Genomic DNA, 288,358 nt, shown 5'->3' with positions numbered 1-288,358 from the left:
CGTTCGTCTCGGAGTCGGACTGGACAGCTGAATCCCGGTAGGACCCTCGGCTCTTTACTTTTGTCTCTGGCTTGCCTCAGGTGGCTTTCGCGGTTGTCGGTGGTGGGTTCCCCTCCTGGTTGGGGTCCCCCAGGTGCCATTTGTCGACGCCTCGGTCGGGCCGTGGGGTGCTGGCCTACCCTGTCGGGGTCGAGTGGGCCTCCCCCCGCTGGGGTGTTGTAGTCCTCCCCTGCAGGAATGGCGTTGGTTGCCTTCAGTGTGGTGGCGCAGGTCGACATCACTGGGGTGGCGGTGGTCGACCCTGTCGGGTTGGTGTGGACTCGGGAGGGTGGAAGGTCATCGGCCTACCTCGTTGTACAGGCGTAGGTCTCCCTTGTTGGGTTGGCAGAGGGTGACCCTGCCAGGTTGGTGCCGGCTCGCCGTGTCGGGTTGTCATTGGTCTACCTTGCCACTGGGATGGAGATCTCCTTCACCAGGATGGCGGAGGGCAACTCTGCCAGGTTGGTGCTGGCTTTCCGTGTCGGGTTGGCCCCGGTCTACTTCGTCTTGGAGCTGGGGGTCTCATGTCCTGGGGGGTCACTGGCCACCCTCGTCATTGGCCTGGTGACTCGTCCGGCTGGGTTGGCCCTGGTCATTTTTGTGTTGATATTGGTAGTCCCCTTCGCCGTGAGGTTGCCGGCCTACCCTGTTGGGGTGGGGTAGGTCTACCTCGCAGGGGTGTTGTAGGCCTACCTCATCTGGGTATGGTAGGTCTACCTCGACGGGGTGTGGCAGGTCTACCTCGACGGGGTGTTGTAGGTCTACCTCGTCGGGGTGTGGCAGTCCTACCTCATCGGGGTGGTTTCCTTCGACTTCCCTCACCCTTTTGCGGAGCTGGTCGATGTGCCTTCTGCATGATCGTCCGTCATCCAGCTCCACCTCGTATGATCTTGGGCCAGTCACTCTTCTTTGGCCCTTGATCCATATTGGCTGGCCCTGGAAATTAAGCGCGAACACCAGGTCTCCGCAAGCGAAGCTTCGCGTCGGCGGTGGGTTGATCGGCTTGTCTTTCGGGTTGTACTGTGGGTGAAGTCTATCTAGCAGCGAGCGGAGCCTTCTCCCCATTAGGAGTTCTGCTGGGCTTTTCTTTGTTGTTGCGTGCGGTGTGATGTGTTGTGCCAGCAGGAACTTGTCGATTTGTTCCTACCAGTCCCCTGGGCCCATCCTGGTGAGCGTGTCCTTCGTGAGACGTACCATTTTCTCGGCTTCCCCTTTTCCAGCTGGCCTGTATGGGGCGATGAGGGCATGCCTGATGCCTTGACCAGCCAGGAAGTCCTCCATAGTCTTAGCGGTGAGCTGCGGGCCGTTGTCGGAGACCAGGATGTCCGGTAGCCCGTGTGTGGTGAATAGGCAGCGGAGTGCCTTGATGGTGGCATCTGTCATGGTGGATGGCATAAGCGATGACCTCCAGCCACTTCGAGAATGCGTCTACGACGATGAGGAGGGATTTCCCATTCATCAGCCCGGCGAAGTCGATATGGATTCTCGACCATGGGCCACTGGGTTGCTTCCACTCTATCGGCTGGGCTTGTGGAGGTGCTGGTCTCGTCGTTTGGCATGGGTCACATCTGGCGATCCACGCCTCTATGTCTTTGTCTAAGGCGGGCCACCAGACGTAACTCCGTGCCAGTGCCTTCATGTGAACTATGCCCGGAGGGCCGCTATGGAGGGTTTCCAAGGTACTTTTCTGTAATGTGGGAGGGATCACGACCCGGTCACCCCAGAGGAGGCAGCCTTTCATTGTGGCCAGTTCGTGCTGCCTCCGTATGAATGGGGTGAATTCTTCGCCCACTCTTCCCATCGGCCAACCCCTCAATGTCCATGATAGTACCTGTTTGAGGGTCTTGTCCTGCAGTGTGTGAGTTGCCACCGTGGCAGAAGACACCGGGCACGTCTGGTCATCGTCTATGTGGTAAATCCCGAGGGTAGGTGCTGGGTCAACGACTGGTTCTCGCAGTGGGCATCTGCTGAGGCCATCGGCATTGGAGATGTTCTTTCCAGGGCGGTGTATGAGCTTGTAGGCGTATCCCGAGAGGAAGATGGCCCAGCGTGTCATCCTGGATGACATGTAAGGCAGCGTAGGCTTATCCCTGGCAAGTAGTCCAAGTAGTGGCTTGTGATCGGTGACAATCGTAAATGTCCTTCCATACAGGTATTCATGGAAGCACTTTATACCAGCTACGATGGCGAGGGCTTCCTTGTCGAGCTGGCTATAATTACGCTCCGCTGATGACATGGTTTTGGAGAAGTAGGCTATGGGGGCTTCAGAGCCGTTGGGTAGCTGGTGGCTGAGGACAGCTCCGACCCCATACGGTGAGGCGTCACAAGTCAGGAACAGTGGGATCGACTCATGGTATTGGATGAGGATGCTGTCGGAGGAGAGGAGACTTTTGATTTTTCGGAAGGCTGCCTCTTCTTCTTCCCACTTCCAAGGCACCGCCTTACCTAACAGGCAGTGGAGCAGTTCAGCAACGGTGGCCTTCTGATTCAAAAAGACACTGTAAAAATTCAGCAGTCCCAGAAAGGCCTGAAGCTCCGTTTTTGTTTTGGGGACTGGAACCTCATGTATAGCCCTAACCTTGCTTTTGGTGGGGTGGATGCCCTTGCTATCGATTAAATAGCCCAGGAACTCGACCTCCTGGACCCCAACAACCCATTTGTCCCTTCTAACTCTTAGGCCCTTCGCCTGGAACCGCTGTAGGGCAAGCCTGAGCCATTCCATTAGTTGGGCTTCCGAGTTTCCAGAGATTAGTACATCGTCAAAGTAAGGTACCACCCCAGGAATGCCTTGAAGAAGGCGTTCCATCATTGATTGAAATATCCCCGGGGCGGCGCTGACTCCAAATTGGAGACGGTTGCACTTAAATGCCCCCCTGTGTGTGACAATTGTTTGTGCCTCCACAGTCTTTTCATCCACTGGCAATTGCTGGTAAGCCTGGGCCAGGTCCAGTTTCGCGAAAATTGTCCCACTGCCAAGCGAATGCAACAGATGTTGCACCACTGGAACGGGATATGCGCTCTGCGGAAGTGCCCGGTTGATGGTACACTTATAGTCGGTGCAGATGCGCACAGATCCATCATGCTTCATGGGAGTCACAATGGGGGTCTCCCATGCTGCATGATCAACCGGTTCCAGAATGCCCTGGGCAATTAATTTATCTAACTGGGCATCCACCTTAGGCCTGAGGGCAAAAGGAACTCTGCAGGGCTTGAGTCGAATGGGCACAATTGTAGGGTCTAAATGGAAGGAAATGGGTTTCCCCAGGAATTTACCTAAACTCCCGTCGAAGACGTCCTTGAAGTCCTCTAAGAGCTGGTCGAGTGCGCTAGTCTGGATTTGGTTGATTCCGCCAATCGTGAGCCCTAGGGGCTTGAACCACTCCACGCCTAGTAAGGTTGGATGGGCTTCCTTTACGACGGCGATGGGGAGGTCTCCTTCAAAGTCTGTCAAGCTGCGTTGCGGACTCCGTGGGTGAGGAAAGGAAAACGCCCAATCATCGCTTGCTGGAACGGTTTATTGCATAGCACCTTCCTCCACGGGACACACAGCTAGGTTGACGGGTATGCAGGATACACAAAGTCGGCGTTGGGAGCGGCTGCCTCCCAACGCAATTTAAAGAACGCGCTAACAATGTAGAACCGCCGCCCTTCCGGGTAATAGTGCGCAGGCGTTGCCAGGGCAGTGATTAGCGAAAAGTTAACCCTTGCTCGTCCGCAATTGTGTCCGGCCGCCTACCATTACCCTAACACCCACCACCACCAGTGTTAACAGATCCCAAAGCCCCGAAGCGTCTTCCGTTGATACCCCCCCTCGTCTGTCTCCCGTAGTTTGGCACAGTGGTCGGGCCCACGATCCCGGGAGCGGATCGAAGTGTCGAGTGGATCTCGACAGGCGGCTCCCCCTACCAGGGACCCTCCTGGAAGACACAAATAGACATGTTAGCGATACATTATGGTATCATGTATCCACGCTAGGCCTGGGCTTATGAGGATACTGTCGATGGAACTGTTTGAGTAAACGGTTAGCCTCTATGTCAGGAGCAGCTACCCACGTCGCTTCCTCGACAGGATACCCCTTCCACTTGAGTAAATATTTGAGTTTCCCTCTACTCATTTTTGAATCTAGAATCTGCTCTATCTCATATTGGTTATCTCGTACCGGGCCGGGCTTAACTACTGTTTCTCTATTTATGTCTACCGGCTTTAGTAGGCTGCTATGAAAGACGGGGTGGATCTTACCAAGTAATGGTGGCAATTTGAGCTCGACGGTGACTGGATTTATCACTTTCACGACAGGGAATGGTCCGAGATATTTTGGACTCAGTTTACGGCTAGGTGTTCGTAACTTAAGATATTTTGTAGAGAGATACACTAGGTCTCCAATCACAAATTGTCTATGGTCTGCCCTCTTCTTATCGGCTTGGTGCTTATGCATAAGCGTCGCCTTTTCTAGGGCCTCTTTTATGTGTGGCCATCCTTTCCCAATCTGTACTGCCCAGGTACTGGGTGCCATCTGTTCCTGGGACTGCATGTCAAGTTCTGGGATGGCAGAGAATTCTTTCCCAGACACAGCGTGGAACGGAGTAACCCCTGTGCTTCCATGGATTGCGTTGTTATAAGCTATTTCCGCAAAAGGAAGTAACTCTGACCAATCTGTTTGTTGGTATGATACATAGCAGCGTAAATAGCGTTCTATCATGGCGTTTGCCCGTTCCGCTGCTCCGTTCGTACTCAGGTGAAACCCCGAACTTAGCCCTTGTGACGAACCAATCATAGTAATAAAGTTACGCCAAAACCGCGAGGTGAATTGCACACCTCTATCGGATATAATCCGGCGAGGTGCACCGTGTAAACAGTAAATATGTAACAAAAACAGTTTGGACAATTTACGGGCTGATGGTATTCCTCGACATGGTATAAAGTGGGCCTGCTTCGAGAATAGATCTATGACAGTCCATATAACAGTATACCCGTTGCTTTCTGGAAGATCGACAATGAAATCCATGGCCATTTCTTCCCATGGACGATTTGGTTCTGCTACGGACTGCAAGAGACCGAGAGGCTTTCCGGTCCGGGGTTTTGCACTTATACAAACACTACATCCTTTCACATAGGCCTTAATATCCCGTCTCATACGGGGCCACCAGAACTGGCGCCTCACCAAATGCAATGTTTTGAGAAACCCGAAGTGACCAGCTGTCTTAGTATCGTGACATGTTTGCAGCACCTTTCGTCGAAGAACCAGGGGAACGTATATTTTGGTTCCCATCCAGACAAGGTCATCCCTCTGTGTTAATAGTGTTTTATTTTCTATTGCCCAGGTATCCGTTGCTAGCGCGTTTCGTAGTTCTTTTTCCCAACGGAATGGCGCCACATGTGACGTCCGGCCTACCTGTTGAGTCCCTGGTATTATAGCCTGTACAACCTGTTCCCTTTTACTGTTATATTGGGGAAGACGTGACAGAGCATCAGCTAAAAAGTTTTTCCCTCCTGGGACATATTTAAGGTCAAAGTCAAAGCGTTGAAAATACTGTGCCCATCGCACCTGTTTTGGCGATAGACGTCTTGGGGTCTGGAGCGCCTCCAGGTTTTTATGGTCTGTCCATACTTCGAACTTTTTCCCACTGCCTTCTAACAAATGCCGCCAGGTGAGCAAGGCCCACCTTACCGCAAAGGCTTCTTTTTCCCAAATGGCCCACCGCCTTTCTGTGGGGGTTAACTTACGGGATGTGTAAGCACAGGGGACTAATCTGGCCGAGGTGGTTCTTTGCATCAAGACCGCCCCCACAGCCACATCACTGGCGTCTGCCTGCACGACAAATGGCAAGGCTGGATGCTGGAGGACTGGAGCCTGTGAGAACAAAGTCTTTAACCTCTCAAAAGCAGTCTGACATTCAGGGGACCATGTTAACGCCTGCCCTGGACGTGCTTTTAGGCCTGTGTCCTTAGTGCGAAGCAGGTTTGTTAACGGGAGGGCTATCTGCGCAAAGGAAGGTATAAACTGGCGATAAAAATTAGCGAAGCCAAGGAAACTCTGTAATTGTCGTCGTGTTTTGGGTGCTTGCCAGTCCAGCACTGCGCGTACTTTTTTCGGGTCCATTCCAACCCCCTCCCCTGATATCCTGTACCCCAGGTAATCCAGTTGCTTGCAATGGAAGTCGCACTTCGAGAGTTTTACAAACATCTTTGCCTGTAAGAGTTTTTGGAGTACCTGTCTCACTAGCCGTACATGCTCTTCCATTGTCTTGGTGTAGATTAAAATATCGTCCAAATAGACGAGAACACCTCTATAAAGGTGGTCGTGCAGAATTTCATTAATCACCTGCATGAAAACGGCCGGTGCCCCTTGTAGGCCGAATGGCATCACCTTGAACTTATAACTACCTAAAGGACAGTTAAAAGTGGTTTTCCACTCATCGCCAGGTTTAATTCTTACGCGATAATACGCCTCTCGCAAGTCCAGTTTTGTAAACACCTTTCCCGTTGACAGAGTAGCCAACAAATCTTTCATAAGAGGCAGGGGGTACAGGTGTTCAACACAGACAGCGTTAACGCCCCGAAAGTCCACACATAACCTTAACCCGCCATCCTTCTTCTCCCGAAATAGAACAGGTGCGGCCATATGGGATCTACTCGGCTGAATGAAGCCTCTGGCTAAGTTTTTGTCTATATACCGCCTCAATTCTTCCAGCTCCGGTTTAGTCATCGCATACATGCGAGGCTTTGGCAGACGGACCCCTGGCTTCAGTTCAATAGCACAATCAGTTGTCCTATGAGGGGGCAACACCTCACATTCCTCTTCGTTGAAGACTGCTGCTAGGTCGCTGTACTCCTCGGGGTACCCTGCCGATGGCTGTCCTCTCGTGCTTTCCCTGTTCTCCTCAACCCTACTGGTCGGCTCCTCTGGGTCTGGTTCAGGGCCCAGACTTAAACGCAGTTTTCGGTACCCACCTTCCCACCATATGGTAGGCCTCCACTTGTCCAGCCAAGCCAGGCCGAGGATAAGGGGTTCGACCATTGTGTCGACAACTACAAAACGGATCTGTTCCCAGTGGTCCCCTATTTCTAACCGGACCAACTCGGTTACCTGTGTTGCTGGCTTACCCCCCAATAATGACCCATCCATTTGTTCAAAACGTATGGGAGTCTGCAATGCCACCATCTGTAACCTGAGCTCCACGGCTACAGACCTTCGAAGTAGACATCGGGTACAACCAGAGTCAATAAGGGCGTCCTGTTGCACCACCACGGACGTGCGTAGGTGACGTAAGACCACTGGTATTACAAAAGGCCGTATCGGACCACTCACCATAGGGTCTCTGGTGGCTTCGTCCTCACTGCTATCCGAAGGCATCGGAGTGCTCCGCTGAAGCGGAGGGGGTTTCGAGGTTATTGTTGACTCATGAGCAGACACCGAGGTTGACATGGGTGTGGCGCCTTTGGACCATTCCGATGACGAACGGACTCGTTCTCGACCCTTCCCAGCGGACGATGGCGTTTTGGACGCGGTAGCCGTCACAGGAGGTATGGGACATTCGGCAGCCCTATGACCCAGCTGGTTACACCTGAAACAACGAAGCGTACCCCTCCCAACTGGGAGGAGGGAGCGAGGGGGGGAATACCCCGGGCCCCGTGACCCCACGGGCCTCTCACTGCTGCGTCGGGTGACGGGAGGCAAACTGGTCACCCCACGGGGCCGGAACTCCCGCAAACCGACGTCTAGGTCCACCGCAGCCTTATACCACTCTGCTATCTTTGGTGGTAGGCCTCTATACACACATGCCTGTCGTAACTCCCGATCTAAGCCGAGACGGAATTGATGTATGAGCAGGCGCTCCGGCCATGCACGTAGTCGGCTTGCCACAGCTCGGAATTCCTTAACATATTGCCTGGCTGGCCGGCCCCCTTGTTTCAACGCCACCAGTTCGCCCTCCAATAACTGGGTACGTGACTGATCCTCGAAGCGGCAGCGCAAAGCGTCCAGGAACAGGCCAACGTCAGCCAGTTCCTTGGCGTGGTTGCTGTGCAAATCAGCGACCCACTCTGCTGCCTCGCCCGTTAGGACGGTGGTAATGGCCACCACCATAGCCCATTGTGAGGGGAAGCAATGACCATATAAATCTATGTAGCTCAGTATTTGACTTAGGAAGAGGGAGACCCTGTCTGCACTGCCATCGAATGTGGCCTGAATGGGGGGAGGGCCCCATTGTTGCTGTGGGTTTTGCCATGGCCCGGGGCCCCACATGGGGCCCGGTGCCGCTGGCCGAGCATCCTGGCCGTCTCTATCCCCACCCCGTCTTTGGGCGGCCCTCTGCTGGCCAATATGTCCCTGCAGCCCCTGCTGGTCAGGACGGTGCGACCCTCTCTCGCGCGAGCCCACCTGGGCCTGGCCTCGTGGCCCCCCCCGGGACATAGACAGGCCAGTGCCGGTCAGAGGTTGTTCACCCTTCTCGATACGTAGCCTCGGACTCGCCAGGTGAAAACGTGACCCCGATGTGCTTTGTGACGTCCGCTGTCCCTGCCAAGCGCGTGACTCTGGTATCCATGGCTGCCACGAGGGGGCGTCCCGGAAGCTCGCCTCGCCGAACTTCTCACGTAAAACCTCCAAAGTGGACGCTCCCAACCCGGTGGAGGAACTCAGCTCACAGTCGTCCTCCTCCGTCCACCGTTGCTCCCTCCACCCCTGAAACGACGTCCCGCCCAGTTCTAGAGGGGACGGCAGCCACTCACCCGGCGGGAGCCTTTCGCCCCGGGGACTACAGTCCTCCTTGTCAGGGGTTGTACTGCTTTGCCGAGCCTTTGGCCGCACGACCGTTAGGTCCAAATCCTCAGACGCTACGTTGTCGGATAACGCCTCCGCATCCTCGTCGAGCACCCCCTCGGACGCCGGGGAATCAGTTGCTGCGCCCTCCACCATGCCTCTGACACCGCCGCGCGAGAAGGAAACGCCGACTTTCTGTCAAGCTGCGTTGCGGACTCCGTGGGTGAGGAAAGGAAAACACCCAATCATCGCTTGCTGGAACGGTTTATTGCATAGCACCTTCCTCCACGGGACACACAGCTAGGTTGACGGGTATGCAGGATACACAAAGTCGGCGTTGGGAGCGGCTGCCTCCCAACGCAATTTAAAGAACGCGCTAACAATGTAGAACCGCCGCCCTTCCGGGTAATAGTGCGCAGGCGTTGCCAGGGCGGTGATTAGCGAAAAGTTAACCCTTGCTCGTCCGCAATTGTGTCCGGCCGCCTACCATTACCCTAACACCCCCCACCACCAGTGTTAACAGATCCCAAAGCCCCGAAGCGTCTTCCGTTGATACCCCCCCTCGTCTGTCTCCCGTAGTTTGGCACAGTGGTCGGGCCCACGATCCCGGGAGCGGATCGAAGTGTCGAGCGGATCTCGACAAAGTCTTTGAACTTCACCCAGATGTTGGTTCGTCCCAAGATGCCGATGAAATGCCCCCCAAAATCCACCAACCTTGCTTGGAGCGGCTCTAGCTGTTTCCTGGATAGCCGCGGTTGGAGTCTTTTCAGATGATCCCAGGCTATGATGGAATAGGGTGAGCCAGAGTCTATTTCCATGGGGCATGGTGCCCCTTCCACGTGGACAGTCACATGGAACTTGTCGGATCCCTTGGCTGCAGCGTGTGAAATTGTTGTCTGGTGGATCCCTTTACGTACGGTATTTCACTGCTTAGGGTGGGTCTTTTAAGGATATATTGTTCTAATTTCCCTATACTGCTCGGGCATGCCAGCCGGCCAATGACAGTTGTTCAAACTTCCTGCCAGTGGAGTTAACCAATCCCCCGGCGGATGTCCTTATAAGGACATAACATTGGGAATTTTGAGTGGCCATTAAATTGAGAACCTCAGGGAACCATAATCAGGGAAACTCTCAAGAAGATGGGCAATTGCTGTAGTTGTTGTTGTAAACCTAAAGAAAAGAAAATAACTATAACATTAACTAATTGGGAGGTAGAAATACCTTCCAACAGTCCGTTAGGACAATTACTAAGTCAGTGGAATGATGAGAATTTGGAAGCATGGACTTGTAAGATAACAAAAAGCAGGATGATAACTTTTTGTTTAAAGAAATGGCCTCATTATGTAATTAGTCCACCCGATTATCATTGGAATCGGTTGGGAGAGCCAAATAAATGTAGGATAGGGAAATTAGAACAATATATCCTTAAAAGACCCACCCTAAGCAGTGAAATAACGTACGTAAAGCCATGGTATTTTGTGAATTCGGAAGGACCAGTTCCACCAGAGGAAGATAGAATTTTTAAAATGAAGGAGGAAAAACTGGGATGGGATACTGAACTGAGGGAATTTAAACAAAGAATGAAGAAGGTTCAAGAGGAATCCCAAACAGTAGCTGAGGAGTTCGCTGCTTTTTTGGGCCCCAATACATACACTTGGGATGAATTCCAGTACTCTCTGAGTTTTCTATTTACCCCAGAAGAGAGAGATCTAATTCGAAAAGCCACTATGGCATATTGGAAAGATCATCATTTAGGGGCAAATGATCCCGCTCCTGAGGAAAAGTTTCCATTGCAAAGACCTGATTGGGATAATAACGATCCTGGCCATAGACAGCAAATGGATGATTTAAAGCAAATAATTATAGAGGGCATTCGGAACTGCGTGCCCCAAAGCAAAAAATATCAGTAAGGCTTTTAATGTAAAACAGAAAAAGGAGGAGTCACCAGGGGAATACTTAGAGAGACTTAGAGACCAGATGAGGAATTACAGAGGAATGAAGGAAGATCGTGAAGGTTTCAGACAATTATTGAAGAGTCAGTTTGTGATAGGAGCATATGGAGATATACAAAGAAAGATACAGAAAGTGGAAGGATGGGGAGAAAAGAGTATAATGGATTTGTTAGCAGAGGCTCAGAAAGTATTTGTGAATTGTGATGTGCAGGAGTGGTGGGAAGATAAGAAAGTGTTGTCAGCAGTGGGAGAAATGATGGACAAAAAGCTAGGAGACCAGAAAGGACAGAGAAGGGAATTTGGTAATCGAGGACAATGGAGAGGAAGAGGCAGAGGAATGATGGGACAAGGTAGCAGAAATCAGTGTTTTAATTGTGGGAAGGAAGGACATTTCGCAGGGAGTTGTCCACAGCTGGAGAGAGAGAAAGAATGAGAACAGAAGGTGTATAGGCTGATAGATGAAGATGAAGAATAGGGGAGTCAGGGGCCCTTGATATTAAGGTTCCACCAAAAGCCCTTGATAAACATTCAAGTGGGACCCGAAAAGCAGGAAATAGTGTTTCTAATAGACACCGGAGCTTCTAGGTTTTATATCTCTGACAAATATACCCCAAGGCTGCCGGTTAATTAATAGTACAATAAGAATTTCAGGGGTAGCCAGACAATCTTTTGAAGTCCCTCAAATAGAAGAAATAATTCTTAAAAGGAAAAACTATGAAACTAAAATCCAACCATTATATGTACCAGCGGCTGGAGTAAATTTGTTAGGGAGGGATGTGCTCCAACACTGGGAGTGGGGAATCCAAATACTTAAAGAACAGATGTTAATATTAACTGAACAGAATGAGGAGGAAATAACACTGATAGTTTGGGCCACAAGAGGAAACCTGGGAGTATCCAAATTTACAACCTAAATATCCAAATTTACAACCTAAATGTTGGTGATGTGAGTGTGAAGACGCTACGTATTTTCATATATGGTGGACATGTAAAAAAATTAAGGCTTTTTGGATAAAAATATGGTGGATTATTCAAAATATTTTAAAGAAAAAGATCAAATTTACACCACAGTTTTTTTTGTTGGGAATAGTTACGGATTGTACTGTGACAGAGACTAAGTTGGTTTTAAACTTAATAACAGCAGCCAGGTTACTGGTGGCACAGTATTGGAAGAAAGAAGATCCACCTACTATTGAGGAATGGACACTAAAAGTCGCGCATTTGGCAGAGATGGCGAAAATTTCATCATATCTTAAAGATCACTCAAACGAAAGATATATATCGGAATGGAGAAGATGGACTGACTATATTCAAAACAAGTATCAGACTAAGAAGTTTCATATAGCTTATGAATGAAACATTTTTAATCTTTAGTTTATGTTTATAGTGTTTTGAGTTATAAGGAGTTAAAGACCTAAGGAGAATTTGAAGCCAACAAATTGTTAGCGTATTTTAGTTTTATGTTTGTGAATGCTATACCCTGTGCTTGTTCTGGGAAGTCTAGGGAGGGGGGTGGGGGGGAAGGGGGAGGGGGAAAGGGTGGGTGGGTGGGTGGGTGGGCAAGGGAGGTGGGATGGGGTGAGGGTGGAGGGGTGGGGGGGAGAAAATGTTTGTATCTTTTATAAAAATTTTCAATTAAAAATAAAAAAAGAGGAAACCTGGGAGGATTGCAAGTGACTCCTATAAAGATTACTCTCAAAAACACGGAGCCCATAAGGCAGAAGCAATATGAGATTAGTTTAGAAGGAAGAAGAGGGTTAAAACCAGTGATAGAAGAATTAATACAAGACGGACTGTTGGAACCAGCCATGTCCCCTTATAATGCCCCTATCTTTGAAAACCAGATGGGAATTACCGTCTAGTGGAGGATTTGAGAAAAATCAATAGGATAATTGTATCTCGACACCCTGTGGTCCCTAATCCCTACACATTATTAAGTAGAATTCCACCAGAGCATCAACTGTTTAGTGTAATTGATTTAAAGGATGCTTTTTGGGCTTCTCCACTCAATCCTGAATCCCGGGATGTGTTTGCATTTGAGTGGGAAGTGGGAAGTGGGATACAGGTAGAAAAAGTCAATTCAGATGGATAGTATTGCCCCAAGGGTATACTGAAAGTCCTAACTTATTCGGTCAAATCCTAGAACAAATTCTGGAAAAAATTGAAAAAGATCCAAGACTATCTTTGATACAATATGTGGATGACTTGTTACTCTCAGGGGAAAAGAAACAAGATGTAGAGAAAGGAACTAACGACTTGTTAAATTATTTAGCATCTCAAGCAGTGGTGAAATGTAAAATTTGTTACTACCAGTTCTGTGAGTGTGGCTTGGTGGGGGGGGTGTCATGTGACTGGGTGGGCGTGGCCACTTTTTTTTTTTTAACTTTTAAAAGCATTTTTTCTACAACCTCTTCGGCTGAAGAGGTTGCAGGAAAAAATGTTTATTAAAGCCTCTGACGATCAGGCAACTCAGCTGGGATCGGCCGAAGAGGTTGTAGAAAAAATGCTTTTAAAAGCCTCTGACGATCCCAGCTGAGCCGTGCGATCATCGGAGGCTTTTTTTTTTACTTTTAAAAGCATTTTTTCGGCTGAAGAGGTTGTAGAAAAAATGCTTTTAAAAGTTAAAAAAACAGCCTCTGATGATTGCGCGGCTCAGCTGGGCATGGGGGGGGGGCGCAGGGATTTTTGCTACCGGTTCTCCGAACCTCCCGCTGCCATCATTACCGGATCAGGCAATCCGGTCCGAACTGGGAGCATTTCACCCCTGACCTCAAGGACTGAGAGTATCTAAAAATAAACTCCAATATATGGAAAGAGAAGTGAAATATTTAGGACATCTGATCAGCAAAGGCAGCAGAAAAATCACCTCCTCTAGAATAGAGGGTATAACCACAACCACTGCCAAAAGATAAAAAGGCTCTTAGAAAACTTTTGGGATTAGTAGTAGCAAATGCTTTTAAAAGGAGAAAAAAAGCCTCTGATGATCAGGCAACTCAACTGGGATCATCAGAGCCTTTTAAAAGCATTTTTTACAACCTCTTCAGCCAAAGAGGTTGTAGAAAAAATGCTTTTAAAAGGTAAAAAAAAAAAAGCCTCTGATGATCACAGCTGAGCAGCGTGATCATCAGAGGCATTTTTTTACTTTTAAAAGCAATGCTTTTAAAAGTAAAAAAAAAGATTGCGCGCCACAGCTGATCACACACCCCCTCGCGTGTTCTACTTACCACATGCCTCCTTTTGGCGTGCACTGCGCACGTGCATCTCGCATTTGGTGCATGGTGCACACTGCGCATGCGCAGCCAGCGAACCAATAGTAAACTGGTTCAGATTTCACCACTGCCCCATTTGCATATATACAAATCAGTCAATGGAAAAAGGAATACAATATAAAGAATTTGGAATAGGAATAGATGGGACCGGAAAAGACCCATGGGGGTGGCTAGTATTAAAATTAGAAACCACCAAGGTAAAACCAATATGCAAAAGTATATTTTGGTCATACTACCAGGAATTTGAAAAATTAGAATTACCTGAATTTCCTAAGAAAGCAGTAAATATGTTTGTGCAATTAGCTGAAGAAATTGCTAAGACTCTTACAGTCAGCAATTGTTTTGTGTGTGGAGGAGCAAATATGGGGGAACAGTGGCCATGGGAAGCTCAAGAATTGAGACATGACATTGTGGTGGATATGTGAAAAAATAAAACTCTCAAGTTCACAAAGGGAAAAGAGAGAACTTGGGCATTAACTACAAATTTGGTAGGGAAAGTATGTTATGAAAGAAAGAGGAAGAATAAAAGAGTAGCATGTTAATTATTTTCCAAGGATCTTGCCCAATAACCACAGACACGGTTTGTCTTTGTTTCAAAGTTATTTATTTACACCATTTCTATTTCTTTCAGGTGCACATCTGGAACTGGCCTGGTGGGCCCCTGTGCACGGGCTTATGTACTGCGAGGGCGGAGTCAAGGTAAGGAGGGGTCATGGGAAGGGCTAGGTGAGGGAGGAGGGGTCAACCCATGCATTGATATATACAGAGTTAGGTATTTACTCATAACAAATCCCCCTCTAAATGACTAACTTACGGAAATCCAAACAAAAGATTTGATAGATAATATACAAATTCAAACAACAAAAAAAATAAAATATCTAGGAATTTGCTTATCTACAAGAACATCAGCAATTAAAGAAAACAATTATGATAAATTACTAGAACAAACAAAGAAAGACTTAGAAAAATGGGAAAACTTACATATTTCATTCCTAGGAAGAATTTCGGCCATCAAAATGATTATATTACCTAAATTTTTATATTTGTTTCAGGTCACCCCAATTAAATTAGATAAACCGTTTTTTGAAAAGCTGAACAAAATAACATCTAAATTTATCTGGCAAGGGAAAAGGCCACGAATAAAATTTAAACTGCTTCAGGATACAAAAGATAGAGGAGGAACTGCACTCCCTGACTGGGAGATATACTACCAAGCAGCAGTACTATCGTGGGTTAAAGACTGGATAGAATTAAAGGACTCTAGAATTTTAACAATTGAGGGACACGAACTTCAAACTGGCTGGCACTCCTTTATGTGGGATGAGAAATACAAATCACATTCATATTTTAAAACACATACAATAAGGAACTCACTATTACAAATTTGGCTTAAAATTAAAAAACAACATTATATGAAGATACCAAATTGGTTAGCACCGGCTGAATCAATTAGGCACCCAAATTTAACAGATAAGACAAAAATAATTAGATATAAAGATATAATTGACTATCAAGGCAAACTAAAGACAAAACAACAATTGGAGACAGACTTACACAGAGGAATAGACTGGTGGACTTACACTCAAATACAATCCAAATATAGAGAGCATATAAAAATATATGAAATTTATAATCAAAAACAAGAAATAGATAAAATTATATTAGACTCAGAAAATAAATTAATTAGTAGAATTTATAAATTTCTCCTACGCTATAAACTGGAAGAAGAGACAGTCAAAGAAACGATGATCAAGTGGGCTCAAAATATCAAACACACAATACCTTTGGAAAAATGGGAAAAGTTCTGGCAGGTAAACCTAAAGTTAACGAAAGCAACGGCGTACAAGGAAAACCAACTGAAAATGTTCTATCGGTGGCATATGTCTCCAACCAGATTGGCAAAAATACAACCTAAAAATAGCCCAATTTGTTGGAAGTGCAAAAAGGCACAAGGGACTTTTTATCATTTATGGTGGACGTGCCCGGCAGCAAAGAAATTTTGGTCTAACATCAAAAAATGGTTGGAACAAATAACAAAAACACAGATTGAAAAAGAACCAGAAACATTTCTATTAGGAATATTTAACAAATCATACCCTAAGGATATCAAATATCTTACAATTCACATATTAACTGCTGCAAGAATAACCTACGCAAGAAATTGGAAGCAAGAAAAAATACCAAGTGAAACAGAAGTAATAGGGAAAATTTTAGAATGCGCTGAAATGGATAGGTTAACCAAAGAATTACAAGAAAAAGAAGAATCAGACTATTATAAAATATGGAATAATTGGTATAATTGGTTAAAAATTAGAAATATACAAAAAATATAGGGGATATATTACCGATTGATATATATATATCTAATAAAAAATATTATTAGATTAAAGAAAGGTGAAGGAATATATTATAAGTAGAATTGTAGAACGTCACTCTGAAAAAATGCTTAAGAAGAAATTATATTCTTTTTGTGTATATGTTGTATAAATGTTTGTTGTGTATATGTTACGTATGTCTTTTTTAATATTTATATTCAATAAAAACTATTTTATAAAAAAATAAAAAAAAAATAAATGACTAACTTTTGGAGTTGATTCTGTACAAGGCATAGCTACTCCTAGTTTTGATGTCAGGTATGTGTGTTGCTTGCTTGGTAATGGTTTTGTCAGAATGTCTGCGGCCTGTTCAGAAGTTTCACAATGTACGGCTCTGATGAAACCTACGTCTGATAACTGTCTGACGTGCTTGTGCTTGATGTCGATGTGTCTGGATCTTTGACCTACTGCGTCCGCGTTGGAAATGTCTATGGCTGCTTTATTGTCCTCGTGGATTGTTATAGGATAAACTGGTTCAGTCCATATGTCGGAAAGCAGATCATCGAACCACACTAAATTGTTAGCCGCTTTTGACAGGCAGATGTACTCTGCTTCCGCTGTGGATGTGGCAACCAGATTCTGTTTACCGGTATACCAATGTACTGGGCAATTATTGATGAGAAATATGTAACCAGAGGTGCTTTTCCTGCTCTTGGTGTCACCTGCCCAGTCAGCGTCCGCATAGCAGGTCAGCACGGGTTCTTTGGACTTGGACAGTTCCAGACATAGATATGCGTCTATGCTATATTTCAGGTATCTAATTATTTGTTTTACACCTTCCCAGTGGTATACCTTGGGTTCACTGACATGTCTGGATAACAGGTTAACTGCTAAGCTGATATCTGGCCTTGTCCAATTGGCAATATATAAGAGGGATCCAATGACGGATCTATACAGAGTGTTGTCCTTAAATGGCTCCCCCTCTTCATGCATATGTTTCAGGAAGTCTGTTTGCATGGGTGTCTCACATGGTTTAGCATCCTTCATGTTACACCTGAGTATAAGTTCTAATGTTTTTTCCTTTTGTGATACCCTGAACCCATGCTCTGTTTTCTCGATTTGCACCCCTAGATATTTGTTGACACTCCCTAGGGTCTTGAGTGTGAAGTGTTTCCCCAGTTCTTTGGCAAATTCATCGCATTTTCGTTTGTGTTGTCCTAAGTATAGAATGTCGTCTACATAAATGAGTGCGTACTCGACCGATGTGCCCTCCCTCTTGACGAAGAGGCAGAGGTCCGCTGAGGTGGCGGTGAAACCCATGTCCCTGAGTGTTTTGGCTAGACACTCATACCATCTTTTTCCCGACTGCCTTAACCCGTACAGGCTTTTGTTTAGTAACCAAGTGTCTCCCTTTTTCGTGTCTTTCCCTGGGGGTGCCCTGACATATATTTCTTTGTCTAACTTTGCATGGAGGTAGGCGGTTTGAACATTGAATTGATAGACTTCTAGGCCTAAGACGGATGCTATTACTAGGACGCTCTTGACACTTTCTGCCCTAACAGTAGGTGAATAGGTATCCGTGTAGTCGTCTGGATACCTCTGTGCGAACACCTGAGCCACGAGCCTAGCCTTGTAGAGAGTTTTATTGTCTTCGAGTTCCTTAATTTTGAAAACCCATTTTGTACCTATGAGTGTTTTGTCGGCTGGGACCTCAGAGGGGGTGTACACGTTTAGTTCCCTTAAGCTAGCCATCTCCTTTTCCATAGCCTGTTCCCACCTATTTCTCTCTTCCTGTGGTAGACTGATTATCTCTTCGTATGAGTTGGGGGTCGTTTTATTTGGGTGTATGGACATGACATAATCCTCAAATCTCTTTGGCATTCTATTTCTGTTGTATCTTATGGGCCTGTTTGGTCGTGCATCGGTGTCGTGCATGTATTTGGCTTCTTTCTCTGTGACTGCATCTACCTTAATGATGGGATGGTCTTCCTTCCACCCTTTGGTGACTATCTCGTGGTGTCTCGGTTTTTGCCTTTCTTGTGTATATGTTTCTAATGTGGTATGTTTGCTCTCATCCCTTAAATTGTCTGTGTCTTCCTGTCTGATGAGTGTCTCGTTGAGATGTATCTTTGACCAGTTGGTGTTCTCATGGAACACCGCGGTCCTGGATATGATGAACCTATTGTCCCTGTCTATGAATCTGTACCCTTTTGTGCCTGGTTCATACCCCATGAACCTTAATCTCTTTGAGACCTTGTCTCCTTTTCGCCTCAGCTGTTTGGGGATATGTACATCCGCCGTGACCCCAAATATGTGCAAGTGAGTAATTTTTGGCTTTCGGTTGTATATCACCTCGTAAGGTGTTTTTTCTACTACGCTAGACCAGAGTCTATTCAGCGTGTAGTTTGAGTAGGTGAGTGCTTCTGCCCAGAATGGCTGTCCTAACCCTGCATCCTCTAGAGCGCACCTCACCATTGTTTGTAAGACTCCATTCCTTTTTTCTACGACTCCGTTCTGGAACGCGGAAAAAGGAGAAGTCGTGTAATGTACTATCCCGTGCATCTTTAACCAGTTCGAGAAGTCCCTTGACAGGAATTCAGACCCCCTATCCGTCATTATTTGTCTTATTTTTGTATTGTGTTGCGTCTCCACCCTCTTGTAAAATTCCTTAAATCTTTGAAATACCTCGCTCTTATGGTTAATGGTATACACGAAGCCATAGCAGCTGTAGTCATCTACTATTGTCAGAAAATATCTCTTTTTGTATTTTATAGAGGGCTTCATGGGGCCCACAATGTCCATGTGTACCAGGTGGAAGATAGAGTTGGTGGTGCAGGTGGCCTTCCTAGGTCTAGGTTTGGTCTTTAGCTTAGAGGATTTACATACGGAGCATTCTAAGTAGTTTTTACAACTTTTTATTTTCAAGTCATTGGTACATTCAGTCATTTTTTGGATGACTGGGAAGCTGGCATGGCCCAACTTTCTTTGTAGCAAGTGGGCACAGTCATCGTGAATGGGTTTGCCAATTAACAACTTCCCTCTGTGTGTTGTGTTGCGGTTGTGTTTGTTTTCGGTGGAGTCATCCTCCCTGTCCCCCTCTATCTCGTCTTGGGCATTGACTTTGTTCTTTGTGTTTTCTAGTTGGGTGTTTATGTGGGTCTGGCTATTCCTTTTAGGATGGAGGTATATTAGTCCTCCATCAATGACTATGTTGCCGATGCTTTCCCTGCCTTTGGTCATGTAGGCCTTTCCTTCCTTGAAGGTGGTCTCTATACCCATGTCCTTGCTGAGTTTAAGCGCTGCTAAAATATTGTGGGGTATTTCGGGTATGAGCAATACCCCCTCTATCTTGCCTATCCCGCTTATGAATGTATTTCCTTTCCCTGTTACTAGGACTTTGTTTTGATTGGCCAACTTAATGTGGTAGTTCTCCACTGTAAATGAAGTCAGTATCTTTCTGTCATGAATAGTGTGGTTGGTGGCTCCCGAATCAATGAGCCATGCCTCTTCCTCTCTTGTTTGTGTGTGTGTGTGTGTTTTCCCCGATCCCATACATGGATCCTGATCGGCTCTCCCTGGAGCTGTCCCTATTTCCCCTTCTGTCCCTAGGGTTGGGGGAGTCTCTGCACCTATATCTGTTTTCAGATGGGGATCTATCGGGGAGCCCTGGCTTCCTGCCTTCCCTTTCCCTGCGGTAGGTGTGGTCCCTCCCCCTCGAATTTTTGGGACAATCCCATTTATAGTGGTTCTTGGAACTACAGGTGAAACATTCTGGGTAGTCCTGGTTCCTGGTTTGGAACTCAACCCTCTTTGTTGGTTTGCTGTCCCTGCGGCTGATGGAGCAGTCCCTCCTTAAGCTGTCTTCTGCAATTATTCTGTTTGTCAGTGACTCAAGCGTGAGGTGGCCTAGGCTTATGCTATCCAGCTGCATTATGAAGTTATCCCAGCTGGAGTCCAGGGAGTTGATGACAATGCTCTTCATACTCTGCTCTGATATATCTTCCCCCCTTTGTATCAACTCAGCCCTTGTGGCATTCAGGTTTAGTATGTGTTCACCTATGGGAGTCCCTGCCTTATGTCTAGCTGAGTGGAATTCCCTGGATATCTTGGCTGTGGTGGCAGCGCTCTTACTGTAGAACAAGTTGAATATTTTCTGCTGTATTTCGGATACAGTCAGGTAATGGCTGAGGCTGGGGTATATGCTTGGTGAAATACTTGCTATGACTATATAGTAAGCTCTGTGGTGCAAGCAGTCTATCTCTAAAGTCCAAGGTTTTGTGGGGGGGTCATCAATTAAAAACAACATGTTCTCCCTTAAAAATAAAATCTGGAGTTGATGATTCCACTGCATAAGGTTTGATCCATCTAATTTAAGAGTGGGAAAGTCAGTTGGTAAATTTACTGAGCTGTGTGGCAAATTACTCACAGTCTGGTGCTGTCCATGGTATCTCAGGTGAGGGAACTCACAATATGGCTTGGGGATGCAGTTTGTGACTCTGTACTGACTTGTATTTATGTTCTCCTCTTCTCTTCTTACAGGAGCCGATTGAGCATGCGCGAAGCCTATTTCGCATCTGTAGTCGATGGGTGAGTAGCTGGCTGTTGCTGCTCTTAGGCCTCAGCCTAGGCCTACAGTTGGGGGTCCGGACTCACCCCTGGGGTATCTGGCTTCGCCCCTGGAGGCAGGCATCCATCGATGGTTGGTTGGATCCCTGCTGGAAGCTGGAGAGAGGCGAGGAGGTCGTAAGTAGAGGACTTCTGGAATTTGGCGGCGCCGCAGCGGCGGTGAGGGGTCCCGATCCCTGGTCGCTGGTCCCTGGACGTGTGAGGAAGCCTGTCGGGGGTCGCATGGAGGGTGAGTAGTCGCCACGCTCCCCTTCCCTCGGGTCTCGTGTTGCTGGTGCAGTGGGTGGTGAGTTCGAGTCCTGCCATCGGCATGTCTCGTGTGCGATCGGTGCTTGGCGATCGCCCTCGCGGTGTGTGGTCCTCGGGTGGAGGAGCTGGGGTGATGCATCATCATTGATGGCCCCCTCGTAGTCCTCTCGGCTCGCGGTGGTCCCCCTGCGGCTTGTGGCTGGCGCGAGGGGGTCGCGTGCAGGGCCGATTGCAGTGGTAGGGGCCTCAGGTGTCTTTCTGGCTTCGAGCTCGGCAGGCGAGCTCCTGATCCCTTGGTATCTCTCTTCTGGGATGTTTTTGGTTGTTCCCCCATTTGTTTTGGGGTTTCTTTTGTTTCGCGCCATTAAGTTTGAATCCTGGCTCCCCATTGGTCGGCGGCCGTCCCAAGATGGCCGCCGGGAGCATGGCGCGAAACTGGAGTCGTATAGGTCCTGGGTCCCTGCCAGGGGGTATCTTTCCCTTACCAGTCTGGCAGCCTCGTAGTCTTGTTCCTGGGGGCTCATCGCTGCTCCGTGGTCATCTAGCAGGTCCTGGAGTTTTGCGAGAAGCTCCCTCTTGCTGATGGAGGCCTCCATCATTTTTTGTATGGTCTCTTTCAGTTCATCTCTCTCGGGTGATTCATTCCTGGCGTGCCTGGCTGCATTTTCTTTTGGCTTCACGCTTCTGTTTGTCTGGTCCAGGTCTCCCACTTCCATGGCAGTTGGAATTCTGGCTGTGGCGCCTTCGGATTCCTGCAGCTCTGCCATTATTCCTGGTTATTGGGCATAACCATCCTCTGCTACCATCTTGTTAATTATTTTCCAAGGATCTTGCCCAATAACCACAGACACGGTTTGTCTTTGTTTCAAAGTTATTTATTTACACCATTTCTATTTCTTTCAGGTGCACATCTGGAACTGGCCTGGTGGGCCCCTGTGCACGGGCTTATGTACTGCGAGGGCGGAGTCAAGGTAAGGAGGGGTCATGGGAAGGGCTAGGTGAGGGAGGAGGGGTCAACCCATGCATTGATATATACAGAGTTAGGCATTTACTCATAACATAGCAGTAGGAGACATGATTTGCTTGACGGTATGGAACAACGGCAGTTGGTGGGGAGGAAGTAGAACATCAAAGGAGGAGACATTACGCGAAATAACTGAGATGGCTTATTTGAAGGATCCTGAAAGCGACACCCTGGACTGGATAGCCCTGGAGGGTATGTATTGGATATGTGGAAAATATTCCTATGGGTATCTACACAAGGGGTGGTATGGATCTTGTATATTAGGAATAATAAAGCCTAATAAATAATAAAGTTTTTTCCTCCTCCCCATCAAACAGAAACAACTGCTGGGACTAACTGTATATGATGATTTATCAGATAAGGTCCTAGCAAAAAGAGCTATACAACCAAGCGACATAAAAATTGGAAGTTGGAAGGATGATGATTGGACTTCACAGAAGATCATCAACTATTATGGACCTGCTACATGGGCGGAAGATAACACCTTAGGCGCCAGAGAACCCATCTACATTTTAAACAGGGTAATTTGGCTGCAAGCAGTGCTCGAAGTAATTACCAATGACACTGTAAGTACTCTGACACATTTAACTAAGGAGAGCGTAAAGTCTCGAACCTACATCATGCAGAACTGGTTAGCCTTAGACTACCTATTAGCTCAAGAAGGAGGTGTGTGTGGAAAATTTAATTTGAGTAATTGCTGCATTGAAGTAGATGAGAGTGGTAAGGTAGTAAAGGATATTACAGATAAGATGATAAAATTAGCTCATGTCCCAGTCCAAACTTGGAAGGGACTGACCTTAGATTGGGTAAACAACTGGTTTGGAGGATGGTTTGCAAATTGGAAAGAACTAGCAAAATTTGCAATATTAGGATTCCTGGCTATTATGTTTTTACCATGTTTGATTCCTCTCATACAAATGTTAACAAAACGAAGAATGAAAAGCATGACTTTAATAACAACTTCAATAGAGAGTGGGAAGAAGGAAATGATGCTAATAATGAAGGTTGGGGAAAGACGGTTCAGAATATAAAAACTTGCTTCCACAAGAACTTGAAGAAAAATTAGGGAATTATGAAGTATTACACGTATAAAGAGTAATAAAGGTTTCCTGTCGATGTAAAGTGATCACAAATTGTAATCAGTAGAGACAATGTATTATGACTTGCTAAAAGCTCCCCAGGAGACAGGAACCTACGCCTTGGGCAAAATCACTATCAGTAAGAGAGGAACATCGGCCCAAGGTGAAAATTACAAGTAAACAAGATAAGTTAATCGTTGTTAGACGGAAATTGTCAAGATGACCCTTTAAAGTGTAAAATAACTTAAAGAATGACTTAAGAGAATGAAGGGGAGATGGGAGGGCTTCTTATGCGTGGCATGCATTGTGTAGGGGTATAATATGTATAGCTTGAAAACTGCTTTTTGCGCTCTTTGAACTCAATCCATTTGGGAAGGGTCTAAGAGGCCGTTCTTGCAACCGCTTTTCTTTTTATTTTCTTTTTTTCTTCAATAAATCTTTGACTTTGTTAACCAGACTTGTCTTTGAATTGTGAGTATCAAATTGGGGGTTTTAACTGTCACACTGGTTCAGGCAAAGGAGTTCATAGAAGCCTTATAGACAGATTATGCATGGTTGGGAGACAGGTCAATCATGTGGTTAGCATCAGGCTTGGAGAAAATGGAGAGTAAGAACTCAAAACACTCATACTTTTCTCACATCATCTTGGTTCCTCCTTATGACTAAGAAACAAGTTCCAACCCAATGAAATAAGTAGCATCAGGTGCCTCTAGGGCTATGGAAGAGAAAGGAAGCCACATGTTTATCACCCCAGGACAAGCAAGAGCAACACTCAGCAAATTCTTAGCATCTCCTTAGAATCAGGCTCTGAAGGCTGAACTCTGATTAGGTAGAATGAGAAATAGGCTTAAAAGTTATGTAACAAAAGGAAAAGTGGAAGGAAGTTGCTGAGAGTGTTAGGATAGCAATGGGAGGAATCAGACAAACAAACCATCCTGTAGCTGCATGGGGTGGGGGGGAGTTGGAATTCAGTGGGATTGCAGCATAGCTGCCAACAAGATCAACATACTTTGATTTACTACTTAGTATGTTCTTGCTCCATCTTTTTTCATTATGAAATTCAAGGCAACTCATCTGGAGTTCTCAAGTTTCTCGTCCTGGCTTTGAGTAATAAGAAGGGTGGGCAGGGAGCAAATCCAAGATTGTGTCAAGATACAGACCGAAATAGTGTATGAGATCAAAGGAATGTGCAGTCTGTATTAAGGAATGTAGGGAAGCTCATAAAATCCAGGCATACTAGGAAAAGGGAAAGGAGGCAATGAAAACTTGGGGAGGAGAGCACCAAGCCCAGATGGCATGCATGGAAAGTGTAAGAACAGCAGATGGAAAAGGCAGTAAATACAGTAGGGAATGTAGAAGCACAGTTCCTACCATCAGCACGGTAAGTAATGGGGAAAGTGGCCAGAAAATAGATAATACAACTCATTGTCTTATGTTTTGTTTTGTTTTCAATTAAAAAAACAACTACCATATTTTTCAGAGTATAAGACGCACCGGAGTATAAGATGCACCTACCTTTTTTGGTTGTTTTTTTTTAAAGTTTTTTTTTATTTTTTAGACAAACACATACAAACATACAATGTATTTTCTTTGAACAGAGTATTTGGCTGGTTCACAAATTTAAACAGTGTTTAGTCATTTCAATTAAATTTACAATTTCTATATTTCCTTTTTGCCATATTTATTCCTCATCTATTTTTTTAAAAAAACTAATATTACCCTTCATTCTCATCTCTAATCTTAATCAAATTCAATTTTGCCTTCTATTCTATATTATACCCCTTCCCATTGTCATCTATTTTTATATCCAGCCTCACATTGGTTAATTATTTAATATTACAATTGTTTAATACAAATTCAACATTTTTATATAAATCAATTAGTTATAACTATCTTTTTTGTATATTAATCAATATGAACATGAATATTCCAATTATTTCCATGCAATCCAATTTCTTACAAATCAATTAATTATATTTACCAATAATAATAAACCAAATAATTTCCCCCATATATTCCTCCAAACCACAACTTAACCATTTCTGCTTTCAACACAATATACAATTAATACTATCTTAATTATTACAATTCCCTAGTTAAATAGAGCTTTTTTTCTTTTGTGTTTTAAAATCTTGAACTCTCCTCTTTTGCCCTAAATTTCCCATTGTTTGCACCTACCTTTTTTGATGAGGAAAAAGAAAAAGAAATCTCTCTCTGCCTCATTTTGTCACGTTGCAGCAAAGAGCCTGCTTTACTTTCAGTTTCGCTTTTTCAGCATAGCTAGGAAAAAAAAATCTGCTCCAGCACTCTGCAGCAAGCCAGAGAGCCCTGCGCAAAACAGCTGAGAGCAAATCAGCTGAGAGTCGGGAGGCCAATCTAATCAACTTGTGCTAATTAACCTTGTTGCCGTAATTCGAGGATCAGACTCAATAATAAGCTCAGACTTCTTTTTATTCAAACAGAAGATAGTTTATTTACAGATGGCATTCTTTATTTACAGAGCGATTGCAGAAAGAAGCAAGGAGAGAGGATGTGCACCACCTTTTATACCAAGGAGGCGGGGTTAAAAGTAGGGAGTGGTTAATGAGTGATACATTAGGGAGAGGAGAATGAGTTAACTCTTGACATTCCAAGACATATCTTTCCTTCAGGTATGAATGAGGCATTTACACATGACAAATCCCCCTCTAAATGCCGATTTGATGCACAACAACAATTACATTCAGAATTAGAATAGTACTGAACACATAATTTTGAAGCTAAATATTTATGTTGTTTAGATTGTAAAGGTTTAGTCAATATATCAGCTATTTGTTCTGTAGTGTCACAGTGAATAGCTTTGATGAACCCATCTTCAGATAATTGTCTCACGTGTTTGTATTTGATATCTATATGCCTAGATCTTTGGCCAATAGCGTCTGCTCTTGATATCTCTATTGCAGCTTTGTTATCTTCATGTATTGTGATGGGTTGTGATGGATTTTTCCAAACATTAGCCAGTAAATCATTGAACCATTGAACTTGCCATCCGTCGGTGAAACGTCTGAGGTGGCTCGGGAGTTCATGGCTTCCATGACGGCCATGGACCTGACCCAGTTAGTTCATGGCCCTACTCACAGGGGAGGTCACACTCTGGATTTGATTTTTGTCTCTGGCCAGTGGTTGAGTGGTCTTGTTATAGGGGATATAGACATGGAACCCTTGTCATGGACTGACCACTCACTCCTTCGCCTAGATCTTCGAACCGCGACCCCTCGCCGCAGGGAGGCGGACCCAACTAGATGGATCCGCCCCAGGCGCCTGATGGATCCTGATAGGTTCCAGACGGAGCTTGGGCCATTTCCTGAGGATCTAGCACATGACTCGGCCGAGGACCTGGTAGCCGCCTGGGATCGGGCGGCTGGTGGGGCCTTGGACCGAGTTGTGCCTTTGCGGCCTCTGACCCGATGCCGATCCCGGGCGGCTCCTTGGTTTACTGAGGAGCTGAGGGAAATGAAGCGCCGGAAAAGACGCCTGGAGAGCGGTTGGAGGGCCAGTCTCGCTGAATCTGATCGAACACTGGTAAGGTCGCATATTAAGGCCTACCTAGTGGCGATAAAGACGGCAAAGTCTAACTACTTTTCCGCCTCTATTGCGTCATCAGGGAATCGTCCGGCCGCCCTGTTTAGGGTGACCCGCACCCTGCTCCATCCGGGAGTGTGGAAGGATCCCTTAGAAGGCAGGGCGGAGGATTTTGGACAATACCTGTATGACAAAATCGCTCAGATCCGGGGGGATTTGGACTCTGACTGGGTAGATCAGGGCAGGGTGACGAGGAACAGTCTTGAGAATGTTATCTGGGAGGAGTTTGATGCTGTGACTCCCGATGATGTGGACAGGATTTTGGGGAGACTTAGTGCGGCCACATGTTTACTGGACCCGTGTCCCTCCTGGTTGGTACTGGCTTCCCAGGAGGTTACACGAGGCTGGCTCCAGGGCGTCATTAATGCTTCGTTGAGTGAGGGTCACTTCCCCGCTGCCCTGAAAGAGGCGGTGGTGAGGCCTCTCCTCAAGAAGCTGTCCCTGGATCCAGCAATATTGGCTAACTATCGTCCTGTCTCCAACCTTCGCTTCATTGCGAAGGTTGTTGAGAGTGTGGTCGCGCAACAGTTTCCACAATTCCTGGAGGAAACATCCTATCTAGATCCGTTCCAGTCAGGTTTCAGGTCTGGGCACAGCACGGAAACGGCATTGGTCGCGTTGGTGGATGATCTCTGGAGGGCTCGGGACAGGGGTTATTCCTCTGTTCTGGTCCTATTAGATCTCTCAGCAGCTTTTGATACCATCGACCATGGTATCATGCTGCACCGGCTGGAAGAGTTGGGGGTGGGAGGCACTGTGTTGCGGTGGTTCTCCTCCTTTCTCTCCGACCGGTCGCAGTTTGTGTTGGCAGGTAGGCAGAGGTCGACCTCGAGGCCTCTCATTTGTGGAGTGCCGCAGGGATCGGTCCTCTCGCCCCTTCTGTTCAACATTTATGTGAAGCCGCTGGGCGAGATCATCCGTGGCTTTGGGGTGAGATACCACCAGTACGCTGATGACACCCAGCTGTACATCTCCACCCCAGGCCACCCCAACGATGCCCTTGAAGTGATGTCCCAGTGCCTGGAGGCTGTGCGGATCTGGATGGGGAGGAACAGGCTCAGGCTCAACCCTTCCAAGACTGAGTGGCTGTGGCTCCCGGCATCCCGATATAGTCAGTTGACTCCATCACTGACTATTGGGGGCTCGCAATCTGGGAGTCCTCCTGGATAGGCAGCTGTCTTTGGAGGAACATCTGACGGCTGTTACCAGGGGGACCTTTTATCAGGTTCGCCTGATTCGCCAGTTGCGGCCCTTTCTTGATCGGGATTCCTTGTGCACAGTCACTCACGCCCTCGTCACCTCTCGCCTTGACTACTGCAATGCTCTCTACATGGGGCTCCTCTTGAAGAGCACCCGGAGGCTCCAGCTGGTCCAGAATGCAGCAGCGCGGGTAGTGATGGGAGCAACATGGCGCTCCCATGTAACACCGCTCCTGCGCGAGCTGCACTGGCTCCCGGTGGTCTTCCGGGTGCGCTTCAAGGTGTTGGTTATCACCTTTAAAGCGCTCCATGGCATAGGGCCTAGCTATCTCCGAGACCGCCTGCTGCTACCGACGACCTCCCATCGACCCGTGCGCTCCCACAGAGAGGGCCTCCTCAGGGTGCCATCAGCCAAACAATGTAGGCTGGTGGCCCCCAGGGGGAGGGCCTTCTCTGTGGGGGCTCCCACCCTCTGGAATCAGTTGCCCCCGGAGATAAGAAGAATCCAGGACCTCAATGCCTTCCGTCGTTCCCTGAAAACCCATCTTTTTCAGCAAGCCGGGTTGGCTTAAGAAGAAATTTTTAAATTCTTTTAATTAGTCTGTGATTCTTAACTTTCGGGCCAAAATTTATATATATTTTTAAATGTTTTAATATTTGTATTCTATGTTTTTTATCTTGGCTGTACACCGCCCTGAGTCCTCAGGGAGAAGGGCGGTATATAAATTGGAAATTAAATTAAATTAAACCAGATGAGATTGTTAGCTGCTTTTGATAGACATATGTACTCTGCTTCAGTAGTTGAAGTGGCTACCAAATTCTGTTTCCCAGTATACCAGTAGACTGGGCAATTGTTAAGAAAAAATACATAGCCGGAAGTACTCTTCCTACTCTTAGTGTCACCTGCCCAGTCAGCGTCAGCGTAACAGGTGAGAATAGGTTCTTTAACATTGTCTGGTTCTAATAATAGACAGAAATCTAAACTGTGTTTCAAATATCTCAATACTCTCTTAACCGCCTCCCAATGGTAAATTAGAGGTTTACTGACATACCTAGATAACAAGTTAAGGGGTAGAGCAATATCAGGTCTGGTCCAATTAGCAATATACAAAAGGGAACCGATAACTGATCTATAGAGCGTATTGTCATTAAATTCTGGAGATGATTCATTCATGTTTTTTATGAAATCAATCTGCATTGGAGTGTCACAAGGTTTTGCATTAATCATATTACATTTGTTTAAGAGTTCAATTATTTTATCCTTTTGTGATAGGCTAAACCCTCTTTTGGTCTTATTAATGTGTACTCCAAGGTATTTGTTTACTTTTCCCAATGACTTCAATGAGAAATGTTCTCCTAGTTTTGTTACAAAAATATCTCTCTTATCTTTATGTTTGCCAATATACAGAATGTCATCTACATAAATTAATACAAATTCTAATGATTCACCTTCTCTTCTAATGAAAAAACAATTATCTGCCGTTGTGGCATTAAAGTCCATGGTCTTGAGTACATTGACCAAACATTCGTACCAACATTTGCCAGATTGCTTTAATCCATATAAGCTTTTGTTCAGTAACCATGTGTCATTTCTATTTGTGTTTTTGCTGTGTGGAGCTCTTACATAAATTTCTTTATCAAGTTTGGCATGTAGGTATGCAGTTTGTATATCATATTGAAAAACTTCAAGATTAAGAGCTGAGGCTATCACTAAAGCTGTCTTAACACTTTCCGTTCTTACTGTGGGGGAGTATGTGTCGGTATAATCTTCAGGGTATCTTTGGGCAAAACCCTGTGCTACTAACCGTGCTTTATATAGTGTGTTACCCTCTTCCAAATTTTTAATCTTAAATATCCATCTAGTGCCTATGATGGTTTTGTCCTTTGGAACTGGGGCTGGAGTGAATACGTTAAGTTCCCGTAAGCTGTCCATTTCTTTGGTCATGGCTAGTTCCCATTTGTTTCTTTCTTCTAAAGGGAGTTTTAATACGTCTTTATAAATGTTTGGTGTTGGTGTTTCATTGTGTATGTGCATTATATAGTCTTTAAATCGTTCAGGTACTTGATTTCTGTTACATCTAATTGTTCTTTCTGGTCTATTATTATTATCATGTAAATACCTTGCCTCCTTTTGTGTTAGAGAATCTATTTTGATTTTGGGGGAATTTCCTATCCACATTTTAGTATCGTCTTTCTGTGTATTATATGTTTGTTCTTTTTGTTTCGTTCTATCTTGTAGTTTAACATTGGGCCTTGTTATTGGAAGTATTTCATTGAGATGTATCTTGGACCAATTGGTTTGTTTGTGAAATACAGCAGTCCTAGAAATTATGAATTTGTTGTTACTGTCAATAAATCTATATCCTTTTGTACCTGTTTCATAACCCATGAATCTAAGCCTTCTGGACACCTTGTCCCCCTTACGTCTTAATTGTTTCGGTATATGTACATCTGCTGTAACTCCAAACACATGCATGTGAGCTATCTGAGGTTTTTTATTGTACATCAATTCATATGGTGTTTTGTTTATGACGCTAGACCATAGTCGGTTAAGTGTATAATTGGAATATAACAGGGCTTCTGACCAGAAATGCTTACCTAATTCTGCATCCTCTAACGTACATCTAATCATAGTTTGTAGTGTCGAGTTCCGTCGTTCTACTACTCCATTTTGAAAAGCAGAGAAAGGACTAGAGGTGAAATGCAACATTCCCTTTGATTTTAGCCAATGAGAGAATTCTTTCGACATGAATTCAGACCCTCTGTCTGTCATGATTTGTTTGATTTGTATGTGGTGTTGTGTCTCTACACGCTTATGAAATTCTTTGAATTTTTGGAATGCTTCATCTTTATGTCTTAAGGTGTAGACAAAGCCATAACGACTGAAGTCGTCTACAATAGTGAGAAAATATCGTTTTTTGTATGTAATTGATGGGGTTAATGGACCAACTAGATCCATATGCACTAGATTGAAAATATGATTGGATGACCTTGTTGCCTTTTCGGGTCTGGGCTTGGTTTTCAATTTTGAACATTTACATACTGAACATTCCAAGTAATTTTTACAGTCTTTTATTTTAATACCTTCAGCATGTTCACTCATTTTTTGTATTACAGGAAAACTGGCATGTCCTAATTTTCTATGTAGTATGTGTGCACATTCATCATGAATTGGCTTTCCAATTATGGGTTTCCTGTTTGTGTATGTATTGTTGTCTGATACAGTTTCATCATCATGTTCTGTTCCATGTTCTTCATTGTCACTATCTATATCATTTTCTGTTTCTGTGTTGGTGTTTGATTCTATGTTTGAATTTATGTTGTGTAGCCACTTTTCTTCTGCAATTAAGTATGGTAGGTCTCCTTTGATAATTATATTACCTATGTTTGTTTTGTTTTTCTCTAGTGTTACTTTTCCCTTTGAGAATGTTATATCTATGTTAGAATCCCTGCTTAATTTTATTGCACTGAGAATGTTGTGGGGGTATTTTAGGTACTAATAGTACCCCCTCTATTTTCCCTAGACCGGGTAATTCTACATTTCCTTTTCCGACCACTTGAACTTCCTCTTGGTTTGCTACTTTAATTAAAAATTTATCTTCAATGAAGGAAGATAATATTTTTTTATCATGTGTTGTATGATTTGTTGCTCCGGAATCAATGAGCCAAGCACTGTCTTTTGAGTCTTGATTTTTGATTTTTGTGTGTTTTTCTATTCCGTACAATGACCAGACTTCCTGTCCCTTGAGTTGTCTCTGCCCCCTCTATGTTCTCCAAAGTTTGGTGAATTTCTGTGCCTATATCTGTCAATGGATGATTGTCTATCATGATATCTGCTTCTTGTGTCATGTCTTTGTCTCTCTCTAGGAGGTTCTGGGCAGTCTCTTCTGTAATGTTCTTTGGACCCACAGTTATAACACTCTATTGTGTCCTGATGTCTGTCTTGGAATGCTACCCTTTTGATCTGTCTATGCTCTTTATGTATATTGTAGCGGCTTTTTCTCAAATTATCTTCAGCAATTAATCTGTTTGATAAACTCTCTATAGATAGATAGCCTAGGTTAATTGTATCTAGATGTGATATGTGTCAGCGTTCCAAATTAGGCTTTCTTCCAGTGCTGACATAACAAGATGAACTTTTACCTAGTTTTGTATGTTACAGATAGTGTTTCCTGGGAGACGAGGATGGGGGCTACATTCCTGTGAAAAGAACGTGCCGGGATGTAGAGATGGATCTGTATGATGGCCAATGGGACATTGGGGTTGGAGAGCGGAAGAGGAGGGGGTTGGAAGGAGGGGCCAGTTTGGCTGCAATTTGAATCAGAAATGTCGGATATTGCTATTCTTAAAATAAAAATGATTCATTAGACAGTTTGCACTTGAGAATGAAGTTTATTCAAGATAGCACCGAAACCTGACAGACAGCCAAACTCTCCTCCAAATCCAGGCTGGCTGAGTTTAAATCATCCCGTTCCCTCCCAGACGTCTGGTCGGACGGACTATGGCTGAAGCCAAGCTCTCGGAGGAAAGCCTGCTTCAACAAACGGGAGGAGCAGAAGCGGTTGTGATTCCAGCCAACTTGGAAAATACAAAGGTTCAACTTTCTCCGCCTTCCCTCCCCGCAGAACTTCAAGCAAAGAAACGTGAGGCAGATAAGTACCCGGGGACTGTGCCAAAAGCCTTAGAGGCGGAATTTCCTTTTGCAAATTTAAAAGATAAAGAAAAACCCCTAAGTGAATTGGGAAGGGCGAGCTGGGGATGGGAATGGCAGCGAAGCCCAGACAAGGCAGCACCTCCCCACCCCAGGATGAGAGACAAGGCAGAGGACTATCAACACCAAGGCTGGCCCTCCAGAGCTCAGCACAGAGAGGAGAGGGCAGAGAGGGAGGAGCCACCCCAGTTCAGAGGGAAGTTCGATGGTGACCCAGACAACCTCGCCCAATTCCTGGATTCAGCTGAGATATACATAGAGCGGTTCGGACACCTCTACCCTTTCCCCAGAGCCCTAGTGAATGCTATCTCGGAAGGGCTGGAGGGAGAAGCAAAGAGGTGGTCAGCATCACTCTACAAATATAGGGCCCCCCAGCTACAAGATGCGGATGGGTTCTTGCAACTATTGAGAGCCCGTTATGAGGAGGAGGAGGAGGACCCCTATGTGGAAGACGAGCTCAGAAACCTAATGCAGAGGGGGAAGCCTATCAGAGAGCATATCCGTGAATTCAGGAGAGTCATTGGGACACTGCCTCCCCTACCAGAGCGATTGCTGGTGTATTTTTTTAGAACAAGCCTAGATAAAAGAATTTCCCAAGTGACTGCCTATCGTGACATCCCAAACCGACTCGCTGAATGGTTCCGGGTAGCGATAAAAGTCGACAGAGGGCTGCGGGCGAGTGACACGTCAAAACCACCAGAGGAAAAGGAGAGAGGCCGACCAGACCAGGGGCCACTCAACAGACGAGAAACCCCAACATCACAGCCCTCCTACAGACCAACTGCCCCACGGAGCCCACTGAAATGCTACAGATGTGGAGAAAGCGGCCACATAGCAGCAAGATGTGGAACGCCTAGACCGGGACCAGCTCCACCGCCCAAAGCACGACCGGAACGAGGGCCCAAGCGCGTCACCCACGTACCGCGGGAAGCTCCCCAAATCCCTGAGTTTTTCGCTCATCTGACCGAAACCAGAGGAATCCCAGAGGAGGGAGATCAGTCCCCCGAACCCTATGACATGGAAGACGAAGGCGAGGATGACCCGATGGTGAGTGGACCCGTCCATCCATTTCTTTTCCCCATACGCCTAACAGCCCCCAAAACAGGGGCCCAAGAGACTTTCCAAGCCCTAATAGACTCGGGTAGCACACGGTGCCTAATCAACCTACCCACAGTTCTAAAATTGGGAATCCGAGCTAAACAGCTCAAACAACCAATTCGCTTTGAGCAAGTTGATGGGTCCCTAGTGGGAGGAACGTACGCCACACACTTGACTGAACCCGTGAGACTAGAACTCGCAGATCACTGGGAGACGATCCGCTTCATAATAGCCCCCAAGATGACAGAACCAGTCATATTGGGACTCTCATGGCTCGACAAATGGGGCCCAATCATTTGGTGGCAAGAGGGAACCCACAGGCTGAGAATAGCAAAGGGGCCCCAACCCCTGCCGCCCCGACCAGAAGAATTCCCTCCCACGCTGAAACCCCAAAGCAGCCCTCCACTACAGAAGAAAACACCACCAACACAAGGGTCCCTCCCAGAAGGTGCAGCAAAGCAATTGGCAGCCGCACCCACCACCGCTTGTAACGCAAACCAGATCCCAAGGGAGTACCAAGACCTTGCGGGGGTATTCAGCGAGGCCGAGTGTGACAATATGAAGTTGTCCCATGATGAGTCTAATGAATTAATAATGACGCTTTTCATTGTCTGGTCAGATATTATTTCTCCTCTTAAATGTAGTTCTGCTCTAGTTGTGTTTAGTAATAATAGATGTTCACTTATGGTAGTCCCAGGTTTTATCCTGGCTGAGAAAAAGTTTTTAGACATTCTAGTTGTGGTTGCCACACTTTCACTATGAAACAGTTTAAACATACAATGAATTATTTCTGAAACAGTTAAGTTATGCTTAATACTATGATAAATAGCAGGTGAGATACTGGAGATTAGTAAATAAAATGCTCTGTGATGTAGGCAGTCCAATTTTAGTGTCCATGGTTTTTTAGGAGGGTTAGTTATGAAAAACAATAAATTCTCTTTTAAGAAAACAACCTGGAGTTGCTGACTCCATTCCTGTAAATTAACACCGTCTATTCTCAATTTGGGAAAATCACTAGGCAAATTTCCAATGTTATTTGTTGCATTACTTACAGCTGGTGGCTGTCCATGGTCCTGTATATGCTGATAATTGCAGAATGGTGTAGGAACACTCGCGGCTAGTCTGAATGGTTCCTTCTGCTTTTTATTACCTCTAAATTCGTCTGGACGTATTTGCGGGTGCACGTAGATCATTTCGTTTCTGAAGCTGTCGGGGAAGGGCCTCGCCGCTGTAGCTCCATCGTAGTGCTCTTCCTCTGAAGATTCGCTTTCTGGTTCAGCTTTGGGCGTCCAGGTGTGAAGCGGGGTTTGTCTTTTTTCCTTGTAGTCGTCCCGGCTGAGGTCTCTGGCTCCCGGAAGTGTCTGCGGTGTGGGTGAGTACTTGCAAGATCCTCTGGGTTCAGGCGTTAGTGAGCCAGGCTAAGATTCGATATTGGGATAAAACTCAAATATTAGAAATCCAAATCTTTGGTCAAGACAGAAGTGCCTCTTCCGTGCCAAGGTGCTGAGATGACAAACGGTATTTGACGTAGGTACAGAATTGTAAAAGGGCAAACTGACCCTAAACAGATACATTCTGTTGTTTAATGTTTATTGCATCCCAAATGTCATGCATATCCCTGGATAAGGGGTGCTGCTTCCTTATTGCCCTTGAGGCGTCTTCTAGCCTCTTATCTCCTTTTGTTATGTCTTGAGCTCCGGAGCTGAAAACCTGAGCCTGTGGGAACAGGGCTGTTATGTCTTTCCTAGAGATAGATTAAAGGGTAGCTTCTACGTGTGAAATGCATCACTCTCTGTAATAATTTTGCCTTTAAACTGTATAAATACATGGCCAGAAGAAGCCATCGGCGTTCAGACCCTTTTCTTGTCTTTGGACTGTTTGAACCTTGCACAATAAACTCTTTCCTGCATTGAAGAGCTTGCCCAGTCCGTTATTTTGTCTACAACAGCTGGCGACGCCGCCGGGACTAGGTGCAAGGCGATATTTCACTGAGGACCGTTTCAACCCCTCGGGACCATTGGGAGGTCGCTCCTGAACATTCTCCAGGCGCCACGGAGATACGTCTCCGGGAGACAGCAGCGATACCCCCATGGCCCCGACGGTGCTCTGATCGAGTCCAAGAACCCTGCGGTGCAGGAAATGTGGTCTGAACAAATTCCTGGCCAGGAATCTATGGAATGGGAGCGTTTTAAGTGAGTATATTGTAAAAGAATTGTACCTGTCTCATTTGAAGACAGACGGAGGGATTTGATCACTCCCTCGGACTCGGGGTGGCTACCCTAATGAAGTCCATGTCAGGTTGTGTGGGTGATTAAGCCGTCGCATTTCTCGTTAGTGGCCGTGAGTTTCCGGGGCTACGAGTGGACGGCAGTGTGATAGAATGTGTGGGGTTCAGAGTGTGCCAAATACTCCGTTGGCATGCATGTTAAAAGGTTTTGACAAGTATTTTAGCAACCCTTCCTATTCGAAAGGATCAAAGGATCAATTACAATTCTTATGTAAACATGTGTGGCCACAATGGGAGATGGGCTGGCCCCCCTCAGGGATGGTTAAGGGAAGAAAGTGGATAAGTTGTGGGGAATGATTTTAGTGAATCAGGATAAATATCCTGATCAATTTCAATATATTGATCAATGGGTGAGACCCCTGTTGAAAAAAGCTGAGGATTTATTGCAATGTAGGGCTGAAACAGTCGGGTTATGTGTATCTGAGCAGGCAGGAAAAGTAAGGGGGCTGCTGGAGGGAGCGGAGGAGGAAATCAGAGGCGTATGAGTGATCCTGGCGTGAAGTCAAAAGTCAAGGGGAGTCATTCGCCTAGAGGTAGCAGTCAGAGTGAGGGAGAGGGGGATGATGATGATGATGATTTGGAGGCTGTGGGGGCTGTAGGTGGAGAAGAAAGAGCAGGAGGCATGGATGAATAAAAAGGCTGGTTTTTTGGCAGGGGCACTGCGAAGTGGGATGGAAGGGGGTTTTTCTCCCCCCCTTCCTTTGGAGGGGAGAAAGAGGAAAAGAGATGCTTTTAAAACTTTTTTTCTCCTTTCTGGTGTTTGTCTTGTTTTTTAAACAAAATAGGCTGTACACCACCCTGAGTCCTTCGGGAGAAGGGTGGTATAGAAATAAAATTATTTGGCAAAATTATTTGTTAAATTAGATAAAAAATTCTTTCTGGAGCTCAATAGCATCATCAGGAAATTTATTTGGGAGGGAAAGAAACCAAGGATAGCAATTAGGAATTTACAGGACAAGAAGGAAAGAGGGGGTTTCGGATTACCTAAATGGGAGTTATATCAAAAAGCTGCAAACCTAGTATGGCTGAAAGAATGGGCAACCCTAAGAAATAAAAGACTGTTAACTCTAGAAGGGTATGATCTCCAGAAGGGTTGGCATGCATATCTCTGGGATACTGGGAAGAAGATAAAAACTTACTTCCATAGACATAAAATAAGGGAGATCTTGATACAAATATGGGGAGAGATGAGACAGAAGCACTATAGGAAAATTCCGAGATGGCTTTCCACCATGGAGGCTATAATATATCCAAATGTATTAGAAATGGGTAAAACGGTCAGATACAATGAATTATTAGATGGGGGAGGGAACCTTAAAACAAGGGAAGAATTGATGGAACAAGGTATTTCTATAGACTGGTGGCCATATAACCAAATTAAATCCAGATATAAAAAAGATAAGGAGGAATTTGGCATTGAAATGAGCATAAATGGATTTGACAAGATATGGATGGGTACGGACGACAAAATTTTAGCTAAATTATATAATTACTTATTGGAGTACGATATGGCAGAGGAAGTAGTTAAAGAACCGATGTTAGCATGGGCCAAAAATATAGGACAGAATATAAATTTGAACGAATGGGATTCAATATGGAATAATAACCTTAAAATGACAAAGGCGACGGCTTATAAGGAAAACCAATACAAGCTGTTTTATAGATGGCATATGGCCCCAGCCAGGATAGCGAAGATCTACCCCAATTCGAGCCCTAAATGTTGGAAATGTGACCATCAGCAGGGTACTTTTTATCATTGCTGGTGGACATGTAATCAGGCACAAAAATTCTGGAGGATGATATGGGTGTGGATTAGAGAAATAATAAAAGAAAATTTTGATTTTGACCCAAAAGCTTTTCTCCTGGGAATTTTGAAAACTGAATATGCAAAAAAGAAAAAGTATTTAATTATACATATTCTGACAGCCGCTAGAATTTCCTTTGCCCAGTATTGGAAAGAAAAACAAATACCACCTCAAGAACATGTTATTGGAAAAATATTGGAGTGCGCCGAAATGAACAAATTGACTTCAGAAATTAATGACAGAGAAGATTCAGAATTTTATAGCGTGTGGGACATGTGGTACGAATGGATGGGGGAAAGAAATAAAGAAGGTAATAGAGATTAAATTTTAACTAATTAACAAAATCTATATGAATAGTATTAGATTTAGTCTTAGAGAGTTGAGCACTATTATTTTTAAGTGTTTGAAATTAAATCTAGCTTCAAGAAACAATATCAACAAAAGACAAGCAATAATGTATGTAGATGTATATATGTATATAATTGCACCAATGAACCGAAAATGTACCGATTGTATCACTATATGTTATAATAAAATCAAATTTAAAAAAAAAAAAAGAAATAAAATTATTTGGGAAAAGGAATTACTGGGGAAAAGGAATGCCCAAGACAGATGGTGAGAAGTAGAGGGATGAGAAGAGCGGATTTTGGGTCAAGGATGCGTAGGCAGCTCTCTGGGAGAAGGGGAGAACTAGGACAAAGGAGAGGTTTGAGTAGAAGGTTGGACAGACAAGTTCAGGTTGGGGTTTTGGTAGAGGATTTGGAGAGGGCGCAGGGCAGCAGAAAGCGGACAGTATTGGATTGGCAGACATGACTCGGTCAGATTGAGGGGGACCAGGCTTGGAAGAACCCCCGCCTGAGCCATTAGTTACAATGAAAATAGGGGGTCAGTACAGAATGTTTTTGGTAAATATGGGAGCAGGAAGATTAGTTGTAAATAAGCAGATTGCAGCCCCCCGGATCCCATAAAATTCAGGTCCAGGGGGTATCAGGGCAAGCCATGGGGCGGCAGGTCTTGAAAACAGAGATGTGTGATTTTAAAGGAGCTGAAATCCAGCATGAATTTTTGTACATCCCTGAGTGCCCTATTCCGTTGCTAGGCAGGGATCTGCTGAGTAAATTAGGGGCAACAAGTTCTTTTGATGAAGGCAGTCAGAAAATGACTATAAGGCATTCCCTGGAGGAGATTTGGAGGTTGATGATAGGGAGACAGGTTGAAGAGAGAGAAGGGGGAGAAGTGGAGTTTGTTTGATGTGCGCTGAGGATAACCTGCCGGGTTTTGCAGCTCACCACCCTCCAGTGGTAGAACTAAAACCTGGAGTGGAGTCTGTGAGTATAAGGCAGCGTCCCGTTTCTTGGGAAGCTATTTGTGCTATTTATGAAAGCATTCAGAGATTTGGAAGCGGGGTTTTTGGTGCCTATTTAGTCCTCCTGGAATACTCCAATTATCCCAATTAAACAGTTAGATGGGTCTTACAGCCCGGGGCACGGTAACTTTACACCCGGCTGTGTCGAATCCATATACCCTGTTAAGTTTAATTCTACCCCGGGCTGAGTGGTTTTCTGTTATTGATTTAAGGGATGCATTCTTTACAATTCCCATTCACCCCGTAAGCCAGCCACTGTTTGCATTTTGAGTGGGAGAATCCTTATACAGGAATGAAAATGCAATATACTGGGACTCGGCTGTCTCGGGGATTTAAGACTTCCCCCACATTGTTTGGAATAGCGGTAGCTAGAGACTTACAGTATTATGTGCCTCGACAACCAGGAGACACAATACTGTAATATGTTGATGATGTTTGGATCAACAGGACTGACAGAGGATTTATGGTAGGAGAATACTAAGATGAATGCACGATGATGTTAGATTTGTTACTAGAGTGTGGTTATTGGGTATCAAGAAAGAAAGCTCAATTGGTGAAAAGGAAAGTTAGATATTTGGGATACGATATAAGGGTCGTTGAGCTTTAGGACCAGAGCGGAAAAGGGCGGTCCTAATGCTGGCAGGACCCCGAACCAAAAAGACAACTGAGAAGCTTTTTAGGATTAGCTGGCTTTTGCCGTAATTGGACCCCTAACTTTGCTTTGATGGCAGCACCTTTGTATGCAGCCACCAAAGGAGCCAATGTGGAACCTCTTGAGTGGAAAGAGGGGGCCAAAAAGCTGGCCCCACTGGTTGAAGGTGCTGGCTGCAAGTGCAGAATTGATTCAGAATTGTAATAAACTTACTTTTTCTTGTCCTATACTCATGCACTCCCCTCATGAGGAGCAGTCTGTGTTGGATACTAAGGGACATTGGTATTATGACTTCTCCACTTGCTATTAAGATTGCAGAATCAAAATCATGGATCCATCGGACATGAGTCAAGGCAGCAGCTGACACCGGCTGGAAAGTGTCCGTGGACAAACAACATCCAACAAAACTGACATTTGAATGTGCTTAAAGAAAGCTTTTGTATTCTATATATAGGTTACCTTGATGTATATCTGCTGATGTAACCCGCTGTAAGCTAAAAAGAGGATGGAGCACCTGCTCTCTTGAATTGGTCCGGAACTTGGATCCTGACAAGAGATTGAAGATCATTGCGGATCCATGTGGGGGGAAAATTGGGTGTGGGCACTTTGAGTAATTGGGGTAGTAGCTTTATTGATTATTGTGTTTTACAGATATAAGCAATGGGTTTGTGGACAACCAGGGCCCATTTGATTTCTCAGTCGTTCCGATTCCTAATATTTCCCCAACCGGCTGCAGAGTGTGAACCTCTTACAGATGAAAGAAGTCCCTGCTTAGGACACCCTGGAAGCTGCCTTTTGATGCAAAAGAACAGAAAAGAGAATTTTCTTTAAATGTGTTGGTTTTGTAATTGTGGGTGTGAGTGTTGTTGTTGCACTCATTGTATTGATTGTGTTTTATGTATAAGCTGTAAGGTAGAGTGGGACGTGAAAATTATAGAGGAGGTGCTAGTACATTATTTGGTAATAAATCCTGAAGAAGTCCCCTTGTAATATTATCTGAAAATGGAAAAGCTGAATATACCCGAAATTCCTAGTCATGTAACAAATACCTTTGTCAAATTGGCAGAAGACATAGCCCACACTCTGAATGTATCGAATTGTTTTGTTTGTGGAGGAACTAACATGGGAGAAAAATGGCCATGGGAAGCTCAAGGAATTAAATTATTCCAAAATATTAGAAATGGATCAGAAAGGTAATCTGTCATATAATAAGGGTAAGGATGGAGACTGGACATTGACTACTAGTCTGGTAGGGAATGTGTGTTTTCAGGGAAAAATTGTGGCAGGCTGTCATCAGGTAGGAAACCTCATATGTACAGGAAAATGGGAAAGTAAGGTATGGTGGTCAGGAGGTAATGCCACAGAGGGAACTGATAAAAGGACCCTGTTTAAGGTAAACGGGTTATCTTTTTTTAAAGGGTCCTGATAATCAGGCCCTTGAATGGCTGGCTCCTGATGGGCTATACTGGATATGTGGTAAAATGGCATATGGGGTTCTACCGAAATCTTGGTGTGGAGCTTGTGTCCTGGGAATAATTGGACCAGGATTCTTTTTGCTTCCCCTTAAAACTCAACAGGTTTTAGGTGTCCCGGTATATGATGAGGTGGGAAACTTAAGATAAAGAAGACATGTAGATACATCTGCAATAGGAAAAGTTAGGGTTGGAGGTAACCAACGTAGTTGGGGAAGTGAAGAATGGCCTGCAGAGCGAATTATTGAGGTTTATGGACCAGCTACATGGGCGGAAGATGGCATGTATGGCTATCGGACCCCTATATACATTCTGAACCGTTTAATTCGTCTGCAAGCGGTGGTTGAAATCATCACCAACGAAACTGTAAAAGGTCTTACTCAATTAGCTAGGGAGAGTGTCAAATCAAGGACATATCTTATGCAGAATAGGTTAGCCTTAGACTATTTGTTAGCCGAGGAAGGAGGGGTATGTGGAAAGTTTAATTTGACTAACTGCTGCATAGACGTTGATGAAAGCGGAAAGGTTATTAAGGAAATAACAGACAAAATGGTTGAAATAGCTCATGTGCCAGTCCAGACTTGGAAAGGTCTTAATTTACAGGACATGTTTTCAGGATGGTGGCCAAAGTTACCTGGCCTGCAGGCCATTTTTGGCCTGGTGGGATTGGTAGCTGCAGGGTGTATTTTTCTCCCATGTATTTTACCTCTGTTTGTTAACACTATTAAAAGTCTATCCTTGCTGGTGGAACATAAGACAACTGCTCAGGTGATGGCTATGTGGGATTACAAACGGCTCCAGCAGGAAGAGGACCTATGGTGTGACTCGTCTGGATAAACAGATGAGTCACAAAGGGGGGTATGAGCCAGGCTAAGATTCGATATTGGGATAAAACTCAAATATTAGAAATCCAAATCTTTGGTCAAGACAGAAGTGCCTCTTCCGTGCCAAGGTGCTGAGATGACAAACGGTATTTGACGTAGGTACAGAATTGTAAAAGGGCAAACTGACCCTAAACAGATACATTCTGTTGTTTAATGTTTATTGCATCCCAAATGTCATGCATATCCCTGGATAAGGGGTGCTGCTTCCTTATTGCCCTTGAGGCGTCTTCTAGCCTCTTATCTCCTTTTGTTATGTCTTGAGCTCCGGAGCTGAAAACCTGAGCCTGTGGGAACAGGGCTGTTATGTCTTTCCTAGAGATAGATTAAAGGGTAGCTTCTACGTGTGAAATGCATCACTCTCTGTAATAATTTTGCCTTTAAACTGTATAAATACATGGCCAGAAGAAGCCATCGGCGTTCAGACCCTTTTCTTGTCTTTGGACTGTTTGAACCTTGCGCAATAAACTCTTTCCTGCATTGAAGAGCTTGCCCAGTCCGTTATTTTGTCTACAACATTAGTGTCCTCGTCGGTCGGATCGGAGTTGATTTTAATTGATGCTGGGATGCTTGTGTGTTCGTTCCTGTATCTTCGACTTTGGATCGTGCAGTTTGTCTTTTCTTTGTTATTTGATCGACTGTCTTTGGTACTTTCGTTGATTCTTTTGAGATTTTTAAATTCGGGCCGAAGGCTGCGAAAAGCGTTTTCATAGCTGTTTCGATTTGTAGTTCAGTTGGTATTTCTTCGGTGTCTGTATCAGAGTCTTCTGATGAGTAGAAATTTTCTTTTTTATTTTTGCGCCGGCCATTTTGAACTCTGCTTTCTGATTGGTTCTGGATCAGTCATTTTGGCGGGCTGACAAATTAAAGATGGCTGCCATTCAAAATTTTGCGCGGGATCGCTAGTCTTTTCTTTAGTCATATTTTCATCTATGAGTAAGTCGCTTACCAGTTCGTGGTCTTTTGACTTTGATGTGTTGATGTAGTTTTCTCTCGCTGCTCCACTATCTTTTATGATGTCTTGGAGGTTCGCGATGAGGTTTTTGTCGTCTTTTTGGCTTTTTAGTAGTCTTAGTATTTCTAATCTGAGTGTGTTGCTTTCTGTCTCACTTGCTTCTTGGTCGCTGGATTCATCGATTACCTCTTCATCGTCTGTAGTGAGGTTTTCGGATTCTTTTGTCATTTTTATTGTAGTTTCGCTGATCATTTCTTGATCTGTTTCCATTTCTTTGGTGTGTGCCCTGGTGTTGGGTCTTTCTCTTTTGTTTCTGGAGTTTTCTTTCTTTGGCATGTCTGTTTCTTATTGAGTCATCCAACCATCCTCTGCTACCAGATTGTTGCCGTAATTCGAGGATCAGACTCAATAATAAGCTCAGACTTCTTTTTATTCAAACAGAAGATAGTTTATTTACAGATGGCATTCTTTATTTACAGAGCGATTGTAGAAAGAAGCAAGAAGACAGGATGTGCACCACCTTTTATACCAAGGAGGCGGGGTTAAAAGTAGGGAGTGGTTAATGAGTGATACATTAGGGAGAGGAGAATGAGTTAACTCTTGACATTCCAAGACATATCTTTCCTTCAGGTATGAATGAGGCATTTACACATGACAAACCTATGCTGAAGCTGAAAGGGGCTGTTTTTTCTTGCTGTTTGCTTGCAAGAAGGTAACTGCTGCGAGGCACAGGCCAAAGGATGGGGGCCAGTGGGTGGGCAGGGCTACATTTGGTGTATAAGATGCACCTAACTTCTCAGCCCTTTTTGGGGGGTAAAAAGGTGCGTCTTATACTCTGAAAAATATGGTAGATCTTTAATGACATTGGGCCCCTTTCTTGAGTGCTCCATCCCATCCTGACTACCCTCCTCTTGCTTTACTTCTAACATTTCCAACCTTGGGTGCTGCCAAATTAATGAGCTTTCTTAGAATAGGACTTAATATAGACAATTGGATTGGGGAGCGGTAGAAACATAGAAAACTGATGGCAGAAAAAGACCTAGTAGTCCATCAAATCTGCCCTTTAAGGGGGTTTTGTTTGGTTATTTTTAATTTTTGTCAGATGATGGACATGTGTTTATCCCAAGCATATTTAAACTCCGTTATTGACCCACTACCTCTGCTGGAAGTTGGTTCCAAGCTTCCACTACTCTTTCTGTTGTGAAGTAATACTTTCTAACGTCCCAAAGGTGCTTTTTTTCAAGAGGCAACTGGACTTTTTGGTTTTTCTTTGAAGATGTTTCACTTCTCATCACCTTAATGACTCGCTAAAACAATGCAAGGAGTATAAATGCTTCCATTCCCCACCATCCAGTCAGAGCTGAAAAAGCTTCTTGGATGAGAAGCGAAATGTTCTTCAAAGAAAAACCAGAAAGTCCAGTTGCCTCTTGAAAAAAAGCACCTTTGGGACAACCATGACCTGGATGACTGAGAATCTCCATAGACAATACTTTCTAACATTACTTTTGAACTTCCCCCCTGTCAGTTTGAGGTTATGCCCCCCCCCGCTCTTGATTTTTGCTTAATATTGAAAATACTGCCTTCTGGAACCTTATTCACACCCTTCATATACAGTATTTAAAGCTTTCAATCATGTCCCCCCTTTGCCTTCTGTCCTCCAGGTTGTATATATTCAGTTCCTCCAATCTGAATTGGTACATAGGTCCTAGGATCAGAAAGGTAAATAAAAGGAAATACCTACATGGGAAGGGAGGTTATAGTATGCAGTTACAAATTGGGGAGAGAAAAAATGCAATGTTAATTTAGATTAGGCAGCAATGGGATCAAAAGGAGAGAGGGGGTGGAACAATACATGCCCTTCTGGGATAAGAAAGGGGTGGAAGGCACGAGCTATGTTAGGAGAAACAGCCTGATATTAAATGGAAAGCAAAGTTGAAGAGTTAACAACTTCAACAAAGTTGAAGGGTGAGAACTGTTAGAAGATTCATGACTGGGAAAGACATGGTAACAAGGTCAGCCAATGAATAGGCATAGCAACTAAGTCAGCCAATTGGGAGCTGAGACAGACTGGAGCCAGGGCATGTCTCAGTCTGCAGCTTCTGAGTCTGTACAGAGAATTGAAACTGAAACAAAGCAGTCTGTGCATGCTGTCTGCTCTGCTGAAATGAAACTAACTGTTCTCTCTTGTCTTGTGTTCTGTCTGTAACTTCTACCACGTTGGAAGAATCAACTATTGGTATTGTAAATACTTCATCTGGTATTATGTATATAAAGAGAAGTTAATGAATCCAGCTGAATCAGTTATTTGTGTGTGCTTCTGGATTTGATTTTTGCAACAAACTCTGACAGGTTATGGGCCCAGAGCACACAGAAGACTGAACTGTAATTTCCCCCCATTTTACGACCTTTCCTGCCACAGTTAAGCAAATTACTGCAGTTAAGTTAGTAACATGGTTGTTAAGTGAATCTGATTACCCAATTGACCTTGTCAAGAGGTGGCGCAGTGGTTAGAATGCAGTACTGCAGGCTACTTCTGCTGACTGCCAGCTGCCTGCAATTTGGCAGTTTGAATCTCACCAGGCTCGAGGTTGACTCAGCCTTCTGTCCTTCCAAGGTGGGTAAAATGAGGACCCAGATTGTTGGGGACAATATGCTGGCTCTGTAAACTGCTTAGAGAGGGCTGTAAAGCACTGTGAAGTGGTATATAAATCTAAGTGCTATTGCTATTGCTATTTCCCTTGCTTTACCCTCCCTCACAAACCCACATTTTTTCAATAAAGAAAACAAAAGAAGCTGGGAGAAACAGATCTCTTAATCTGCCCCCCCCCCCCCCCCAAATTAGGTGCTGAAACTAAACTCTGACAGAAGCAAATATTTGTAGCTCAGGGTTGAACTGTGGAGATTTCATTACAAAACTAGGTAACATCATCAGTATTAGTAGGAAGTGGGGGTTGCTCTCATTTTATATACTAGTGGCTTTCCCTGTCAGTGTTGGTAGGAATGGTCTTGGTGGTTCCTTGATTGGGCTGTTGTTTATTGTTAGCTTGCTTGTCTGAGTTGGTAGTTCCTTGATTGGGGTATTTTTTCTTCTTGATTGTTGGTCTAATGTTAATGTTGGTGTTAATCTCTGCTCATCTGAGTGTTGATTCCTGGTGAATAGGTGTTTCAGTCTTTTTGTTTCCTTTTTGGCTTTAGATGTTGTTTATCTCTATGTGCCTGTTGATGGCCAATTTGTCTGAGTGCCAGGCTTCCAGGAATTCTCTAGCGTTTTTGAACTTGCCTTGGTCTAGGATGCTCAGTTTCCCAGTTGAAACTATGGATACGTCTGTCCATGTTTTGTGAAATAAAGGCATTTTCATCATGTCTTCTGACTGCTAGTTGGTGTTCATGGATGCGTTCTGCTAGTCTTCTGCCTGTTTGTCCTACATAGTGGTTGTTGCAGTTGTTACACTGTATGTTGTTGTCAGGTATGCCTCCTTTCAATATTCAAGAAAGAAAACCCCGACTCCATTTTCATAGAGAAAGGTACTTTTACTGAATATGAACTGAATGCAACCAAGGAAAAGCAAGAGGTGCGAAAATCACATATAGAAAGCATCCCCTCCCAACTGTCCAGCGTAAATCATCCAATCCACAGGTCCTCCAGGGGTCATGTGGGAGCACACATCTGGCAGTGTCATCCTCTTGGTATGCCACAACCGTTGACCTGGATATCAACTTCAAAGAAAGAACTGCAGCAAAGATTCACTTTCGTTTCCCCTCCAGCACGCTTCCCCCCCTAGCTCCCCCTCCCCCCATTTCCATGGCAGCCGAGCAAGTAAGCATTGAAAGAGCGGAGGCTGACATTTGGCCCCCCTTCAAAAGAGACATTATTCCTGTAAGAGATAAAAGGGAGATAAACATACAATATATACATAAATTAAGGTTTATCAGGATATTTGGCATGAAACAATTCCACTCTCGGCCAGTCCACCCAACTGCACTGGAAACAAGCCAACACCAGACTGGAATAAAGCAGTTGCAATCCTTTAATTAGGTTCAGCACAGCAAACACAGGCAGGAGAAAGGCACAAGCCGGAAACAAGGTTTAAAGTTAGCGCTACACGCAATCGCAGTGTAGCGCCTTTTATATACACAGCAATAAATCAAGTGGCAATTAAACAGTTAACATCACCCCTCCTTCCTCTAGCAGGCCTGTAGGAGGAGCACAATAAATCAATTAGCAATCAAACAGTCAACATCATCCCTCCTTCCCCTAGCTGGCCTGTAGGAGGAGCGCGCCTCTGTTACATCACAAGGCAGCGTCATCTGCAAACTCCATGCCCCCCCTATCTCCGATGAAAGAGTTTGCTTCGTTTTGTGCGCGAGTGGTAAAGACTTCTCAAACAGCTGATGACACGCCCCCGGAGAGTTCAGCAGCTTGCCCCCTCCTCGTCGTCCTCCCCAGTGATGGCGAGACCCAACCGAGGCTCGACAGGCAGCTCCTCTCTACCAGGAGTCCACCTGCAGGAATAAAATAAAGATGTTAGCATAGCAACCGTTCTACCCACTGGGACCTGGTTTATTTGGATATTTACGATGATACCGACGGAGCAACCGGTTGGCATGAACGTCTGGAGCTGCCACCCAAGATGCTTGTGCTAGCGGATAACCCTTCCACCGTACTAAGTACTGTAACCTGCCTCTACGTAGACGTGAATCCAATACTTTATCTATCTCATATTGATCTGAATGACTCGGTCCCGGGGAAACAGGCTGATGTGTGGGCCTTTCCTCTTTGACAGGTTTAAGGAGGCTGCTATGAAAAACAGGATGTATTTTTCCTAACAGTGAAGGTAGCTTAAGCATGACAGTGACAGGGTTGATCACACGTGTTATAGGAAAAGGACCTATGTATTTCGGACCTAGTTTCCTACTAGGTAATCGTAATTTCAAGTATTTTGTAGATAGATACACGTGATCCCCTACAGAAAACGGTTTTGGGTCAGCTCTTTTTTTATCAACATAAAGTTTGTATTCATTTGCTGCTTTTTGAAGCGCCGTTTTTACCGCTGGCCACGTTTGTCGGATCTTGTCGGCCCAACCGGAATGCGTAGATACCCCTGTAGCTGGAGGTTCTACCTCAGGTATGGCAGGGAATTCTCTTCCATAGATGATTTGGAAAGGAGAAAATCCTGTGCTACGGTGACTGATATTGTTGTACGCGACTTCAGCGAACGGGAGTAAGGCAGACCAATCAGTTTGCTGATACGAAACGTAGCAACGTAGATATCGTTCCACAGCGGCATTAGCTCGTTCGGCTGCTCCATTTGTACTGGGATGGAAGGCAGAACTTAATCCTTGAGTAGACCCTATCCTATGAACGAAAGACCTCCAAAACTGGGCGGTGAACTGGACACTCCAATCTGATATAATACGTTTCGGGACCCCGTGAAGGCGGTAGATATGTTGTATAAACATGTCTGTCAATCGTCGGGCAGATGGTAAACCCCGACAGGGTATAAAATGCGCCTGCTTTGAAAATAGGTCTACTACTGTCCAAATAATGGTATGTCCATTGCTGGGTGGAAGGTCCACTATAAAATCCATCGCCACCTCCTCCCATGGACGACTAGGATCAGCCACCGATTGTAATCGACCGAGTGGTTTCCCTGACCATGGTTTCGCTGCCGCGCATGTTGGGCACGTTTTTACATAACGTTCAATTTCACCACGCATTCGTGGCCACCAAAATTGACGTCTAATCAGGTGAAGTGTTTTAAGGAAACCATAGTGACCTGCTGGTTTGGCATCATGGCACCGTCTTAAAACTGTAGCTCGAAGCAGTTCTGGAATGTATAAACGATCCCCATTCCACCCTAATCCATCTCGTAGGATTACTGACGTTTGGTTTTGATTTACCCACGTATCCTGGCTGACAGCTATCCGAAGATTCGTTAAGAAAGACGCTTCTTTCCGTAACACTGCCGCAACCGCATGCCCACTCTCAATAGGTGGTATAAGAGATTCCACTACTTCCTCGCGCTTACTGTTATATTGTGGCATACGAGAAAGTGCATCAGCGAGGAAGTTCTTTCCTGCTGGCACATATTTGAGTCTGAAATTGAATCTTCGAAAATATTGTGCCCAGCGTAGTTGCTTTGGGGACAGACGTCTAGGCGTTTGTAAAGCCTCTAAATTTTTATGGTCTGTCCATACCTCAAACGGGATAGTAGCCCCTTCCAGGATGTGACGCCACGTCAGTAGAGCCCAACGGACAGCGAAGGCCTCCTTTTCCCAGATCGCCCACCCTCGCTCTGTGGTGTTTAATTTGCGTGAGGTATAAGCACAAGGGCGTATCCTATCCTGTTCATCTTTTTGCAGCAACACAGCTCCCACAGCAACATCACTAGCATCGGCTTGAACGATGAATTCACGAGACAGATCAGGGTGTTTAAGTACCGGTTCTCTGGTGAAAAGATATTTCAACTGTTCAAACGCACTTTGACATTGAGCTGTCCATTGCAATAACTGGTTTGGTCTTGGTTTTATCACAGGGGATTTAGTGCGTAACAGGTCTGTTAACGGCAGTGCTATAGCGGCAAATGCGGGGATGAATTGGCGATAGAAATTCGTGAAACCAAGGAAACTTTGGAGTTGTTTCCTGGTTTTCGGTGCTTGCCACTCAACTATAGCTTGGACTTTACGTGGATCCATTTCTATCCCATCGCTTGAGATCCTGTACCCGAGGTAATCTATTTTTGACTTATGGAACTCACATTTCAAAAGTTTTATAAACAGTTTAGCAGCTAACAACTTCTCCAAAACCTGACGGACTAACACAACGTGTTCTTCCAATGTGCGCATATATATTAGAATGTCGTCTAAATAAACAAGAACTCCTCTATACAAATGTTCATGCAAAACTTCATTGATAAGCTGCATGAACACCGCTGGAGCGCCTTGAAGTCCAAACGGCATAACTCTATATTGGTAGCTACCAAGAGGGCAGTTGAAAGTGGTCTTCCATTCATCGCCCTGTTTGATACGTACCCGGTAGTACGCTTCCCGTAAATCGAGTTTTGTAAATACCCGTCCTGTAGATAGCGCAGCTAACAAATCCTTCATAAGCGGAAGGGGGTATAGATGTTCTATACATACTCCATTCAAATCTTGGAAGTCAACACATAACCGAACCCCACCGTCCTTCTTCTCCCTGAAGAAGACTGGGGCAGCCATCTTAGATCTACTAGGGACGATGAAACCTCTAGCTAAATTTTTGTCGATATATTGTCGTAACTCGGATAATTCTTGTTGGGTCATGGAATACATTCGAGGTTTCGGTAACTTAGCCCCAGGCACCAACTCGATAGCGCAATCCGTAGTCCGATGGGGGGGGGTAGTACTTCGCATTCCTCTTCACTAAACACGGCTGAAAGGTCTTGGTAAACAATAGGAAAGTCCGGTGTAAGCAACACCTCTGTGGAGGCACAGCTATTGTCCTGTCCCTCACTCGACTGTCCCACTGAAGAAGCAGGGGACGGGACAGCAGGTCCCAAAGGGATTCTAAGCTTACAATAACCTCCCTCCCACCAGATGTGAGGCTGCCATTTATCTAACCATGTGAGACCCAGAATAACTGGCTCTATCATTTTTTCAACCACAATAAACTGGATGGACTCTTGATGTTCACCTATCGCCAACAACACTTGTTCAGTTACGTGGTTAGCAGGCGCCCCCCCCAATAATGACCCATCCATCTGTTCGAACTTCACAGGAACTTTTAGCTTTTTTATCTGTAGGCCCAGAGCATCCACCACACTTCTCTGCACCAGACAACGGGTACATCCAGTGTCTATTAAAGCACCATATTGAAAACCCGTTGTGCTTCGGGGATTCCTCAGCACCACAGGTATGACAAAAGGGAACACAGTTTTGCTCACCATAGGGTCCTCCGGCTCGTCGTCATCACTGTCCCCCGACACCACCGGGAATCTCCCCGCCACAGTGGTTGGTGTAATATCACGAGCTTGATGGTCTACGACGGACTTTGGTCCCTGAAGTGCTTGGGTATGTTCTTGTGGTTGCCGTGGTCGGCCTCTGGTCGCTACCCCCGTAGCCGGCTTTTGGGCCTGTACTCGTAACGGAGGTACAGGGCATTCAGCTGCTCTGTGTCCTATCTGATTGCAGCGAAAACAACGAAACGCCGGTCGCTGAGACCTTTCAGGTGGGACGCTGCTGGGCAGAGGTACTTGAACCCGCGTGGTTGGCGGCTTTTCTGAGGCCCTCTCCGTAGGAACCTGTCTCTGTCCCACATTAACTTCCGACCGAGGCCTAAACTCCTGGAGTGTAATGTCCAGTTCAATAGCGGCTTTAAACCAAACAGCCAGGCGTGGAGCCAGGCCTCGGTACGCACAGGCTTGACGTAACTCACGATCCAGCCCCATCCGAAATTGCTGGACTAGCATCCGTTCGGGCCAGTCCCTTAAGCGACTAGCAATTTTCTGGAAATCACGTATTTATTTTATTTTATTTATTTATTAAATTTTTATACCGCCCCCTCTCCCGAAGGACTCGGGGCGGTGAACAGCCAAAATTAAAAACACACAATACAAATATTAAAATGCATTAAAACAGAATTAAATTATCTTAGGCTTCTCCAATTTAAAACCCCGTTACCCATAAAATTCACCAATTAAAAAATTTTAACCCAGCCCGGCTTGCTGAAATAAAAAAGTCTTCAGGGCCCGGCGGAAGGTCCGGAGATCCGGGATTAGTCGTATCCCTGGGGGCAGCTCATTCCAGAGGGCGGGTGCCCCCACAGAGAAGGCTCTTCCCCGGGGGGTCGCCAGCCGACATTGCCTGACAGACGGCACCCCGAGGAGACCCTCTCTGTGGGAGCGTGTTGGCCGGTGGGAGGTTATCGGAGGCAGAAGGTGGTCTCGTAAATAACTGGGTCCTAAGCCATGGAGCGCTTTGAAGATGAGAACCAACACCTTGAAGCGCACTCGGAAGACCACTGGAAGCCAATGCAGCTCGCGCAGGAGAGGTGTCACGTGGGAGCGCCATGCCGCCCCCATAAGTACCCGCGCGGCCGCATTCTGCACCAGTTGGAGCCTCCGAGTGCTCCTCAAGGGGAGCCCCATGTAGAGAGCATTACAGTACATAGTCCTTTGCAGGAACACCCCGCTGTTTGAGGGCTACAAGATTTGTACACTGGAGTCATCCTCAAAAGCCGACCGGAGAGCTTCTAGGAACCTACCCACGTCCACCAGTTCTCTAGCATGGTTGCGATGTAATCCCGCCACCCAGTCTGCTGCATCGCCAGTTAACAGAGCCGTAATGGCTACCACCATGGCCCATTGTGATGGATACCAGCGACCATACTGGTCTAGATGACTAACCACCTGGCTTAAGAACAACGCCACACGGTCTGGGCTCCCGTCAAAGGTGGCTTGCAGTGCAGGAGGGCCCCAGATTGGAGGTGGTGCCCACATCCCAGGAACCGGGATCCATGCTGGGGGTGGTACAGGCAGTCTGTTCTCCCCATCTTTCCTCAGGTCTCCAACGGGCCTCCGTTCCCCCACAGGACGTTGTGCCCACCTTCCAACTCCTACCTCTCTTCTGGTCGATGGTTGTTTGGAGCCCCTGGTGCTATCCTCCCTCTTAGGCAGGTGGTAGTCCCGGTCTTCGATTTGGCCCTTTCCTTTTCCTGTTTCCTGTTCCCTTCGGAATTTGGGGCTAGCAATGCGAAACCGAGTCTCTGGCCTGGAAAGGCCCTCATCCTGCCAAGACGTGCCTTGTAACGGCTCCGCCCCAGTGGCCCAGGGTTGCCAAGACGGGGCGTCCCGGAAACTCACTTCTCCAAACCGATCTCTTATGGCATCCATAGCACTGGGTTCAGGCCCTGTAGTATCATAGCCCCAATCCGCCTCTTCGTCATCTGTCCAACGTCTTTCCCGACAACCTCTAAATGACGGACCCAATGGGGGGGTAGATGGCCATTGGGGCCCGGTATGAGTAGAGCTAGGCCACCAGGCCCCACCGGAAACCTGTCCCGAAGGGTCTAGCCCTTGACTCTGCGCACCAGCCGTCTCCACACAGTCCTCCTCACATGGTTGGCACAGCTTGGGTCTGACCACCGGTTGGTGAGGTGTTGCAGTTTGTAGCTTCTCCTCTTCCACAACCCCCTCATCCACGTCAGCCTCTAGAGGGACCTCCAACTCCGAATCACCTAGCGCCATCCCTTCTGCCATCACTGACAGCCTTTCTCACCAGACCGCAGCTAGGGAACGTAGGCAGTTGAAATTGGTGGGTGGCGGAGCGCTAACTTTCTCTCGGCCAGTCCACCCAACTGCACTGGAAACAAGCCAACACCAGACTGGAATAAAGCAGTTGCAATCCTTTAATTAGGTTCAGCACAGCAAACACAGGCAGGAGAAAGGCACAAGCCGGAAACAAGGTTTAAAGTTAGTGCTACACGCAATCGCAGTGTAGCGCCTTTTATATACACAGCAATAAATCAAGTGGCAATTAAACAGTTAACATCACCCCTCCTTCCTCTAGCAGGCCTGTAGGAGGAGCACAATAAATCAATTAGCAATCAAACAGTCAACATCATCCCTCCTTCCCCTAGCTGGCCTGTAGGAGGAGCGCGCCTCTGTTACATCACAAGGCAGCGTCATCTGCAAACTCCATGCCCCCCCTATCTCCGATGAAAGAGTTTGCTTCGTTTTGTGCGCGAGTGGTAAAGATTTCTCAAACAGCTGATGACACGCCCCCGGAGAGTTCAGCAGCTTGCCCCCTCCTCGTCGTCCTCCCCAGTGATGGCGAGACCCAACCGAGGCTCGACATCCACTTTCTTTGATGCTCAAACATCTTGTTTATTTACCCATTCAGCTTTAGATAGTGGGAAATGTTTCCAGGCCACCAAATACTGCACCTTACCACGATGCTTCCTGGAATCCAAGATCTCCTTGACTTCAAAATGCTGTTCTCCTTCAATCAGAATAGGAACAGGAGGAGGTTCTTGGTCTGGACGCAAAGGGGATGAATGTTCCGGTTTCAGTAAGCTGACATGGAATACCGGATGAATTCGTCTTAAATTTTTTGGCAACTCCAATTGTACCGTGACTGGGTTAATAACCCGAACTACCGGAAAAGGGCCCATGTACTTGGGACCCAGCTTTTTAGGTAGTTTGCAAGTATTTGGTGGAAAGGTAAACCATATCACCAACTTTATAAACTCGTGTCTGACCCCTTTTTTTATCTGCTTGGCCTTTATGAGCTCGATGTGCTTCATTGAGAGCCTTATGAGTTACTGACCAAGTGCCACGTAACTGTTCGATCCAATCAATCAGAGAAGAGTTTTGTGGATTCTCTTGGGGCAACTGTGGAATTGGCACAAAATCTTGGCCAGAAGCCACCTTGAAAGGGGTGAAACCTGTGCTGCTGTGTATGGAGTTATTATAGGCCACCTCTGCAAATGGCAATAAATCTGCCCAGTTATCTTGCTGATAATTTATATAACATCTCAGATATTGTTCTAATACGGAATTGGTTCTCTCACAAGCCCCATTTGTCTGAGGATGGTGGGTGGAGCTTAATCCCTGGGCGGTGCCTATTAATGCCAGGAACTCTTTCCAAAAATGGGAGGTAAATTGAACACCCCTGTCAGAGATTATACGTTTAGGAGCACCATGTAACCTGTACACATGGTGGATAAACATTTTCGCAAGTGTTTTTGCGGAAGGGATCTTGGGACATGGAATGAAATGCACTTGTTTGGAAAACAAATCTGTAACCACCCAAATAACTGTGTTCCCCCCCCCCACTCTCAGGCAATTCTACAATAAAATCCATGGAGATCTCCTTCCAAGGGGCCTCCAGTCTGGCAACACTCTGAAGTAGACCAGGTGGCTTCCCCGGAGGCCTCTTGGCTGAAGCACACACGGGGCAGCTGGCCACATATGCCTCTATGTCCTTCTTGAGTGCGGGCCACCAGAATTGTCCTTTGACTAGATCTAGTGTTTTGACAAATCCGAAATGGCCAGCAACTTTGGTATCATGAGCGTGTTGTAACACTGTTGCTCTCAGACTGGCGGGAACATACAACTTGGCTCCCACCCAAGCCAGACCATCTCGAAGTGTACACTCATTTGAGTGGGCTAGAAACCACTCGTCAGTCTTTAGAGCTTCTTGTAGTTGCTTAGACAAATCGTCCGATAGAGCTGGATCTGCCTTTGCCTGCGCTCTAGTAGTTACTGGTACAGCCAACTGCGTTGAGGGAATGATTGGCCAGATCACCTCCTCTCTAGCACTATTGTGTTGCGGCAGTCTCGAAAGGGCATCCGCCATAAAGTTCTTCCCTCCAGGAAGGTAGTGCAGGGAGAAATTTATTTATTTATTCATTTATTTATTATTTAAATTTTTATACCACCCTTCTCCCGAAGGACTCAGGGCGGTGCACAGCCAACACTAAAACACACATATACAAAAAATTTAAAAGCAATTTAAAAATATATTAAATAACTTGGCCCCGATATTATTAAAAAACTAAAACAACCATTAAAATTCATGTTTAGGCCAGCCCAGCTTGTTGGAACAATAACGTCTTGAGGGCACGGCGAAAGGTGCGTAGGTCAGGGATCATCCGTATCTCTGGGGGCAATTCATTCCAGAGGGCAGGTGCCTCCACAGAGAAGGCTCTCCCCCTGGGGGTCACCAGTCAACATTGTTTGACTGACGGCACCCTGAGGAGTCCCTCTCTGTGGGAGCGTATTGGCCGGTGGGAGGCTCTCGGTAGCAGAAGGCGATCTCGTAAGTACCCAGGTCCTAAGCCATGGAGCACTTTAAAGATGGTAACCAACACCTTGAATCGCACCCGGAAGACCACCGGGAGCCAGTGCAGCTCGCGCAGGAGAGGTGTTACATGGGTGTGCCGTGTCGCTCCCATAATCACCCGTGCGGCCGCATTCTGGACCAGTTGGAGTCTCCGAGTGCTCTTCAAGGGGATCCCCATGTAGAGAGCATTACAGTAGTCCAGACGGGAGGTGACGAGGGCATGAGTGACCGTGCGCAAGGAGTCCCGGTCCAGAAAGGGACGCAACTGGTGAATCAGGCGAACCTGATAAAAAGCCCCCCTGGCCACAGATGAGGGGGCCAAGATCTCACCCCCAATAGTCAGCGATGGAACCAGCTGGCTATACCGGGACGCTGGAAACCACAGCCACTCGGTCTTGGAGGGGTTGAGTCTGAGCTTGTTTCTCCCCATCCACATCCGCACAGCCTCCAGGCACCGGGACATCACATCAAGGGCATAATTGGGGTGGTCCGGGGTGGAGATGTACAGCTGAGTATCATCAGCGTACTGATGGAACTTCACCCCAAAACCACGGATGATCTCACCCAGCGGCTTCACATAAATGTTGAACAGGAGGGGCGAGAGGACTGACCCTTGCGGCACCCCACAAACAAGGCACCTCAAGGTCGACCTCTGTCAGCGGTCAGAGAGGAAGGAGGAGAACCACCGCAACACGGTGCCCCACACTCCTAACCCCTCCAACCGGCGCAGCATGATACCATGGTCGATGGTATCAAAAGCCGCTGAGAGGTCTAATAGGACCAGGACAGAGGAACAACCCCTGTCCCGAGCCCTCCAGAGATCATCAACCAATGCGACCAATGCCGTTTCCGTGCTGTACCCCGGCCTGAAGCCCGACTGGTATGGGTCTAGATAGACAGCTTCATCCAGGTACTGGGGAAGTTGTCGCGCCACCACACTCTCAACAACCTTCGCCACAAAGCGAAGGTTGGAGACTGGACAGTAGTTCGCTAATACAGCCAGGTCCAGGGAAGGCTTCTTGAGGAGGGGCCTCACCACCACCTCTTTCAAGGTGGGGGGGGAAGCAGCCCTCACTCAAAGAAGCATTAATAATCACCTGGAGCCAGCCTCGTGTGACCGCCTGGGATCATGTTAAATCATTTGAAGTGATGAGCCCAGCAGACTTGCTTTGGGGACAGTTTACGTGGTGTTTTCAAAGCTTCCAAGTTTTTGTGGTCAGTCCACACCTCAAAGGGGTACTTAGCTCCTTCAAGGAATTGTCTCCACGTTAACAGTGCCCAACAAACTGCAAAAGTCTCCTTCTCCCATATGGCCCATCTCCTCTCGGTCTCCGTCAGCTTACGAGAGGTATAGGCACAAGGTTGCAGCTTTCCTTCTGCATTCATTTGCAGAAGTACTGCCCCTACTGCTACATCACTGGCGTCAGCCTGCACAACAAAAGGCTCTTCCATGTCGGGATGCTTAAGGACTGGTTCAGCAGCAAACAAACGTTTTAGTTTCTCAAATGCCGCCTGACATTCCATAGTCCATTCGAAGGGCCGGGAGGGCTTTGGTTTTACTTCTCCTTTTGTCTTCAAAAGATTTGTAATCAGCAACACGATTTTGGCAAACGAGGGGATGAACTGTCTATAGAAATTAGCAAATACCAGGAAGCTCTGTAGTTGTCTGCGGGTGCGTGGGAGGGGGGCATTCCAACACTGCCCGGACCTTTTCCGGATCCATCTCTATTCCCTCAGGCAAGATGCAGTACCCCAGATAGTCAATTTTGTTTTGGTGGAATTCGCACTTTGAGAGTTTGGCATAAAGTTCAGCAGCCCTGAGCTTTTTCAGGACGGTCCTCACCAATTTCACATGGTCGTCCATGTTTTCGGTGTAGATAAGAATGTCATCCAAGTAGACCAGCACCCCCTTGTACAGGTGTTCATGCAGTACTTCATTGATTAATTGCATGAACACAGCAGGGGCTCCTTGCAGTCCGAAAGGGAGCACCCGAAACTGGAAACATCCTAGCAGGCAGTTAAAAGCCGTTTTCCATCCATCCCCTTCCTTAACCTGGACTCTGTAGTAGGCCTCTCGTATATCTAGTTTGGTGAAAATTTTCCCCTTTCCTAGGTGGGCTAGCATGTCCTTCATGAGCAGCAGTGGGTAGACATTTTCTACACAAATAGCGTTAAGGTTTTTGTAGTCAACCACTAAGCGAAAGGACCCATCCTTCTTCTCCCGGAATAGTACTGGCGCTGCCACCCTCGGCCTGGCCGGTTGGATAAAGCCCCGTTCTAGATTTTTGTCAATAAAGTTCCATAGTTCCCCCAGCTCCCGGGGGGTCATGGGGTAGATTTTTGGCTTAGGGAGTTTTACCCCAGGAAGTATTTCAATGGTACAGTCCATTGGTCTGTGGGTAGGCAGCACGTCTGAGGCCTTCTCCCTGAAGACCTCCCGGAGGTCCCAATACTCCTTTGGAATCTTCTCCTCCCCTTCAATGTGGTCTATAGCCGTTGCCGCCCCCTTGTTTTCCACTCCATCCCCTAAATGGGGTTCTTCCCTGCCTTTTCCTGGTTTCTCGGATCGAATGCGCAAAACTCCCGTCCTCCAATTAATGCGTGGGTTCCATTTACGGAGCCAAGGCAGTCCAAGTATGAGGGGCCGCTCCATGCCAAGGGCCACTATAAAACTAAGAGTCTCTAGGTGATCCCCTAATTGCATCTCAATGGGTTCGGTCACAAAACTGGCTGGGCCCCCTCCTGCCAGTGATCCGTCTAACTGACAGAAGGCGATGGGCCTTCTCAACGCTTTTAGCCTTAGCCCATCTTCTCCACCATGTCGGGGCTGATTATGCACCTAGTGCATCCAGAGTCTAGGAGGGCTGGTATCTGCCCATGGGCCCCGGTGGATGGCACCCTTAATTCTACGGGGATGATCATGGGGCCCCATTGTGACTCACCAGGTCGTCGTCGTCGGAATCAGTGTCAGTCTCGCTGTCGTCCGTGATGGTCGGAGTTCCCAACTCCCCCTGTTTTCAGGGAGCGAACTCAACGACTTCTCCTTTCAGGGCAGGCTCGCGGGCTTTCGTGGGTGCCTTATCAGCCTTCTTCCCTCTGGGGGCAGTCGCTTTGGGCGCTGGCTTGGAGAAACACTCAGCTGCTCGGTGCCCTTCCTTTCCACATTTGAAACACGCGAAGGATTTTGGCTTGGGCCCGGTCTTCCCCACTGCTGCCTTTGGCGCCCCCTTGTGGAATGAGGAGGATGACTGATCCCAGGCACAGCCACCATGGATCCGGCTTCAGGCCAGATCAATCTCCACGTCTGCTGCTACCACGTACCAGCTCTGCAGATCTTCGGGGACCCCCCATGCCCTGCAATCTTTGTAGATGTCCTCATTCAATCCATCTTTATAGTTCTCTAATAGGGCCACTTCTGACCACCCTCTCATGAAGGGTGCCAGTTCGCGGAACTCCTGGGTGTACTCTGCCACCAATCTCCGGCCCTGGTGAATGCCCTTCATTCTGATTCTTACCTTTCGCTCGGCTAGGGGGTCCTCAAAACACGTTCTGAGGCCTCTCATAAATTGGTCGTAATTTCTCAGCAAGGGGGAGTTGTTATTGTGAAGGCCCACCATCCATTCAGCCGCCACTCCCTCTAGGGCATTGGTAACGCACCTCACTCATGCTGCATCCGACAAGAATGGCATAAAAGGCTGACATAAAAAACAGATGACTCCTGTTTTTTCTTCTGGGGCTGCTGGGTCTTTAAGTTTACTTAGGATGCTTTGAAGGGCTTTAGTTGGCTTCTGTGCTACGGTGATGGCATGTGGTTGTAATAGTCTGTTGGTGGTTTCTGAGATGTTCTTGATGTATGGCAGTGTTATCCTTTTCACGGCTTGTGTTGGTTGTGCTATATTGGGTTCAGTGGTTAGGTACTTCTTGATGAAGTTGCATCAGTGGTGGGTTGCCCCCGGTTCGCACCGGTTCTATAGAACCAGTAGTAAAACTGGCAGGAGGTTCCGCCCACCGACCCTGACGTCATCAAAATGCTTCTGCGTGCGAGCAAAGTAAGCGTGCGCGGCACCATTGCGAACCGGTAGTAAAGGTAGGTAGAACCCACCCCTGAGTTGCATGGATATCCATTTTGTTGGAAGATGTTGTACAGATGATCTGTTTCCTTTTTCTGTTGTTCAGGGTTGCTGCAGTGTGTTTGTGCTTGTCTAAATTGTGTTCTTACACAGCTTCTCTTGTGGGAGGTTGGGTTGTGTGATACACAGGAAATACCTGTCACCCGGAAAATAATTGATAGAGAGTTGGAATACAAGACAAGAAAAAGTTTATTTCTTTGCAAAGGTCCCTCTCAAATTGAAAGGGCGAATTACAGTGTCTTTCTTACTATCTTTTATACAATTTCAGGTTACATCGTACAGGATACAAGCCAGGATACAAGCATGTCCCTTGAGTACAATTTCAGACTTTATATAACAAGTTAAACACATGTTTTCCCCTTGTGGAAAGTCCCCACAATTCCAATATATAAAAATACCCCACTTAAAAATATTGCTTATACGTGTAATATGTAATATCAGCATATGCGTACTTCCCCTTTTTAATGAGGGCAAGATGACCTGAAAGCATATTTCCTGCCAGATAAACACATTCTCAAGAACACAGGAATTACACAGTTCCTTTCTCATGTTCTTAAATGTCAGCTAAATTATATAATCAGGTTATACAGAGTAAAATAAAGCCTTGACATGATTTTAAAATGGCGTAACTTAGGCTATACGTTTTTACAGGAATAATCCTAATTCCTTTATTTCTCACAGGTTGTTAGTTTGGTAGTGGAGCATGTTGGAAGAAATATCCATCTGGTTCACTTCCAAGCTGGGAGAAAGACACTGGAAACATGGAGGGTGATTGAAAAGATGGTTTAATGATGAAGCAGAACTACCAGCAGTCCTAGGTTCTGGTGCAGCTGACCACATGGAGTTGAGAATGGGGTTTTTTTATACCTTCTCTGAGCTTTATATTTGAGCTTCCTGTTCCTGTGCAAGAACATGTATTCTATTGGCTGTTGTCAGATTCCTATGGGGTCATGTACGGTTTATGTAGGGGTCATAGCTGGCACTATAGGCAAAAGAGGAAATGCAAATCCTAGGTGTTTGACTGAGCTCCCAGGTTTGGTTGAAGTTTGGAGTGCTCTGAGATGATGCAATGACTGAAATACCTTTAGGAGATTGTGCAATGTAGTGAGCTCTGTGTCTTCTGCTAAATGGTAGTGGGTTAATCCTATTACCAGTATGTCCTGAAGGCTCATGTCCTGTTCTTAATCCCATCATCCTGGAGCTGAAGGTCTTTTGTTTTGTAGATAGGCTGGCCCAGTCTTTCTTAATGGGCACAAAATATCTGCGGGCGGGGGGTGGTATTAAGAGTGAGTCTGCTTCCTGCCTCTAAAAAACATGTTTCTCCGTTCCTCATTAAGGGAAATATATCTTGCCTTTTTAATATTCCTCAAAATATTTCGTTCTTCTAGGAGGGTGGGGGTGGCTTCCCACAAGCACTTGGTTGGTGTGGATAGTTTTATGATAGACTTGTGTTTCTAAGGAGCCCTGGTGGTGCAGTGGTTAGAATACAGTATTGCAGGCAAACTCTACCCACAGACTGGAGTTCAGATCTGACGGGGCTCAAGATTAACTTAGCCTTCCATCCTTCTGAGGTCAGTAAAATGAGGGCCCAGATTGTTGGGGGCAATATGCTGACATTGTAAACCGCCCAGTGTGCTGTAAAGCACTATGGAGTGGTATATAAGTCTAAGTGCTATTGCCATCACTGCCTCTGCTGAGGATATCCAAGAAGAGTAGTGTTTTGTTGTTTTCATCTTCCCTAGTGAATTTTATTCCTTTGAAGATGTTGGTTTTGTCTATGTTCTCTAGTTGGTCCTTTTTATTATGAGAAAGGTGTCATCTATGTACTGGATCCATACTTTGGATTGTATGCATGGGAATGCTATAGATTCCAAGCATTGTATTATAGTCTCTGCTATTAGTCCTGAAAGCAGTAATCCCATGGATGTTCTGCTGATATATTTGTCCCTCAAACTGAAAGTACGTGTGTCATGCCCCAGTGTCAGCCTCCGCTCTTTCATTGCTTACTTGCTCAGCTGCCATGAAACGGGGGAGGGGGGAGCTCTTGGGATTCTTGGGAGGGGGAAGCCAGCTGGAGGAAATAGAAAGTGAATCTTTGCTGCAGCATTTTTCTTTGAAGCTGATAACGTCTCAAGGTCAACGGTTGTGGCATAGCAAGAGGATGACACTGCCAGACGTTTGCTCCCACATGACCCAAGAAGAACCTGTGGATTGGATGATTTACACTGGACAGTTGGGGGGGGATGCTTTCTATATGTGATTTTCGCGCCTTTGCTTCAGACCTTGCTTTTCTTTGACTGCATTCAGTCATCCAGTAAAAGTTACCTTTCTCTATGAATATGGAGTCGGGGTTTTTCTTTCTTGGATAATGAAAGGAGGCCGTCCTGACATTAAGCAAGGTCTCTTTTTAACAGCCATCGTGGAAAACTACCGAGGGGGCTGAACAAACAATGTCTGATCAAGACAGCGACCAGGACCAGATGGGAGCTGCCGGCTCAACAGCTTCGTCATTCCACCCGGGGGGCGGGGGGGAGCCTCGGACTGGATGGCAAATTTATGGATGGAAGAAGAACCAGAGCAAGCCAGATGGTCGGTGGGAGTGGGGAGGCTACCGGAGCTGGAAAAGACCCCCCCTGGAGTAACAATCACCAGACCCCGAAAGGGAGAATCTGCCAGGATGCAGGAGCAGAAAGAAAGCTTCCTGGTCACACAGGCCCTGCAACTTCTGAAGGAAGCTGAGGAGAGCCCTAGAAGCCGTGAGAGGTATGTCTACCCTGCTGAGAAGGGGGGGGACCGCCCCAGGGATGAACCAGAGGCTGCTGCTTGTGGGGGAGAGAGAGAGCAAGCTGGGGAAGGAACAGCTCAAGCCTCTGGAACTCAGGCGGGAGATGCAGCAGCCCAGGGGCCCCCGGCAAGACATGCACCACCCCAGAGGCAAAGAAAGCCAAAAATTCCCCCCATAAAGTTCGGAGGAGATCTGAAGAAACTGGGATTTTTCCTGACCCAAGTATGGAACCATATGCAGGACTGGGGAGAGGACTTCCTCTCAGATGCCGCACGAGTGAGGTGCGTTACCAAAGCCCTAGAGGGAGGAGCAGCTGAATGGATGGTGGGACTCCACAATAATAACTCCCCCTTGCTAAGAAATTATGATTAATTTATGAGAGCCCTCAGAACGTGTTTTGAGGACCCCTTAGCCGAGCAAAAAGTGAGAATCAGAATGAAGGGCATTCAGCAGGACCGGAGATCAGTGGTGGAATACACTCAAGAGTTCCGCGAGTTGGCACCCTACATGAGAGGGTGGTCAGAAGTGGCCCCACTAGACAATTATAAGGATGGGCTGAAAGAGGACATCTACAAAGATTGCTGTTCACGGGGGGTCCCTGAAGCCCTGCAGAGCTGGTACGTGGTGGCAGAGGACGTGGGGATCGACCTGGCCCAAAGCCAGCTCCGTGGTGGGCACTCTTGGGATCAGCCACCCTCCTTATTCCACAAGGGGGCGCCAAAGGCAGCAGTGGGGAAGACAGAGCCCAAGCCAAAATCCTTCGCGTGTTTCAAATGTGGGAAGGAGGGGCACTGAGCCGCTGAGTGTTTCTCCAAACCAGCACCCAATGCGACCTTTGCCAGAGGGAAGAAAGCTGATAAAGCACCCACAAAAGCCCGCGAGACCTCCCTGAAAGGAGAAGTCGTTGAGTTCGCTCCCCTGAAATCGGGTGAGTTGGGAACTCCGACCATCGCTGACGACAGCGAGACCGACACCGATTCCAACGACGATGATCTGGTGAGTCACAATGGGGGGCCCATAACCATCCCAGTAGAACTAAGGGTACCATCCACCAGGGCCCATGGCCAGATGCCAGCCCTCCTAGATTCCGGATGCACCAGGTGAGTAATCAGCCCAGACGTGGTTGAAAAGATGGGCCTAAGACTAAAAGCGATGAAAAGGCCCATCGCATTCTGTCAGCTAGATGGATCGGTAGCAGGAGGGGGCCCAGCCAATTTTGTGACCGAGCCAATCAAGATGCAAATGGGGGATCACCTGGAGTCTCTTAGTTTTATAGTGGCCCCAGTCATGGAAGGGCCCCTTATACTTGGACTGCCTTGGCTCCATAAATGGAACCTGTGCATAAACTGGAGAATGGGAGTTTTGCGCATTCACTCCAAAAAAGCAGGGAAGGAAGGGGAGGAACCCCATTTGGTGGACAGAGTGGAAAACGAGGGGGTGGCAATGGCAACCGACCACATTGCAGGGGAGGAAAAGATCCCAAAGGAGTATTGGGACCTCCAGGAGGTGTTCAGCGAGAAGGCATCAGACGTGCTGCCCCCCCACCGGCCCATGGAGTGTACCATTGAAATACTCCTTGGAGTAAAACTCCCTAAGCCAAAAATCTACCCCATGACCCCCCAGGAGCTGGGGGAATTACAAGACTTTATTGACAAAAACTTAAAACGGGGTTTTATCCAACCGGCTAGGCCGAGGGTGGTAGCGCCAGTACTTTTCCGGGAGAAGAAGGATGGGTCCTTTCGCTTAGTGGTTGACTACAAAAACCTTAACGCTATTTGTGTAGAAAATGTCTACCCCCTGCCGCTCATGAAGGACATGCTAGCCCACCTAGGAAAGGGGAAAATTTTCACCAAACTGGACTTACGGGAGGCCTATTATAGGGTTCGGATTAAAGAAGGGGATGAATGGAAAACGGCTTTTAACTGCCTGCTGGGAAGTTTCCAGTTTCGGGTGCTCCCTTTCGGACTGCAAGGAGCCCCTGCTGTGTTCATGCAATTAATCAATGAAGTACTGCATGAACACCTGTACAAGGGGGTGCTGGTCTACTTGGATGACATTCTTATCTACACCGAAAACATGGACGACCATGTAAAGTTGGTGAGGACCGTCCTGAAAAAACTTAGAGCTGCTGAACTTTATGCCAAACTCTCAAAGTGCGAATTCCATCAAAACAAAATTGACTATCTGGGGTACCGCATCTCGCATGAGGGAATAGAGATGGATCCGGAAAAGGTCCGGGCAGTTTTGGAATGGGCCCCACCACACACCCACAAACAACTACAGTGTTTCCTGGGATTTGCTAACTTCTATAGACAGTTCATCCCCTCGTTCACCAAAATCGCATTGCCAATTACAAATCTTCTGAAGACAAAAGGAGAAATGAAACCAAAGCCCTCCCGGCCCCTCGAATGGACTATGGACTGTCAGGCGGCGTTTGAGAAATTAAAACAGCTGTTTACTGCTGAACTGGTCCTTAAACATCCTGACATGGACGCCCCTTTTGTTGTACAGGCTGATGCCAGCGACGTAGCAGTAGGGGCAGTGTTATTACAAGCCAATGCAGAAGGAAAGCTGCAACCCTGTGCCTATACCTCTCGTAAGCTAACGGAGACCGAGAGGAGATGGGCCATATGGGAGAAGGAGGCTTTTGCGGTTCGTTGGGCACTGTTAACGTGGAGACAATTCCTTGAAGGAGCTAAGCACCCGTTTGAGGTGTAGACTGACCACAAAAACTTAGAAGCTTTGAAAACACCACGAAAACTGTCCCCAAAACAAGTCCGCTGGGCTCAACACTTCAAACGATTTAATTTCTCTCTGCGCTACCTTCCTGGAGGGAAGAACTTCATGGCAGATGCCCTTTCTAGACTGCCACAATACAATAGTGTTAGAGAGGAGGTGATTCAGCCAATTATCGCCTCAATACAACTAGCTGCACCAGTAGTCACTAGAGCCCAGGCGAAAGCAGATCCAACTTTGTCGGACGACTTGACTAAGCAACTACAAGAGGCCCTAAAGACCGACGAGTGGTTTCTGGCCCATTCAAATGAGTGTACACTTTGGGAAGGAGTTGCTTGGGTGGGAGCCAAGCTGTATGTTCCCGCCAGTCTGAGAGCAACAGTTTTACAGCACGCTCATGATGCCAAAGTTGCTGGGCATTTTGGGTTTGTGAAAATGTTACATCTAGTTAAGTGGCAATTCTGGTGGCCCGCACTCAAGAAGGACATAGAGACATATGTGGCCAGTTGTCCCGTGTGTGCTTCGGCCAAGAGGCCTCCTGGAAAGCCACCCAGACTGCTTCAAAGTGTTGCCAGACCAGGTGCCCCATGGAAGGAAATCTCCATGGATTTTATTGTAGAATTGCCCAAAAGTGGGGGGAACACAGTTATTTGGGTGGTTACTGATTTGTTTTCCAAACAAGTGCATTTCATCCCGTGTCCCAAGATCCCTTCTGCAAAAACACTTGCAAAAATGTTTGTCCAACATGTATACAGGTTACATGGAGCTCCAGAACATATAATTTTGGATTGAGGAGTTCAATTTACCTCCCATTTTTGGAAGGAGTTCCTAGGGTTGATAGTCTCCGCCCAAGGGTTAAGCTCCACCCACCACCCCCAAACTAATGGGGCTTGTGAGAGAACCAATTCCGTATTAGAACAATATCTGAGATGTTACATAAATTATCAGCAAGATAACTGGGCAGATTTACTGCCGTTTGCAGAGGTGGCCTATAATAACTCCATACATAGCAGCACAGGGTTTACCCCTTTCAAGGTGGCTTCTGGCCAGATTTTGTGCCCATTCCAGAGTTGCCTCAGGAAAATCCACAAAGCCCCTCCTTGGTTGATTGGATCAAACAATTACGTGCCACTTGGTCAGTAACTCGCAAGGCACTGGATGAAGCACATCGGGCTCATAAAGCCCAAGCCGATAAGAAGAGGGTTCAAGCACGGACTTATAAAGTTGGTGATATGGTTTACCTCTCCACCAAATACTTGCAAACTACCCAAAAGTCTAAAAAGCTTGGACCCACGTATGTGGGTCCTTTTTCAGCAGTTCGGATCATTAACCCAGTCACAGTACAATTGGAGTTACCAAAAAATTTGAGGCGAATTCATCCAGTGTTTCATGTAAGTTTGCTAAAACCAGAGCATTTGTCCCCTTTACGTCTAGACCAGCGGTTCTCAACCTGGGGGTCGCGACCCCTTTGGGGGTCGAACGGCCATTTCCCAGGGGTCGCCAAAGCCCTCTCTCGCCCCCCCCACGCCTTCACTCACCCTCACCCTCTGCCTCTGCTGGATCGCCTGGTCGCCGTTCGCTTACCCCGCCCACTCCCAATCTATTGCTGCCTCCGGAGTCCTAGCTGATTTCTAGAGGGAAAAAAAACTGTTTAAATTCTTGCTGCGGGGCTTCAAAGAGCTAGCTGCAAAGACGTAAATTCCTGGAGCAGATTTTTTCCCCTCTACCTATGCTGAAAAAGCGAAATTGAAAGTAAGCAGGCTGCAACGTGACAAAATGAGGCAGAGAGATTTCTTTTTCTTTTTCCTCACCAAAAAAGGTAAGTGCAAAACTGCAAACAATGGGAAATTTAGGGCAAAAGAGGAGGTTCAAGATTTTAAAACACAAAAGAAAAAAAGCTCTATTTAACTAGGGAATTGTAATAATTGAGATACTATTAATTGGTTAAGTTGTGGTTTGGAGGAATATATGGGGGAAATTATTTGGTTTATTATTATTGGTAAATATAATTAATTGATGTGTAAGAAATTGGATTGCATGGAAATAATTGGAATATTCATGTTCATATTGATTAATATACAAAAAAGATAGTTATATAACTAATTGATTTATATTAAAATGTTGAATTTGTATTAAACAACTGTATTACATAATTAACCAATGTGAGGATGGATATAAAAATAGATGACAATGCGAAGGGGTATAGTATAGAATAGAAGGGAAAAATTGAATTTGATTAAGATTAGAGATGAGGATGAAGGGTAATATAGTTTTTTTAAAAAAAATAGATGAGGAATAAATATGGTAAAAAGGAAATATAGAAATTGTAAATTTAATTGAAATGACAAATACTGTGTTGGAAGAAATATCCTTCTGGGTTCTGCTCCAAGTGGGGAAAAAGACACTGGAAACATGGAGACTGCTTGGAAAGATGTTTAATGGTGGACAGGATTACATGGCTTGATGGGGCCCATTGTGTTAGTTTCTGTTGCTATTGTGTTGCAAATGTCCTTTGACAAAGGATTGACTTTCTGCCTCTGGCCCATTAACAAAGGGTGGGGGGCAGGAAGGTGGGAGCTGATTTGTCTGTAAAATATGCTTCTCCATTTCTCATCCAGGGAAATATAATATTCTGCCTTTTTAATATTTCCCAAAATATTTCATTCTTCTAAGAAAGGGGTGGGTGCTAACCTCCTACAACTGTTTAAATTTGTGAACCGGCCAAATACTCTGTTCAAAGAAAATACGTTGTATGTTTGTATGTGTGTTTCTAATTATTGCTATTTATTGCTATTTGTTCTCTTTTATTCTTTAAAGTTTAACAATTCATTCTTTATCTTAATATCTTTATATTTGTTTGGGGTTGGCTTTCTTCCCTTTCATCTTTTTTATTGTACAGCAATCTTTCTCCTCAAACCTACCACCTCTGTCTTTTCTTTCTTTCTTACTTTCTCTTCCTCCCTCTCTTACCCTCATTCCTACTCTAATTTCCCTTCCCTTCCTTCATCCCTCTCTATTGCTGTATCCTTTTATGCATATGGACTACTCAGAGGGCTGAAAAAGTTATTTTTGACTGGTCCTCGCACTTTTGACCAGTCCTCGAACTTACGACTGTCCTCACAATTTACGTTTTTGCCCTATCTTGTCACCATGGTGAAGAGAAGCAGTTGTGAAATGAGTGACACGGTTGTTAAGAATTGTACAATGGGCATAAATGATGACCAGTCATAACTGCGAAGACCGGTCAAAAGTGCGAGGACCTGTCAGAAATCACATTTTTCAGCCCTCTGGGTAGTCCTTTTGTGCACAGGGACTACTCAGAGGGCTGAAAAAGTTATTTTTGACTGGTCCTCGCACTTTTGACCAGTCCTCAAACTTACGACTGTCCTCACATTTTACATTTTTTGCCCTATCTTATCCTATCCATGTTGAAGAGAAGCAGTTGTGAAATGAGTGACATGGTTGTTAAGAATGCTGCACAGGCATAAATGTGAGGATGGTCATAAGTGTGAGGACCAGTCAAAAGTGTGTGGACCTGTCAGAAATGACTTTTTTTAGCCCTCTGAGTAGTCCCTGTACACATAGCCATGGCCACCCGGTCACATGACCTCCAAGCCATGCCCACAAAATAAGCCACACCCACAGAACCGGTAGTAAAAAAATTTAGAACCCACCCCTGGTTGGGGGTCACCACAACATGAGGAACTGTATTAAAGGGTCGCGGCATTAGGAAGGTTGAGAACCACTGTCCTAGGGGATATTATCTACAGAGAAAATAAGTAGGTGAAAAGTCAAGCCTCGTCCTTTTATGGCAGCATCAGAATGCTGACACCCTGACCGTGACTCACAAATGATGCTACCCAGTTGCCCAGTAAAGCAAGATATGTTGCGCTGGTGGTCTCATGAGTAGAAGTCCAGGGCTCATTGTGTGTAATAATACAAAAAAAAAAAAAAAGCCTGGATTGTACACTGGCTAACCTCAATTTGGACCCACAAATCCTGGATGCACTAAAGTAAGAGCTAGGGCAGGTTCAGTAACCAACCCTTGGAAATGGGCAGCCTGCAATTTAAAGGAAAATCATGGCTGTGAAAAATTTTGGGACATGTGCTTGCTTGAAACCTGACTGGAAGCTCACAGAAAGTGATATCTGAAATCTGAAATTAATTGGCATGGAAAATTGGATACTGTAAAATTCTTACCAGAACTTTTCCCCTGGCTGCTAGACCTTCATGGTTGAAAGCTTTTAGGAGCCACTGAACGAATCCTTTTCTGTTGCCTCTATCAATGCCTGCCCCTTTGCACCAGAACAATTAAAAGCACCCATCAAGCCTTCCTGACCTGATCAATTTTAATCTTTTGCCAAGAACATGTTTCAAAACTCATGTTTTGAAAAAAAAAAAATTAGGGATTGTAGGAAGTTAGCACCCACCCCTTTCCTAGAAGAATGAAATATTTTAGGAAATATTAAAAAGGCAGAATATTATGTTTCCCTGGTTGAGAAATGGAGAAACATGTTTTAAAGACAAAGCAACTCCCACCTTCCTGCCTCCCCCACTTTGTTAATGGGCCAGAGGCAGAAACTCAATCTTTGACAATAGGACCCATCTGCAACACAATAACAACAGAAACTCACCACATGGCACCTGGGAAGATTACATCAGCCAGCAAGGCTAGCTAAAACCCCCACCCCCTGGGAGTCTGACAACCAATCAGGATACTCTTTCGGGGCCCCAGGAAGTTCAAAGCCAGAGAGCATAAAACCCGGGGACTCGCTGCGTCTTGCCCCTTTTTCTGTTCAGGAACTCAAGCCATGTGATCCTGTCCACCATTAAACCATCTTTCCAAGCAGTCTCCATGTTTCCAGTGTCTTTTTCCCCACTTGGAGCTGAACCCAGAAGGATATCTCTTCCAACATTACCTTGTTGAGCGACTGGTAGGCTAAAGAGTAGAGGGAAAGGGGTTTAATTTTAATAAGGGGGAGGGGAAAGAGGAAGTGGAGTAAAGTTATTTGTGTGGAGAGCAAAATACTCTGCAAAGCTACCAGAGTGCAGCAAATGGCCATGTCATGGCAGAAGCTGGGTCCTAAAGGGAGTCCTACAAGGAGCAAAAAGCTTTCCAAATAAAGTTTTCAAGCTTTTTGCTGCCTGTTTAACTCCCTTTAGGACCCAGCTTTTGCCATGGCCCTTTGCTGCAGGTGCTGAGGCCTCAGTAGCAAAGTATTTTCCTTCACCTCTCCACTCTTTTCCTCTACTCTTCAGCCTGCCAGTCAGTAAACAAGGTAAGTCACTTAAGAATTGTACAATGGGCATAAATGATGACCAGTCATAACTGCGAAGACCGGTCAAAAGTGCGAGGACCTGTCAGAAATCACATTTTTCAGCCCTCTGGGTAGTCCTTTTGTGCACAGGGACTACTCAGAGGGCTGAAAAAGTTATTTTTGACTGGTCCTCGCACTTTTGACCAGTCCTCAAACTTACGACTGTCCTCACATTTTACATTTTTTGCCCTATCTTATCCTATCCATGTTGAAGAGAATCAGTTGTGAAATGAGTGACATGGTTGTTAAGAATGCTGCACAGGCATAAATGTGAGGATGGTCATAAGTGTGAGGACCAGTCAAAAGTGTGTGGACCTGTCAGAAATGACTTTTTTTAGCCCTCTGAGTAGTCCCTGTACACATAGCCATGGCCACCTGGTCACATGACCTCCAAGCCATGCCCACAAAATAAGCCACACCCACAGAACCAGTAGTAAAAAAATTTAGAACCCACCCCTGGTTGGGGGTCACCACAACATGAGGAACTGTATTAAAGGGTCGCGGCATTAGGAAGGTTGAGAACCACTGGTCTAGACCAAAAATCTCCTCCTGTCCCCATACTAATTGAAGGGGAACAGCAGTTTGAGGTCAAAGAGATCTTAGACTCTAGGAAGCTTCGGGGTAAGGTGCAGTATTTGGTGGCCTGGAAACATTTCCCATTATCTAAGGCTGAATGGGTGAATAAGCAGGATGTTCGTCCACCAAAGAAAGTGCAATTGTTTCACTCCAAATATCCTGATAAACCTTAATCTGTTTTATCTCTTGCTCTATTTGTGTGATCATCTGTTTTTATGTCATTTTTTTTTCTTGTAGGAATAATGTCTCTTCTGCGGGGGGGGGGGGGGGGCGAATGTCAGCCTCCGCTCTTTCATTGCTTACTTGCTCAGCTGCCATGAAACGGGGGGAGGGGGAGCTCTTGGAATTCTTGGGAGTGGGAAGCCAGCTGGAGGAAATAGAAAGTGAATCTTTGCTGCAGCATTTTTCTTTGAAGCTGATAACATCTCAAGGTCAACGGTTGTGGCATAGCAAGAGGATGACACTGCCAGACGTTTGCTCCCATATGACCCCTGGAGAACCTGTGGATTGGATGATTTACGATGGACAGTTGGGGGGGGGATGCTTTCTATATGTGATTTTCGCACCTTTGCTTCAGACCTTGCTTTTCTTTGACTGCATTCAGTTCTTATCCAGTAAAAGTTACCTTTCTCTATGAAAATGGAGTCGGGGTTTTTCTTTCTTGGATAATGAAAGGAGGCCGTCCTGACACCCAGCATATAACTTTTATATACTGTTGTTGCTCTGTAGCCCCATCTAGTGGCCGGAGAGACAAATACCAAGTATATTGTTTGAAGCTGACCCCACCTCATTACCCATCAGCCCGCACTCTCAAAACAAGTGCATGCTGGGAAGCCAGACTCCATTTCCTTTAACATTTAGAGAAGGCAGAAGCCCAAAGAAGAATCCATCTTAATCTGTGGCACATGGTCATCCAAGGACAAACCTACATCCGACACACAGAGCACCACTGGTGAGATTTAAATTGCTTGTATTTATTAATTGTTATGTTAAGCAATAACTTAATACTGTCTATCTTGTATTTGGTTCTCATTGTATGTATCCCTATTTTCCCCAGTTTCACCATATCCTGTTCTTTCAATAAAGCATTCAGATCTACGCACACGGTCTGTTTTATTGGAGGATAGGTGGATTTAGCTGCATTTCGAGCTAGGACAGAACAATGTGGCTAGGTCAGGGGTTTGCAACCTTAAACACTCAAAGAGCCTTTTGGACCTGTTTCCCACAGAAAACACCTGAAGCCACAAAATCTGGGTGGGCGTGGCCAACTCCACATCACTCACTCCCACCCAGTCACATGACACCCCCCCCCCCCAGCCATGCCTACCCAGGTTTTGTGGCTCCAGGTATTTTCTTTTCTATGGAAAACAGGTATCTCTTTCTCCCTTTCTCTTTCACCCTCTCTATCTCCCTCTCCTTCCCTCCCTCCCTCTCATCTCTTTCTCTCTCATCTCTCTCTCCCTCTCTCCCATCTCTTTCTCCCTCTCTCTTTCTCGCTATCTCTCTCCCTCTCGCTCTCTCATCTCTTTCTCTCTCTTTCTCTCTTTTTCCCCCTCTCTCTCTGTCTTTATCTCTTTCTCTCACTTTCTTTCTCTCTCTCACTCTCTCCCTCCTTTCCTCCCTCCCCGGGTGCCCCCGAAGACACTTGGCAGGCAAAGTATGGGACGACCCCTCCCCCATCACCAAGGCAGTGTCCGCTGAATCCTTGCAAAACTGGGCAAAGGGGGAGCAGACAGAGCCAAATTGAGCCAAATCTGTCTCTTTGTCTCTCTGTCTCTCTCACTGCCCGACTGCCGCAGGAAATGGCGGGCAGCTACTTCCGGCTTTGTTGGTGCTGGACGCGTGACCTGCTCTCCACCCTGAGAGAGAGAGAGTTGCCAGGGGCAAGTGGGGCAGGGAATGGGCTCCAGGAGGAGGAGGGGACCCAGTCTCCCCCATTGTGAAGCACACTTTCATTGTGCTGCGCAAGGTGCTGCGAGAGCAGCAGGCAAGCCATGGAGGGGATATTGGGTCTTCCCCCTGCCCCACGCCAAAAGGAAAGCCAAGCAGTCTTCTCCAAAGCCCCCCTACCCTCCCCGTGCTCCCTGCTCCCTTCCCCCTACCCCCCACTCAATCCCACTTCGGGACAGAGGAGCGTGAGCTGGAAACGCATCTTGGGGCGACCCTCCAGTGCTCTACCCGCAACTCTCTGCCCTCCTCCAGGCCCGGCTTGCTGAGTAGGGGGGAAGCAGTCCTGATGCCTCCGCTGTCCCCTCCCCCCACAGCCCCAGCCATCGCTGCCCGGCTTCCTCAAAGGCACAGCACATTGAAAAGGTGGCAGTTGGAGGTGCTGAACAGCGGGACAGCTGTGAGAGCTGGGCCAGGCCTCTCCACCATCCAACTCGCCAATGGGGGCGCTTCTGCCAGGCCACACACACACACACACACACACACACCACTGGGCTTTTGTGCTTGGCGCTCAGCCGGGGAGCACTTCCCCACGCCGCCCCCTTCTTTCTCTTGGCCCCGCCTACAAGGGAGAAGGAAGGCCAGGCTTGGGGGATGGCCCCCACCCTGCAAGATCTGCCCCCGCCGTTCTCTCCCAGCCCACTTTGCTGGTGGCAACAGCAAATGTACCAGGTGGAATCCTGTTGACACGCAAAGGCAAGTACAGGGGTGCTTCGCTCCCGCAGTAAGGTGACAGGGCGAGAGCTCTTCCACCCCTCTGCCGTGACAGGGCCACAGGGAGCCGCAGAAGAGGGGTTGAAGGGAAACAGTAGAAACTTGTTATTCTGTAACCATTAGGTTCCTGTAATACATATATAGCCTTTGTATTTGTATCACATATATTATGCCTTCATATTTGTATCTCCTATAACAAACATATTCTGTTATTAGGCCTCTGTAATGTATCTGGTATTTGTCAAACATATGTTCCTGCCATTTGATCTGAACCCATATAAATCTTCTTCTTGTTGTTTTTCTTGTGCCATCTAAGAGCATGGTACGTATCTCAGTTGGAACTGCAGACATCATCCGAGGGAAAATTTACACTTCAGCCCTAACTTACACCTTTGACCTGTATAAGCTCGTTCCTTGCAGAACCAGGGGGCCAAATGAGCAATTGGGAGAACAAAGGAATGCTTAAGGAAGAGATAACGCTAATTGGGAGGCTTCTATTCCATTGAAGGGCAACATGGAATACACAAACCTGTCAGGTTTCGATATCGTCTTCAAATAAAATAAATTGCATTTCCAAACAGATAGTCTTTGAAGAAATCTTTCATTTTATTAAGCACGACAATCTGGCCCCGATCGTGGCGTAGCCAACTCTGGCTTCCTGACCCCAAACCCTCCCTTTCCGTTCCCCAAATCTCTGCGTCTCATTGGCCTTCTTCCAAATCACTCTCCCCATATCTACTACCTAAGCTCCCAGGAATGTCCCCCCTCCCTCTCATCTCCTAGGGGATATTATCTTCAAGGAAAATAAGTAGGTGAAATGTCAAGCGTCCTCTTGCCAGCTGCCCCCTCTTCTCCTTCTTATGTCAGCACTAGAGTAAATGCAGGTTGAAGTGCTGACATCCGGCCCCTCCCCCTTCATTTTTCCAGGGTGGCCTGTGTAAGACAAACAACAAGTTAAGTACCGTTACCCCGTCCGGGGGTATGTGTCCCTCCCCCTCCCGCCTTGCCCGGGTGATCTGCATGGAACTTGGCTATAAGGCGGTCAGCTTGGATGTTTCTGCTTTTCACCCAGGAAGCCTCTGACAAGGGGTAACCCTTCCACTTGATTAAGTATTGGAGGTGACCCCTGTACCACCTCGAATCGAGAATTCGCTGTACCTCATAGTGAGTATGGCCCCCCAATGACTAGGGGCCTGGGGGGGTCACGTGGCACCGGCCTTAAAGTTGACCCCACCACAGGTTTCAGTAGGCTACTGTGGAAAACGGGGTGTATCCTCCCTAGTAGTTGGGGCAGCTGCAGTTGTACTGTAACCGGGTTGATTACTTTTACTATAGGGAATGGTCCTATAAATTTTGGGCCCAGTTTCCTACTCGGGAGTCTGAGTCTCAAATACTTGGTGGAGAGGTAGACCTTTTCTCCCACTCGGAATGGTCTTTGGGGAGTTCGGTGCTTATCTGCTTGCTTCTTATAGAATTGTGTCGCCTTGGCTAATGCCTTCTTGACGTTCTCCCAGGTTTCTTTCAACATTTCCATCCAATCGGTCAAACTGACTGAGGAAGGGGGCTCTCTTGGGTACTCTGGCATGGGGACGAAATCCATACCACTCACTACCTTAAATGGGGTTAGTCCTGTGCTACTGTGGACAGCATTATTATACGCGACCTCCGCAAAAGATAGGAGGTCCGCCCAATTAGACTGTTGGTAGTCGACGTAGCACCTCAGGTATTGTTCTATCATGGCATTCAGTCTCTCCGCCCCCCCATTGGTGCTCGGGTGAAACGCTGAGCTGAGGCCTTGGGATGACCCTATGGACCATAGGAATTCTCTCCAGAATTTTGCTGTGAACTGGACACCTCGATCGGAGATGATTCTTTTGGGTACTCCATGCAGGCGGTAGATGTGTTTCAGGAACAGTTTGGACAACTGGCGGGCTGAGGGTAGCCCGCTGAAGGGTATGAAATGTGCCTGTTTGGAGAATAAGTCTATTACAGTCCAGATCACTGTGTTTCCACCACTCCTCGGTAGTTCTACTATAAAGTCCATTGCAATCTCCTCCCATGGCCTTGTCGGTTCAGCTACTGGCTGCAGCAGCCCAGGAGGTCTTCCTGGTCGTTTTTTCATCGTGGCACAGATGGTACAACTTTTCACATAACTGTCTACATCTTTTCTCATGTGGGGCCACCAAAACTGTCTTCGTACTAAGTGCAGAGTCTTTAGGAAACCAAAATGTCCCGCTGGTTTAACGTCGTGGCTTCTCTTGAGGATCAGGGTGCATAGAGTCTCTGGGACATAGAGTTTTGTTCCCTTCCATGCTAGGTCATCCCTTTTTGTCAAGAGATGTTGGTTGTCTCGAAACCAGGGGTCCGCCGATGTTTCAGTTTTGAGTCTTGTCGTTAAGTCACTTGCAGGTTGGCCTTGCTGGTCGTGACGTTGCCATCTGGTGGTTACTTGACCTACTCCTTGGGCAGAGGGGATGATGGCATTCACTACCTGCTCCCACTCGCTGTTGTATTGAGGCATTCGGGAGAGGGCATCGGCCAGAAAGTTTTTCCCCCCTGGGATGTGTTTCATCTTGAAGTTGAAACAATTGAAGTATTGGGCCCACCAGACTTGCCTGGGCGACAACTTCTGTGGGGTCTTGAGGGCCTCCAGATTCTTATGGTCAGTCCAAACTTCGAATGGTTTCTGGCCTCCTTCTAACAGGTGTCGCCAGGTCAACAGCGCCCATCTCACTGCGAACGCTTCCTTTTCCCATGACGCCCATCGTCTTTCTGTGTCGGTGAGTTTGCGGGATGTGTAGCCACAAGGTTGTAGATTCCCTTGGCTGTTCTTTTGGAGTAGCACAGCCCCCACTGCCACATCGCTGGCATCTGCTTGGATGACGAAGGGTTGTTCGGGGTCAGGATGCTTTAGGACCGGTTCTTTTGCAAACATTTCTTTTAGTGTTTCGAATGCTTGTTGGCAGGTTAGGTCCCACTGTAGAGGTTGTCCTGGGCGGGGTTTTGTTGCTGGACTCCCTGTTTTTAGGAGGTCCGTCAGAGGTTTGGCAATTCTTGCAAAAGAGGGGATGAATTGTCTGTAGAAGTTCGCGAACCCCAGGAAGCTTTGCAGTTGTCTGCGGGTGCGAGGGGGTTGGCTGGGTCCATTTCTATCCCCTCGTTCGACACTCGGTAGCCTAAGTAGTCTAGTCGTGACTGGTGGAACTCGCATTTTGATAGTTTGACATATAGGTTCGCCCCCAGCAGTTTTTCCAGCACTTGGCGGACGAGGGGTATGTGTTCGTCTATGGCAATGGTTCTTAACCTTCCTAATGCCGCGACCCTTTAATACAGTTCCTCATGTTGTGGTGACCCCCAACCATGGGTGGGTTCTAAATTATTTTACTACCGGTTCTGTGGGCGTATCTTATTTTGTGGACATGGCTTGGAGGTCATGTGACCGGGTGGCCATGGCTATGTGTATAGGGACTACTCAGAGGGCTGAAAAAAGTCATTTCTGACAGGTCCTCGCACTTTTGACTGGTCCTCACACTTATGACCATCCTCACATTTATGCCCGTGCAGCATTCTTAACAACCATGTTACTCATTTCACAACTGATTCTTTTCACCAAGGTGATAAGATAGGGCAAAAAACGTAAAATGTGAGGACAGTCGTAAATTCGAGAACTGGTCAAAAGTGCGAGGACTAGTCAAAAATAACTTTTTCAGCCCTCTGAGTAGTCCATGTGCACAAAAGGACTACCCAGAGGGCTGAAAAAAGTGATTTCTGCCAGGTCCTCGCACTTTTGACCGGTCTTCGCACTTATGACTGGTCATCATTTATACCCATTGTAGCATTCTTAACAACCGTGTCACTCATTTCACAACTGCTTCTCTTCACCATGGTGACAAGATAGGGCAAAAACGTAAATTGTGAGGACAGTCGTAAGTTCGAGGACTGGTCAAAAGTGCGAGGACCAGTCAAAAATAACTTTTTCAGCCCTCTGAGTAGTCCATATGCATAAAAGGATACAGCAATAGAGAGGGATGAAGGAAGGGAAGGGAAATTAGAGTAGGAATGAGGGTAAGAGAGGGAGGAAGAGAGGAGGAGAAGGAGAAAGGAAGAGGAAGTAGGGAGGAGAAGGGGGGGAAGAGAAAGTAAGAAGGAAAGAAAAGAGAGAGGTGGTAGGTTTGAGGAGAAAGGTTGCTGTACAATAAAAAAGATGGAAGGGAAGAAAACCAAGCCCAAACAAATATGAAGATATTAAGATAAAGAATGAATTGTTAAACTTTAAAGAATAAAAGAGAACAAATATGAATAAATAGCAATAATTAGAAACACACATACAAACATACAATGTATTTTCTTTGAACAGAGTATTTGGCCGGTTCACAAATTTAAACAGTGTTTAGTCATTTCAATTAAATTTACAATTTCTATATTTCCTTTTTGCCATATTTATTCCTCATCTATTTTTTTAAAAAACCAATATTACCCTTCATCCTCATCTCTAATCTTAATCAAATTCCCTTCCCATTGTCATCTATTTTTATATCCATCCTCACAGTGGTTAATTATGTAATTATGTAATACAGTTGTTTAATATAAATGCAACATTTTAATATAAATCAATTAGTTATATAACTATCTTTTTTGTATATTAATCAATATGAACATGAATATTCCAATTATTTCCATGCAATCCAATTTCTTACAAATCAATTAATTATATTTACCAATAATAATAAACCAAATAATTTCCCCCATATATTCCTCCAAACCACAACTTAACCATTTCTGCTTTCAGAAATATACAATTAATACTATCTCAATTATTACAATTCCCTAGTTAAATAGAGCTTTTTTTCTTTTGTGTTTTAAAATCTTGAACCTCCTTTTTTGCCCTAAATTTCCCATTGTTTGCAGTTTTGAAATGGCCGTTTCACAGGGGTCGCCAAAGCCCTCTCTCGCCCCCCCACGCCTTCACTTACCCTCACTCTCTGCCTCTGTTGGATGGCCGGCCGTTTGCTTACCCCGCCCACTCCCAATTTATTGCTGCCTCCTGAGTCCCAGCTGATGGCTAGAGGGAAAAAAACTGTTTAAATTCTTGCTGCAGGGCTTCAAAGGGCCGCCCTACAGCTGATCAGTGTTAAAAGAAAACAAATGAGTAGACCGGTGCCTGCAAAAAAAGAAAAAACAGCCCCTTTCAGCTTCAGGATAGGTTAATTAGCACAAGTTGATTAGATCAGCCTCGACTCTCAGCTGATTTGCTCTCAGCTGTTTTGCGGAGGGCTCTGTTGCTAGCTGCAAAAAAATCTCGAGCAGATTTTTTTCCCCCTAGCTATGCTGAAAAAACGAAACTGAAAGTAAAGCAGGGTCTTTGCTGCAACGTGACAAAATGAGGCAGAGAGATTTCTTTTTCTTTTTCCTCACCAAAAAAGGTAGGTGCAAAACTGTAAACAACGGGAAATTTAGGGCAAAAGAGGTTCAAGATTTTAAAACACAAAAGAAAAAAAGAATATAGAATAGAAGGGAAAAATTGAATTTGATTAAGATTAGAGATGAGGATGAAGGGTAATATTGGTTTTTTAAAAAAATAGATGAGGAATAAATATGGCAAAAAGGAAATATAGAAATTGTAAATTTAATTGAAATGACTAAACACTGTTTAAATTTGTGAACCGGCCAAATACTCTGTTCAAAGAAAATACATTGTATGTTTGTATGTGTGTTTCTAATTATTGCTATTTATTCATATTCATCTTTTATTCTTTAAAGTTTAACAATTCATTCTTTATCTTAATAGCTTTATAGTTGTTTGGGGTTGGCTTTCTTCCCTTTCATCTTTTTTATTGTACAGCAATCTTTCTCCTCAAACCTACCACCTCTGTCTTTTCTTTCCTTTTTACTTTCTCTTCCCCCCCTTCTTCTTCTCCCTACTTCCTCTTCCTTTCTCCTTCTCCTCCTCTCTTCCTCCCTCTCTTACCCTCACTCCTACTCTAATTTCCCTTCCCTTCCTTCATCCCTCTCTATTGCTGTATCCTTTTATGCATATGGACTACTCAGAGGGCTGAAAAAGTTATTTTTGACTGGTCCTCGCACTTTTGACCAGTCCTCGAATTTACGACTGTCCTCACAATTTACGTTTTTGCCCTATCTTGTCACCATGGTGAAGAGAAGCAGTTGTGAAATGAGTGACATGGTTGTTAAGAATGCTGCACAGGCATAAATGTGAGGATGGTCATAAGTGTGAGGACCAGTCAAAAGTGTGTGGACCTGTCAGAAATGACTTTTTTCAGCCCTCTGAGTAGTCCCTATACACATAGCCATGGCCACCCGGTCACATGACCAGCTAGCCACGCCCACCCAGTCACATGACCTCCAAGCCACACCCACAGAACCGGTAGTAAAAAAATTTAGAACCCACCCCTGGTTGGGGGTCACCACAACATGAGGAACTGTATTAAAGGGTCACGGCATTAGGAAGGTTGAGAACCACTGTCCTAGGGGATATTATCTTCAAGGAAAATAAGTAGGTGAAATGTCAAGCATCCTCTTGCCAGCTGCCCCCTCTTCTCCTTCTTATGTCAGCACTAGAGTAAATGCAGGAGGCCAGAATTGGGTACTAAGCTGATGTCTCTGAGGGTATAAAAAGGACGCCATATCTTCCCCAAGGTGTGGTTATCTCCTCGCATGCATTGTATCTGTATGTTCTGGATATAGTCCTACCCAGTATTTTGTTTTTGGCCATAAATAAAATCTGCTTCTTTTTGCAAGCCTTGTCTTGAGTCTCTCTCTTTGGCATTCTGATGACTCAAGTATATTTTGGGACCTTACAGGGTGAAAGAGCTGCATGCGGCTCTAGAGCCGCAGGTTGCAGACACCCGGGCTCGGCAATCTTGATCCCCTTTAATCACTTAAGTGTGACTGTGCTGCTCCTCGACAAAATATTCACCACATTGTTTCCGAATGTCCATCAAGAGCTTACACCGGCCCAATGTCTGATTTTTTCAACATAGACCACCCTGTCCTTGAATGGCTGGGTGGACTGGACATTAACATTTGAACTACTATAAGTCCATGTATTTGCCATACGCTAAATAAATAAAACTTAAGTTGCTAAATTTACTACAGCACACACACCTTGAAAGAGGGAGAGAAAATCTGTAAATTACTGTAGGAAGTTAGCACCCACCCCTTTCCTAGAAGAATGAAATATTTTAGGAAATATTAAAAAGGCAGAATATTATGTTTCCCTGGATGAGAAATGGAGAAACATGTTTTAAAGACAAAGCAGCTCCCACCTTCCTGCCCCCCACCCTTTGTTAATGGGCCAGAGGCAGAAACCCAATCCTTTGTCAAAGGACCATCATTTGCAACACAATAGAACCCATCTAGGACAGAAACTCACCACATGGCACCTGGGAAGATTACATCAGCCAGCAAGGCTAGCTAAGACCCCCACCCCCTGGGAGTCTGACAACCAATCAGGATACTCTTTCGGGGCCCCAGGAAGTTCAAAGCCAGAGAGCATAAAACCCGGGGACTCGTTGCGTCTCGCCCCTTTTTCTGTTCAGGAACTCAAGCCATGTCATCCTGTCCACCATTAAACCATCTTTCCAAGCAGTCTCCATGTTTCCAGTGTCTTCTTCCCCACTTGGAGCAGAACCCAGAAGGATATTTCTTCCAACACACCATTAAACCATCTTTCCATGCAGTCTCCATGTTTCCAGTGTCTTTTTCCCCACTTGGAGCTGAACCCAGAAGGATATTTCTTCCAACAATTTGGCACCCCCACAGATGGGACTCCAAGCTAACCTAACCAATGGACCTGGCCCAGGTAAGCCTCCCTTGCTAGCAGCAGACCCATTGAGTATGTGGGTAAGTTTTCCTGGACCTTGGCCATTTGGAACTAGGTTTTAAAGGGGTTTTGAGTTTGAGCTCAAAGGCTGCTTGGAAAGAAGGTGAGTACCTCTAAATTTTAATTTTAAAGCATGGAAAAGCATGGGAAATATGTGTATGCCTGCATGTGTTTGAGTGAAGGCCCTTCTCCCAATCACAGCTGGATCTTCTCTTCCATCGCAGGGAGGCAGAGCCGATTAAGTGGTTCCGCCCCAGACGCCTAATGGACCCTGAAGGGTTTCAGAAGGAGCTTGGGGAGATACCTGACTGCCTTGTCCACAGTCTGGCTGAAACCCTAGTGGCTGCCTGGTATAAGGTGGCATCTGGGGCATTGGACCGGATTGCGCCTTTGTGGCCTCTCAATGGCAGCGGATCCAGGAAAGCTCCCTGGTTTACTGAGGAGCTCCGGGAGATGAAGCGCCAGAAGAGACGTCTAGAGCAACGCTGGAGGACCAGTAAATCTGAATCCGACCAAACACTTTTGAGAGCCTTTGTTAGGACTTACTTAGTGGCGATACGGGCGGCAAAATGTTCACATTTTTCCGCACTTTTTGCACCCGTGGATTCTCGCCCAGCCGCCCTATTTAGGGTAACTCGCTCCCTCCTTAAGGTTGGGGGAACGGAGGAGCCCTTGCAGGGTAGAGCTGAGGAATTTGTGCAGTTTCTGTCAGATAAAATCGCTCAGATTTGGATGGACCTGGACTCTGATTGGGCAATACTGATCGAGATGATTGAGTCTTAGTCCTATTGTGTGGGAGGAGTTTGAGCCAGTGACTCCTGAGGAAGTGGACAAGGCTGTAGGGGCAATGAGCTCCTCCACTTGTTTGTTGGACCCGTGCCCGTCCTGGCTGGTTTCAGCCAGCAAGGAGATGACACGAGGCTGGCTCCAGGCTTTAGTTAACGCGTCCTTGAGGGAGGGGTCCTTCTCGCAGCCATTAAAGGAAGTGGTTGTAAGGCCCCTCCTCAAGAAGCCTTCCCTGGACCCAGCAGATTTAAAAAACTTTCGTCCAGTCTCCAACCTACCCTTTGTGGGAAAGGTTGTAGAGAAAGTGGTGGCACTTCAGCTCCTGCGGTCATTGGATGAAACGGATTATCTGGACCCTTTTCAGTCCAGCTTCAGACCTGGCTACAGCATGGAAACTGCCTTGGTCACGCTGATGGATGATTTCTGGAGAGCCCGAGACAGGGGTCATTCCTCTATCTTGGTGCTACTTGACCTCTCAGTGGCTTTTGATACCATTGACCATGGTATCCTTCTGGGGCGACTGAGAGAGCTGGGAGTGGGAGGTACCGTGTTGCGGTGGTTCACCTCCTATCTCTCTGGTCGATCACAGTCGGTGCTGGTAGGATGACAGAGGTCGTCCCCTAGGCCCCTCGTCTGTGGGGTGCCTCAGGGCTCGGTCCTCTCTCCCCTCCTATTTAACATCTACATGAAACCACTGGGTGAAATCATCCGACGACACAGGGTGGGATATCAGCAATATGCTGATGATACCCAGCTGTATATCTCCACCCCTCGTCAGTTCAGTGAGGCGGTAGATGTGATATGCCGGTGCCTGGAGGCTGTGAGGATCTGGATGGGAGTCAACAGGCTCAGACTGAACCCAAACAAGACCGAATGGCTCTGGGTATTGCCCCCTAAAGACTATGTCGATTGTCCATCCTTGGTTCTGGGGGGAGAGAAAGTGCCCCCCTCAGAACGGGCTCGCAATTTGGGTGTCCTTCTAGACTCACAGCTGAGATTGGAACAACATCTGACAGCTGTAGCTAGGGGGACCTTTGCACAGGTTCGTCTGGTGCACCAATTGTGACCCTACTTGGATCGGGAGGCTCTCCTCACAGTCACTCATGCCCTTGCCACCTCATGGTTGGACTATTGCAATGCGCTCTACATGGGGCTACCTTTGAAAAGTGTTCGGAGACTACAGTTGGTCCAGAATGCAGCCGCGCGAGTTATAGTGGGTGCACCTAGATACACCCACATTACACCAATTCTCCGTGAGCTGCACTGGCTCCCTATCGGTCTCCGGTCACAATTCAAGGTGTTGGTTATTACCTTTAAAGCCCTACATGGCTCAGGACCAGGCTATCTTCGAGACCGCCTTCTACCACATAGCTCCCAGCGACTGGTAAGATCCCACAGAGTCGGTCTCCTCCGGGTCCCATCAGCTAAACAATGTCGGCTGGCGGGCCCACGGGGGAGGGCCTTCTCTGTGACTGCCCCGGCTCTCTGGAACCAATTACCTCCTGAAGTCCGGACCGCCCCCACCCTATTGGCCTTCCGGAAAGCGGTGAAGACCTGGCTTTTCCGGCAGGCCTGGGGCTGTTGATCTCATTATAGTGATCTTGCGAGACCTGGCCACAAATTGGAGTGTATGTGTTTTAACGTTTTAACGTTTTAATGTCTTCTTTTAACTTTTGTATGGGATATTGTTGCATTGTTTTATTCTCTGTTGCAAGCCGCCCAGAGTCCCTTGGGAGTTGGGTGGCATAGAAATGCGACAAAATAAATAAATAAATAAATAAAATCTTGCTTCCTCTGTGCATTTCCTAACCGCAGAAAGACCAACAGTCTGGAGAGCACGGGGGTTTTGCCAGAGCACAGGACCTTCTGTTAGGGAATGAGGAAGGGTATGTGTGTGTTTGTGGGATTCCACCTGGAAAACAGTCTGATTTCACCTCTTTGAGCGACCTCTAGCCGCACCTCTGCCTACCGCTAGCTCCACTGAGCCATGACCGGTAGGATAGAGAAAGCAAGAGGGGGTCGCCGAATGTGGGACTTTGTGTTTAAAGGGAACAGAAGCTGAGCGAACGTCAAGTGAAAGTGAAAAGGGTAATAAAAGGAAATTAAGGGAATCCCAGTGTGTCTAAAAGTACAAAAGCCCAGACGTGGAGATAGTGTGAGGAGGTGCCAGTACTCACTGCTGGGGGCAGCAGGTCCTCCTGGATCCCCTTTCTGGATTCGAAAACCTACAGCAAGTTCCCTACAGGAAGGGGCCCATACTTCATAAGGGAATCGAAGTCCTTCCCAGAGCCTTTTCTCTGAAAACTGACGGCGGGCCACCCGGCTAAGTCGAAGTGATCCTTATACCTAAAGGGTCATGGGTAGCGGTAGTTCGCGGGTGGCAGGAACCCCCTTGGGAGGATTGCTTGAGGCCTGGGATGCCAGGCGGATGCCCATTTTGAGTGGCATGAATAAGAAACGAGTGGGAAAATTGTGTCAAAAATGGGCTATGCTAAGGGACAACACCGGGAGACAAATTTGGCTAAATAAAGGTACTTAAAAGAAAAGGGAAATGTATAAATAGGAATGTTGGGGGTTTTGTTTGTTTGTTTTGCTTGTTTGTTTGTCTCTTTCTCTGTCTTCGATGCAACCACGTGGTATGTTTGTTAAGATTTGTGCCTTCCCTAATTTAACTGAGATTTATGGCGGGAATGATCAATGTATGTGTAAATCTCAGAGTTCTGTTTTCATCTCTTTGTCCTCCTTGTTTTTATGTGTGTATGTCTAAGTCTTTGTGCGCCCTCGAGGTAATTGTAACTGTAAAATGTATCTGATCCCTAGAGACAAGAATTTGAAATTGTTAGAGAAATAAAAAAAAAGATTGAAGCAATGAAAAATGGGGGAGAGAGAAAAGAAAGAAAGAGCCTTTGCCCTGTATTTGTTGGCCAACAAGACAGAGTAAAGAGAACTTTTCATTTTATTTCTCTTTTTTTCTCCTTCCCTCTCTGTATCTTAAAATAACTCAAGTTTATGAGGAAACGTTTTATGTTCATTTACAAGAAAAAAAAATCAGTCTTGCACTCACTGTATGTGTTTAAATGGGTTTACCTGTTCATCTCTTTCCTGAAGCATGTGAATCCAGTTTTTCTCATCTGTTGTGTCTCCATTTTGTTGAAACTGTATTATCTGTTTAGTAACTGCAATACTGTTGTGTTGTTTCTTTTCAAACTCTGCCTGCAAACTATCTCCCCCCCCACCAATCTCTAATCCTGTTACAATGCCTTTCCTGGGAAGATAACCCACAAAGGGGGGAGGGGGACCCTGTTCTCATGTCTTTCAGCCCTGCACAAAGGACTCTGCAACTGTGGAAGCAGAGCACATGGATCCAGATGCTGCCTCCAGAGGAGACCTTCCATCTGTTTGAGCCAGGAATTGGGTTTGAATCCAGCCTCCACTGAAAGTCATCACAGCAACCAGAGTGGAGCAGACCTTCCCAAACCTGACTGACCAGCCTTACCACCAAGCACGTCACGCAGCAGACATGAAAGAAAAGACCCTGAGATGTACACGTAAAGACCAAAAGACTCTTTTCAATCCCCAGAAGACAGTCTGGAGAGACTATGGGGCGGGGGGGGGGTGGAAATTCATTGTAAGGTTTTCTTTCTTGTCTCATTTATATTGTAATCAGTTTATTGTAAGAATTGTATTTGGGAGTGGCTGCCACAGCAAGTTATGTACACCTTAGTTTTCTGTCTGGTGGGGAGGGGAAATATGTCCAAAATGTTTGTATTGCCTGTATTATAAGAGTAGCTGCATACACATGCACACACAGAGAGACAGACCATTCAGAATTAGACTGAAACTATTCCCTTCACTTACCTCCACACGAAGCTTCTCCTAGGTTGATTTTTGCTCTGTAGCACTAAAAGCCCAAGGAGTCATATCTCCCTGCTAATTCCATGGGGGAGGGGACAATCCCCCTCAGGCAATTCCCTCACTTGAAGAGATAGCAGAAAAAGTGATATCCAAAACCCAAGCCCTGTGTCAGGTTTCGATGTCATCTCAAATAAATTGCACTCCCAAACAATTAATCTTTGCTGAAATATTCCATTTATTGACTACAACAGATCTGGCCCCGACTTCGTCGTAGCTGATACTAACCCTCTGACCCCCAAACCCTTCCCTTTCCGTTCCCCAATTCTCATCTTCTCATTGGCCATCTTCCAAGTCAGTCTCCCCAGCTTCTGACCTCACCCCACAGGAATGTTCCCCCCTCCCATCCCATCTCCTAGGGCAGCGGTTCTCAACCTGGGGGTCGCGACCCCTTTGGGGGTCGAACGGCCATTTCCCAGGGGTCGCCAAAGCCCTCTCTCGCCCCCCCCACGCCTTCACTCACCCTCACCCTCTGCCTCTGCTGGATCGCCTGGTCGCCGTTCGCTTACCCCGCCCACTCCCAATCTATTGCTGCCTCCGGAGTCCTAGCTGATTTCTAGAGGGAAAAAAAACTGTTTAAATTCTTGCTGCGGGGCTTCAAAGAGCTAGCTGCAAAGACGTAAATTCCTGGAGCAGATTTTTTCCCCTCTACCTATGCTGAAAAAGCGAAATTGAAAGTAAGCAGGCTGCAACGTGACAAAATGAGGCAGAGAGATTTCTTTTTCTTTTTCCTCACCAAAAAAGGTAAGTGCAAAACTGCAAACAATGGGAAATTTAGGGCAAAAGAGGAGGTTCAAGATTTTAAAACACAAAAGAAAAAAAGCTCTATTTAACTAGGGAATTGTAATAATTGAGATACTATTAATTGGTTAAGTTGTGGTTTGGAGGAATATATGGGGGAAATTATTTGGTTTATTATTATTGGTAAATATAATTAATTGATGTGTAAGAAATTGGATTGCATGGAAATAATTGGAATATTCATGTTCATATTGATTAATATACAAAAAAGATAGTTATATAACTAATTGATTTATATTAAAATGTTGAATTTGTATTAAACAACTGTATTACATAATTAACCAATGTGAGGATGGATATAAAAATAGATGACAATGCGAAGGGGTATAGTATAGAATAGAAGGGAAAAATTGAATTTGATTAAGATTAGAGATGAGGATGAAGGGTAATATAGTTTTTTTAAAAAAAATAGATGAGGAATAAATATGGTAAAAAGGAAATATAGAAATTGTAAATTTAATTGAAATGACAAATACTGTGTTGGAAGAAATATCCTTCTGGGTTCTGCTCCAAGTGGGGAAAAAGACACTGGAAACATGGAGACTGCTTGGAAAGATGTTTAATGGTGGACAGGATTACATGGCTTGATGGGGCCCATTGTGTTAGTTTCTGTTGCTATTGTGTTGCAAATGTCCTTTGACAAAGGATTGACTTTCTGCCTCTGGCCCATTAACAAAGGGTGGGGGGCAGGAAGGTGGGAGCTGATTTGTCTGTAAAATATGCTTCTCCATTTCTCATCCAGGGAAATATAATATTCTGCCTTTTTAATATTTCCCAAAATATTTCATTCTTCTAAGAAAGGGGTGGGTGCTAACCTCCTACAACTGTTTAAATTTGTGAACCGGCCAAATACTCTGTTCAAAGAAAATACGTTGTATGTTTGTATGTGTGTTTCTAATTATTGCTATTTATTGCTATTTGTTCTCTTTTATTCTTTAAAGTTTAACAATTCATTCTTTATCTTAATATCTTTATATTTGTTTGGGGTTGGCTTTCTTCCCTTTCATCTTTTTTATTGTACAGCAATCTTTCTCCTCAAACCTACCACCTCTGTCTTTTCTTTCTTTCTTACTTTCTCTTCCTCCCTCTCTTACCCTCATTCCTACTCTAATTTCCCTTCCCTTCCTTCATCCCTCTCTATTGCTGTATCCTTTTATGCATATGGACTACTCAGAGGGCTGAAAAAGTTATTTTTGACTGGTCCTCGCACTTTTGACCAGTCCTCGAACTTACGACTGTCCTCACAATTTACGTTTTTGCCCTATCTTGTCACCATGGTGAAGAGAAGCAGTTGTGAAATGAGTGACACGGTTGTTAAGAATTGTACAATGGGCATAAATGATGACCAGTCATAACTGCGAAGACCGGTCAAAAGTGCGAGGACCTGTCAGAAATCACATTTTTCAGCCCTCTGGGTAGTCCTTTTGTGCACAGGGACTACTCAGAGGGCTGAAAAAGTTATTTTTGACTGGTCCTCGCACTTTTGACCAGTCCTCAAACTTACGACTGTCCTCACATTTTACATTTTTTGCCCTATCTTATCCTATCCATGTTGAAGAGAAGCAGTTGTGAAATGAGTGACATGGTTGTTAAGAATGCTGCACAGGCATAAATGTGAGGATGGTCATAAGTGTGAGGACCAGTCAAAAGTGTGTGGACCTGTCAGAAATGACTTTTTTTAGCCCTCTGAGTAGTCCCTGTACACATAGCCATGGCCACCCGGTCACATGTCCTCCAAGCCATGCCCACAAAATAAGCCACACCCACAGAACCGGTAGTAAAAAAATTTAGAACCCACCCCTGGTTGGGGGTCACCACAACATGAGGAACTGTATTAAAGGGTCGCGGCATTAGGAAGGTTGAGAACCACTGTCCTAGGGGATATTATCTACAGAGAAAATAAGTAGGTGAAAAGTCAAGCCTCGTCCTTTTATGGCAGCATCAGAATGCTGACACCCTGACCGTGACTCACAAATGATGCTACCCAGTTGCCCAGTAAAGCAAGATATGTTGCGCTGGTGGTCTCATGAGTAGAAGTCCAGGGCTCATTGTGTGTAATAATACAAAAAAAAAAAAAAAGCCTGGATTGTACACTGGCTAACCTCAATTTGGACCCACAAATCCTGGATGCACTAAAGTAAGAGCTAGGGCAGGTTCAGTAACCAACCCTTGGAAATGGGCAGCCTGCAATTTAAAGGAAAATCATGGCTGTGAAAAATTTTGGGACATGTGCTTGCTTGAAACCTGACTGGAAGCTCACAGAAAGTGATATCTGAAATCTGAAATTAATTGGCATGGAAAATTGGATACTGTAAAATTCTTACCAGAACTTTTCCCCTGGCTGCTAGACCTTCATGGTTGAAAGCTTTTAGGAGCCACTGAACGAATCCTTTTCTGTTGCCTCTATCAATGCCTGCCCCTTTGCACCAGAACAATTAAAAGCACCCATCAAGCCTTCCTGACCTGATCAATTTTAATCTTTTGCCAAGAACATGTTTCAAAACTCATGTTTTGAAAAAAAAAAATTAGGGATTGTAGGAAGTTAGCACCCACCCCTTTCCTAGAAGAATGAAATATTTTAGGAAATATTAAAAAGGCAGAATATTATGTTTCCCTGGTTGAGAAATGGAGAAACATGTTTTAAAGACAAAGCAACTCCCACCTTCCTGCCTCCCCCACTTTGTTAATGGGCCAGAGGCAGAAACTCAATCTTTGACAATAGGACCCATCTGCAACACAATAACAACAGAAACTCACCACATGGCACCTGGGAAGATTACATCAGCCAGCAAGGCTAGCTAAAACCCCCACCCCCTGGGAGTCTGACAACCAATCAGGATACTCTTTCGGGGCCCCAGGAAGTTCAAAGCCAGAGAGCATAAAACCCGGGGACTCGCTGCGTCTTGCCCCTTTTTCTGTTCAGGAACTCAAGCCATGTGATCCTGTCCACCATTAAACCATCTTTCCAAGCAGTCTCCATGTTTCCAGTGTCTTTTTCCCCACTTGGAGCTGAACCCAGAAGGATATCTCTTCCAACATTACCTTGTTGAGCGACTGGTAGGCTAAAGAGTAGAGGGAAAGGGGTTTAATTTTAATAAGGGGGAGGGGAAAGAGGAAGTGGAGTAAAGTTATTTGTGTGGAGAGCAAAATACTCTGCAAAGCTACCAGAGTGCAGCAAATGGCCATGTCATGGCAGAAGCTGGGTCCTAAAGGGAGTCCTACAAGGAGCAAAAAGCTTTCCAAATAAAGTTTTCAAGCTTTTTGCTGCCTGTTTAACTCCCTTTAGGACCCAGCTTTTGCCATGGCCCTTTGCTGCAGGTGCTGAGGCCTCAGTAGCAAAGTATTTTCCTTCACCTCTCCACTCTTTTCCTCTACTCTTCAGCCTGCCAGTCAGTAAACAAGGTAAGTCACTTACAGATTTTGTCACCCTCTTTCCAGGCATGCAGTAAATTTAGCAAACGAGATGGTTAAAGGGGATTAAGATTGGAGAGCAGAGGTGGAGAGTTTAGCTTCAGCACCTGAGGGGGGAGGGGGGCAGATCAATAAGTCTGTCCCACCCAGCTTTTTTTGTTTTCTTTATTGAAAAATTGTGTGTGTGTGGGGGGGGTGTAAAGCAAGGGAAAGGTTTTGGGAAGCTGGTCCTGGAGTTGCCACTTTTGCATGCAGGGGACTGGTTTTCCCAAAGCCTAGCAAGAGCTAGGAGAGGCTTGCAGTCTCCTAACTGCCAGCTGATTGGGGCAGAAAGCTCCAGAAGCAGCCGCCATTTCTGCAAGGAATTGGTGTGCTGAAAATGGTGGACATTTCTGGGAGGCAGCCACATGGCCCAGGGATGAGTGGCCTTCCCCATCATGAGGTCCAGAGATCTTCAAAAGGTAAATGTGTGGTGGGTGACAGGGTGTGGAGCAGGCCCAAGGCTTGCAGGGACCCAGTGGGGCAGGATGGAGGGGGAGAGGCAGGGGACACTGCAGCATCCCTGTGGTCAGTTGTAAGGGCAAATGCCCATGGGGTTGATGCAGCAGTTGTAACTTCAAAACAGGGTTGTAAGTAGCTTTTGGGAGGTCTGTTGTAACTTTGAATGACTGCTAAGTGATTGGTCATTAAGTGAGGACTACCTGTATTCACATGGGAATATTTAAGGCATCTTCTTGACTTAATTACTGTATTAAGTAGTTTCACAGTGTAAAGCAGGGACTTTTTCTGCAAACATCTCTGTAAAGATGGTGGCAATGCAATATACTCACAATAAAATCTTTGGCTTTTCTGCTGTTTCTTCACCACAGTTTTGCCCAATGGACAGTTGTGGAGCCAGCCTGTGTCAAATCTGACCCTTGCACAACTCATGATCTTTCTTTCTAATCTACCTTGCAGATGATTACATTGGGAAGGTGAATTAAGCCAAACTACAGATGCTCCTGATAAATTATCAGACAAAATCTGGAAAATGCCATATTATTGCCACTTCAGGATCCTTGACTTGATGCTTTCTTCACAAACCAGGAATAAAAGCCAGAAAAACAATTGGGCAGTATATTTCCTTTATTCAAATAAACCAGACTTCCAATCTCTTCATCTACTCCAGTGTTTCTCAAACTTGACAAATTTAGATTTATAGACTTCAACTCCCAGAATTCCCAAGTCATCATGGGAGTGGCAGCCAATTCTGGGAGTTGAAGTCTACACATCTTAAATTTGTTAAATTTGGATAAAATGTGACAGTGGGAAGAAATTTGTATGCCACTTTGAGCCATTTAGTAAAGCACAAGAAAATAAAAAGTGGGTTGACATAACCACACCATGATTTTTACAACTATGGTATATTGAATAGTTCATAATCATCTGGATTCCCACAACATGGTAAACAAAAAAGCAAACTATGTTAGAGCATCAAATCCAGTCTTTAGTGAGGCTGGAATAATCTGACAATGATTTCTTGGAGGGCTGGGTCAGAGAGGGCACTGTCTTGACAGTATAAAGCAGTTTCAGGAAATCAGTCTAGGAAAGAAGGAAAAGAAAGTACATTTTTAATTTCTCTAGGTCACAGGATCACTGTAGTCCATCTATCCAGTCTTTAAGATGTGTTTATATGCTGGACATTAAGCATGGCTCTGTCAAGCGCAGGAAATCAGGAGTCCAGACAGTTCAAATGAATATATAGGTTTATTGTATGCTAAAGCTGTCTACAAGAATCTGAACTACTAATGGTTAAACAAATTGGCAGTAGATAAGAATCAATGGCATTCACTTGCTGTTAAGTCAGTGAGAGAAGCAGATAGGAGGATCATTTGAACTGGAAAGGAAAGGGAAGGACTTCTTCTTTGCTTTAACTGAATCGATTTTTTTGAACAGAGGATTTAAAGAACATTGAGGTGAAACTAAAGTGTATAGAAGGAGAACATCGATCTAAGGAACTATATACTCTCCCCCCCTTTTTTTTTACATTACTATACACTGTCTACATTGATAGACATAAGAGACTCGGGAGGAGTTAAGAGTTGCATCTGAAAGAAGGCTCTGGAGAGGACACATGACTTACACCTCTAAGAAACGGCTGTTTGAATCTTAATATATTTTGTGTATTTGTTTTTTTAATGCCTTAGCGATTAAGTGATTAAGTAATTGTGAAGTAATTAAGAGGACAAATAATTTTATATTAGGTAATAATAATCAGGCATAAAAACTAGATAATAGAGATTGTTAATTGTTAATTATTGGATTTATTATAATATCAATTGAGACCTAGATGATTGATTTAATTTGAGATATAGATTTACGTGATTGTTAATAGGTATTTCAACCCTAATTGTCAGTTTTGATTTTGAGTTTGAGACACAGTCAGATCTGCTTAGTGACTTAAGATATCTTGATTAATTCGGTATAGAATATATTAATATAGAATATATAGATTACAGATACCTGTTTTGTATTATATTGGTACTTCCTTATTGTGATATTAAAAATAACCACGAGAAATAATAACAAGGAAAAATAGGCAATTAACGGTGGATGATAGTGTGGAAAAATATTTATAAGATCTTGGGAGAGCAAAGTAAAATATTGAAAGAAATGACTAGTCTCACTACTACAACTCTAAAAGCAGGGAAGAAAATTGCATCGAACCCAACAATAACAATGGTTTCTCCTTCAAATCAAAGATCGACCGAAGGGTCGTTGAAGATGGAAAAATCCACCACAGCCCCAACTATGCAAACAATGCAAGCCGCCCTAACATTAATACAAGAGACAATGGTTAAAATGCAGGAAACGATGTCTAGTAATCATAGTGTCAGGTTTCGATGTCATCTCAAATAAATTGCACTCCCAATCTTTGCTGAAATATTCCATTTATTGAGTACGACAGATCTGGCCCCGACTTCGTCGTAGCTGATACTAACCCTCTGACCCCCAAACCCTTCCCTTTCCATTCCCCAATTCTCATCTTCTCATTGGCCATCTTCCAAGTCAGTCTCCCCAGCTTCTGACCTCACCCCATAGGAATGTTCCCCCCTCCCATCCCATCTCCTAGGGCAGTGGTCCCCAACCCCCGGTCCGCGGACCGGTGCCGGGCCGTGGAGTACCTGGCACCGGGCCGCGCAGCGGCCGGGGGACATAAACGCTGCAGCGCAAAGGCTCCTGGGCCGTGCGCAATGGGCCGTGCGCAAAAGCTCCTGGGCCGTGCCCCCACCCCTGCGCGCGCTCAGCAGGCCGCGGCGATAAAAAGGTTGGGGACCACTGTCCTAGGGGATATTATCTACAGAGAAAATAAGTAGGTGAAAAGTCAAGCCTCGTCGTCTCCTTTTTATGGCAGCATCAGAATGCTGACACATAGTGAAATGAAAGTTGATATCCAGAACCTAGATAGCAAAATGAATGTGATACAAGAAGCAATCCAGAAGAACGAACAAAAAATAAAAATTGTAGAGGCCAAGGCTGAGCAAAATGAAAGAAAATTGGACCAGGTAGATCAAAAGATGATGGCCTTGAACAAAGATCTTGAAGACTCAGTGATCCAACTTGAAATGGACAGGGCAGCGTTTTATTTATGATTCCAAAACATGACCGAGGCAAAGGAGGAAGATCTTGGACAAGTAATGGCGTAGATTATTGCAGAAGCCCTACAAAGGGATAAGCAAGAAATTGTAACAGAAATAGATGAGATATATCGAATCCAGACAAACTACGCCAGATGACACAAATTGCCTAGAGAGGTCCATATCAGGTTTGTCAGAAAAAGGGTCCGTGTTATAGTATACAACATAACCAGAGAAGAACCTAAGAACCTATATAAGGGGAAAAAAATCATTACCCTGAAGCAAGTTTCCAGAAGAGTAAGAGAGCTGTGTAAAGACTATCGTTTCCTAGCCATGCAGTTGAACAAACGTAATATCATGTTCAGGTGGATATTACCGGAAGGGATGCTTGTCACTTGGCAAGGTAAAAAACTAAAAATAGATAGCTTAGTGACGGCACAATATTTTTTGGACCAACTGACAGGAAATGAGGAGGAACAGAGCAGCAAGGAGGAAGTGGAGACTACAAGCCAGGAAGAACCACCACAACAACAAGACGTTAAAGAAGGAGCCCTAGAAAAGAAGAATATGGAAGAAAGAGACAATCAAGATACAAAAGGTAGTAAAACAAGAACTCAAAGGGTTACAAGGGGAAACATATTAATACCAGGCAGCGCCCCTAAGGAATGGAAAACTGGAAGCTTATATCGATAAACGTGAATGGACTAAACATAACAACAAAAAGAAGACAGATCTTTACAAAGTTAGTTAAGCAAAAAGTAGATATAATATGCCTTCAGGAGGTACATATCCGGAAACAGGATGAAAGATATTTGGAGTATAGCAAGTTAGGGAAACTATATACGGCTCTATCTGATAAGAAAAAGAAAGGAGTGGCAATATATGTTTGGGGAGGAATAATAGCTAAACAAATATATGTGGATTCTAAAGGAAGAACACTAATGGTGGAAATAAAGAGAGGGTTTTTATCAATTTTGTTAGTTATTTATGCGCCTAACAAAAACCAGGGGGATTATTATAAAAAACTACACGAAAAGGTAATTACGATAGGCCACAGAAATATCTGTATAGTAGGCAATTATAATGGGATAATAGATACTAAAAATGATTATGTCAGCAATAAAGACAAGAAGAAAAGAAATGCATTACCCAAAACGTTTTTTAACATGGCAGAGGAACTAAATTTAATAGATATATGGAGAACCTTTCATCCTAAAGAAAATAGATACACCTTTTATTCTAACCCCCATGCATCTTTTTCCAGAATAGACATGTTATGGATGAACAAAGAATTAGGACTAGAGATAGGAAAAATTGAGATCTCTCCAGGGGTGAAATGCTCCTGGTTTGGACCGGCTCAGGCGAGTAGGTAGCGATGGCGGCGGGCAGTTCAGAGAACCGGTAGCAAAAATCCCTTCCCCCCCCAGCCTCCAGCTTGCTTACCTTAGCTGCTGGTCGCAATGCCTGCCTTGCTTCGCTTGCTGTAATCCCTGTAATCCATTGCATCAGCAAGCAACGGAATCTCCCTGCCTGCAATCAAGCTCATCGGTGAGCAGTTCTATCTGCCTGCCTGCCTGCCTGCAAGTTTTTTTCCCCTTTGGGAGCTTTAAAAAAAATAGTTAATTGGGGGTTTTTTTAGTTGTTCTTTTTTTAGACCTAGCCATTTAAAGTTTAGGAAGTTTTAAATTTAGCTGCTTTTATATAAAAATAAAAATAAAATAAAATATTTGTGCAGCTTTCTGAGATTTTGTGTTTCTGTAGTGTTTCACTCTAACTACACAAACACACAAAATCTCACAAAGCTGTATGTGGAATTTTGTGTGTGTAAAGTGTGAAAGTTGGTTCTTTTGGGCTTTTTGTGGCTGTGTCAGGTTCCTGCTTGTTGCAGGGGCCATTTTGGGTCTAGCACAGCTGCTTTTACATTGTGGGTGAGCCTATTGTGTTGTGTTTTGTGTGTGTGTGTGTGTGTGTGTGTGTGTAAAGTGTGAAAGTTGGTTTTTTGGGCTTTTTGTGGCTGTGTGAGGTTTCTGCTTGTTGCAGGAGCCATTTTGGGTCTAGCACAGCTGCTTTTACCTTGTGGGTGAGCCAGTTGTGTTGTGTTGTGTTTTGTAGGTTAAAAAAGGGCAACAAAGTGACGTCGACTTGGCCACGCCCACCTGACCACCAAGCCCCACCCACTAATTAAGCCACGCCCACAGAACCGGTAGCGAAAATTTTTAGATTTCACCCCTGGAGCTCTCCTAATGCGTGGGCAGATCACAACCCCCTCGAGGTAACATGGAAAGGCCCAAGAAGAAAAACTAGAAGATGGATGTTAAATCCACGAATATTAAATGAAAAGGTATGCCTGCTAGGCGATCTTACTGCTATTGTAGACCCAAAAAAAGACTACAGAAGTAATCAGAATAAAAAAAATAATAAGAAAAATTTGTTGCTGAAAACATTTCTATCCCTCATAGAAGAACTAAATTTAGTAGACGTTTGGAGACTAAAGAACCCCAAAGAGGAAAAATATACATACTACTCCAACCCTCACAAATCTTGGTCGAGGATAGACATGGTATGGGCTACGAAGACCTTAACACAGGAGATTCAATCAGTAGAAATAGGGACAAATGATTGGGCTGATCATAACCCATTAATAATAGAATGGAGAGGATGGAGAAAGGGGAAAAGTAGATGGATGATGAATACACAAGTAATGAAAGAAAAAGAATATACAGAAAGAATAGAAGAAGAACTGAACGATAGCCTATAATGCAAAGAAAAACAAGGAAAAATGGGAAACGCACAATACTCTTCTGGAAGAAATTGGTAATTTGGAAAAGAAACTTCAAATAAAACCAGGAGACGAGTTAACCAAAGAGAAGTTGATCCTATTGAGACATAAGCTAAATTTATCAGAACAAGACGAAATCGCGAAAAACCTAAAATACTCCAAACAACCAAGTTTTTTATGCAGCCCTACGAAAACAAATACTGTACCTTTACAGGGAGGATACATGGGATGAAGGTGTGGCTAACTGATGAGGGCTTATAAGTCCGAAATAGATCTATCTTAGTCTCCCAATGGGCAGCAGGGAGCTTGCTGGCTGCTGGAAAAAAAGCCTAGAAACTAGTGGATTGGGATTTCACTGAACTAGGGCTGCATAAAAATCTTGGTTTACGTAGGAAGAACCTGGCTAAAGAGAAATACACACACACACACACACACACACACCATCTTCTAATCATTGTTTATTTTTATTTATATATATATATATATATATATATATATATATATATATATATATATATATATATATATATGTATCTTTTTTCTTTTTTCATAGGCTTTTATGTGCATATTCTTTCTAGCCAGGTTTTACCTATGTAAACTTAGTTGTTCTTCAGCCCTAGGTTCTGTGAAATCTCATTCACAAGTTCTTGGGCCCTTTTTCTGCTGACAAACTGCAACTCCCAGGAAGCAACACAGAGTTGCAGTTTGTCAGCAGAAAAAGGGCCCAAGAACTTGTGAATGAGATTTCACAGAACCTAGGGCTGAAGAACAACTAAGTTTACATAGGTAAAACCTGGCTAGAAAGAATATGCATATATATATATATTTATATTTATATATATATAAATAAATAAAAATAAACAATGATTAGAAGATGGTGTGTGTGTGTGTGTGTGTGTGTGTGTGTGTGTGTGTGTGTGTATTTCTCTTTAGCCAGGTTCTTCCTACGTAAACCAAGATTTTTATGCAGCCCTAGTTCAGTGAAATCCCAATCCACTAGTTTCTAGGCTTTTTTTCCAGCAGCCAGCAAGCTCCCTGCTGCCCATTGGGAGACTAAGATAGATCTATTTCGGACTTATAAGCCCTCATCAGTTAGCCACACCTTCATCCCATGTATCCTCCCTGTAAAGGTACAGTATTTGTTTTCGTAGGGCTGCATAAAAAACTTGGTTGTTTGGAGTATTTTAGGTTTTTCGCGATTTCGTCTTGTTCTGATAAATTTAGCTTATGTCTCAATAGGATCAACTTCTCTTTGGTTAACTCGTCTCCTGGTTTTATTTGAAGTTTCTTTTCCAAATTACCAATTTCTTCCAGAAGAGTATTGTATTATATATATACATTATATATATATAATGTAGAATTTGCATGAACAACTAATCCAACCTGTCTTTTGGGAAAATGATACTGTTGGTTCGATTATGTATTGGAATTTTGAAAAAGAAAACCATAATAAAAATATATTTTTTTAAAAAAACAATCAATGGTATTCAAGGTGGGCTGGACTTAGATCTCTTGTGGGCAGTGAAGGGACTCAAGACTGATGATGTGTTTGACCCCCTCCCTTGGGTTCAGCCTGATCATCTCCTACAGGTTCCCCATCTTCTACACAGGTTTGTTCCCTTGAATGACTGTCACTATCTAATCTTCCCATACGTATAATCTCCTGGAACACCGCAGGATGGTGTGCCAAGCCATCCAGCCCAGGCTCTGTAGAATTTATACATCATGTTTCAATATTTCTACAAGAGACATGGGATATTAAGCCATTACAACTTAGGTTTCTATCTTATCTTTCCTAACCTGATACTGGATGTGGATTCGACTCCCATAATCCAAAATCAATGTGGCCAGAGATCATGCTAGCTAGGAATTAAGGGAGATTGCAACATCAGTAGTGCTGCCAGGACAGGACAGAGATTTAAATCCTGAGCTCAAGATTAGCCTGCAAATGACCAAAAAAGAAAAACAGTAAGAATGCACCTGGACCAAGTAAGAGATATGTGTCTGTGCGCGCACACACACACAGTGGCTTCCCTGGTTTTTTTAATCAATTTATATGGCTGCCCATTTCAAATACATGACTCTGGGCATCTCACAATATTCAAATAAGGCTAAAAATGTATATATATAGAAAAATAACAGCAGCAGAGAAAAACCACAAACAGCCATTAGCAGAACCAGAAAATGGGCTCTGCCACATACTTGGGGCTCCAGACTTGAGCACAGAACCAGATCTTCAATACCTTCAAATGGCCAGAAGGATTGAGCTGATCATATCTTTTGAGGGAAGATGTTCCAGACCACAGCAGAAAGGTTCTCCTTCTGGGTCCCACCAGCTGGCACTCCTTAGTTGAAGGTACCCAGAGCATGTGCTCCTGCCCAATCTGCTCAAATACAGAGGTTGAGTCTGTTTCGCACATCCTTCTAAAGTGACCGCTATACATGCCCTGGCAATCAGAGCAAATACACCTTTATGCTCTTTACAGTGTTCTGATAAACTCCACTCATGATGAGGAGATTCGGGAATTAAATTACCAATGCCCAGGTGTTTCAAAAGCAGTAACTAATTTTTTTTCTTTGTAGCCTTAGCTCAGGGCTGTCAAACTTGTGGTCTGCAGGCCAAATGCGTCACACGCTGGCCACGCCTGGTTTAGCAAAGGGGAAAAGGTTCCAATACATCATGTGATACTGCCATGACACCATGAATTTGACATTCCTGCCTTAGCTTATAGAAAGTGGTTCCTTCTATGAAGTGTTAACTGTATAGGGTTTCTTCCTTTTATATAAGTCATTTATACGTGTATTAATGGTGTGCTGTATTTATTTAAATTCTGTGACATGGTCTTGAACTATAAATAAAAAAATTAAACAAGTGGAAGACAGATACAGTACATTTAATTACAAGAAGTAAATGTCTTTTTGTCTGTGTTAAACATGAAATCATTTCTCATACAATTTTGAAAGTGGGCCTGTAAGGTGGTATCTCTTCCACAGGGCCCAATTCTTCTGGAGTGGAGGATGAGAGTCATCCTTGTACTGTTTCCTTCCCCAAGAAGGCAGGTCAAGTAGATACTTTTCATACTGATATCTTTTCCTAAGAGGCCAAAAAGTTACAGTTCCTCCTGTTATCCAGTGTAGTCTTTATGGGGCCTTATCAGATATGGTTTTTTTTCAGCCTTATCTATCCAGGAGTCAAGATGACACATGGCTTTTTTATTTCTCCAAAATTTTTAACTGGAGTTTTTCAATGCCATCTTTATTTCTAGTTTGTCAGAACGGCTCTGGTATTGGACAAATTGTTTGGTTCCTTGTACCTAGCAGGGCCATATAAAAACCTGTCCCTCACCATAGATTAAAGAAAGTGGAATGCCATTATTAAACTTCATGTTCAATATTAACAATATTACATACCTCAAATACCAAATGGGTTAATTATTAGAATATTAATGTTCAAAGTAAATGAAATATATTCAAGATCGTATCTTTTAGAAATATACCTGCACAGAGTACCACTTTGGGAAGAATACTTTGTTTTTTTTCTAATAAAATGGTAATATATAAAAATCAAGCAAGGTAGAACTATAATCTAAAAGATTCAAGGCAGCATTAAAACATACTTAATTGCCAATACTAGTACATGTAGTTCTCGATTTACAAGCACAATTGAGCCCAAAATTTATGTTGCTAAGTGAGACATTTGTTAAGTGAGTTTTGCCACATTTTATGACCTTTCTTGCCACAGTTGTTAAGTAAATCACTTCAGTTGTTAAGTTAGTAAAACGGTTGTTAAATGAATCTGGCTTCCCCATTGAATCCACTCCCACCCCACTCCAGGGGAAGGAGACTGCAAAATCTCCATTCCTACCCCACTCTGGGCCAGCCAGAGGTGGTATTTGCTGGTTCTCCAAACTACTCAAAATTTCTACTACCGGTTCTCCAGAACCTGTCAGAACCTGCTGAATTTCACCCCTGATTGAAATTTAATCCAGCCTCTAATAGAAATCCCAAGTGGTTGCAGCAGAGAGATAAGCAAGCTATCGATACATAAGGCTCACTCCATCAGCTCAGGGAAGATGCCAGATTTCACATCTTTATCTTCTTTAGCAGCCATTCCATCAGTTTAGCTGAAGGATATTTGGCTTCTCCCTTTTGTAGACCATTTCCATTTTAAAATGATAATTTTATGCAGTTTTATGACAGGAGGGAGTCCTAGGATCTGCTTGCAATAGTACAGTTTAGGAGGGCATACATACACATATACACATATAGTTACATTTATAGGCACACACAGACCACCCTTCTTTCCCCCTAGAAGAACACAGAATGACAGAGTTGGCAATTTCAGTGAAGCTGACATTGCAAGACCCAAAAATGTTAAAGCTCCCTCAGTATGTGTCCCCTTCTCAGTTACCCAAATGACTTCTCCTGCTCATGTTCTGGAAGTTTCTCTTTCTGCCAGGCCTACTGACCATAAAGTGCACTTAAAGCAGGAGTCATGTCATCAGATTATCTTTTTACAGAGGGGGTTTAATGGTCAAGATAGGATCAAAGACGATCTAAAAAATGTTGCAGAATTGCAGCAAAACATTTTACACACTTCCCTCATTGTGCTTAGATTCACTGCAAAATATTTGTTTATAACACACAGCCACAAATCATTGCATAGCTGCATAGTTTAGTGTATTAAAATGTATTTGATTTATGAACTTTTAGAATTGTTTGTAACAAGACTGTTTAAAAAACCCTAATATATTCATACTGCAGAAAACAAAATGCAACTGGGAGAGAACTTCTCTAAAACTAACCAATGAATTCATGACTCAGCTGACCCAGCTCAGCATATAGCTCATATTTATAACTGTTTACAACTTTTCCAGGTGTAAATTAAGTGATTTGCAATACAGAAAGGTCAGATGATGCAGCATGAGTTATACTAGCACCTTACCACCAATCTTGTGTAATCAGAATGCAGTGGAGGTTGCTTATAACAGTGCTTACCAAACCTGGTGAATTACCCAAAATAGGGTAAAAGTGGTTTTTCTTTGGGTAACAACACACAAAGCCATTATCCAATCACAACAGGGACATTTAAATTGACTTAAAAGTGTTTTAACTACATTGGGTAAAGAGGACCTTCTGATAAGTGGTTTTGGGTCATGAAAGAAAGTTTGGGAAGTACTGACTTACACAAAAGGATTGTAAATCATTAGAGGTGGTTCATGCAAGTAAGCCAAGCTTTGTGCTACAGATACAACCAGAAACAAAAGAGCAACAATCTTGATTTGCAAAGAAAACTGATTTCTAATTTGCAAAAAAGTAATCAATTGGAATCCAAGAATGAGCAACACACACAAACAAGTGTTTACAAGTCATGTAAACCATATTTTGATAACCATTAACCACCATGTTCACCATAAAACCAACCAGTATGATTTACAAGTCACACTGAGTTCACATAACATGCTATGTCAAAACCAAGCCACACTACTATATGCATATTGTATGTACTCTATGAGCCCAGGCACGAACCACATTACCCAAGATCCTATCTCTAGGCTGCATCTTCATATTCCCACATTAGATGAGAAAGCACAAAGGTTAAAAGGTAGATTCTAAAGGAGGAAAGCTTTTTCAAGCAAAACGAGCATTAACAATTTGAAACCTGGCATGCTAGCTAGGATGAAGCCTGGATTTGTAGAAAACCTGAATCTTTTTGGCTTTTGTCAAAGGGAAGCAGGCATCCTTCAATAGATAAGAGGTAGCCAGTTTCTGATCACCAAAAAGATTTCATACGTCCTTTGTTTGCATGTATTGATTTGAAAATGTATATGCAAATTTAGCCTGTAATTTGAACATAGATTTTCTGTATTGTCTCAAAGTTAAGTAGTAAATACTGTACCCAGGTGAAATGCAAAGTCAAAATGCAAATGTCAACATAGTGGAAAGGAAAGGCTGTTGTGATTCTGGTAACCTCTGGGCTGGTTGCACAGCCTGCTGTCCAAGAATTGCTTCAAGGGCTCTCTATCTCAATCTTTAGAAGCTGTTTCCAACCAAATTTGGATGGGACATTTCTTCAGACAATGGATGACTTCAAACAGCACTGTTCTCTAAATGCTCATAGGACCCACACTATTTTACATTGCATTTACATTTTAAAAATTTCCTTTTCCTCGTGCTAAATAAAAAATCTCAGATTGTAGAACTAAACTTCCTTCTCACAGAGAGGATTGCAGAGGTTGGAAGAAGCAAGAGGAGAAAAAGGCAGGCATTTTCACACGGCCCTTTTCTTCCTTGTTTGCTGTCAAATACTTTGAAGTACAAATTGAGACCTGCCATCAGCTCTGATGCTAAAATGAATGGCTAAAGGAAGCATGGATGAATTGCTGGATGGAGAATCAAATATACATTCAGACTCCCTTTCCTACCATTTCTCCAGCCTGCCTAGCTTTATTTTGTGAAAATAGACAAGTGACTTAGAAGCAAAACATAACTGAAGTTAGAAAGAAATTTCCTTTTTAATCTATTGATTTTTTTTTAAAAAAAGCAAGACTAAGCAAAAAAAAGAAAAAAAAAGTTGATACAGGAATATAGTATCAGTAAGTGTACAAAGGAATTACTGAAAATAACCTAGTGCCTTCAGCAAAGCTGAGACCAAGATCACACAATGCATTAAGCAGGAAGCATATTATTTTAGATCTTAGCATAATATAGGAATCAAGTCTCACACCTTGCTCCTGTGACATAGGAAGAACAGGGATTTTTGTTTGTGTTTTGGTCTCCATGTTTAGTATTTTGAAAGCAATTTTCCATACAGTGATATCATTGATAAGGATAGAAATTCAAGGGGGGAAATGGGTATGTTTGTGCTGCAGAGACTTAGGGTGTTATTTAACCAGAGTGAATATGCTTGTCCCATGCAATTGTCTCCATCTCATTTTCAGCCCGAGACTAAAGCATCCTTAGTCTGAATTGTGATTAAACTGGTACAATCCACATCAATATTCAGATGAGTAAAATCTGAATTTTTTTCAAATTTTGATGGTGTCAGATCACCTCTTGATGTTGGATAGTTTGATACCTTTTGGCATCTTCTGGGTGGTGTCTCCTCTCCTGGAGCCCTGCGCACTTTCCTTTCCTCCTACTTATTTTCCTCTCTAGCATGGCAGAGCTGTCAGCTGCCATTGTATGAATGAATACCAACAGCTCACCAGCATTCTAAAAAATCTGGCTATTGGGAAAGCTAGCCGCTTTACAATACAGCTTGTGTTGATAGCAGGTCTTTCAAAACTCAAGTTTTAAATTACAAAAAAAATAATTGAAAATGGGCTGTTTTACCTCTGCATTGTGCTAGTTATGACTTGGAGGTCCTAGAAGGCTACAAAATAAAAGTGGGGTTACCTATCCCTTTCTGTTGTAGGCTGTTCTGTAGAGCTTTAAAAGGTCCCTCATATAATCATTACTATTAACTGGACATCATCTAGATGCATGGACTAACTTCCAGAATTATCACCAATGGCCATGCTGATTAGGGAATTCTGAGAATTTAAGTTCTGAAGAGGATCCTGATTGGAGAAGGCTGAACTTGAAATCAGTTGGTAGGACCAAGATGAAACTTAGTAGAGCAGCTTGTAGAATCTCAACTTGATTGGCTTTTGGTGCAATACTGCTTTTCTGTAAAAAATATTGGTTGTCCATTTTTATGGATAGTGTTCTATTAATTCAAAATGAAACATTCTAACACAAAACATGTAGAGAGCTAGTCTTATTTTTTGTCAGTTCTCAAATTAGCAATAGAAGACTGACAAAGCTCTTTTAAGAATTTGAACAACGCACTTAATTATTTTGACTAATCATTAATGAACAGTGGCTGGGTTCATGCATCATTCTAAACTGCTTTGGCTGAGTATGTCATGTGAACCCAGCCACCACTAACAATTTATGCTTTAATGTCATGAACAATTCAGCCTATAGGTTCAACAAAACTACCCATGAGGGTGAAGGTTTGTTCTCCAAGTTTGTGGGTTGGTTTCAGAACGTTTCATTACCAGGCTACATAATATCTTCACCAGTTTAGGGCACAGGTGTCAAACTTGATCACATCATGGGCCAGATTGTGACATATCACAATGTTTTTTGCCTTTGCAGAGCCAGGGTGGGCATGGCCTGCACATGACACATCCAGCCCATAGGTCAGTGTTCTTCTGTTTATAAGGGCTTCAGGTGTGGGTCTTGTAATGGATCAGGTGAGTCATCAGTGAGGGTCTTGTGATCAGGTGAGGTCATTGGGAGGTGAACTGGTGGGGGGGGGCTTGTATAGGTTGGTTGAGGGTCGGTGCTGTCTCTGGTTGATTTGGATTCTGGGGTTTGTAGGCTGGTTGTAGGTCAATGTGTCTGTTGATAGAATTACTTGTGGAGTGCCAGGCTTCAATGAACTCATATGCATGGTGGGTGGTAGCATGGCTGATTATTTTTGTGTTGCTCCAATTGAATTGGTGGTGTTTGGTGTGGGTAATTAACTACCCATGGTTTAGCAATAGCACTTATATACAGCTTCGTAGTGCTTTTACAGCCCTCTCTAAGCGGTTTACAGAGTCAGCATATTGCCCCCAACAATCTGGGTTCTCATTTTACCTACCTCAGAAGGATGGAAGGCTGAGTCAACCTTGAGCCCGTGAGATTTGAACTGCAGCTAGCAGTCAGCTGAAGTAGCCTGCAGTACTGCACTCTAACCACTGCAACACCTCGGCTCTTTTAGCTCGTTTAGCATGCTACAGTATGTGATGTTAGCCATATGGTGATGATTCATGTTGTATTCTGGCTGGAAATTGCCATAGCTCTAGTTGGAAATAATGGTGGATACTTTGCACTATAGAGTTTAAGACCCAAGAAAGATTAAATTTCAAAATGGTCCACATTTAATCATAGCTCAAACACTTCCTGAAAAAAATTTCAGCAGCTTTATTCACAAGAATCTTAAGTCTGAGTGATTAAAAGAGTCACTTCACTCAAAAGGAATGGAAATATTTTTAAAAAAACATATTCACAGGATAAGCCTTAAATAAAAATTCTTTGTAATCTCAATGACCACCCCTTTCAAAGAAACTGGTATTTAAACATCTTGCTTCACTACCTTCTCACTCCATACCAGGTTAAAGCAGGCCTCTGCAGCCTGGTCATGCATATTGCCCATATACTGTAATACTTAAAATGCTCACATTAACTACTTTTATACTAATTCCTGCAGTCATATCGGTGCCAGGTCAGTGCAAATTCCTAAAGGGCTTTTGTTTTAACAAAAGGTAAACAAGCCACTCTTTCAAAGCTGCTTCATAAAGCAACATGCCTCCCTTCCACTTCTAAAACCAAAGCAATCATGTTTTGATTTGCTCACTCTAGCAGTTCCAAGACGTGAAAGAAGCTTCTTCAGATGGTACTGACCACCAGAAAGTGATGCAAGGCAAATGAACCATTACTGTGTCTGTGGCACAAAAACCTTGTAATCCAAGCAAATTGTGGCAACCTCATCATAATCTCTCTATACACTGAAGGACACGCATGGACTTTGTAGTATTGTACTTGCTAACTAACATTTTTTTAAGTTTGCTTATTTTTTTTTGTTTCAAATCATGTTAATAGTTTATCAAATCATTGCAGACTGAAATGTAGAAAGCTTTTTACTGCTACCGCAGATGGATTGATCGATACATTGTAACATTCCTGACCTGCAAGATAAAACCATCTTTGCTCTCCAGGTAAGGATAGGAGTGTGTTTGTCTTAAAACCGGTTGTCTGCAGTTTGTCTTCAGATTAGATAGAGAACTCTTCAGTGTTAATTGACATCTGGTTTGACTCTAAGTGGACTCTTAAGTAACTCTTAATTTTTTTCCCTTAACATTCTAAACTCTCACATTTAAATGATCATGCTAAGAATATTATGGGTTAGCATGCACTGATACATAATTACTGAGCATGCGCTCTTGAGGCCTTATGACTCAAATTATACTAGCCAATTAGACAAAACTTTCCAAACCCAATATGTTTGAACTGTATATGAAGTTACTTCCCCCTTTCCTAAGGGTCTTTCTACCTTGTACCTGTGGGAGAACTATCCTTTACGTATGCATAAATAAAATATATTTATCTACCTTTCTGGCTCAGATGCTATTTTGGCCAAGGGCACATGGGGCTAAAGAACTTTTAGCCATGATTTATAGCCAACAGCACTTATATAACCTTTAAAATGCACCATAAGCATTAGGAATGGATTTGAACTTTTACAAAAAGCAAAATGCACAGGAATAAAAATTCATAAAAGTTGCAAAGAAAGGAGTTGAAAATGTTGATATCACAAAATGACTGCAGGCTGCCATGGTAGAGGTAACAGGCACAATGACAAAATGGCTTTTTAAAATAAACTATAAAATTTTTAAAAGTAATACTTTCAACAGATAAAGTTGAATTGCATTACATTTTTTTAAAAAAGTTTTATTGGATTTTTATTTTTAAATATACAACAATATCCATTCATGAACAGTGTGGCTTCTGGGTATAATTCATTTTGATACAAGTAGCGATAATAATATTAATAGTATTTGTTATATTAATCAAATTTATGTAATCCTAGTATTAATATATGTTTGTTTTAAAGTGGTCATTCAATATTTCAATGTTCCATTTTAATGCCAAAAATATTATTTAAGCATACATAGTAATGCCATCTTTCAACCTCTAATCTTTCCATCTAGTTATTGCTTATATTCTATTATATAAAATTATATATGGTAATATTCCCCCTATTTTTTATTTCTACCTCTATTCTAGCTTCTAGTCAGGCTACCATTACTAATCCTAGTGTTAATACACATGTTTATATTAAGACATAGTCCTTCATTATTTGGTTGTTCAATGTTTCAATACACCATTCTAGTACCAATCATCCTATTATTTAAACATACATAATACCATCTTTCAACTTCCAATCTTTCCATCTACAGTAACTATTTCTTTATATAAAAGTGTGCATTCTTATTTCTACCTCTATTCTAGTTTTTAATCAGGCCATCATTATATTAGAAAAAAAATCCTTTCCATCATCTCTTGCCCGTTTTAATACTTCAATTCTTATTCGTTTTTTAGCTTGCCTCCCATACTCCTCTTAGATCTTTGTCTCTATCAACATCTGCGTCTTCACCATTCAGTCTAAATATGTCTCCCATCTCTATCCCCCTAAACTGCCAGGTCTCCAGAGTGTCCACCCAAGCTCCTATCTCCCTTTCAAAAGTATCTTCCAGATTATCCAATTCCATTTTTAAATCTCTTAAAATACTTTTCCCTTGGTTTATTTCATCAGTCATTATTATCTTTATCGTCGTCGTCTTCTTCTCATCTCCTTGCTTTATTTGCTGATTTGTCTGTTCTATCTTTTCCTCCATTCTTTCTGCTGTCTCCTCTCTTTCCTGGACTCTTTGATCTTCATTCATTATCAGTTGTAGTATATTTTCTATTTTCCCATTTATGCCTTGCACTAGGTTCTTCATCTCTGTGATTCTTTGTCATAGTATCCCTAATGCTTTGAAACACCATTTCTTTTGAAATCTCACTCATTTCCCCCTGAAGGAGCATCTTGTCTTATTTTGGTAAGTCCTGCTCTTACTCAATAGTCCAAAAACAATATATTCAGGTCCAATGTTGCTCCTCAGAAAGTTCAATAATCATAGTTCTTTACATCTCAGGATTATTAATCTGTTCCATTTAAGTAGTCCAGGCAGCTTTCCAAAAATCAAGTCACTTTACTTTACTTAAAGGTCTTCCTTATTCTCACAATAGAGTCCAGTGATCATAAAGTAGATACAGAAGTTATAGAACAGTGAGTATCACCACAGTCCTCCAGATGGATGTTGTTTATTTCTCTTATCTGAAATTTTGCAGGCTTGTAGAGGTATGGTATATTTTCCATTCAACCAGTAGATGGCACCCTCATCTTAGGTTTCAGCGTTGTTTTGAATCTGACAAATTGATTAATCCAAATTTAATTCAATTTATGGGAGCAAAGTCGGCTATTCAAGTAGATAGTTTCAGCATTTTATAATGCCTTTCCAGAACAACGCCTACCCAGTTTAAAAGTCCAATTTTCTATGTTTTAAAAGGTCTTTAGCTTTTCTCCCCTTAGTTCCTTTCTTTTGGGTCTAGGATTTTTCTCTCTATGGTTGTTCGCCACTTTAAAAATAGTTCTAAGAGTCTCTTTTCCTGGATTTTCCTCTTTTTTTTCTTTTAAAGTTAGAGTCTAAATAAAAAAGGAATCTTCTCACCCAGCTCCAGTCACTGTTCATCTACACCACTCCTGCACATTTCTTTGTTGCCTCAGCTGTCCCAGCTTCATGGCAGCCATGATGGCTGCCTCTTCTCCTCGTCGTGGATGAGAGGGAAGACCTGGGTCAAGCAGGAGAGTTGCGGCTTTCCGCAACCTGCAGGGTGCCCCTCTTTACTTTACCGTGACAGGGTGGCTTTAGCTCCTTTCGGAGCCCTCCAACAGGGAGAACTCGGTGTGGGAGCGCGGAGACCCACTCCTCACGTCCGTTCTCGCTGCAACATCAGCCGGAGGTCTGCATTACATTTTCATGATGCTCTTGTGCTTGGGTTATTCAGTACACCTCTTTAACCAGTTTGGGAGTAAATTGAACACAAATTTCAGATTTTCTAAAACACCATTGAAGAAAGTTGATCCATGCAGTACAACATAGTTGAAGTCCTATGATGGTACAACATAGTTGAAGTCCTATGATGGTACAACAGATTGTATAATTTGGCAAACAGGATGTTTTCCCCCCCTTAATGCTCCTTTATGGTTTGAGAATGTATCAGTATAAACAAAGAAACCTTCCTAAATTTGTTTAAAAATGCACAGGATTTTTGACATAAGTGTACATTGTTCTTAGTTTTACTTAATTACTGTTAATTTTGTTTATATTTATGCTTTTATTGTATGTAAGCCCAGAGTTGCTTTGGCTAGTGAGATGGGCAGCATATACGTTTAATAAATAAGGAACAAATTAGTAATTGAATGGTCCTTTCCATAAATTAATTCTATCTGTAATTGGATTACCTGCAAAAAAGAAAGTTGAGGTTGCAACTAGGTATTCTGGAGTACCTGTTGAGGGCTACTGTGGCACAGTGGTTTGTGTCAAGATCCTCAAGATTAGTACTCGGAGTAATCCAGAGATGCAACCAAGTGCAGAAAGTTAACAAACCACTGAGGGTATTGCACAAGTATTTGACAATACAAAGGACTTAATTGTAATTTTGGAATATAAATCTGACACTAACAGTGCCTACAACGAAGATGGTTTAATTACAAGCCCCCCAGTGCAATTGAAAGAAGAGTTGCAAGTAAATCAACAATCCTCAAAAGAACAAGTTTGGGGTGTCCACTTCAAAATCGAAATTGGCAATGTTGACATTTGTTTTAAAAGTCATATTGAAGAATCTATTGAGAAAGAGTTTATACTTATTTAATAGACTTTCAGAAGATTTTATTTTATGAGGACAAGCTTGAGGGAGTGACTTAAATTTAATAAATGGAGTTAGACTGGATTTTCTATTGGTTTCACTTATGTAAGTAAAAGAAAGTTCCAATGCGTTTTGTGCTTATAAAGTGGGTTTAAGAATGGGATGAATAAAAGGGAAAGAAAAAGAACTTTTTGCATATATAACACTTGAGTAATTCCTAAAGTTTGCATATTATTGAAAGGGAATCTGTTTTTTTATATCTTTATTTATCTCCAAAGTTGAAATACAAAATTGGAAAAAACAAGGAAACATCAAATGCTGACATAAAAATAAACATATGTACAAACGTGAATTATATTGAAAGTGAATTTTAAAGTATGTATGTTAAAAGGAAGTTTAAAAAGATGCATTAGAATTATTTGATTTTAGTTATAAAGATCAACACTTTTTAAAGAAATGTTTAGAGTCTTAAAATGAATATAAGTTTTCTCTTTAAGGTGAATTTTAAAGAGTACAGTATAGTGATTTTTATTAATATATAGTTTAGAAAGATTAATGAGTGTAAATAGAAATATCATTTCCCACAATGGGAAAAAGTGAATTTGGTTAAGATAGCAATGTAAACTGCTTTAAGCAAAGATATTTTATTTGGTCTTGTTTCTATTGGGATATTCCTTCTGGTTTTTATCCTTGAAATACAAAAAATGAAATTCAGAATTTTATTTGAAGATTTAATAATTGTGTAGTTATAGGACTGGCTTGTAATAATTATAGGTACAGTAATATAAAGTTGAGGTTGTAATTGCATTAGTATTTTAGTGTTGGAAACAGTCGGAACTCAACACTTTTTTTTAATCCTGCACTTCCCCTTTTAAAATATTTTGATTGTATTTTATGTTATCATAAACCTTAAAAAAACTTAAAAAAAAGATTAGTACTGTGAAGATGCAGATGCTACTCCTAAAGATTATTCCAAGACAATCTGCAAACCAAATTCAAAAGTCTGGATCTAGAAGAGTCATGTTGAGAGAAAATACATTACTGGAGTGTTTAGGGCTGTGATGGCGAACCTGTGGCACACAGAGCCCTCTCTGTGGCCACGCGTGCCGTCGCCAGCTGCTCTTCTGGGTTCTGTTGTGCGTATGCCAGCTGCTCTCTTTTAGGTTCCGGCCAGCTGCTCTTTTGGGTTCCAGCGCACCAGCTGGTCTTCGCGTGAAGACCAGCTGGCCACCGCACATGCGTGCGACGGAACCCGGAAGAGCAGCTGGCCGGAACCCAAAAGAGAGCAGCTGGCATACACACAACAGAGCGCAGTGGCCAGCTGCTCTCTTCCGGGTTCTGGTGCTCCGGCGCGCGCTCCAGTTTCGCCACTTGGTGCTGAAAAGGTTAACCATCACTGGTTTAGGGGTTAGAAGGCACCAAACACCATCTTACATTTCCATCCAGAATATACAGTGGATATAAACAGTCTACACAACCCTATTAAAAAGCCAGGTTTTTGAGATGTAAAAAAATCAAACCAAGATATAAAACACTTCAGAATTTTTTTCCACCTTTAACATAACATATAAGCTGTACAATTCAACTGAAAAACAAATTGAAATCTTGGGGGAGGGGAATAACAACTAGAATAATGTGGCTGTATAAGTGTGCACACCCTCTTATAAGTAGGGATGTGGCTGTGTTCAGAATTAACCAATCATATTCAAACTGATGTTAAAAAAATAGTACACACCTGCCATCAACTAAAGTGACTCAGATCTAGCCCATATAAAGTTCAGCTGTTCTGGTAGGATTTTTCTGACATTTATCCAGTTGCCTCTTACAGCAAAAGCCATGGTCTGCAAAGAGCTTACAAAGCATCAAAAGGATTTCATTGTTGGAAGGTATCAGTCAGGAGATTGGTACAAAACAATTTCCAAGGCATTGGCTATATGATGGAACTCAGTGAAGACAGTCATCAAGTGGAGAAAATATGGCACAACAGTGACATTTCCAAGAACTGGGTGTCCCTCCATCGTTGAAAAAACAAGAAAACTGATCTGAGAAGCTGCCAAGAGGCCTACAGCAACTTTAAAGGAGCTGCAGGAATTTCTGGCAAGTACTGGTTGTGTATTACATGTGACAACAATCTCCTATATTCATGTGTCTGTGCTAGGGTGCACTCCACCCCACCCTGGGTAGGGTGGCAAAACAGAAGCCTTTTCTTATAAACATCTGAGCCCAGCTACATTTGACAAAAACCAACATCAAGTGTGAGAAAAGCATGTGGGAACATGTGTTATGGTCTGATGAGACCAAAGTTGAACTTTTTGGCCAACTGTGAGCGGGCAGGCTACCTAAGATTAACTAGCACCTGGGCTGATGGTGCCTGCCCCTTTAAGACTTCTCCCTAGCCAGACAAGCAGCTCAGCAAAGAGGAGCTATAAAAAGCTTGCAGCAAACCAGCCTGGTGTGTTGTGGGTGTGCTAGTTTTGGACAGCAGTGGGAGTAGGAAGGATTGTGGGTTTTCTAATCCAAATAGGAAACTGGAAACAACCTAAGGGTAAAGGAGAATTGGAGAAGCTCACTCCTGATAGTAAAACAGAGCAGCAGTAGACCTAGAAAGGATGTGGAATCAAATTGGGACTGCTATCCAAGGGTCTCTGCTGGTGTCTGGCTGGGTAAAATAAGGCTGGAGTAGGCCTTATGGAGTTTGGGCAACCCACTGACTTGGGTAGAGGGAAAAAAACCAGTGATGCCATCGTTCCAAAAAGTATGTTTGGTGCACAAACCCATGCACCCCCAAAATTACTCCATACCCACAGTGAAGCATGATGCTTTGGGGCTGCTTTCCTTCAGTTGAAACTGGGGCTTTAGTCAAAGTGGAGGGAATTAGGAAGAGTTCCAAATATCAATTTTAGAGTAGTAGATAACCTTGTTATTTTTTACTGTGGGCACACTGGGATATTATCTGGGCCTGCTGCCTTCCAAATGTTAACTTTCCACAATGTCTTCCAGACTGAGGTAACATCAAAAGCTAAGCACTTGCTCGTCAGGATGGGGCACAGCTTTCCTTGCAAGGGTGCTATTTGATGCCTCCAATTTCCAAAAAAATGTGTTCAACTCATTTAAAAAGTCTGTGTCACCCTTGCAACTGGATGGAGCCACTTTATAATCTGTAATGGCCTGGATTCCTTGCCACATACACCTGGAGTTTGTCGGGTCCTGAAAAAAGTTCTGAACTTTCTGACAATGGGCTTGCTTTGCTCTTTTTTTTGGCACAAAACCTTCAGGCCTCTGCTAAAATGCTGAAGATGAAGAGGAATTTCACCTTTCAACATGATGGGTACCCCAAAGCATACCTCCAAATCAACAAAAGAATGGCTTCACCAGAAGAATTCTGAAGTAATTTATCTTGGTCTGATTTTTTTACATCTCAAAAACCTGGCATTTTAACAGGGGTGTGTAGACTTTTATATCCACTGTAGACTGTTTCAGTCTAAGAAAAAAAGGTGGAACCAGGTTCATAAAATCCCTTCTTTCAGACTCGTGCTGGAACTACCTGCTTAGCCACCTGGTCTTGTCTTTAATTTTTGTTTTGTACACTGGTTCAAGAAATTGGCACTTGGGACTACAATTCTGAATCTGGCACTGAAAGGCACACAACAGATACCCTGTGTAAGAAATTGGCATGCTTGCTTTCCAATGAGGATGGGTAACCAATGAGAATCCCAAGATGAGTGTGAGAAAGTACAGAGAATAGGGAAGTGAGGGTTTTTTAAAATGTGTGTTTAATGCTTCTTGAAAGGATTAGATCCCCTATTTTAGGAGGCAAGCATAAAAAGCACCCATCTTTTAAAAGCCCTTAAGCATCAATAGCTGCATAGTTAGAAGCTGGTGTGTCTCATTCCCTGTTATTAGGAATCCTTAATATTTAGAAAATAGTTCTCTGCCTACTTGCTATAATGCAACAAAAAATTTAAATATATGAAACTAGATTTTTAACATATAGTATAGATAACAGTATACAGCTGCCCAATTGTGGGGGCCTTTTTGGGGAAAAGATTTCCTATTTACTGGAAAGAGTAATAGAAAAAATAGTACTGGGGGGAATGTTTCACACCATTTTATTAACCTTCAACTGCAGTGTAAAAATATAACCTTTTACAAATGTCATCCTGTGTAAGCTCCAATATATAAAACTAACCCCATATCAGAACCAAATAAAGAGAACAAATAGGCAAAGCAGTTTCCAAATTGTACTTTTATCTTTTTCTTTGTTTGAACATTTTATTTCAACTTCATTTTTTCAATCCAATTATTTCCTGAAAGGTTTTTTTGTTTGTTTATAGACTTTTAAAAAATTCTTTGGCACAATCGTGTATGGTTTGGGCTTTGTTCACACCAAAAGGGGCTTTGTCCCTTTTGCTTGCTTTTTATTATCACTAATTCAAAGGTGTGTTTTGTTTCAAAGCCTCTCATCCCATTTGCAAAAACTGGATCCTAATCTTTCCATTAACACGTGAGTCTTCTGGACACCCTACCCACCTCTCACCCCACCCCGGGTTTCTACATTCACAGTTGAACAAAATTCAGGAAGGAAAGGCGCTTTTTTTAATGAAACAAGATTGTGAAAAAAGTCACAACAGGAGCTTTGAACATCTCGCCTATGATCCCCTAAAGAAGCCCTACACAGGGCAACTTCTCTTTACCCCTCCCCCCCTTCAAATCTCATACTTTTCTGCCACTTCAAGTAGACTGAACGTGTTAGTTTAGGAAACACAACTGATAATCTTTTCAGTGTTTCTTTTGGGAAACATTAACTGCAATTGAGAATGTAGATACTGCCTCATACACACACACACACACACACACACACACACACACACACACACACACACGAAAGAAAATCCTTCACCCTTCCCATTGTCTTGTGCACTGACAGTGTGTGTCCAAAAACTCCCCTCCCTCCTGAAAAAAGGTAACTGGTGGGCTGGGGACCCCACCTTCTCCTCTCTAGCAACAAAAGCCAGACCTTATTATGTGAGTACTCAAATTGAACCTGAAGCTAGCTTTTCTCTGTCCTAGACTAAGTATACTTCCTCTTCACTGTCCACAAGGCAGAGAATTAGTCGTTGTCTCTTGTCAGAAGAGACTGTACTGATGTATAGAACTCAATCATTTTCTACTTCCTAGAGGCAAGCGATGACAAGGTTTTGTTGCTATTCAAGTCAGTGATTAGCTCCATTAACAGTGGTTCTGCCATTTGCCGTGGCTGGATTTTCACCATGGTGTGTTTAAGCCTCTCACTCACTCATCCTCTCATTCCCAAACACTCAGCATTCGTGCACACTCCTCACTTCGGGTTGGGTTTTTTTTTTTCCTCAATAGATTGGAGAATTCCAGTGGGGGTCTCAGGTGTCATCCCAATAGCAATAGATCTGTAAGTGAAGAAAAATGAGGCAATGCAGTGTAATATAAAAAGAGACACTTGCAATTTCTTCAGTAGCAATAAGATTGTTTCATTATTGCAGGTTTTTTAAACAAATATTCCTATTAGACAGCTTTTCCACTTCAATTTGTCATATCACACTGCATAAGATCTTACATTTTTAAAGCAGGTCTTGAAAGAAAAGGAATTTTTGAATAGGAGACATTGAAGACAAAGGCCATGGGGATGACAATCCAAATGCTACTTCCCACACCTCCTTGAAGCTTACTCAGTGGGGAATTAACTTATCTGGGCCTTACATTAGTTCTCTGAACTTCTAATGCAAACTGTATAGGAATGACTCAGATGTTTTAAAGAACAAAAAAGTTGGAGCCTTCTCACCAAGCTTGATTTTTCAGTTTTCTCAACTCTTTAGTGGCCCAGGTAGCAAGGGTTTTTGTTTTGTTTGTTGTTGATCTTCTTCCTTCAGTTAGCAACTCATGTATCATGGGCCTAGCTTCTACCATCTTGAGGACATCTTTCCCAAATGCTGTGCACAAATCCCTGTGAAAAGCAAAAAATATAAAAAAAAACCTCCCAGTACCTGATTTCAATGATTACTTGTGGGTGGTTCAGAGTTACTTGACTCTTGTGAATTATGACTGCAGCACATCTCCCACATGGTCATATGATCATATTTCAGGCACTTGGAAACCAGTTCACATTTACATCCTGTTGCAGCAACCCACGGTCACTTGACCACAACTTGCAACTTTGTTTTTCAGTTTTCTGGCAGAAAAAAACACCCGTTGAATATGCTGGATTCACGTAATGACCATGTAGTTTGCTTAGCAACTGCAGAGACCCGCTTTATAACTGTTGTAAAAATTGAATCTGGTCACATAGTGTCTCCACTTACTGCATGACCAAAATTCTGGGCTCTATTGTCATAATTCAAGGACTACCTGTAGTCACCCCCTAAGTGGATTACTGCAATGCACTATTTATGGGGCTGCCCTTGAAGACTATCTGGAAGTTGCAACTGGTCCAGAATGCAGCAGTGTATGCCCACTTTTCCTCTGTGCTCTGCCAGTGTAATGATATGTGGGAATGACCTTGGGAGAATGGGCAAAGAGGCACCACCAAGGGAACAGCCAGATAAGAGACGGCATAGCCTGCAGCTGGATAGTAGGTGGGACAAGAGGCTCAGAAGAGATTGTCTCTAGTTTCTCAGGCTGTAAAGGAGAAGGGGGGGGGGAAGGAAAGGAGAATGTACTTTCACACTAGAAAGATTATGTCAATGTACAGTTGCAAGAAAAAGTATGTGAACCCCTTGGGATTACGTGGAGTTTTGCATGAATTGGTCATAAAATGTGCTCTGAACTTCATCTAAGTCACAACAATAGAAAAACACAGTCTGCTTAAAATAATACTACACAAACATTAGATGTTGCCATGGTTTAATTGAACATAACATGTAAACATTCACAGTGCAGGGAGGAAAAAGTATGTGAGCCCCTAGCCTAATGACTTCTCCAAGAGCTAATTGGAGCCAGGAGTGAGCCAACCTTGACTCCAATCAGTGTGATGATATTGGATGTGTTGCTGACAGCTGTCCTGCCCTTTAAAAACACACACCTGTTTTGGGTTTACTGGTTTCAAGAAGCACTGTCTGATGTGAACCATGCCTCGCAGAAAAGAGCTCTCAGAAGACCTACGATCAAAAATTGTTGACTTGCATGAAGCTGGAAAGGGTTACAAAAGTATCTCCAAAAGCCTTGATGTTCATGTGTCCACGGTAAGACAGACTGTCTACAAATGGAGAAAGTTTAGCACTGTTGCTACTCTCCCTAGGCGTGGTCGTCCTGTAAAAATGACTGCAAGAGCCCAGCGCAGAATGCTTCATGAAGTAAAGAAGAATCCTAGAGTGTCAGCTAAAGACCTACAGAAATCTCTGGCACATGCTAACATTTTTGTTGACACATCTACAATAAGGAAAACATTAAACAAGAATGGAGTACATGGGAGGACACCACGGAGGAAGCCATTGCTGTCCAAAAAAAATATTGCAGCACGTTTGAAGTTTGCAAAAGAGCACCTGGATGTTCCACAGCACTACTGGCAAAATATACTGTGGACAGATGAAACCAAAATTGAGTTGTTTGGGAAGAACACACAACACTATGTGTGGAGAAAAAAAGGCACAGCACACCAACATCAAAACCTCATCCTCACTGTAAAACATGGCGGAGGGAGCATCATGGTTTGGGGCTGCTTTGCTGCCTCAGGGCCTGGATGGATTGTTGTCATTGATGGGAAAATGAATTCCAGAGTTTATCAAGACATTTTGCAGGAAAACGTACGACCATCTGTCCGCCAACTGAAGCTCCGCAGAGGATGGGTGATGCAACAGGACAATGACCCAAAGCATACAAGTAATTCAACAAAAAAATGGCTTCAACAGCACAGAATATGCCTTCTGGAGTGGCCCAGTCAGAGTCCTGACCTCAACCCGATTGAAATGCTGTGGCATGACCTTAAGAGAGCGATTCACACCAGACATCCCAAGAATATTGCTACACTGAAACAGTTTTGTGAAGAGGAGTGGTCCAAAATTACTCCAGATCGTTGTGCAGGTCTGATCTGCAACTACAGGAAACGTTTGGTTGAGGTTATTGCTGCCAAAGGAGGGTCAACCAGTTATTAAGTCCAAAGGTTCACATACTTTTTCCTCCCTGCACTGTGAATGTTTACATGTTATGTTCAATTAAACTATGGCAACATCTAATGTTTGTGTAGAATTATTTTAAGCAGACTGTGTTTTTCTATTGTTGTGACTTAGATGAAGTTCAGAGCACATTTTATGACCAATTCATGCAAAACTCCACGTAATCCCAAGGGGTTCACATACTTTTTCTTGCAACTGTAGCTTTACAATGAAGTTGAAGTAGCCCATCTGCTTGTTTCCTATCTGGCTTGCCCTGCAAAGCCAATAGCCAACTATATTGGCTTTTATGTGGAATTCAAGGTGCTGGTTATCATCTCATGGCATGAGGCTTGGTTATTTGAGGGACTGCCTCTTTTTAGTTGTCTATACCCATCCCACTAGGTTTGATAGGAAGGGCTCATTCTGAGTCCCCTCAATTAAATGTGATGTAATGGGACCTAGGAAGCAGGCCATTTCTGTTGTAGCACCTGAACTCTGAACAACCTCGCTCCAACCTTGACAGCCTTTTTGCAAAGCACTGAAAACCAAGATGTGTTCCTGAGCACAAGGGTGGGAAGTTAGGTGACTGGGGCATTGCTGCTGTTTTGCATTTATTCTCACCATCCATTTTAGATTCTATGTTTCACTAATATTGTTTTAATAAGCTGTGAGCTACCAGAAATACATCTGTGATATACGCAGCCATATAAATTGATTAAATAAGTACAGGTGGTGCTCTATTAACAAGCACTTGTTCAACAACCGTTCAAACTTACAATGGTGCTGAATGAGTGGTATTTATGACTGGTCCTCAAAGTTTTGGCCATCACTGCACCCCCGTGGTCATGTGATCATGACCTGGTTGCTCAGCAGTGGCCCAGATTTCCAACTGTCATAGCATCCCGCAGTAATGTGAATGTGAATAAAAACTTTCCCTGGTGGCTTCTCACAAGCAAAGTCAATGGGGAAGCTGGCAGGAACTTGGAAATCATAGTCCCATTAGGTCCTTACTTAACAAGCTGTGGTGATTTGTTTAATGACTTGTGGTTTGCTTAACAGTAACTAGAGACTGCTAGAATTGTTGCTAAGTGGCACAGTTGTAGGAGATGAGCAGGCTGAACCCAAGGGTGGGGTCAAATGTGTCATCAATTTGGAGTTGCTACACTCCCACAAGATACCCAAGTCCACCCCCCCACCCCCCATGAATTCCATTGACCCTTATCGAATGCTAATTTGGTTTGACCATCAGATCAGATTCTTGTGTATAGGTTGCATGAAATATACTTTTAGTGCTTTGAACTCGACTCCTGTTCCTGGTTACTTGCGCCTGAAATTAATCTGATCCTACTCACCTAAACTTTCACATACTACTATAAAAACCACAGCATGGCATCAGATCCACAAGCTGGAGCAGCAGCAGGCAATTCAGAGATGGGTACCCTCTGCAGACGCCAAGATGGTTTGGAAACCTGAGGGACCGTCTCTTGCCGGTCACATCTACTCGACCCATTAGAGCGGGGAGGCAGGGAATGCTACGGGTCCCATCCCTGAGGGAGATACACCTGGTGGGACCCAGAAGAAGGGCCTTCTCTGTGGTGGATCCCTCTCTCTGGAACATCATTCCCCCAGAGATTAGAATGGCCCCCACCCTAATTCTCTTCCGGAAGGCGCTGAAGACCTGGTTCTGCCAGCGGGCCTGGGGAACCCAGAGCAGGATGGAGCCCATTAAATGGCTCGTGTGGTCGGCTGTCGCTGGAGCAGGAGGTGGGGGTCAGGGGTGATTTTATTACATTAATTTATTTGATTTTTTTATGAGTTTTACTGTTTTTTAAATGTGGTTTTTTTATATTCTGTAAGCTGCCTTGAGTCGCCATGGGCGAATAGGCAGCAATATAAATCAAATAAATAAATAAAACCGAGGTGCGAAATACAGCAGCTAATATGCACCAGATGCGTCAACAGACGCAAAATTTAGCTCAACAATTTCCTCCACCACCACATCTTGCTCCACCATCAGCAGCTGGTGCCCTGTTGCAGAGGACCCCTGGATGTCTACCCCAGAGATTTGCAGGCGACTCAGACAAGATGAGAACATTTCTTGCCTAATGTGAACTATTCATTGGCACCAGACCAGTGAAGTTTCCAATGGACAGATCATGATAACTATCAAAACTTCCTAGCACACTTTAGACAACACTTCGGAGATGCCATCTAAGAAGACACTGCCATGTGCAAAATTGAAGAGCTACAACAAGGCAACTGGAGAGTAACGCTCTACATTGAATTCAATTTGTTGCAGCAGATTTGAACTGGAATGAGCCTTCGTTGATGGCGCAATTCAGACATGGCCTCAATGACAGAATTGCAAATCAACTCATCAGGCGGATAGACACTGGGTCATATCTACAGAACCTGCATTATAATTGACTCACGTTTAGAAGAGATCAGGGCTTGCTCCAACCATCGCAAGGTACCAGCTCCTCAACTCTCATATCCAGTCCTCATCTCCCTTACACTGACTGAAGCTGATAAAGGGGGAGAGGAGCCTATGCAAATTGATGCAGCCAGACAATCCCCAGCCACAGAAGAATGGCAGAGGCACTGAGATTTAGCACTCTGTTTCTACTGTGGAGAATCCAGGCACATGGTCAAGGACTGCACTTCCAAACACCCAGGAGAGGAGAAAGGCATTCCAGCCACAGTTCCAGTGAGAGCCATCCCAAATGCAAACCACAGAACTGGGAAATGACAACAGCCTACCTGCAAGAGCTTAGATGAGGGGCTCTTCAAACATTCAAAACATATTTTCCCGATTTATGAACCAAGTTTTTTCTGATTTCATTGATAAATTTGTAGTCCTTTTATCTGAATGACATCCTGATCTACTCTGAGGATGAATCTCAGCACAAAGAACAAATGTGTACAGTTCCGAGTAGACTGAGAGACAACCACCTCTTTGCTAAACCAGAAAAAGTGTACCTTTGATCTAACACAGTTAGATTTCTTGGGCTACCGTATCTCCACAAATGGTATCCAGATGGACCCCCAGAAAGTCAGGGCAGTGCTGGAATGGCAAGCTCCCTGCACAGCCAAAGTCATTCTAAATTTTCTGGGCCTTGCAAACTTCTACAGAAAATTTATCCCCAGCTTTGCCCATAAACACAAACTGCTTACCCAATTGACAGAGAAAGGAGTTAGGTTTGCTTGGACTCACACGCAACAAACAGCATTCAGAGTTAAAGCAGTTCTTTGCCCATCAGCCCCTACTTCAGCATCCAGACCCATCAAAGAGATTTATTGTTTAGACATACAGGTGAAACTCGAAAAATTAGAATATCGTGCAAAAGTTCATTTATTTCAGTAATGCAACTTAAAAGGTGAAACTAATATATGAGATAGACTCATTACATGCAAAGCGAGATAGTTCAAGCCTTGATTTGTCATACTTTTGATGATTATGGCTTACAGCTCATGAAAACCCCAAATTCACGATCTCAGAAAATTAGAATATTGTGAAAAGGTTCAATATTCTAGGCTCAAAGTGTCCCACTCTAATCAGCTAATTAAACCATAACACCTGCAAAGGGTTCCTGAGCCTTTAAATGGTCTCTCAGTCTGGTTCAGTAGGAATCACAATCATGGGAAAGACTGCTGACCTGACAGTTGTGCAGAAAACCATCATTGACACCCTCCATAAGGAGGGAAAGCCTCAAAAGGTAATTGCAAAAGAAGTTGCATGTTCCCAAAGTGCTGTATCAAAGCACATTAATAGAAAGTTATGTGGAAGGGAAAAGTGTGGAAAAGGTGCACAAGCAGCAGGGATGACTGCAGCCTGGAGAGGATTGTCAGGAAAAGGCCATTCAAAAGTGTTGTGAACTTTCACAAGGAGTGGACTGAGGCTGGAGTCAGTGCATCAAGAGCCACCACACACAGACGGATCCTGGACATGGGCTTCAAATGTCGTATTCCTCTTGTCAAGCCGCTCCTGAACAACAAACAACGTCAGAAGCATCTTACCTGGGCTAAAGAAAAAAAGTCATCTTTTCTGATGAGAGTAACTTTTGCATCTCATTTGGAAACCAAGGACCCAGAGTCTGGAGGAAGAATGGAGAGGCACACACTGCAAGATGCTTGAAGTCCAGTGTGAAGTTTCCACAGTCTGTGTTGATTTGGGGAGCCATGTCATCTGCTGGTGTTGGTCCACTGTGCTTCATTAAGTCCAGGGTCAACGCAGCCGTCTACCAGGAGATTTTGGAGCACTTCATGCTTCCTTCCACAGACGAGCTTTATGGGGATGCTGACTTCATTTTCCAGCAGGACTTGGCACCTGCCCACACTGCCAAAAGTACCAAATCCTGGTTCAATGACCATGGGATTACTGTGCTTGATTGGCCAGCAAACTCGCCTGACCTGAACCCCATAGAGAATCTATGGGGCATTGCCAAGAGAAAGATGAGAGACATGAGACCGAACAATGCAGAAGAGCTGAAGGCCGCTATTGAAGCATCCTGGTCTTCCATAACACCTCAGCAGTGCCACAGACTGATAGCATCCATGCCACGCCGCATTGAGGCAGTAATTGATGCAAAAGGGGCCCAAACCAAGTACTGAGTACATATGCATGCTTATACTTTTCAGAGGTCTGATATTGTTCTATGTACAATCCTTCTTTTATTGATTTCATGTAATATTCTAATTTTCTGAGATTGTGAATGTGGGGTTTTCATGAGCTGTAAGCCATAATCATCAAAAGTATGACAAATCAAGGCTTGAACTATCTCGCTTTGCATGTAATGAGTCTATCTCATATATTAGTTTCACCTTTTAAGTTGCATTACTGAAATAAATAAACTTTTGCACGATATTCTAATTTTTCGAGTTTCACCTGTATGCTTCAGATGTAGCAATCAGAGCTGTTGTTTTACAAGAGGGTAGGTGAAATGCCTGTTCCCCTGCACTTTCTTCTCAAGAGCTTTGACTGCCCCAGAATGAAACTATGACATTTTTAACAAGGAGCTCCGGGTGGTTAAATCCATGTTCAAACTTTTTAGAAAGCACATGTTTTCCCATAGAGGTCAACACAGAGCATCAGAATCTACACGTCTTGCAACAGACCAAGCCGCTTTTGCCCAGACAAATCAGATAGAGCCAATTCTTCTCACACTTCGATTTTTACATTCAATATGTCCCAGGCTCAAAGAACTGGATACCAGATGTTCTTTTGTGCAAACCAGGGTATTCTCAAGTTCAACATACTCCAGTAGCAGCAAGAATCTTGCAGCCTTCTCATTTCCAGCTGGCACCACATCCACCATCCTCTGAGAGGTTGTGAGCAATTCAACTACACCAGAATTTAATCACTAGAGTCGAGCACAACAGCTTCTAGACCAGTTCTCTCGGGCCCAGATGGATAACCTCAAGGCAACCCCAACAGGTACTGTATCCTCATTCGCACTGGAGGGAGGAGCCTTGTAGCACAATAGTAGTTTCCCCCACTTTCAGGGAAGAGGATTTGCAGATGTGCCATGACAACCAGACAGTGGGGCATGGGGGAGTGTTCAAAACTCTGCACAAAACTTTAAGAGACTTTTGGTGTGGCAAGATGATGGTGGACATCAAGGACTACGTGGCCTCTTGCCACACATGCAGGAGGGCCAAGTCCTTCAAACAGAAGCTGGCAGGACTCTTGCAACCCCTTTACATACACACACACACACACACACACACACACACATCCATGGCATACAGTCTCTCTGGACTTCATTACTGATTTACCCCGGTCCAAGGTTTCATGTCTATATTGGTGGTGGTAGATCTTTTCACCAAGATGGCTCATTTAATACCCTGCAAGGGCTTACCCAATGCCAAAGAAACAGCCCAGCTTTTCCTAGATCAGTCTTTTGATATCGTGGAATGGTTTTAAGACTGGTATTAGACAAAGGCCCACAGTTCCAATTCAGATTTTGGAAGGCACTGTTTTAGTTCTTGAATGTCCAAGTCAGCCTATCTTCAGTCCACCACCTGGTCATGAATGGTGAGGCGAAGAAGACTAACCAGTTACTCCAACAATATTTGAGGTGTTAATGCACCTAAAGCCAAGACAACTGGACATCATTATTGCTCCTAACAGAATTTTCTTATAACTCTCTCCACATATTGATTTCAATGACACACTTTCAAGCTCTGTATGTATACACCCAAGAGTATTACCAGACAACCCCACAGAAGACTCATCTGTCCCAGGAGTTGTTGATTTCTTACAGGAGCAACTTGCTTGCCAAGCCCTATTGAAGCAACAGCTCAACCAAGCAAAGCAGTCTTCCTGATTTAGTTTGCCGATTTCACCAATGCTTCCCTGAGAAGTCATTACCGGCCAAGCTCCCAGATCCCTGCACCACCTGAAGAACCTACTGATGGGAGTTACCCAGCCTCTATGGTTCGCTCTGGATGGGTGGGTGGGGGCTTATGATTGGCCTTCCACTTCTGGCCCTCAACTCTTGGGGAGGGGAAGGACCTTCTAATGCTATTTCTGTGTTTCAACAACTGCCACCTGGCTTTCCAGGTGCTTCAGAAGCAGGAGAGGAAGATTCCTTTGAGACTGCTTCTCTCCTGCCCTTGCCAAGTTCCCACAAGAACTCTGACTTTGAAGAGACTATGGAGGAGGGGGAGAGAACAGCTTCAAAGAGCCCATGGAGGAGGGAGGGAGCCAAGTTGGAGGCAGGAGTGATGTAGGAGATGAGCAGGCTGAGCCTAAGGGTGGGGTCAAACACATCAGTTTGGAGTCACTATGCTCCCAGGAGACCCAAGTCCAGCCCCCCCATGAATTCTGTTGACCCTTATCTAGCGTCAATTTGGTTTGACCATTAGTAGATCAGATTCTTGTTTATAGGTTGCATGTAATATACTTTTAGTGCTTTGAACTCAACTCCTGTTCATGGTTACTTGCACCCAACTTCAGTCACATGACATCTCACTTTACAACCACATCACTTAAGTATGAAAATTCCAGTCCCAATTACCATTGTTAAGCAAGGACAAACAGAATATACAGTGGGGCAAAAAAGTATTTAGTCAGCCACCAATTGTGCAAGTTCTCCCACTTAAAAAGATGAGAGAGGCCTGTAATTGTCATCATAGGTAGACCTCAACTATGAGAGACAAAATGAGAAAACAAATCCAGACAATCACATTGTCTGATTTGGAAAGAATTTATTTGCAAATTATGGTGGAAAATAAGTATTTGGTCACCTACAAACAAGCAAGATTTCTGGCTCTCACAGACCTGTAACAACTTCTTTAAGAGGCTCCTCTGTCCTCCACTCATTACCTGTATTAATGGCACCTGTTTGAACTTGTTATCAGTATAAAAGACACCTGTCCACAACCTCAAACAGTCACACTCCAAACTCCACTATGGTGAAGACCAAAGAGCTGTCGAAGGACACCAGAAACAAAATTGTAGACCTGCACCAGTCTGGGAAGACTGAATCTGCAATAGGCAAGCAGCTTGGTGTGAAGAAATCAACTGTGGGAGCAATAATTAGAAAATGGAAGACATACAAGACCACTGATAATCTCCCTCGATCAGGGGCTCCACGCAAGATCTCACCCCGTGGGGTCAAAATGATCACAAGAATGGTGAGCAAAAATCCCAGAACCACATGGGGGGACCTAGTGAATGACCTGCAGAGAGCTGGGACCAACATAACAAAGGCTACCATCAGTAACACACTACGCCGCCAGGGACTCAGATCCTGCAGTGCCAGACGTGTCCCCCTGCTTAAGCCAGTACATGTCCGGGCCCATCTGAAGTTTGCTAGAGAGTATTTGGATGATCCAGAAGAGGATTGGGAGAATGTCATATGGTCAGATGAAACCAAAGTAGAACTGTTTGGTAGAAACACAACTCGTGTTTGGAGGAGAGAGAATGCTGAGTTGCATCGAAAGAACACCAAACCTACTGTGAAGCATGGGGTTAGCAACATCATGCTTTGGGGCTGTTTCTCTGCAAAGGGACCAGGACGACTGATTTGTATACAGGAAAGAATGAATGGGGCCATGTATCGTGAGATTTTGAGTGCAAACCTCCTTCCATCAGCAAGGGCATTTAAAATGAAACATGGCTGGGTCTTTCAGCATGACAATGATCCCAAACACACCGCCCGGGTAACGAAGGAGTGGCTTCGTAAGAAGCATTTCAAGGTCCTGGAGTGGCCTAGCCAGTCTCCAGATCTCAACCCCATAGAAAACCTTTGGAGGGAGTTGAAAGTCCGTGTTGCCCAGCGACAGCCCCAAAACATCACTGCTCTAGAGGAGATCTGCATGGAGGAATGGGCCAACATACCAGCAACAGTGTGTGCCAACCTTGTGAAGACTTACAGAAAACGCTTGACCTCTGTCATTGCCAACAAAGGATATATAACAAAGTATTGAGATGAACTTTTGATATTGACCAAAAACTTATTTTCCACCATAATTTGCAAATAAATTCTTTCCAAATCAGACAATGTGATTGTCTGGATTTGTTTTCTCATTTTGTCTCTCATAGTTGAGGTCTACCTATGATGACAATTACAGGCCTCTCTCATCTTTTTAAGTGGGAGAACTTGCACAATTGGTGGCTGACTAAATACTTTTTTGCCCCACTGTAACAGAATAGTGTGGTGGACATTTAATGGGTTATGTCACACAACTTCTAAATATTTAATAGTGGTTCAACATGAAACAGTTTTAGAAGCTTTATGAGCTTAAAAAAAAGCTCTTGGTAAAGTATTTTATCTTTATATGAGGCAAGACTAAGATTCACTATGGGACTTTTAAGCTACCCTTGTGCCCAAGCACAAAGTTAAGTCTTCAGCATTTACCCTATCAGTCCTGCTGCACAGGCTACGACTCCATCACTATGATCTTCATCTGCAGCAATATGGTCAATGAAAGACAAGATGAATTCTACTCTAGGCTGCACGAGCATCACATCCGCTGAAAAGGAAGCATAATTTAGTGTTATAGAATTTATGGGTTTATTTCTTCCTATCAATATCAACAATTCTGGAAGGTTTATCTTAGCATCTTGTTCAGTGATGTGCCTCATTTGAATCAAAGGCAACCTACAAAGATATACTTTTTTTCTTGCATTGCCTCTACACCTTCCTTGTACCTGCTAGCTTATAACTATTTTTAGTGCTTGTACAAAAACTGATCCGTATCTCTACACAAGAAACACAGCACTATTTGAGAGAGAAGGCAAATATAGCTTTGTGACAACTCAAGCTTCTAATAACACTGAATGGCTTCACTACATTTTACTGATTAGTGTGCTGGAACAGAAAGGATTCATGAATTTGTGACTATAGGAATATAGCATTGGGGTTTGCTTAGAAGACACAGTCCTTCTGCCTCTGCCATTATCTATTCCACATTCATCACTCCTTAACCTATGGCAGTTCAGTTGAGTTTAATGCAAGTTAAGGAAAAGAATCCTTTAATTTTTAAAATATTGACACATTCTAATCTTCTAAAGCTATCTGCCTAAAATTGTGTATTGTGTGTTATTTTAATACAAATTGAAAGGAAAGGGCAAAATGCCACAGAAGTTAATCTCCCCAAATCTGAAAACTTTTGTTCACCCCCAAAATGTCTCACTATTCTGAAAATCTGATTTCTTAGACTGGACTGGGTACACACCAATCTATTCCCAAAATGTATCAGTATATTTAAACAGGAAACATTACAACTGTTCAGGATGAACTCAGGAAGAGAGGCTCTAAATGGAAACCTATACTGAGAGTAGCATTGGTGCATGTACCTGTTTCATTTTAAGTTGGGAAAGGGTTGTGGTTATTGTTTTTTTGTAAAAATATAGATGTAAACAAAGGGCATTTGGTAACTTGCAAAAATAGGCCATTTATGTTAACTCCACCTCTGACAACCAAAAATACCCTGAGAGCTCATACAAGGAGAATAAAGAATACAACCACATTTTCTAAGGCAATAGTCCCAATCTAAAACCAAAGCAAATAAAGAGGCTTGCACTGACAATTTTCCATTAACAGGAGTGAGTAAACAATGACAGAAACTGAATCTCATGCACAGAGGTTAATATTTGTGGTACTTGAGAAAATGAAAAGGACTCACGATGTACATTCTCTTGATCTCCTTTCAGACCCTGAATGATGCCTGTGTATGCTTCCAGGCAGGTCTCTCGCAGTTCATTCAGGTAGTCTACCATATCATAATCAGACTAAGGCCAAACATAAAAAGGAGTTAGTTTGGGATTACTGTTCTAGTTAGCATCCATCCATCATCTCGAACATATGACAGTCCCAAAGATTGTATACCTTATCAACCTGGGTTTGAGAAGCCTGCTGTAGAGTATTCAATACAACTTCTAAGTATTTTTTAAATTCCCCTCCAATTGCAAGAGCAATGTCTCCAAATACTGAGAGAATTTGTGGTTTAACAGATTGGTGCACATTTTCATTCTGTAAAGACAAACTGTCATTTTATTCACAATAAGCAGTTTAGCTTTTAGAAATTACATTGTTAAATTGGATACTTAAATTTTATCAGACATTGTCCCAAAGGTGTTCAGGACTTTTCCCATTTTACAGGTGAAACTCGAAAAATTAGAATATCGTGCAAAAGTTCATTTATTTCAGTAATGCAACTTAAAAGGTGAAACTAATATATGAGATAGACTCATTACATGCAAAGCAAGATAGTTCAAGCCTTGATTTGTCATACTTTTGATGATTATGGCTTACAGCTCATGAAAACCCCAAATTCACAATCTCAGAAAATTAGAATATTGTCAAAAGGTTCCATATTCTAGGCTCAAAGTGTCCCACTCTAATCAGCTAATTAAGCCATAACACCTGCAAAGGGTTCCTGAGCCTTTAAATGGTCTCTCAGTCTGGTTCAGTAGGAATCACAATCATGGGAAAGACTGCTGATCTGACAGTTGTGCAGAAAACCATCATTGACACCCTCCATAAGGAGGGAAAGCCTCAAAAGGTAATTGCAAAAGAAGTTGGATGTTCCCAAAGTGCTGTATCAAAGCACATTAATAGAAAGTTATGTGGAAGGGAAAAGTGTGGAAGAAAAAGGTGCACAAGCAGCAAGGATGGAGAGGATTGCCAGGAAAAGGCCATTCAAAAGTGTTGGGGACTTTCACAAGGAGTGGACTGAGGCTGGAGTCAGTGCATCAAGAACCACCACACACAGACGGATCCTGGACATGGGCTTCAAATGTCGTATTCCTCTTGTCAAGCCGCTCCTGAACAACAAACAACATCAGAAGCGTCTTACCTGGGCTAAAGAAAAAAAGTCATCTTTTCTGATGAGAGCAACTTTTGCATCTCATTTGGAAACCAAGGACCCAGAGTCTGGAGGAAGAATGGAGAGGCACACACTGCAAGATGCTTGAAGTCCAGTGTGAAGTTTCCACAGTCTGTGTTGATTTGGGGAGCCATGTCATCTGCTGGTGTTGGTCCACTGTGCTTCATTAAGTCCAGGGTCAATGCAGCTGTCTATCAGGAGATTTTGGAGCACTTCATGCTTCCTTCCGCAGACGAGCTTTATGGGGATGCTGACTTCATTTTCCAGCAGGACCTGGCACCTGCCCACACTGCCAAAAGTACCAAAACCTGGTTCAATGTCCATGGGATTACTGTGCTTGATTGGCCAGCAAACTCGCCTGACCTGAACCCCATAGAGAATTTATGGGGCATTGCCAGGAGAAAGATGAGAGACATGAGACCGAACAATGCAGAAGAGCTGAAGGCCGCTATTGAAGCATCCTGGTCTTCCATAACACCTCAGCAGTGCCACAGTCTGATAGCATCCATGCCATGCCGCATTGAGGCAGTAATTGATGCAAAAGGGGTCCAAACCAAGTACTGAGTACATATGCATGCTTATACTTTTCAGAGGTCCGATATTGTTCTATGTACAATCCTTGTTTTATTGATTTCATGTAATATTCTAATTTTCTGAGATTGTGAATTTGGGGTTTTCATGAGCTGTAAGCCATAATCATCAAAATTATGACAAATCAAGGCTTGAACTATCTCACTTTGCATGTAATGAGTCTATCTCATATATTAGTTTCACCTTTTAAGTTGCATTACTGAAATAAATAAACTTTTGCACGATATTCTAATTTTTCGAGTTTCACCTGTATATTAACAAAATTGAAAAGTATTTTAGTTCTCAGCATATTTTTCACTCATTCAATAGGCCTCAATCTTCAAATACAGAGAGGACTGTATATACCCCCAAGTCTCAGCAACCCAGTATTACCCATCATCATATTACTACCAGATTTGCTGGTCACTAAAAGATTAGCCAACTTAATCAATTTGGTGAGCAATTGATGAAAATACATTTTTAAAAAATAGGTGTCACATGTTATTAACTGGCACTCATTAGGTCTTAATAGAAATTATGACATTTTAATATTTTTCATAATTTCATACATACATTAGAAGTATATCTTCTATTTATACTGCAAACAAGCCATAATATCAATGTTTACACTTCTGCTACAATTTTTTAGGTTTCTTTCAATGATAGATGTGGAATTTTCCTTTTGTTTTTAGGCCATCAATGTACTCACCCCCAAATTTTCTAAAAGCAGCTGCATAACCTCATCACAAAATGGCAGAATGTTGGACTGCAAAGCCCGACATAAGTCACCTACTAGGCCCACTGCAGCCAAACAGACCTGCGAAAACAAATATACCCACAGTACTTTCATGAGTCACTTTTTACCACACCTCAGGCACCAATCATTATTTCCTTGTCCTATTACAATACTAAACAAAGCCCTCAAGATAATTCCTCAATTGTGACAGCATGCTTCAAAGACACGTAGTGGTGTGTTATTTTTTGGGTTGAGATCTTTATTTTTGTTAGCCTGATAAATCTTATTACTTTTAGAGTTGGGAAGGGTAGCACCTGGCCTCTCCAAAAGTTGCTAGATTACAGATTTCATCAGCCAAGGAAGTATGGGCCACAGTCTGAAAGTGAGAATTAAAAATTCAGCCCATATTGGAGAGTCCACAAATTCCTTAACCCAAGGTTAGAACAATGGTTTTCTTTCTTTTCATCTCTAATAACTTTTTTAGTTCAAAATTCAACAATTGTTGAGAAAGTTTATACTAGAATAAAAAACAAAGTAAAAAAAATACAGGTAGTCCTCAACTTATGACCATTTCCTGATCAAAATTATGATGGCACTGAAAAAAGTGACATATAACCAGTCCTCACATTTACAAATGTTGCAGCATCCCTGCAGTCATGTGATCAAAATTTGGGTGCTTGGCAACCAGCATGTACTAACAACAGTTACAGCATCCCAGTCATGTGATCACCATTTGTGACCTTCCCAGGGGGCTTCCAACAGAGTCAATGGTGGAAGCTGGATTCACTTAACGACCATGGTGATTTGCTTAATGACTGCAGAAAAAAAAAGTAAAATCAGGCATGACTCATTTAGTGACTGCATCACTTAGTAACAGAAGTTTCGGTCCCAAATATGGTCATAAGTCAAGAATTACCTGTAAGCATTAGTAAAAGCCCTATGGAAAAACTTTTTAGTGATAACATTCTCCCCTTCTCTTCCATTTGTTTCCCCAACCAACAACCATACCTAGTATTTGTACTTTACACTTAAGAAGATAACTAGCAATAACCTTCAAGGTTAAATCCTTTCATGTGTTATTTTTGGTTGGTCTCATGCCTCTTTTCCTGGAAACAGTATTCCAAATCTTTAAATTTCCCTTGCTATGTGATGTACAGTATATAAGGGAGCCATTATTTATACTAAATTTGGTTAGACTTCTATTATGGATATAGAATAGAATAGAAATAGAAATACAAATAGAATAGAATTTTTTATTGGCCACGTGTGATTGGACACAAAAGGAATTTGTCTTGGTGCATATTCTCCAATTCTGGTCTTCCAAACTTGTATGATTAGCAAAGTTTCTCTTTTCCAATTTCCAATGTCATATTTCAGTAATAATTCATATAATAGGTAATCTTCATTATGTCTCAGTGTTTCAAAATTGTGTCATCCTTCTCAATTCAAATTTTATTAGTTTATCAGAATATAAAATACAAAGGAAAATGAAAATAATGGGAAACTAGGGGAGGGAAAAGGGGAATGAAAACCACTGACTTCTGACTCTTTTTAGCACAGTAGAAGATAACATTACAGCCTCAGCTTTTTGCTTTTACACAGTAACATACACTAGATGTGTTCTTTTCTTTACACAAAACAGTCAATGTAACCTCTACTTTTTTCCTTGTTGTGGGAAGTAATATATATTTCATTTATATTAACAAAATTCATTACACTCTTTCAAATTGAACATACAGCTAGAGGGATTTAAATTATTTAAAAGAAATAGACCAAATAAAAGAGGAGGTAGAGTTGCACTATATATAAGAAATAACTACATCTCTACAGAAATAGAGCACAACAATGATGAAAATTATCTTGAATGCATTTGGGTCAATATTAAAGGGGGGGAAAATGACATTGCCATAGTGATGGTTAACCTTTTTGGTGCCAAGTGCCCAAAGGGTGCGTGTGCATGCGTGAATGCACGCATGCGTGCCAGAACCCCCAAAATGCAATGCAAGCACCCCCTGGGCATGCGCGGTTTCCCATGCATGCACCCCAGCCCCCTGTGCATGTGTCCCCCCGCGCCCCATTTTGGCTTCCAGGTTGGTACAGGCGGCTTTCCAGGCCTAAAACGGGGGCCCCGCACCCCATTTTGGGCCTGGAAAGCCTCCTGCACCAACCTGTACCCCCGTGCATGCGTCCCGCCCCCACCGCACATGTGCATCCATGCATGTGCCCCACCCCCCACGCATGCGTGGCAGAGACCCAATGACCAGCTGGGCGGAGGGAGGCATGCGTGCATGCGCAGTGGAGCTGGGCTGGGGCAATGGCTGATGTGCCCTCAGAGAGGGCTCTGCGTGCCACCTGTGGCACGCGTGCCATAGGTTCGCCATCATGGGTATAGACCTTTATATATTAGAGACACAACTCCAGCAGAGCAAATTTATTCAGATGACGATGGAAGAATTTTGATGGTGGAAATAACAGATAATAATATGAAAATACTTTTAATAGCAATATATGCTCCAAATGATAAGAAGAATTTTATAGAAAATTACATATGAAAATAATTGAATTGGACTATGATAATATTTGCATGATGGGAGACTTCAATGGTATACTAGATGAGAATTTAGATTACAATACACAGAAAAGAACAAAGCAAAGTAGAAAGATTCTTCCGAAATCCTTCTTTAAAATGATTGAGGAAATAAACTTAAAAGATGCATGGAGAGAAAGAAATGCAAAAAATAGACAATATACTTTTTATTCAAATAGACACTCATCATGGTCTAGAATAGACATGATATGGCCGACAATGGATTTGACTTCTAACATAGAAGAAATTGACATAGAAGCAAACACCTGAGCAGATCATAACCCAATGACAATGAAATGGAAAGGACAAAGGAGAAGATCTAGATGGACCTTAAATAATACAATATTAAAAGAAAAGGAATTTGTACAGAAAATGGAAAAAGAATTGGCTTTTTTAAAAAAGAAAATAGAAAAGAGGACACATCAATGCAAAATCTTTGGGATACAATGAAGGCCTATGCTAGAGGTTTGATAATAGACTATACAAGGAAAAGAAACACTAAGAAAAGACAAGCTTATAAAACATTAGAGGATGATTATAAGAAACTTGAAAAAGAATTACAGAAATTTCCACCAAAAAAGGACATTAAAATAAAAATGGACACAATTAAACATAAAATGGGATTAATAGAAAAAGAGGATTTAGCACAAAAAATTAGACGTGCCAAACAACTATTTTGAAGACGCAAATAAACCAGGTAGATGGTTAGCATACAAACTGAAAAAAGAGAGAGAATCAAGAAAAATAACACAACTAGTAGATGTTCAAGGGCAAATTAGATATGGAAATAAAGAGAAGAAAAAAATTATACAAGATTATTATAGAAAACTCTTATGAGCAAGAGAACATTGAGGAGGAAAGTGCTAAACAGTACCTGCAGAAAGCGAATTTACCCCAGATTTCTAAAGACACTGAAATGATGTTAGAAGGAAATATAACGATGATGGAATTAACTGAAGCACTTAAAAAACAAAAGAATGGGAAGGCACCAGGCCCGGATGGACTGCCAGTGGAATATTATAAGACACTACAGGAGTTGTTGAGTCTCCCACTGTTGGAAAGTCATGAATGAAGTCATGTCAAAGATGAAATTGTCCAAGTCATGGTCAGAAGCATATATTACACTTGTTCCAAAGGAGGATACTGACCCACAACAAATCAAGAATTATAGGCCTATCCCTGCTAAATTCAGACTATAAAATCTTCACTTCAATACTGGCAGAAAAATTTAAAAGATATTTAAATAATTTCATACATTCTAATCAAAATGGGTTTCTGCCAAAAAGACAGATTAAAGAGAATATGAGGATAATTCTGAACACTTTGGAATATTATGAGGCACATCCTGAAAAACAAATGGCTTTGATATTTGTAGATGCACAGAAAGCCTTCGATAATGTGAATTGGTGATTTATGTTATTACAGCTGGAGCAGATGGGCTTTGGTAGAAAATTTATTCAAGCCATAGAAGCTATATATCACAAACAAACAGCAAAAGTAATGATAAATGGAGAATTGACAAGAGTCTATTGAAATAAAAAAAGGAATGAGACAAGGTTGTCCACTGTCACCTCTGTTGTTTGTGTTAACATTAGAAGTGCTAAACAGAAATATCAGAGAAGAAAAAGATATAAAAGGAATGAAAATTCAAAAGGAAGAATACAAATTGCAAGCATTCGCAGACGACCTGGTTTTTATTCTTGAAGATCCATTAGAAACAGCAATTAAACTGATAGACAAGATAGGAGAATATAGAAAAGTAGCAGGTTTGAAAATAAATAAAGACAAAATTAAGATTTTGAAAAAAATATGTTAACAAAACAAAAAGAAGAGCTGGCTGAAGTACTGAAGATACAGGTCACAAATAAGGTTAAGTACTTGGGGATATACTTGACAGCAAGATGTAGTACAGTTAAAGAGAACAATTACAATAAACTCAAACAACAGATAGTGACAGACTTGGCAAAGTGGGAAAATTTACAACTATCATTAATAGGGAGAATATCAACGATTAAGATGAATATACTACCTAGAATTCTCTATTTGTTCCAGACAATTCCAATTAGGTTGGGGAAAGATTTTTTTTGAATATTTAAATAAAATAGTGTTGAAATATATTTGGCAGAGAAAAAAAGCGAGGATAAAACTAAAATTGTTGCAAGATGCTAGAATAAGAGGAGGATTTGGCTTGCCTAATTGGGAATTATATTATCAAGCGACAAATTTGATGTGGATCAAGGAATGGATAACTTTAAGAAATACTAGATTATTGACTTTAGAAGGACATGATTTGTTGTTGGGGTGGCATGCTTTTTTATGGTACAAGGGAACAAAAAAACAGGGGTATTTTAGAAGACACTTTATACGAGAGACTTTGCTATTAAATTGGGAGAAGATTAAAAGACAAAATTATTTAGAAATTCCAGTCTGGTTATCAACTATTGAAGCGTTCTCATATTCAATAACATTTAGAAAGGAACAAATTGTTAGATATAGTGAATTATTGAATGAAAAGGGTGAACTTAAATCTATGCAAGAATTAGAAGAACAAGGTATAAAGATGAATTGGTTTTCTTATTTGCAAATACATTCTAGATATGAAGATTTTAAGACAGAAGGTTTTTATGATAATTTGACTAATTTAGATAACATTCTAACAGGTACTGATGAAAATGTAATTAAAAAATTATATGGATATTTATTAGAGGTTAAATTGGAAGAACAACAAGTTAAAGAAACAATGATTGTTTGGGGGGAAAATTTTGGACATGGGATAGATTTAGAGAAATGGCAAGAATTGTGGTCGCAAAATTATAAAATGACAATCTCAACTGCATATAAAGAAAATTTGTATAAGATGTTTTACAGGTGGCATCTACCCCTGACGAGAATAGCCAGAATGTTCAAGAATAAATCTGAAAAATCTTGGAAATGTCATCAGATACCGGGTTCATATTACCATATGTGGTGGACGTGTGCAGAAGCCAAAAGATACTGGACTAAAATCCACACATGGCTGGAAAAAATGACAAAAAAACACATAGATTTTAAACCAGATTTTTTTATTGGGGATTGTACCTGGAATATATAATAGAGAATTGAGGTATTTGATTGTGAATGTGTTAACAGCGGCTAGAATTGTATTTGCTAAAAACTGGAAAAATGAGAAAACACCAACGCAAGAAGTTATTAAGAAAATAATGGAATGTGCTGAAATGAGCAAATTGACATTTGAAATTAGAGAACAAGAAGATAAACAATATTATAAGATATGGGACTTACTTTATCAATGGTTAGATAAAAAAATATGGAAATGAAATATGATAGAGATTTTTATAATATAAGAATGGTAGAAGTATATAAAATATAACATAAAGATGTATTATTGCATCGATTTAGGATGATGAAATGAATGTTATAATACAAATTAATTTAAATCTTAGAATATTTCGTATAAAATGAGGGAAGACTAGCTATAGTCAAATAAATGATTAAGGAGAACAATAATACATAGATATATATTAGATTGATAATATGAGAAATTAGGTAAACTGTGAGTTATGAATATGGTGAAGATACACAAAAGACCTGTAACCAACCGACACACTGAGTGTAATTGAAGATGGCTTTATGTTTTTATGTTTGTTTAAAAAAAAAATCAAAAAAAAAGATACAGAAGGATCTTGACAGACTTGAACATTGGGCACTATCTAACAAAATGAAATTCAATGGTGAAAAAAGCAAGGTTCTACATTTAGGCAAGAAAAACAAAATGCACAGGAGGTACAGTATATGTGGTACCTCGCTCAATAGTAGTAACTGTGAGAGGGATCTTGGAGTCCTAGTGGACAACCATTTAAATATGAGCCATTAGTGTGCTGCAGCTGCCAAAAAAGCCAACACAGTTCTAGGCTGCATAAACAGAGGGATAGACTCAAGATCACGTGAAGTGTTAATACCACTTTATAATGCCTTGGTAAGGCCACGCTTGGAATACTGCATTCAGTTTTGGTCGCCATGATGTAAAAAAGATGTGGAGACTCTAGAAAGAGTGTAGAGAAGAGCAACAAAGATGATTAGGGGACTGGAGGTTAAAACATATGAAGAATGGTTGCAGGAACTGGGTATGTCTAGTTTAATGAAAAGAAGGACTAGGGGAGACATGATAGCAGTGTTCCAATATCTAAGGGGCTGCCACAAAGAAGAGGGAGTCAAGCTATTCTCCAAAGCACCTGAGGGTAGGACAAGAAACTAATCAAGGAAAGAAGCTTGACCATGGTATCCTTCTGGGACAACTAAGGGAGCTGGGAGTGGGAGGCACTGTGTTACGGTGGTTCTCCTCCTATCTCTCTGGTCAATCACAGTCAGTGTTGGTAGGAGGACAGAGGTCGATCCCTAGGCCCCTCGTTTGCGGGGTGCCTCAGGGCTCGGTCCTCTCTCCCCTCCTATTTAACATCTACATGAAGCCACTGGGTGAGATCATCCGACAATACGGGGTGAGGTATCAGCAATACGCTGATGATACCCAGCTGTATATCTCTACCCCGCGTCAATTCAGTGATGCGGTAGATGTGATGGGCCGGTGCCTGGAGGCTGTGAGGGTCTGGATGGGAGTCAACAGGCTCAGATTTAACCCAGACAAGACCGAGTGGCTGTGGGTATTGCCTCCTAAAGACTATGTCGATTGTCCATCCTTGGTTCGGGGGGGGGGAATTGTCCCCCTCAGAACGGGCTCGCAATTTGGGTGTCCTCCTAGACTCACAGCTAAGATTAGAGCAACATCTGACAGCTGTGGCTAGGGGGACCTTTGCACAGGTTCACCTGGTGCACCAATTGCGACCCTACTTGGATCAGGAGGCTCTCCTCACGGTCACTCATGCCCTTGTCACCTCATGGTTAGATTATTGCAATGCACTCTACATGGGGCTACCCTTGAAAAGTGTTCGGAGACTACAGTTGGTCCAGAATGCAGCCACGCGAGCTGTCGTGGGTGCACCTAGGTACACCCACATTACACCAATTCTCCGCGAGCTGCACTGGCTCCCTATTGGTCTCCGGTCACAATTCAAGGTGTTGGTTATTACCTTTAAAGCCCTACATGGCTCAGGGTCAGGGTATCTTCAAGACCGCCTTCCACCGCATAGCTCCCAACGACCGGTAAGATCCCACAGAGTTGGTCTCCTTCGGGTCCTGTCAGCTAAACAATGCCGGCTGGCGGGTCCGCGGGGGAGGGCCTTGTCTGTGGCTGCCCCAGCTCTCTGGAACCAGTTACCTCCTGAGGTCCGGACCATCCCCACCCTATTGGCCTTCCGAAAAGCGGTGAAGACCTGGCTTTTCCGGCAGGCCTGGGGCCGTTGATCTCGCTCTTGCGATCCGGCGAGATCCGGCCATGAATGGTGTGAATGAGTTTTAATGTTTTTAATTCTTAAATGTTTTTTATAATGATTTTAAATGCATTGTGAGCTGCCCTGAGTCTTCGGAGAGGGGCGGCATACAAATTAAATAAATAAATAAATAAATAAGCAACCTAGAACTAAGGAGAAATTTCCGGACAGAACAATTAATCAGTGGAACAACTTGCCTCCAGAAGTTGTGAATGCACCAAGACTGGAAGTTTTTAAGAAGATGTTGGATAACCATTTGTCTGAAGTGGTGTAGGGTTTCCTGCCTAAGCAGGGGGTTGGACTAGAAGACCTCCAAGGTCCCTTCCAACTCTGTTATTCTATTTTAAATTCTTTAACCTTAAAGGGGAAAAAAACTTTTTAACATCTATTTTAAAACTCTGAACTTTTCTTTAAAAATATTTCTAAAGTCAATTAATTCTAGTACTGTATATCTTTTTTGAAACTTCCTCTTAACACACAGTACATACTTTCAAATTCACTTTCAGTAATATTTTACAAGCTTTAGTAATTACTCAAGCATTATAAAGAAAAGACACCCCCCCTCCCATTTTCAAACCCACTTTATAAACACAAAACCATACATTAGAGCCATGATGGTGAACCTATGGCATGCGTGCCAGAGGTGGCACACAGCGCCCTCTCTGTGGGCACGTGAGCCGTTGTCCCAGTTCAGCTCCGCTGTGCATGTGCGCATGCCTCCCGTCGGCCAGTTGTTCTTCAGGTCTCTGCTGTGCATGTGTGGGGGTGGGGCACATATGCGGGGCACACGTGCATTGCATTTTGGGGGTTCAGGAGCACTTTGGGCACTCAGTCCGGAAAAGGTTAGCCATCACTGCATTAGAGCTTTCTTATTACGTCTACAGACTGGTAAAAATCCATCCCAACTCCAATTAGCTCCTTAAGTTTAAGCCACTCCCTCCAGCTTCTCCTCATAAAATAAAATCTTTTTCTTCTCTGGAATGTCTATCAAGTAATTATAAACTTCTCTTTTTTTCAAGGGATTCTCAACCTAGTTAGTATCCATGAAGGAAAAGTCCCAAACTTGTTCTCTTGAAAACTCTAGATTTACTTGGAACTCTTCTTTCAATTGTGCTGGAAGGCTTGTATTTAAACCATAATCATTAGAGATTGGTGTCAGATTTATATTCCAAAATTACAGTTAAGTCCTTCACATTGGCAGGTACTTGTGGAATTGCCTCAGCGGTTTGGTAACTTTCTTACACGTAATTCCACTGCTGTATGGAGGATCTTTTGGGGCGATTCTAGAACTCTCTCTAAGGAGAGTCATATAAACTAAAGGAACATGGTTCCCTTGTTAGTAGTTGAATAAGTTTTGGTCCAGAGAAAACTCCCCCCAGATTGGTCAGTCAGCCATTTTAACTGGAAGCCCATATCATCCTTCTCAAGGTTCTTTTCTTTCTTTCTCGAGATAACACTATTCTTCCAGCAATTTCTTAATACTCCAACCTTGATAAATTCCTACCTTCACTGATCAGTTCTTCCTATATTGCCAACTTTCAGTCTGGATGTACCATACTGACATATGTGATTTTAATATTGCTTGCTGTAGTTGTCCCTGAAATAAAAGGCATTGACTTTGCGGTGAATGCTGGAGTCACAATCTTGCTTTTAGAAGATTCTATATTTTCAAACAAAATTTGTCTTATAAGAAGTCCTTTCAATTTCTTTTCTTTTGTTTCTTTATATTATAAATTCATTGGCTAATTTGGCTATTTTTATGATTGATATTCGTCTGAGATTATACACATTATGTTATCCATAAGACAACTTACATAGAAACACAATCATAGGGCTAGAGGGACCTTGGAGGTCTTCTAGTCCAACCCCTTGCCCAAGGCAGGAGACTTTATATCATCCTGGACAAACGGATGTCCAATCTTTTCTTGAAAACCTCCAGCGATGGAGCACCCACAACTCCAGGAGGTAAGCTGTTTCATTGGTTAATTGTTGTCACTGTCAGGAAATTTTCCTTAGTTCCAGGTAGGATCTCCACCCATTACTTCTTGTCCTGCCCTCAGGTGCTTTGGAGAATAAGTCCCCCCTTCTCTGTGACTGCCCCTCAAGTACCGGAAGACAGCTATCATGTCATCCCTAATCCTTCTCTTTATTAGGCTAGACATACCTAGTTCCCTTAACTGTTCATCATACAGTTTAGCCTCCAGAGCCCTTATCATCTTTGCTCTTCCCTGCACTTTCTAGGATCTCAGCATTTTTTTTTTTTTTTTTGGTATCATGGAGACCAGAATTGGATGCAGTATTCCAAATGTGGCCTTACTAGTGGTACTATCCTGTTTTCCCCAAAATAAGACATCCCCTGATAATAAGCCCAATCAGGCTTTTGAGCACATGGCAATAAGGCCAAGCGCTTATTTCAGACTTTTAAAAAAATATAAGACAGGGTCTTATTTTCAGGGAAGCACAGTATTACTTCTCGTGATCTTGATGCTATCAGAATACAGAATAATTTAATCTTATTTAGAATAAGAAGTTCATCTTGATTTGCACGTTCATTTTTATTGTCTTGATAAGTCTTAGCCAATGAAGGTTTAGGTTTCTCCACCTATCAAGCTCATTTTATTTTTTCCATGATTTATTATGGTTGTTCTGAAATATGTTTTTGTTGCACCCTGTCAAATAGAGTCCCAAATATTTCATTTTTTCCTTATCTCACAATCAGACGCTTTTGTCACTAAGTCATCTTCCTCTCTTATTTTGTTATATCTTTGTACTTTTTTCATTAATCTTCTATCCAGAGGATTCACTGAAGATTTTAGAGCTCTTTTGGAGCTCATAGAGCTCTGTAGTTGAATACACAGAGTTGAATAATAGTTAATACTAAGCAAATATATGGGCAGATCACAATCCAATAATGATGATGGAAAGGACAAAGAAAAAGAATGCGATGGACATTAAATCAAAGCTTATTAAATGAGAAAGACTTTATACAATATATGGAAAAAGAATTGACTTTTTTCTTTAAAGAAAACAGAAAAGATACATCATTACAAAGTGTATGGGATACTAGTAAAGCATATATAAGGGGCTTGGTAATGACTTATACAGGAAAAAAAATAAACAGAATAGACAAACTCAAAAGAAATTGGAAGAGGAGTATTAGAAATTAGAGAAAGAATTGCAAAAAAACCCACAAGACAAAAAAATAAAAAATCTAATGGGCTTGGAAAAACATAAACTGAACTTAATTGAGAATGAAGACTTGGTAAGGAAAATAAAATCAACAAAGCAAAATTTTTTTGGAAATGCAAATAAACCAGGAAGATGGCTGGCATATAAAAGGAAAAAGGAAAAAGAAAGGAAACTGATAACTCAATTACTAGATCAAGATGGGAAGTTTTAATTTGGGGAAATCAGAGTTGGATCAGATAATGACTAGAAAGGATGAAAAAATGATTAAAAGGTTGTATAATTATCTACTGCAGATTAGATTAGAAGATGAAGAAGTAAAAGAGACAATGATAACATGGGCAAAAAACTTTGGTTATACAATAGAATTAGAGAAATGGCAACAACTATGGAAAAGGAATTATAAATTGACTATGGCAACTGCATATAAAGAAAATTTATATAAAATGTTTTATAAATGGCATATGCCACCAGAAAGACTAGCAAAAATGTTTAAAGATAAATCAGCTAAATGCTGGAAATGTCTGCATTTGCCGGGATCATATTATCATATGTGGTGGTCATGTACGGAAGCAAAAAACTATTGGTCTAGAATTCGGATATGGTTAGAGGAAATGTTACATAAACCTATAGAATTAAAACTAGAGATTTTTCTATTGGGTATTTTGCCAGAAAGCTATAGCAAAGAAGAAGTATACTTAATTATACATATAATAACAGCAGCAAGAATTGTATTTGCACAAAATTGGAAGACAGAGAAAATCCCGTCAGAAGGTGAAGTAATAAAAAAGATTTTAGACTGTGCTGAAATGAATAGATTGACGCTAAGAATAAAAGATACAGAGGAATCGGTGTATTTCAAAACATGGGAAAGATTCTATGTATGGATAGAAAAGAAATATGAATAAAAGTTAATAGATAAATGATATAGATAACAGAAACTCAAATGAGGGATAAGATAAAAAAGAAATAGAAACACAGATGACACCAGAGTAAATGGAAAAGGGGGATGGTGGGGGGAGAAAGAAGATTATAAATATAAATGTACAATTATGAAATGATAGATTGGATAAAATGGGAAAGAAATTGAAAATAAAGTATGTATTAGTAGAAAATTGGAGTTGCTCGGATACCAAATAAGGGAAATATTGCACAACAAAGGAGAAAGAAAGGAAAGAGGAGGAGAGGGAAAGAGGAGGAGAGGGAGAGAGAGGAATGGAAGAAAGGATAGGGGACAAGAGCAGGAGAGAAGGCGAGAAAGGGGGAAAAGAGGGGAGGAGTGGGGGAGAGGAAGGGGAAGTAGGGGAGGAGAGGAGAGGAGGAGGAAGAAAGAAGAGGAGAGGAGGGAGGGAGGGGAAAGAAAGAAGGTTTGTTGTGAAAAGAGGGAAAAGAGAGGGTAGAAGAGCAACCCCAAATGTAATTAAAATGTCTTATTTTTATGCTTTCATTAGAAAAAATATGTATATATATGATTAATTATGGATAAGAGAACGTACATTTACAATATGTGTATAAGAAATAAAAATAAAAAACTTTTTTTTAAAAAAAGAATAATAGTTAATACTATATTGTCTGCATAACATTTCATTTTGTAGTATTCTCCCAGAATTTTGATCCAAAATATTTGTCTTTCTGAATCTGTGAAAACTTCTAACGCAAATAATAATGGAGAAGTAGGCACCTTTGTCTTGTAGCTTTATTTATTGGAAAATATGTGGAGAGTGTTCCATTTGCTACAATCTCTTTGCCATCAATACAACCAAACTTTACATTGTAGTAAATTCCTGTAAATTACAAGTAAAAATGCTTGTAAGGGCACTCCAAAGTTATCAAAAGCTGCTTCTGCATCTAGGAATGTTACTGCTGCCTTCTCGTTTTAAATTTTTTACATTGATTCTTTGGTCTCTTAAATTGTTATGGGTTTGCTTAATATTAATCAATATTGTTTGGTAAATTGTTTAAATTTAAGTCTCCAGTGTATGATCAAGCCTTCTTTGTCAATATTGTGCTTGGAATATAATTTCTTACAGAATTCTGCAAGTTCTACGATTTCTGTTCTCTTGTACAATTTATTCCCATACTTTCTGATTTGTTGCAAACCTTATAAGAATATCCTTTATGTAAGATGTATTTGTGTCTCTTTTTTTGCACACGAGTAATATGCTTTCCAGGAGTAACAGCCTGTCATACATCCTCCATTTAAAAGAATTGTGATTGATGTATGAGAATCTCTACTTCCCTGTAATAGTGTACGCACTTTAAAGACCCAGCACATGTCAATTCTTGAAAATGCTTGATGTATTGCTGAATGAAATATATAGTCTCTTGGTTTTGGATTTTGTAGCTGAGCTGCTTTGTAGTTAATCTGTTTTTAACTTTGATAACTTTTTTGTGTTGGCCTGCACACTCTTTGCTATATTCATAATTGCAGTTTTTAGTTCCGCTTTTATTTCATTTTATTTAGTATTCTCTCTTGTGATTGCTGGAAATTTTTATTTAACGCTGTCATTTGTGATGCTGATTTCTTGAACAGTTGGTTAAGGACGTCTGACTCCGATTTTTCTTTCTCCCGTCTTCCTTTTTCTCTCTTGACATCAGGGTTTTCCCCTCCTTTTTCAAATAAGTTGTGAAAATCTTTTCCATTCGCAATCACGTCTTATTGTATTGCTGTAACCAAACAATTTATTCTATTCTATTTATTCTAAATAATGGGTAGTCAATGGGATGGCCATTGCTTCTAACAATTTCTCCCACAGCTCCCCCCCCCACTTGCTTAACCCCTTTAAGCTGTCTTTTCTTTAGCCCTCTTAAAATATTTCTCTAACCAAATACAAAGAAACCATTCAGGACATACTTCCTTTCTCCCCTTCAGCCATCCCCTTAGCTTCTACAAAATTATATAAACTGAGTTCACTGTTAAATTGTGTCCTTTGCTGACATTTAGTGGGCTGTGTCATGTTTGACCCATAGCTTTTTGTTAACCATTAAATGCAAAGCTGTAGGTAGTGGGGGGGAAAGGCAACTATGTTTGTAGCCAGAAAGAAACATTTTTTATGCCAAGTCAGTGCTGACTCCTGGCAACTGCTTGGACAAGTACCTACAGTTTTCTTGGCAAAATTTCAGCAGCAGTTTTGTCAGTTTATTGCAGAAATCACATCCAGAAAGCACACACAGATAACTGATCCAGCAGGATTCATTAACTTCTTTATATACATAATAACACATGAGACATATATACAATACCAAGAGTGGTTCTTCCAACGTGGTAGAGAGGAGAGATCAGTTTCAGTTCAGAGTTCAGAGCAAACTAGTTTTGTTTTAGAGCTGAGCACAGAGCTAAGCCACACCCAGACCTATTGCTTAAGTTTCTGTTTCCAAAACAGCCCTCATTGGCTGATCCAGTTGCTATGCCTATTCATTGGCTGACCTTGTTTCCATGTCTCTGCTAGTTCATGAATATTCTGACAAGTCTGCCATTGGTTCCTTCTGAGGGCTGAGAAAGAATGACTGGCCCAAGGTCACTCAACTGTCTTTGTGCCTAAAGCTGGACTAGAAGGGGCATTGGCTTACCTGAGACGCTCCTTCTCGTTCAGTGGAGACAGCAGCCAGGCATGGGTAGTTCTCGCCTATCAGATTGAAGGACTGAGTCTGTTGAAGTTGTTAAGTCCCGCCTTCCTTGCTAGGGGCTTCCAGCTTTTTGCGAAGACGAAGATACAGACTCGATGTGATGGGAGACAAAAAACAAAGGATTAGTAAAAAAACAGGAGGCCAGACTGCCTACGGGTGGGGCCGGTTGCTGTCTCCACTGAACGAGAAGGAGCATCTCAGGTAAGCCAACGCCCCTTCTCCGTATGGGTGGAGACAGCAGCCAGGCATGGGACATACCAAAGCTTATTGTCCCTAAGAACGGGTGGGCTCAGTCTGGCCGGAGGACTCCCCACCTTCCAGAACCCTTTGTAACACCCGACGTCCAAAAGCTGCCTCAGCCGAGGCAAATTTGTCTATTTTGTAGTGTTTAACAAACGGGGAAGGAGAAGACCACGTTGCCGCCCTACAGATCTCAAGCAAGGATGCCTGAGTGGCCCATGCTGCCAAAGTGGCCGCACTGCGAGTAGAATGTGCTGTCAAACCCGACGGTCGAGGCAAAGAGCGGAGTTCATAGGCTTTTGCAATTGTTTGACGGATCCATCTGCTTATGGTAGAAGAGGACACTCTGGTGCCTAGAGAAAATGGAAGGAAAGAAACAAATAACGACTCCATACGCCGTACGGCAGCCGTCCTCTTAAGGTAGATACGGAGAGCCCTCCGAACATCCAGGGAATGCCAGCGTCTCTCCAGTGAATGGGACGGATTAGGACAGAAATCTGGAAGGATCAATTCTTGCATCCGATGAAACGTAGTATTAATCTTGGGAATAAACGATGGATCGAGCCTAAGGACCACCCGATCAGCATGAAAAACGCAGAGATGGCTCCACATGGAGAGAGCAGCAATTTCTGAGATGTGTCTGGCCGAGGTAATCACCAAAAGAAAGGTGACCTTACATGTCAAAAGGCGAAGACTGGTGGTCCTCAACAGTTCATACGGAGTCTCAGTGAGAGAATTCAGCACAATGGACAGATCCCAGGTGGGATATCTGTGGAGTACTGGAGGACACAAATTCTTGGCACCTGTCAAAAACCTCCGAAAGTCAGGATGTTGAGACAAGGAAGCGAAAGGTGCGCATGTCAAAACTGTTGAAAGAGCAGCCATGTGTCATCTAATAGTATTCGACGAGAGGCCTTTATCCAGGCCATCCTGAAGAAATTCAAGAACCTGAGCAATGGAAACTAGTAACGGAGAAACACTTTACGACAACACCAAGAACAAAAAAGCCTGCCAATTGGACGAATAAATGCGCTCTGTTGAAGGTCGTCGAGCCGCCTGCATGGTCTTGATGACCCTAGAAGAAAAGTTATTGCTCTTTAGAGCGTGCCGCTCAAGCGCCAGGCTGTCAATTGGAGCCACTGAGGGTCCGGGTGTAGTAACGCCTCCTGGCTGAGCAAGGCTATGTCCTGGGGAATCCGCCAAGGTGGTGCTACAGACAGAGCAGTCGAAGAGCCAAATGAACTGCTCTCGGACTGGAACCACCCTGAGATGAGCCGCCAAAGCGGCTAGCACCTTGGTAAAGGCCCGGGGCACTGAGGAAAGACCGAAAGGCAGCGCCCAGTACTGATAGTGAATACCTCCATAACAAAATTTAAGGAACCTACGATGAGGAGGAAAAATGGGAATATGCAAAAATGGCACTGCAAGATCAATGGAGGTGAGGAAGTCGCCCTTCCTGATGCCAGCCAAAATAGATTGCAAAGATTGCATCTTAAATCATTTATACACTATGTAATGGTCCAACCTTTTCAGGTCCAGAATAGGTCTCCACCCCCCCCCCCCCCCAGGACTTTGGAACCAAAAATAATAATAGAAGCCTGTCCCTGCCCGGGCCTCCGGAACCTTCTGGATAGCCCTAATATTCAACAGGTGTTGCACTGCTGAATCCATGCAAAACTTCTTTTGAGCATCTTTAGAAACAGGACAGCTAATAAAGAACCGCGGAGGTGTGGAGACAAATTCAAGGGATAAACCAGATCTAATCGTATCCCTGACCCAAGAATCCGACGTAAGAGTGTCCCAACGGTCGGCGAAATACGCTAACCTGCCACCGATGGGAAGATCGGATTTAACATTAACGTTGGTGGCGGAAAGAACGACTTCCTCCCCCTCGAAAGGGCCGCTTCCCTGAAAAGGCCCTACCTCGGGATGACCTGTTTTGGAACCCTCTCTGCCTAGTCCCAAAAGAGCCTTGAGAAAGGGAAGGACCCACACCCTACTTGGATCCCCGAAAGGAAGGCCTGCGAGGGAAAGGAGAAAAACTCTGTTCAACTCTGTGTTGAGAAGAAGGTAGAATCTTTTGTTTGTCCTTGGTTTCCACTAACAAGGGTTCCAAGGAAGGTCCAAATAAGGATGATCCTGCAGAGGGAGCTGATGCCAGATGCCACTTGTGACGAGCATCCGCTTGCCAATGACGAAGCCAAACCATGCGTCACGCCGCCACTGCCAAAGCCAGAGATCTGGAAGCAAAGTGAACAGAATGCAAGGTAGCATCTGCAGAAAACTGAACCGCTGCTACAATCTTGTTCAGATCTTGGCAAAGTCTGGTATCATCAGGAGAAAGCTTTTCCTGAAGTTGGTGAAGCCATACAAGTGTAGATCGGTTGAAAAAGGATGCTGCTGTAGCTGATCTGATCGCCCAGGCCGCCCCTTGATGCACCCGTTGAAGAACCAAATCGGAACAACGTTCCTCTGGTCTCAAACCTTCTTCAGGGGTACCTGGAAAGGCCGAGTTTGGTAACAAGGCGGCTATAAGAGGATCCACTGACGGTACTTGAAGCAACGAAGACATCTCTGGAGCTATGTTGAAATATTGTTTGTCCGACGACGACGGAGCCAGAGCTGCACCTGGAGAGGACCATTGACACTGAAGCACATCGAGAAATAGACAAGGGTAAGGAATAGCTTCCACCGGCTTAGTGGGCTCAGAAAACAGAGGGTTAATCCCCTCGCGAGAAGCCTCAGACGGGACATCTCCCATCAAGGAGGGCCCCAATTGAGCCACATTGATGGCTTTAAAAAGCAATGACTTGAAAATGGCCGGTGGAAAAAGTCCAGTGAAGGCAGGTTGTTCTGGTAACAGACCTTCATCATCTGAAAGATCAGGATCCTGTTGGTCAGCTCTTTCGAAAGGAGATGGCCCACCCTCGTGGGAATGAGGTGAAGAGCCCGAATCTCGGAGAGACTGTAAATCATCCTGGAACTCATGAGCCGTTGATTCAGACGCTACTGATAATGTTGAAGCATCTCTACGGAAGTGATGATAACCCGCAGTCAAAGATTGTTGAACAGTGGCAGAAATAAGAAGTTGAATATTCTCAGGCAGTCCAAAGTCCTGTCTTTGTGGAAGAGAAGAAACAGCTTCAGGAAGGATTGGAGCAGGCTGATCTGACCCCTGGACCTAAACAGAAGCCTCTACCTGTTCAGATGGAATAGGAGAAGAAGCAGATGGTCCCCACAAGGCAGTTGTAGAGATAGATAAAGGACAATCTCGCAAGGAAACCTGATCCGGAGTCACCTCGGGAAGAACCACCTCAGTAGAAGGCCTGACAGGAGTATCAATTTTGTCTTTGTCATGCAAAGCAGAAGGAAAATTACCAGCCTTATCACAGATCTTCTGTAATATCTGGTGCCTTCTTTGTTCATCCCGGCTAGAAGCCAAAATTGGATGGCTAGTCTTGTGCTGGGAACAAAATTCCTTACCAGCTATGGCCTCTACACAAGGGAGAAGAGGCTGAGATGACCCTGGACCAGCATGAGCAGGGTTCTTATCAGCTTGCTTAGCCGCTGCTGCTGCTGCAGTTGCTTTATGCCCATACTTAGACTTACTGTGCGCCTTAGGCATAATGCTGAGCACAATCAGCGTAATCCCTAATAAGAGAATAAACAGTATAAATTAGGGAAGAAAAACCCACTCCCTTTAGTGTAATAGAAACATATAGTCATAAATATATGTATTTAAATGCCTCTACCTGTGTTGTATTAATTTATTTCATGTATATAATAAAATATAGATATATAAATTTGTTAGAATTATGAATTTAATCTGATTCTCATGAATACCATACATAACATTGTTATGAACTATAACAATTCATAGACAGAAACTGAATCAGTCTTATCAAAAGTCACAGGTAGGCATTAGCACCATACAAGGCTTGAGGACTCTGTCCACTTCAGCCATCAATACATAATAAAAAGGAGCTTGAATCTCCTGGAATAATGCCACTGCCAATACATGCAGATATGGCACATAAGACTGCTAATCCAAGTGTCCAATTTAATGGAATAAGACTACAAGAAAAAAACAGCCAGGCAGCATTAATATCCAAGCCTCAAAGGTTTAAAAAGATGGAGAAAAAAAAATTGAGGCTTTTATTTTTGAATCCAAAATGGCGACCGCCCACGTGGAGCTCAAGGCCCTTAATATTGCTGCAGCTGAATAAAGAGGCGGTTAAATGGAGCACTAAACAAAAAACTCCTGAGTCATTTACTGAAATTTTTCAGTTTCTAAAGAGCCCGATCGTGGTCACAGACATGGGCAAGCACTGGGCTGAGAAATTCTTCCATAGTGAGGCCACGTGGAGCGCGAAAACTCCTGAAATAACATGTGGAGCAGCTCAATAAGTAAACCAAAATGGCCGCCCGATCAGCCCCATTCAGAGCACAGCTCTTCTAAGCGCTTTATAATGAAATCCAGCACAAACAAACAGGGCTCAATACCCCAACCGCCAGTCCCAGACCCCCAAATTCACAATAAAATAAGATCTTTTTCTGTGATTCCAATCATGTGCAACAACATACAACTCAAAAACGTTAAGAAAGGGTCTGGGACAAATTAACAACGAAAAAACAAATGCCATATAAATACAAGCTGCTTGCCAGCAGGCAGGCAGATATACACTCACGAATCCAAAGAAAGGCAGAAGAAATCCAAGTAAAGTACAAATTCTGCAGAGAAATACTCCCACACGTCTGTCCAGTCTGAGGACTGAGAAAAAAGCTGGAACCCCCTAGCAAGGAAGGCGGGACTTAACAACTTCAACAGACTCAGTCCTTCAATCTGATAGGCGAGAACTACCCATGCCTGGCTGCTGTCTCCACCCATACAGAGAACTCACTATCCCAAACTGGCTGTCTTATTCTTTGATTTAGTCTCCAATAAAATAAAACTCCACAGCTAATGAAAAAGATCTGATTCTGATTGGGATCATGGAGCCCAAAAAGAAAAGTCCTATAAATTGGAGAATGAACCCAAATAGACTCCTATCTACAATTTTTTTCAGTTGGATGAGGAAGCAGATATGCACTTTTCCCATAGAAAAAAAAAATTAAAACTGGGGGAGGTCCTGGTGACAATTTTTATGGACTAAAACTTGCCTGCAATTCGCTGATCCCTGCATCTGAGAAATATTTAGGTTTTTATTTTTCAAATGTACTACCACCTCCCTTTTAAAAGCCCACCTTCAGATTCATGCATATTCCTAGGATTTGATATTCCATCCACACATCCATTCAACTATTTGCAGAAAGGTCCTGCCATGCGCAATACTGCATTTTAATTCATTTTTGTACCACTGCCGCAAAGCTTTTAATTTGTCATCCAGGCCAAGCCATTATCTGCTTCTACACCAAATGGGATGTTTTTGGATGGGAAGAAACAGATGACTGCAGGGAGTGTTTGCCAGGTAACTTGAGCAGATATCAGGCTTAGCAAGGTGGGAATCTTTATGCTTGCTGCTGCTCCTGGGACTGTAAACAACATTACTGCTTACGTGTGAATTGTTTTCAAAATTTGAGGAAAAACAATGCTGAATATAAAAAATTGTTCTAAAATATTTTTTTCAGAACCACAATTAAACTTTTGTCCTCCTTACTCCACCACCAAGAACTCTCTATCTTTCTAACCTGGGCTTATCATTTTTTTTTAACACATACTACTGAATTCTGTTATAATCTAGGCCTCAAGAATGTTGCCAAACTGTATATGATGGACAAAATAATTCTAAAGCAGTTAGAATCAGTGAGAATACCTAATTAGACAAGAAAAGAGAAAAAAACTTTTCAGCAGCTTACAGCCTCAGGATTTAGTTGTGAGGTTATAGGTTAAAAGAATACTTTTTGTTCTCATTAGTACAAGTAGTCCTCGATTTACAACAGTTCATTTAATGACTGTTTGAAATTACAATGTCACTGAAAAAAGTGATTTATGACTGTTTTTCACACAACTATTGCAGCATCCCTATGGTCAGAGGATCAAAATTCAGACACTTGGCAACCGATTCATATTTATGACAGTTGCAGTGTCCCGGGGTCATGTGATCACCTTTTGCGACCTTCTGACAATAGCAATAGCACTTAGACTTATATACTGCTTCACAGTGCTTTACAGCCCTCTCTAAGAGGTTTACAGAGTCAGCCTATTGCCCCCAACAATCTGGGTCCTCATTTTACCGACCTCGGAAGGATGGAAAGCTGAGTCAACCTTGAGCCTGATGAGATTCAAACTGCCAAATTGCAGGCAGCTAGTAGTCGGCAGAAGTAGCCTGCAGTACTGCATTCTAACCACTGTGTCACCTCTTGACAAGGTCAATTGGGTAATCAGATTCACTTAACAACCATGTTACTAACTTAACTGCAGTAATTCACTTAACTGTGGCAGGAAAGGTCGTAAAATGGGGGAAAATTCACTTTAAAAATGTCTCACTTAGCAACAGAAATGTTGGGCTCAATTGTGGTTGTAAGTCGAGGACTACCTGTATATGTTTTGACAACTACCTATCTTAATTGATTCAAAAATAAAATTACTGCTAAATCTTAAGAACATTGTAAGAAAAAAGGACGATACCATAATTCTCTCCAATTCCACCTAATCCCAAATGTCAAGGCATGGAGTTCATATCATAATATTGAATACAGACACAAACTAATCCCAATTGCTCTCTGAGACAAAGAGGAGGACCTTACCTGATATTCAGCATAATTTTTTAAACCAATACTCAGGAAAGGTTTGAAGGCATCCATGTACTTGAGAAACTCCCCTCCTAACACTGAGCAAAATGAAAGGTTAGAAAACAGTTATCAGAGATCTAAAATTAAGAAGTTAATATCCATAGCCTAGATAGGCTTGTAGCTCTCAAAACTCTAGGGATGTAAATTCATTTTTTCTTTTGGTAATCCTAGGACCGCCGATTATGCTACAAATATTCAGTAAATAGTGGTTAACATAGTTACTCCCATTCCACAACAGGAAAAAAGATGAAGAAAATATAAATTTATTAACATCTCTTAATTTCTCTGCATCATAACTCTAGCAATAATCACCGCCCTCAACCACCAAAACGTTGAGAATTCCAGGACACATATTTACCAATGAAAAACCAAATTCATGAATCAAGAATAGAAAGTGACCTCCCAATATTTTTTTTTAAAGAAATCAACTACACTTTCTTATTTTAAACATTGCAAGGAAATTGGGAGCAGGGTAATGTTCTTTCTTTCTGTATGTCAACAATTCTGCCTTCCCATATTGGACCTGTCTATTATAGCCCAGTCAATGGGATTTGATCAGATGACAAGATTAAAAAGTAAGCTTAGATCTAAAACAGATATTTTTTCACATCCAAGTTTCATCTCCATCCATTTATTTGAAAAGAAGTTTTCTTGTGTTTAGTGGAATCTTTCACAAGAGAACAAGAACTGCTGCAGTCAAGTACCATCTTGGAGGAAAAATATTCAAACTAATATGAACCCGAATTCTCAGTGAGAAATTTAAAATCTCTTCTCTTTCTCTATAAAGCTCTTGTTCAAATCTGTTATATCACTTCCTGTCTCCCTGTACTGTACTATTCTCAGAAACAAAATTCACAAATGTGTTTTTATGTCTTCTGTTGCTATGTTGTACTATTACAAAATAAAATAAGATCAATTCCTTTATATCTTTTAGTTTGCACAATAATCTAATGACAGCAAAAGAATTGTTTGGTAAAGCTTTCTGACAGCTATTATGTAAGAAACACTTTACATGGTACAGGTAGTCCTCAACTTACGACCACAATTGAGCCCAAAATTTCTGTTGCTAAATGAGCCGTTTGTTAAGTGACTTTTGCCCCATTTTACAACCTTCCTTGCCAGTTGTTAACTGAATCACTAGCTGTTAAGTTAGCAACACGGTTGTTAAATGAATCTGGCTTCTCCACTGACTTTGTCAGAAGGGTATAAAGGGGGAATCACATGACCGCAGGACATTGCAACAGTCATAAATGTGAGTCAGTTGCCAAGCATCTGAATTTTGATCACGTGACCATGGGGATGTTGTAATGGTTGTTAAGTGTGAAAAACAGTTGTCACTCTTTTTAGTGCCATTGTAACTTCAAACGGTCACTAAATGAACTGTCGTAAGTTGAGGACTACCTGTATTACGAACATTTGTAAGTATTACATGTTCATAATCAAGACAGAACTCCTTTGAGCTTGTTCCATAACATCACATCAGTATCTTTTTTATCTATACTGGAATCCTTACCAATTAAAATGCCCATATAATTTTCTGATATCAACTGATCTGCCCCACCCAGCCCTTATCCCACAAGTCTCTTCTACATTTACATTCTTATGTCTAGAACCAATATATCAGTCCCCAAATATATTCATAGAGACTTCAATGTTAAAACAAATCCCTTCCTGTAGGCAAAGCATTTACCTTCTACCAGAGTGCTAACAGCCATGAGGGCATCCTCTTGGACACCTCCTGATCCTGCTGTACTTTGGAACATCCTCAAAAGAGATGCCATCACCACATCTGAAATCTGCAAAGCATCGTGGTGCTGGACTTTACGAAGGACATTCTGTTTGATGAAAGGTAAGATGAAAATTTATGGCAAGCTTTCTTGTAATGCTACTTCCCCCCACCCACCCCCATTTCATTTCTAGTCAGCCAATATTTTTCTTATCTTGTGAATAGACATGAATTATGCAACTGGAAAAATCTACAAGCAAATATTTAATGACAACTATCTATCACCTATTCCACCATAGATGATACTCTGAGAAATTCTTTTTAGCTTAGAAATAAATCCTAATTTCTTTAGTATCTAGCAAAATACAATGGAAGAATGAGTTATTTGCTAGCTTTAGCTGAGCATCAGCTAGAATAGACTGACTTTATCTGTGCAAAAGCCCTTAAATTTCTTTGCTAAAGCAGTGAGATACAACCTCTGGGATAATTTGAAGAGAGATATATATCCAAGGTATTTGTTGTCTTAAACAATAAACCCATTTGTATTGCTTCATTTTTCTATGTACCATTGTTTTTCACAAATTCAAGCTTGAAACATGGGGCATTCGATTTGTAGAAAGTCCAATATAAATCTGTTTTCTCCTGAATATTACTGCTAGTTCTTATACTACTTGCTTTTGGAACATCTTTACAATCAAGTGATAAATGCTAAGATTTTACCTGCAACGTAGCACATAGCAAAGACTGAAGATCATTGAACTGGATTCTGTCACTTGTGCTCTGAATATGAGACTGGAGAGAAAATACTGTTTAGCATTTGAAATGTTCTTTAAAGCTTTTTATATCTATTGAAGAACTCATATGTATATAATATTAACTTGATTAGGAATATTAAGATCTACAGTCAGAACAGATTCTGATCTTAAGTGTGCATTTGAATGAGGATATCCATGGCCATCTTTCTAACAGATTGTTTGGTTTAAGAACTTGTGCTATGTTTAATTAGAACATAACAATGATGACCAGACTACAGGAAAGTCCCAATATAGGCAATAGTTTCCTCCAGCAATAGATATTTTAATTTTAATGTTAGCAAAAGAAATTTTACAGGAATCTCAGAAAGCATGCAGAACACCCACAAAAAAAAACCATAAAATAGACAACTCCCTAAGTTGAGCTTTCCTGTTCTAGAGATCAACCATTTTGGGGGATACTATCATCAACATGCACATCTTTCAGCCATCCAAGCTAACCTCCATTTGGAGCACTTGTTGCAGCCTTTCCATGATAACTAAAGTTGTCTTCTGGACAGCAGGATAACAGTCCTTGGCACTATTTTTCACAATTTCCATTAGAGCTTCATATGCAGCACTTCTCAAGTTGTTCTGATGTCCATCAGGCCTGAAACAAAATATAAACAGAAGTTGCAAGAGTACATTAGAACACAGACACAATTAAATGCCAAGCAACTATCCAGAAGACTATCCACTGAAGTGGTACACCAACGGAAGGCAGGGTAAAATGTTCTGTTTGGGTTTTTGGGTGGGTGGGGTGGATGTTAAGGATGGTGGCAAAGTAGAAAAAAGAGTGAGAATTTTGTTACCTGCTACTACCGGTAGGAAAGAATAAGGGCTAGACCTTTCCATCACTCTTAGTTTATTAGCAGTGGCCAAACAGCAATCCTAATATGTGACTATTCTATTGGGGCATAGTCATTAATTCACTGGAATTAGATGGTATGTTGGTTCTGAGGTCACATGATAGCATATTATAGGTAATTCAAGATGGCCAACTACAGAAAGATAAGGAAAGCCCTCTGTGACATACTGTGCTACTTTAAAATTCTTTGGTATGAGAAAATTAATGGAGTGTGGTGGCTCAGTGGCTTAATGATGCTGGAGATGGTCTCTGCTCCAGTGGTTCGTCCTAACACTGTGTGACAGGGCGAGCTCCTGTCACTCACCTCAGCTTCTGTCCCCCTAACAATTCAAAAGCATGTTTTATGTGAGTAGATAAACAGGTATCACTTTGGCAGGGAGATGATCTGGTGCTCTGTGCAAGCAGTCAGATTCCTGCTGAACCTTCCCATTTGCAGCACCTGTTTATGAGGTGGCTCTGGGGAAGGGAGTGGGCCTAGGAGGACACTGCAGGAAGAGCTGCTCATCTTTCGTTCTGGTGCGAAGCCAGTTCGCCCTCCTGTGGTGCACCTTGGGAAGGACGTGAACAGAGCTGGTAAACTGGCAGCCAAACTACTACTTGGCATTTGCAACATGGTCTCCTGCCATATACTGATAATAATATTGTCCCTGTATATTTTTCTTTCTTCTTCACGATGATTACCAGAATGAATAATGAATAAAAACTTTATTACGGTCATCGACCAGCAATAGACATACAATAAATTAAAAATAATACTGACATTAATCATGAATAATAACACTAATATTATTCACGAAGATTACCAGATATAAAAATGTAGACTGCACATGTACATTAGGAATAAAACTCAGTGTTTTTTTCTAATTGTTCTGTTTGTTTTTTTGTTTTTTTCTTTTGTTTCTGTGATTGTTTTGTGTTGTTCGTGAAATATACAGAACTCAATCTTTTGCTTTTTTTTTACATTTTTTTTTATTTAAAAAGTTTTACAAATACATTTTCTCCCCAATTTCCCCCCAACTCTCCCTAACCCTCCCCTCCCCCCATGACTTCCTCAGAATATAGTCCAAATCAAAATCACATTTTATAAAACTTGAACGCTTCCACCCCCTGTATATTATTCAAATCTTCATAAAAATTCAATTATTCTATCCCTATATAGTACATTCAGTTAAAAGCTATCTGATATTTCCTAGTTTGATATTTATTCTGCACATAATCTATCCATTTTTTCCACTCCCATACATAAGTCTTTTGCTCTTTTGTTGGCTCAGTTCTGTGATGGCTTGTGCAGGCAGACTATAAAAGGTGGTCTTAACTGTGGTTGTTTACTAGGCCAATTTTTCTATAGATTACGCACAGGTAGCACTTGGTATGGATTGCTACCACACTACTTTTGGGATCCCAGGATGATAACTGGGGATGCTAGTTGTTTGTTTATTGTTCTGCTCACATGATAGTCAAAATATTTTGGTTAGGTTCCATTGGAGTACAAGCCACACAAAATGTTGTAACACAATGTACTGAGTAGGCTATTTAGCTCCAAATTCAGAATAAAATGTTTTTTCTGTTGTATCACTCCAACAGAAATTAACATGCTAGTAGAGAATAGTCATCCTTCCAAATCTGGAAGTCTCATCCAAACATTGCACTTACCACCTGTTTGTTGGCATTTATTTGGATATTGTGGAATAGAGTATATTGAACTAGATTTTAAATCTGATCCAGTGTGTTGGGGGGGGGCTCCCTCATTCAAGGAAACTTTGGAAAAAGCCAAAGTTCATGTCCAAATTTGGGGGGATGAGACAACATGTTTGTGCCTATTGTTTCATAGTGATGTATTTTATCCTACACATCCTAAAGTATCTAAATTAATCGCTATATGGAAGCCTAATCATACATCCAACATAGTAGTCCAACACTTTACAAGACACTAGGTGGGTAAGACTAGATCTAGAATATAAAGGTTCTTCTATAGCACAAAAATAACAGTACGGGCAATCCTTAGATTACAACAGAAATTGCCATTACTAAGTAAAGTGCTCATAAAGTGTGGCATGTTGCTTAGTATGGCAGTACAGGCAGTCTTGGTTGCCATCGTTAAGTAAGGAGCGCACAAGTTGTTAAAGTGACCTCATGTGAGCACAAGTCAGACACAGGACAACACATACTGACTATAATGGTGATCAAGTGACTGAGGGCCACTGTGAAGGTCATAAATAGGCCATAGTTATTTTTTTCAGCACCGTCATAACTTTAAATGCATGTTAAACAAATGTTTGGTAAGTTAAGACTATTTGTACATTGATTGCACTCTAAGAATAAATTGAAAGCTATCAAAGAACTACAGTAATAAAAACACATTAAATTATGCATTAAAAAGTTTATCCATAAACACTGCAGAATTGCTTGAAGAATGTCTAATAGTGATGAAGTAACAGTATGCTCAGAGGGCAGTCAGTTTATAGAATCAGTTAAATATGACAGAATCAAAATTACCTTGATTCTTGTTGAAAGGTGAAATTCCTCTTCATCTTCAACGTTTTAGCAGAGGCCTGAAGGTTTTGTGCCAAAATTGACTGATATTTGGAACTGTTCCTAATTCCCTCCAGCTCGACTAAAGCCCTAGTTCCAACTGAAGAAAAGCAGCCCCAAAGCATAATGCTGCCATCACCATACTTCACTGTGGGTATGGAGTATTTTTGGTGATGCATGGTGTTTGTACGCCAAACATACTTTTTGGAATGATGGTGCCACCAGCATGTATTTATGACAGTTGTCCTGGGGTCATGCAATCACCATTTATAACCTTCCCAGTCAGCTTCCAACAAGCAAAGTCAATAGGAGAAGTCAGATTCGCTTAATGACTGCATGATTCACTTAACTGCTCATTTAACAACTGTGGCAAAAAAGGTCATAAATGGGGCAAAACTCACTAAACAAATGCTGTGTTTACAGTAGCAACAGAAATTTCGGGCTCAATTGTGGTCGTAAATTGAGGACTACCTGTTAATGTCAGAAAAATCCTACTAGAACAGCTTAACTTTATATGGCCTTGATCAGAGTCACTTTAATTGATGGCAAGTGTGTACTTACTATTTAACATCAGTTTGAATACGATTGGTTAATGCTGAACACAGTCTCATCCCTACTTATAAGAGGGTGTGCACACTTATGCAACCATGTTATTGTGTTTTTGTATTATTTCCACCCTAAAATTGTTTTTTAATTGAATTGTACAGCTTATATATTAAGTTAAGGTGGAAAAAATTCTGAAGTGATTTATCTTGGTCTGAGTTTTTTACATCTCAAAAACCTGGTATTTTAACAGAGGTGTGTAGACTTTAGAAGCACTATATATATAATTAGGTTCGTATATATTGGGACAATGACAGGCTTTTGGGCATTTGGCCTCTCTATACCACCGCACTGAATTTGAAATGAAACACTCAAGATGTGAGCAAGATGAAGACTTTCAGCTTTAGTTTGAAAAAAATGTGGCATTCAACATTGAGGAATTACTGCCATTTTAATATACCCACCCCCAGTTTTGGTGGCTCATAAATGATGGGACAAACTAACATAATTGCAAATATAAGGACTGTTTTTAATACTTGGATAAAAATCATTTGCAGTCAATGAGTGCCTGAAGTCTGGAACCCATAGACATGACCAAATGCTGAGTTTCCGCCTTTGAGATGCTTTGCCATGCCTTTACTGCTGCTGCCTTCAGCTGTTCCTTGTCTGTGGGTCTTTCTACCTTCATGTTTTGTCTTCAGTAAGTGAACAGCATGCTCTATTGGGTTGAGATCAGGTGATTGGCTTGGCCAGTGAAGAATATCCCATTTCTTTGCCTTCAAAAACTCTTGGACTGGAGAGTCCCCAAGATAATGTTCTGCCCAGGAGAGTCCCCTCCCCCCCCCCCCAACAGACAGCTGCTTTCGCCACCAAAGCTGGCTCTTTGGCAGCACACTCCCCGGATTTGAACAGGAGCTACTAGGAATGACCCAAGACAACCCTCGGACTGTGGACCTACCTGAGGACCTATGACCGTGATGGTGAACCTATGGCACACGTGCCACAGGTGGCACGCAGAGCCCTCTCTCTGCAGGCACGCCAGCCGGCGCCCCAGCCCAGCTCCACCACACATGCACGCATGCCTCCCGCTGGCCAGCTGATCTTCGGGTCTCTGCCGCGGGGGACACATGCATGTATGGGGGGGGCACATGTGCGGGGTGCAGGCTGGTGCAGGTGGCTTTCCAGGCCAAAATGGGACACGTGGGGGGACTCGAGCAGCGCCCCTGTGCCTCGTTTTGGCTTCCAGGTTGGTGCAGGGGGCTTTCCAGGCCCAAAACAGGGCGTGGGGGCACTGAGCATGCATGGGGCATATGTGCGCGTGGGGGCGCTCACACTGCATTTTGGGGGTTCGGGCACACGCGCATGCGCTTTGGACACTCAGCACAAAAAAGGTTAACCATCACTGACCTATGAGGTTTCAATTTTCAGTGGGAGCAGTTGGAGGCTCGAGTCTCTCTTTTCCTTCCAACTGTCTGTTGTCTTAAGAATGCCTGAGTTTTAATAGCACTTTTTGATACTTTTTGAAGCTTCTTGGATGAGAAGCAAAGCATCTTTAAGGAAAAACAAAGAAAGTCCAGTTGCCTTTTGAAAAAGGACCTTTGAGACATATATTTATCAGTATTCAACTATGGGGGACAGTTTATGTATATGTATATGTATGTGTATGTGTATGTGTATGTGTATGTGTATATGTTTTGTTTTTTTTCTTTTTATGCACTTCTTTCCGTGTGTAGCCTTGTCTAGTTTGGTTTTGCTTTTGTATTACCTTTTCTTTTTTTCCCTTCTTCGGAGTTTGTATTTTAAAGTTTCGAATAAAATAAAAATTTAAACTGCTAAAGAGAAACTGGGTTGCTTTTGCTGTGTTTTGGGACATTATCCATCTGCAATATGAAGCGGCATCCTATCAGTTTTGCAGCATATGGCTAAATCTGAGCAGACAGTAGAGCACTCTACACTTCAGAATTTATCCTGCTACTTTTATCAGCAGTCAGGTCATCAATAAACACCAGTGACCTGGATCCATTGGCAGCTATATATGCCCATACCATAACTCTGCCTCCACCATGTTTGACAGATGATGTGGTATGCTTTGGATCATGAGCTATTCCTTTCCTTCTCCATGGTTTTCTCATTCTGGTACAAGTTAATCTTGGTTTCACCAGTCCAAAGAATCTTATTCCAGAACTGGGCAGACTTTCTTAGGTGTCTAAGTCTAATCTGGACTTTCTATTCTTGAGTGTTATCAGTGGTTTGTACCTTGTTGGGAAGCCTCTATTTACATTCATGACGCAGTCTCTTTACCAGGGGTGTCAAACTCAAAGGTTAGATCTGGCCCGTGGGGCCGCCCTGGAAACAGGAAAGGACCGGCCTGCAGTGCCTCTGCCAGCAAAAACGGAGCTCCGGTGGGCTGCGTGCGGCATTCTTGAGCTCTGTTTTTGCTGGCAGGGGGTAGCAGGAGGTCGTCGCAGGCAAAAGCGGAGCTCAGGAGCCCATTTTCACTGGCAGAGTACTTGGGCCACCACAGGCGCCCCCGACACGAGTGATGTCGAGCTGGCCACGCCCACCTGGCCCCCCCAAGGTCAAAAACAGCCCTGATGCGGCCCTGAATGAAATAGAGTTTGACACCCCTGCTCTTGACTGTAGACTTTGACAATGACACGCCTACTTCAAAGAGTGTTCTTGACTTGGCTAGATGTTGTGAAAGGATTTTTCTTCAGAAATGACCAAATTCTGCAGTTATCCACTTTAGTTGTCTTCCATGGTCTTCCAGGCCTTTTGGGGTTGCTGAGTTTGTCACCTTTCTAAGTTGACCTCTTTCACTTGCATAGACACCTCTCTTTGGACCTCATGTTGAGTGTTCCAATGAACAGCTACCAAATATAAATGTAGCACTCAGAGCCCACTCCAGACCTTTATATGCTTGATTTGTCATGGACTAACAAGGGAACAGGAGACACCTGGCCATAAAACTGTCATCTATTTGTCCCATCATTTATGAGCTAGTAGAACTGGGGATAGGTGTATTAAAATGGCTGTAATTCCTCAGTGGTTAATGCCACACTTTTGTCAAACCCCTTGAATTCAAGCTGAAAGTCTGCACTTTGCTCACATCTTGAGTTTCATTTCATCTTCAATATGGTGGTGTACAGAGGCCAAATGCCAAAAATTTACCACTGTCCCAATGTATACAAATCTGACTGTATTTTGGGGGGGAGGGGGAGAGAACCAATGAAGACTTAATATCAGCTGTCTGGGAAAATAATTACAAATCTGCTTCCAACGTAATTAGACAATCAACTGCAAATTGACTGAAAGCCACATTTAAGATGGCCTATAAACAAAGTAAAATTAAAGAAATGCTTGTTTGCCAGAAGGTACTGTAAGGATATATTATTAAACTGACAAAGTACATAGGAAGAGCAGATTTAATTAACTTCCTCAGAGAATTGTCTTAATATTTCTCCCAGGCTTAGGCTTTGCTTTTGCTTTTTGGAAAGGAATTCATGAAATCTAGTCAAAATAAAAACACTGCTATTTATTTTATTCTAAACTGCTCTCCCCAGTTTTAATCTGTAGTAGTTATTGCTGTCCATAATAAAAAAAAGGGCAAATTATTTTACAGGATCAACTTCAGATATAGACAGTATTTCAAACTGGCATATAAAGAGAGATAATTCCAAGATGTGAAACTTGTTTAAAATATGCTGAATTATTTTAATACTATGTAGCTCCATGCTTCATTTTGCTACAAAATTTACTCAAAAGTCAGCTAGCCTTTCTCCATTTCAGGTAAAAGATTGAACATTTGAAATCAGAGAGCAAGAGCAGAATTTTAAAAGTGCTTATATTTTATTGTATGTGTTAGGATATGGTTTGAGCCTAACAGTTGTCCAGGCAATATATGTGTACTGTAACTTTAATCTGTAAATGTATTATGTTACTTTAAAGGTATTCATTGTAATGCTGAGTCATGCTGTAATTAGGTAATGACTGGTTGTGAGAGTATTTAAGCAAGGTATTGTAACGTATTCAGTTTGCTGTTGATGATGAAGCTGCTATGATAAGCTACCATTGAGAGGAGTTGATATCTGCTAATCATTGTTGGATGGATCTGCTACCATCGTGGTTTGTGAACCAGAGTGAGTTTGTTATGCTAACCAACTAATGTTTGTTTGGTAAGAAGATATCTGTAACTACTGGACTGATTTAACTGGCAAAGACTTGGAATTTGTTTAAAGACTATGAGACTGTTTTTCTACTATAAAGTAAGCTTTTGATAAACCAGTTTGCATAACTCTTATTCATTGCTCTCAGCAACGTTTCCTTGTGCATACACTCTGCTGGTTGGTAACACAACACCAATATCCTTAACAGTATGCCTGAACCTGAAAAAACCCCCACCAAATCCTGTCCAAGTTCCATATTCTATGGAAAGAGGATCATAATTCTGAAACCCAAGTAAATTATGCATGTTCAATAAATTTGCATGATTTTTTTCATAGTCTCTTATATAATTTATGCTGCTTCTCTTAATTCTTAGAACTTCCAAGTAAATCCCAGAACACTTTTTCTCCCATTCTACTGTTTTAGTAGACATTATTCATACTCATTTGACAATATCTTTGCAACGATGTGGCTTGTGCCAAAATCCAGGAAGCCACATGTCTGTAGCTTTTGTGCAATTCTATGGAATTATAGTACATGTAAGAGTTGTACAATCACTACAGAACTAACCTAGTGATATTACACATTAGCCCTCAGAAATTTTGGAGATTTTATAAAATGAAACTCTTAAGGATACCGTGAAGCTCACTGGTCAGCAGTCAAATGGATAAAGAATGACTAAGTTACCTGTCTGTGGTCTCTAAAAGTTTCTGAACAATTAATTCAAAGGATGAGGATAAGCAGTAGGTTGCAGGCTCTTGGTCATCAGCCACATCAGCAGCTTCATAAGCAGCTTCTGCCAAACTAGAGAAAGCCTGAAAGATATTAGGCGTCAATAATTTAGAAGCTGACAATTTCAGGAAGCTTCCTATTTAGATAAGCTACTGTTTTCAACCTAAAAAATTAATTTCCCAATGTTGACACCAACCTTTGCATCCTTCTTTAACATCTACCAATTCCATTATTTGATAAATTAATAAGAAATCAAACAATAGGTCTATCACCAAACATTTTTTCCTTGGTGCCAATGTTTTACCTGTAACTTTATACAGGCAGTCCTCAATTTATGACCATTTGTATAACGGCCATCTAAAGTTATGAAGGTGCTGAAAAAAGTGACGTAAGGCTGTTGCAGTGTCCCTTGTGGTCATGTGATCAAACTTTGGGTGCTTGGCAACTGTCATGCATTTAGGATAGTTGCAGCATCCTGGGGTTACCTGATCACCATTTACGATCCTCCCAGGGGGCTTTTGACAAACAAATTCAATGGGGGAATCTGGATTCACTTAATGACTGCAGTGATTTGCTTAACAACCATGTCAAAGCTCATAAAATCATGTGCAACTTAACAACTACATCACTTAGCGACAGAAATTCTGGTCCCAATTGTCATAAGTCGAGAACTACCTGTACATTTGGAACAACTGCAGATTCAAAACCATAAGCCTTTTTTCTAATTTATCCAGCACTCAAACATCTATTCAGAATAAGGATTCTGACTTACCCAGCAGACATTGGAGGCCACTCTTGGCTCTGCACTCAAGCCTTCAATTAGACACTGCAGCAATGGAGTGAGGTAAATATCATTTATGGCTGCTTCAGGTAGCAGCTCGCAAATCCGACCCACAGTCCATGCGGTTGTATCTCTGACTACTACGCTGGGGTCTTTCATTAACTCTATAAGAGTAGGCATAGCCTAGGAGATAAATGGCCCATTAAGTCAATCCATTCCAGACATCTCATGTCTTAGAGAATTTTCAAGGCACTTTTCAAAACCCTTGTTTTCAATTGGTCCCTTCAACCAAAAGGGCTCAATTAGATCCCAAGCCAGGCAAGTTGTAAGGTATGTTCTGTTCTGGGTTCAGACCCATGTATATTTGAAATGGAATCAATATGCTATTATAGTAGGAGTTACCCTAAAATATTGAATAATACAATATTGTGGCTAAAATATATCACATAGATATTCAAGTTCACTGGTTTGCCATGAAATATTCAACAAGCGAACTTCAACCAATTTAACAATGTAGTACTGCATTTGCATAACAAAAATAGCACTCAGAGTAACTTAATGACCCTTAAACAATATGCAATCGAACACTGAATATTAACGTTTAATATGCAATATGCAAAAATTGATACAGCATTTACAAGATGAACAAGGAAATCTGCATTATAACATTGATGAGAAAAAAAACATTATTCAAAAGTACTTTCAAACACTATATTGCCAAGAAAACACTGCAGAAGAAAACATTATACAATATTTACGGGAGAGAAATTTTCCAAATCTATTAGAGGAAGATAGGGAAATGTTGAACGATAAAATTACTATAATAGAGTTGAAAGAGGCAATCAAAAAGCAAAAAAAAATAATAAAACCCCAGGGCCAGATGGAATTCCGGCGGAATTATATAAAACATTTCAAGAATCTTTAGAAGGAATTATGTTGGGAATATATAATGAGGTATTGGAGAGAGCTAAAATGCCAAACTCGTGGACAGAGGCATATATAACATTAATCCCCCCAAAAAATACAGACAATCAACACATCCAAGATTATAGGCCAATCTCGCTGTTAAATGCTGACTATAAAATTCTGGTGACAATAATGGCAGAAAGACTAAAAGAAATATTAAATAAAATTATTCATTCGGATCAAAACGGGTTTTTACCCAAACAACAAATTAAAAACAATACAAGAATTATAATGAATATATTAGAGTATTATGAGGCCCACCCTGAAAGACAATTGGCATTAATATTGGTGGATGCACAGAAGGCGTTCGATGTTGTAAATCAGAGGTCCAGGCTTTTGCTCTGTTTCAAGATGTCTCCCAAGATGTCTCTCTCGACTTCCCGAGAGCTTTATTTTTATACAGTTTTACACAAGCAGATAAAAGGTAGCACAGTAACAGGGTTCTGATTGGATAACTTATTCACCCCCCTCTCAAGATGCCATCCTCTCTAGGTGAGATGATCTCATACAAATCTGAGCCAAAGATGAAGTAAGCAGGCAAGACCCACAGCGCATGAGCTACGGCAGTGTGCTGCTCGCAGCCTGACACCATGACCTTTGACCTACTGACCTACATTCCACTCTGTTTTGTTTTGTTTGTCAGGCCATCCTCTTACGAGGGGCCAGAAAAGGGGTTATTATCAGGAGAGGAATATCCCTGCAGTTGTTTATACAAAGCATAAACCTGAGGCAGCATAAGAGGTGGTTTTGGGTGAAATGCAGTAATACATATGTTACAAAAAGAGGGAAGACACTGAACAAAACAGCACCCACCAATTAAAATAGCACAAATGATGACTGAATAACGTAGGATGTTTTGCAATAAGCCTGTCGGTAACCAAGACCAAAGGCTTTCCCACCAAGATCCTAAAGTATCAATTTTTACATCAGAGCCCAAATTATGTAAAATGTTAAGTTGATGCTGAATGTTCCGTGACTCATCTGAAATGTTAAAAGCAACAAAGTCCTTCAAAACTTTCACAACCCGGGACTTCCGGTGGCACCGCAGGCGCCGAAGACGCTCCTTCGTGAGCGCCAGCCCCGCGATTGCGTAAAGCTGCTAGAACAGCGCAAATCAGCTGTCTAGCGGCTTGGAAACTTTCTCCCCGGGAAAAGGTGAGGAAGAGAGCAGACGGGTGCAGGTAGAGCTCCCCAAGTGCCCCAGGAACAATTCTGGGGCTCGAAGGGTGAGAGCTCCCTGGAAGCCCGACAGAGCTCCGGATCCGGGACGTTTCTGCTTTAAGCAGAAGAAGACGCCGCGACCACCCCTGCGAACAACGCTTTGAATAAAACACTGGATTTGGAAGCAGGCTGAGCAAACTCAGGAGAGATCAGATTTGCAAGTACTAAACTTTAACTCCAAATGTGTATTACTTCCTTCTGAGTTACTAAGGGAAGAAAGTGAAACCAAGATGGCGATTGAGCTTTAATGGGGCATGAAAGTGAAAGTTAAAAAGGAAAGTTTCGTTTAGCGCTGGCAGCCCCTGTCTAAAATCAGAGATCTTTGCTTTGAAAGAAAGAAGATTAAAGGCTAAAAAGACTATAGCAGTGTTTTTTAAAAAAAGGATTGATATTATTTAAAGACTGGAAATTTTTGGATCTGGTGGATTTGTTGTTCTGGTTGCTGAATAAATGCAAATTGGAAACTAAAAATGGCTTCAAAACAAATAAAGACTATTGTCCCTAAAAGTGCTGGGAGCTCGCCAGCTCAAACGTCCAAATTGCAATCTCTCTCTGTTCCAACGGAACCACCAATATTAACACTTGAAATGTTGCAGGAAGCCCTTAAAACACAAGCCTCTGTTACAGAAAAAAAAATTACTTTGGTGTTTTAGGATAAAATCAGAGATGTTGCTGAGGAGATGGCTCAAATTAAAGAGATTATTCAAAATCGAAATTAGGAAATTAGAGAAGATATTGTCATGGCAGTCCAAGGTCTGGCAGGCCATATTGAAGCATTAGATGAAAAAGTGGAAGAAATTAAGCAGTCTAATGAGAATTTGGAAAATAAAATGGGAGAGGTTCAGAATAAGATGGAAAGAGCAGAGACCGATGTAATAATGATACAATATAGATATGGAATTTGCTTTGAGAATAAGAGGCCTCAAGGAAAATAAGCAAGAGAATTTGAGAGAGATTTTTTCAGAAGCATTTGCACAGATAATGGGAGATCAAAAAGCAAATCTTGAATGGCAAATTGACAAAATTTACAGTGTCAATTCATGGGTCGCCAGATAGAAACATCTACCAAAGAATGAAAAGAACGAAACAATATCTTTTTGAGAATACTAACAAATCGGGCAGGTGGCTGGCCTATAAATTAAAAAAGGAAAACGAAAGGGGAATAATTCATACCTTAGAAGACTCTAAGGGTAAAATATTGACAAATGAGGAAGAAAAACTGGATAGGGTGAGAGAATACTATGAATCCCTATATAAAGAAGAGGAGGTACCGGATGACAAACTAGAACAATATTTGACAAAAGCCGAGCTCCCACAAATAACTGATGATGAGAAAGAAATGCTTAATAGAAAGATTACAATTGAAGAATTAAAAGTAGCTCTTTCCAAACTGAAAAATAACAAAGCTCCAGGACCCGATGGATTCCCAGGGGAAATATATAAAAAATTAGAAGAAACACTCCAACCGAAATTAGTAGAAATTTTTAATGATGCACTGGTAGAATATAAAATTCCAGAGTCATGGAAAGAGGCGCATGTTACACTTGTGCCGAAAGAAGGTGCCGACCCAAAACAAATTCAAAACTATAGACCAATTTCGCTCCTAAATACTGACTATAAATTATTCATGGGCATAATGGCAGAAAGAATGAAAAAGATTTTAAATAATTGGATATATAAAGATCAGAATGGATTTCTCCCAGGGAGACAAATTAGGGACAATTTGAGAATCGTGTTAGACACTTTAGAGTACTATGAAGAACACCCCGAGAAACAGATGGCCCTGATTTTTGTTGATGCTCAAAAGGCATTTGACAATCTAAATTGGAAATTTATGACTAAACAAATTGAGATTATGAAATTCGGAACAAATTTTGAAATGATGATTAAATCCATATATAATAACCAAAAGGCGAGTATTCTGGTGAATGGGGATAGGACCAAAACATTCCAAATTAGTAAAGGAGTAAGGCAAGGTTGTCCCCTATCCCCACTATTGTTTATTTTGGCCCTAGAAGTTCTTCTACGGAAAATCAGAACCAATGAGGAAATAAAAGGATTGAGGATCAGGAAGGAGACCTACAAGACGCAAGCATTTGCAGACGACGTAGCTCTAATCCTCGAAGATCCCATAGAATCGGGACCAAAAGTATTAGAGGAACTAAATAAATATGGAGAGGTGGCAGGTTTCATATTGAATAAAACTAAAACCAAAGTATTGATCAAGAACACAACAGAGAGCCAGAAAAACGAGATAGAAGAAGTATTAGGATTACAGGTTGCCAAAAAAATTAAATACCTAGGAATTTGGATTACATCAAGATGTTCGACCCTGAAAGATGATAATTATACCCCCCTAATTAGAAAAATGAAACAAGACCTAGACAGATGGAAAAAAATAAGATTATCACTATTGGGCAAGATAGCCACAATTAAGATGAACATCCTCCCTAGAATATTATTCTTATTCCAAAATATACCGATATATTTAGATAAAAAATTTTTTTTAGAATTAGACAAAATTATCAGAGAATTTATATGGGAAGGGAAAAAACCGAGATTTTCCATTAAAATTTTAAGGGGCAAAAGAGACATAGGCGGATTTGGACTCCCGGATTGGCAAACATACTACAGGGCAGCTAAGCTAGTTTGGATAAGAGATTGGATCACCTTGGAAAATGAGAGGATACTTACCCTAGAAGGTCATGACTTGCAGAAAGGGTGGCATGCCCACATTTGGGACATGGAGAAGAAAAGGAAGACATATTTCCATAGACATAAAATCAGAGGCTCCCTGATACAAACATGGATCCAGATCAGGCAAAAATATTATAAAAAAACCCCAAATTGGCTCTCAACGTTGGAGGCCCTGACCCACCCCAATAGAAGGGAGAGGGAGAAAATGGGCAGATATAAAGATATTTTAGACGAAGGAGGGAGGCTTAAATCAAATGATACCCTACGAGAGCAAGGAATAATCTTAGATTGGTGGACTTACTTACAAGTGAAATCCAGATACCAGAGAGATAAAGAACAATACGGTTTAGAACTTGGACCAAATGGATTAGATAAAGTCCTGTTGGGAACAAATAAAAAGATCCTGGCAAAACTATACAATTACTTACTAGGCGACGATAAGTTTGAAGATGTCACAAAGAACCAAATAATTGCATGGGAGAAAAATACAGGGCGTGATATAAATTTTGGAGAATGGGAGGAGGCATGGAATAGGAATCTTAAATTGACCAGAGCGGTGACATACAAGGAAAATCAGTACAAAATGTTCCACAGATGGTATTTAGCCCCGGCCAGACTAGCAAAAATATACCCCAATATACACCCCAACTGTTGGAAATGCGGCCACGGTCAAGGCACCTTCTTTCACATGTGGTGGACATGCCAGGAAGCGAAAGGATACTGGAACAAAATTAGGAGGTGGATAAATGAAATAATAGATGAAGATATTGAATTAACACCAGAGATTTTCCTCCTGGGAATAATAAAGAAGCCATATAGAAAGGAAATGATACATTTAATGATCCATATAATTACAGCCGCCAGATTGGCATATGCACAGTACTGGAAAGAGAAAACTAAACCACCAGAAGAGCTTACAATTCAGAAAATACTCGAGTGCGCAGAGATGACTAAATTAACCTATGAATTAAATGATGAGAAGATAGTGTATTATTTGGTGTGGGAAAGGTGGTATAAGTGGTTGCATGATAAAATGAAAGGAAGACCTAAAGGTGTGCTAAATATTGATTAAAAGTGAGCTGAAATATCACCAACTATTATTTATGTAAATAGTTAAAACACTGTACATCTGATAGTAACTGAAAATATTATTATACTTATATGTTTTATGTCTTTGTTTGAATGTTTTGTTTTTCTTTTTTTTTTCTATTTTTTTTTCTTATTTCTGTTTTGTTTGTAAAAAACCTCAATAAAGTTTCTATATAAAAAAAAAAAAGAAACATCTACCAAGAGACATTGTAGTCTATTTTACAACAAGGAGAATACGCAATGAAATTTTACAAGTCACTTTTAAAAATAAACTTCAAGTGCAGGGGCAGGAGGTTTTAATACTGAAAAAAATCCCACCCAAAATGTTGAGAGCCAGAAGGGATTATGCCTTTCTGGTGGAAGAACTGAGAAACCGTCAGATACAGTACAGATGGGAGGTTCCAGCTGGACTAGTGGTGAACTATTCAGGAGAAAGATATCATCTTAACTCAGTGTGGAAGGAAAGAGATTTTTACACCAATGTACTAAAGGCTGGATGCCCACAGTCCCCAGAAGCTAGAAGGAAGGCGGACGCAGAGGGGGCAAGAAAGGGGGAGAAGGAAGAATCGTCGGTACAGGCCCAAAGGGGAGCTTTGATTACTCAAGAAGATTTAATACAACTTTCGACTACTGCTCAAGCAAAATGCATGGAGATTTCCAGCAGATGCTCCAAAAGCTTCAGGGTGCCAAGAATGGCAACTAGATTTCTGACTTGGAATGTTAATGGCTTAAATTCACCACAAAAGAGGAGAAAAATATTTCATTATTTGAAACAGTTTAAAAATGATGTAATCTGTCTACAAGAGACTCACATTAGAAGGAAAGATCAAAAATATTTAATAAATGCAAGGTTAGGCACACATTTTGTTGCATCTGCTCCTGAGAAGAAGAATGGTATAGTTATATACCTAAAAAAAGACTTAATTGCTAAATTAATTGAAGCAGATGATCAAGGAAGATTCATAGCAATTGAACTTTTAATAAAAGGGGAAAAAATACTTTTAATTGGAGTATATGCACCGAACCAACAACAGGAAAAATTTTACAAGCTTTTACATTCCAAGTTACTACAATGGGATTATAAATCATGCATTTTATTGGGCGATTGGAATGGAGTTTTGAACACTAAAAAGATAAGAAGGGGCTCTTGCAAAATATCTCAACGCGTGCCAGATTGCCAAAATCGTTTTTTGAAATGATGGATGATATGGAGTTGAGAGATATCTGGCAAGAGGAACTCTGAAGAAAAAGATTTTACCTTTTTTTCTGATAGACATCAATCTTTCTCTAGGATTGTTTTCATATTAATTACTACTGATTTCATTTCTAGGGTGAAGAAGACGAAGATCTGTCCAAGAGTTTTAACGGATCACAGTCCAGTTTGGATGGAATTAGAGTATGGAAAGGGATTTAAGAGGTCTTGGAGGTTAAATGAAAATCTGTTTAGATATGAGGAAAATGTAAAAGAATGTAAAAAATTTATGAAAGAATTTTTCATTATAAATATGCATAAGCGTACATCTATGGAAATGGTTTGGGATGCAAGTAAAGCATATATGAGAGGTATTTTGATATATTTGAATAATAAACATAGACGTAAACAAGGAAAAAAAAGGAAGGACGTAGAAGAGGAAATCAAAAAAAAAAAAGAACAAGCTTTGATATTGAACCCAGCAGACAAGAAAATAAAAGAGGCAATTAATTTACTGCGAGGGCAATTTAATATGCTAATGGCAGATCAGGTTGCAACTAATTTGCAATATGCTAAACATAATACTTTTTGCAATGCTAATAAACCAGGGAGATGGTTAGCATATCTGTTAAGGAAAAAACAAAAGTCACGGACCATAGAGAAAATAGAATATAAAGGTAAAGAGGTTTATCAGCAAAATATGATTAAAAAAGCATTTTTAGAATTTTATACGAGGTTGTATGCTAGTGATAAAATTCAAAGTATAGATATAGATATAGATAGATACTTACAGAAAGAGAATATTCCTATAATTACAAAAGAGCAAAGGGAGGGTTTAAATCAACCAATAACTTCCGAGGAAATTATGTTTGCAATTAAGCAGTTGAAAGTGGGCAAAGCCCCTGGGACGGATGGTTTGACAGCTGCTTATTATAAACACTTGCAGTTAGAAATGGTGGGACCACTCAAAGAATTATTTACTAACATACAATCTGGAGGAGATGTACCCCCATCCTGGTGGACAGCTTTTATTTCTCTGATTCCAAAGGAGGATCAAGACCACACCCAGCCAAAAAATTATAAGCCTATATCACTCTTAAATACAGATTATAAGATTTTTGCTAAAATACTAGCAAATAGGTTAATGACAGTCATGCAACAAATGATTCATAATGATCAAACTGGTTTTATAAATGGTAGACAAATGAAGAGTAATGTAAGGCAAGTTGTTAACCTATTAGAGTATCTGGGGAAGAACAACCAAATCCCTGCGGTGCTAATATTTCTTGATGCGGAGAAAGCATTCGATTGATTGAATTGGCATTTCTTATTGAAAATAATAGAAAAGATGCAATTTGGAGAATATTTTACACAATCTATTAAGGCAATATATCAGAAACAAACAGCGCAAATAATAATTAATGGTAGTTTAACAGATACCTTTAATATAGAAAAAGGAACAAGACAAGGATGTCCCTTGTCTCCATTATTGTTTATTTTGACTTTGGAATTTTTGTTGAGTAAAATACGGTGCTCGGATAAAATAAATGGAATTAAAATTAGGCAGTATGACTATAGACTACGAGCATTTGCAGACGATTTGGTTGTTACTTTAACCCAACCATTACAGTCGGTTGTAGGTTTAATGGATATAATCAATCAATATGGACAAGTATCTGGATTTAAAATAAATGCAGGGAAAACGAAGATAATAACTAAAAACATGACTACAAATCAAAAAGAAGAATTAGAAAGACTAACAGGGTTTGAAATAGTTAAAAAAGTTAAGTATTTAGGGGTTTACATTACGACATCAAATGCGAAATTATTTAAGCATAATTATGATCCGTTGTGGCAAAAAATACAGAGAGAGATAGAAAATTGGAAAAAATTACAATTATCTTTGTTGGGAAGAATAGCACCAGTAAAAATGAATGCTTTGCCTAAGTTTTTATTTCTTTTTCAAATGATACCAATACTTAAAAAAGATGAAAATTTGAAGATATGGCAGAAGGGTATTAATAATTTTGTCTGGGCAGGGAAGAGACTGAGAATAAAGCAAAAAATAATGCAGGATATACGTGAAAGAGGAGGTCTCAAAATGCCCAATTTAAGATTATATTATGAGGCAGCTGCCCTATCAGCAATTAGTGACTGGATGAACTTAACAGAAGAAAGAATATTGAATATTGAGGGATATGATTTGGTTTACAGTTGGCATGCTTATTTATTATATGATAAGAAAGTGGATAAGACTTTTAAAAGTCACATATTAAGGAATGCTTTATTGCGTGTCTGGAAAAAGTATCAGTATAAATTAAACGAGAAGTTACCAATGTGGGCAATACCCAGACACGTGATAGAGAATATAAGTGTAGAGTAAAAACAAGATGTGACTACATATAAAGACCTTCTTAACAAGGAAAGAGGTATGTTACAACTAAAATCTTTGAATCAACTAAGAGAAGAAAGGATAATTCAAACATGGTTTCAGTATGGACAGCTGCAAGCTAGATGGAGAGAAGATCAGAAAATTGGTATCTTGCAAAATGAGGAGAACTTGGTAAAACAAATTAGAGATCAAAGTCAAATGCATATAAAAAGGTTGTATAATGCATTGGTAGAAATAGATTCAGAAACGGAGTTAGTTAAAGACTGTATGATAAAGTGGGCACAAAATATTGAAGAACCAATAATGATGGAAACATGGGAAAAAATATGGGTTAGAAATGTGAAGTTTACGCAAGCCCAAAATTTAAGAGAGAATTTTTATAAAATGTTTTATAGATGGCATCTAGATCCTAAAAAGCTAGCCTGTATGTATCCAAGTGTGCAACCTAAGTGTTGGAGATGCAAATGTGATGAAGCCACGTATTATCATATATGGTGGACATGTAAAAAAAATCAAGGCATTTTAGATAAAAATATGGTGGATTATACAAAACATTCTTAAAAAGAAGATAAAATTTACTCCACAGTTCTTTTTGTTGGGTATAATTACAGACTGTACGGTCATAGAGACTAAATTGATTTTAAATTTAATAACAGCAGCCAGACTTTTGGTGGCGCAGTATTGGAAGAAGGAAGACTTACCAGCTATTGAAGAATGGACATTAAAAGTAGTGAATTTAGCAGAGATGGCAAAAATTTCAGCATACTTGAAGGATCATTCAAATGAAAGATACATATCGGAATGGAGTAGATGGATTGACTATATTCAAAACAAATATCGGACTAAAAAGTCTCAAATAGCTTATGAATGAAACAAAATTTTTTGTTTTGAATTATGTTTTGTTAGTTGAAAGGGGAGTTAAAGAGCAAGAGGGAGTTTGGAGTCTACAGAAAGTTAGCATATTTTAGTTTATGTTTGTTAAATGTTATACCCTGTATTTGCTCTGGGAAGTCCGGGGTGGGTGGGTGGGGGGAGGGGGATTGGAGGGAGAGGGGGGATGAGGGATGGGGGGTGGGTGGAGGAGGGAAGGTGGAGGAGGGAAGGGGGGAGGAGGGATGGGAAAAATTGTTGTATACCTGATAAAACTTTTTAATTAAAAAAAAAAACTTTCACAACCCAAATGCTGGCGTAGAAGCAAATAATCAACAGCAGCACGATTTTGAAGAATAGCTTTTCTAAAAGCTTGCAGCTCATGATTGAGTGCTAAAATCGCTGAAGAAGTGGCATTAATGGTTTTTGCTAATTACACACAATAGCATTAAGATTCCGATGAGCATGCGAAGCAAGTGCTGGCATACCCACTATAGATATAGCCAATGATCTGTATTCTGCTTTACTAAGTAAAGCTATTTCAGAGTTACAAGTGTCATCTAGGGTGACCCCACGCTGAATACGGCTCGAGTGAAGTTGTTGTTTAGAAAGCAAAACAGGAACCAACCGGCTAAGACAACACTGCGCTTCACTAATATTAGCAGGAATATAATTAAAGGTTTCTTGACCACATGTAAAAAACCACCCTTGCGGTAGCCAAACATGAGCAAAATTAAAGGAAGCCGCCTCAAAAGCTGTACAGTTTAAAACAGATGAACTAATGCGAAGACAGTGAGGATTTTTGCTTGAAGAAGTACAATTAACCATTTTTACACGTTACATTTTCAGGGACCGCCACCACTGGAGTATGCAAATCAATTGCGTTAGGAGGTGGATAATATGCAGCTACCCCCCAACTAGGTATAGTCTTATAGTTATAGTGCCCTTTTAACAAGTATCTACCCAAGCCAGTAAGGTTCTGAATTACAGTAGTAGGGGTATAAACAGGGATTAAACATGTAGAAAGCAAATTTTCCATATCATAAGCTTCAGACAAACAAAAGGCATCAGTTTGTGTGATGTTTGCAAGCTGCACCCATAGGTTTTGTTTCATCCGTTGTTCGAGAGAATGTTTAGGTGGGATGACAGCTGCTGATGCCAAAGTACAGTTATTAACAATCAAGCACAAACAAACTATGACTAAGGAATTGGCAGTTAAAACCACAAAAATGGCAGTGCACAAATTCTCTGGTGTTTGTTCCACTTGTTGCTGCTTCAGTACTGCCTGTGCTTTGGTGGTCAAATTCTTCACATCTCCCCATGTCACTGGATGACTGGCACGATGGGATCAGGTTGGTCGCTGCACCGTCTGTAGAGTCACCTTTGCCATCTCTGGGACTGGATTCAGGGGTTGGTGCCACGACATCCTTGGCTGGACGAACACAATGTGCTGGTACCCACAAAGGTCCTGTAGATGTAAGCACAGCAGCATAGCCACGCCCCCAAGTAATCAACGGGACCGGTCCTAACCATGTTTTGTCTGGTAATGCTCTATAATATACCAGAGGAGGAGGCAAACTTGTTTTTTGTTGAAAATGCCTCTGATAAGCAGTCGAATTAGAAATTGAAAAATTCAATTGATTCAAAGTAAATAAAACTTTTGTAACCTGTTGTGTTACCCATGACAAATTTGGGACCCGAGAGCCCTCTTTTTTTATTTGTTTGTGAAAGCAGTCCTTAAAGGACCTATTAGCATGTTCCACAATGGCTTGACTTGTGGAATTATAGGGAAGACCATGAGTAACAACAATATTCCAGGTTGTACAAAATTGCAAAAAGGCCTGTGAAGAATAGGCAGGCCCATTATCTGTTTTTAAAGAAGAGGGCTTGCCTAGAGCTGTAATGGCTGAAAAAAGATGAGAAATAACATGATTAGCTGTTTCCCCTCGTTGAGGGGTAGCCCAAATCGCTCCAGAATAGGTATCAATAGATAAATGAATATATTTCCAAGGAGCCAAAGAAGGAACATGGGTAACATCCATTTGCCATAATTGATTAGAGGTGAGACCACGGGGATTAACTCCCGTGTCTCCTGAAGGAGGTGCCCCAGAACATTGGGGACAGGATGAAACAATTTGCTTAGCTTGCTCTAGTGGAATGTGGCAAGCTTGTGCCAGCCCCCTGGCATTTTGATGGAAAAAAAGAATGACTAAAAAATGGATCTGTAAACAAAGTAGGTAAAACATGAACAGCAGGATCAGCATGACTGTTGCCTTCAGAAAGAGGCCCAGTGTTGTGGCACCGCCCTCTGAGCCTATCTCATCGGAGGAAGAAGGCTCCGAACATGAGGGAGAGGCGTCAGCCAGGCCTCCCTCTCCAGGCCCCTCCCCTCTGGCACTGTCTCAGGTGCCGGCCGAGGGAGAGGAGATTAGCCAGGAGCCAGGTGTCTCTGATGAGAGCGAGGAAGCAGAGCCGTCGTTCCTGGATGCACGCCAACGAAGGCGTGATAAACGGTTGCAGCAGTTAAGGAGGCGTGCTAGAGATTAGAACTGAGTCACTGGACCACACCCCAGAGACTATATAAGAGAGGGTGGTGGCTGGTAAAACTCTGTGACGAACAAAAACTAACTCTGGCTAGTCACTTGAACAACGCCTGAAGCTGCCGAAGGGATATTGTTTTGCTGGACTATTTACAATGCGTATGTAATGTTATGTTATCTGTTGAAGTAAAGCTCTTGGCAGACGGTGCTTATATTGTTGCCAAGTTTGAGATAACGACCTGTGTGCGTGCCAAGTGCTTCCTTAACCCTCGGCTGGCTGTGTTTGTGTGTGTGTGGAGACGGGAACAGATCACCGAGGAAGGGATGAATGACTGCGTATGTGAGAGACAAAATATAAATGCTTCTGGTCTTGTAGAAGTTGCTGTAAAGTGAGAAATAAGGCCATAAGATTGGAGTCAATCCTGGGCGTGATATAAGCACCTGGAAGATTAAAAATAAGTTGACACACATACTGAGAGTCAGAGATCAGATTAAAAGGCTGTTGAGAAAAGGTGTGGAAAGCTAAGATAGCCGCAGACAATTCTGAGCGTTGTGGGGAAGACTGTCCTGCAGTGTAAGACACTTTCCAGATGTCATCATGAGAATCCTTGTAAGCAATCGCTCCTCTCGTTCGTCCTCCATCAGAAAAAACCATAAGAGCTTATGATAGTGAGAAAGCAATGGACGGACAGGAAAAGAGGAAGTCATTAAGCAAGTAAACCTAGGATCTTTAGGCAAATGATATGAAATACAGCCTACATAGTCAGTTAGAGCACACTGAAGAGATAAATTATTCTGAAAATAAAAGTGAAAGTCAGATTTTGAAATAGGAAGAACAATATTAAATCAGTTCCATTTCTTCGACAGGCTTGAGTACGCCCCAAGGTTATAATTTCAGCTATAGCTTGGATAAAGGGTAAAATATTTTTAGATGGTAATGAGGCAAATAAAGCCATTCAATACAATATACTTTTTGCTGTTCTAAAACTCCTGTGGATAGTTTCTCTAGTAGAAAATATTAAAAGAGATAACTGACAATATGAGGGATTCGATCCACAAACTGAGTACTCAAGATGTTATTAATTTTCTCAACTGTAGCAAATACTACAGATGGAACTATAATTAAATCTTCTGGCTTTTTTCCTTTAGTCAATAACTCAAATAATGGACTAAGCAAATGCGTAGGTAAAGAAAAATATGGGTGGACCCAATTAATAGTACCCAGCAATTGTTGCAAATTTACTAAGGAAATAACTTTGGGTAACTTTAAATGAGGAAACGCTGAAGCAGAAAAAGACTGCAATATTTTATGTCCTAAATACAGATAAGGAGCGTGCAGCTGTATTTTTTCCGGGGCAATTTACAATCCATAGACACATAAATCATTTTGTATTTCAGAAAGCCAATTAGGTTGTATTTTTTTGCACTCCAATTAAAATGTCATCCATACAATGATATACCAGGGTTTTGATCCCTGATGAAAGAGAGGGCGAGGGACTTCCGGCGGTGACGTGGGGTCGAGGCGACACGGGAAAAATCGCTCCGTTCCCAGTGCCAATTTTCTAGCGTTTTGGTGTGCTTTAAAGGCGAGGGGAATCTTCGGAAGAGGCGTGGAGAGGTGCGGTCTCCCGCCACACCAAGAAGAACCCTTAATCCAAACGTGGAAGAAGACAGCCGGCATGGCTGACTCAGAGGCCTGATGCCCCGATCGAGAACAACGGGAAGCAGAGAGTGAGTACGGTGCGAGAATTAGCAGTGAGAGCAGAAAAATAAAGACTTTAAACTTGTTTGGCTAATTGGAGAAAAAGAAGAATTTGGATTTCGGAGGCGCAGCGGGCAGAAAAGAAAGACTCAGAGTGTAAATGGGCGGCAAATAACGAGGAGAGCAAAAGTGGGGAGGCAAATTTCAGACCAGCAGAAAAACATCAGAGGAGTGAAACATCGATCGAGAAAAGCAGGTGTTCCAGGAAGCTGGGAAAGAGAAGTGAACTGAATACGAGGTTCTATTTCTACCCCTATTTTAGCTGCTCCAACGGAAGGAGAAATGTGGATTGGCAAAAAGTAAAAGATGCACAAGAGTGACAGTACTGATTAGAGATCGCCATATTTGATTACTTGTGAGTGAAAACTAAAAGTGTGAAAGAAAGACTATATTTGAAGTACATCTGAACTTTTCAAAACACACAAAAACTGGAAATATTGTGAACTTTTAGATATATAACCTACATATTGACATATTAATCCATTGATAGAGGAATTTTTGTATTTATTTGGTATTCATAATTAATAGCAAATTATTATTACCTATATATATCTACATTTATTTATATTTATAATTATATTTATATATATTTATATATATATAACCTACATATCAATATATTTATTTACCTATAGAGGAAATTTAGTATTAGCAAATTACTACTTCCTAATTAATTAATTAATTACTTATTGTTGTACTTTCTCTCTCCTTTTTTCTATTTTTGCTTTCTCTCCTTTCTGTACCTCTACTTTTTATTATCTTATTGAATATTTAAAGTAAATATTTAAAATTAATACTAGATCTTTTTAATTGATTAATTAGTATTTAGTAATTATATAAGAATTTTATTAGAGTATTAATTAAGATATTTATGAATTTTTCTTTTTAATAGAATTTTATTAACTAAGTTAGTATCATACTATATTAAGAGGATAGAGAAGGGAGGGAAGGAAAAGAAGTTGAATAGTAAAGTGGATGGTGATTTGGGAGAAGATAGATAGAATCTTAGGGGAACAGTATAAAATATTAAAGGAAATGACTAGTACCACCACAACCACTGTGAAAACGGGAAAGAAAACTACCTCGACACTGATCGGATCATCGGCTTCCCCTGCAGCACAGAGGACAATAGAAGGAATGTTCCCATCAGACAAGCAACCTCCCACTTTAAACATGCCAACTATGCAGGCTACACTTATAACAATTCAAGAGACCATGATTAAAATGCAGGAATGTATGACCAAGAACCATGAAGAAACAAGGAGGAATATGGACGAGATTAAAAGAGAAGTAAAAAGTGACATACAAAAGATAGATGAAAAGATGGACTCAATACAAGAAATTATACAAAAAAATGATGAACGAATAATAGCTAAAGAAAACAGAGCAGACGGAAGAAAAATTGGAATCTTTGGACCAGAAAATGATGGGACTTAATAAAGAATTGGAAAATACCGTGGCACATTTGGAGATGGAGAGGGCTGCATTTTACCTGTGCTTTCAGAACGTGGTGGAAGATAGAGAGGAGGATTTAACATTAGTGATGGTGGAAGTGATTGCGGAGGCTCTCCAACGTGATAAGGATGAAATAATAAACGAGTTGGACGAAGTCTATAGAGTCCACACAAATTATGCCAGACAATATAAATTACCAAGGGAGGTCCACGTAAGATTTGTGAGACGAAAAGTAGGAGACACTGTTTACAAAATAATGAAAAATGAACCAATGTTTTACAGAAGCAAGGAAATAATTACATTAAAGCAAGTCCCTAAGACAGTGATGGCTAACCTTTTTGCCATCGCGTGCCAGGAGAGGGGAGGCGGGGGAGGGTCACGCGCGCACGTGCCCATGCGCATGTGTGCGCAACCCCCCCTCCCCCCCGCTCCTGGCACATGATGGCCTGGTAGGCCCGTTTTTCTTTACCTGGTTCCAGATCCTCTCTGTGTATCTGGGAACGGCGAAAACAGCCTTTCCCACTCCCTTGGAGGCCCTACGGAGGCTGAAAAAGCCCATTTCCCAACTCCCAGTGGGTCAGGAAGTGACATTTTTTGCTGTCCCCAGCCTCCAGAACCTCTCTAGGAGTCTCTAGGAGCCTCTCTAGGAGTCTGTACGAGCCTCTCTAGGAGTCTCTGGAGGCTGGGGACAGGAAAAAACGTCACTTACTGCCCCACCGGGAGTGGGGAAATGGGCCCTTTGAGCCTCCGTAGGGCCTCCAAGGAAGTGGGAAAGGCTGTTTTCGCCGTTCCCAGATACACAGAGAGGATCTGGAGCCAGGTAAGAAAAAAAAAACGGGCCTTCCCCATCCCCCCAGGCCCTCCAGAGGCAGGAAACAGCCTGTTTCCCTACTTCTGGTGGGCCCAGAAGGCCCGAAAATCAGCTGGCTGGCGCGCGCATGCGCCCCAGAGCTGAGCTGGCGTGCCCACTAATATGGCTCCGCATGCCACCTGTGGCACGCGTGCCATAGATTCGCCATCACGGCCCTAAGAGAATAAGGGAACTGAGAAAGGAATATTGGTTCTTGGCCACATTATTAAATAAGCGGCATATACCGTTCAGATGGATAACACCGGAAGGAATGTTGGTGTCGTGGCAGGGGAAAAAAATAAAAGTGGACTCAGAAAATAAAGCACAGAATCTGCATGACCAAGTGATGGGCATAGAAGGAGTAAATAATAACAGGGAGGAATCGGAACGGAGTACTAAAGGGAAGCAGAGACAAGAGGAACAAGAAAAAGTACTAGAGGAGGGAGATAAAGAGGAAGAAGGAGAAATCCAAGAGGAAGAAGGAGTGAGAACAAGAGCCAAGAGAAAGGACAGGAAGTAATAGGAAAGAGCATATAGGACATCCACTAAGGAATGGAACAAAATTTAAAAATCTTATCATTGAACGTAAATGGTCTTAATTCCCCAGCCAAACGACATACACTCCAAGAGGTACACATAAGAAAACAAGATGAAAAATACTTACAATGAAAAAAATTAGGTAAATCATTTGTAACACTAGCAGAAGAAAAGAGGAATAGTGGTGTATGTTAAAAAAGGAATAGAGAGTAACTTGAAATATGCAGACTTAGTAGGAAGAATATTGATGATAGAGGTAAAATTTAAATATAAAAGTATTTTATTGGTGGTTATATATGCGCCGAATAGTGGACAAACAGAATTTTACAAAAAAGTACACGAAAAAATAATAGAACAAAAAATGGAGAACGTATGTTTGATTGGCGATTTCAACGCAATTGTAGATGTAAGAAAGGATTATAAAAGTGTTCAGAGCAATAAAAAAAAGAAAAATGTACTGCCTAGAACTTTTATGGATCTAGTAGAACTAAATTTAGTTGATAGTTGAGAGATTTTATAACCCTGAGGTAAAGAATTTTACATATTATTCTAATCCCCATAAGTCCTGGTCTAGAATAGACATGGCATGGGTAACTAAAATATTGATACAAGAAGTAGAAAAAGTAGAAATAATGTCAAACAATTGGGCTGACCATAACCCAGTAATGTTGATATGGAAAGGACAGCAGAGGAAAAAGAGTAGATGGACGATGAACACACAGATATTGAAAGAAAAGGAATACACTGAACAAATTGCAAATCAAAATTAAAAAAAACAATGGAAAAGGAATTAAAATTGTTCTTTAAAGATAATACAAAATATCACACCTCCCTTCAGAATTTATGGGATACAACAAAGGCTTATGTGAGAGGATTAACGATAGTTTATAATGTAAAACGAAAAAAGGAGAGGGAAAAAGAATATAATAAGGTACAAGAAGAGATTAAAAATTGGGAAGGAAAATTACAAGATAACCCTGGGGATGAGCAAATTAGAGGTAAATGGATAGCAGCTAAACACAAATTGAACATATTAGAACAGGAAAAATATGTAACGGCATTGAAATACATAAAACAGAACCATTTTGAGTATGCGAATAAACCAGAGAGGTGGTTGGCTTATAGATTGAGAAAAGAAAGGGAGAAAAGAACAATCCAACAATTACAGGACAAAAAGGGTAAAATGCAACAGAGTTTAGAAAAGAAAAAGGAGATAGTAACTCAATTTTTTCAAGAACTTTATGAGAAAGATAAAGTGACAGCCGAAGAAATAAATCAATATCTGAGTGGGGAGGGAATGCCAGCATTATCAGAGGAAGAAAAAGACATACCAAATAGGGATATTACTATAGAAGAGCTAAAGGAAGTGATTAAGAAGCAAAAAAAATAATAAAACCCCAGGGACAGATGGTTTACCAATTGAATTTTATAAAAGATTAGGAGAAACATTGAATTGGATTCTACTAGAAACGTGTAATGAGGCATTGACAGAGGCAAAGCTACCAGACTCATGGAGGGAGGCATACATCTCGCTGATACCGAAGGAAGGAGCAGATATAACACAAATAAAAAAGTACAGACCAATCTCTCTATTAAACACTGATTACAAAATCTTCATGAATATGGCAAACAGGATGAAAAAAATATTGAATTATAGAATACACCCAGATCAAAATGGCTTCTTACCAACGAGGCAGATAAAAAACAATATAAGAACAGTAATCAATGTATTAGAATACTATGAGGCGCATCCAGAGAGGGAGGTAGCACTGGTGTTTGTGGGGATGATTGCTTTCTCAGTGGCTGGCAAACCACGCTGAGGAATGCAACGTCAGCATAATGATCCTATCTCAGAAGTGTGAGACATGAGATTTGGCACATAGGCAGATCACATTGTTTGCAGCAGGAAAGCATGAGCTGTCCACATGGATATCATGAGCTTTGTTTAGCCAATTGGGATAAGTGAATCTTTATCAATGAATCAGCTTCAGCCACGGAGACTGTGGATAACAATAAAAGGGAGCTCCCAGAAGCTGTTCGTGGTGCCTTCCCATTAACCTTCTTCCTGCCTATGCGTTTTTCTTCATCACAACATCTGGTGACCTCGACGTGATACCCCATTGATGGTGACTCCGCCGGGACCTTGAGGCTGAGGCAATATTTTGCTGAGGGCCGTTCAATCCCTTGGGCCCTCGGGACAGCCGCTCCTGAATATCCTCTGGGCGCCACGGGAGTATTCAACTTCCGGGAGGCGGCAGCGACTTCCCTGTGAGGCCGACGGTGCTGTGAGCGAGTCCAAGAACCCTGCGGTGTAGGAAAGGAAGTGTGAATGGTTCCTGGCCAGGACGTGTGAAGTGAAGACACCTCAGGCGAGTATATGTAATAGATTGTTACCTGTCTCATTTGAAGACAGAAGAGGGGACCTGATCTCTCCCCTAGACTCGGGACGGTTGTCCTAAAGAAGTCCGTGTGAGGTAATTGTGTGGGAAGGTTAAGTCACTGCATTTCTCTTCAGTGGCCGTGAGTTCCGGGGCTGCGAGTCGGTGGCAGTGTGTTAGGATGGGGGGGAATACCCAGAGCGTGCCCAACACCCCATTGGCATGCATGTTAAAAGGATTTGATAGCTATTTTAGAGACCCCTCGTATCCCAAAGTGACAAAAGAACGTCTAAAGTATTTGTGCACAACTGTGTGGCCCAATATGGGAACCGGGTGGCCCCCAGAGGGTTCGCTCAAGGAGGAGGTGGCAGACGACCTATGGGGAATTATAGCGGTGGACCAAGAAAAGTACGCAGATCACCTGAAAATTGGTGTGGAGCATGTGTGTTGGGAATAATTAGACCAGGGTTCTTTCTGCTACCTTTGAAAACGAGACAAGTTCTGGGTGTCCCAGTGTATGATGAAGTAGGAAATCAGAATAGACGGAGACATGTAGATACATCCCTTATAGGAAAGGTGCATGTTGGTGGTAATCAACCTATGTGGGGAGAGGAAGAGTGGCCTGCAGACCGCATTATACAAGTATATGGACCTGCCACTTGGGCAGGGGATGGTTTGTATGGCTATCGGACTCCTGTGTATATCCTGAATAGATTGATTCGTTTACAGGCCGTGGTTGAAATAATCACCAATGAAACAGTAAAAGGTCTTACTCCGTTAGCTAGAGAAAGTGTTAAATCAAGAACTTATATTATGCAAAATAGATTGGCTTTGGATTATTTGCTTGCTAAAGGAGGAGGAGTATGTGGAAAATTTAATCTAACTAATTGTTGCATTGAGATAGATGAAAGTGGTAAGGTTATAAAAGAAATTACTGATAAGATGGTTAAAATAGCTCATGTACCTGTACAGACATGGAGAGGATTAAACCTGAGGGATATGTTTTCTGGATGGTGGCCAAAACTACCTGGATTGCAAGCAATTGTGGGGCTGATTGGATTAATAGCTGCAGGTTGTGTATTGCTTCCATGTATCTTACCCATTTTTGTCAAAACCATTTCGAACAGTTTATCCTTGTTGGTGGAAAGAAAAGCAACAGCTCAGGTCATGGCTATGTGGGAATATCAAGTACTCCAACCCAGGGAGGAAGCTGGGTATGTGACTCTTCTGGATATGTCAGATGAGTCACAAAGGGGGGAGTGAGGAGGACTAGATTTGGGGTACAGACATAATCCTTGGTTCTAACTTGGAGCCACAATACGCAAGGCCTGAAACTTTGGTCAAGGCTAAATATTTCTCTCCCTGCCAGTAAGGAGTTGCTGAGATGACACAAGGTATTTTTATCTGTAAAAGAGCAGACTGACCCAGACAGATGCATCCTGTTGTTCACTTCTGCATTCCACCCTAAATGTCATGTATAACATATGATAAGTGTAAGTGACTCCCTTTTCCTTTTATCTATTACCAAATGTCTGGACTAGGCGTCTTTCGGTTCCTCCTAGGACCATATATGTCTAAATGTAACACCCAATGTATACGTAATTTAGAGTATAAGAACAACACCTTTGTACACCCTTCGGGGTTCAAACATTTTGCTGTGTTATTGCTGTTTGAACCTTTATGCATAATAAACATAATAAACATAATAAACCGCCCAAGGAGATTCTTGGGCACAATTGGTAATTGTTCCATATGTAGTGCCAGCAGGAGGTAAGCAAATTAGTAGAGGAAGTAGAGGATTTGGTTCTACCAATCCTATCCGCTCCCTGCATCGTAGCATTATGGCAGTAACACAATCAATTCAAGAAGAAAAACCAAAGTGTATATATTTGTTAAATGGCAGATCTTTTGAAGGAGTCCTCGATTCTGGCGCAGATGTCTCTGTCATAGCCACTGACAATTGGCCCACAGATTGGCCTACTACAGGATCACCCTCTGTGTGGGGAGTTGGAGGACCCCAAGCAGCCCGACGCAGCACCAAATGGCTTACGGTAACAGCTCTTGATGGCAAACGCACAGCCCAGTTAAAGCCAGTTATACTCCCTATTCATGTAAACCTATGGGGAAGAGATTTGATGTTGCAATTTCAAGCAAAATTAATTATTAATGATTAATAGTTACTATGTCTCGGCCTACTGCTCTCCCTTTAGTATGGCAATCTACTACGCCTGTATGGATCGAGCAATGGCCTTTACCGCAAGAAAAACTTATAGCCTTACATGAGTTAGTGAGAGAACAGCTAGCCGCTAACCACATTGAACCTACTACAAGTCCATTTAATACGCCAGTTTTTGTAATAAAGAAGAAATCTGGTAAATGGAGGCTTCTTCACGACCTCAGGGCCATTAATGCAATTCTACAACCAATGGGGCCACTACAATGTGGCACCTCGAATCCGAACATGATTCCTAGGGAATATCAAGTTATGATAATTGATTTAAAGGGTTGTTTCTTTACCATTCCATTATGCAAAAAGGATAAGCCTCTCTTTGCCTTCACAGTTCCAGTATTAAATGCTGAACAACCCACAGAAAGATATCAATGGACTGTATTACCTCAAGGCATGTTAAATAGTCCTACTCTCTGTCAGCAATTTGTTGCGAGAGCTTTGAAATCTTTTAGGAAAAGATATCCTCAAGCGCTGGTATATCATTATATGGATGATATCTTAGTTGCTGGACCGCAAATTCCTCCATATTGGCTAGAACATCTAACACGAGATCTTGCTGCATATGGTTTGCAGATAGCACCAGAAAAAGTACAGCAACAAGAACCATTTATTTATTTAGGTCACAAGTTATTACAGACATATTCACACCCACAAATTCCTCAACTAAGGATAGAAGATAAAGTTTCCTATGTTCAATTACAGCAACTTTTGAGTTCAATTAATTGGTTGCGACCATACATAGGCCTTCCTACTAGTATGCTTAGTCCTTTGTTTGATGCATTAAAAAATAAGAAAGATCCATCTGAATTGATAACACTTACCCCAACTCAAAAAGCGGTCTTTACAAAAATTAATGAAGCATTAAAATTGGTTTGGGTAGATAGATGCCAGGAAAATATTCCCTTGATAATGATTATCATTCCAACCGCAAAACAACCTATAGCAGTATTAGCTCAGGAAATACAACAATGAAGCAAGAATAAGCCTTCATTATTAATAATTGAATGGCTCTCTCTCTCACATAGCCCAAGTCATACCATTAGCGTACCGGCACAAATGCATGCAGAATTAATTTTCAAAAGAAGAGAACGATGCAAGGTACTTATAGGTCAAGATCTTGTCAATATCATAGTCCCCTTGCCATTGAAAGATTGGGAGCGTATGGTTAGCCTCTCCTCTTCTTTACAAGCAGCGCTGACCTATTATGTTGGGAAAATTTCTTACCATATTCCTGCAGACCCGCGCCTGCTTGCCTTTAATCAAGTAGAAATCATAGTCCAAAATGGTATCTCATTAAAACCTTTGGTGAATGCCCTCAGTCTTCACTGATGGGGGGCCAAAGTGGGGGGCAACTGCCTGGCTTGAACATGGGAAATGGGTTACGAAAATTACACCTCCGCAAAAGTCCGCTCAGCGTGCAGAGGTTGCAGACGTAATTTTGGCCTTGCAAATCTTTCCAACTCAAGACCTCAATATTATTTCAGATAGCCAGTATGTCTGTCAAATTGTCACCTCCCTCCCTGGTGCATATGTTACACCATCTTTGGATGATGATCTTCTGTCCCTCTTTTTGACATTACAGCAAGTTTTGCAAATTAGAAAGAATCAAATTTACATCGCACATATCAGAAGTCATCAGTCTTTTCCCGGCATATTGTCAGAGGGAAATGCTGTTGCAGATGCCGCAACAAAGCAGCATGTTCTGTCTGTTACTCCATGGGAAAGTCATTCTATGTTTCATCAAAATGCCAAGGCTCTTGCAAAACAATTTCACATTCCTCTAGATCATGCTAGAGCAGTCATACAACAATGCCCTCAATGTTCTCAAATCACCCCATCTCCCTCCATTGGGGTGAACCCGAGAGGTCTTAAAGCAAACGAACTTTGGCAAATGGATGTAACCCAATACCCCTCTTTTGCCCCTTGGAAATATCTTCATGTAACTATTGATACTTTTTCTCATTTTATTTGGGCTACTCCTCAGAAAGGGGAAGCCACCGAACATGTTGTTAATCACTGTATTCAAACATTTGCTGTCATGGGCCTACCTTCTACGTTAAAAACAGACAATGGCCCTGCATATTGTAGTCGCTCCTTTGCTGAATTTTGTGACAAATGGCAAATTAAACATCTTTTTGGCATACCTTATAACTCTACGGGACAGGCCATAGTGGAGCGAGCAAATTTTACATTAAAATCTGCTTTGGATAAACATAAACAAACAGGAGGGATTCCTATAGGTCTCCCTGGTAAACAGGAATGGTTGAATAAAGTTCTGTTTACTCTGAATCATCTTACTATCACAGATTTATCAACTCCAGTAGATAATCATTTTGGAAGTAGAATAAGTCATCCCCAGCCACAGGTAATGTATAGATTATTGCCTAATCCCGAATGGCATGGACCTGTTCCCTTATTGACGTGGGGACGGGGATATGCTGCTGTGCTTGGTCCTACAGGTCTGGTGTGGATCCCTGCTCGGTGTGTGAAACCGTGGAAGGATGGCGTGGCACCAAGGACTGAAAAACCCGATCCCGAACTTCTCACTCAGCCTGCAGAACCCTCAGCAGGATCGGGACCGAGCACCTCGTCAGACACATCAAGTGACCTGGGGGCAGATTAAGGCCCTCTCTGCTCAATCTACAAAATTGCTACAGGAAAAGGACATGCCGCAGACACCAGAGAACTTTTTGGTAGCGGCATTTGCTTGTTTAAATGCTAATTCTGTAACTATTGTAATGTGTATTCTTTTTATGTGTATTTTTCCTCCTGGCATGGCTACAGTGACTTTGCAAGATGGAATTCCAGAGCAAGGACTTTGGGAACGAAACTCCTATATATGGGATGTGCAAAATATCTCTTGATTAGTAAACAAGACTGATTGTTGGATCTGCATGCACGTTCCCCCACATGCCAAAGGAGGACTTTTATTACATGCTATTCCTTTTAATGAAACCGGATGGAAACAACATCCTGGATCCCCGGAACGCTACAAAAAGAAAATGTTAATTATACTATTTTAGCCATTGGTAGCAGGCTTCCAGAAGTAGCGGCATATTGTTGGGAATTCATCAGCCATACTAGGAAGGCATCTGTTGATGTTGGAAAGTATCCCTATTGTAACACGACATTTGTTCTTAACACTATTGAGAGACATACCTTTTTGAATGCCACTATAATGGAACATCTTCATAATTTTACCTCTTATGGCTGTACATACCAATTAACTGGGTGCCCAGTAGTGGTAAGGGGAGGATGTCTGACAAGTACGACCACCGGAGGTCTCTCTTTATGTAATTTGGTAAGATCAATGGTCAAATTAGCAAGGGGTGATAATCAAACAACTAACTCATTAGGTAATGTTTGGATGTTATGTGGTAGGCGAGCATATCAACATATCCCTGCATGGTGGTCCGGTCATTGTACCTTGGGATATATTGCTCCCTCCGTAGTGATATCTGATCATCGACCTAAAGGGCGGTTACGGAATCGTAGAAATATAGATGTTCAAAATCCCATTAATCATTACACTGAGACCATGTTAGCAAGGGGTGTTATTCCTCCTTTAGGAGTAATGATGAATTATAGAGATTTACATATCTTATCAAATTGGACTACTGCTTTATTTAATGCTACTATCAAATCCTTAAAATTGATAAATGAAGAAATGTCACAAATTCGAGAGGTAGTTTTACAAAATCGTTATGCTTTAGATATTATTTTAGCAGCCAAGGGTGGTGTATGTGCTTTAATTCATTCCCATTGTTGTATATATATCACTGATCATAAAGCAAATATTTCAGCCACAATTGAGCACATGGAAAACATGATTGCAGATAATCCAATTGGTTCCACTATTCCACAATCCCCGTGGGAGTGGTTATGGTCTTGGCTCCCAGATTTTGGATGGGTGCGACAAATAGTGCCCATTATTATTTTAGTTATCATTGCCTTAATTTGCTGTTGCTGCTGCCTGCAATGTTTGCCTGGTTTGTTAACGGTATTTCGTCCAAGAATTCGGCCCTCCAGATCTGAAGTTATGTATGCATACAAATTATTAAAAAATAAAGAATAAAATAAAAAGGAGGACATGTGGGGATGATTGCTTTCTCAGTGGCTGGCAAACCACGCTGAGGAATGCAACGTCAGCATAATGATCCTATCTCAGGAAGTGTGAGACATGAGATTTGGCATGTAGGCAGATCACATTGTTTGGAGCAGGAAAGCATGAGCTGTCCACATGGATATCATGAGCTTTGTTTAGCCAATTGGGATAAGTGAATCTTTATCAATGAATCAGCTTCTGCCACGGAGACTGTGGATAACAATAAAAGGGAGCTCCCAGAAGCTGTTCGGGGTGCCTTCCCATTAACCTTCTTCCTGCCTATGCGTTTTTCTTCATCACAACAACAGATGTTTCTGGATGCACAAAAAGCTTTCGATCAGGTTAATTGGCAATTTATGATTCAGCAAATAAAAAACATGAAATTCGGGGAGAGATTTGAAAAAATGATAGCATCTCTATATATGAAACAAAAAGCAAGTATATTAGTAAATGGAGACTCTACTAAATTCTTTGAAATAAATAAGGGAGTATGGCAGGGATGTCCACTTTCACCTTTACTGTTTATTTTAACATTGGAAAATCTACTTATAAGAATTAGGTCAAATAAAGGAATAAAAGGACTAAATGTAAAACGAGAAGAATACAAGGTCCAAGCATTTGCTGATGACCTTGTATTCTTCATAGAAGAACCATTAAAAACAGGACCAATTTTAATAAAAGAGATAGAAGAATTTGGAAAAGTAGCGGGTTTAAAAATTAACAAAGATAAGACTAAAATGTTAACGAAAAATATAACAGCAAAACAAATAGAAGAATTAGTTAATCAATTAGGATTACAGGTGGTAAAAAAGGTGAAATATTTAGGTATGAATTTGACAGCCAGATGTGCAATCATAAAGGAGAACAATTATGGAATTTTAGTTCAAAATATAAATGAAGATTTAGAAAAATGGGGGAAATTGAATTATCTCTATTAGGGAGGATTGCAGCGATAAAAATGAACATACTGCCAAGACTCCTTTATTTATTTCAAACAATTCCGGTAAAATTGAATTTTTTTTTTCAATAATTTGAATAGAATAACTGCAAAATTTGTGTGGGAAGGGAAAAAACCAAGAATCAAATTAAGTATATTGCAGGACGATAGAACTAGAGGTGGATTTGGTTTGCCAGCATGGGAAACATACTACAAAGCAACAAGTCTGACATGGATTAGAGAATGGGTGAATTTGGAAAATCAAAGACTATTAAAATTAGAAGGACATGATTTGATGATGGGGTGGCACGCCTTCTTATGGAATACCGGGAACAAAACATATAAATATTTCAGTAATCATATATTAGGAGACTCATTAATCTGTACATGGCGAGAAATTAAAAACAAACATTATATAAAAGTTCCCGGATGGTTATCCACAATGGAGGCGTTAATACACCCCAACACACTAGCAATACAAAAAAATGGTAAGATATAAGGAAATATTGGATTTCCAGGGAGTATTAAAAACACAAGAAGAATTTAGAGAACAAGGAATATTGATAGACTGGTGGCCCTATTTACAGATAAAAATAAGATACAAAAAGGATCAAGAGGAAGGAGGAATTGAACTAAAACCAAACCGATTAGATAAACTGTTAGAAGCCAAGGAAGAAAAATGAATTTCAAAAATTTACAAATACCTATTGGAATTCGACCTAGCAGAGGAATTAGTAAAAGGACAAATGATAGCATGGGCAAGAAACATTGGACATAACATACAATTGGAAGACTGGGAAAACGCATGGGAAACTAATTATATCATGACAAAATCAGCAGTTTATAGAGAGAATCAGTATAAAATGTGGTATAGATGGTATCTGGCCCCTTCGAGATTAGCGAAGATGTATCCAAACTTAAAGCCAACTTGTTGGAAATGTAAACAAGCACAGGGCACATTCTTTCATGTCTGGTGGCTTTGCCCAAAAATTAGGAAATACTGGGAAAAAATAAAAACTTGGCCAACAGAAATATCAGCAGAGGAAATAGAGTTGAAACCAGAAATTTTTCTATTAGGCATGATCAAAGAAAACCATAAGAAAGAAACAAAATATTTAATATTACATATAATTACGGCAGCCAGATTGGCATTAGCGCAACATTGGAAAATGGATCAATTGCCAACAGATCAACTAGTAATCCAAAAAATTTACAATTGTGCAGAAATGGATAAATTAACATTTGAGTTAAAAGACAAGGTAGACTCAAAATATTATACTGTATGGAATAGATGGTACGATTGGATAAGTCAAAAGGAAGGAGAGTAAATGTAAAATTCTATAAGAAAATAAAATTAACAAACAAGCACCGTCAATAAGATAAATGATGTAATAAGTCACACACATGTATATGTATATGTATATGTATATGTATATGTATATGTATATGTACGTATGTATATATATATATATATATATATGTAGGTCTTTGGTTATTCGGGTCTTCTCCCATGTAAAATTGGAAGTGTCTTGGCGACGTTTCGACGAAGTCTCATTCATCATCTTCAGGCTGGTGTTCTCGGCTTCGTGCTTCCAGGAGCAATGTGAGATCTCAGCTGTCTCTTCCTTTTAACTGCTAGTGGGGGTGTGAGCTGATTGGGTGGGGACTTGGCTGTGTTCTGATTGGGTGGAGGTGTGTTCTGATTGGTTAGGGGCTTGGCTGTGCTCTGATTGGATGGGGGGTTGGTTGTGCTCAGCTTAGTCTGAGTTGCAGGGGGATTTGAGCTGGTGAGCTGCGTTGTTGTTGTTTGGCTTCGTGTTTGTGGCCGTGCGAGCTCTTCATGGTGGGTGTCAGTCTGCTTCATGTATGGATTGGAGGGGTTTAAAGTGGCTAATGATGCAGCTGCGGTCTGGCTTCTGGTCCTTGGTCGTGGCTCATTATCAGTGTGGGTTTGAGTCTGCTTTCTGCGTGGATGTGTGGTGGTGACATCCTGTGTGGCTCTCGTGAGTGTGGGTCTGGTGTCATTCGTCGTGTTAGGGACTCGTTTGTCAATAAGGGCGGGTTTCCAAATGGCTGGTAGGCGGGAGGTATCGTCTCGTTTGTTCATGCTGTGTGGGCGTTTTTCTATCTCGATGGCTTCTCTGATTATTCTGTTGTTAAAGTGTTCAGTTTTGGCGATAGTTCTGGTCTTTTTAAAGTCAATTTCATGTCCTGTGGCTTTAAGGTGTTGGACCAGGGAAGAAGTTGGTTCCTCTTTTCTGACTGAGTGCTTCTGTTCTTCAATGCGTGCACTTATTCTTCTGTTGGTTTGTCCGATGTATGTGGTGGGGCAGGCGGTGCATGGGATTTCATATACTCCTTGATTTTCTAACTCAATTTTGTCTTTGGGGTTTCTTTCGATGGTGGATATTTTTCGGTTTGTGCAGAATGCTGTCTTGATTTTCTGTTTGTGGAGGATCTTGCTGATTCTGTCTGTGGTGCCTTTTATGTATGGGATGAGGGCTTTGCCGTTTTCTTGTTCTCTGTCTTGGATTTTAGTGGGGGTTTCTTTTTGGATTAGGTTGGTAATCTTATTTCTTTGGAATCCGTTGGATGTTAGTACGTTAGTGAGAGTGTGTAGTTCGGTTTTTAGGTGTTGTTCGTCAGCTAAGCGTTTTGTTCTGGAGATGAGTGTCTTGGCTATGGAGTTGATCTGTGCTGGGTGGTTGTGTGAGAGTGCGTGCAGATAGCGGTTTGTGTGTGTTTTCTTCTGGTAAATGGTGTGTCCTAGTGAGCCATTGGATTTTTTGTAGACTAAGACATCCAGGAAGGGAAGTTGGTTGTTAGCTTCTTTTTCCATGGTGAACTGTATTTTGGGTTGTAGGCTGTTGAGGTGTGTGAGGAAGTTGTCCAGTTTTTCTTTCCCGTGTGGCCAGATTATGAAGGTGTCGTCTACGTATCTGAGCCAGAGTTTGGGTTTGTGATCCGATTTTTCTAGAGCTTGGGTTTCAAAGTGTTCCATGTAGAGGTTTGCAATGACAGGTGAGAGGGGTGATCCCATGGGTGCTCCTTCTATTTGTTTGTATTTTTGTCCGTTATAGATGAAGTATGTGTTGGATAGGCAGTGGTTGGTCAGATCTAGGATGTGCTTGGGGGGGTTATATTTGTTTTGGATAGCTGTCAAGGCTTCTTTGATTGGCACTTGGGTGAAGAGGGATATGACATCAAAGCTCACAAGTAGGTCGCTGGGCTGTAAGTTTTGTTTCTTTATGATCTCTATGAACTGAAATTAGTTTTTTACGTGTGAGGTGATGGATTCTGCATAGGGCTGTAGTTGTTTGGCGAGAAATTTGGCTAGGTTTTGTAGAGGTGAGCCTATGGAGCTGACTATGGGTCTAAGTGGGGTTCCTTCTTTGTGTATCTTGGGGAGACCATAGAGCTTAGGGCATCTGGATGATTTCTCTCTGGGAATGATTCTTTGCTGGATCTCTTCGCTGATGGGGGAGGCTTTTATTTTGGATCTAGTGGTTTTTTCCAGGTAGGTGGTGGGATCTGTGTTTAAGGGTTTGTATGTGGAGTCTTGGAGTAGGTTGGTTAATTTGGTTTGGTAGTCAGATGTGTTCATAACCACCGTGGCATTGCCCTTGTCTGCTGGTAGGATTATTATGCTGGTGTCTTCTTTCAGGTTAAGTAGTGCTGTCTGTTCCTCTTTGGGTAAATTGCTTTTGGGTGGCTTGCTGGTGCAGAGGATGTTGGTGATTTCGAGTCTGATTCTGTTAGCGTCGTCGGGGTTGATTTTGGTCAGGCTGGTTTCAACTCCGCATATAAAGGTTTCAGTGGGGATGTGTTTGGGAGCGACTGCAAAGTTGAATCCTTTGGAAAGGACATTGGTTTCGGCTTTGGTGAGGATCCTATCTGAGATGTTATGCACTGTTTGTTTCATGTGTGGCTGTGAGGGGGGAGGGGTTTGTTTCTGGCATTCTTGTAGTCTTTGGAGTTTGTTGTGTCTGTCTTGAGGGTGGTCTGTGTTTCGGCTCTCCAGATGGCGAGTTGTTTGGATTTGTCCCAAAGTTGGACAAATTGTCCCAAAGTTGGACAAAGTTGGACGCTGGAGTTGTTCTTCTCCAAGACTGCAAGGAGGGAAACAGTCTGTTGCCCTGTGCCTTTTTCTCAAGAGCTTTAACCACCCCAGAACGAAACTACGGTATTTTCAACAAGGAACTCCTGGCAGTGAAATCTGCATTCCACAGACCATAAGAACCTACACATGTTGCAACAGACTAAGCTTTCTCCCAGACAAATGCGATAGAGTCTATTCATCTCACACTTTGATTTCTTATTTTATTTTATTTATTTATTTTTTGATTTATATGCTGCCCTTCTCCGGAGACTCAGAGCGGCTTACAATGCATTAAGCAATAGCCTTCATACTTTTGTATATTTTATACAAAGTCAGCTTATTGCCCCCACAAACCGGGTCCTCATTTTACCTACCTTAGAAAGGATGGAAGGCTGAGTCAACCTTGAGCCTGGTGAGAATTGAACTCACAGTAATTGCAGGCAGCTGGAAGCTAAATACTACCTTTAACAGTAGCATTAGTCTGCTGCGCCACTCAGGCTCCTACATTTAATACGTACCTGGCTCAAACAATTTACTGCCAGATGCCTTGTCACACAAACCAGAGTATTCTCAAGTACCTCACACCCCAGTCAAGGCAACAATTTTACAGCCTTCTCGTTTCCAGCCAGCACCACAGATATCACCCTCTGGAAGGTTGGAAGCAACTCAACTGCACCAGGACTTACTCATTAGAATCAAGGCACAGCAACTTCTAGACCACTTCTCCTAGACCCAAATGGATGACCTTAAGGAAGCCCCACAGCAGGTACCGTATCCCCCTTAGCGGTGGACGGAGGTGCACTGAAGCACAAGGGCAGATTAGTGGTCCCCCCCTTCCAGAGAAGAGTTTTTGCAGCTTTTGTCACGACAACCAGACAGTAGGGCATGGGGGAATATTCAAAACTCTCCAGAGAATATTGAGAGACTTTTGGTAGCTTAAGATGGCAGCAGACAGCAAGGACTACGTGTCATCTTGCCACACCTGCAGGAGGGCCCAGTCCCTCCATCAGAAGCCCCAGGCCTTTTACAGCCATTCATCACACACCCCTGCCCATGGCATACAGTCTCACTGGACTTCATTACTGATGTTTACACACACACACACACACACACACACACACACACACACACACACACCGTCCAAGGCTTTTGTTGGTGGTAGATCTTTTCACCAAGATGGCTCATTTCATTCCCTGCAGAGTTTTACCCAACGCCAAGGAAACAGCCCAGCTTTTCCTAGACATCTTTCACTATTGGGAGATGGTGTCAACAATACTGTCAGACAGGGGGTACAATTCCAATCCAGGTTTTGGAAGGCACTGTTCCAGCTCTTGAGTGTCCAAGTCAGCCTATTACTTCAGCCCACCATCCAGTCACAAATGGTGAGGATGAAGATAGGCTGACTTGGACACTAACCAGCTTCTCCAACAATATTTGAGGAGTTATTGTACCTACAGCCAAGACAATGGGCCATCATTATTGCCCCTTGTAGAATTTTCTTATAGCAAGTCTCTCCACACATTGATTTCAATGACACCCTTTCAAGCTATGTATGGCACACACCAGACCACCCCGCACTAGACTCACCTGTCGCAGGAGCTGTTGACGTCTTGCAGGAGCAACTCTCTGCCCAAGCCCTATTGAAGCAGCAGCTTGACCAAGCAAAGCAGTCTTACAAGAAGGCTGTGGATGGCCACAGATGGGAGCGGCCGCCGGCAGCAGTAGGGGACAAGGTCTGGCTCTCTAACAAGTTCTTAGCATTGTTCTGACCTAGGCTCCCTTAAAAAGCAGGAAGCAGAGTCTTGGTCCCAGCAAAACCTGATTTATTTACATGACTGTGAATTACTTTCATTCACAGTCAGCAAGGCTTGTCCAAACAGTTTTTCAAAGAATAGTATCAACACACCTTATCTCGCTTGGCAAGCTGCCGTGTAACTTGTTTCCAAACGAGGCAAAAGGCAAAACTTGGCACAGTCTCTCTCAGAGTCACGGAACGAATTGTTTCCTGCAAAAGCCCACTCCCTGTTCGCTCTTCTTTTGTTTCCGATGGGACGTGCCAATCATCTCCAAGGTGTGGCTTTACTCCCAAGTCGACCTTGCTTTGTGAGTTGTTCTTGTCTTCGGGCAGCTCTGTGCATGCACACACTGGGAACAGGCTCCAGCTGTTCCTCTGCCTTGCTGCTGTCTAGCTCCCTCTCTGCCTCCGATGCAGAGCCCTCATCCGAGCTTTCCCCAGCCCCCAGGACTGGCCCAAGTTCCTCCCCAAACTCCTCGCTGTCCGATTCTGCTGCCAGCTCTGCCACAACAAGCATCCTCAAGACCTTCCAAGAAGCTAGACTCTAAGTTTGTGCCATTCAAGGTTCTCTGTCAAATCAATCCTGTTGCATTCCATCTCCAATTCCTTCCCTCTATGAAAGTATACCCAGTCTTTCACTTTGCTGTTTAAAAGGTGCCCCAAGTGCACTAAGATCCCAGCACCCACCAACACCACCGGTCATCATGGAAGGAGAAACAGAATACGAGGTGGAAGAAATCCTGAACTCTAGATGCAAAAGAAAAGGCATTCCGTATTTAATTCATTGGAAAGGCTACCCTGTCTCTGATAGGTCCTGGGAGATTCCTTTGAGACTGCTTCCCTCCCACACTTGCCAAGTTCCCATGAGAACTCAGACTTTGAAGACACTAAGGAGGGAGGGAGAGAAGCAGCTCCCAGGAGCCCATGGAGAAGGAGGGGGGCCAAGTTGGAGGAGAGAATGATGTAGATGACCCAAGGGTGGGGTCGCTATACCTCCGAGCCCATGGAGGAGGGGGAGCAAGTTGGAGGAGAGATGTAGATGACTAGAGAATGGGGTCACTACAGCCCCATAAGAGACCTAAGTCCAGCCCCCACTTAAAGTCCGTTGACTCTTATCTGGTGCCAATTTGCCTTGACCATTAGGAGATCAGATTCTTGTGTACAGGTTGCATGGAATAAATTTGTAGTGCTTTTGAACTCTATCCTGGCTCATGATTTCCTGCACCTGGCAGGACTATCTGTATGGTTTTTGAGGGGAAAGAGAATGGACCTAAGAACCAAAATCACAAATATACATATAAATGTTGTATATCAGTCAGAATACAATAAAGGGGGAGTTATAAATTAAATTTTTAATTGGCAATTTTAAATAACAAAATGCTGGAGACTTTGGCACTCAACTCAGATTCAAAACGATCTCTAAAAACCTTTTTGATTAATTTCTCAGCACCAATGTACTGATCACTAAGCACACTGCTTCTTTAACTGTAAACTGAGAGCTGTGGTGGAGCAGTGGTTAGAATGCAGTATTGCAGGCTAACTCATGGCTTACTGCCAGGAGTTCAATCCTGACTGGCTGAAAGTTGACTCGACCTTCCATCCTTCTGAGGTCAATAAAATAAGGACCCAGATTGTTGGGGGAAATATGCTGACTCTGTAAACCACTTAGAGAGGGCTGTAAAGCACTATGAAGCAGTATATAAGTCTAAGTGCTATTGCTATCCTTTGTCTATGTGATGACCTGGGGTGAGGCACGGAAGCAACACAGCCAGAGAACAGTTCTAATTCCCCTTTGTTGCTCCAACTTTCCCCCAAATGTCCCCACCTTTACTGCAAGTCCTGGAGCAAAGCTCTCACATGCACCTCCGACAGCTTCTGGCTGCGAGTAGACCAGCAAACAAAGTTAGCAAGGCAGCAACCAAGGCAAGAAGTCCAGCAAGCAAAGTTAACGAGGCAGCAACCAAGGCAAGTCCAGCGAGGCAGGCAAACAGGGAAAGGCACACAAGACAAAGCACAGGAAAATCCAGACGTCAGCAACTGCACGTGAGGCTCCACAGATTCAACGCTTGTTCCCAACAAATGCCCCTCCCAACAGTGTCTCTTTAAATCTCATTCCCCAGGTGAGCCTTGTGAAGAGGGGCGGGGCACCTTCTTCCCAAGTTGCCGGGTTTCCCTGTGCTGATTCCACCTCCTCTCCATTCTTCATGCTCGGGGATGAGGTAATTGCTTGTTGCTGGAGCTCCGTCGCTCCTCTGCCTGCCCTGTCCTCCCCCCTCGCCTGGTCCTCCTGCGCCCCCTCTCCCTCGCTGGCGACCCTTCCCAGGCCCAAGGGACCCAGGACTGCCTCGTCCTGCTCCTCTGGTCATTCCTCCATTGGCCCTAGCTCTGTCTCGTCCTCCTCAGACTCAGACTCCAACGGGGCCATGACAGTCTACTTACAGATGCAAGTCTTTGCATCATTTTTGTTTTTTTACTTCTTTAAAAAAACAATTAAAAGAAGAAATCCTTTTCACAGATCCCAGGGCATGAACTTTTCATATCTTTGATTCATGTCAAGTTGAAGTAGTACTTTAAAGCATGGGTCCCCAACCTCTGGGCTGCGGCCATGAGCTGTTTGCAACTGAGCCATGGAAACGGTGGGCGAGCGTGTGCATGCTGCTTGCACAAATGGAGCTACGCATGCCTGCTTTGCCAGCCGCTCATGCGGAACCATCCCCCTCCCCCATCACTGGTCTGCAAAGCCAGAAAGGTTGGGGAACTCTGCTTTAAAGGCAATCACTAACCCCTTGAATTAGGCACAAAATGAACTGGTAGCAACTGTAAAATAAGTTTGATGTGCCAATCTCTCTTACTTTAAAGCATAGAATCCCTAGGAGGGGTAACCATATAGGCTGTCTTGAATTACTGTACTGCATCACAAAATTGCAAGAAAAGTACAGTGCGTGTATGCTGCACAAACGTTTTGTATTGTTTCTGAATGTTTTGCTCTTTTCTGCTGGTAGTCCATTGGGACTACTAAGGATGGAACAACAGCTCATACAGATTTTAGTCTTCTAGCACAGAACATGTAAGAATTACTGTAACTAAGTTGTTCTGTATTTATTTTTATGAACTAGTATCAGAATCTGATCTGATTTGCAAATGTTTCTTTTCCAGATGTTCTTTAAATATGGTGTTTTGTCAGATATGAGAGACACTGTCTCCTCATAACTCTTACTCCTCAAAACCATCGAGGAAGGCAGAGGAACCCAATCACTTCTCCAGTCACAAGCAATTAAAGCAGAAGTTGATTACAGTAGTTGTCTTTTCTTGTCATGGTGTCCTTTTCTGGGAGGAAAGTGGAAGTGCAGCCTTTCTCAGAAGTTTGTGCGCTTTTATAGTGCAAGGGCACTATATTAAGCTGCAATGCTTTCAGACCTTTTGTACAAAACAATGGTTGCACAAATAGTATTGTGATTGTGGTGTAGTTATTTGATCAAAATAATGGGAAAAAATAAAACACATAGTACATTTAAGATTAAAGTCATTTTGGTCTTAGCTGTAATTCAACGTAATGCCAAGTAAATTTCTGCTATTTTCCTTAGGTCCTTGCTGTTTTTAGATTATGGAATATTTTAGTCAAAAAGAGACGCATAATTAATATATTTACAAACCAGTTATCTACAGCCTTCATTTCAAAAGAAACATAGGCACATTATTAGCACAAGCCTCTCTCACCTGAATGACAAGGGGTTTTAGCTGGCTGGGTTCTGGGCCTTCTAAAATGCACCCAAATGCCATGACAGCAGCATCTCGATATCGCCAGTCAGGATTTTTTATGTGTTCTTTAATGAAGGGCAAAACATGTGGGACAATGTCATCTTCACAACAGGTTGCCAGAAGCATCAGGCAGACCCCAGCTGCTTTACAGGGGTTCCAGTCATCATCATCATCACTCTCATACTAAGTGGAAAAAAAATGGGAAGAAATAGTATTCAAGATTATATTTGAAATGGCTAAAATCTGATTTTATAATAAATCCGATTAAGTTTCAGGTGGGAACACTATCTACTCATAATATTTGACAACCCCATAACAATTCAACCATATACTTTGGGGTTCTGAACTAGGGGAAAGTTGTCAGATTTTGCACACTATATCAATGGTTGTCAAAAACTCAGTAATAAAGCAGTGATCTGCATAAAGACAATTTTAATGACCGACAGATAACAGAATGAATGGTACCTTTAAAAGCAAAGTGACAGAGACTTTATGCAACAGAGATGGATATAATTTGGTGCAAGATTAACAGAATTGTATTTTTAATATCAACAGTTGAGTCTTAAGTGCAGCCAAGATCATCACAGTAGTATCAAAATGGTGCAACCTCAGGTTGTCAACATAATGCTTTTTAATTTGTAGAGACTGATTTCAAAGGGAAGCAGATGTCTACTAGCTCTGCTCATGGAAGAGTATTTCTTCAAGTACCTGTCTCCCATTGGACAATAGCATGAAATCATTTTGGAATACTACATGGCCATGAGTAAGAATAATTACGCATTTCCAATTTAGGAGTGAATGCAATCTCTGAGTCACAGAATTACCATAGACATTTCAGAATCTTTGTGTATAAAAAAGTTATAGGTTAAACTAGAAAAAAAAAACCTGAAAATAGAACATATGTTTCTTTCTGCAGACCAGGTCATTTTAAATTTGTTCTCAACTTTTTCACAATAATGCCAGTCCTCTCCAACCTGATGCCTTCAAGTTAATTGGATTTCAATTACCTGGCTGGAAGATCAGACCAACGAATAAAATACGCTAGGAGATTAATTTTAATATAGCTGGAGGTTACCAACATGGTGAAAACTGCAGACCCTGAAACTACAGATAGTCCTTGCTTAATGACTACCCTGTTTAGTTACCAAAGTTACAACAACGCTGAGAAAATAACTTTACAACGAAGTCAATCTCCTACAACTGTTACAGCTTTCCTGCTGTCACCTGATTGAGATTCAGGCACTCTGCAGCTGGTGTTTACAACCATTGCAGTACCTTGCAGTGATGTGATCACCATTTGCGTGCTTCACAGCCAGCTTCCAAGAACCAGAGTCAATGGAGAAGCCAGCAGTGAAATCTTAAGCCACAGTCACATGATGTCTTGTTTAATAACCATGGCAGAAGTGAAATCATAAGTCTATTATTGTACATGAAGTCTTGCTTAATGACTGCATTGCTTAGCAACAGTTGCTGATCCCAAGGACTACCTGTATGTTGGAGAATGGTGCAGACATATACATTACCTACCTGTTTTGTCAAAGTTTGTGTCAGAATTGGGACTAGATACTGGAGAGCACCCTTGGCATAGAATTTACTGGTATGCTCTGGAGGCCGTCCTTGTTCTGCTGCCTAGGCAAGAAATAATAGAAATGTGTCAATTTCCAGCTAAACATGTATTTGTGCTTCTTACCTATCTAAACTGAGAGAAGTATTTACGGTTAGATTTCCTTTGAAACTCTCATGGGAATGACATTATACTGCAAGGCTGTGTGCTAATATATATTTGAATGTATGTGCAAATACATGAACAGGTAATGGATAACATAGAAAACTATTACATAAACCTGGTTAGTTATGACAATATTGCCTACGGGAGTGGATGGTGTTGTGGCGCTCCTGATAGTCTCCCCTGAACAATATAAGAATGTGATGGGGTCCCCCCTCTTCCCCCTTGTAACTGGCCTGGAAGCCCCTGAACCTCACCGGCTGGAAAAGTAGCCAGGCAATGCTCCCAAAGTCCTTTCTCACAATGGTAGATGAAATAGGCATTAAAGATGTTTGGAGAGAAAGACATTTGAAAGAAAAGCAGTATACTTTTTATTCAAATAGGCACAAGTCATGGTCCAGAATAGATATGATGTGGATGTCAACTGATTTATTAGCGAATGTACAAGATATAAGCATTGAAACAAGTATCTGGGCGGACCATAATCCGATTATAATTATATGGAAGGGACAAAGAAAGAGATTAAGATGGACATTGAATCAAACAATATTAAATGAAAGAGAGTTTCAACAATCTGTAGAGAAAGAATTAGGTTTCTTTTTTAAGGAAAACAGAAAGGAAGACACCTCATTGCAAAATGTGTGGGATACAGTTAAAGCATATATTCGAGGGTTGGCAATGACCTATTTGGGAAAAAGAAATAAAAAGAAAAGACAAACACAGAAAAAATTGGAAGAATGCAAAGAACTGGAGATGGAATTACAAAAAAATACGCAAAGCAAGATGATTAAAAACCAAATGGATCTGAAAAAACATGAAATGAACTTAATTGAAAAAGAAGACTTGGCTTATCAAATAAAGATGTCTAAACAAAACTTTTTTGAAAATGCTAATAAGCCAGGTAGATGGCTGGCATATAAAATGAAAAGGGAGAAGGAGAAAAAACTAATTAATCAACTAATAGATGAGGGAAAACAGATATGTTACCAAAATGAGGAAAAGAAAAAAGTGGTACAGAAATATTATGAGAGACTTTATGAACAAGAAACAGTATCAGAAGAGAAGATTATACAATATTTAGAAAAGTCTAATTTACCAAAAATACCAGAAGAATATAAAGAGGCTCTAGAGGGAAGAATAACGATGATGGAAGTAATAGAAAGCATCAAAAGACAGAAGAATGGCAAAACACCAGGTCCAGATGGATTACCAGCAGAATTGTATAAAACTTTCCAGGATGTGCTTAGTAATATGATGCTGGAAGTGTTTAATGACCTTTTAGTAAATGTAAAAATACCTGACTCGTGGATGGAGGCGTATATTACTCTTATACTGAAGGAGGATGCAGATTTACAACAAACTAAAAACTATAGACCGATCTCTTTGCTAAATGAGGATTATAAAATATTTGCATCAATAATGGCGAATAGACTGAAGAGGTTGTTAAATGATTTTGCACATGTAGATCAAAATGGCTTTCTACCAAAAAGACAAATTAGAGATAATATGAGAATGATTCTGAATATTTTAGAATACTATGAAGCACACCCAGAAAAAAAAATGGCATTGATGTTTTTAGATGCGCAAAAAGCTTTTGATAATGTGAATTGGAAATTTATGACAAAACAATTACAGATTATGGAATTTGGGGGGAGATTTATAAAGATGATTGAGACAATCTATAACAAGCAATTTGCAAAAATAATAATAAATGGAGATATGACTGAGAAAGTAAATATTATGAAAGGAACAAGGCAAGGATGTCCTCTAACACCATTGTTATTTGTGCTGATGTTAGAGGTGTTAAATGGAAATATAAGACAAAATGAGGAGATAAAAGGAATACAAATTAAAAAAGAAGAGTATAAATTACAATCATTTGCTGATGATTTAGTGTTTATTCTAGAGAAGCCATTAGAAGTAGGACCCAAACTGATAGAACAAATAGAGGAATATGGAAAAGTGGCAGGATTGAAAATTAATAAAGATAAAAGAAAGATATTGGTGAAAAACATCACAGAGAAACAGAAAAGGGAATTAATGGAGAATCAGATTACTAAAAAAGTAAGATATTTGGGAATACAATTAACAGCAAAATGTGTAACGATCAAAGAAGATAATTATTATAAATTGAAAGGCCAAATCGAAACAGATTTGGGAAAATTGCAACTTTCATTAATGGGAAGAATAGCAGTAATTAAGATGAATATACAGGTGAAACTCGAAAAATTAGAATATCGTGCAAAAGTTTATTTATTTCAGTAATGCAACTTAAAAGGTGAAGCTAATATATGAGATAGACTCATTACATGCAAAGCGAGATAGTTCAAGCCTTGATTTGTCATAATTTTGATGATTATGGCTTACAGCTCATGAAAACCCCAAATTCACAATCTCAGAAAATTAGAATATTACATGAAATCAATAAAACAAGGATTGTACATAGAACAATATCAGACCTCTGAAAAGTATAAGCATGCATATGTACTCAGTACTTGGTTTGGGCCCCTTTTGCATCAATTACTGCCTCAATGCGGCGTGGCATGGATGCTATCAGTCTGTGGCACTGCTGAGGTGTTATGGAAGACCAGGATGCTTCAATAGCGGCCTTCAGCTCTTCTGCATTGTTCAGTCTCATGTCTCTCATCTTTCTCTTGGCAATGCCCCATAGATTCTCTATGGGGTTCAGGTCAGGCGAGTTTGCTGGCCAATCAAGCACAGTAATCCCATGGTCATTGAACCAGGTTTTGGTACTTTTGGCAGTGTGGGCAGGTGCCAAGTCCTGCTGGAAAATGAAGTCAGCATCCCCATAAAGCTCGTCTGCGGAAGGAAGCATGAAGTGCTCCAAAATCTCCTGGTAGACGGCTGCGTTGACCCTGGACTTAATGAAGCACAGTGGACCAACACCAGCAGATGACATGGCTCCCCAAATCAACACAGACTGTGGAAACTTCACACTGGACTTCAAGCATCTTGCAGTGTGTGCCTCTCCATTCTTCTCCCAGACTCTGGGTCCTTGGTTTCCAAATGAGATGCAAAAGTTGCTCTCATCAGAAAAGATGACTTTTTTTCTTTAGCCCAGGTAAGAGGCTTCTGACGTTGTTTGTTGTTCAGGAGCGGCTTGACAAGAGGAATACGACATTTGAAGCCCATGTCCAGGATCTGTCTGTGTGTGGTGGCTCTTTTTTTCTTTTCTTTTCTTTTTTTAATTGAAAAAGTTTTTCAAATACAAATTTTCCCCCCTTTTTTCCCCCACCTCCCTAACCCCCCCTCACCCTCCCCTCCCCCCATGGCTTCTGCAAGATGAAATCCAAATTAATATCACATTATATAATACTTTACCACCCTTTTACACCACCCCCTATGTGCTAAACATTTCTTTCTAACATTATTATTATGTCCCCCGTATACTATACATTTCAAAACAGCATTCGGCTATAAAACTATATAATAGATCCTAATTTGGCATTTATTCTACTCATAATCTACCCATTTCCTCCACCCCCATACATATATCTCTTAATTCAAATCTTTTAAGTATATTAATATCTAAACATAACATCCCTTTTCCTAAACTAAGCAATCAGTAACGTTACCTATCACCTTGTACCATATCAATTTTGTTTCACCCACTTTCCTACAGGTCTACCATACATAATATATTTAATATCTTTATTCTTCTGCCTGTATCACTAAAAGATATTTCCATATATAAATAAAACCCTCAAATGACTTTAAATTCGTATTCCATATAGTATCTTCTATAATGTCTTTCAACTAGATTGTTAATTCCATCGACCATGTTACGGTAACATCAATTCCTGCTTCCAACAGTATATTCAGTATCTTCAATTACCATCTGCCCCCATCATTAATAAGTATTTCTGTATATAACCCCCCCCCGAGTGACTTTATATTTATATTCCATATGGTATCTTCTGTAATGTCTTTTGTCTAGATTATTAATTCCAACAACCACGTTAGGGTAACAGCCAGATCATCTGCATGCCCCAATTCCATAGTTCTCTTGCCTTATAGCTCAACATATACGTAATCCATTTTTCAGAGTCCAAAATAGAAAGTTCCAATCTGCTCAATCACAGGCCATCTTCCACATCCCAAAAACACCAGCACTGCAGAGATCTGTTATTCTTCTCAAAATAGTATAAGTCTGTAATTTGCCTCAGCTATATTTTCATGTATCAGCCTTCTATAAATCCCGCTTATTATATTTAATCGTCTCTTAAATAACTGGCATTAATCTGTTGGGTAAAAAAGAATTGTAGTTTAAAACTTTTTAGTTTTGTAGAACCTGCTTCTTCTTTTCTTAACTTGTTGTGGTTTAGATCTCCACCCTGGTTGTCTTTCTAGGACTTGTATATCAGCTGATTGAATTACATGCTGGTTTTTAACTTGATAAGACATCAAATCGAGATCCAAAGCCGCCTCTCTTGTATTTATAGGTGATCCAGCTATAGCCTCTGAAGGAGAATCCAAAAGCGGCTCATCCAAAAAGCCCTCTATAACTTGTCGTTTTTCCATTACCTCCATCTCCATCTGCTTGGCCTGAGTTTCAATCTCTTGTTCATTTTGCTTTTCTTTATCCCCCTCCTGTATTCCTGACACTGATGACATACGTGGAGATGTTGGGCCCATTTTAAAAACCTTGTAGTAAAATTCTTCCGCTTTTTCAACAGTGTTTAATTGATATCTTTCTCCTTGATATCTCAATATTATACCAACTGGAGCATCCCACCTAAATGGGATGTTTTGTTTCTTTAGCTCAGTCACCAAAAATCCAAAGTCCTTTCTATCTTTTAACATCTTGGACGGCAGCTCTTTATATATCCAGATCTTCATTCCATTCATTTCAAGAGTGGAGTTAAAAGACTTTTGCACAATATCATTTCTTATTCCTTTATCAGTAAAATAAATCAACACATCTCTAGGCAATTGTCTTTGCTTTGCCACCCAAGAATTTACTCTGTAGACCTTATCAATCTTACAGAATACTTCTTCAGAGCTGACCTTTAAAATCACAGCCAGAACTTCTTTCTCAAGTCCTCTCTGTTATTTTCCTGTATTCCCCTCATTCTGATCGCAAATTCCATGGATCTGAATTGCATCATTGTAACTTCATTTTCAAACCTTTGCTTTATATTATCTACATTGTAAATCTTGTGATCAGCTTCCTTTATTTTAAACTCTACTTCTGAGCTATTTTCTTGAATCATTGTCAAATCATTTTCAATTCTTTGTATTTTATTATCCAGATTATGAATCTTATAATCAGCTTCCTTCATTTTAGACTCTATTTCTAAATTGGTATCTTTATCCATCTGTACAATTACTTCTGAAAAGCTTTTCAAAGCTGTTACAATATAGCGCTTCAGGTTATCATACTTTTGTTGAACCAACTCTTTAATTTCCTGTCTAAATTTTTCAAGATTCTGGTTCATAATCTTATCATGTCTTGCCAACTCCTCCACAACAAATTCCTTTAAATCTTTAAAACCATTCTTCTGCATCTGCAAGCTCAAAAATTGCTCTTGTGATTTATAAATGGGGGAGCCCCCCCCAAGAGCTTGATTGTCTGGCTTTGTCAGTTTTAACGCCATCCTGCCACACAAACAGACTCTTTTTAAAGAAAAAGTCTTCTCTCCACACAATATCAATATCAATATGTGTGTGGTGGCTCTTGATGCACTGACTCCAGCCTCAGTCCACTCCTTGTGAAAGTCCCCAACACTTTTGAATGGCCTTTTCCTGACAATCCTCTCCAGGCTGCGGTCATCCCTGCTGCTTGTGCACCTTTTTCTCCCACACTTTTCCCTTCCACATAACTTTCTATTAATGTGCTTTGATACAGCACTTTGGGAACATCCAACTTCTTTTGCAATTACCTTTTGAGGCGTTCCCTCCTTATGGAGGGTGTCAATGATGGTTTTCTGCACAACTGTCAGGTCAGCAGTCTTTCCCATGATTGTGATTCCTACTGAACCAGACTGAGAGACCATTTAAAGGCTCAGGAACCCTTTGCAGGTGTTATGACTTAATTAGCAGATTAGAGTGGGACACTTTGAGCCTAGAATATGGAACCTTTTCACAATATTCTAATTTTCTGAGATTGTGAATTTGGGGTTTTCATGAGCTGTAAGCCATAATCATCAAAAGTATGACAAATCAAGGCTTGAACTATCTTGCTTTGCATGTAATGAGTCTATCTCATATGTTAGTTTCACCTTTTAAGTTGCATTACTGAAATAAATGAACTTTTGCACGATATTCTAATTTTTTGAGTTTCACCTGTATTACCTAGACTGCTGTTCTTATTTCAGACAATACCAATGAAATTGGAAAAGAAATATTCCGAAAACTTGAATAAAATGATATTGAAATTTATATGGCAGGTGAAAAAAGCAAGAATTAATATGAAAATGTTACAAGATGCAAGACTAAGAGGAGGATTTGGATTACCAAACTGGGAACTATATTATCAAGCAGCAGCATTATCTTGGATAAAAGAATGGATTGTGTTGAGAAATACAAGACTATTAACTTTAGAGGGGCATGATCTACAACTGGGTTGGCACGCTTTTTTATGGTATGGAAAGAACAAGATGCATAGCTATTTTCAAAGGCACTATGTGAGAAATGCATTATTACTAGTATGGGAAAAAATTAGAGAGAAACATTATTTGAAAATACCAACATGGCTTTCAACAATGGAAGCATTTGTACATCCAAATCTTATTAAGATGAGAAATATTATAAGATATAAAGACATGTTATCAGCAACAGGGGAATTGAAAACGAAACAATTAGATGAACAAGGGATTGAAATGGAGTGGTATACTCAGCTGCAAATACAATCAAGATATGAAAAAGATGCAAAGCTATATGGTTTTTACTTGGAAATGACAGTATTGGATGAGATACTCACAGGAACTGAGGAAAAAATGATTAGGAAATTGTATAGTTATTTACTTGAAGTGAAGTTAGAAGAACAACAAGTCAAAGAAACAATGATAGCATGGGCAAAAATTTTGGATATACGATTGAGTTAGATAAATGGCAGCAACTATGGGAAAAAAATTATAAATTAACAATGGCCACAGCATATAAAGAGAACCTATATAAAATGTTTTATAGATGGCACATGCCACCAGAAAGATTGGCAAAAATGTTTAAAGATAAATCAGCTAAATGTTGGAAATGTCATCAGATGCCGGGATCATATTATCATATGTGGTGGACATGTCCAGAAGCGAGAAACTATTGGGCAAAGATTAGAATATGGCTAGAGAAAATGATACAGCAACATATTGACTTAAAACCAGAATTGTTCCTGTTGGGTATTCTTTCAGAGAAGTATAGTAAAGAACACACATATTTGATAATACATGTAATAACGGCGGTGAGAATTGTATTTGCACAAAATTGGAAAGCAGAAAAAATTAAGAAAATATCAGAATGTGCAGAAATGAATAGGTTGACATTGGCAATTAAAGGGAAAGAAGAGTCGGAGTATTATAACATATGGGGAAAATTTTATCAATGGATAGAAAATGAGTATAGACAATAAACATGGTAAAGATAAGAACTTTGGGATGATTAAGTTGTAGTATATTAAAATTAAATGAAAAAGGAAAGACAAATGTATGTATTATGATAAATTATGAAGATGAGGGCACAAAAATGTTATACCCAGATGACACATGGATTAATAATGTACAGGAATGTAAGAAGATATATAATTATAAAGTAAAAAGGAAATTTGAAATGAAGTATGTGAATAGAAATCGGGGCTGCTCAAATACCATCTCAGATTGAATTGAAAAAGGAAACAACAAGGGAGTGGAAAAGTGGAGAGGAGTAGAGAGGGGGAAGGAGAAGAGTTGGGAGGTGAGAAGAGAAGAAAAGAAGAACGGGAAAAGGAGGGGAAGAAAGAAGGGGGAAAGGAGGAGAGAGGGTAAGAAAGGGAGAAAGAAGAGAGGAGAGGGGAAGGAGGAGAGGAAGTAGAAAAGGGAAGGAGAAGAGGAATGAGGAAAGTAGAAAGAGACAGAAGAGAAGAGAGAAGGGAAGAAAAGGAAAGGTTGTATTAAAATAAAGGAAGGAGATGGCAGAAGAGCAAACTCGAACAACTAATTAGCAAATGGAAGTTAAAGAATAAGATGAATGAATAATGATTAATGATGGACAAAAGACTGTACATTTGAATATGTTGATAAAAAATAAAAATAAAAAACTTTTATAAAAAAAAAAGTAGCCAGGCAACAAGCGGCAGCAAATTAAAGCACAGCTGCTCAGCGCTGGTGAATTTTGACTAGTAACTGATGCTGCTAGCTGGTGCATTCGGCTCAGCTGATCAGTGGCTCAAAGAATCAGCTGTTTGCTGGCTCATTTGCGGTGACGACACTGAGCGATGATGGTAAGAGTGGGGCAAGCAAGGACAGAGCTGGGACCAAGGCTGGAGCAGTGACTGCCCTAGAGATATGCGGAGACACCCCGTGGGCTTGCGGCCAGGGCTCTCCATACTTCTATTCAAGCCTTGCTTGCTGGGGAAACAACTTCGAGTATGGCTGCTAGGTTGTGGTGAGAGCCAGTTACGAACAGCAGCCTCAGCACCTGGCCCAGCTATTTGGTGGTGTTTAGGCCCAGCGGTCTGGCAGTTATTCGGCAGCAGCTGCTCTTTGGAGCCATCCCTGAACCCCCATATGTACCCTTCTGGCAGAGCAAATGGCAGCAGTTTGGGATGCAACCAAGTTGGATGTGGGATTGAGGCGACAGACATCAAAGCTAGGATGGCAGCTGGCCCTGGAGTCACCAAGAGACATCCTATGGCAGAGCCAAAGAAGCCGTGTCCATTGCCCAGGGGCCCTTGTGAGGGGTATTGGAAAGACTTGGGGAGACTGGGGAGTTCCTGCTGTACTTCCGGTGGCGTCGGAGGCGAGGACTGCGAGCTCTGCGGCCCCGCTCCGAGCTCTCCCCGCCGGAGGACTCCAAAAAGAGCCATAGCCACCCTGTAGGGGTGGTGAAGCAAAGGGGGGCGCCTTGCAGGTCAAGGAGAGCTGCATCTCTCCTCCCTGACTTGGAAAATCCCCCTCATCCGAAGAGCAGCGGCAGTTAACATGGTTGCCAGAAAGCTGGGGACAGCCAGAACACCTAAGAAAGTGCAGGAGCGAAGAGAATAGTGAACAGAGATTGTTTCTGGGTGAGATGATTCTTCTTTTACTTAAAAATTAACCCCAAGGAAAAGAAAAAATCTGTGATAAGAGACTCTAAAAAGATGATTGTTTAAGCTGTGAAAATAAACACTTCTGAGATTTATGTTGAAAAGCAAATCGAGAGTGCCATCTACTGACGAAAAGAAAAATGACTCCTAGACTCCTGGAAACTTAGAGGAGGAAAAGAATATCCGGTGGAGGGCTGTGACTTTTAACTATTTATTGTCTTACATTTACCAGAGGTGGAAATAAGAAAGACACTTTATAAAAGAAACTCTGGGAAACCAGAATAAAAGACTAAACTTACAGAGCAGATTTAAAGAACTTGGAAAACAGCTTGGACTATTAGAATATGGAGTAACGTTAGAACTGGCCCATTTAAATAAAAGACTTTGTTTTGAAATAAATGGCTTTTGATTGGAATTAATATCTGCTGGAAAAAAGGCAGCATGGAAATTTGAGAGGAAAGTGCCATCCACTAATGATTGGAAACCTAGAATTTTGAACTCTTCTTGAAATAGATTGAAACTTTTACTGTTTAATGTACCTATATCGCTGTCATGACTAGAGTTGAAGGAACAGCTGTGGAAATGAGAGGACTTTTTAATGAGATGACTCCATTGTTCCATAATATTATGGATTTAATTGATGGTATAGAAAATGGTGAGAAATGGTGATGGTGAGAAAATGGAAAACATTCTGCAAAGAACAATGAACAAAGATCAAACTGCCCATGAACTGGTGGAAGCAACAGAAAGTCTAGATGAAATGGATTACTCAAGCCAGCAAACTGGACACGAACAGGGAAAAAATATGGATCAGGAAAACCAGCAAATGAAGCAACAGCTCGACGAAGAGGAAGACCAGATAAATGGCAAGCAAAAGGAGCGGAGCGAACAAATGGATTGGTCACATCAACAACTAAAATCAAGGACTGGAGCAAAAAATAGGCCTGACAAACCAGCTGATAAAGGGAGAAAGACCAAAGAAAATAAAACAGACAAATTGACAATTGGGAGAGACAGGAAGATACCTTTGGTAAGGAGATTGGGACATGGGCGGACATTTGGGAGAATTGGCAGTGTAAGATTGTACTGGGAGAAAGGTTTAGATCGAACAAGAAAGATATAGATGAAGATAGAGACAAAGATGAGGAGTGTGGGAGGTGAATTAAAAAATGGATAAGAATTGAAGCACTAAAGAGAAGAGATGATGGATAGGAATAATTGCCCTTTAAATATTAAAGTAGCCTGATTGTAAGCTGAAAGAGGCAGAAATAAAATTAGATAGGGGAAATATTAGAATATAATTTTGATAGAATGAATAAAAATAAGAGATAGAAAGATTAGAAATTTACACGTTAGGCATTTTTTAATGTATGTTTAAATAATATGATTACTTAAATTTGATAAATGTGATAAGAGATTACTAACTTTGTTAGCGTGAATTGGCTTAATATGAATGATACCCAGAACCAACTCTGTCCACACACAAGATGGATGTATATTTTTTTAAAAAAAGAATAAAAAATATATTAAAAAAAAAGAAAGACTCGGGGAGACTGGGTCACACAAGAGTGAGACTGAGGGCTGAAAGTATGTGGGAGTCCACTCCTAGGGTGAGAGCCTGGAGTGGCTGGTGTGCCTGTGTAGTTGCTTGTAGCCCCGCACCCAGAGTAAGAGCTGGGTGGAGGGTTTTTGATGAGTGGGACTCCCCCCGGCTGGCCAGTGAGAGGGACCAGGTTGGGACAGAGCATAGTGTTTCTGGGGAGGGATTGGAAAGGGGGGGGAGCTGTTGGTGCTGACAGCCTAAGCCAGGGGTTGGCAACCCGCGGCTCCAGAGCTGCATGTGGCTCTTTTATCCCTCTGCTGCAGAGAGAAGCAGCCGGGGCTGATTCTCCGGCACCTCATCTCTTGCTGGGTCTCACGGGCACTTCTTCCAGCCCTTGTTTGTGCTGGGCGCGCCTCAGTCACTTGGGAGACGCGTGACCTGCTCTCTGCCCTGAGACACAGGCCCGCCACAGCCGATGCTGCTGCTGTTGCCGCCTCCATGGCCTGGCTGCTGCTCTTGCAGCGCCTTGCGCAGCAGAGTGAAATTTAGCGTGCTTCACAATGGGGGAGACGGGGTTCCCTCCTCCTCCCGGAGCCCATTACGATGCGGAGCCACAATGTGACCCTGCCCCACTCGCCCCTGGCAACAGCAGCGGCATCAGCTGCAGCGCAGGGTGGGCCAGTGTCACGGGGCAGAGAGCAGGAGTAGCTGCCCGTTTCCTGCTGCAGTCTGTCGGGCAGTGAGACCCAGCTAGAGATGAGGCGCTGAAGAATCAGAGACAGGGATAAGAGACACAGAGAGAAAGAGACACAGAGACAGACAGACACACAGAGAGAAACACAGAAAAGGGTGAACAACACACCCGAGGCCGGGTGTGGCAAGAGGTGGCTGGGAGGGGAGGGGTGAGGCGTGGCAAATAATTTAACAACCTGTTTTCTGCCCTAATGACTGGCTGGGTAGGCGTGGCTGGGGGGGTGTCATGTGGCTGGGTGGGAGTGATGTCGAGTTGGCCACACCCACCCAGTCACACCGGTTGTTAAAATTATTGGCTCCCAGTGTTTTCTTTTCTGTGGGAACCGTGTCCAAACAGCTCTCTTAGTGTTTAAGGTTGCAGACCCTTGGCCAAAGCTATAGTGCCATGGGGGCTTCCTCCCTCATCAATCCCCCCAGGATTTATGAGAGTATGGATGAGAGTGACTGGAGGGGGATGGCAGAGCCACTGGGCTCTTCAAGAAGGGGGTCAGGGGGAGGGAGAATGACCACTTTAGGGGGTGTAGGGCATCAGGGTAGTGACAGGCATGGGATGCTATGGGAGCCGGGGGCAGGCCGTTACAGGGGGAGATACCCCCAATGCGTAATATCAGTGTTGCATTCCAGGCTCCCTGAGCTCACTCCCACTTCCTGGACAGCATACCCTCAGAGGCCCTGAGGTTCGGCTGCTGCTGCTGAATCTCAGGTTGGTTAACAACAAGGTTTCCCTAATTCAATATCTCATTGAGAAGCAAGCTGACCTAGTATACATCACTGAGACTTGGCTGACTCCAGAAGGAGGGAGCACTCTCAGAGATGTGTCCAGGCACCAGCCAAGACCCCAAGGGCGGGTAAGTGGGGTGGTTATTGGAAAGTGTCTTTTGGCCTTCAGGGTCCTTGCTCCTTAAGTTCCTGGTTGCAAGACCCTGTTTCTCAAGATGGGCTCACCGGATCAATTGGGATGGTTGCTAGTATACCAGCCTCCCTGCCGTGTGGCAATATCCCTGCCTGGGCTGCTGGAGGCCATCTCGGGATTGGCAGTGGAGTTTCCCAGACTTATGGTTCTGGGGGGACTTCAACCTGCCATCCCTGGGTTTGGCCTTGAAAGCAGCCCAGGAGTTCATGACCATGGTGGCCATGGGCCTATCCCAGATCATCATGTGCCCGACTTGGGACAGTGGTCACAGACCAGACATGATCTTCTTGTCAGATCAATGGCAATGTGATCTTGTGGGGGATGTAAGATTATCCCCCTTGTCATGGTCAGATTACGCCCTGGTGTCTCAGACTCTATTATGCCATGCCCCTCTCCACAGGGTGGCCAGACCCATTCAGTTGGTCTGCCCCCGGCAACTGATGAACCCTAATAGGTTCCAGAGGGACCTGGGAGATATCCTGGGGGCTTCGCTGCATGGCACTGCCAAAGTCTTGGTAACAACCTGGAATCTGAGGGCGGCTGAAGCTTTGGACAGGATCGTGCCTGTGCAGCCTCTCTTGACCCATTGCTTCAGACACCCCATGGTTCAAGGAGGTGTTGTGGGTTTTGAAAAGGGTTAAGAGATTCCTAGAGTGCCGCTGGAGGAAAACGAAGGATGACTCTGACCAGACATGACTTAGGGCTGCTATTAAGGCCTATCTTGTGGTGGTAAGAGTGGTAAAACAGCATTATTTCTCCAATTATATTGAGTCTGCAGAGTGTTGCCTGGCAGCCCTGTTCCAGATCACCCAGTCCCTCTTGGGACAGGGGGTCTCGGGTGAGCATCTTCAGGACTGTGCAGAGGAATTTGTTCAACACTTGATGGACAAAATCACTTGGATTTGTTCCCAAATAGATCTTGTGCATGGAGCAAGTCCATGTGAGATGCCTAGGGAAAGGTCTTGTCCTGTTACCTGGGAACAGTTTGACCCTGTTGGACCTGAGGAAATGGACAGGGCCCTCGATGTTGTCAGTGCCACCACCTGTCAGTTAGATCCTTGTCCCTTCTTGATGGTAAATGCCTCCAGGATGGCGACTAGTAGGTGGGTTCAGGCAGTGATTAACTTGTCACTACAGGAAGGGACATTCCAGGGGCTTTTAAGGACCTGGGTATGTACGAGATCGCCTTCTGCCACCGATAGCCTCCCACCGGCCAATACGCTCCCACAGAGAGGGACTCCTCAGGGTGCCGTCGGCCAAACAATGTCGACTGGCGACACCCAGGGGGAGAGCCTTCTCTGGGGGGGTGGCTGCCCTCTGGAATGAACTGCCCCCGGAGATCTGCATGATCCCCGACTTATGTACTTTTCGCCGTGCCCTTAAGACTCTTTTGTTCCAACAGGCCAGGCTGGCTTAGAAAATGAATTTTAATTGGGTGTCTGTAGTTTTTAACATAAGGGCCAAATTTTTATATATTTTAAATTGTTTTTAAATTTTTGGGTATATGTTTGTTTTAATATGGCTGTACACCGCCCTGAGTCCTTCGGGAGAAGGGCGGTATAAAAGTTAAATAAATAAATAAATAAATAAATAAGGAGGCCCTGGTTTGCCCCCTCCTTTAAAAAACCTGTGAAGTTTCCGAGAGATGCCCTAATTAATTCATGAGCCATGAGCCAAACTTCAAAAGAAATACAGTCATTTATTAGGAGCACCATTTCGGCAATATTCAGATGCAGTTAGAACTAATCCCACCTAGATTTACGTTCCCCTATGACCCTGTCTCTCCCCTCCTCAAAACCCAAAACTCTCCTACTGATTGCAGTAACCAAAACATCTGTGGAATGTAGTGTCAGTTAGGGAAATCAATCAGCTCCATCAGTTCTCCCTCCCTCCTGCTCATGGCAACTTGAAAGCTTTGCAAGTTGACATTCGGCTCCCCTCACTTCCCGAGGGCGACCTATTTGAGTACAGATGTAGAGTTTAGGGACGCGACCCCGCACCTGGCTTGTTTGGATTTTCTGTGTGAAATTTGGCTATAAGGTGATCAGCCTGGATGTTTCGACTCTTTACCCAAGATGCCTCTGATAAGGGGTAACCCTTCCACTTGATTAAATATTGGAGTTGTCTCCTGTGCCACCTTGAATTGAGGATTTGCTGCACCTCATAATGGGTCTGGCCCCCTATGACCACGGGGTCCGAGGGCTCACGGGGTAGTGGCCTCAGGGTCGATCCAAACACGGGTTTTAAGAGGCTACTATGGAATACCAGGTGTATCTTCCCTAGCAGTCGGGGCAATTTCAATTGTACCGTGACCGGGTTGATTATCTTTACTATGGGGAATAAACTTTGGCCCCAGTTTCTTGCTAGGGAGTTTAAACCTCAAATATTTTGTGGAGAGGTAAACTTTCTCCCCCAATTGAAATGGCCATTGGGGAGCTCGGTGTTTGTCTGCCTGTTTCTTATAGGTTTGTGCTACTTTAGCTAGCGCTTTCTTGACATTCTCCCAGGTTGCTTTCAGCGTCGCCATCAAGCTGACTGAGAAGCGGGGCTCCCTTGGGTACTCAGGCATTGGGACGAAGTCCATGCCGCTCACTACCTTGAACGGGGTTAGCCCCGTGCTACTGTGAACAGCATTATTATACGTGACCTCCGCGAAAGACAGGAGGTCCGCCCAATTGGACTGCTGATAGTTCACGTAGCACCTCAGGCACTGCTCTACCATGGCATTCAGTCTCTCTTCCCCCCTTTGGTGCTCGGATGAAAGGCCGAGCTAAGGCCCTGGGATGACCCAATAGACCGTAGGAACTCCCTCTAGAACTTAGCCGTGAACTGGACCCCTCTGTCAGAGATAATTCTTCTTGGTACTCCATGCAGGCGGTAAATGTGTTTCAGGAGCAGTTTGGCCAACTGGTGGGCTGAGGGTAGTCCGCTGCAGGGTATGAAATGCGCCTGTTTGGAAAATAAGTCTATTACAATCCAGATCACCGTGTTTCCCCCACTTTTTGGCAACTCCACTATAAAGTCCATTGCAATCTCCTCCCATGGTCTTGTAGGCTCTGCTACTGATTGTAGCAGTCTGGGGGGGTTTCCTGGTCGTTTCTTCATTGTGGCACAGATGGTGCAACTTTTCACATAACTGTCCACGTCTTTCTTTATGCTGGGCCACCAGAACTGCCTCCGTGCTAAGTGTAAAGTCTTTAGGAATCCGAAGTGGCCTGCCGGTTTAACGTCGTGTCTCCTCTGGAGGATCAGAGTGTGTAGGGATTCCGGGACATAGAGCTTTGTCCCCTCCCATGCGAGGTCATCCCTTTTTGTCAGGATGTGTTGATTGTCTCAGAACCAGGGGTCTGCCAGCAGTTCAGTTTTGAGTTTTGCCGTTAGATCGCTTGTTGGCTGGTCGTGCCGGTTGTGGCGTTGTTGTCTGGTGGTTACTTGGGCCGCTATTTGGGTAGGGGGAACGATGGCGTCCACTACCTGCTCCCACTCGCATTTGTACTGGGGCATGCGGGAGAGGGCATCGGCTAGAAAGTTCCTCCCCCCTGGAATGTGCTTTAGCACGAAGTCGAAACGGTTGAAGTATTGAGCCCAACGGACTTGTTTGGGCAATAGTTTTCGCGGGGTCCTGAGGGCCTTCATGTTTTTGTGGTCAGTCCAGACTTTGAACAGTTTCTGGCACCCTTCCAGCAGGTGTTGCCAGGTTAACAGTACCCATCTCACCACGAACGCCTCCTTTTCCCATGCTGCCCATCGTCTCTCTGTGTCTGTGAGCTTGCAGGAGGTGTAGGAGCAAGGTTGTAGATTTTCTTGACTATTTCTTTGGAGTAGCACTGCTCCAACTGCCACGTCGCTGGCGTCTACTTGGATAACAAAGGGTTGTTCGGGGTCAGGATGCTTCAACACCGGTTCCTTCGCAAACATTTCTTTTAGTGTTTCAAATGCCTCTTGGCATGTTAGGTCCCACTGTAGAGGTTGTCCCAGGCGGGGTTTTGTTCCTGGGATCCCTGTCTTTAGGAGGTCTGTCATGGGTTTGGCAATCTTCGCAAAGGAGGGGATGAATTGCCTGTAGAAGTTCGCGAACCCTAGGATGCTTTGTAGCTTTCTACGGGTGCGAGGGGGTTGCCAGCCTAGGACGGCTTGCACTTTGGCTGGATCCATCTCTATTCCCTCATTTGACACTCGATAACCCAGGTAGTCTAGCTGTGCACGATGGAATTCGCATTTTGACAGCTTGACATACAGGTTGGCTGCCAGAAGTTTTTCCAGTACCTGGCGGACAAGGGGTATGTGGTCATCCATGGTCTCAGTGTAAATGAGGATATCATCTAGGTAGACGAGAACCCCCTTGTAGAGGTGCTCATGCAGCACCTCATTTAGTAATTGCATGAACACCGCTGGGGCTCCCTGTAGTCCGAAAGGCATCACTTTGAATTGGAAGCTCCCTAGGGGGCAGTTGAATGCTGTTTTCCACTCGTCTCCCTCCCTGCTGTGTACTCAGTAGTATGCTTCTCTGAGGTCTAGTTCGGTGAAGACTTTTCCTTTGGCCAGGTGAGATAGCATGTCCTTCATGAGGGGGAGGGGGTATAGGTTGTGTACACACACGGCATTGCTTCCTTGAATGTCCACACACAATCTCATAGTTCCAGCCTTTTTTTCTTTGAAGAGGACTGGCACCGCGACCCGTGGTTTGGCTGGCTCGATGAACCCCCTTTCTAGGTTTTTGTCTATGTAGTTGCGCATTTCTTGCATTTCCTGGGGTGTCATGGCATACAGTTTGGGCTTGGGTAGTTTTGCCCCGGGGATGATTTCGATGGTGCAATCTGCCTTGCGGTGGGGAGGCAGGAAGTTGCACTTGGCCTCGCTGAATACTTCTGCAAGGTCCTGATATTCCCTCGGGATCTGTTCGGTCTCTGGGGTTTTGTCAGATGTGGCTGCCAGTCGTTCTTGTGTGCTCTTTTGGAGGGTTCCCTGCATGGGCTGTGTTTCTGCTCGCTGGTGTGAGAGGGGTTGGGGCCCCCTTGCTATTCTCAGTCTGTGGGTACCCTCTTGCCACCAGATGGTTGGTCCCCACTTGTCTAGCCAGGAGAATCCCAGTATGACTAGATCTGTCATTTTGGGCGCTATTACAAATCGAATTATTTCCCAGTGATCCGCTAGCTCTAGCCTCATTGGTTCGGTCAGGTGACTGGCATAGGCTCCCATTAGGGACCTATCAACCTGTTCGAACCAGATTGGGTGGGTCAGTCTTTTTGCTCTGATCCCGAGTTTCAGGACTGTGGTTAGGTTGATCAAGCGTCTAGTACAGCCTGAGTCTATCAGGGCTTGAAAAGCACCTTGGGTCCCCGTTTTCTGGGCTGTGAGGCGTATTGGGAAAATGAAAGGGTGGACTTTCCCTTACCATTGGGTCATTTTCGCCCTCGTCCTTGCTATCATAGGATTCTGGCGACTGGTCATCGTTGGCTGGGTGGGGAGGGACCTCTTCAGCCTTGAGGGCCCTCCGGGACATGTTGGTGGCCCGTTTGGGGCCTCATTCCAGTTGTGCCCTGGGTGGTGGCTCTGGCCTAGGCCTTGGGGTTGTGCATGCAGATGCCATGTGGCACTTCCCACCACATCTGTAGCACTTCAGCAGACTTCAAGAGAGGGCTGGTTTCAGGGTCCGCTGTGGTGCTGTGGTTCCCCATTGGCTGGGCGGTTTCAGGTTGGGTTGCCCTCTCTCTTTTGTGTCTGGTTGCTCTCTCATGTTGTTGGCGCGCAATTCACTGTCGACTTTTATTGCTACTCGGAACCACTCAGAGAGCTGGTTTGGGATGTCCCAGTAAGTGGTTGTAAGCTTGTTCTGAAAAAGTACACTAGCAACCGCTCTGGTAAAGGGGGTAGCCTCCCAATGACTCTCCTAAATTCGCGGAAGTGCTCTTTAATGGGACGGCCCCTCTGCTTTAGATAGCTGAGCTCATCTTCTGCATACGGGTCTTCATCCACCTCCTCGAATCTGGCCTCTAGCAGTCGTAGGAAGTCATCTGCATCTTGCAGTTGGGGGGCTCTCCTCTTGTGGAGGGCTGCTAGCCATTCCCTTGCTTCCCCCTCTAGCCCCTCTGCGATGGTATTCACTATGGCTCTGGGGGATGGGTAGAGGTGTCCATAACATTCTAGGTGGATCTCAGGTGAATCAAGGAATAGAGCTAGCTGGTCTGAGTCCCCATCGAACTTTCCTCTGAACTGGGGTGGTTCATTCAGCACTGCTCCTCTCTCCCCCTGTTGGCCTCTGTATGCTTGCGTTTGCTGTAGCTGGCCCCCTTCCTCAGCTGTAATTTGGAGGGAGAGGGGGAGATTTGTCTGCCCTGGGCAGCCTGCCTGCTGCGTGGAAAAGACACTGGTTGCAGCCTCCTTCTGATGGGTGGAGAAGGGGGGGCTGTGTTCCTGTCTGCTTCTCCTCACTCCAAAGGGATCCACTGCTCCTCCCCTCTCCTTTGACCTGCATGATGGCCCCTCATCGGGAAGGGTGGCCTGGTCAAATTCCTCCCTCGGCTGTTCTCTGGAACTCCCCAGGGGCTTTGGGAGCCTGGCTTGTTTCCAGTCCAGCCTCCACTCCACTCTTCCCAGCTCGCTCAGGGGCTTCCCCTTTTTCTGGGCATTGGGGTGGGGGAACTCGACCCCAGCTGCTTTAGAGATTAACTCCCACCAATACTCATCTCTTCTTGCTTCCGCCGCTGGAGCAGGCATCTCAGCTTTGATGTCTGAGGGAGGCTATACTCTGGCTGCAATCAGGCTCTCTTCAGATAGCCTGTCTTTGGCCATGGTTGCCTGATTTTCTCTCCCGGCACCCCAGATATCGGGGAGCGATTGCAGAGTCCAGGATTCAGGAAACCTGGTTATCTTGATAGATTTTAAAAGTAGTTCTGTCTGTGAAGTTTCCGAGAGATGCCCTAATTAATTCATGAGCCACGAGCCAAACTTCAAAAGAAATACAGTCCTTTATTAGGAGCACCATTTCGGCAATATTCGGATGCAGTTAGAACTAATCCCACATAGATTTACGTTCCCCTATGACCCTGTCTCTCCCCTCCTCCCTGGCCGTGTCATAAATCACATTCTCCAATTAACCACTTTGGCTGGCTGTGAAACCCAAGACCCTCCTACTGATTGCGGTAACCAAAACATCTGTGGAAAGTAGTGTCAGTTAGGGAAATCAATCAGCTCCATCAGTTCTCCCTCCCTCCTGCTCATGGCAACTTGAAAGCTGCCTGAAAAATTTTGGTCCTGTTTCCAATCTTCCCTTCCTAGGGAAGGGGGTGGAAAAGGTGGTTGCATGGCAGCTTCAGAGGGTCCTGGATGAAATGTATTACCTGGATCCCCTTTCAGTCAGGATTCAGGCCTGGTTATGGGATGGAAACAGCATTGGTCGTGCTTGATGATCTCTCTGGTGAGAGCAGGATGGGGGGTAGTGCAACCATCCTTGCGCTCCTTGACCTCTTAGCAGCCTTCAATACCATCAACCATGGTATCCTTTTGGGCCGGCTAGGGAGGATGGGGATGGGCAGCATAGGTTTGCCTTGGTTTGGCTCCTTTCTCCAAGGCTCGTCCCAGTCGGTGTTAATAGGGAGTGAGAGACCCAGCCCTCAGCCGTTATCTTGTTGCGTGCCACAGGGCTTGGTATTCTCTCCACTCCTTTTTAACATCTACATGAAGCCGCTGGGTGAGATCATCCATCACCATGGGTTGAGGTATCCTCAGTATGCTGGTGACACTCAGCTTTAAATCTTCACCCCTGGTGATCCAAGTGATGCTGTGGCTGCCCTCTTATGGTGCCTGGAGGCTGTGGGGGTCTGGATGGGGTGGCACTATACCAGACGGATCCAGTCCGGAACTTGGGGGGGTTCTCCTGGACTTGTGAGTCCTGCTCAAAGGGCAGGTGGCAGTCGTGGCTAGGAGAGTCTTTGCACAATTTCTGGTTATGCACCAGTTGCAGCCTGTCCTGGATCAGTTGTCCCTGCACTCAGTCATTCAAGCCCAGTCATCTCATGGTTGGACTATTGCAACATGCTCTACATGGAGCTGTCCTTGAACAGCATTCAGAAGCTACAGCTGGTGCAGTGTGGTGGCACGGGCAGTTTTTCAGCCCCAAGGGTGGCCCATACAAGACCGCTGCTCCATTAGCTGCACTGGCTACCCGTTTGCTTCCAGGTGCAATTCAAGGTGTTGGTAATCACCTTTAAAGCCCTTCATGGTATGGGTCCAGGTTACTTAACGGACCGTCTCATCCCACTGGGAATGGCCCACCCATCATGTCCCGGCAGAGGAGGCATGCTGCGGGCCCCATCAGCCGGGGTATTCCAGCTAGCAGGATCCAGGAGAAGGGCCTTCTCTGCTGTTGCGCCTGTCCTTTGGAAAATCTTACCTCCCGGGAGTAAGGTCCACTCCAACCCTCCTGACCTTCTGCAAGAGCCTAAGGACCTGGCTTTGCTAGCTGGCTTGGGACTCCAAAGGAGGGGTTTCATATTGGGGATGGTTGATTAATATCAGATCCTACGTCCCACCCGCTCATTCTACTCCCTCCCTTCCTATCATTTAGCTATTATATTTTGTATGTTTATACTTTTGTAGCATTTTATTTATATAGTTTTATTTTTTAATATTGTAAGCCACCCGAGTTATCCTGTGGTAAGATGACCAATAAATTGGTTAACTAAATAAAAAAAGTTTCATGAACTATTATTTTCTGTTATCTCTATTTGATCCCCAACAAAAGATTCAACCCTTCTAACCCGAAGTCAAAAGGCTTGAAGTATTTATAACCTTACCCCATTTGATTGAGAAAGTTAGAGAACAATATAACGGTGGTACAAGTTCTGAATGTGGGACAGACCATTATATGGAAGTGTTAAGGAAATAATATAGGAAAAATAGAAATGGTTTCAATTTATAAAGTTATGTTAATTAGGAAGCAGTAAGAAGAATGTTTGATGGAATTATGAAAGAGGTTGTAGACGAGGTGAAAAGGTTTGGGTTAAAACTAAAGTGAGGGAATGAAGTATGTTCATTTTATATCCCTTTATTCAATTTCTATAGCTGTTCACGTTCATCTCAATCCAATTGAGTTGGGGTGGCAAACAATATCACAATGAATAGAACCATAAAAACGGCAACAAAAAAATATCAGAATAATTCCATAAAAATTAACAGTTCAACCAGGTAACGGGGACCCTAACACTTTTAGGACCCCAGGCTCAGGCACATAGCCAAGTCTTTAAAGCCTTATGAAAAGCTAACAGTGTCAGGACCATCCTGAGCTCCAAAGGAAGACTGTTCCAAAGGGCAGGGGCTACTGCAGAAATGGCGCACCTCCTGGTTCACGCCAGCTGACATTCCTTGGCTGATGGAACCCATAGCATCCCCAGTCTACTAGACCAAATTGGACAGATAGAAACTATTGGGAGAAGATTGTCCCTTAGGTAACTGGATCCCAAGCCATGTAGGGCTTTAAAGGTGACAACCAATACCTTGAATTGCACCCGGAAACACACCAGCAACCAGTGCAGCTCCTGTACTAGTGGTGTTACTTGTGTCATATAACTGGCACCATCAGTTACCTGTGCAGTCACATTTTGCATCAGGTGAATTTTCAAAATGGTCTTCAACGGCAGCCCCATGTAGAGCGCATTGCAGTAAACAAATGAGATGTAACGAGGGTGTGAGTGACTGTAAGCAAAGCCCCCTGGTCCACGAATGGGCACAACTGGCGCACAATCCAAAGGTCTGAAAAGGCCCTCCTAGCCACAGCTGCCACCTGCTCTTCAAGCAGGAGCTGCAAGTCCAAAAGGACCCTCAGATGGGCAATGCTTCTCTATCCAGTACCAAAGATAGAAGAACCTTGTTCCCAGGCAGACTAAATATCCAAAGCCACTCTGTCCTCCTTGGATTGAACTGGAGCCCATTGTGCCCCATCCAGCTTCCATGTTATACATTTGGGAATGCTAATGATAGGTTACAGATTTATTTAGGAGTTATAGCAATATGCTGAAGAATGGAATGGACGTTGTCTTACCTGAACATCCCTTTTCTGAGTGCTGCGAGCACTATCCATGGCTGGGTTAGTTCCTTCAGCTTTGGCAACAACTGAGTGAGAGCTAATTTCCCTTTCCTGAAGCTTAGCCACACCCACAATCCCATGATTCCCCAGTCTGATACGAAGGCGCAGCAAAACTGCAAACTATGAGGTAAAACAAATAAACTTTATTAACAGCAATAACCAACAACAAAAGGGCAAAATTAGGCAGGAAGCCCAACTAGGGAGGGGATGGATAGTGTTCGCAGCACTCAGAAAAGGGACGTTCAGGGAAGACAATGTCCATTATCCTGAGCGCTGCTCCCACTATCCATGGCTGGGATATACCCAAGCTCGACCTCAAGGGCGGGAGGCTGACTACCCTCCAGTGTCCCCGTCTGACAAAACTTTTTGGAGCACCCGACGACCGAAGGATGCCTCAGCCGAGGCATAAGCGTCTATCTTGTAGTGGCGAATGAATGGTGAAAACAACGACCAGGTCCCCACCCTGCAAATGTCCGCCGACGCCTGTATCGCCCAGGCCGCAGTGGTGGCCGCGCTACGAGTGGAATGTGGCAGGATCCTGCCAGGTAACCGTTTGGAGTTCAAGTCGTACGCCAGAGCAATGCAGGCTTTGATCCACCGGCCAACCGTGGAAGCTGAGATCTTCAGACCCATCGAGGCAGGATTGAACGAGACGAGAAGTGCTTCCGTTCGCTGAAAAGAAGATGTACGACGAATGTAATGTCGGAGGGCGCGACGTACGTCGAGGGTGTGCCATTTCTTCTCCCGGTGGTCATGAGGAGACAGGCAAAAATCCATCAAGATGAGCTCCTGGGCCCGGTGAAACCACGAGTTCACCTTAGGAACAAAGGAGGGGTCCAAACGTAGAATCACAGTACTTTCCCTAAAAATACAAAGGTCCTTCCTAATAGATAGGGCCGCTAGTTCTGAAACCCTCCTGGCGGAGGTGATAGCCAGGAGGAAGGCCACCTTGAAGGACAAGTACTTTAGTGCAACAGACCCCAAAGGTTCAAAGGGGGGGGCGCGTTAGGGCCCTCAAAACCAGGGGAAGATCCCACGTCGGGTAACGGTGCACTGCGGGAGGACGTAAATTCACTGCGCCATGCAGGAAGCCCCTGATCAGCGGGTGGTGTGAGATTGATTGGTAAGGTGGACACCTGATCACCGTTGACAGTGCCGCCGTCTGATGACACAACATAGAAGGAGCCAAACCTTTGTCTAGACTGGACTGAAGAAATTCGAGGATGTCGTGCACTGCCGCAGAAGTAGGGTCCACGTGGTGGTTCGAGCACCAGATGCAGAACGCTCACCACGAGGCCTCATAAATACGAGCCGTTGAAGGGCGTCTAGCCGCTTGAATGGTACCTATGACCCTATCTGACAAGTTGTCCTTCTTTAGCCTGACCTGTTCAAATGCCAGACGGCCAAATGGAGCCACTGAGGCTCTGGATGACAGACCACCCCCTGGCACAGAGATATCTGGTGCGGTGGAATCACCCACGGGTGGTCTACGGGCAATGCCACGAGGTCGGCATACCACGGTCTTCGAGGCCAGTTGGGAGCCACTAGAAGCAGGTTGGCCTTTTCCGACAGCAACTTCCGAATGAGGCAAGGCAGGAGCGGAATCGGTGGGAAGGCGTACAAAAGACTGCTGGGCCACTTGCAGGGTAGAGCATCGTGATCCTCTGCCTGAGATGGGTATCGAGACACAAAGCGAGGCAGTTGTGCGTTGGCTGGAGTTGCGAACAGGTCCACCACAGGCATCCCGAAACAAGCGGAGAGCTCCCGAAATAGGAGGGGGTGGAGTTGCCACTCCGCTGGATCTATCTGTTCCCGGCTGAGCCAATCTGCCCTGACATTGGTGGCCCCCCAGATATGGTCCGCCTTGATCGAGAGTAAGTGTTTCTCTGCCCAACTGAATAGGGCCTCGGACTCGAACATCAGGGCCCGAGATTTTGTTCCCCCCTCTCTGTTCACGTGTGCCTTGGCCGAGATATTGTCTGTGAGGATCAAGATGTGATGACCCTCAACCATCGCCCGAAATTGTAGCAAGGCCAATCTGATCGCCCGAAGTTCCAGAAGATTGATGCTGCTGCGTTGCTCGCATGGCGACCACCGGCCCTGTGCTACCAGATTGCGCAGGTGCGCCCCCCATCCTCGAAGACTTGCGTCGGGGGTGAGGACCAGTCTGTCCGGTTCCAGAAAGTTGCAGCCCCTGAGAAGAGAGGGAGACGTCCACCAACTGAGGGAAAGACGAACCTGAGGTGGCAGAAAAACCTCGTGCCTCGAGTTGGACTTGCCCGCCCATTGGAAGGGAAGCAGGAACCATTGTAGAGAGCGAGAGTGTCTGCGTGCCCACGGTACGATGTTGAAGCAGGATAACATCTTCCCGAGTAGGCATGATAACTGAAGTAACGGAACTTTCTCTCGAGACAGGACCTGGTGAATTAGGTCGTGCATGCTCCGAATCCTTTCCGGAGATAAGGACATCTGGCCCTTGACTGAGTCTATCACCGCCCCCAAGTGAAGGAGTCGGGTGGAAGGAGCCAGGTGACGTTTTTCGAAGTTGATCGTGAAGCCATGATCCTGGAAAGCCTTCAGTACAAGGTCCATGTCCCTGACCGCCTGGTCCTGAGATGACGATAGGACCAGGATATCATCGAGATAACAAGAGAATTCGAACCGGAAGTGGCCTGAGTGTTGCCGCCACTACTGCCACCAGCTTGGTAAAGGTGTGGGGTGCTGAAGAGAGTCTGAAGGGCATCGCGCAGTACTGGAAGTGCTGTCCCGCGTACTCAAACCTCAGGTACTGCCGGTGGTCTGGATGGATGGGTACATGTAAGTAAGCTTCCCGCAGGTCGACCGATTGGAGAAGGTCTCCTTGTCTCACGCCGGCTAGGATCGACCGGAAGGAGTGCATTTTGAATCTGCGGTAGCGGACTGCCAGATTCAGATGTTTCAGGTTTAAAATGCCCCTCCAACCTCCAGAAGCCTTGGGCACCAGGAAAAGGACCGAGTAGAAGCCGGACCGGTGTTGGCTCTGAGGTACTGATTCGCAGTCCGTGTTGACAGGGGGGCAGAGGTCGACCCCGAGGCCCCTTGTATGTGGGGTGCCACAAGGGTCGGTCCTCTCGCCCCTTCTGTTCAACATTTATGTGAAGCCGCTGGGTGAGATCATCCGTGGTTTCGGGGTGAAGTACCATCAGTACGCTGATGATACTCAGCTGTACATCTCCACCCCGGACCACCCCAATGATGCCCTTGAAGTGATGTCCCGGTGCCTGGAGGCCGTGCGGATCTGGATGGGGAGAAACAGACTCAGGCTCAACCCATCCAAAACCGAGTGGCTGTGGTTTCCGACATCCCGATATAGTCAGTTGGTGCCATCACTGACTATTGGGGGCGAGTCATTGGCCCCCACGGAGAGGGTTCGCAACTTGGGTGTCCTCCTGGACTCACGGCTGTCTTTAAAAGAGCACATGACGGCCGTGGCCAGGGGGACTTTTTATCAGGTCCGCCTGATTCGCCAGTTGCGCCCCTTTCTGGATCGGGACTCGTTAAATACGGTCACTCATGCTCTCGTTACTTCCCGCTTGGACTACTGCAATGCTCTCTACATGGGGCTCCCCTTGAGGAGCACCCGGAGGCTCCAGCTGGTCCAGAATGCGGCCGCGCGGGTGGTTATGGGAGCGACGTGGCGCTCCCATGTGACCCCCCTCCTGCGCGAGCTGCACTGGCTCCCGGTGGTCTTCCGGGTGCGCTTCAAGGTTTTGGTTACCACCTTTAGAGCGCTCCATGGCATCGGACCGGGGTATTTACGAGACCACCTTCTGCTACCAATAGCCTCTCACCAACCAGTACGCTCCCATAGAGAGGCGCTCCTCAGGGTGCCGTCGGCCAAACAGTGTCGACTGGCGGCCCCCAGGGGGAGAGCCTTCTCTGTGGGGGCACCTACCATCTGGAACGAGCTCCCCCCAGAGATACGGAGGATCCCGGACCTGCGCACGTTTCGCCGTGCTCTCAAAACTTTTCTATTTCAGCAGGCTGGCCTGGCCTAACTCTCCTCTTTTAAATTTTTTAATTCGTGATTTTATAAATTGGGTGTTTTAATCTGTGTTTCGGCCAAAATATTTAATAATTTTAAGGGATTTTTAATATTTGTATTATCTGTATTTTATCTTGGCTGTTCACCGCCCTGAGTCCTTTGGCAGTAGGGCGGTATAGAAATTTGATTAATAAATAAATAATAAATATAGCTGATGCTTAAGAGGTGGGCAATCTCCTGGGTCATCAGGAAATTGAGCTCTTGGGAAGACGGAATCGGACACCGCAGAAAACAACGGGGAGGACATCTGATAAATTCTATGGAGTCCTAATGAAGTCGTGCGCTGCACCCACGAGTCCATTACTGGTGGAAGAGGCGAAACCTCCCGCCAATGGGGCCCGAGGCCCGGGCGTCACTTGCCCCTCCGGGGCGGTTTAAATCCAGCCCCTCGAAATGGCCGTTTGGACTGATGGTTGCGGCCACGGTCGCGGAACTGTTGTCTGTCTTCATACCGGTCGCCGCCATGGAACTGGGAACGTTGGGAGGAGGACCCACTGGGTCCTGAGCTAGACCGAAAGGGCTGTCGTTGAGAGTATGCGGCGTAACGGCGTTCCACACGTCGGTACGAAGATGGTAGCACCTTCCTCTTGTCCTTGTCCTCAATCAGGACGGGGTCTAAGGCCGCCCCAAATAAATCAGGCGCTTTGTACGGTGCTGCAGCCAGCTTCCATTTCGCCTTAAGGTCAGCTTTCCAGTGATGCAGCCAAAATAGCCTCCTAGACGTAACCGTGGAGGCGAGGTCCCTCGAGGCAAATTTCGCAGAATTCAGGGAAGTGTCAGCAGAATATTCAGTGGCTGCGACTATTTTATTTATGTCCTGGTGCAGTCTGGTATCCTCAGGAGGAAGTCTCTCCTGCAGCTGTCGTAGCCAGATCAGAGACGCTCGATTGAAAAAGGATGTCGATGTCGCCGATCTGATGGCCCAAGCCACTGCTTGTTGCGACTTGCGAAATGCCAATTCCACCCGCTTTTCCTCCGCCTTGAGGCCATCCAGGGCATCCGTGGAAATCACTGAGGTAGACAACAGGGCTGCAACTGGCTGATCCACGGAAGGCAAAGCCAATAGTTCCTCCAGTTCGGAGGCAGAGCACTAAAGCTTCTTGTCCTGGCTACTGGGGGTAGTTAAAGACCCTGGCTGACCCCAGGGAGTCTGGATTACGTCCGTGAACAGTTGTGGACAGGGAATAACATCTCTCCTCGGTTCCGAAGTCTTGAAGAGGGCATCGTGGGGTCCTGCTGATCCATGAGCGGATGACCTATCCTCACCGGGTACTCCCAGATGAGTCGTCAGACAAGCCTTGTGGAGTAGCGACTTGAACAAAGCTGGTCAAAAAAGTCCAGTGAAGGACGGGGTATCAGGCATCAGACCTTCGTCTTCTGAGAACTCAATGTCCTCCGGGCAGTCCTCCGTTTGATCTGAATCCTCTGAAGAGACTGCCTGGTCTTGAGACGTTTGTGGATGAGACTGTAATTGTTCTTGCGCCCCTTGGGCGGCCAATGGCTGATACAGAAGCTGCGTGGCTTGCTGCATACCTGCAGCCAGGAGAGATGATAATGCTGATGAAAACATGGCTTGAAGGTCCAGTTGAGGAGCAGACAAAGGCCCCTCTAGAGCTCAGAGACCTGCCGCCGTTGGAGTAAATGTTGCTTCAGCCGAACGGCGATGGGTGATGGATGAACCCGCCAGCGAGACATTTGGCATAGAATGGGAAACCCCTTTCGCCCTGAGTAATGAGTGTCCAGGTCCCGTTGGGTCAGGGGCCAGCTGGGCCAAAGAGGGTGCGCCCGGGTCTTCAGTCCCAGGTTCTTTCTCCCCTGGTGCGGAAGGAGCAGGCTTTGAACTGCCATTGTCCGAGGTAGGGGAAGTTGCCGCTGTCCTCTGCGCCTTGGAGCACTGGTGCTCTAGGGCCCTGTGGTGCCTTAAGGCGTCCTTGTCCTGTACAGGTGGTGCCTTGTCTGTACGGGGTTTGCGGCTGGAACACTCAGACAGCTTCCCAGCTGACTTTTTGGAGGATCTGGCCGCCTTGCAGGGAGGACTCGCCTCAGGTTCCAAATCTGATGAGAGCGGGGAGACTGCCATGCCTGTTACGGGCCTGATGCAATAAGCTGGCAACAGTGAGCAGGCAAAAAGAGGCCCAAGGTAACCTGCGACTACAAAGGTATCTGCCCGAAATGAGTCCTGAGCGAAGCTGGCAAGGGCCAATAAGGTTAGGTCAGATGAAGGCCTGCCTGTCCTCCAAATGGTGACTGTCCACTAAATCTAGGCTGTGAGGAGGCTCTCTGTCCTCAAAAGCACCGAAGTCGGCCCGAAAGTCCCCTCGAGGCACGCAGGGAGCAGTTTGAGGCCTAAGAGGGAAGCCGGCAGAGCAGATAGGCCCAAATTGGCGGCCCGAAGGTCCGTCAAAATGGCGCTCTTGGCGCGAATTTTTGAATGGCGGGCGTAGCGCCGCGGACTCACAATGGCGGCCCGAAGGTCCGACCAGATGCCGCGCTGCCCTAGCGGTGAGTAGCGCCTCCTTTTAATAATCGGCAGCCCGACTCTCCCGACACTCGCCAGAAGCCAGGATAGAGCCAGCACCCTATTTACTCACTTCCTCCCGGCGCGGATCCGTGGCTCACAATGGCGGCCCGATGTTCCGAAGCCGCCTGAATCGAGGAGGAAGAGCTGCGATGGCGGGGGCGGCCGCTGGACTCAGCACACCCTCCGCAATTCAACTAGCGAAGCCGGACCCACCCCGAGGGGAACGGAGACTGGCTGCAGCCGAAAACTTCAAGCGCGAAAGCGTGGGCGGCCCGGAGCCCCAGGCGCACCTCACAGCTGATAAAAAAGGAAAACTCCTCTTCTCCTACCGAAAGCAAACAAATAATCAAAAATAACAGAAAAACCTACACGGATCCCGAAGGAAAGGGAAAGAAAATTGGGAAGAAAAAAAAATTCCACTAGCTCAGATAGTCACTTCAGTGTTTGCCAGCAACTGAGTGAAGACTGGGGAATCATGGTGTTTGTGGGTGTGGCTAAGCTTCAGGAAAGGGAAATTAGCTCTCACTCAGTTGTTGCCAAAGCTGAAGGAACTAACCCAGCCATGGATAGTGGGAGCAGCGCTCAGGAAAATTATATATGATAAAGTAGGCAGGCTTGAATCATGAATATTTTGCTTTCGTGGTGTGGAGACAATAATTTGGTCTTTAACACCAATAAGTCCAAGGAGCTTATAGTGGACTACAGAAGGAACAGATCAGACATCCAGCCCTTGCTTATCAATGGAGACAGAGTGCAGCAAGTAGCCAGTTTTAAGTTTCTGGGTGTTAGCATAAAAGAGGACCTGACCTGGGGCACTCGCATTGCAGCACTGGTCAAAAGGGCCCAGCAGAGATTATACTACCTGAGACTTCTCTTTTTTTTTTTTTTTTTTTTTTTTTTATTGAGTTTTAAACATATATATGAAGACAATACAAAAAATACAAAAAAGACATTACAAAGACATAACAAGTTCCCACCACCAACCTACCCACACCACATTTTACATATATGCTTTGGTCATCATCAAAATATATATTGCTTTATAATATAATATATACGTGATACATCGTCAATTCAGCTGTTTTAGATTAGAAATAATCTTGCATCTCCTCTTTATTTATTTATTTCCGGTTTTATTTTTTCTACCCTATATTCCTTCATCTATATTTGTACTGATTTTCTTTTCCAGCCATTGATACCACTGGTGCCACACAAGATAGAATTCACTTTCTTCTTTATCTTGGAGTTCTAGTGTCAGTCTATCCATTTCGGCACATTCTGTTATCTTTGAGATTAGTTTGTCTTTGGTTGGGAGTTGATCTGATTTCCAGTTTTGCGCAAACAGTAGTCGTGCTGCTGTCAAAATATGTATGATGAGGTATTTTGTCTCTTTGTTGTGTTGTGTTGTTATCATTCCAAATAGAAAAAATTCTGGAGTGTTTTCTACTTGTTGGTTTATTATTTCTTCAATGATTTTCTTTGTGTCCTTCCAGTATTGTTGGGCCTTTGTACATTTCCACCAGGCATGGTAGTATGTCCCCTTTTTTATTTTTAATTTTTTATTTTCGAGTAATTTTTTCTGTTGTTTTTTTATGTGTACCTCTTGTAAGGTGATTATATCTGCTCCTAATTTTTGCAGTTTAGTGAATATCTGATGTCTTTTGCTTGGTGAATTTAGTCCATTTATATTTATTGAGATGAGTTTTAGTTCTTCTTCCATTCCTGGTGTTGTTTATTTGTCTGTTATTTTGAGTTTTGATGTGTTTCTTGTGACTCTTTGTGTAATCCCCGTCATTTCCTCCTTCCCCAGCTTTCCCTTCTTCCGTTCCTTGTCCTCCTTATTTATTGGTTGCTCTTCTTGGTCACTGGGGTTTGAATCTTCTCTGCCTCCTCTGCTCTCCTGTTCTCCTTCATATCCTAAATGTTGGTCTGCGAAGTCCTGGGCTTTTTCTATGGTGTCGATTCGAAATTTTCTTCCTTCCCAAGAAACGAGTACTCCTTCTGGTATAAGCCATCTAAATTTAATCTTGAGTTTATTCAACTGTCGGGTTAAGAAGTTATATTCTCTTCTCCTATCCCTGGCCCTTCTCGGTACTTGTTTTAGCGTCAGAACTTCCCTCCCTTTATACATGACTGTCTCCTCTCTCATCTTTCGGTATATTTCTTCTTTCATTGTTTTTTTTGTAAATCTGATGTGTACTTCTTTAGGGAGTTTGTTTCTTCTGGCATAGTTTGTGAAGGCCCTGTAAATTTCGTCAATACCACCTCTTATTTCATCTTTATCCTTATGTGTCGCCTCTGCCAAGATTCCAACCATAATTTCACCCAAGTCTTCCTCTCTCTGTTCTTCTATATTTTGAAATCTTAAGTAGAAAGATGCCTTTTCCATTTCGAGAAATGTCAGTGCATCTTCTGTGTCTCGACTTCTTGTTGCTTGTTGGTTCTCCATCTGTTCCAACCTGGTAGCTGTGGCTTCCGCCTTCTCCTCAACTTTATGGATTCTCTGTTCGTTTTCGGTTATATTTTGTTGAATTTTCTCTATTTTTTCATCTATATTTCTAATCTCATCTTTAATTTCCCCTACATCCAATCGCATTTGTTCATGGTTCTTTTTCGTTTCATCATGATTCAGGGTCATCTTATCTTCCATCCTTTTCATTCCCTCCTGAATCATTGCAAGGGCAGCTTGGATGTTTTGAATACCTATGTTGGTCTTTTCTTTATCTGTTGTTTCCCCTGTCTTCTGTTGGACCGGGGAAGCCACCAATAGTGTTTGGGTTGGGGGTATTTTCTTGGTTGATTTAATAGTAGTTGGTATGTTTGAGGTTGCCATATCTATTTTGCTTATTATTTTTGCCCACAATTTCATAAAATTCTCACGTCTAAAGTTTATAACCTGGATGCAGGATTATTTTTACAAGATTTTTTCAGAGTATTTCTGATTAGTAATACAATATTGGGAAAGCAGCAAAAAGGAAGGCGGGGGGGGGGGGAAGCAAGAGAAGGGGGAAACAACGGGGAAAAAGTAAACTTCTAACAATTCATTGATTACCTTATTCTTCAATTACTTACAAAATAAAATATATTTTATTATAATAGTTCTAAAATAGTATCAATATCAATTTAATTATTATAATTCTATCTAAATATCTAATTATTTAAAGTCATTTACTGTATATGAATAAATTGATTAAATATAATTAAAGATAATATGCTATAATTGTTTAATTAATTTCAAATAGACAAATTAGACAAGCTACTTCAGAGAAAACTAATAAGTTATTAAAGGTTATTTTCCGAGTCTAATATCTTATGATATATAATAGAATAGACTTAAATCAAGCTAAGCATATATATATTGTCCATTGATTATAGTCTCTTATCTTTCTTAGTGTTATGTAAACTTATCTTTCTTCCAACCAAATACGGTTCCAAAGGTCTGAGTCACCCTATTCACTTTAATTATTCCACAATCCAATTTAATCTGTAGTCCTCTGTATTCCTGTTGTTAGAGTCCAATCCCAAGAGTGTAATGTTATATCCTCTATTTAAGTCCTTATCATCTGGTTCATCAGGTATTAGTCAATATTTAAATTATTCAATCCAAACAGTTCAGTCTCTAGTAGTCAAATAATCAAAGTCCCTCACACTTTGTATCAGTTTTGTGTCCTAATCTTCGCAAGAAATATTACTAAAAGATAGTTTGTATAAATCCACTCCAACAAGTTTTACCGAGGTTTGTCCCAACTCTCCGCACTCTCCCACAAACTTTTCCTTCTTCGAATTATCTAATTCAATCCACTCTGGCCACTCCACATCAGTAAAGTCCAATACGATTAATTTATAAATCCACTCTGGCCACTCCACATCGGTAAAATCAATTTGTAGAGATCCGTCCAGGTTCCTCTCCTCTCCTTCGATCTCCGGCGCTCCACACTGCACACGCTCTCTCCGCTCGCTCCAATGCTGCGCGTTCTGTTCTTATTTGTCCAACTCTCTCCGCTCAATCCAGTCCACACTCATAAAGTCCAATAATAGTATCAAAATCTTTTAAAATTATTCACTATTCTCGTCGCAGTGCTCATAGAGATTTCCGTTCTTCCGCTCTCACTGTACACTCAGCTGTTCAGATTTTTGCGCTGTCACTTTACTTTCAAAATGGCTCCGTTCCGATCTATCTTCCGTCGCCGCTTATCCTCTTTCTTTTTTCGGGTTTCTCTTCCACCAGCGCTGCTTCTTATTGTCAGGTAGTTTTTTGGGTTTTTCTAGATAATAGTCTTCTGTTGATGACCTCTTATAGTTTTCGATCTTCGCTTCCCTCTTATACAGTTATCAGCGCCTCTGGCCAGTCCCGTAAGGCTGGTTTTTCCTCACACTGGATTAAGGGCTTAATCTTGTACCTTCAGAGAAGTTGCGATCTCCTCTGAGGTCCTAAGATGTTCCCCTTTAAACTATTGATCACTACGAGATCAATAGCGCCTATTTCGGCTCCAGATGCGGGATTGTTAGGAACTCAGGAGCGGAGATCGCCCCTTTCGTCCCTAACGCGCTGAGATCGCCGCCGGAAGTCCACTACCTGAGACTTCTCAGGAAACTGAATGAAAAGCTGCTGGTGACCTTCTACCGCTGCGCCATAGAGAGTATTTTAACTTACTGTACCTGTGTATGGTTTGCCAATTGCACAGTGGCAGATAGGACAGCGCTCCAGAGGGTTAACGTCATTGCCCAGAGGATCACTGGTTGCCCTCTCCCTTCTTTGGAAGAGCTTTATAGCTCCCACTGCCTTAAGAAAGTTCAAAACATTCTTAAAGATCCATCTCATCCTTTTTTTTTTTAACTATTACCATCTGGCAGATGATACAGGATAATAAAATTATTGCAATATTAATGCAATATCGGGGTTTTCAATTCAATTGTATAGAATGTGAAGAATGTGTGTTTGTTTTATTTTTATAGTTATAATGTACACTGAAGATGGCATTTAATTTCGTTGTACAAGGTGCAATGACAATAAAGTAAACTAAACTAAACTAAATTTTGCATGAAAATGAAGTTGAAAGTCAGTTAAATGCAGTAAGCAAGCTACACGATTGAAATAAAGCATACATGAGAATATATGGAATGCTTAGTGAATAGCTCAAACTTAGGGAGTAAGACGAGAATGTGTCATGTCCCTTAGTTGTTCAATGTATTTATGGACACATATAAAAGGAATACCTACAATATTAAAAAAAATGTGTGCGCTTGGGGAGGAGAATACAAGCATGCACGTTTATAAGCAGGCAATGCTATCTGCTAGCTTGAAACCTAAATGATATTTACTGAACCCTACATGGAGTACAGATTTAAAAAGTAGTCTATCTAGGAAACGGATTGAGAACTTTTAAGATCTGCAAATGCTGGTAGAAAGAGAGCAGCTAGTATGTGGACTGTTGCAAGGAGTGTTTGTCAAAAAACATGAAAGTAGCATTTGAGCACATCAGGAGAAACAAAAGTTAAATGCAGCAGAAAAAGTATTACAATACTTATATAGGTGAAAATCTACCTAGAATCCTTCAAATGTACAGTGCAAAAAAATTCTCATAGTTAGTAACCTTGAGTTATAGATGTATGCATCACTTTAGTCAGTGTGGTGCATGTCTCATCATAGACTAAAGATTGCTGTAAGCCTGAACTGCCATAATTAGTGGATTCAGAAAATGTAGTATTGGCAACTCTTTAACTCACCTCTGAAGCTTCTATAGCCAGGTCCATTTCTTCATCACAGACACTTGACCAGAACTCTATACCTTGCAGCGCCACTTCATCAATATCACTTTTCATGGCTTCAATTGTGATCTTTAGAAAAACAAAAGCAGTGTTAAACCAGTGTTTTCTGCTCCACCAAGACAATACACTAATTTAAAGCACATAATTATCCAATCTCAAATCCCACTTGTGAGTACTCACAGCAAAAAGTGCAGGACCCATATAAGTTTCCATGTATTGGTAATAAAGGGACATAATCTTCACCAAGTTCTGTAAGGCAGCTACTCGCACCTAAATATAAGAGCAAAGGAACAACAGCACAGTAGGCAAAAAAGAAAACATTAATGGCTTATCTACCACATAAACCTAGTATTCAAGTTACTTTGACAAAATATTTTAAGAGTTTGTTTCTAATTCTAAAGTTGAAAAGATAATAGAAAGACATGTAAAGCATTGAACTCATCAAATATCAGAAAAATAACCCTCCTATACCATTTCTGACATTATAGCAACAGGAGACCTATCCACTATTACCTATAAAAAGCAACTGTTATGGCCAAGATCTTTCTTGCTTCACTCCTCCCTGATCATGCCAATCCTTTTCATTCTACCAAAGACCTCAAAACCCTTGCCCTCTATGTAATTTTGTAATGTATATAATTAATCTTTTGTCACTCTGATTGAAACCAAGCTAAAGACGCAAAATGAATCTCCTCACTTTTATAACTGGAACCTGTGTCATTCCCTGCCATCTTTTTCTTATGTTGTATTTTAATCTCTTTTGGGACAGATATCTAATTTTGTTTTTGTTTCCATGAAGTACTGAATATATTGATAGCACGGTATAAAATATTAGTAAAAAATCAGTTAAAAGCTTGTCATATTTTTTGTAAACAGCCTTATACTTTCCATACAGGCTTTCGGGCTTACCCTAGTATCAGGACACTGTGTCGCTTCACAGACTACTTGCATGATAAAGTGCCTTTCAGACTGGAATTTTTGGATGAAAAGAAAAATTCAGAATTAGGTCCAAAAATTATAAAGTACACTTCAAATTAAAACACTTTTTTTTTTACTCCTAACAATTATACAGATAGAGCTTCTCCATGACTCATATTAAATACACAACTTTTATTTTACAAAGCAAGCCCAATGTAAAAGACATTGCAAGGAACTGCAACCCATTGCTCCATGGCAAATTGCTTCAATTCATTAACATTTAAAAGGTTTCTAGGACAAACTTGTTTTATGCTCTGCCACATTTCTAGGGCGATTCTGACACAGCTACACATAGTCCTTATGACTGTAATTGAGCCCTGAATTATGGTCATCTCTCATGCCAGTCATTAAGTGGGCCATCATGTGACCAACCCATTTTTGACATTTTTGGTCATTAAGGAAACAGATTGTCCACAATGGGAGTTTTTTGCCCGAAACCAGAAATGGTGGTTTCTGACAAAAGACATTATAAATTGCAATCACATGACTGTAAGATGCTGCAAATGGTCATAAATGTCAGAACTTTGAATCCGGGTCATAAGTGCCTTGGGGGGGGGGGGGGGTCTGTTGTAATTTTGAACGGTTGCTAAACTGAACCGAACTGTCATAAATCAAGGACTACCTGTATTCCAAAATAATCAATTTATTTTTCTTCATCAATTCTCTTGTAGACTTGCTTGTATGTTCAGGATCACTATTTTACTGCATCATCCATGTGTACTTCAGATTTAGCTGATGGACAATCTGATATTCTTCTGTAGAATTCATACTTTTTAGCTTCCCCCCAATATGCGTATAAAACATAAAAGCTCCACATTTTATGACTTCCCTCCAAGCGCTTGCTGGCAATTTTAAGACAGGCTTCAATAATCTTCTTGGTAAACAGTGGCTTCCACCTTGCTAGATTTCCATGAATTCTGTTCTTACCCATCTGCCTAGTCACCTTATAGGGGATATGGGTGGTATAAATTTTTTAATAAAAAATAGTTAAGAGTTATCAACACCAGCTTTAGTCAAGCTAAGAGGTCTGCAGATCCCAAGGTTTTGTTTTGGGCTTCTTTGTGAATTGCTGCTCATGGGCAATTCTGACTGGATGGCTTTTGGGAAGATTCACTATTATTCCAAATATTAATTTCAAGATGAAGGTTTCTGAAGCCCCAGTTTCAGAAATCATATTATAACATTTTACAGATTAAACAGATCAAATGATTTTTTAACTGACGCCATCAGACATTCTTCTGAGCAAGGCATGTGCCAGTAGGATCTGTGTGCTGAAAGTTTCTGTGATGAAAAAAGCCAATATTTTTGAGAAAAATATGATTGTAGGGCTTCCCCAAATGTTCAAAATCTGGCCCTATTTATCCCTTTAACTGTAATAAATTAGACAGGGAAGCAAATCTCAGATAGGATTAATTTCTTTATGGAATAAGTTAAACACATACTGCACTTGAGTTTTATTTGTTCATTCAGAATCCTTTATAAATTAGTGAAGCTCTGGTAAGAGTATCTACAGACAGATGCTTTAAGACCAAAAGGCCAAGTCAGGTTTACAGGTAGTCCTCAATTTGCAACCGTAACAGAGCCTGGAATATCTGACATAAATCATGATGATCATAAATTGAGGTGCCCACATGACCAGTCCTGATTTTCTGACTTTTTTTGGTGGCAGTTGTTAAGCGAACACTGTGGTTAAGTGACTCCATTTATTCCTATGTGCACTTTTTGGCAAAAAACACCATAAATTGTGTCATGTGACCGTGGAATACTGCCACTGGCTGTAAAGGTGAGCTAGTTGCCATGCACCTGAAATATGGTCATGTGACCACAGGGGTGTGTGCAGCTGTTGGAACTCCAGAACTGGGTCACAAGTAGCTTTTGGGAAGTCTGTCAAAACTTCAAATGGTCACTAAGGGAGCTGTCATTAAGCAAGGGCTTAATGCAGAAATTACATATACCGTATTTTTCGGAGTATAAGACGCTCCGGACTAGAAGACGCACCTACCTTTTTTGGGGAGGAAAACAAGAAAAAAAATCTGCCTCTGCCTCCCAGCAATTTGCCTCCTTGCAGCAAACAGCAGGCTTTAGTTTCATTTTCAGCACAGCCTGATTAGCACAAAAAAAAAATCTGCCTCCCAGCAATTTGCCTCCTTGCAGCAAAAAGCAGAGGCCCATGTGGCAATAGGCAATGGCAATCCCTGCAGCCTGAAACAGCCGAGGGTCAGGAGGCCGATCTAACCGACAATCAGCTGCTTGTGCTAATCAGGCTGTGCTGAAGCTGAAACGGGCTGTTTGCTGCAAGGAGGTAAATTGCTGGGAGGCAGAGGCCAAAAGGTGGGGGCCAGTGGGTGGGTGGGTCTACATTCGGTGTATAAGACGCACCCAAATTTTCACTCTCTTTTAGGGGGGGGGGGGAAGTGTGTCTTATACTCCAAAAAATACAGTACTTAGAATCCCTGCATCTTTACCATTTTGATGAAAGAAAAAAAATCAGAGGAAAGCAGAATTAAAGAAACAGAGAGAAGACTTTTGGTTATTATCCCTATTCCTAATGCCATTAGTCATCAGTAGGACAAAAGATGCAAAGAACTGACGATACTGGAGCTGTATCTCCCAACAGAGCAAATAGTGACCAAAACGTTCTCAGCCTGAATCTATATGTAACTAATTGTTCCTTGCCTTTTCTTCCCCTTAATAGCATCTAGTCAGTGGCAGTTGAGATGGGACTTTGTCTTATTTATTTTCTAGTGCATCATTCCTGATTTCTTAGTGGTACTACCTCTGTCAGCAGCACCTTTGTTCTTTACACCCTCAAACATAAAGAGGATTCGGATTAGTACATTATTATCACATGATAGTGTCATATCAGATAAGCTTCCATCAGTCTTTAATTTACTTTCTATACAGCAGGTTAAAGTAATGTATTTGTAATATAATTTGGTCTGTTGCGTTTTCTTTTTCAGGTTTACTAAATGCAAAATTATGCACTATGCATGGGCATTAAGCAAACATTTATCATGCTATGTTGCTAAGTATTCACTGTGTAATTACTGTACATGTATTAAAAAGCCTCTAACCAATAGTCAAAGAAGTATTTTTGCAATTATGCTGTTGATGGCAGCCTTGAAATAAAGCCATTGCATGTTTTGTTCATACAGGCACATCAGGTTCTGGCTACAAAAAATGTGCTTAACTGTTTCATCCTATGATGAAAAACAAAGGAGCAAAAAACTTAACAGATATCAAGTTTTGTTCCCTATAGCAGAAAATGGAACATTTCATTAAATAGGAATGTGCACAAACTTATGGTTTGTTTCAAACCAAAAGCAAATATTTTAGTTGTTCTGGATTTTGAGGAAACAAAATCTGAAGAAATTCCAGAGTGTATTTATGGGGTGAGTAGGGTAAGGCTGATGAGCACTGCTCTCTCTTCCCTCTTCCTCCACACTGTTGATAGGCCTGTCCCAACTTCCCAGCACTTTCCATTCAGTAACCATGCCTATGCCTCAGCGCAGCATATTCCACCATTCCCCACTTCCCCAATTGTTCCAGGACTTATCCCACCTCACCACTTCTGCCTTGAACAATTACATTTTCCATGCTTGGAAGAAATTTCATGTGTCCTAAGAGCACAATTGGCTCCGAGGTAGACAAGAATGAGTTCATTTTGCATGCAAATCTAATTGTTATTCAAATAAGAACAGCTGCAAAAAACAACAACAACAAAAAACCAGACCCAAACTGTAAGGGTTAGCTTAAAAAATCATAGCATAGCCACAAAGAGGGGGTCAACCTATTTTCCAAAGCACCAGAAGGCAGGACAAGAAGCAATGGATGGAAACTTATCAAGGAGAGAAACAACCTGGAACTAAGGAGAAATTTCCTGACAGAACAATTAACCATTGGAACACCTTGCCTTCAGAAGTTGTGGATGCTCAGGATTCACCGGTTGGCATCGCAGCGGGACGGATATGCGATAGCGGAGCTCTGCGGAGATACCTGCTTGCCAGGAGACCCTACGGAGTCAAAGCCACCCTGGAGGGGTAGTGAAGAAAGGAGGGACACTTTGTAGATCACAAGGAAACAGCAATTTCCTCGCTTGATCCAAAGAAACCCTCCTGATCGGCAGCAGAGACGGCCATTTTGGCAAGATCGAAGCTGTGACAACTGGGACAAGAAGATTATGATCTGGAGCAGTTTGTGGACAGAGGATTGGAACTGGGTGAGACAACTTTCAACTTCTATAGTAGAGATTTAAACCCAAATAAAAAAAACTCTTAAAAAAAAGACTCTCTGAAACGCTAACAAAGCGGCAATTTAACACACGGAGAAAGATTATAGACCCAAAACTGAAACAAACTTTGAATGGAAGGAAAAAGGATTTTTTTTTTTTTGTTTTTCCTCGATCTTTTTGACAGTCAGCTGTTCTATCTTTGCTTTGTTTAATGCTGGAACTTAATGCGGGGGTGCCACCTATTGGTAAAAGAAGATATTACATTAGTACACGGTGGGAACAGACCTTGGCAAGTGAGGAATAATTGATAACACAAGAAAAACAAAGAGGAGAAGAAAGGAAATAGTGAAAGGCAAACACCACCTGGAAGCACCGCAGTTGTGAAATGAGTGACACGGTTGTTAAGAATGCTGCAATGGGCATAAATGATGACCGGTCAAAAGTGCGAGGACCGGTCAAAAGTGCAAGGACCGGTCAGAAATCACTTTTTTCAGCCCTCTGGGTAGTCCCTATGTGCATATGGACTACTCAGAGGGCTGAAAAAATTATTTTTAACCGGTCCTTGCACTTTTGATCGATCCTCGCACTTACGACTATCCTCACATTTTGTTTTGCGCCCTATCTTATCATCGTGGTGAAGAGAAGCAGTTGTGAAATGAGTGACATGGTTGTTAAGAATGCTGCAATGGGCATAAATGTGAGGATGGTCATAAGTGTGAGGACCAGTCAAAAGTGCGAGGACCGGTCAGAAATGACTTTTTTCAGCCCTCTGAGTAGTCCCTATGCACATAGCCACGGCCACCCGGTTACATGAGCTAGCCACACCCACCCAGTCACATGACCACTGAGCCATGCCCAGTCACATGACCACCAAGCCACACCCCCAAATAAGCCACGCCCACAGAACTGATTGTTTAAAAATTGAATCCCACCACTGAAGATATGACAAGGAATCATAGGGAGATGATGCAGGATACAGATGTGAGACTAGAAAAACCCCAGCAAATGACAATAAAAGATGAACAAAAAATGCAGAAAATAGAGGAGAAACCAGAAGGAGCTGAGGAAAGTATAGAGGAGATAAATTAAAAAATGATACAAGCAGATATATGGAAGAGATAGTAATAATTCTTAAAACGGAACAGCTAGATTACTCTTAATTTAAGAGTTCAAAATATAGAAGAGAATAAAGAGAAAGATCTCCCCAAAATGATGAAAGAATTATGGAAGGGTGCTCTAGAGATTCAACAGCAAGAGATAGGTGTTGAGGCGGATGAAATACTTAGATTAAATAAGTGTGATGTAAGGAGTTACAACAGGGGTGTCAAACTCAATTTCATTGAGGACCACATCAGGGTTGTGTTTGACCTCGGGGGGCTGAGGTGGACGTGGCCAGGATGGGCATGGCCAGCTTGACGTCACTCATGTCGGGGGCACCTGTGGCGGCCTGAGCACTCTGCCAGCTCCCTTTTCGGCTGCGACGGCCTTCTGCAACCCTCTGCCAGTGAAAACGGAGCTCTGGAGGGCCGCCCGTGGCCCTCATGAGATCCATTTTCACTGCCAGAGGCACTGTGGACCGGTCCTTCACTGTTTCCAGGGTGGCCACGTGGGCCGGATCTAAGCACCCCACGGGCTGAATTCAGCCCCCGGGACTTGAGTTTGACACCCCTGAGTTACAAGATCCCAAGAGAAGTATGAAAGATTTACCAAAAAGTCAATAAGAGTTGAAATTCTAAAAAGGGCAAGAGATGGATATAGAATACTTCTTAATATGATGGGTATTTTATTAAGAGTTAGAAAAAAGAGGTAGAAAGTAGAAATTGGGAAAATAGTATTATGTATACTGATATATAATAGAATACATTATAATTACCATGTATACACAAATGTTAGAAGTTGAAAGATTATGATTATGTATATCTAAATAATATTATTAGTATTGTGTATAAAGTATATCGACTCAGACAATATACTGTTCACTAAGCACTTATGGATGTTAAGGAAAAAACTATAAATAAAATTATGTGTGTGTGTGTGTGTGCGTGTGTATTTCTCTTTAGCCAGGTTCTTCCTACGTAAACCAAGATTTTTATGCAGCCCTAGTTCAGTGAAATCCCAATCCACTAGTTTCTAGGTTTTTTTTCAGCAGCCAGCAAGCTCCCTGCTGCCCATTGGGAGACTAAGGAGACTAAGATAGATCTATTTTGGACTTGTAAGCCCTCATCAGTTAGCCACACCTTCATCCCATGTATCCTCCCTGTAAAGGTACAGTATTTGTTCTTTTCTTTTCGTAGGCCTTTATGTGTATTTCTCTTTAGCTGTACCTTTACAGGGAGGATACATGGGATGAAGGTGTGGCTAACTGATGAGGGCTTATAAGTCCGAAATAGATCTATCTTAGTCTCCTTAGTCTCCCAATGGGCAGCAGGGAGCTTGCTGGCTGCTGAAAAAAAACCTAGAAATTAGTGGATTGGGATTTCACTGAACTAGGGCTGCATAAAAATCTTGGTTTACGTAGGAAGAACCTAGCTAAAGAGAAATACACATAAAGGCCTACGAAAAGGAAAGAAAACAAACTAATTTTATATATATATATATTTGTTTTCTCAGGTTTTCGCGGGTGTTTGTATGTAGGTCTTTGGTTATTCGGGTCTTCTCCCACGTAAAATTGGAAGTGTCTTGGCGACGTTTCGACGAAGTCTCATTCGTCATCTTCAGGCAATTGCTCCTGGAAGCACGAAGCCGAGAACACCAGCCTGAAGATGACGAATGAGACTTCGTCGAAACGTCGCCAAGACACTTCCAATTTTACGTGGGAGAAGACCCGAATAACCAAAGACCTACATATATATATATATATATATATATATCAATAAAAATAAGTTGTGGGTGCTCCATCACTGGAGGTTTTTAAGAAGAGATTGGACAGCCACTTATTTTAAATGGTATAGGGCCATGACGGCGAACCTATGGCACGCGTGCCACAGGTGGCACGTGTAGCCATATTGGTGGGCACGCGAGCTCAGCTCCAGTGGGACTGGAAGTTGGCAAAAGGGCTGTTTTCGGCCTCCAGAGGGACTCCGGGGGTGTGGGGAAGGCTGTTTTCGCCCTCCCCAGAAAGGTTCTGGAGCCTGGGGAGAGCAAGAAACAGGCCTTCCGGTCCCACCGGAAGTTGGCAAACAGGCTGTTTTCAGCCTCCGGAAGGCTTCTGGGGGGGCGGAAGGCTGTTTATGCCCTCCCCAGACTCCTAGAAAGGCTCTGGAGCCTGGGGAGAGAGAAAAATGAGCCCACTGGGCCATCGCGTGCCAGGAGCAGGGGGGTTGCGTGCACATGCACGGGGGCGGGGTGCATAGAATTATGGGTATGGACACGCATGCAACACCCTCCCCCCGCGCCTGGCACGCGATGGCAAAAAGGTTAGCCATCACTGGTATAGGGTCTCCTGCTTGAGCAGGAGGTTGGACTAGAAAACCTCCAAGGTCCCTTCCAACTCTGTTATTCTGTTGTCTAAAAGCTACTTATGGACTGCTAAATAGCATTCAGTATGTGTAACTTTAAAATGGTTTTACAGCACAGTAAATTAAGCCCTTATTGCCAAAGAAGGTATCCACTGTTTATTAGAGTGCCACCCATCTTGCATAAAGGTGATTGTAGAGACAAACACTACAAAGATTACCAGTGTTTCATTAGACTTTAGCACAATCAATATATGAGACCTATAGTAGGGCTTACATTTCGGTATCTTTTTGAAGATAAGCAGACAGAATTTAGAAATGAATGCTTAAAAGCAAGACTTCTAACTTACAAATTAGAAATTGACTGCACTACTTAAATCTCAGTTGTTTTACGAATAACCCAGTCTCCCATAAATGGGAAAATTTTATTTTTATATGCAAAATGTTTGGGTCTTGCTCATTATACATTACATTTAAATACTTTATTTTGAAGGTAGCAATTAATCTAATTAATCTATTAATATTGCTTCCAATTAGAGAAAAAACAAGATCTAGTGTGTTTATCAGCACTTCAGAGAAAACACTGAAGCTGGATCCTCATCAAATTATTCTCTAGGTATTCCCAAAATGCCCATATTGATTCTAGGATAACTACCACACAGGGTGGATAAAAATCAATGATTTTTTTAAAAAAATCAAAAAAATCAGATTTTTTTATTTAAATTGGATTTTTTTAAATAAAATGCTTTTTGAGGAAAATATATTACCATCCAAAGGTTATTCCATCATGAAATAAAGATTAGTTTTTTAATTATGTAGAATAAGGCTGTATATGTTTAATTTTTTTGGTAAATAAATTCCATTAATCCATTCACAATGTCATGCTCTTCCAGAGGTTTTTGTAAGATTATTGGGCAGTTTCTCTGCCTACAAGATATTATCACAGATGCTTGGTTTACTTTTGCAGTTCTCAAAACTGAATTTGACTCAGCAGAGATCACATGCCTCTTCTTCACAGCAAAAAGGTTATAACATGAACAGAGTTGAGAAAAAGACCTTAATCCTATTGTTCTACAAACCTATGAATACAGAATCAACCCCTTCGGTGCTAAGTTTCAAGAAGTTCAGTGAATAGAATAGAAACAATATTTTTCTGATTGTTTGGACTGGAATAGATCTGCACAAGAAGAAAGTGAAACTAAGTGTGAGGAGGAAGGGGCAAGCAGACAAGCAGTACAAAATGAAAGTGAAACTTTCTGAGCACAATACTGCACAGCCACAGACAGACAAGTCTTTGGATCTTTTTGTCTGTATGACCTGAGGTTTATCACATTCTTTCCTTGGAGGAAAAAACCTATAATGGCAGCAGGCCGTAAAAGAGACCCAGTTTGGCAATATTTTAATGAAGTTCCTTTACCTATCGGTAAGGCAGGCATGCGTGCAAACTGCAAACACTGCAACAAAGAAATGCAAGGCCTGGTGGCCCGAATGAGGCAACATCATGAGAAGTGCTGTGATGAAGATGACCAAAGAAACACATTTGAACAGGCAGGATCTTCAGGTTGGTAAACATTTTTATTGAATCATATTTCTAAAGACTGCCTTGAACTGTCATGTTTGAGCAAAATTATATTTCTTATTATTACTGCATGTTACTGTCATTTGGTACAGTTATGAAGAAAAGCAAATATTCCTTTTGGGGCAGTGCTGTGTACAATAAGCAGAAATTGTATAAACAATAAAATAACAGCATTGACTTTTTTGTTTAGGGGAATTCATGGATTCTGGAAACTATCCACCTTCAAGATCACCATCCTCCTGTTCTACAGTTTCAGAGTTATCCATCCAGGATAGTGCTTCATTAGCATCATCATCATCAGACACCCACAGCCACATATCACTATCACCTAAAAGAAAGAAAAAACCCTTCCCTCCTGGAACCACCATAGATAAGTTTGTGATAAAAAATAGCAGATTAGAAAAAGAGTTAATTGATGAAAAAATTGCCCAGTTTGTTTATGCAAGGAACTCTTCTTTCCGTCTGACTGAGAACCCAGATTTCATTAATATGGTTCAGTCACTGAGACCAGGATACAGTCCACCCAGCAGAGCAGATGTTGCAGGGAAACTGCTGGATAAAGTGTATGACAGAGAAATGGAGCAATGTGCAACAGCTCTGGAGGGTAGAATTGTTAACCTAAGTATTGATGGGTGGAGTAATGTCCACAATGATCCTATTGTATGTGCTTGTATAACAACAGAAGAAGGGAAAGTCTTCCTTGCACAAACAATTGATACGTCAGGAAATGCACACACACCAGAATACTTACAAGAAGTGGCAGTAAAAGCTATAACAACATGTGAACAAAAATTCAAATGTCTAGTACGCAGTTTGGTCACAGACAATGCTGCAAATGTATCCAAGATGAGAAGAAATTTAGAAGAGCAGGAAGGGAATACAAAGCTAATAACATGTGGTTGCAGTGCTCATTTGCTGCACCTCTTAGCCAAAGACTTAAGTGTTGCAGAAATAAAGACTAATGTTGTTGAAATTGCTAAATACTTCCGTAACAATCATTTTGCTGCAGCAGCTCTGAAAAGGATGGGTGGAACCAAGCTAACGCTCCCACAAGATGTTAGACGGAACTCTGTGGTGGACTGTTTTGAGCAGTATATCAAGAACTGGCCTATTCTGATGACAGTTTGTGAAGAAAATCGAGATAAAATAGATGGCACTGTCACGGCCAAAATCCTCAACATTGGGCTTAAGAGAAATGTTGAACATATGCTGAGCATCCTGAAACCCATCTCTGAAGCTTTAAACAAAATACAGAAAAATAGCTGTTTTATTGCTGATGCTGTTGAAATTTGGAAGGAACTGAGTGAACACTTAAAAACAGAACTACACATGGACAGAATTAAATTACAAGCATTAAAAAAACGAATGGGACAAGTACTGTCTCCAGCTCATTTTTTGGCAAATATTGTCAATATCCAGTATCAGGGTCAAAACTTAAGTGCTGAGGAAGAGGAGTTAGCTATGACATGGGTATCCAGCAATCATCCATCTGTAATGCCAACTATAATAAACTTCAAAGCTAAGGGGGAACCATTCAAGAAATATATGTTTGCTGAAGATATTTTAAAGAAAGTCACACCAGTGAACTGGTGGAAGTCACTTAAGCACTTGGATTTAGAGACTGTTCAAGTAATGATTTCACTTTTAACAGCAGTAGCTTCTTCTGCAGGCGTTGAAAGAATATTCTCTTCCTTTGGACTCATTCATTCTAAATTGAGAAATCGTGTGGGACCCGATAAAGCAGGAAAGCTTGTTTTTCTTTTCCAGATTATGAACAAAGAAGATGAAGATGACGAGTGAGCTACAGAGGACAGTATTTAAGTTTTTCATGTGTAGGCTGGGCTGACAGTAAGTTTCTTAAAATATATATATATTGTTTAGCCAAATTAGTTAACAAACATGGATGTTTGTTTAAGCAAATAACATATGCTGTAATGTTATTGTTTCAGTTGAATAAATCTATTTAAATTGTTATTATTAAGGTAATGATTATTTTTCTCCTTCCTAAGTACAACAGAAAAGTTGTCCAAATATGAATGATTAACCTATTAAACTGGGGATAAAAAAACTAATATGAAAAGTTGTTATTCTAAAAATCTTCATCTACTTGCATATTAGTTATACCAGCAAGAATTAGTCTTTATGTAGAAAACTATGATTTAAATCAAGCCTTACTGACTAGTGATTTAAATCGTGATTTAAATCGTGATTTAAATCAGTTTGATTTAAATCAAATCCACCCTACCACATACTGATTCACTATCACGAACTGGTCATTGGACACTTGTGCAAATATTATTGATTTTATTCATAAAGACAATACAACTGGCTGTAGCTTGAAATAGATCAGAAAAATGCTACAAAGCCAATTGAATAGGTTATACATATTCCATGGCAGGAAATGATCTACTGGTAATATCACATCCCAAGACTCAAAAGTACAAATTTGGTATAAGAAAAAATATTACCTAGGAAGCAAATTGCTGACACTATATACCCTAATGTTTAATTCCCTATATATTAAACTTATCTCCAAACAGGGGCATACAAGAAGATAACCTATGCTATCAGAATCCTGTATGTAGTCAGAGATGAGTCACTGAAAATTAAGACATGGTTAGTTGTATGCTGCTTTTACTATTCTGACTTGAATAAATACAAAAGGAGCAAGTTTTTCAAAGCAAGTTCTAAACACATACAAATCCAAGTCTCAACCAAAATGGGAGTGCATCAGAACTCAGTGTGGTACATGACTTCTCATCACAGACAACGGATTTATTATTATTCCATTGGTTTCCTTTTCAACCCATTTTTTTCCTCATACCCCAAATGTGACCACTTACCTCTTTGTCAAAGTTTGCTTTGGTAAATTCCAAAGAGTTCAAGAGTGCATTAGTAGCCGCTAATTTCACATTATTACTTGGCTCTTCTTTCCTCATGCCCTGGATAATGGCAGTCAAAATCTCATTGGATTTATCCTGAAGCTGTTCTGGATCCTGAAAAAAAATACTGTAAACTATGCCTGGATTCCCATGAAATGCACAACCAGGTCAAAAGAGAACCCTAGAATGTTGTCTAAATTGAGAAACCCAAGCATTCCCAAGTAGAATAGAGGTGGTTTATCACCACACCTCGTCAGTCACTGAGTATTTTACTTTCTGGAGATTTGCATGTTATTTGGGCACAGAAAGATGAATTCAAGGGCTAATTTGAATTTACTCCTCTGTTCCAGCCTCCAGCACAAAGACAGGCAGGCTAGATGGAACCTACTAAAGTACTGTATACTTCAGAATCTTTGAATCTCTTCCAAGGGTAGATGCACAATTCCTGATGAAATTAATTTGCATTTATCACAGTCAGAGTAGAATCAATGATAGAAAAACTGGGCAAAAAACTGGTGACTTATTTTTCTTGCTCTGCACATGCTTCCTGCCTGAAGCTGCAAGACTTAATTTGCTTTGTTCCCTCAAACAACAGTACTTACGCATAGTTATACTCCAGGAGAACAAATGCTAGGATCTCCAGTTGGCTTGACAGATCAAGCCTCCAATAAATTTGTAATCAGCTACAATCTTGTGAGAAATATTTAGAACATGTTTAGAAACAGTACAATTGTGCACTGCTCCCTGACTCCATTAACAAAATTGGGGATTGAGACCATTGTAGAGTGTTTGATTTAAAGTAGGCCATGGAGAGCAGCAGGAGAACAAGCACAAGAGGAAAGAGCAGCATCATTTGAACAGTATGTTGAAGGCAACACTTACAATATCCTGACAAATATAGCCAATGGCTTCCAATGTCGATTCTTTCATATGCTCTGTGCTGTGTTGATTTGTAACATTCGCTACTAGCTGAGGAATAAGTTCAGGCCACTGATTCATGGGGATCTCTGCACAGGCGATGCCAGCAACACACTGTGATGCTGAGCTGGGCCTGTAGGTTTCTGTACCCAAGGTTTGCAAAACCTGTGAAGATAAGATCATCTTATCAGTAGGCAAGATCACAAAATTGCAATACTGTTAGCACTAAGCAATGGACTGTTGTGTCTTCCTGTAAGATTTTTGAGGTTGAACAAAAACATAATATTGAACCGTATCACTCCTAAAATAAGGCATACCTGCCATCCTTTAGAGGTTGTAAGAGATACTTTTCTCAGCTTGGGAACAAACAGGAAGAGAAAAGTAAATTGAAGAAACAGTATTCAAATAAAGATATCCAGTAGATACATTTACTACTGAAAAACATCCATACTGCTAAATAAGCAGGACTAGGAAGTAGAACTAGAAATGCTAAATTTTAACATACATAATTTTTGACTTCTCTGCGAGCATTGGCATCAATTGCAAGCCACCTCTGTTGGTGTTGGGTCTTTACATCAGGATCTTTAGATGTCAGAGAGTTTTTGATCTGCAAACCAGCTGCAACTCTTGCAACTTGGCTGTTTCCTGGGTTTGCCAGCACTCTGGACAGTTCCACAAGGAAAGTAGGCTGGTAAAAAAAGAAATGTCAGTAACCAAAACTCTTATCTTTCTCTTTTCAGTCAATGCAGAAATATACATCTATGATTATCTAGCTCAAAAACATTTTTCAGTTCTGATCCAGGAAACACATACCTCATCCACACATACCACCAGGTAACACTAAATTCCTTATCTTTATATACTACTTTCAGGTCTCTTATTATAGTACTCTGTCTTCTTCATATATTTCATTTGTATAGAATTACATCTCATTTTAAATTGAATGGAAGGTATTCTGTACTTGTTTTCAAAGATTCAAACTTCAAAGCTAACACAGAACTCTAGGAGGTAGGGACAACTGTTTAACTGATGGATGGATAGCAACCACAAAGACTGCCTTCTAAAACCTTATTCACATCCTTAACATATTAAAAGGTTTCAGTCATGTCCCCCCTTTCCCTTCTGTCCTCCAGGCTGTACATATTCTGTTCCTCCAATCTGTGCCATGGCACCATCAGAGCCTAGTTGGGGGGGGGGGGAGTTGGAACTGGGACCGTCTGACAGGGAAGGCACGTCTCCCTTGGGAGGTTTGGAGATGCCAGGGGCTGAGGATGATGCTGTCCTGGGCCACTCAGGCATTGGGGGAGGTGGTCAACCAGACGGAGAGCTGCCTGCCTGCACAGACACAAGGGAGGATCAGCTGCTGGCCGGCAGTGGTACTGATAGACAGCCAATCTCCTCTGACGTGGAACAGCTGCCTACTCCACTGATCCAAGGGCAATAAGAGTGGAGCATAGGCAAGCCCAGAGAAGGGCTGCAAGGCTACTCAGGAGGTTGCCCCACCCCTCCTCACAAGGAACACCTGGAGGGGAGTAACTTAAGGAGAAGCAGTGGGGAGTTAAGTCTTTGTCAGGAACAATTGTTTACTTTGGCTTACACTCCCCCAGCTTTGACCCATGCCTGTTGCTGTTTGCCTTACCTCGCTTGGAAGACTGCTCTTCGCCTTTTGTTTGGACCTAGCCCTTCTCTTGTGGACTGCAGTTAGCAGTTTCTTCTCTGTGCCTTTGGAACTGCTTCTTGCCTGGGACCTGTTTCTTGTCCTGAGGACTGCCCTTGTTTTGTGCCTGGACTCCGCCTTGTGGATTGGACTTGGAACCCTGGACCTTGCCCTGTGAACGTGCTCCTACTCTGTGGGCTTTCTTTGTACTACTGGGGTTGTGTTTGGGAGACTGAGGGTAGCTGCCTTCAGAGTAGCGTGGGAGTGGAACCTTACCACTCATTGGAGGGCTGTTGGCTGGAACATTTGTTGAGAGAAATAAAGAACTCTCTAGAGGCCTGCCTTGCCTTGCCCACCTGGGTCATAACACTCTCCTGGTATGAACTGCAGTTTCCACATTTTTGACCAATTTTCCAGCAATGCCAAATTGTCTTCCATGTTAACGAATGATCATCACTATATGAAAACATTGTGAAATATAAAGATTTTAATTAGCTATATCCAGTGGTGAGATTCATTTTTTTAACAACCAGTTCTGTGGGTGTGGCTTATTTGGGGGGCATGGCTTGGTTGTCATGTGACTGGGTGGGCATGGCTAGCTGGTCATGTGACCAGGTGGGCGTGGCTGTGCATAGGGACTACCCAGAGGGCTAAAAAAAGTGATTTCTGACCGGTCCTCGCACTTTTGACCGGTCCTCACACTTATAACCAGTCATCATTTATGCCCGTTGCAGCATTCTTAACAACCGTGTCACTCATTTCACAACTGCGGTGCTTCATGTGACCGGGTGGATGTGGCCAGGTGGTCATGTGACATCGCTTCTTTGCCCTAATGACAGTTTGCTGCAATGGTCGTAAGTGTGAAAAATGGTCATAAGTCACTTTTTCCAGTGCCACTGTAACTGTTGTAAATCAAGGATTACCTGTACAAAAATACAAAAAGCTTCTTTGCTTGCAAAAAGCTGCCCTAAATACCAATCATTTAGATTAGAAATACCTGCAAACTGGAGTTACAAATCAGGGAGGGTGCCAGAGCACCTTGAGGAATTAAAATAGTTAAAATGCAATGATAACTATCAGCAGCCAACTCTTGCTCATAAAGTGAAACCCTTTAGCAGAGAGGTCATTTAAGCTCTCCGGAATGAAGCAAAGGAGCAAACAGAGTAGCTGTTGCTTGTTAAACCAATTACCAGAACAAATAGACACAGGAACTAGTCAGATTTCCAAAGCTGCTTCTTTTCAGGAACAGAGATTTCCTTCCAAACAAAGCTGAATAGGGAAAATTATCTCATCACTAAACACAGGATTAAACATCACCAAGCACAGAATTAAACTTCACCAAAAACCAGTTTTAGACCAAAAGTCAGAAAGGGTATGTAAACTCACGTTTGAGTTTACAGCTAGCCAAGAATCCTTGCTGAATGTCACTCATCTTTATTATTATTATTATTATTATTATTATTATTATTATTATTATTATTATTATTATTATTATTATTATTAATCAAATTTCTATACCGCCCTACTCCCGAAGGACTCAGGGCGGTGAACAGCCAAGATAAAATACAGATAATACAAATATTAAAAATCCCTTAAAATTATTAAATATTTTGGCCGAAACACAGATTAAAACACCCAATTTATAAAATCATGAATTAAAAAATTTAAAAGAGGAGAGTTAGGCCAGGCCAGCCTGCTGAAATAGAAAAGTTTTGAGAGCACGACGAAACGTGCGCAGGTCCGGGATCCTCCGTATCTCTGGGGGGAGCTCGTTCCAGATGGTAGGTGCCCCCACAGAGAAGGCTCTCCCCTTGGGGGCCGCCAGTCGACACTGTTTGGCCGACGGCACCCTGAGGAGCCCCTCTCTATGGGAGCGTACTGGTCGGTGAGAGGCTATTGGTAGCAGAAGGCGGTCTCGTAAATACCCCAGTCCGATGCCATGGAGCGCTCTAAAGGTGGTAACCAAAACTTTGAAGCGCACCCGGAAGACCACCGGGAGCCAGTGCAGCTCGCGCAGGAGGGGGGTCACATGGGAGCGCCACGTCGCTCCCATAACCACCCGCGCGGCCGCATTCTGGACCAGCTGGAGCCTCCGGGTGCTCCTCAAGGGGAGCCCCATGTAGAGAGCATTGCAGTAGTCCAGGCGGGAAGTAACGAGAGCATGAGTGACCGTATTTAACGAGTCCCGATCCAGAAAGGGACGCAACTGGCGAATCAGGCGGACCTGATAAAAAGTCCCCCTGGCCACGGCCGTCATGTGCTCTTCTAAAGACAGCCGTGAGTCCAGGAGGACACCCAAGTTGCGAACCCTCTCCGTGGGGGCCAATGACTCGCCCCCAATAGTCAGTGATGGCACCAACTGACTATATCAGGATGTCAGAAATCTTGGTTCCTTGTCATTAAAAGCTTCTGCTTTGTTATTCAATTATTTCTTCAAAGTGCTGATCATTGCACCCTGGCTGGAAGAACTCCAACAGGGGAGTATTTCCTCCCAACAGCGGTGTAAAAAGCTTAAAACAACCCTTCCTCTTTAAGAAAGTCAAGCCAAAAAAAAAAAAAAACCCTCCAAGAAGCTCTGGAAGCTACAGTAAATCTAGGCATACTGCCAAGAATGTAATAAGGGTTAACGGAGAGGCAGTTTCTGTAAGCAGGGCAATAAAGATTAGGCTAGGAAACAATTCCTTACAAGATTAACCCTGTAAAGTGGGAAAAAATCAAAAGATTTTTTCTAACAACCTGTTCTCTGAACTGCTTAACTACTTAACAACCGGTTCTACTGAACCGGTGCGAACCGGTAGAATCCCACCACTGGCTATATCAAATTAAAAGGTATCAAAAACTTTGGTTTTGGATATGTTGCCTTGCTGTATTGGTAGTATAGTTTATTTACATTATCTGACCAGTCAGATAATGTATATACAAACGCAACAAGAACAGAGAAAGAAAAATTAAAAAGCCAATTTACTAAAGAGGGACAAAAAATTACATTAGCCCATTAATATAGTATACAGGAATTAATTTGAGCTGCATGTTTCTGCCTCTTGGCTCTAGACTTCAAATCCAGTTGTTGCTTATTAACACAGACCAGCAGCAGCACATTTATGAAGTTTTTGTATGAAGTTTCAAATATTTGGTGGCTACTCTGCTATGGGACAGCACAGTGGTTCAGCAGTTAAGACGCCGGGTTTGTCAGCTAGAAAGCCGGCAGCCCAGGTTTGAGACTGGAGCACCATGCAACGGGGTGAGCTCCTGTCTTCGCCCCAGCTCCTGCCAACCTAGCAGTTTGAAAGCATGAAATATGAGTAGATAAATAGGTACTTCAGTGAGAAGGTAACAGTTCTCTGTGACATCACGCTGGCTACATGACCGTGGAAATATCTTCAGACAGCGCTGGCTCAATGGTCTTGAAACTGAGATGAGCACCTCCCCCTAAATTCGGCTACGGCTAGCCAAGTAAAATCTGCAGGGAGTCCTTTACCTTACTCTGCTATTCCATATAGAACCTGAATACAGACTTTCTTGGCTAGCAGCAAAATAGGACTATAGAATATGTAACACTGATCTGACTGCTGGACAGAAGGAATAAGATACTTAAAACTTTGCTTTGCTATAAAAGATGGTGGGGAAATCAAAGAATTGGAACAGTGATAGCTAACCTTTTTGTCGTCTCGTGCCGAAAGTGCGCCCCCCTGCGCTCCCCCCCACATGCATGCGCAACCCCCACCCCCCTGGACATGCACGTGTCTCCTGCAAATCAGCTGGCCGGCGGGAGGCGCACCCACATGCGGAGTGGAGCTGAGCAACAGCTCACGTGCTCACAGAGAGGGCTCTGTGTGCCACCTGTGGCAAGCATGCCATAGGCTCACCATCATGGGACTAGAAGTTACTAGTAGTTCTTACAGCAGTTATTTTGACAAATGATGTGAAATAAGTTCTATATGTGCAAAAATGACCTAATAAAGAAATTCAGTATGATCACCAAATGATCTTTCAGTTATTGCAATGACCAAACTACACCACTTTTAGCTAGGATGACTCTTCAAAAATCTAACCAAATATATCAACATGCATCCAGGGGTGGGCAATTAATTTTCTCAAGGGGGCACATGAGAAACTGGGACTGCTGTGGAGGGTGTCAGGGTAATGATGATTTAATAGCTGACCAGCTGCTGTAATGTTGTAATACTGTAATGCTGTAACGATGATGCAATGGTAGCAATGAGTCAGCAGAGTTATTTGACTGCTACCACTTTAAGAGGCTGTATAATATAAGAGAGGCCCTGTGAGGGCGTATCTCGCTCTCTGTGTGCGCTTCCGTGCTGTAGTTGATGATTGATTGCCTGACTTTGCCTAGTATGTGTCTGTATATATTCCTTGTAGATAAACCACTATTTGAAAGACAAACCTGTTTACTGTATTTTGTTCCTGGGTTGTCTCAAAATAGTCACACTGTGTGCACTCTGACAGAGGACCAAACCAATAGGGCTGTGAAGGTGCATAGGCACACACACACATGTAAATTGAAAAAAAGTCACCTTCATAATAAAAGCAATGCAATGCATGATGTACACTTATTTACATTTGATTTCTAATTTCCAATTGACTTCACATGGGCTGGACACGGACAGCCAAGGAGCCGTAAAATGCCCAGGTCTGGTCCTGAAACAATTTGCTACAGTACTAAAAGCATTAGATTTAAAGCCCCTCTTTCCTGAGCTATGCTGGCCATCAAGTAAAGGTCATCACCAATGGTTGCAGAAAGGGTAATGGTATAAAAAGAAAATGTAATGCATTAATAAAACTTACTCAAAAAATTTAGCAACTTATCAAAATCAATTAAGAAATAGAAAGTGTGAAAAAGAACGACACGGTTAAACAGTCACAAAAGAACAAACTATGATGCTTAAGCCATATCCATTAATGCCTGATGGATCCTGATAGGTTCCAGATGGAGCTTGGGCCATTTCCTGAGGATCTAGCACATGACTCGGCCAAGGACCTGGTAGCCACCTGGGATCGGGCGGCTGGTGGGGCCTTGGACCGAGTCGTGCCTTTGCGGCCTCTGATCCGGTGCCGATCCCGGGCGGCTCCTTGGTTCACAGAGGAGCTGAGGGAAATGAAGCGCCGGAAAAGACGCCTGGAGAGCGGTTGGAGGGCCAGTCTCGCTGAATCTGATTGAACACTGGTAAGGTCGCATATTAAGGCCTACCTACTGGTGATAAAGACGGCAAAGTTTAATTACTTTTCCGCCTCTATTGCGTCATCAGGGAATCGTCCGGCCGCCCTGTTCAGGGTAACCCGCTCCCTGCTCCATCCGGGAGTGCGGGAGGATCCCTTGGAAGGCAGGGCGGAGGATTTCAGACAATACCTGTATGACAAAATCGCTCAGATCCGGGGGGATTTGGACTCTGACTGGGTAGATCAGGGCAGGGTGACGAGGAATAGTCTTGAGAATGTTATCTGGGAGGAGTTTGATGCTGTGACTCCCGATGATGTGGACAGGATTTTGGGGAGACTTAGTGCGGCCACATGTTTACTGGACCCGTGTCCCTCCTGGTTGGTACTGGCTTCCCGGGAGGTTACACGAGGCTGGCTCCAGGGTGTTATTAACGCTTCGTTGAGTGAGGGTTACTTCCCCACCGCCTTGAAAGAGGCGGTGGTGAGGCCTCTCCTCAAGAAGCCTTCCTTGATCCGGCAATATTGGCTAACTATCGTCCTGTCTCCAACCTTCGCTTCATGGCGAAGGTTGTTGAGAGTGTGGTCACGCGACAGTTTCCACAGTTCCTGGAGGAAACATCCTATCTAGATCCGTTCCAGTCGGGTTTCAGGTCTGGGCACAGCACAGAAACGGCATTGGTCGCGTTGGTGGATGATCTCTGGAGGGCTCGGGACAGGGGTTGCTCCTCTGTTCTGGTCCTGTTAGACCTCTCAGCGGCTTTTGATACCATCGACCATGGTATCATGCTGCACCGGCTGGAAGAGTTGGGGGTGGGAGGCACCGTGTTACGGTGGTTCTCCTCCTTTCTCTCCGACCGGTCGCAGTTTGTGTTGGCAGGGGGGCAGAGGTCGACCTCGAGGCCTCTCATTTGTGGAGTGCCGCAGGGATCGGTCCTCTCGCCCCTTCTGTTCAACATTTATGTGAAGCCGCTGGGCGAGATCATCCGTGGCTTTGGGGTGAGATACCACCAGTACGCTGATGACACCCAGCTGTACATCTCCACCTCAGGCCACCCCAACGATGCCCTTGAAGTGATGTCCCAGTGCCTGGAGGCTGTGCGGATCTGGATGGGGAGGAACAGGCTCAAGCTCAACCCTTCCAAGACTGACTATTGGGGGCGAGTCGTTGGCCCCCACAGAGGGCTCGCAATCTGGGAGTCCTCCTGGATATGCAGCTGTCCTTGGAGGAACATCTGACGGCTGTAACCAGGGGGACCTTTTGTCAGGTTCGCCTGATTCGCCAGTTGCGGCCCTTTCTTGATCGGGATTCCCTGTGCACAGTCACTCATGCCCTCGTCACCTCTCGCCTTGACTACTACAACACTCTCTACATGGGGCTCCCCTTGAGGAGCACCCGGAGGCTCCAGCTGGTCCAGAACGCAGCAGCGCGGGTAGTGACGGGAGCAGCATGGCGCTCCCATGTAACACCGCTCCTGCGTGAGCTGCACTGGCTTCCGGTGGTCTTCCGGGTGCGCTTCAAGGTGTTGGTTATCACCTTTAAAGCGCTCCATGGCATAGGGCCTAGCTATCTTTGAGACCGCCTGCTGCTACCGACGACCTCCCATCGACCCGTGCGTTCCCACAGAGAGGGCCTCCTCGGGGTGCCATCAGCCAAACAGTGCAGGCTGGTGACCCCCAGGGGGAGGGCCTTCTCTGTGGAGGCACCTACCCTCTGGAATCAGCTGCCCCCAGAGATAAGGAGAATCCAAGACCTCAGTGCCTTCCGTCGTGCCCTTAAAACCCATTTTTTCAAGCAAGCCGGGCTGGCTTAAGAAGAAATTTTTAAATGTTTTAATTGGTAGTGAGTTTTAATTGGGCCAAATTTATATATCTTTTAATTGTTTTTAACATTTGTACTGCATGTTTTTTAATTTTGGCTGTACACCGCCCTGAGTCCTCAGGGAGAAGGGCGGTATAGAAATTTAAAAATAAATAAATAAAACTTTTGATGGCAGTAGACAGTACAGCAAGATGTAAAATTTTCATTAAATTTGAAACACTACTGTGTGAAAGACAGATATATTTAACAAATAGATGGTTGTGAGGATTTTTCAAGCTCTTGACGGCCTAATAAAAATGTTTACTTTTTTGTAAACTGGGCGTTCCATTGCCGTATCATAAACTACCCTTGGATGTTTCCTCAGATTCAATATATTGCTTTCTGGGAATGTTTAACCATTTCTTCAGCTTTTCCCAGCACAGAACTCTTTTCCCCAGGGCTCATTCACAAACAATATAATCTAGTCCCTCAATTCTTTCACCGATCCCAACACATCTTATCATACTATCAACTTCATATCATTCAGATCACTTTCTTCATACTACCTAATAAAGTCCAGAATATTCTTCTTATATTTTGCCCTTCTATCCTCCTGTATAGTCAGCATGGCACAAGAATAAAGCTTGGACAAGTAAGCAAGATACCATTTAGATCATGCAAGTTGCAGGACTACTTATTCTGTCTCTTCTTTTTCCCCAAGCTGACCAATGCATGAATATAAAAAGCATGGGGAAAAGAGAATTTGTATAGAAAAATATAAAAGTATTTGTTAATGAGGGGTGCACTTCAAAGCTTTACAGCCATAGAGATAGCAGATTTTATTTTCTAATTGCTGCACCTGATACTTTTTCCTGTCCAGTAATAATGTACTTTGTAAATTTTATTATCTTTGAACATGTACATAACTCTGGATTTAAGGGACAAGGAATGCAACTATAAAGTTTATCTCTTTCTTATGATGGTAAGTGACAAGCCACAAGGGGTAAGCAACTTATCAAGATCCCCAAACCTTAATTTAGCAGTCTGTTATGCAGAGAAATGTTACAGCATTTTTTTTCAGATTTATTTCAAAACTGTTCTGCTACCAAGGGACAAAAGTGAGAATTACACCTTAACATGTCAACACATATTCTGGAATTAATATCTGCCAAAGAAATAGCTCACTGTTCCATTGAAAATGCGAGATCTTCAAACAAGAGATGTATTTCACACAGTAAAATGGACTTCAAATTTGACAGGTAACACATTATCAAAACAGTGAAGTGTATTGGTGATAAAGATTCTCTGAAACAGAATAATCTAACTGTAAAAAGAACCCTGCCTACCAACCATAGAACAGTATGAATAATCACAAATAAAGGTAAATATACGTGTCCCAGGATGATGTTGCAGGATCCAATCTGGGTCAGTCACCAGGACCAGAGGTTTTGTCTTCCGAGCTTTCCAACTCGTGTGGAGCCCAACCTCAGGGAACTTCTCTCTACCGGAGTATGTGCTTTGGGCTGTTCTGTGTGTGGTATTTATATGGTGCCCGTTGTATACAGCTTTTTAGATGTTGATTGGGTGTCGATGGCTGACTTGATGGCTGGCCAAGCCCTTGCCTCCTAAGTACTTGATCAGATGGAGGTAAATCAACACTCCTGTTGACTGATAAGGGCCCTGTTTCCCAGGCTTCAATCACTTCCCTGGCTGCTTTTGTGCCTGCTCGTCCAACAATCTTAGTAGCTGCAAAATTGAACCTATGTCCTTGTTCACTGCAGTGTGAGGCTACCAATGAGTTCGGGTCTCCTTGTCTGACCGCTCACTTGTTTTCTTGCAATCTGGTGGCTAGCTTCCTCCGCATCTGTCCTACATAGTCACAGGGGCAATCCATGCAGGGGATCCAGTAGATTACATTGGAAGCATCTCCCACCTCCAATATTTACAATGCACAATTTGTCCTTGTATGGAAGCCTCTGGGCGGTGCGCGATGCCCACTTGCAGATCTCGGAAGCTGCATTCTACAGCTTCCGGAATGTTTTTGATGTATGGCAGGGTGTGCCATGTGGTTGGTCTTGTACCTTGTTTCTTCCTTTCTCTCCCCACCATGTTGTGCAGACATCTGGTGACAAGTGATTGTGGGTACCCATTCTGCCTGAATTGTTCGCGTAGGTACCTGCTCTCCAGCTGTTTGGCTTGCTGGGTACTACAGTGGGTTCTCGCCCTGCCATATAGTGTTCTGATGCAACTCTTTTTGTGTGACAGTGGATGGTTGCTGTTGAAATTCAGAATATGTGGATTGTTGGTGGCCTTACGATAAACTGTGGTTTCTAGGCTTCTAAATACCACACACAGAACAGCCCAAAGCGCACACTCTTGTAGAGAGAAGTTCCCTGAAGATGAGCTCCAGCATGAGTCCAAAAGCTTGGAAGACAAAAACTCTGGTTCCGGTGACCAACCCAGATTGGATCCTGCAGTATGAATACTGTAATATCATCTTATGAAAGTATTCCAGAAATTGTGACTTACCGTATACCGAGTATAAGACGCACCTTTTTACCCCCCAAAAGTGGGTGAAAATCTGGGTGCGTCTTATACACCGAATGTTGCATCAGCCATACCTAGGGGGAGTTGGTGCGGTGGCGGCAATGGCAGCAACGGCGACAACGTGCAGCAACAGGCAGCTGATTGGTGGTATTCTGGGATCCAACCGCCAATCAGAAAGGTAAAAAGCAAACGGTTGTGGGGAACCGTTTGCTATAAATTGAGGAGAACCTGCTCCTGACCTGCCGCTGCCCACCTGAGCCGCCCCCCATCACCGCTGCTGACCTGGGAAGCCTGCCGTCTGCACAACCGCCCCCCCCCATCGCCGCCGCTGACCTGGGAAGCCTGCTGCCACCTGCGCAGCTGCCTGCAGAGCGGCCCCATCGCTGCCGCTGATGTGGGATGCCTGCCACCGCCTGAGGAGCGGTTAGGGGTTAAGGTTAGCACCTGTTTATAATGGGTTAGGGTTAGCACTTGTTTGTAAAGGGTTAGGCTTAGGGTTAAGGTTAGGGTTAGTGAGGAAACGAACCACCAATGTCCTAAGATTCTCAGCTTGCTATTGTTACCGTAGTTTAGGGTGAGGGCATAATGAGTTAGTGTGTGCGTATGAATGTATGAACATGGTTTCAGCTACAGTGCTCTGCATTGTTATAAAGGACACAATATTGTTATTTCCTGCAGAAAAATGTCAAAGCCAAAAAGGCAAGCATACAAAATCTCTTTCAAGCTGGAAGTCATGAAATATGCTCAGGAGCATGGAAACAGAGCAGCAGAGAAACATTTTGGACCACCTCCCACTGAAAAAATGATGAGTGGAGGAAACAGGTGGATCAGCTACAAAAGGTAAAGGATAAAAGCAAGCACAACTTTCGTGGGCTTCCTGCAAAGTGGCCACAGTTAGAGGAGGGCATGAGAGACTGGATCACAGGTCACCGGAATAATGGCTTTGCAGTCACCACAAAAATGGTGATGTATGAAGCCAAACGCATTGCTACACAAAAAGGCATTCAGGATTTTACTGGATCGCCATCGTGGTGCTTCAGATTTATGAGGCGATATGGCCTTGCTATGCACACCAAAACTAGAATTGCGCAAAGAATGCCAAAAGAGTATGAATCTAAGATTCTGTCTTTTCATACTTTTATGAGACTCCAGGAAGAAAAATAATTTTGAAATTGGCCAGATTGGGAATATGGATGAAGTCCCACTAACCTTTGATGTGCCATCAAATAGGACTGTTGATGTGAAAGGTGCCAAAACCATAACCGTGAAAACCTCAGGACATGAGAAAACATGGTTTTCTTTCACAACACATGGTTGTGTTGTCCTGCTGTGCAGATGGCACCAAATTGCCACCAATGTTAATATTCAAAAGAAAAACCTTCCCAAAAGAAGTGATTCCAAGAGGTGTTGTTGTGCATGTCCATGAGAAAGGATGGACGGATGAACATGGAATGGAAGTATGAATTGAAAGAGTGTGGTCCAAACGTCCTGGAGGGCTTCTGAAAAAAACAGCTTTATTAGTGCTCGACCAGTTTAGAGCACATATTAGCAAAACCACAAAGAAAAGATTCAAAGAAGTGAAGACTCATCTCGCTGTAATTCCTGGGGGTCTTACCAGCCAGTTGCAACCTCTTGACATTTCCATCAACAAGCCATTCAAAGTCTACATGCGAGAAGAGTGGAACAAATGGATGGCTGCTGGTAATCATGATCTGACACCCACTGGACTAATGAGGAGGCCCACTATCACTCAAGTTTGTGAATGGGTGAAAACATCATGGAACTCAGTGAAGGATGAAATTGTTACACGATCCTTCAAAAAATGTGGCATTAGCAATGCCTTAGATGGAACTGAAGTTATCATTTATGAAGGTAGCAAAGAAAGTGATTGTGAGCAACTGAGCTTCCTAAAATCTTGACACCAGCGATGATGAGTTCTTGGGGTTTCCAGAAAATTAGAGTACTTGAACCTTAAAGTATCTCATTTGTTAATGACAGTGATGATGGTTCTTAATACCGCTGTTGACATTACATGGTTGTAAAAAGTGTACATGGTTGTAAAAATTAATCTGCTATACTGGTATTTTATTAAATAACTGGCTGGATACCCGTGCTTCACTACGAAACTATGATCGGGCTTGATAAAGCGACACTTACAGCTTGAAAATTAATGAGTGGTTACGATCGGCCTCTCCTCTCCCCTTCTCTCCCTCAGGCTTGCCCCACAGAAGCCTCCGCTATCCTACCCCCTTCTCTCCCTCAGCCTTGCCCCACAGAAGCCTCCCCTATCCTATCGGTTTTATATAGAGAGATATAAAATCTAGTCCGGTGCATCTTATACTCCGAAAAATACAGCAGCTTTTTAGGGTAGGAACAATCATACTGTATATAAATTCTAATGTTAAAGATTACTGCATTAGCAAAACAAATAAGCTGTTCAACAAATGTACAATTGTCATTTTTTATTCTTCTGTATCAGATTTACTTATTGCAGTGCAGAAAAAGTGCACCACACCCTTTAAAAACATAGTCAACTTGCAATTTAAGTATTAAAAAAGGAAAAAAATGTCCCACATACCGGTATGAAATCTAAGATACTAAGACATCTATTACTGATAATTCATGTACTCTGCCAATGCAACAAAATAAACGTTGACATTTCCTTGAAGATTGCTGTAAAGCCTCAGACAATCCTATAGTCTGAAAACGTATCTCTAGAACACATGTCAAACTCGATCATGTCACGTGATGTCATGTGACGTATCGTGACATTTTTTGCCTCTGTGGAGCCGGGGTGGGCGTGGCCTGCACGTGATGCATCTGGCCTGTGGGCCACCAGTTTGATACCACTGCTCTAGAATATGTGATTAAAGACCAGCCACTGACCAATTCTCTCTTCTGACAAATGCCATACAAAAAGTTCATCCTGAATAGCAATAGCACTTAAGATTTATACACCGCTTCAGTGCTTTACAGCTCTCTCTAAGCGAGTCAGCATATTGCCCTCAACAATCTGGGTCATTTTACCGACCTCGGAAGAATAGAAGGCTGAGTCAACCTTGAGCCAGTATGAATCGAACTGCCAAACTGCTAGAAGCCTGCAGTACTGCATTCTAACCCGCTGCACCACTACGGTTTAACAGGTTATCACACATTTTATTATATTCTATTTTTCTACACATGTGTACATATACTGACTATCTAATCAATTACCAACAGCAAAGGGTCACCATCATAAGCAATTACAGTCAATTTGTATTCCTATTTTCCTTTTAAGACCTTACAATGAATATACAGGTAGTCCTTGACTTACAACCATTTATTTAGTGACAGTTTAGTTATAACAGCACTGAAAATAGTGACTTATGACCTTTTTTCACACTTATTACTGTTGCAGCATCCCCATGGTCACATGATCAAAATTCAGACCCTTGGCAACTGGCATGTCAGTTGCAATGTCCCAAGGTCATGTAATCTCCTTTTGTAACCTTCTGACAAGCAAAGTCAATGAGGAAGCCAGATTCATGTAACAGAGATTCACTTAACTGTGGCAAGAAAGGTCATAAAATGGGGGAACTCACTTAACTGTCTTAAGAATGGAAATTTTGGGCTCAATTGTGGTCATAAGTCCAGGACTACCTGTATCTTAACCTTGACTCAGTAAATATAAGAGTTACCTACATGGCTCCCTCATAAATACTGGGTTAGACTTCATTCACTGTTAAGTACTAGACTTTTATGTTATTCTGGTACTTATGCAAGATGATGTGTGAAATGCTTAGAACTTTTATTTAGCTACTAGTATTGCTCCAAATCAATCCTTCTCGGTATAAGGATGAATGGAATATTTCACAAAAAAAATGTATTTCAGAGACTGAAACAAATGTGTTTTCAAACCAGGTTTTAAAAAATGTTCGTATAAGACAGACAGACACACACATATATGCAACCCCTGGATATAAATTATTCAAATCTATGAAAAACACCACAAAAACAAGAGACGGAGAAATGGAAGAGCAGAAAAAGTACAGAAAATGGGGGACGGTTCCCAGGCAGAACAAGATAATCTTTAGACTAGGGAAGGAGGCAGAAAAAGCTGAAACCTAGTAGGTCTCGTTATGAGCTTAAACGCACCCGTTCCAAACAACCTCCTGCCGTTTGCCTTTAGATACATGACGGCTTTCCCACATGGCTGGCCCTGAAGGCCCAATCTATCCATCTCCTCCACTTTCCCTCCATGCATGCAGCGCGGTAGATCCAAGCCGTCCTCCCCTTCGTTTTCCCTCCCACGATTGGATGGCGCGACTCCCGAGAGCTTTACCATTGGCTACTTCATTCTCGCCCACCCCCTGCTAAAGAGAGAGAAAAGAAAAATGCTTCCGTTAGGCTGGAGCCCCTCTATGGCGGCTCGGCCCACTCTGATACGCGTCTTTTCACACGGGAAATATCGCACTGTCACAAACCCCACCCAAATTCAGCTTAATTGTTGTGTTTTCCCTTACCAGGTTCTCGATGGCTGCCTGTTCCAGGAACTTCTGAGCCGCTTCAAGCTCGGTGCAGTCTGCAGAAGACCCGGGGGAGGGGGAGAAAAATACACCAAGGAGTTATCAGTGAGGATCCCAAAGCTCAGTTTCAGCCCAACAATAACCCCCCGAATGTTCTCGCCTCTTTCCAGCTATTCAACCGCTCTTTCTGCTTAAGTACACCAACAATTCTCTCCATTCTGAACATGAAGGTTTTCAACCCCCTTGGAGCGTGTGTCGTCCCCACCCCCCCGTGCCTCATGCTTCTACCCAAACTTCTTTTTCCATCAATCAGATCCACACAGAAGTTGGGAGGGGGTCAAGAAGAAAAACACTTCTTTACAAGTACAGTATAACCGTAACCTCACTCGAATAGTCAACGAATTATCTAGTTTTTAAAGATTTTTTTTGGGGGGGTGGGAGATGTATGTTGACAAATGTTGAGTGTATGTCTCCAGCCCCATTGTCAAATCCCCCAATTACCTATCACAGCCAACCTCAAGCCCACCGATTTTGGCGTACACCGGACCTGAAAAACCATCTACATAAATACCGGGCCTTAACATTCCGAACGCGTGCGCTGCATTTACCCTCATGGAGGCACTGGTTTTACGGTTGGCACGGCGCGAGGCCATCGCTTATTCTCCCGTCAGTTTCCGTTCCCTATGTAAACCAGCACATCTGGGAAGCAGCTCTCGGACGAGACGATTTGCCCCAATCTCCAACCCTTATCTCGTATGCCACGCAAAGCGACTTTATCCCCAACCTCAAGAAGAACCTGTCTTCTCGTATCATGCAGCGAATCCATTAACTTGTGCCCAAAGCTTTCTTCCACACACGTGCACCATTACGCTCATCAACTGACCCGACCAATACAGTAAGCGTTAAAAAAAGACCGTTTTACGCCGAAGGCTACTTCCTTGCCAGCCTAGGTAGGGGATTCGCAATCTCCCCACCCAACAAATGGTAAAATTCACGCTTGCCCCTCCTTTCCCTCCAAGCAAGGGGCCCAAACCAAGCACTCAGTGGTTCCTTTATCCCCCAGGCCAGAGACGGAGACTGACTCTTCCAAAGGCATCGAATCCTCAAGGGGAGGGACCATTGCTTCCTCCTTCGCCCCTTTCCACACCTTCTCCCTTGATCATTCATTCCCTCCCTTTCGAACAACGGCTTCGACAAACGCCTTCCCTAGAGCCACATATGCCCTATACCTAGATGCCCTTCCCTGCCCCCAAACTCCTCCTGAACTCAAAAAGAGATGCTTTCACCCCAACTATTCCTCCATTAGCAACACATCTTTAAGAGCCTGTAGCATCTCTTTCCCCTTTACCTGGCGAGACTGTCTTCTCCAAGATAGTAATGAGTTCCATTGTGGTGGCAACGAGGTAAAGCTAGGAATGAAAGAAGAGAGGAACGGAGTCGGTAACCACCGCCTCGCTCTCCGACCGCTCAATTGACCGGCCGGTCTCTCCCTTCGCGCGCTCTTTATTTCTCCCTCAGCTGCGACAAGGCCCCACCCCCGGCGGAAGCTACTCGACTCTCCCCTACAACGTCCCCTCCCCCTCCTCACAGACAACTCCTTGTGGCGGCGGGAGAGAAGAGTGGTAGGAAAAGGGCGCGTGCCCACTAAAGGAGCGAAAACGAAACGATTTAGGGAGTGCGACTCAGACGGGGGGAGGGAAATAAAATACAAAACGGCGTGTCTCCCGCACAACTGCCCTGAGGGGACGCTAATTCACTACTGTATTTTCTGGTGGATTAACTGGACAGGCCTTAGTCCGCCTTCAAGCACGTAACGTTCGTGCGTATGCACCGTGCTCACGCACTCCACTTCCTGCCAGGGCACACGAAGTACCTCTCGCTCCTTTTCAACCGGCCAACGCCCGCCGTCCGATTCTTTCCACGCTGGGTGGCCATTGCGGCTCGTACGTCATGAGGCTGACAAGTCGAATGGAACGCATGGTTTCAAAAACTTAGTCTTTAAATAAGATGTGCAGTTAACTAAGGCAACAATCCTATGGCCTTATACTAGGGAAGAGATCGATCAAGGTAATAGGAATTTGTTTGAGCACACAAACAGTAAAACATTTCCAGCTTTTTCCTGATTGTGTAATGTCACTACTCTACATTGTTCTCCTGTTCATATTACTCTGCAAAGTATTTGGCAGGTTGATGTTCTGTGGTATCGTTTTTTCCAGAAAAAGGGACTGACTGATTTCTCCAGAGGAGTATATCTTTTTTCAAAAACCTAAACCAAAATGCCTAGGTAGTAGTTAGAAGCAGAAGTTATCCAATAAATAGTGATCCAGCAATGTGACATAGTTATATACTGTATATAGCTTCAGTCTAGTATAAGCCCCACAACACAAGCTGTGTTGAAATAGGAAGTGCACCAATTACAGGGTTGTAGAGTTCTGGTGCTCTCTGAGCTTGGTTGTTTGCTTAACTCCCCAGCCCTAGCACTGAAGATGTTACCTAGTCTGGTAATGAAATGTCTGCAAGCAAACTTGGAAACCAAGTCTTCCCTTGATAAATAAAGAGTATGTGTCTGTGAAGGATCAGATGATGGAATGTATGTACAGATGAGGCCCTGGGGATTAGAGGAAGGGTCATATGTGGAGATAGGATCCAGGTGTGGATGTAATGGACATGAGAGTGAGGAATATGAATTCTGATAAAAAAATATTTTTCTCTTGTCTTCATTTCATTGCCTTAAAACAAACAAGCAGCTTTGCTCTTTTCTGTCTATTTCTTTAGAAGGAGGGGGGTTGAGAGGGAGGGGGGCTGCCTTGAGACAAAACTCTTCTTTTATTTTTCTCTGCAGAAGGAGGTGGTCGTGGGGGAGTTGCCTTAGACCAGTGATGGCTAACCTTTTTGCCATCGCGTGCCAGGAGAGGGGGGGGCGGGGGAGGGTCGTGCGCGCATGTGCCCACACGCATGTGTGCGCAACCCCCTCCCCCTCCCCGCTCCTGGCACATGATGGCCTGGTAGGAGTCTGTAGGAGCCTCTCTAGGAGTCTCTGGAGGCTGGGGACAGGAAAAAACGTCACTTACTGTCCCACCGGGAGTGGGGAAATGGGCCCTTTGAGCCTCCGTAGGGCCTGCAAGGAAGTGGGAAAGGCTGTTTTAGCCGTTCCCAGATACACAGAGAGGATCTGGAGCCAGGTAAGAAAAAAAATCGGGCCACCCCCACCCCCCAGGCCCTCCAGAGGCTCTAGGGAAGCCTGTTTCCCTACTTCTGGTGGGTCCAGAAGGCCCGAAAATCAGCTGTCCGGCGCGCGCATGCGCCCCGGAGCTAAGCTGGCGTGCCCACTAATATGGCTCCGTGTGCCACCTGTGGCACGCGTGCCATAGGTTCGCCATCACGGCCTTAGACAAAGAATTAAAACTGCTTTTATTCTTCTCTCAAAAGTACGAAGGGGACAGGGCTGCACAGTCGTAGCTAGCACCTTACCTGTTAGAAAACCACTAGCCAGGATATTAGAAACAAGAATAGCTTGCTTATAAAAAAAAACCCAAAACCACATAGCTGGCACATGAAACTAGGACACTTTGCAAGATACCCGTGACCTGGGGTGAAAAACAGGTGATGCGACATTTAGCTATTTAGCATAGCAAGGGTAAAGGTTTAGGGGGCTGTAATCCAAATAACCAATCAATATTATCTGTTATGCATGCATTATTAGGGGAAGGGCAAAGGGTTAGATGGGACCACCCTCTGACTATAAGAATTGGTGTAAGATTGTATTCAGTGCCTTAGTACCTTTCCAAGGTCCTTATATCTTGGTACCAAAATAAAAGTATAATTTTGTATCACACCTTGTGTTCAGTGACTTATTGACTTTGACACCAAGCCAGAGCCCAGTTTTGGGGACAACAGTTTTGGTGGAGAATGTAGGCAGACATGCTTGGATCCACCACTGCCCAAGTACAAATTTAAAGGGAAGGCCTCCAAGTCATATAAGTAGGTGGTTGAGAGAAGAGTGAATGATTCCTGAGAATTATATCCGTCCAGGTACCTTGGCTATGCGTCCATTCAGAGGCAGCTGCACTTAAGTCCTTGTGAACTCGTCTGAGTTGTGACCGGGGAACTTAAATAGCAAGGGCTCCTGGACAGGTCACATGTGCCATCCTGTCGCAGTGAAAGATAGAGTGTATGACCATAAGCTGCCTACTTTTGGACTTGGCCCTGGAATAAGTCCTTGGACAGTGTGGGACTCAAAGGTCGAAGCCCAGAAAAATCAAGGTGTGGACAATTTCATCGTGGAGGAAGACATTGGAAACAAAAACCAGGCTTCCTCAGGTTGCGTGGCTGAACTTGACCAGCTACAGGACGAGGTGAGACTATTGCGGGGGATGCCACCAGAGGTCTTAGGGTGTGATGTCCAGGGTGGAAGGAATACAACACTCTTAGGAAGACCCCTGAGAAATAGTCACAAGGATGGGTAATAAAACTTCAGGAGACAAGGCAAACGGGTAAAGATTCAGACAACAGTGAATCTAAAGGGGAAACAGCAAAATCAGGGTCTCTGCCGTCATTGCCCATGGACAGTCCCTTAGGATGTATTTTAACAAATTTCCAGGAACTAGGTGGTGGGGGAATTTGGCATGAAAGCTGTTCTGTCAAGTTATTGTATGTCAGTGTGGCCCCATGAGAAATTGTCACGACCAGGTGACTTCTGGCCCCCACAAGGGTCAGTGGACGGTCATCTGATCAGGGAATTAAAAACAGTTTTGAAAAAAAAAGAGACAGAGATACAATACCTGGACCTTTTTACTAAACTATCCAACAGTCCTATGTTATTAGAAGAATGTGGGTGTAAAGTGATGCTAATGTCTGGAGAAAAAAAAGGGACAATCAAGAAACCTAGTACCCCTTCCACAGTTCTTATGGAACATGTGGAGGACGAATGGCCCCCAGGAAACTTTACCCTCCAGTGCCCTCCACCTGTGTATCCTTGGCATGAAGTGGCTGGCGCTGAGGGGGTAGGGGGACCAGGGAGATAGAAGGAGGAATCGGATACCGGTCAGGAAGGATGGTCCCAGTAGGTGGGGCCAGGAGGAAGGAGACCAAAGAGATACCTGAGGGGACAGGTTTGGCTTCCCCAGTATCAACCGGACCACACACCTGGTCCAAGGGAGCAGTCGAGCCAGAATTCCAATTGCCCCTAAGGGAAACTATTGGGAGGTGCTGAGGGGGAGTCACGTAAGGTATTGGTTTATACCTGTATAACTGGAAAAATCAAACTCCTAATTATAGAGTCCAGATCATATGCATGCCCTTTTTGCATCCATTTTCCAAACTCACCAGCCTACTTGGGCAGACATACAAAGTCTGATGGAAATTTTGTTAACCCCAGAAGAAAGAAGGATGGTGAGGCAAACCATGGATAAGGCTTTGCAGAAGGATCATGCAACAGATCCGGACTGGACATGTCAACTGGAGAAACCAGATTGGGAACCTCAGTCCATTCGGCTACAGAACTATCGGACCTTGGTTTTGTTAGGACTCAAAACAGGGGGTCCCAAAGGTTAAGAACTTGGGGAAGGTCTACCAAATTCAACAGAAAAAGGATGAAAATCCAGGGGAATTCCTAGAACACATTTATCAAACCTTTAGGCAGTATACTGACTTAGATCCCGAGGCAGAGGAAACTCAGAGAATGCTGAATATGATTTTCATTGGGCAGTCTGCAGATGACATTAGGGCCAAGTTACAGAAGACTGACCCCCCCCCCGGGAAGATGACCACTGAACTTGTGGAATTAGCATACAAAGTGTATACTAATCGGGTCCAAACAGAAGAAAAGAAAGAAATGCAAAAGGCAAGAAGAAATGCAATTTTCCTCGCTGAGGCCCTTAGACAGGATAGAGGGGAGGCCAGGGGGACAACTGCTGGAAGAATTGTATGAGGAGGTGGTTTGTGGGGGTGGGGGGTTGGTAATTAGAATTCCAGGCCCGGTCAGAGGCAAGGCAAGGAACCGAGGGCGCCCCTCCCCGGGGTCTAACCAATGCTTTCGTTGTGGACAGGAAGGGCATTGGAAAAATGAGTGTCCAACACTCTTAGCAGTGGTAGATGAAGAAGACTGAAAGGGCCAGGTGAGGGGAGAAGTCACCTCCCCAACCCCAGAACCGGGGTGAAATCTAAAAATTTTCCCTACTGGTTCTGTGGGCGTGTCTTAATTGGTGGGTGTGGCTTGGTGGTCAGGTGACCAGGTGGGCGTGGCCAGTAATAATAAATAATAAAAATAATAAAGTACACAAAATAAGAGGTACCAAAAACCAACTTTTACACTTTACACACACACAACACAACACAACACAACTGACTCACACATAATGTGAAAGCAGCTGCACTTGACCCAAATTGGCCCCTGCAACAAGCAGGAACCTCACAGAGCCACAAAAAGCTCAAAACCAACTTTCACACTTTTTCCACACAAAATGCCACATACAGCTTTGTGAGATTTTGTGTGTTTGTGTAGTTAGAGTGAAACACTACAGAAACACACCAAATCTTAGAAAGCTGCACAAAGATTTTATTTTATTATTTTATTTTATTTATATTTTTAGATAACAGCAGCTAAATTTAAAACTTCCTTAACTTTAAATTGCTATGTCTAAAAAAAAATAAAACTCCTTAAAAAAAACTCCAATTAGCTATTTTTTTTAAAGCTCCAAAAAACAAAAACAAACCCCAGTTACTTACCAAATTGAAGGCACAAGGCAGGCAGGCAGGCAGATTGAGTTGCTCACCGATTGGATTGATTGCAGGCAGGCAGATTGAGTTGCTAACTGATGCAATGGATTGCAGCAGCCGAAGCAAGGCAGGAAAAGCGAGCAAGCCTGAAAGAAGCAGCAAGCTGGCAAGTGGGGACTGGGCGATTGGGTCGGCATGGGCGGGGGGGGAGGGATTTTTGCTACCAGTTCTCCGAACTACCTGCCCATCGCTACCGGATTGCCTGATCCAGTCTGAACTGAGAACATTTCACCCCTGCCCCGAACCCTTGGTGGAAGTTCTAATAGAGGAAAAGCATTGTAAAATGTTGCTTGATACCGGTGCAAGTAGATCTGTTGTAAATAAAATGCTAACAAAACCAAATGCTGACAACCTCATAGTAATAGGAGCATCAGGAGCCACAGTGGCAGCTCCTTTTCTTCAGCCTCTGGAATGTAAAGTTGGTAAGACATTCCTGACCCACCAGTTTCTCTATATCAGTGATGGCAAACCTTTCACAGAAACATCGTGCACATGCGTGCGCTCATCAGGGCCACGCTCTGGAAAAGCCGAACTTCCGGGTTCTGGCTTGCATGGGTACCCGACAATCAGCTAGCCAGTGCACATGTGCACACTGGTTTTCGGCACTGCCGCACGCAGTTTGTTAACCAAACTCCAGGCAATTGTAACTTTCAAGGATGGGAAAATCATAATGAAAATGCCACCTGAAACCTCATGGAGGCTGATGGCTTTGTCAGATGTAAAAACAGACCAGGTGCCTATAGAAGTCAGGCAGGCTATGAAACCCTGGCCTTGGGCAGACGGGGAGCCAGGAAAGGCACTGTTCGTACAACCAGTGTCAATCCCTTTAAAACCAGGAAGCCAAATTGCAAACATTAGACAATATGACATAAAGAGAGGGGCAAGATTGGTACTAGAGCCAGTGGTAAAGATGTTTCTTCAGTGGGGATTAATTAGACCCATTTCTTCACCTTGGAATACTCCTGTCCTACCAGTCAAGAAGGCTCCTTTAGGATGGTTTTGGATTTAAGGCTGGTTTTTTTTTTTAATTTGATTTATATGCCGCCCTTCTCCGGAGACTCAGGGCGGCTTACAATGCGTTAAGCAATAGCCTTCATACTTTTGTATACTTATACAAAGTCATCTTATTGCCCCCATAATCTGGGTCCTCATTTTACCTACCTTAGAAAGGATGGAAGGCTGAGTCAACCTTGAGCCTGGTGAGATTTGAACTTGCAGTAATTGCAGGCAGCAGATGTAAGTGGATGTTAATTAGTCTGCTGAGCCACCAGAGCTCCTTAATCGGAATACTATGAGCTTACATGCAGCTGTCCCAATTCCTTACACCTTGTTGGGTCAAATCAACCCACAGGATGCTTGGTTCACAGTACTTGACTTGAAAGATGCCTTCTTTTGCATCTCTCTGGCTGAGGAGTCACAGCCCATTTTCGCTTTTGAATGGAGGGACACTGAAACTGGGGTCACCTCCCAGTATACCTGGACCCGACTGCCACAGGGATTCAAAAACAGCCCAACCATTTTTGGACAGTGTTTGGCAGCTGATTTATATAAGCCTGAGTGGGTGAGAGAATATTCCCTGTTGCACTATGCGGAAGATTTGTTGCTGGGGGCAAGCACCAGAGGACCATGTGTGCAAGGTCTGTGGATTTGTTAAATTGGTTTGGGACTTGTGGTTACCGTGTCTCGGCTGAAAAGGCGCAGATTGCTCAGAAGGTGAAATATCTGGGTTATGGTGTTTCCCAAGGACAACAGACTTTATTGGCCCCCAGAAGGGAAGCAATCTGTAGGTTGAAACCACCTGAAAACAGATGGCAGTTGAGAGGATTCCTGGGGATGGCTGACTTTTGTAGGATTTGGGTCCCTAATTTTGGCCTCATGGCCAAACCTCTTTGAGGCATCGAGGGGAAGTGACCGGGAGGTGTTTGAATGGACACAGTAGTGCCAGAATGCTTTTGAATGATATTAAGCGGGAATGATATTAAGCAGGAACAATGTGCTGAGCACATTGTAAGCCACCCTGAGTCTTCGGAGAAGGGCGGCATATAAATCAAATTAAAAAAAAAAAAAAAAACTCACAAGCCCTCTTGCCCTGGGACTGCCAAACCCATCCCAGCCCTTCACGTTGTTTGTTCATGAGCAAAAGGGAATTGCTGCTGGGGTCCTAACTCAAAAATTAGGTAATGTGATGAACTATCAACCTACAGACAAGTGCGTAAATCAATTAATTGATATACAAGTGATGGATAAGACATATGAGATAATAAAACAAAACCAACAAGATCAATCTACAAAGCAGAATGACAACCGAATAGCTGATACACAACTTGTAGGAAGGAAATCTGGATGGAAATGCAACCCGCAAAAGAAAAAGAAAAGAAACAGATCTCGTAGAAATAGTAGTTTCTAAACCAAGCAACAGTGAAGCCAGGGATTTTAAAAAAAATAAATAAATGAATATGTGAAAAGATATTGGTGGCGAATTATTGTTTAATACTATCTTGAGGAAAGTGGCAGATCTCTGCAATGCCGTGATTTTGGGATGTGGAAAGAGCCTTACACCGTTGGATTTGAACTATCTATTTTGGATTTCTTTTACCGATAAATATATTATATCTATTTTGAGTTACAAGGCAAGAGAGTCATGCTGGGGCATGCAGAAGATCTGGCTGTTACCCACTAAGATGATGGGGATTTATAATCCTGATGAAAACCACAATTACAACTATATGGAATATAATTATAATGTCACTCGGGTGGTTGTTTTTACTTTTATATATACATGAGGATATTCATTATTGATGGGGGCAGAAGATGACTGAAGATTTTGAATAAACTGTTGCACCAGGATGCTATGTTACCCTATTATGGATGACGGATTTAACAATCTAGTGGAAAGACATCAAAGAAGATACTAAATGAATTATAAATTTAAAGTTATTGTCTTTTCTTTTTTTTATAAAATGGAACGTATATATAGACATATGTATATTTTAGCAGAGTGGGCAGTGGATTATATTTAGAATTGTAGTGCATGGTAATCTTGCAGGAAACTGGGTTGAAATAGGTTAGTTTAGTGATTGATTAGTTTAAGAAAAAGGATTTTTAAGTTATATATTTCGGGGAGTGGAAGAATTGGATAGAACTGAATAAATGTTAAATTTGGAGAAGGCTGCTTTGAAATGTTAAATTAATATATATAAAAGTAAAGGTCATGTTGTTGTAATAATAATATTATTTTATAAGTTTGGGGGAGGAGAAAAAGGGTAGATTGTGAAAAGCGGAGAAAAGCGGAGTTATAAGAACATTATGCTAAGGGTCAGTATTTTGAGGAGTAGTAAGGGCATGGTAAAATATTATGTAATTAATTATGAATTAGTTTATTGTTGTGAAGAAGAAGTCACAGGGGGGGGATGGGTGGTGAGGGGGGGGTTAGGGAAGAAGGGAGGAAAAGGGGGAAAAACTTGTATTCGAAAAACTTTTTCAATAAAAAAAAAAAAAAATAGGCATACAGTAGTTGGCATAGACCAGTGGCTTACTTCAGCAAGCAGATTGACACAGTGGCCTTGGGCTGGCCAGCATGCCTGAGGACCGTGGCAGGCACAGCACTCTTTTAAAAAAAAATTTTTTTTCAAAGAACCTTTATTAAAGTTTAAAATATTCAAATACAAATACATCTGTAATGAAAATACGTCCATAATAATTGTACAATTCAACATCATTCTGACAGTACACAAATCTTAACTCTATTCATATATTCCCAGATATTCCTACTTGATCAAGTATGTGTAAATACAATTTATGTCTTATTTTGATCTATATATTTCCTATTTTTATTTTCTATCCATTGATACCAATATTCTGAGTCTTCCTTATTATTTAATTATATAGTAAATTTGTCTATTTCTGGATTATTACACAATCTGTTGGTATAGTGGACATTTTCCAAGCTTGTGCGAGTACAATTCTCACTGCTGTAGTGATATGAATGATCAGATATCTAATCCTTTTTGGATATTTTCCTTTAATAATCCCCAGAAGAAACCATTCAGGCTTCAATTCTATTTGGCAATGCGTAATTTCATTTAGCCATTTTTGTATTTTAATCCAGTATTTTTTTATTTCTGGGCAAAGCCACCATACATGAAAAAAGGTACCTTGCGTTTTTTTACATTTCCAGCAATTAGGGTTTAGATTGGGATACATTTTTGCGAGTCTTGTTGGGGCTAAGTGCCACCGATAGAACATTTTATGCTGATTTTCTTTATATGCGGCGGATTTTGTTAATGTATAATTTTTCTTGCAGATTTTTTCCCAATCTTCTAACTCAATATTATGTCCCACATTTTTAGCCCATGCTATCATTGGTCCCTTTATGATTTCCTATTCCAAATCAAAGTTTAATAAATAATTATATATTTTAGATAGTAATTTCTCTTCCGGGCCTGTTAATAATTTGTCTAGTTGTGTTAAATTCGGTTCAAATCCAAATTCCTCTAAATCTTTTTTGTATCTCGATTGTAGCTGGAGATAATTTATAATTTATAATTATAATTATTTATAATTTATAATTATTCCCTGCTCCTTTAATTCTTGGTTGGATTTCAATCTTCCCATTATCCAGAATTTTGTTATATTTTACCATCTTACCAATGTCTAATGTATTAGGGTGGATCATTGCCTCCATAGTGGATAGCCAGCCCAGTATTTTAAAATAGTGCTTCTTCCTGATTCCCTCCCAAGTCTGTATCAGCGAATCTCGCAATGTATGTCTATAAAAATATAAATGTTTCTTGTTTCTGGCGTTCCATATGAAAGCATGCCACCCTATCTGAATGTTGTGTCCTTCCAATGTTAAAAGTCTCCTGTTCTTTACATTTATCCATTCCCTCACCCAAACCAAACTTCCTGTTTTATTATAAGTCTCCCATGCGGGGAGTACAAAGCCCACTCTGCTTCTACTATCCTGCAGTGAAGTTAATTTTATCCTCGCTTCATAGTTCGCTTCATAACTTCATAGTTATTTAATTCTTTAAAGAAATTCTTGTCTAGTTTTATGGGGATTGTTTGGAATAAATAGAGCAATTTTAGCAAAATATTCATTTTAATTGTTGCAATTTTCCCTAATAGTGACAGCTGTAACTTTCCCCATCTTTTCAAATCTTTCCCTATTTGTTGTGTTAATTTCGTGTAGTTATCCTTTTTTAATGTTGAGCATCTTGCTCTTAGCCAAACACCTAGATATTTCACTTTTTTTACAGTTTGAAGCCCCATTCTTTCCTCGAGTTCTCTCTTTTGTTTCTCCGTTAAATTCTTGACTAACATTTCAGTTTTTTCTTTGTTAATTTTAAGGCCTGTGACCTCCCCATATTTCTCTATCTCTTGCAATAATATCTTTATTATTCCATTATCTTTAATAGGTTTGTGGTCTCCCCAGTTATTATTACCCTTGCCTTTTGCATAGAGTAAATCGACTCAATCATCTTTTCAAATTTATCTCCAAATTTCATGGCTTTAATTTGTTGGACCATAAATTCCCAATTCACATTATCAAATGCTTTTTGAGCATCCAGAAAGACAAGCGCCACTTGTCTCTCTGGGTGTGCCTCATAGTATTCCAGTATATTAATTACTATTCTAGTATTATTTCTAATTTGTCTCATGGGAAGAAATCCATTTTGGTCTGTTTGTATCTTCTCATTTAGTATTTTTTTTATCCGTTCCACCATAATATTCATAAATATTTTATAATCCAAATTTAACAGTGAGATTGGTCTATAATTCTTAATTTGTTTGTTGTCAGTGCCTTTTTTAGGGATCAGGGTAATATGTGTCTCTTTCCATGATTCTGGTAGCTTTGCGTCTCTCAAGACTTCATTATGTATTTCCAATAGTAGTAATTCTATCTAATCTCCTAAGTGTTTATAAATTTCCCCTGGCAGGGACACAAAAGAATGAGGTTAATTTAGAGACAAAAGCTTGAGTACCAATTAAGGAATGTAACAATTTAAATATGGAACGTATTACAATGTTTTACATGTAAATATGAAAATTTTCATAGATTTATACTTTATATAAATATATAGATACATAGATAAAAATAGGAAAAACAGTCTACCGATGTGATAGCTTTAAGAGTAAGTCATAAGACTTGATTGACGTTTGTCTGTTTTGTATGTTGTATTGTTGTATTTATGTTTGTTTGTACTTTTTAATTAATAAAAAAATTTGTAAAAAAAAAAATAAATAAATTTCCCCTGGCAACCCATCTGGTCCCGGGGTCTTATTACTTTTTTGTTTCCGAATTGCTTCTTTAAGTTTGGATAATGTTATTTCCTTATTTAGTACTTCCCTTTCTTCTTCTATCAATGAAAATGCAGTTTCTTCCTTCAAATAATCATTTATTTTCCCCTGTACTATTTCTTCCTGTCTATAAAGCCTTTCAAAAAATTCTTGTGTAATTTTCTTTTTCTTCTCCATATTACTTTCCACGGTTCCATTTTCATCCTGTAGCTGATGTATTATTCTTTTTTCTCTTTCCTTTTTTAATTGATAGGCCAGCCACCTCCCTGGTTTATTAGCATTTTCAAAGTAATTTTGTTTTGCGAATTTTAAATTTCTTGCCAATTCTTTTTGGTCCAAAATATTCAATTTATGTTTAACTAGGGCCATTTTATTTTTAGTTTGTTCATCCCCAGGATCTATCTGTAGTTGATTTTCTAACTTTTTAATTTCCTCGGACAGTATGTTATAATCTCTCCACTTATCTTTATTTCTTTTTGCAATATATGCTATTGTAATCCCCCTTAAATATGCTTTCGTGGTATCCCAGTGATTTTGTAATGAGGTGTGGTGTTTCTTGTTGTTTTTAAAAAATAATTCCAATACTTTTAAAATCTTTTGAATATATTCTTTTTCTTTTAAAATTTGTGGATTCAGTGTCCATCTACCTTTCTTCCTTTTTTGTCCTTTCCATATTATTTTGAGTGGATTGTGGTCGGCCCAGGTATTTGTCATAATCTCTACTGTTTCAACATCTTTAACTAAGTCTCCATTTATCCAGGCCATGTCAATTCTTGACCAGGACCTGTGGGGATTAGAATAAAGGTGAATTTTGTTTCTTCTGGGTTTCGAATTCTCCATATGTCTATCCCCTCTTTGATGTATACCACCACTCCTCCTTTTTTTTCTTCTGCTAATGTTGAGTAAAATTTCCCGTTTATTATATTGTAAATATTTTTAATCTTGTTTTTTAATGTGTACCTCCTGGAGGCACACAATATCTACTTTTTGTTTAACTAATTTTGAGAATATCTGTCTTCTTTTGGACGGTGAGTTTAAGCAATTCACTTTTAGCGATATTTGTTTCAGTTCCTCTTCCATTCTCAATTTTGTGCCACTCACTGCCTTCTTTGAATCCTTGTTCTTACCCCCTCTTCTTCTCGGTGTTCCTTCTCCTCTTTATTTCTATCCTCTCGGTCTTTCTCTTGAGTCTCCTGTCGTTGTTCATCTTAGCTGGCTGATTCCAATTCCTCCCTGCTGCTATATTCTTCCTCTGAGCCAACTAGCTGGTCATAAAGTTCTTGGGGTTTCCCCATACTATCAATTTTGATCTTTTTGTCGTTCCAGGAGACTAACATTCCCTCTGGGGTAATCCATCGGAACCGTATATTCCTTTTGTTTAATTGGGTCGCTAAGAAGCAGTAATCCCTCCGTTGTTCGCGAACCCTCCTAGGGATTTGTTTCAAAGTGATAATTTCTTTCCCTTTATATGTCATCAGTTCCTCCCTTGTAATCTTGTATATAGTGCCTCTCACTTTCTTGCGGGCAAATCTTATGTGAACTTCCCTAGGGAGTTTGTGACGTCTAGCGTAACTTGTATAGACCCTATACACATTGACCAATTCATTTATGATCTCTTGCTTTTCCCTTAGAAGGGCTTCTGCAATTAGATCTGCCATCAGCATCCCTGGATCTTCTTCCTTTGTCTCCATAACATTCTGGTACCTCAGGAAAAAGGAGGCCTGGTCCATCTCTAAATGTGTCAAAGACTCTTCTAACTCCTTATTCAGTGCAATCATTTTCCAATCTACCATTTCTAGCTTTTTCTCAGTTTCCTCTGTTCTATTTTCAATATTTTTTATTCTTTCCTTGTTTTTCTGAATCGCTTCTTGGATTGAGCCCATTCTATCATCCAATTTGTTTATCTCAGTCTTCATCTCTCCCATTTCTAACTTTAGTTCTGATTTAATTTCTCTATGGTTTTTTGTCATATCTTCCTGGAGTTTTGCCATCGTTTCTTGTATTGTTAATAGCGTAGATTGCATCAACTGCATGTTTGGAGTGGCGTTCAATTTTTCGGTGGTGAGCATTCCTTTAATTAATCTTTGATTCAATGGAGATGCAGTCGATGTTGGGATTGATGGTATGGCTTTTTTTCCTGTTTTCAGGGTTGTAATAGTGGTCATCTCTCTTATAATTTTATGTTGTAGAATTTTATATATATTCTCCCAAATTACCATCCAGTTTTGTTAATCTAGTTTGTATTATATGTTATTGTCGAGCCCAGTCCTCGGGCTCGCCACAATTGAGGGGGGACAACGCGGGAGTAGTGGAGGCGAAGGCAGCAATACCTGGCAGAGGTGTGACCTACCAGCACATGTCCTGGATCGTGGGAGACATCGAAGAGCCCATGCACCTCTTGGCTGAAAACTGGCCTGGAAGGCCGCTGGGGAAATAGCCTGACATACTCCTTAGTCATCTATGCCAGATGTTAGCTGCCGGGGGGGGGGGGGACGCTGTAGGATAATTGGGTAATTGATGGTTGGGTAATTGGATATTTAGGAGAACAAAAGCCAGATAATTGGGGATGGAGAATGGGGGATAAAAACAGCGCTGGAAGGCGGCTGCTCCCAGCTCTGACTTCACATGTCTTATTGAATTTTCACCGAATTCTGTGGCTTGCCTGTAACGGATGAAATAAAGACACAGCTCCAGCTACCATTGTGGTCATGTCGTGTTGGCTTTATTGTAGTTCCAGCCAGGTCAGCCCTGACAGGCTGGGAGAAAGTCAGCGCTCCATTTCTTTTCAAAAGTTTCCTCTGCTCGCTGATCACTGTTCCGTTCTGGAAGGGACGGCTGGAGTCTGTAATGGCGGACGGCACTGAGCTGGAGGTACCCGAGATGGTGACGGAGGAGGAGACCACAGTACCGACGCCTGAGGTACTGGGGGAGTGTTTGCAGCCTGTGGTGCGGCCGAAAGTGAGAGAAGCCCAAGCTGGAGGGCAGCCAGCGGAGGCTCAGACAGGGGCTGGCTCGGGACAAGGGGAATGGTGGCACAGTTCGGCAGTTACCGGGACTTCTGCGATGAGGCCTCCAACACCACCACGCCCAAAGGGCCACTTGCATGAATGGAGAGGTGATTAACGGGGGATGATGGCGAGTGGAGTTATTCCACTGTCCCTGGCAGCACCACCATGGATGTGTTGCGTGAGAGGTTCGGGGAGGCTAGCTTCCCTTCATGGCAACCATGGGAAGCAGGACAAGAGCAGGCGCAATCATGGCCGACTCACAAGGTGGGAGCAGATGCAGAGACACGTTTCCATCTGGCAAGCCCGAAGCTGAGACTGGACAACACAGCCAGGCACTCCCACAGCCCAGCTCAGTTGGGACTGTGGGCACCGGGGGCATCCTTGGCTGATCTTATGGGACCCCCTGAAAGTGCAACCCATGTGGCTACCACAGTTGGGTCCACAAGGCCCCGGGGCAGAGACTTCATCCAGGATTTTAACAAGCAGATACCCCACCTCCAGTCATAGGCCAGAGACCTTCAGTCCCAGGGCCTGCTTGGGGTCCTGGTTGGGTCCCTCCACAAGTGTCATGGGGGCCCCCACCTCTGCAAAGATCTTATGATGGTGACCCGGACTGGGTGGCATTATTCATCAGTCAAGCCATTAGCCACCTAGACTATTACGCCCGACTGTATCCATCACAATGGGAGATGGTGGTTGCGGTGACGGCTGTGCTGGAGGGCAAAGCTGCAGAATAGGTAGCCGACCTCCACTCAGAACACACCAAGGAGTTAGCAGACCCGGGCCTATTCCTGGAGGCATTGAGGGCCCGTTTCAAGGGTGGGTCCTGTACCCAACAAGTAGAAGGGGAGTTAATGGCAGTGAAGCAAGGGGGCTGGACAGTGAGGGAATATGTTCATAAATTCCGTCGACTCGCCGGTAGACTGTGCACTTGGCCAGAACGTATGCTGGTGCAGCAATTTCAACGTGGCCTGGACCGCGATATCCGGCAGGCTTGCATATACCGGGGTCTCCCACATCGACTACAAGACTGGTTTCACGCGGCCGTGGACTTGGACACCGGGTTTCGGGAGTTCAGGCCCAGAGGGGAGGTGGGTCCCAGACCCCGGAAGGCTGCTGACTGGCTGCTGACCCAGAGCATGGCCCGTCCAGGTCCTGGCACCTCAACTTTCACGGCACAGCCCAGCCGGCCATCGCTACGTTGCTTTCCGTGCAACCTCTTGGGTCATAGGGCGACGGAATGTACAATGCCGGGTCCAAAACAGCTATCAAAACCCCTTGTGCCTGCAGGAACGCCTGGGAAGAGTTTGAGTCGACCTCGGCAATCTCCCGGACTCGAGGGTTAGTTCACACAATGCCAGTGAACACCGCCCCAATGACCCAGCAGGAGGGTTTCCCAGCAACAGCAAAGGCACCACTGGTGACGTACGACAGTGATAACAATGAATCCGAGGATCCAATGGTAACCAAACCAATTCATCCTTTCACCATCCCAGTTATGTTAAGGGAATTACACACACAAAAAGGGGCCCGATATGGGGCGTTACTTGACTCAGGGTGTACTCGGTGTCTCATCAATCAAAAGATGAGCTGGGTATAGCGGTAAGAAGACTGGTGAGGCCCATTAGATTTGAGCAGGTAGACGGCTCGATTCTGGAGGGGGGGCGCCAGCTACCCATGCCACGGAACCGGTCCAGCTAGAGATAGGGGAACATTGGGAACTCATCTGATTCATTGTAGTAGCCACAATGAATGAATCCCTGATACTAGGTTTAGCATGGATGGACAAATGGGGTCCCACGTTATTGTTGTGACCCAGGCCCAAGTAAGTAGTAGGAAAATCAGTCAGTGAAAAAACAAACAAACTTTATTCAAACAGCTGAGAATTACTTCATTCCCAGCGTCGTTCAACTAAATTAAAGCAAATTCCTCCCAACACAAATTCCTCAGTCCTATCGCAAACCTTGTCCAATTAGGCAAACTGCCAAAGGCCTTTATTGGCAAACGTTCAGAAGTCACAGATACAAAAATAAATACAAGACGTAGACGAAGAAGAAGACAAAGCTACCAACGTTGTTTTCCGGCAAAGCCCAAATGCCATTGCTGGTCTGTTTTAAGCCTTATGGGAGGGGCCAATCATCTCTTGGCCCTACTCCCGAGTTGTCCTCTTTGCTTGAGCTGCTCTTGCCTTCTGGCAGCTCTTCTCATGCGTGCATTAGGAACAGGCTCCTCCTGTTCCTCTGCCTCACTCCTATCAGTCTCTGGAGGCTCTGGAGTCCGCACCTCACTCCCCGATGGCCCTGGCCCCATCTCTGCCTCTGACGCAGAGGAGGTTCACTCGTCGAGGAGGTTGCCAACTACATAAAGACTCCACCTTGCTCGGCTCCATGGCAATGCCCTCGGGAGAGATGCGATGTCCCAGGAACTCGATGGTGGACTGGAAAAACTGGCATTTCTCCAGTTTAGCATACAGATGATGCTCCCGAAGACGTTGCAGGACCAGGCGGAGGTGCTGTTGGTGACTCTCCCGGGAAGGAGAGTAGATCAGAATGTCGTCCAAGTGAATGATGACAAACTTGTCCAAGAGGTCCCTAAAAATGTCATTCATGAAATGTTGGAAGACGGCAGGAGCATTGGTCAGCCCAAACGGCATGACTGTATACTCAAAATGTCCGTAACAGGTGCTGAACACTGTCTTCCATTCATCCTCAGGACAGATCCGAACAAGATTATAAGCCCCTTGCAAGTCCAATTTAGTGAACACGGTAGCCTCTCGAAGCCGTTCCAAAAGTTCGGGAATAAGGGGCAGAGGATACCAGTTGCGCACTGTGATGGCATTTAACTTGCGGTAGTCGCAACAAAGCCGCAAGTCTCCAGTCTTTTTTTTCACGAAGAGGACCGGGGCGGACAATGGCGACGACAAGGGCCGGATAAAACCCCGAGCCAGGTTCTTATCCACAAAGTCCTGTAACGCGGCCAACTCAGGGTCCAACATCGAATACAAATGCCCCACTGGGAGTGGCGCATCTGGAATCAAATCAATGGGGCAGTCGTATGGCCGGTGCGGTGGCAATTGGTCCGCCTCCTGCTCACTGAAAACATCCACAAAATCCTGGAGGTCGGAAGTCAAGGACACCCCGGTTGGACTCAGCAGCTGGCCTGCGCAGACTTGGCGGGTGTGGTCCACACATTGCAGGCTTGGAAAAGAGATGAAGTTCTGGGACCAGTAGATCTGCGGGTCGTGTGTCCGGAGCCAAGCCAAGGCCAAAACCATGGGAAAATG

General features: G+C 42.9%; 1 protein-coding gene across 3 annotated transcripts; it reads right to left on the bottom strand.

The window, feature by feature from the left end:
* Positions 1-92,434: 92,434 nt before the first annotated feature.
* On the bottom strand, positions 92,435-270,444 carry KPNB1 (karyopherin subunit beta 1). Of its 3 annotated transcripts, XR_011600455.1 has the most exons (23): positions 270,339-270,444; positions 268,988-269,046; positions 253,811-253,993; positions 253,270-253,470; positions 252,349-252,501; positions 240,172-240,231; positions 239,443-239,532; positions 239,221-239,331; positions 204,162-204,263; positions 202,593-202,817; positions 165,752-165,943; positions 164,935-165,062; positions 156,603-156,750; positions 156,070-156,141; positions 155,314-155,458; positions 153,579-153,661; positions 131,781-131,888; positions 129,502-129,645; positions 129,299-129,404; positions 128,029-128,143; positions 116,860-117,021; positions 116,387-116,467; positions 92,446-92,723 (listed from the first exon to the last, which is right to left on the bottom strand). XR_011600455.1 is itself a non-coding variant. In XM_070944450.1 (22 exons), coding segments are annotated over exons 1-22 (2,628 nt in total). In that variant the 5' UTR covers positions 270,379-270,444; the 3' UTR covers positions 115,295-116,466. The 3 variants fall into 3 exon arrangements, 2 of the variants coding, with proteins under 2 accessions (XP_070800552.1, XP_070800551.1); XM_070944450.1 differs by lacking the exon at positions 92,446-92,723 and having other exon boundaries at positions 115,295-116,467; XM_070944451.1 differs by lacking the exons at positions 116,387-116,467; positions 116,860-117,021 and having other exon boundaries at positions 92,435-92,723.
* Positions 270,445-288,358: the final 17,914 nt, after the last annotated feature.

Source organism: Pituophis catenifer, unplaced genomic scaffold, assembly GCF_029215685.1.
Source record: "Pituophis catenifer annectens isolate HBS135680 unplaced genomic scaffold, rPitCat1.0.hap2 SCAF_5, whole genome shotgun sequence".
NCBI lineage: Eukaryota > Metazoa > Chordata > Lepidosauria > Squamata > Colubridae > Pituophis > Pituophis catenifer.
Note: the sequence above shows the minus strand (reverse complement) of the source record. Positions and strands in the feature narration are given on the sequence as shown.

Excerpts from the sequence above, each read along its gene's own strand:
- KPNB1 (XM_070944450.1), bottom strand. The coding sequence starts at position 270,378 with ATGGAACTCATTACTATCTTGGAGAAGACAGTCTCGCCAG. Across the intron at positions 131,889-153,578 it reads AAAATTATGCTGAATATCAG|GTCTGTTTGGCTGCAGTGGG; the intron begins GTAAGGTCCTCC and ends TTGTTTTCGCAG. Across the intron at positions 128,144-129,298 it reads AGATCAAGAGAATGTACATC|CGGATGTGATGCTCGTGCAG; the intron begins GTGAGTCCTTTT and ends CTTCCTTTTCAG.